Here is a 254,111-nt window from a genome sequence, read left to right as displayed (position 1 = left end):
ATATTTAATTGGAGGAAATTTCTGTTCATCCAGTGCTAGCTGTCGGATAAGCAGTCGGATAATTTAGCAACAGTGGAGGAGTCAAGAGAGGTGATGGTGAGGTAGAGCTGGGTGTTATTAGCGTACATGTGAAAACTAATACTTTGCTTTCGGATGATGTTGCCAAGGGGAAGCATGTCGATGAAAAATAGGAGGGGGCCAAGGATAGATCCATAGGAGACACCATGCGGGAGCAGGAAGAGAAGCCATTGCAAGTGATTGTCTGGTTATGATTAGGTAGATAAGGATGGAACCAGGTGAGAGCAGTCCCACCCAGCTGCACAATAGTTAAGAGGCATTGGAGGAGGATAGTCTGATCAACTGTGTCAAAGACTGCAGATGGGTCGAGAAGAACGAGGAGGAGAAGTTTACCTACATCACAGTCACATAGGATATCATTTGTGACTTTGATAAGAGCTGTTTCGGTACTGTGACAGGGGCAGAAACCTGATTGGAGGGATTCAAACACAGAGTTCCAGGAAAGATAGTTTGCAAGGACAGTGGGGTCAAGGGTTTTCTTTTGAGGAAAGGAGAGATGATCAGCCATGATTGTCTTGAATAGTGGAGCGAGCTCGATGGGCTGAATGGCCTACTCCTGCTCCTATGTTCCTATGATGGCAGATTTAAAAAGGGAGAACACCTGAAGAGAAAGAACTGTTTACTACATCAGCTAATGTAAGAACCAGGAGGGGAAGCTGAGTAGTCAGCAGTTTAGTGGGAAAAGGATCAAGGGAGCAGGAAGGAGGTGGATCTCATGGGCAAGACTAGAGAAAGATACGATTTCAGGACGAGGGCAAGGGGAAGCATTATTGAAAGTTTGGACCAGGTGAGCTTGTGGAAGAGAGGAATGCGGCAGAGGCAGCTGATCCGATAGTCTTGATCTTAGTGACAAGCCCATGACCTCCTCGCATTTATAGTTGGAGGTGAGGAGATAGGGGAGAGGGGGTTTTAAAAGATGACTTGCAGGAAAGAAGATGGGGGTTATCTTTGTGTTCCAGAATGATCCTGGAATAGGGAGCAGTTTTAGCATCCAAGAATGGGACCCAATAGTGATTTATGTGGTCCAACCAGATCTGGCGGGGGATGACTAAATCAGTTGTCCACCATATCCTTTCAAGTTTGCATCGCTTGGACTTAAGGGAGTGGAGGTGAGAACCTACCAGGGGAAAAGAACATAAAATATAAAAAAATCCTCTTTTACTATAACTCCCTTATTCTCCCCATTCTACCCTCTCCATCTCCAATTCGCCTGTGACAGACCTATGCGAGTCGCGGGTTGATGACGCAGCGTGCATCTGGCGCGGGTTGATGACGCGCGTCGGCCCTTGTAGTTTGGCGAAGCAGCGGTGGCTGCAGCGCGGCAGTGGATCAGGCAAGACCTGCCCCCGCTAGAACAGCTGAAGGGTAGGCCCGATCCCGCTTAGAGCGGCTGAAGTGTAGGCCCGGCCCTGGCGACATCGGGTAAAGTGCATGACCGGACTGGAGGTCCGAGCCTCGGCGCAAGGTCACTGTCTTCCGCCGCCCGGAGCGGGGTCTGAGCCCGGACTCTCCGGTGCCAAGTCGCGGTGGAAGTTAAACCGGAGGTCCCGGGCTCAGTTTAAAGCGCTGCAAGGTCCAGCGCCAGACCGTGGACTCGGGAGTCGTTCTCCCCCACCCGACTCCGTTTACCAATCGCCTTTCCCCTCCCCGGGCACTGCCCCGGCCCCCCTGCTTCGCTGGAGAGTGCCCCCCACCCCCCCAATTCTCCGGCCTCGCTGGACAGTGCCCACCCCCCAATCCCCCGGCCTCGCTGGACAGTGCCCCCCCCCCCCCCCCCAATCCCCTGGCCTCGCTGGACAGTGCCCACCCCCCAATCCCCCGGCCTCGCTGGACAGTGCCCCCCCCAATCCCCTTGCCTCGCTGGACAGTGCCCCCCCCCCAATCCCCTGGCCTCGCTGGACAGTGCCCCCCCCCCCCAATCCCCCGGCCTCTCTGGACAGTGCCCCCCCAATCCCCCGGCTTCGCTGGACAGTGCCCCCCTCCGCAATCCCCCGGCCTCGCTGGACAGTGCCCCCCCCCCCCCCCCCAAATCTCCCGGCTTCACTGGACAGTGCCCCCCACCCCCCCCAATCCCCCGGCTTCGCTGGACAGTGCCCCCCCCCCCAAAATCCCCTGGCTTCGCTGGACAGTGCCCCCCCCCCCCACCGGCCTCGCTGGGATACTGATCCCTCTTTGGATGTTGCCTGTCCTCCCCAACACCCTTCCCCTGCTAAGTATAGCCAGTCATGTCTTTATGTTCCAGTATGAATTCTACCTGGAATTGCCAATATTCCTCATTGTTTGAGATGATCCAGTTTGCGAGGTTCAGTGGCCACAGGTTTGTGACAGGGGAGCCGGGTGCTATGTGACAGGGGAGCTTGGTGTTTCTATCTCACGTGTCTCTCGTTATTTCAGTGCCATGTCCCTGATGTTCTTCCGCTCACACCCAGTTGTAGTTGGTAAGAAAGACAAGCGTCTGATGGCTGAGGTAAACGCTTCTCCGCTCAAACACTTTGTCACGGCTAAGAAGAAAATCAATGGAATCTTTGAGCAGCTCACAGCCTATATCAAGGAGAGCGCTGCATTCCTCAAAGGTGGGTAGTGATCTTTGCTGGACGAAGCAGGAAGTGTGCGCATGAATAGCTGACCAGTCCTGGGATATGGCGATTACACTTTGGGCTTTTCTTCACCCGCTGCATACCCCCATCACCTCAGAATGGTAACACTCCTGCTCCTCCCTGCATTTTGGATAATCAACTCAGTCAGAAAATGGAAAGGTAGTGGGTAATGAGTATCATGCAGTAATCAAACTTACCATTTAGAAACTGGACAGATTGCTGAATCAGAGATACAAATCGACACCCACAGCCTTGCAACTTTTTTCACCAACACGGCTGTAATTTACCTTCTTCCTGACCCGCCCTAGTCTCCACCTTGTGAAATGGTTTCTTGTGCAGTTCCTATTCCTCATGAACAGGAAATCAAACTGATGCCTCGAGGGTCTCTGGTTTGCACAGGGGGAAGGTGGACCTTGCATTTGCGTAGATTGCCTTTGATCAAATTAATCATCCAATAATAATGCTTTGTTACTTGAAATGACATGGAACATCCTGAATCAAACTTCCATGTCACCGTGACTGGGCATTGTGCAGCTCTCTGGGACCCCAATTACGGAGCTGTGTACATTTACGCACATCCACCTGTTCATTTCCAAACATGAGCACCGTGTTGGACCTGGGCTGCGTTCCAGGATTCCATAAATAGGATGCCATAACTTGATCTCTGTTCCTTTCCCTATTCCACAGAGACATACCAGAATGGAGAGCTGCACCCAATCACCACAGAGGAGCAGGTGCTGGAGGTGACAGGTTATCTCTCAAAGGTTGGAGGAATCAGTGAAGTGCTGGCACGGCGTCACATGAAGGTGGCTTTTTTTGGCAGGTAAGTCACATCCTGCACGCGACTGTGCGAATTCCATCCCAGGTGCTGTCCCCGGTCTCCGGCGGTCCCGGCCCTGTGCTGTCCCCGGTCTCCGGCGGCCCCGACCCTGTGCTGCCCCCCGGTCTCCGGCGGTCCCGGCCCTGTGCTGCCCCCCGGTCTCCGGCGGTCCTGGCCTTGTGAAGCCCTTGGTTTCTCCTGCAGATTGCTGTTGGTGTCTCAGTGAATGATGTTTGACAGCAGGCTATGGTCATGAGTTTTGCACCTTCCCGGTGAGATTCGAATTTGCACGATGCTGGGTTGATTTGTTTGCAATGCCCTTGAACCTGCTTTCGCTGATGCTGGTTCTATGGTGCATTACCTGCTCCCACTACCGTTAGTCTGTGGGTATGGTTCTCACTCTCCCTGGCATTGCAGGGCACATTAGCCACTCTGCCAATTCGTGATGGGTTGAATTAATTTTGTTTGCAGGACAAGCAATGGAAAAAGCAGTGTGATCAACGCTATGCTATGGGACAAAGTCCTGCCTTCGGGAATTGGCCACACCACCAACTGTTTCCTACGTGTGGAGGGCTCAGACGGGAACGAGGCCTATCTGCTCACGGACGAGTCTGAGGAGAAACGAAACATCAAGGTTAGACGGTATTGACATTCTGAGACAGGAAAATCAGTGCAGAAGATCTGAGGACTGAGCTTGGTTGTGTAAAGCAGGCTTAGGGTTTGGAGTGAATATCTGGGGGTTGGAGTGCATTAGTCACAATGGGAAATGGGAAACGTTGGGAGCGGGGATTTATCAAATGATGGGCAGGGGGAATGCTGGAGGCAGTCAGGGTTTCCAGTCACACACTGTTATAGATTTGTTTGAATGTGACTATGAAAGAATTGCTTGAGGTCCTCTTTCTCTGTTGCCGTCCCAGTGGTTAATTCCCTGCCCCGTTCTGTCGGGTAAGGTGGCTGATGGGAGCGGTGCCACAGAAGGCAACAGGTACAGTTGCTAATCCCTTCCCCTTCCACCAACTTACTGGGTGTTTGACCTTAGCTGTGGTCTAGTGAAGCCAGGGGGCTCCGTGGGCCAGTCTTGTGTGTCTCTGACTAGCTGAAGCAGTGCTCAGACACACCATGGAACAGGTCAGCTGACTGTCAGTAGCCCCTGCGGAAGCGCTGAGTGTCCCATTGAGGTCAGAACAGTGGGAGGATGTGGGCTGGGCTCTGAAACCCAGGCTGAGGCCTTTACCATGGTATGAATTAATTCATTTAAACAACTGTCATTAGAGTTTCTTGTGTCTCCTATAGACTGTGAATCATTTGGCTCACGCCCTTCACCAGGATGAGCAACTCACCGCGGGTAGTCTCGTCTCTGTCATGTGGCCCAAGATGAAGTGTGCTTTACTGCGAGACGATCTGGTGCTGATGGACAGGTATGAAAGAGTGTCCTGGGGGGAACCTTAGCTCAACCCAGGCTCAATATAATGACTGGAATCCTGACCCGTGCTATGTAATTAATGGGATTCTTTCCCATGCTGTGTAATTACTGGGATCTTGTTCCATACCGTGTGTTTTTTGTATTCGTTCATGGGATGTGGGTGTCACTGGATAGGCCAGCGTTTATTACCCATCCCTGATTGCCCTCGAGAAGGTGATGATGAGCTGCCTTCTTGAACCGCTGCAGTCCTTGGGGTGTAGGTACCCCAACTGTACTATTAGGAAGGGAGTTCCAGGGTTTTGACCTGGCGATAGAGAAGGACGGCGATATAGTTCCAAGTCAGGATGGTGTGTGACTTGGAGGGGAACTTGCAGGTGGTGGTATTTCCATGCGTTTGGGTGGTAGAGGTCACAGGTTTTGAAGGTGCTATTGAAGGAGATATGGTAAGTTGCGGCGTTGCTTCTTGTAGATGGTACACACTGCTGCCACTGTGCATCGATGCTGAAGGGAGTGAATGTGGTTGGGGTGCCAGTCAAGCAGGCTGTTTTGTCCTGGGTGGTGTTGAACTTCTTGAGTGTTTTTGGAGCTGTACCCATGAGGAGAGTATTCCATCACACTCCTAATTTGTGCCTTGTAGTTGGTGGACAGGGTTTGGGGAGTCAGGAGGTGAGTTACTCGCCACAGAATTCCCAGCCTCTGACCTGCTCTTGTATTTATATACCTGCACAGTATTTATATGACTATTCCAGATCAGTTTTTGGTCAATGGTAACCCCCAGGATGTTGATCGTGGGGGATTCAGTGATGGTAATGCCATTGAACATCAAGGGGAGAGGGTTAGATTTTCTCTTATTTGAGATGGTTGTAGTCTGGCACTTGTGTGGCGCGACTGTTACTTGCCACTTATCAGCCCAAGTCTGGATGTTGCCCAGATCTTGCTTCATCTGGACATGGGCTGCTTCAGTATCTGAGGAGTTGTGAATGGTGCAATCATCAGCGAACATCTCCACTTCTGACCTTATGATGGAGGGAAGGTCATTGATGAAGCAACTGAAGATGGTTGGGCCTAGGACACTACCCTGAGGAACTCCTGCAGTGATGTTCTGGGACAGTATAACTTTATGACATCATTGAGGATGGGGATATTTGTGGAGCCTGCTCCTCCTGTCAGTTGTTTAATTGTCCACCACCATTCACGACTGGATGTGGCAGGTCTGCAGAGCTTAGATCTGATCCATTGGTTATGGGATCGTTTAGCCCTGCCTATTGCATGCTGCTTCAGCTGTTTGGCATGTAAGTAGTCCTGTGTTGTAGCTTCACCAGGCTGATACCTCATTTTTAGGTATGTCTGGTGCTGCTCCTGGCATCCCCCCCCCCCCTCCCCCCGCACTCTTCATTGAACATTGAACTTCATTCGTTGGTCCCCTGTGTTAGGTGGAATGACTGAAATGATCACTCGACACCTCAGGTCTGTGGTTCATTCACTAAGCAGTCTTTATTTTTACACTGGTGGGGAGACAATCTCTACTGGTCAAACCAGGAGACTTCTTCACAGATACAAAGATTCATGTGATATTTATCCTTCATGTTACATTGATTGTGATGCATTTCTTTAAACTTCTCCAATCACAGCTAAAGCATGTACACTTGGGCTCCGCCCATATTACTAATATAGCTTTTTGACAGTTTGTCCATATTTTGCTGGTATAGCAGTGGCTGTTGTTCCACTTGGTGCCTTTCTCAAAAACATGTTTTCCTCATCTATTTTTGCGAGCCTGACCCTCAAAGCAATCATGTCTACTTTTTGTTCCCATTCTTCCCATCTGTCTCCTTTGGGGTCAACAGTTGTCTAGTATTTTGATTAATTGCTGTTAATGTCAGCAGTTATCAGTCCTATAGTTAATCTTCTGATTCTTAGCAGCTTGGAACTTATAATGTTTAAATGTCCCCCTTCACCTGGTTTGATGGTAATGGTAAAGTGGGGGGGGATATGCTGGGCCATGAGGTTACAGATTATGGTTGAATACAATTCTGTTGCTGATGATGGCCCACAGGACCTCATGGATGCCCAATTTTGAGTTGCTTGATCTGTTTGAAATCTATCCCATTTAGTACAGTGGTAGTGCCACATAACATGATGGGGGGTATTCCCAATGTGAAAACGGGACTTCATCTCCGCCGGGACTGTGTGGTGGTCACTCATGTTCCCTCACCACCTGCCGCAGACCCATTCTAGCAGCATGTCCTGTAGGGCTCGGCCAGTAGTGGTGCTACGGAGCCACTCTTGGTAATGGACATTGAAGTCCCCCACCCAGAGTACATTTTGTCCCCTTACTACCCTCAGTGCTTCTTCCAATTGGTGTTCAACATGGAGAAACACTGATTCGTCAGTTGAGAAGGGGGAGGGGAGTGTACATGGTAATCAGCAGGAGGTTTCCTTGTCCATGTCTGACCTGATGCCAGGAGACTTCATGGGGTCCGGAGTCAATGTTGAGGGCTCCCATGGCAACTCCATCCCAACTGTATACCACTGTGTTGCTACCTCTGGTGGATCTGGATCTGTCATGGTGGTGGGACAGGACGTACCCAGGGATGGTGATGGCTGGGACATTGTCTGTAAGGTATGTTTCTGTGAGTATGACTTTGTCAGGTTGTTGCTTGACTAGTCTGTGGAACAGCTCTCCCAATTTTGGCACAAGCCCCCAGATGTTAGTATGCAGGACTTTGCAGGATCGACAGGGCTGAGTTTGTCATTGTCGTTTCCAGTGCTTAGGTTGATGCCGTGTGGTCTGTCTGGTTTCGTTCCTTTTCTTAGTCTTTGTAGCGGTTTGATACAACTGAGTGGCTTGCTCTGCCATTTCAGAGGGTATTTAAGAGTCAACCACATTGCTGTGGGTCTGGAGTCACACGTAGGCCAAACTGGGTAAGGACAGCAGATTTCCTTCCCTAAAGGACATGAGTGAACCAGATGGGTTTTTACAACAATTGACAATGGTTTCATGGTCACCATTAGATTAGCTTTTAATTCCAGATTTATTAATTGAATTCAACTTTCACCATCTGCCGTGATGGGATTCAAACCCATGTCCACAGAGCATTAGCCTAGGCATTTGGATTACTAGTCCAGTGTCATTACCACTAGTCCACTGCCACCTCCAGTGATTACTGGGATCCTGCCCCGTGCTGTGTAATTACTGGGATCCTCTCTCATTTTCTGTCTCCCAGTCCCGGGATTGATGTAACCACAGAGCTGGACAGCTGGATCGATAAATTCTGCCTGGATGCCGATGTGTTTGTGTTGGTGGCGAACTCTGAATCAACATTAATGCAGACGGTGAGTGACCAAGACCCCGTTGCGTAGGGGCGGGCGGTGAGCGAAACCCCGTCGCGTAGGGGCGGGCGGTGAGCGAAACCCCGTCGCGTAGGGGCGGGCGGTGAGCGAAACCCCGTCGTGTATGGGCAGACTGCAATAACTGAGCTCAGATGGAGTTTAACCCCATATTTTCTGTCTCAGGAGAAGCAGTTCTTTCACAAAGTCAACGAGCGATTGTCACAACCCAACATTTTTATCCTCAATAACCGCTGGGATGCATCTGCGTCGGAGCCAGAGTACATGGAAGAGGTGAGTGGTGAGGGATGGGCGCTCTATAACAAGCTGTGGGATTGGTTGTGTGAGGCTCTGAGCACATCATGTGGATGTGGCACTGGCAGGTATACGGATGACAGGTGGGAGACTCTGGGTTTCATCTGCATTGTGAAACCGGCTGCATTTGGAGCCAGTGAATCACGTATTCTTATATTTGACCCATCGTGTCTGTGCCTGCTGTTTGAAAGAGCTATCCAGTTGTTTCCACTTCCCTGCTCTGCACCCATAGCCCTACATATTTGTCCTTTTCAAGTGTTTATCCAATTCCCTTTTGAAAGTTACTAATGAATCTGCTTCCACCACCCTTTCAGGTTGCGCATTTCAGATCACAGCAACTTGCTAAGTTTAAAAAACGAAGTTTCTTCATGTCGCCCCTAGTTTGTTTGCCAATTAATTTAAATCTGTTTCCTCTGATTACTGCCCCCGCTGCCACTGGAAACAATTTCTCCTTATTTACTCTTGGCTAAATCCCTCATGATTTTGAACCTTGATCAAATCTCCTCTTAAACTTCTCTGCTCCAAGGAGAACAGCCCCAAATTCTTTGAAGTGGTTGCCCTGACGGCAAATGTTGTAAATTCATGCAGCAGAGGAGTCCCAGGGGAGTCGCCACACTCAGCTCAGCGGAGGTGCCTAACCAGCTGCCAGTGCCAAGGGATTGGGGGAGGAAACGTACATCTCAGAGTCGTGTTGATGTCTGTGTGAATTGCCACTCTGTATGTGACTGACACTGGATGCTCTGCAGTGAAACCTAAATGATTAAAGGGTTAGCTGGGATGTTACCCAACACTGGCTGGGGCCTCGTTTATTTTGGTGCTTTTCTTCAATCAGCGACTGAGCATTGTTTGAGTGTAATGTAAATTAAGCAGCACTTCTTTCCACGGCGGCAGGTGCGTCAGCAGCACATGGAACGCTGCACCAGCTTCCTAGTGGACGAGTTGGGAGTGGTGGATCGAGCTCAGGCCACAGATCGCATCTTCTTTGTATCAGCCAAAGAGGTTCTGAACGCTCGCATCCAGAAAGCACAAGGGATGCCAGAAGGAGGTATGAGGGAGGCATACAGGAACAATGAATCCTGGGCAAGGGAGTCTGATTTGTATTTATCCCATATCTGTCCACATTTGTAAGTGACTGATTTTCCATGGTAAATGACCTCTGACTTATCCTCAAAGGTCAGCGGGTTACTAAACCCGGAATGTAGAACGGAGTAAAACTGGACAGGGATCACTGTATGTCATGCTTGATTTTAAGATCTGTGCAGAGCCTAGTGAGCAAAAGTTCATGGACTGCTGAGCAGAGCACATGCTGGTTGGCTATTTCACTGAAGAGGGTAGCATAATCGAGCCTGATCTGTCCTCACCCAACATGCACACAAACGCCATCTGCAGCAGGAGTCACTTGGTGTCGATCAGGAGTGGGGTCATTCCCTCCCAAACCCAGAGACACTGAGGCCAATTGCTAACTCAGGACCTGGGATCGGGGCAGAGCTTTAAAAATTGGAAACGTCAGTTATTAGACTGAAATAATTAGATGACTTAGACCCTGGGTCTCTTGGGTTGTGGATCTTTTCCCAGTCCTATCTCTGCCAGTTTAAGCTGTAAGGTCTGAGAATCTGCAAGTCTGAATGAGAGAAATGGTGCAACTCATGCTGTTTATGTTTTGAACAGGTGGAGCACTGGCTGAGGGATTCCAGGGGAGAATGTTCGAGTTCCAGAACTTTGAGCGACGTTTTGAGGTGAGTCTGTGCTGAGTGAAAGGGCTGATATATAGCTTTCACTGAATGTATAGAAGGGCCTTCATTCATAAAATTTTTAGTCTTCTGTGTAAGAATGCTTCTGATCAAAGCTCACTTCCCTGTGCGCTGTTCTTGGTATGGGGTTGAAGGGTTTAAACTGATTCCTACAATACCCGTCCTTCCATTCCTCTGTTTTCTGAATACTTTCTGCAGGAATGTATCTCTCAGTCGGCAGTGAAGACCAAGTTTGAGCAACACACAGTCCGTGCCAAGCAGATCTCAGAGGCCCTGCGGCGAATCATGGATTCCGTGCATGTTTCTGCCACAGAGCAGAGGTGCGTACTGAGAGCAGGGCACTCGCGTATGTCAAGTAATGCCTGAAGTTTATGTTGATGTATCAACGGGTTGCCCATTTTATACCCCTCCCTTCTGATTGGGCCCTTCCATCCACTGGGGGGATCAGGGGGAACACCAGGAATAAAAGGAACCAAAAACTATAATGGAAACTACTTTGTACAATAAAATAACAGTGTCCTTCAGACCTCAGTCCATACACTGAGGTTTGGGTTTAGCTGAGGTTGGGACTGACCTTTAACCTTGTTGCAGGGTGCATTGCCTGCAGCAGAGAGAGGAGCGAATGGATCGATTGGAGTTTATAGACAATCAGTTGGATTTACTGACCCAGGATTGTAAAGCCAAAATCAAACAGATTACTGAGGAGGTGGAGCGGCAGGTGAGAGTACAAACTGCTCGGCTAGCTTAGCACTGTGGCTGGGTGAACGTGATTTAATGTTCACTGGTGTATTTTCTCTGCTCCAAGTTTTTGGACCTGCTGCTAAGTCTGGCCTGGCTGTTTCATTCTGTTTCCTGTGTTTCAGGTCTCAAATGCAATGGCTGAAGAAATTCGTCACCTTTCCACGTTGGTGGATGATTTCCAAATGGATTTTCACCCCTCCCAGGTGGTGCTTAGAGTCTACAAGAGTGTGAGTATTGGTGTCAGAGGGTGAGCAGATTGATCTCTGGGCTCAAACTTCCAGCATCAGAGTCACCCTGTGCCCCTTGGTGAATCTGGGATTCTCCAGGCGTGTTTGTTTGTCTGTGCGGTCAGTTGATGTGAAAGATTTGTCCCACTGTTCACGTGAGAAACTGCCACTTACTGAAAGGTGGCTGTGAGCCAGCCCAACACCACCTCTCTACCCCCATCTCTTCCTCCCCGACACTTTCAACCCTGAGAAGCTGGTGGAAGGTGTAATTAGTGGGCTCAGGATTGTAACAGAGCAGATATTTTTGACGAATGCTTTAAAGCATTGTGGGTGACCCGAGTCTGCTTGTTAAATCAGCCCCTCACTCTGCTTCATTCATCCCCAGTCACAATTCAGCTGGTAGTCAGAGCAGAAAATGAATCGTCGGAATTTCTTTATTGGAAAGCTTAGTGAAGGGCTGAGGATGAGGCAGTAGGCCAGGCAAATTGGGAAGCAGTGTTAGATGATGTCACGTTTGGGTTATAAAAGTCTGGAGGTTGCAGGAGGGAGGGGGAGACTGAGGGAGGGAAGGGGTTCCACAGTTTTGAAGTCTTGAGAGAGAATGAGTTTGAGTAGGAGGTGAATTGAATCTTGGTTTCAACACAGTGAGATGCGGGAAAGCAACTGTGTGTGTGTAGGACAGGAGATCTGAAACTTGCAAGGGCCAAGAGGAAGGTTCAGAGATTACCAATCTTAACAGGATCAAATCGGAAACCAGTGTAGGAGCCGGATTCGTCGGGGGAAGAGACTTCACTAAACTGTCAGCAAGGAACTGGATGATTACTGCATTCAGTCTCTCTGCAGAGGAAGTAAGACTGGACTTGGGGACACATCTGAACTATTGGGTCTCGGGGGCTAAATCTGAAGGAATTGCTTCAATTTAGGGTACTGTAGGTCATCCTTTCTCTTAGTTCATTCCACTCTGTAGGTCATCCTTTCTCTTAGTTCATTCCACTATCTTCTAAATGTCTTTATCTTTGTTTCTCCATTCTTACAGGAGCTTCACAAACACCTTGAGGAAGGACTTGGGCGCAACATGTCTGAGCGTTGCTCTGTCACCATTACAACCAGCCTGCAGAAAACACAGCAGGAAATGATCGGTCAGTGCTGGACAATTGGTCCTTTCACAGTGTAACAGTCAGGAAATGTAACCAACCTCAGATATGTACCAATAACGAGCATTGACCCCTGCTACAAACTGCAGCTTTGGGCTGTTTTTGCTTTAATTTCCCCTAAGGGTGAAAGAGTCTCCAGTCCTGCTTCCTGTTCATCCAGCCTATCCTCCAGCAGCAACTGCAGCTTGTGTTCACATAACTACGGTCCCAGGGCTGCTCACAAATCAAAATGGGAGGGAACGGGGAGCGGAGACCAAAGGGGTTTTTAAAGGCGAGAGAGAAGTGGTGAGACGGGATTTTGGGGGAATGTGGGAGCGAGATTGCGCAAGGCCTTTCTACCAATGGCAGGGCAAAGTGAGGGGGGTATGCAGACAGTCAGAATCGGTGGACTGGAGGACCCTGGGGATGGGGGGGGTAGGTGCAGGCTGGTTGCCTATATCTATGGCAGGGCAGGATGAGTGATTTGAGACGTGACTGTGGGGTAAGTGTGTAGCATGCTTGGGAGGCTGATGGATGGAGGTTTCCTTGCCTCGTGTCTGTAGACTGATGAAGATCAATTACCATGATTAGTCAACAAGTCCGTTATTGATGTATTGTGACTGGTAGAACGTGAGCGAGATGGGGCATGGTCTTTTCTCAACTACATTTCTGATATTCCTATTCAGGATTTCATGTGTTTGGGGGCAGGTGTCAGAGTGAGTGGCGCTGATGGGCGAACAGTCTGGTGCAGTGTGGTACAGGGCCTTGTGTTTGTTGGTTGTGGGAACCTTGAAGCCCCTTTCAGTGGATGATCTTGTAATGATTTCTCTCTTTCTCCATCCAACTCCCCCCTTCCAGACAATCTGCGGCCCCTGCTGCCACCCACGGAGAGAGGCCAGATAGACGTCCATGTACCCCGTCAGTGCTTCAGTCTCAGCTATGACCTGAACTGCGACCGGCTTTGTGCAGACTTCCAGGAGGACATCGAGTTCCACTTCTCGCTCGGATGGACGATGCTTGTCAACCGCTTCCTGGGCCCAAAGAATAGTCGCAGGGCGCTGGCAGGTTACAATGACCAGGTAAAACAAAGAGGGAAACAGATTATCTGGTCATTATTACATTGCTGGTTGTTGGCTTTTAGTGAAGTTGGTTGAAGGATAAATATTGGCCAAGGCGCAAGGAAGAGCTCCCCTGCTTTTCTTCAAAATGGTTCCATGGGATTTTTTATATCCACCTGAAAGGGCACATGGGGACTTGGTTTCAAGTCTCACCCAAAAGATGGCACTTCTGACAGTGCAGCACTCCCTCAGTAGTGCACTGGGAGTGTCACTGTAGATTATGTGTTCAAGTCTCTGGAATGGGACCTGAACCCATGAACTTCTGACCCAGAGGCAAGGCTGCTACCACTGAGCCACGGCTGACGCCAGTGAGATTGGTGGCGGTTGGTTCCTCCCTGGCTTTTCCGTATCTGATTGGTGCATTGGGTGATCTCAGAGGTTAGTGCCTGGTTGTGGGCAGTCTAATTTCTGCTGATTCTTGGTCTCCTGTGTCTCTAGGTGCCACGGCAACTACCCATTACCCCAGTCAGCACCAGCTTACCACCCTTACCCCAGGGATCCATGACCCAGGAAGAACTCATGGTTTCCATGGTAACCGGATTGGCTTCATTAACTTCGCGGACATCAATGGGAATAATCGTGGTCGGGGGTGTGGTAAGTGATAGCTGTTTACCCTTCAGCATCTGGTACAGTGATCTCTGCCAGATCGTACAGTCAGCCGCTGGTGTTGGAGTGATGTAGGTCTGAATGGCAGCCCATCTGTGTAACTACATAGAGTCATAGGGTCATCTACTATAAGCAGTGCTGATGGACAGGACAGTGTGGCATTGCTGGCACCATGAGGGGTTGAAGAGGAGTCAGTTTCAGGAAGCTAAAGAGAAACACTAACGTATTCATTTGGCACCAGCTCGCAGCCTCAGGACATCCCAAAGTGCATCAGGATCAACAAATTACTTCTGAAGTGCAGTCACTTTAGTATAGACTAATATGGCAGCCAATGTGGACACAGCACAAGATCCTACAGACAGCACATGAAGTGAATGATCAGTTAATTTGTTTTGGTCGTGTTAGATTGAGGGAGGAATGTGCCACGGACCCTTCTTACCCAATTAGGTAGGACCTCAGCTTAGTGTGTCATCTGAAAGATTGGTCCTGCGACCTTTGATGCTGCACTCCCTCTGTTCCGCACTGAGTGTCGGCCAGTGTCCTCTCTGGAGGGTTGGGTCCACAACTTCCTGACTGGAGAGGAGAGAGTGCTACCATAGGGCAACATCGGCACCTCGAAATTACCCAAGTGTATTGCAGTGCTGGGAGATGTTTCATAGTTTAAAGGCCACACCTGTCATTGACTTGTTCTGTAGTGGTTGGTTAGAGCTGGAAGGTTACTAGGTCACCTGACTGAGGCCATTATTATGAATGGTTCTAATATAAATAGTGATGGATTGTTTCCACTGATCAATGTGAGGGTATCAAGTGCCCAAACTTAAAATAATCACAAAGAATGAAAAAAGACAGTTAGTTGAAGTGGAATCCACAAACCCTTTTAAAAAGAAATGAGGCAGTTGCTAAAAAACCAGTAATAATGGGTACGAGGAGCAAACAGGAGTGGGATTAGATCATGGCGACAGATATCGACACAGACATGATTGGTGTCTGACTGAAACATTCTACAGTCTACGTTCTCTGGTTGCTCAGATAGTGGACACTGTGGGTGCTCCCAAGTACAGTCTGCTGTCTCACCCTTGCTTCTGGCTGAGTGCTGCTGCATGAGCCCCCCTTGCCAAGCTGCCTGTCTGGTCTGCCTTTGGTGAATATAAATGAACAGAAACACTGTGGCTTCCTTGTAACTGAATCCCAGGTACTTTGGTTGGAATGCTGCGCCAAGGTAGATAAACCTACATTTTTTTATGTTGAATGGTGGAAGGGGTTTGGAGAAATGTGACCGCCTTGTCTGATTTGTGTGTCAGGTGTGGAAAGCAGTCGGCTGGCGGCTGATTGCATTGAGCCTGGGGATGTATGGCCTCCTGTATGTGTACGAGCGTTTGACGTGGACGACCAGAGCCAAAGAAAGAGCCTTCAAACGTCAGCTTGTAGATTATGCTGCTGAAAAGCTGCAGCTCATTGTTGGTTACACTGGATCCAACTGCAGCCATCAGGTGCAACAGTAAGTGGGGGAATGGGGGGAGTATCGGGCTCAATGTGGAGAGAGGACGCCCCTCCCTTTCCTGCTTCATACACACCCTCCTATTTCTAAACACCGGCTGTTCCCTTCAATCTTCAAAATATCCCTCTCTGATTTCTTAACACCCAATGGCTGTGAAGGCACTGACTCTTGCGGGGATATAATGCTGTAGTGTCACCAGCAAGTACCCCTCCTAGATGGCTGTTGTTCACTTGTGGGACTAGACAGTGAATTTTGGTAGGATATTCCACTATTGAAGGCATCACAGTGAAGCCTGATCCGACTTCACTCGTCACCTCCACTTGCAGCTTCCAACAGGGATCAGTGGATAGTGATCAGCAGGACCCTGACTGACCTGTTTTCTCATTCACTGTCCCCCATCACTCCCTGCCCCTGCCACGTTTTGTTATTGTCACAGTAAATATATAGTTTTATGTGTCTGTACCTCCCTTTCACTGTGCCTCTGTCTCCATTCCTCCCTCTGTAGGGAGCTGACCGGAACATTTGCCCAGCTGTGTCAGCAAGTGGATGTAACACGGCAGAACCTGGATGAGGAGATTAAGGATCTAAATAAGAAGATTGAATTGCTGGACTCATTGCAGAGCAAAGCCAAGCTGCTCAGGTGCGTACCTATTGGCATCGGCAAAATGAATGGCAAATGTTGGCAGGTGCCTAGGGACTGTGATCTACCACATGGTGGATTTCTGACTCGAGCATTATGTCTGGGAGCAGGCACCAAGCTTCCTCCAGCTGAAGACGGAAAAAGCACAGGAACCTGAACACACTCCACTCTCAGCTTTGCATTTCTTGATGAAGGTGGCAATGCAGAGTCCCTGGGAGTTGTCAGCTGTTTTTCTTTGGTTGAGGAATGAGGTGTCGCGGTGAGCTGGTCACAGCGCATTGGGTTCCTGGTGGCGGTTCACTGGCTCCTTGATTGCAACTTCTTGTAACTGAGTCATTCTTTGCAGGAACAAGGCAGGCTGGCTGGACAGTGAGCTTAACATGTTCACTCACCAATACCTGGAGCAGAGCAGATGAGGGCGATTGACACGTCTGAGATTGGGAGATGTTTCCACCGCCTGAGACACAAGTCCAGCACTGACCGCCACACCGGGAAAGGGTGGGACGTCGTTGGGATCTTAATTAATTTCTTTCTCAGAATAATTTATAAACACTTGAGAATTGATTTAAAACTGCTTGGGGCTGAATTAATGGTGTTGACCCGCTGACCAGTGTCTGATGTATTAAGCATGATGCACCACAGCACAGAGCAGCCAGCAGGATACCTCCTTCCTTTTATGTCTTTGGTTCAGAACGTGAATCATTTCAGATTCATCTTGCAGCTTGAGCTTGTTGACTGGCACTGGGCACACGCAACTTATCACGTTTTAGGACAGTTCACTCCGAGCTTTCATAGTTCGAGGTACGTGATGCAGGGTGACATGTGGGAGACTTCACTTGTGATCCACAGACTGCTCCTTAATTATGGACAAAACATGGGGTCCTTGCACAGCTGAGAGGTGGGAGTATCTGGAGACTGGAGAATAAACAATTTTCTATGGGTGGGGAAAGACCATCCTCCTCATCCCCCTCCAAAACGCCCCCAAGGCGATTGGATTGTTTTGCACAGATCATCAAATTACAAAGCTTCACCTCGGCAGGAGTGCTGACTGTATCTAATCGGGGCAATTTGTGGCATTTCCTGCTTGTTCATTTTGGCGCTAATCATTTAAATCATCTGTCATTACAGAGAAATAAAGAAGCCAAGACTTGCTTTAATAACCCCCAGATACTGTCAGCGTCTCCAGCTGGTGTACTTGACACCATCCTGGAGCTCAGAAGATGGTGTCTCTGGGTCACCCTCTGCTCACAGTTCATTGTGATGTTTACAATATGAGTTTTAATCCTGGGTTTCAGAGAGAGGTTACAAAGAATTTAAACTTCACAGTATGTGTCACCTGAACCTCTTGATTGGATTCCAGCCTATAACTCACTCCTGGGTATCTGATATTCTAGATTGGGTGTTCTCTGTTTTTAACTGATCTGTGCCCTAAAATGAACTCTTTCTGTTGCTGAGATTTGTGTGGACAGAGGGTGGGCAATGTGCCTGAGCCAAATGTACACCTGGCATGTAATATTGTCCCCAGTCTCTCAATCAGCTGTGCAGTGGAGCAAGCCAGTAACAAAAGGAGAACTGAAACTCAAATCTGAATAGACTTGGGTAATGAGCTTATATGTAAACAAGTGGAAGATACATGCTGTATGGGAAACATTGCCTGTGATTTAATACTAGGTATTGGGAATGGTAAAGGAGAATTCAGATCAGATTATCTGGAAATTAGTAAAGAGAGTATAGTGAATTTTGATTTAGTGCTGATGACATTGGAGTTTCAGAAGATGAAAAGAATAACTTTGTTCTTGCCCTCACCCTGAGTATCGCACCTCCCCCGCACATGCTGTCCAGCCCCCCAGCCTGCACTGAAGAGTATGTCTGGAGATGATGATAATGAGTAAGAAAGTATTGAAGAGTGAGGAACTTTCTGCATTTCACAAGTCACATTCACAAAAGGTTCGGACGTTTGCCCATCGATGTAAATGTAAAGACCAAGGATGCTGAACTCTGGGGATCCTGTGCCTGTGGATTGTCTGTGCAGTGCACTGCGAGGCGTCTTGTTGTTGTGCATCACTTGCATTGACTCCATACACTGTCCCAAAGGGAGGATGAGCATTTAGAACTTTGGACTCCTGCTTGGTAATTGTCATGGTGATCTTATTGCCCCAGCATTATTGAAGGAGGAAATCCTTTACCCTGAGTATTGGTAAATTCTGTGTTTTAAATTTTGCAATGTACTGGGAGAATTGAAAGCTGCATTCATTATGAACTTGTCCAGTTTTGATTACTGCCTGACAACAAAATGCTTTATGTGCATCCAGAATATCAGATTTGACTGTTAACCATGTCCCCAGGTCCACAACCCTGAATCTGTCTCCTGATCACTCATGCAGAAACTTATGTATTCAACACTTTAAACATGAAACAAGTTACTTCAAAACACTGCTTTGATTCATGGTTTTATGCATTTGAATATATTGGCAAGAATAAGATGGAATAAGAACTGAAAATTCTGGAAGTCAGCATCTCGGAGAAAAGACTGGTTAATGATTGAGATATTAAACTGCCTTATCTTTCAGATGCAAGTCCACTTGCTGTCTATATCTATTTTTCCCTAAAGAATGAAGCAGGGGGTCTGGGCTAAGCTGGGTTCCAGTTCTGACGAGTTTGAGCCGTTGCACCAAGTAACAACTGTGCTAGGTACAATTGATGATCCGAGAGCTCAATGCTGATGCTTCCATGTAACAAGGCAACAGAGTGGGTCTACATTTTGGTACTTTCGACAGTATCTATTCAGTTGGATTTGTTTTGAAGAAATTATTTCAGATTTAGAATGCACTTTATTTTTTGCTGCTCGAGATTGTTCCTTATTCTATTTAAGTATTTTTGGTTAAAATTTATGCAAAGCTCCCTCTGTAACGTGTTGTCATCTGATAACCAGTACTGGGCTTGTTTAAAATAAATGGTAAAGTAAATTAATTTGAAAAAGTTCCTTTATGTCCATTTGTCTCAACGTATGCGGTGCATTCTTTGATCAAAAATATTTCCATCAAAAATGGGCACTGAATCATCTGTAGGTGGAGGGGGATTGAACACTCAGCAAAGATACATTCCGGTGAGAAAGAAAGACTCTGAGAAGGATGCACCATCCATTGCTAACTAAGGACGTTAAGGATAGTATCAAATTGAAAGAAAAAGCATACAATACTGTGAAGATTAGTGGTAGGTCAGAAGATTGGACAGAATTTAAAAACCAGCAAAGGTTGATGAAGAAAATAATGAGGGACAAATTAGAGAAAGATAAAGCTAGCTAGAAATATAAAAACTGACTACAGTAAGTGTTGGTTCTCGAGAAATTAATGGGAAATAAGGAAATGGTGGAAGCATTGAACAGATATTTTGTGTCTGTCTTCACGGTACAAGACACAGATAACATTCCAGAAATCTTTGTAAATCAAGAGGTGAAAGGAAGGGAGGAACTTAAAACAATTACAATCACCAGGGAAAGGGTACAGAGAAAACTATTAGGACTAAAGGCTGACAAGTCCTCAGGACTGAATGGCCTGCATCCTAGGGTCTTTAAAAGAATTAGCTGCAGAGATGCATTGGTTGTAATTTTCCAAAAGTCCCTAGATTCTGGAAAGTCCCATCAGATTGGAAAATAGTGAATGTAAGTCTGTTCAAGAAAGGAGGGAGACAGAAAGCAGGAAACTACAGGCCAGTTAGCCTAACATCTATCATAGGAAAAATGCTAGAATCTATTATTAAGGTGGTTATAGCAGGGCACTTAGGGCAATAAGGCAGAGTCAACATGGTTTTGTGAAAGGGAAGTAGTGTTTGACTAATTCATTAGAGTTCTTTGAGGAAGTAACAAACAAGGTGGATAAAGGGGAACCTGTAGATGTGGTGCACATGATTTCCAAAAGGCATTTGATAAGGTACCACATCAAAGGTTACTACACAAAATAAGAGCTCATGGTGTAGGGAGTAACATATTAGCCAACCAATTCTCTATCCATGCTAACAGGAAGCAGAGAGTAGGGATAAATGGGGCATTTTCAGGTCGGCAAGCTGTAACTGGTGAAGTGACACAGGGTTCAGTGCTGGGGCCTCAATTAAATACGATCTATATTGATGACTTGGATGAAGGGACTGAATGGTTGCTAAATTTGCTGATGACAAAGATAGGGGAGTAAGTTGTGAAGAGGAAATACAGAATCTGCAAAGGGATATAGATAGGTTAAGCGATTGGGCAAAAAATTGGCAGATGGGGAATAATATGGGAAAATGTGAACTTGTCCACTTTGGCTGGAAGAATAGAAAAGCAGAATATTATTTAAATGGAGGGAGATTGCAGGGATCTGGGTGTCCTGGTACATACGATTCACAAAAAGTTAGTATGCAGGTACAGCAAGTGATTAGGAAGGCAAATGGAATGTTGGCATTTATTGCAGGGGAAATGGGATATAAAAGTATGGAAATTTTGCTGCAGTTGTACAAGGTGTTGGTGAGACCACATCTGGAGTACTGTGTACAGTTTGGTCTCCTTACTTAAAGGATATAATTGCATTAGAAGCAGTTCAGAGAAGGTTCGCTCAACTTAATTCCTGGGATGTAGGGGTTATCTTATGAGGAAAGGTTTTTTTTTAAGAGTTACAGCACTGAAACAGGCCCTTCAGCCCACTGAGTCTGTGCCGACCATCAACCACCCACTTATACTAATCCTACACTAATCCCATATTCCTACCACATCCCCACCTGTCCCTATATTTTCCCTACCACCTACCTATACTAGGGGCAATTTCTAATGGCCAATTTACCTATCACCTGCAAGTCTTTGGCATGTGGGAGGAAACCGGAGCACCCGGAGGAAAGGACAGGTTGGGCCTGTATCCACTGGAGTTTAGGAGAATGAGACATTCTATTGAAACATATAAGATCCTGAGGGGATTAAAAACAGAAAATGTTGAAAATACTCAGCAGATCAGGCAGCAGAGTTAACTTTTCAGGTCTGTGACCATTCATCAGATCTCTGCTTCTCTCTCCATAGATGCTGCCTGACCTGCTGAGTATTTCCAGCACTTTGTTTTTATTTCAGATTTCCAGCAGCTGAAGTATTTTGCTTTTATTTTAGATGCTGAAGGGACTTGGCAGGGTGGATGTTAAAAGGAAATTTCCCCTTATGGGACAGACTTGGGGACATAGTTTAAAAATTAGGGGTCTCCCATTTAAGACAAATAAATTTTTTCTAGTCTGTGGAATTCTCTTCTCCAGAGAGCAGTGGAGGCAAGGTCATTTAATATGTTTAAGGGTGAGTTAGGTAGATTCTTGATTGACAAGGGATTCAAAGGGTAAAGGGGAGAGTCAGGAAAGTAGAGTTGAGGCCACAATCAGCTCAGCCATGATCTTATCAAATGGCGGAACAGGCTCCAGGGGCTGAATGGCCTACTCCTGCTCCGAATTCGTATGAAGCAAGCAGGAGTGGTGGGACGTGGGCAGGGAAAGCAATCCTGGGCGGTGACTCCGACTATGTGGAAAAACCTGTGGAGAAATTCGGCAAAGGAATAAAACGGCCAGCTCAAGCGCTTACGTTGCCTGGGTCACACTATGTCCGTCAGCTCTGCATAAGCCCGCCCCTCATTCATGTGTCACTCACACAGATGGTACCCGCCCCTTTTAACAAGGGGCCAATAAGAAGTCCGCATTTGATGACAGACAGGTATAGTGACCTATCAGAGTTGTATTATCCGAGCCACAGCGGCATATGAGTAAACTTCCAACCAATCAGGGAGCGATTTATTGGGCCGCTCGCTTCGAGCACACAAATGAGAAATCAGCGGGAAAAAACGGTTCATTAAATGGCGGCCTGAGGTCCTAAGAGTGTGAGAGAGGGTCAGGGATCTGGTAAGGAGGTACCGGGGAGTCCGGCCTTAACGTATCCCCGGACTCGGGAGTGGTCACGATGGTAACGGACAGCCACCTGCCCTGGCATTGACCGGCTCAGGGCTGGCTGTTTCCGGCCCCTTGGGCCCGAGAGCTTCACCCCTCACCCGCTACCGTCCCCCACCACCAGCCTTTCCCTCTCCCAACACCACCCCTCACCCTCTTCTCCCACCACCAGCCTCTTCCCTTCCCTCCCCCACCACCCCTTACCACCTCACCCTCCCACCCCTCACCACCAGTCACTCCCCTTCCCTCCCCCACCACCACCCCTCACCATCTCCTCCTCCCCTCCCACCACCCCTCACCATCTCCTCCTCCCCTCCCACCGCCCCTCCCATTTCCATTCCCCCCACCACCTTCCCCTCCCCCACCACCACCCCTCACCACCTTCCCCACCAACAGCCTCTTTTCCCCCCCCCCTTCCCTCCACCACCACCCCCCCCCCCCCAATCTCTCCCTCTCCTCCACCACCCCTCTCCATTCCCCCCCCCCACCCCTCCTCCAGCACCATCTTCTCTGTCGCTGCAGTTTCTGATTCAAATTCAGACTTCCAGTACTCGGTCCTTTGGTCGCCCTAATGCTGGGGGTTCATGCAGTTGCTTTTTGTTTCTGTAAGTCCTACTCCAGAGACTTGAGCCCAAAAATCCAGGCTTTCCCAGTGCTCTACTGAGAGTGCTGCACTGCTTTGTGGTACCCCCTTTGGATGAGATGTTGAACTGAGGGTCCCTCTACCCTGTCGGGTGAAGTAAAACATCCCATGGCGTTATTTTGAAGACGAGCAGGGGAGTTATTTCCCCAGTGTGACAGCCAATATTTGTGACTCAGTCAATATTTCAAAAACAGATAACCTGGTCATTATCACATTGCTGTTTGTGGGACCTTCCTGTGGAATTGTATGCTGAGTTTCCCACATTAAATAAGTGACTACACTTTAAAAGTACTTCAGTGGCTGTAAAGCGCTTTGAGATGTCCTGAGGTCATGATAGGTGCTGTATAAATGCAAGTCTTTCTGCCCATGTTTGCAGCAGCTGCTGTGTTAGCTTTTGGAAGATGTCACACTCCGACTATCTGCAGTTCCTTCGAGATCAGAACAAACATCTGCTGCAGAGACTGAGGGTGGAGCGGCTCAGGGCTCCATGGAGTGTGCCTGTGCCCCCTGAGAGTGGCGATGGACCCCATCCAACTGTCATCAACTCAGGGCAGAACGGAGGTGCTGCAGACTCTGAAGGAAGCAGAAATGATAGGTTTGAGGTAGGTGTAGGCTCCACATTGTAAAAAGAGTTGAATAACAGTAATGTGTTAATGAAAGCTTATAATTTCATTTTTATTCTTCAATTCAAATGTTAGATATACTAGCCTTTTAAAAATAAAAGCAAAATACTGCAGGTGCTGGAAATATGAAATAAAAACAGTGCTGGAAATACTCAACAGGTCTGGCAGCATCTGTGGAGAGAGAAGCAGTTAACGTTTCAGGTCTGACCTTTCATCAGAACTTAGCAAAGGACTCAGTTTTTCCCCTAACGCCCTCTCCTCAATGAATTCCGTGCTCGGCATGTCGTTGAGCACTTCTTCCGTCGCCTTCACCTCCAGGCTCACTTCTTTGGCCAGGAGTGCCCCCCACCCCCAACCAGCAGACCCATTCGCCCGCCTCTAGTATTCATCCTCCACCTGGACCTCTCCCTTTGGCCTCTTACCCACTCTTGATCTTTTCATTGAGAACTGTCTTAATATATTTGCTCCCCTCAGTCACTCCAGTTCTGATGAAAGGTCACAGACCTGAAACGTTAACTCTATTTCTCTCTCCACAGATGCTGCCGGACTTGCTGAGTATAGCCATTTAAAGATAACAGTACTGCCAAACATTCCCAGGCAGGGACAGCACAGGTTATACATACAGTAAAGTTCCTTCTACACTATCCCATCAATCATTTCCAGGGCAAGGATGCACGGGTTACATACAAAGTAAAGCCTGACTACCCAACCCAAACCCGACTAGATCCCACTACATATGTCGGGTTCGGGTCAGGTCGAAATTCCGAGTCCAGCATCTGGGCTGGGGTCGGGTTGGACACTGATGCTGGGAGGTCACGGGATCAGGCTTGCCCGTGATTTCCCACAACTCCAGCTACGGGAATAGTCTGCTGCCAGAACAGATGAAGGAGATTCATGTCGGGTCGGGTAGGGCGCGAAAAAATTAAAGGGCACGGGTTTGGGTTGGCTGTGGTCAGGGTGGATTTTAATTTTATACCTGAGCCAGGCTTTAATACAAAGCAAAGCTCCCAGCTTTACCTCACCACCACCTCTCTCAATCCCTCCACTTTTTTTAAATTTCCATTTTTATACTTATATATTTCCATAAATATACTTTATTCATAAAAATCTGTAAAAAAAAAAAAAATACATTACAAAACAGTTCCAAACAGCACCAAGTCAAAAAATACAGAGTGCAAAGGAGATCTGTTTCCTTCAATACAGGAGTGAGTTGCCTCACAACCCTTCCATTTCATTTTTCATGCTGTGTACATTTTACAGTAAACAAATATTTTCCGGATACAGTTTGAGAGATTTTCCATGGATCCAGCCCCTCAGTTCAGCTTGGTGGAGGGGACCTTACACAGTTGTCTTTCCCCATTGAGCCTTTACTGCGGCTGCCCTAAGCTTTAGTGCGTCCCTCAGCACATAGTCCTGGACCTTGGAATGTGCCAGTCTGCAATATTCGGTCGTGGACAACTCTTTGCGCTGGAAGACCAGCATATTTCGGGTAGACCAAAGGGCGTCTTTCACCGAATTGATAGTCCTCCAGCAGCAGTTGGTATCTCTGTGTGCGTCCCTGGGAACAGCCTGTAGAGCACAGACTCCTGTGTTACAGAGCTGCTTGGGATGAACCTCAACAAAAACCACTACATCTCTTTCCACACGCGCTTTGCAAAGACACATTCCAGAAGGAGCTGGGCAACCGTCTCTTCCCCACCACAGCCACGTCGAGGGCATTGTGTGGAGCGGCTGAGACTTCGGGCGTGCAGTAAGGATCTGACTGGGAGGGCTCTTCTCACCACCAGCCAAGCTACATCTTGGTGCTTGTTTGAAAGTTCTGGTGATGAGGCATTCCGCCAAGTGACTTTGGCAGTCTGCTTGGGGAACCATCCGACAGGATCCACCATCTCCTTTTCCCGTAGGGCCTTGACATTCTGTGCAGACCACTGCCTGATGGATTGGTGGTCAAAGGTGTTTTTCCGCAGAAACTTTTCCACGAAGGATAGGTGGTACGGCACGGTCCAAGTGGATGGAGCGTTCCACGGCAATGTGACCAGGCCCATCCTTCGCAACACTGGGGACAGATAGAACCTCAACACGTAGTGACACTTGGAGTTTGTGTACTGGAGGTCTACACACAGCTTGATGCAGCCGCACACGAAGGTAGTCATCAGGATGAGGGCAATGTTGGGTACATTTTTTCCGCCCTTATCCAGAGGTTTGAGTATCGTGTCCCTCCGGACCTGGTCCATTTTGGATCCCCAGATGAAGTGGAAAATGGCTCGGGTGACCGCCACAGCGCAGAAGTGGTGTATGAGCCAGACCTGCGCCATGTACAGCAACAACATGAGCACCTCGCACCTGATGACCAGGTTCTTACCCATAATGGAGAGAGATCGCTGCTCCCACATGCTCAGCTTATGTTGTACCCTGGCTACTCGCTCCTTCCAGATTTTGGTGCACGCCCCGGCCCTTCCAAACCATATCCCCAGCACCTTCAGGTAGTCTGACCTAACGGTGAAGGGGACAAAGGATCGGTCAACCCAGTTCCCAAAGAACGTGGCCTTGCTCTTGCCGTGGTTAACTTTGGCTCCCGAGGCCAGTTCGAACTGGTCGCAGATGCTCATCAGTCTGCGCACAGACAGCGGATCCGAGCAGAAGACGGCGACGTCATCCATGTACAGGGAGGTTTTAACCTTGAGTGCCTCCACTGCCTGGGATTGTCACCCCTCTTATGCTCACATCCTTCCTAATAGACTCAGCAAAGGGTTCAATACAGCAAACAAACAAGACAGGGGAGAGAGGACAGCCCTGTCTGACTCCAGATTGGATCGGGAAACTTTCTGATTCCCACCCATTGATTGAGACTGCGCTATCGACCACCACCCCTCTCAATCCCTCCACAGCTACTGTCTGAAGCAGAACCAGACTGTTTGCAAACTTGGTGTCATAGTTGACCCAGAGATGAGCTCCCACCCATATCTCCTCTTCATCAGCAAATCGGCCTACTTCCACCTCCATAACATCATCTGTTTCTACCCCTGCTGAAACCTTCATTGGTCTTTGCTACCTTGGCTATACAACGTTCTCTTGGTCGGTCTCCATCTTCCACCTTCCATAAACTTGAGCTCATCCAAAACTCTGCTGCCTGTATCCTAACTTGCACTAAGTCCTCATTCGCTCATCGCCCTGTGCTCACTGACCTACATTGACTCCCAGTTGAGCACCGCATTGATTTAAAAATTCTTATCCTTGTTTTTAAATCTTTCCGTGACCTCACCCCTCCTTGTCTCGAACCTCCTACAGCCCTACAACCCTCCAAGATATCACAACTGCTTCAATTCTGAATTCTTGCGCTTTCCTGATTTTAATCATTGTTCCATTGGCACCCGTGCCTTCAGCTGCCTAGGCTCTAAGCTCTGAAGTTTCCTTCCTAAACCTCTCTGTCTCTCTACCCCTCTCTCCTCCTTTAAGATACTACAGAAAACCTGCCTCTTTGATTAAGCTTTTATTCATCTGTCCTGATATCTCTTTACGTGGCTCAGTGTTTTGTTTTATAATGCTTTTGTGAAACACCTTAGGACATTTTGCTACATTAAAGGCACTTTATAAATGCAAGTTGTTGTTGGATTCTGTCCCATCAAATATTCCAACATCGGGTAGATTCAGAATAATTTAGCCTAACAACATGCTTTTACTCTGGTACTTGAATGATTATTGATGTGATGTTCATTAATATCATGCTAGCCACCCTTAGTGACTTTTACTGAACTGTCAAATGATCTGAATGCTGAGCTGTTTGATTTCAGTTACGTTTTCACAGTTTGTATACATGACTGTGGCTCTGTATTTGTGAACTGGATTTGAATTTAGGTTGTGAGTGCAGTGTTTCGGGCTGGTTACTGTGCTGTGTACTCACTGACCTAAACACAATATTCTGATCTCTTTCAGCAGGGAGATGCCAGTACACTGCGGAATCCCAATTTGAAATATCAGGCTCATTCAGAACTGCCAGGGAAAGAGATAGAGGATGATGCATCACAGCAGCCTGTTGAGGTGGTGGTGCCTGAATCACCACAGAGAAGGGCAGAGTCTCGAGCTGCACTTTCCACTCCCTCAACGCATAGAGCTAAGAATCAAGGTTGGACCCTTGATGAAGAGGATGGAGCAGGCATGGAGCTGCCTGACTGGCTTCCTGATGGTGAGGCCAGAGCGATTTCCAGCGTAGAACGGAACTGTTCCTCCTCAATAGGTCTGTCGCCCAAAAATAGACTTATCCCAGCGGAGACACTGGGCTGCGAAAGGGGCAAGCTAAAGCTGGAGCCCAGAAGCACCCTCTGCAAGCTGCTGACTGACGGCCATGTGACGAAACATTTTAAATGCTCCACTCCTTTTACCAAACCCCCCTCTGCCCCGAGGTTAACAAGACAGCTGGAGCCCCCCATTCCGGGACAGCCGAGCACAGGTGGAACCAGCAACAAGGGAAGCAGCCCCATGCATCATTCCCACTTCCTGCAGACCATCTGTGAGAGCTCAAAACCAAGGTCCAAGCTGGAGCCGCCACTGTATGTGGACCGGCTGTTGGATGTGGGCAATGATCGACGCAGAGAGCAGTTTATCAGAGATACTCGGAAGCCAAAATCGATCTTGTTAGAATCTCGTGATAAAGTAGCAAAGGTAGGAGGCCAACATCAGTTACTACTGACAATTGTTGCTCAAGCTTTTCCCAGGTTCAGCACTTCAGAGCCAAGAGCATCTGAAGAACTGGCTTCTATGTCATCAGTTGGGATTATAGCAGGTTGTGGATAGCCAGTCTCGTTGCTAGCCAGAGTGGAGGGATATAGGAACTGTGACAGGGCCAGAGTGGAGGGATATAGGAACTGTGACAGGGCCAGAGTGGAGGGAATGGGAACTGTGACAGGACTGGAGTGGGGCTGAAGTGGTCTGAGTGGCTTCTCAATCAAGTGATGATGTGAGTTGCATCGACTGACCACCTCCTTTGTATCTGTAAGCTGCTGTCCATCACTGTGGGGCACATGGTGTGTGCTGAGGTCTGCACTAGCCGTCACTGGTAGAGGGGAAGCAGGCTGATGTCTACTGCAGATCCACTGTTGGTCAATGCAGCCCAGGCTATTAAACTTTCCTGTTTAATTCACAGGCAGACGTGGGTCATGTGACATTCCTGTCCCCAAATGAGGAGTCCAGCCTCAGGGCAGAGGTTCAGTCAATGCAACCCTTCCTGGGCTACGATTGGATAGCAGGTAATGTGTTGGGCTGTGTTGTAATTGTCTTGGGACTTCAACTGCCCACCTGGGCTGAGGCACAGGCTTGTGTATTTCAGGTGATCTTGCTTTTGCCCTGTCTGTCTTGCTGTTCATTTCTCCCGGTATGCTGTGTGAACCCTCTGGACTGCAGGATTGTTGATTTTTGATTGCTTTGTGCTCTTCAGGTCTGATCGACATTGACTCACCAATGTCAGAAAAATCTGAAGAGTATTTTATGGAATTGCAGAATTTCCGACGGGTGAACAAGGAAGAATGTGTGCACCAGGAGTACATGGAGTAAGTGTGAGCCGAGACTGTCCGTGGGGAGTAAGTGTGTGCTGGAGCTTTCCAAAGGGACTAAGAGTGTGGTGGGTTGTCTGGAGGGAGTTACTGTGTGCTGGAGCTTTTGGGGGTGGGGGTTAGTGAGCCAGGGTTGTCTGGGGATGGGGAGCGAATTTGTGCTGGGGTTGTCTGGGTGAAGGGATTGAGTGTGTGCCTTGGCTGTTCAGGGGCAGTAAATGTGTGCTGGGCCTGTCTGGCGGGTGGTGTGGGGGGAGTGAGTGTGTGTGTGCCAGGCCTGTCTGGGGGTGGGAAGGGTTCTAAATATTGACTGTAGAGAGATTCGACAAAACTCTCTGTTTTCATTTTGTAGGAGAACATTCGCTGATTTCTGATTTGTATCTGATATTTGGCCACCAACAAACTAGCCCTGTGATTTATTAAATGTTTTTCTAACCCAGCCATACAGGGCAGTTAACGGGAACAGGAGCCCTGACCCTCAGTAACCCGAGATTACAGTTTAATGGTTAGGAGCCCTGGCTGATTGTGCTTGTTCTTCCTTGCCCGGAGGAGAGTTAGAATCTAGTTAACGGTTCTAGTATTTAGAACAGTGGAGGGTCTTTAATCTGCTGATATCTTTATTCTTTCACTTCTCAGGGCAGAGGAACTCGATGTTCAGGTTTCAGGTCAGGAGGAGCTCGATTATAACCGTCAGATTCACCAGTGTGAGTAACCATCCTGGTTGGAGTTTGTGTTTAAAATGTGTTAAAGTTGCGGCGGTTTGGTCCAGTGGGTAAAGGTGCTGTGTGTTGTGGTATCAAGGATGCCGTTCTTGGCCTGTGCTCGGTTGCCGGAGTTGTAGGAGTCCGGCACACACTCACTGCCCCCCGGAGAGGCCCAGCACACTCTCGCTGCCCCCCGAACAACATTTAAGAAGTATTTAGATGAGCACTTGAAACGCTGTAGCATACAAGGCTACGGGCCAAGTGCTGGAAAATGAGATAAGAATCTTGATGGCCAGCATGCACACGATGGGCCGAAGGGCCTTTTTCTGTGCTGTTTTACTCTGTGACTCTATCCGCGAGCCTGAGATCATTGTGGATAGCACGTACAGGGAGGTGGTCTCACCGCAAATAAAGACTACTCAGGCAGAAAGGGAACAGGTGACCGCCAGGCAGAGTAGAAGAACTAGGCAGGTAGTGCAGGAGTCCCCTATGTCCATCTCCCTTTCTAACAGATTTTCCACTTTGGATACTGTTGGGGGAGATAGCTTCTCAGGGCAATGCAGCAAGAGCCAAGTCTGTGGCACCACGGGTGGCTCAGCTGCACAGGAGGGGAGGAAAAGGTGTGGGAGAGCTATAGTGATAGGGGATTCTATCGTAAGGGGTACAGATAGGCGTTTCTGTGGCTGCAAACATGATTCCAGGATGGTATGTTGACTCCTTGGTGGTAGGGTCAAGGATGTCACGGAGTGGCTGCAGGACATTCTGAAGGGGGAGGGTGAACAGTCAGAGGTCGTGGTACACATTGGTACCAACGACATAGGTGGAAAGAGGGATGAGGTCCTGTAACAAGAATTTAGGGAGCTAGGTAGCAGATTAAAAAGCAGGACCTCAAAGGTTGTAATCTCTGGATTACTCCCGGTGCCATGTGCTCGTGAGCCATAGGAGTAGGAGGATAGAACAGATTAATGCGTGGCTGAGGAGATTGTGCAGGAGGGAAGGCTTTAGTTTCCTGGATCGCTGGGTCTGTTTCTGGCAACGGTGGGACCTGTACAAGTTGGATGGGTTGCACCTGAACCGGAATGGGACCAACATCCTTGCTGGGAGGTTTGCTAGTGCTGTTGGGGGGGCGGGGTTTAAACTGATTTGGCAGGGGGATGGGATACAGAGTGGAGGTACAGTTGGGGGTGATGCACAGTCAAATATAGAAGAGAAACTGAGTCAGTCTGGAAGGCAGAGCAAATATAGACCTGTTAAGGCACAAGTGAAAAATGCAAGGCTGGATTGCATCTGTTTTAATGCAAGGAGTCTTCCGAGTAAGGCAGATGAATTGAGGGCGTTGATTAGCACATGGGAATATGATATTATTGCTATCACAGAGACATGGTTGAGGGAGGGGCAGGACGAGAGCGAAGAGGGGACATGAAAAAACACTGGCGGGCAAGATGAAGGAAAATCCTAAGGCATTTTATAAGTATATTAAGGGCAAGAGGATAACCAGGGAAAGAGTAGGGCCCATTAGGGATCAAAGTGGCGATCTTGTGTGTGAAGCTAGAAGGACATAGTTGAGGCTTTAAATGATTACTTTTCATCTGTGTTCACTATGGAGAAGGACGATGTAGGTGTAGAGATCAGGGAGGGGGATTGTGATATACTCGAACAAATTAGTATTGAAAGGGAGGAAGTAGTGGCGGTTTTAGCGGGCTCAAAAGTGGATAAATTCCCAGGTCCAGATGAGATGTATCCCAGACTGTTATGTGAGGCAAGGGAGGAGATAGCTGGGGCTTTGACACAAATTTTCAAATCCTCTCTGGCGACAGGAGAGGTACTAGAGGATTGGAGGACCGCGAATGTGGTACCATTATTCAAGAAGAGTAGCAGGGATAAACCAGGTAATTACAGGCCGGTGAGTCTAACATCAGTAGTTGGGAAACTATTGGGAAAAAATTCTGAAGGACAGGATTAATCTCCACTTGGAGAGGCAGGGATTAACTGGGGATAGCGAGCATGGCTTTGTCAGGGGGAGATCGTGTCCAACTAACTTGATTGAATTTTTCGAGGCAGTGACTAGATGTATAGATGAGGGTAAAGCAGTTGATGTAGTCTACATGGACTTCAGTAAGGCTTTTGATAAGGTCCCGCATGGGAGATTGGTTAAGAAGGTAAGAGCCCATGGGATCCAGGGCAATTTGGCAAATTGGATCCAAAATTGGCTCAGTGGCAGGAGGCAGAGGGTGATGGTCGAGTGTTGTTTTTGCGAGTGGAAGCCTTTAACCAGTGGTGTACCACAGAGATCGGTGCTGGGACCCTTGCTGTTTGTAGTGTACATTAATGATTTAGATGTGAATATAGGAGGTATAATCAGTAAGTTCACAGATGACATGAAAATTGGTGTTGTAAATAGTGAGGAGATTACAGGACGATATAGATGGGCTGGTAAGATGGGCAGAGCAGTGACATTAGTGAACCAGATGGGTTTTTGCAACAATCGACAGCGGTTTCATGGCCATCATTCGACTAGCTTTTTAATTCTAGATTTATTAATTGCATTCAAATTCCACCTTCTGCTGTGGTGGGATTTGAACCCATGTCCCCAGAGCAATACCCTGGGTCTCTGGGTTACTAGTCCAGTGACAATACCACTACGCCACTGCCTTCCCAAGTCGAGGGGGACCTTGGTGTACTTATCCATAGATCACTGAAAGCAACAGCACAGGTAGATAAGGTGGTTAGGAAGGCATATGGGATACTTGCCTTTATTAGCCGAGGCGTAGAATATAAGAGCAGGGAGGTTATGATGGAGCTGTATAAAACACTAGTTCGGCCACAGCTGGAGTACTGTGTACAGTTCTGAGCACCACCCTATAGGAAGGATGTGATTGCACTGGAGAGGGTGCAGAGGAGATTCACCAGGATGTTGCCTGGGCTGGAGCATTTCAGCTATGAAGAGAGACTGGATAGGCTCGGGTTTCCTTAGAGCAGAGAAGGCTGAGAGGGGACCTGATTGAGGTATACAAAATTATAAGAGGCATTGACAGGTTAGATAGGAAGAGGGGTCAATAACCAGGGGAATATAGATTTAAGGTAAGGGGCAGGAGGTTTAGAGGGGATTTGAGGGAAAAAACATTCACCCAGAGGGTGGTTGGAATCTGGAACGTACTGCTTGAAGAGGTGCTAGAGGCAGAAACCCTCACAACATTTAAGAAGTATTTAGATGAGGACTTGAAACGCCATAGCATACAAGGCTACGGGCCAAGTGCTGGAAAATGGGATTAGAACAGTTAGGTGCTTGATGGCCAGCACAGAGATGGTGGGCCGAAGGGCCTGTTACTGTGCTGTATAACTCTTAAGACTTGCTGCCCACCGGGCAGGCCCCGGGACACTCTTGCTGCTCGCCAGGCAGGGCCCGGGACACTCTTGCTGCCCACTGGGCAGGGCCCGGGACACTCTTGCTGCCCACCGGGCAGGCCCCGGGACACTCGTTGCCCGCCAGGCAGGCCCCGGGACACTCTTGCTGCCCACCAGGCAGGCCCCGGGACACTCTTGCTGCCCGCCGGTAAGGCCCCGGGACGCTCTTGCTGCCCACCAGGCAGGCCCCGGGACACTCTTGCTGCCCATCGGGCAGACCCCGGGACACTCTTGCTGCTCGCCAGGCAGGCCCCGGGACACTTGCTGCCTGCCGGACAGGCCCCCGGACACTCTTGCTGCCTGCCGGACAGGCCCCCGGGACACTCTTGCTGCCTGCCGGACAGGCCCCGGGACACTCTTGCTGCCTGCCGGACAGACCCCAGGACACTCTTGCTTTCCGCCGGGCAGGCCCCGGGACACTCTCGCTGCCCACCGGGCAGGCCCCGGGACACACTCGCTGCCCGCCGGGCAGGCCCCGGGACACTCTCGCTGCCCGCCGGGCAGACCCCGGGACACTCGCTGCCCGCCGGACAGGCCCTGTGACACGCTTGCTGCCTGCCGGACAGGCCCCCGGGACACTTGCTGCCTGCCGGACAGGCCCCCGGGACACTTGCTGCCTGCCGGACAGGCCCCCGGGACACTTGCTGCCTGCCGGACAGGCCCCCGGGACACTTGCTGCCTGCCGGACAGGCCCCGGGACACTTGCTGCCTGCCGGACAGGCCCCGGGACACTTGCTGCCTGCCGGACAGGCCCCGGGACACTTGCTGCCTGCCGGACAGGCCCCCAGGACACTGTTGCTGCCTGCCGGACAGGCCCCCGGGACACTCTTGCTGCCTGCCGGGCAGGCCCCGGGACACTCTTGCTGCTCGCCAGGCAGGCCCCGTGACACTCGCTGCCCGCCGGACAGGCCCCGTGACACTCTTGCTGCCTGCCGGACAGGCCCCGGGACACTCTTGCTGCCTGCCGGACAGACCCCAGGACACTCTTGCTTTCCGCCGGGCAGGCCCCGGGACACTCTCGCTGCCCGCCGGGCAGGCCCCGGGACACACTCGCTGCCCGCTGGGCAGGCCCCGGGACACTCTCGCTGCCCGCCGGGCAGGCCCCGGGACACTCTCGCTGCCCACCGGGCAGGCCCCAGGACACTCTCGCTGCCCTCCGGACAGACCCGGCGCACACAACTAATCACATATTCTGAACTAGGGAGGGAAAATCAGCCAGAGTTCCTGCTCCTGATCACATTCCAGTGCTGTTTGGGGTCATGTGTTATGACACGATCAGGTTCGACTGTGATGCCTCCATTGTCAAATTGCTTGCTGACATTAGCTTGAGGCAAACACTTGAAGATTGGCCACTTGGGTGAGTAGTGGAGGCTGGCCAACAGCAGATATTTGTGGAATTGACACTAGATTACATTATATTAATTTACATCACACAACAATGACTGCACTTCAAAAGTACTTCATTGGCTGTAAAGCGCCTTGGGAAGTCTGGCAATCGTGAACGGCGTTCTATAAATACAGGTCTTTTCTTTTTAGTTCGCATTTTCAGAAGGGGAGGGGACCTGAAACCCAATGAGTGTTTGTGCTTTTTGGAGAGGAGGCCTGAAGTCTAGTGAGAGTCAGCACCTTCAGCAGAGGAGGGGAATTGAACTCCTCAACCTCGGGGCATCTGGAAATGTGCATTAAATTTGGCATTGTTGCCTACATCGCAAGAACAATTTTAAAAAACTGAATGATGTCACATGTTTACATGTCACAGAATCTGAAACCGGGCGATTGTGATTGTTTGACCCCAGTTGAAGGACAGTCTTTGTAACAAGGCTTGGGGAAACTGGAGAGCAGTCCTGCATAGTGTCCAGATTGAGTCTGCAGACTGATTTGTTGCAGTGGTTTTGCCAGTTGACAATGGTGGATCTACATAAGATAAAAATTTTCTCAAACCTGTGACTGTGATTCTTTCAGGCACTCACTCTTATCGTGTCAACAGTCGCTTGTTTGCAGTCCCACTGGAACCTGCGGCAGCCTGTCCTGTTTGTAAAACTCCTAAATCGAAGCGACCACACACTATGGAGGATCCTGCTTATATCCGGTGAGACTCCAACCATCACCACACCTACCACACTTCTGTTCCCACTGTCCTCTATGCAGATTTAAAGTTTAGACACAGCTATTTATAAAACAGCAGCCTTACTGTCTGAAGCACAAACTGAGATGGGTGTGGGAGTCTAGAAAAATTCAACAGACAGTAGAGTCTGATTCCACTGTGTCTCCAGGTCCATGTTTTTGCTTTCTCCGATTCTCTGACTCCGGCTTCTTGTTTCAGCTGAAGTGAGGTTAGGGGCCAGAGATAATTAGATCATGCCATAGATGTAATTCCCATTTAAAGTCATACATTCTGTTCTTATTTTTATATTCCTATTATAAATTCCTCTGTCCATATTTATAATTGAAACTGGTCCTGCAGGGCATCCACTGGGTGTATGGCTTAAATACAGAGTAATAACAAGTTTACATAGACAGTTTCCACTGTTAATGTGGCCAGAGGAATTTATAATCACAAAAGTTGACAGGGAGCATGTGCAGATGTAAGATCTATATCTAGGAATATCATTAGGTTTAGAATAGTTATGGAAAAGGACAAGGATCAATCAAAGCTGAAGATACTCAAATGGAGGAGAGCTGATTTTAATGAGTTGAAAAGGGATCCGGCCCGGGTGGATTAGAAACAAAGATTAGCAGATAAAACAGTAAATGAGCAATGGGAGGCTTTCAAAGAGGAGATGGTTCAGGTATAGACTGGACATATTCTCACAAGGGGGAAAGAAAGGTCATCCAAAGCTGGAGCTTACTGGATGACTAAACATATAGAGATTAAAATGAAACAGAAAAAGGAGGCTAATGATAAATTCAGGTTCATAATGGTTCATAAGGAATCAAGCAGAATACAGAAACTACTAAGAAGAACTGAGAAAGGAATTAAGAAAAACAAAGAGATTGCATGAGAATAGAGTAATAGAGCCATTTACGGCACAGAAAGAGGCCATTTGGCCCATCAAGTCCATGCCATTTCTCCATAGAGCAATCCAGTCAGTCTCATTCTCCCACTGTATCCCTGCAAGTTCACTTTCTTCAAGTGTCCATCCAATTTCCTTTTGAAATTATTAGTTGTCTGCCTCCACCACCCTCATAGGCAGTGAGTTCTAGGTCATTTTCACTCACTTCGTAAAAAGCTTCTTCGTCACATCCCCTCTGCATCTCTTGCCCAAAACCTTAAATCTGTGTCCCCTAGTCATTGTACCATTAGCTAATGGGAACAGCTTTCCTTTGTCTACCTTATCCAAACCTGTCATAATCTTGAAGACCTCTATCAAATCTCCCAGCAATCTCTTTTGACCCAAGGAGAACAACCCCAGCTTCTCCAACCTAACCTTGTAGCTAAAATCCAATCTAAAATCTTCATCTAAGTCATTAATATAGAGTGTAAATAACTGAGGCCCCAGCACTGATTCTTGTGCACCCCACTGCCTGCCAACTTGAAAATGCCCCATTTATACCCACTCTCTGGTTCCTGTCTGTTAACCAATCCTCTATCCACGCGAATACCCCCAACACCACGAGCCCTTATCTTGCCTATTAATCTTTTAAATGGCACCTTATCGAATGCCTTTTGAAAATCCAGGTATACTACATCTACTGGTTCCCCTTTATCTACCCTACTAGTTACATCCTCAATAAACTCTATAAACCTGTCAAACAGGATCTGCCTTTAGTAAAACCATATTGTCTTGTTCTAATCATACTATGCTTTTCCAAGTCCAATGTTAAGACTTCTTTAATATTAGTTTCCAGCATCTACCCAATGATTGATAGGCTAACTGGCCTGTAGTTCCCTGTTTTCTCTCTACCTCCTTTCTTGAAAAGCAGCATAACATTTGCCAACTTCCAATCTGACGGGACCAGTCCTGAATCTAAGGGATTCTGGAAAATCATAGCCAGCACTATCCACTATCTCTGCAGCTATCTCTTTTGGAACCCTAGGATGTAGGCCATCCAAACCCGGGGACTTGTCAGATTTTAGTCTCTCAAGTTTCTCCTCTACTTTTTCTCGACAGATATCAATATCCATAATTTCCTCACTCTCTTCTTAGCCCCTAGGTTACTGCCTATTTCTGGTATGGAGCTTGTGTCTTCTACTGTGAAGACGGACACAAAATATTTGTTCAATGCATCTGCCATCTCCTCATTCCCCATGATGATTTCTCCTGTCTCTGCCTCTGAGGGACCAACGTCTACTTTAGCTACTCACGTCCTTTTTATGTACTTATGAAAGCTCTTACAATCTGTTTTTATATTGCTGGCTAGTTTACACTCATTCTATTTTTTCCCTTTTTATCAACTTTTTGGTGGCTCTTTGCTGGTTTCTAAAACACTCCCAATCCTCAGACTTGCTACTATTTTTTGCAACATTGTACACCTCTTTTAGTCTAATACTCTCCTTGACTTCCTGAGTGAGCCACAGATGGGTCTTTCTGGATGACTTTTTGTTTTTGAATGGAATGTACTTTTGTTGAACCCTTTGAATTGTTTATTTAAATGTTTCTCACTGTTCATTTACCGCCATACCTTCCAGTCTATTTACCCAATTAACCGTAGCCAGTTCTCCCCTCATACCTTCGTAATTGGCTTTAAGTTTAAGATTCTTGTTTGTGATGAAATTCAATGGTATTATGATCACTATTTCCTATGACATTGCTTATTAACCCTGCTTCATTACACAAGATCTAAGATAGCTTTATCCCTAGTCGGTTCTACAACGTATTGCTCCAAGAAACTGTCACGAAAGCATTCTACAAATTCACCTTCTAGACCACTGTTGCCAATTTGATTGTCCCAATCCATATGCAGATTAAGTCCCCCACAATTGATACATTACCTTTTTACATGCTCCAATAATTTCCCATTTAATGTTCTGTCCAATAATATAACTACTGTTGGAGGGGCCTGTAAACTATTTCCACCAGTGTCTTCTGACTCCCGCTATTCCTAATTTTCACCCAAACTGATTCTACTTCATGATCTTCTGAGGCCAGATTCCTTCTTATTAATGTCCTTATGTCATCCTTTACTATCAGGGCTATGCCTCCTCCTTTGCATTTCTGTCTGTCTATCCGAAATATTGTGTACCCTGGAATATTTATTTCTTAACCTTGATCTCCTTGTAATCATGTCTCGGTAATGGCAGTTAGACCTAGATCATTTACCTCTATTCGTGTCACTAGTTCATCTATCTTATTACTGATGCTTCGTGCATTCAGATAAAGGAACTTCAATTTCATTTTTTATTTCTATTCCCTGCAATGACCTTATTTGCCAATGTACAATTTTTGTTAAACTCTCTGTCCCTTCCTGTCCCATTCTGTTGGGAGTTACCTGCATCTCTATCCTGCTCTGATGGCCTGACCCCTCTCTTCGGATTTCTAAATTTCCCTTTACCAAAACCCTCCCCTCACCTTACATTATTTAAAGCCCTGTTCACAGCCCTAGTTATGCAATTGGCCAGGACACTGGTTCCAGCCCAGTTCATGTGAAGCCCATCCCAATGGAATAGCTCCCTCTTGCCTGAGTACTGATGCCAGTGCTCCAAGACTCGAAACCCCTTCTTCCCACATCACTCTTTGAGCCATGCATTTAGTTCTCTAATCTGCTTGACCCTGTGCCAATTTACGTGTGGCTCAGGTAACAATCCGGAGATGACTACCTTTGATGTTCTGCATTTTAGTTTTGACCCTAACTCCTCAAATTCTCTAAGAAGAACATCATTTCTGGTTCTACCTATGTCATTGGTTCCCACATGGACCACGGTAACTGGATCCTCCCCCTCCCACTCCAGGTTCCTCTCCAGCCGCGAGGAGATGTTCTTAACCCTGGCACTGGGCAGGCAACAAGGCCATCGGAGCTCCAATCGCAGCTACAGAGAACAGTATCTATCCCTCTGACTGTACTGTCTCCTATCACTACCACATTCTTCACTCCCCCCACTGGAATGGCATCTTTCACCATGGTCAGTCAGCTCATCCACCTCGCAGTCTTTCTCTTCATCCACACAGGTAGCGAGTAGGAAAAATAGAGAAACAATTCAAAGTAAAGGTACAATTTTAAAGGGGGTGCAGGAACAGAGAGACCTGTGAGTGTGTGCGCACATGTCTTTGAAGCTGGCAGGAGAAACTGAAAAGACTCTGCAAAAGCCCCATAAACCCATATGGAATCCTTGGCTTTATAAATAGGGGCATAGAGTACAAAAGCAAGGAAGTTACGCCAAACTTTTATAAATCACTGGTTCGGCTCCAGTTCTGGAGTACTGTGGCCAATTCTGGGCATCATCTTTACAAAGGATGTCAAGGCCTTGGAGAAGATGCAGAGGGGATTTACTGCAATGGTACCAGGAATTAAAGACTTAGTTATGTGGAGAGATAGTGAAACCGGCATTGCTCGTTTTAGCATAGAGAATGTTGAGGGATGATTTGATAGAGATGTTCAAAATCATGAAGGATTTAGATGGAGTAAATAAAGAGAAACTGTTTACAGTGGCAAAGGACCAGTAACTAGAGGATACAGATTTAAGGTAAATGGCCAAAGAACTAGAGGAGGCATGAGGAAATGATTTTTATATTTGGTGAGTTATGACCTGGGATGCACTGCTAAAAGGATGTTGAAAGCAGATTCAATAATGACTTTAAAAAGGGAATTGAATAAATACTTGAAAAGGAAAAACTTTCAGGGCTGTGGGGAAGGAACAGTGGAGTTAGAGAATTGGATAGCTCTTTCAAAGATCCAGCAAAGACATAGTAGGCCAAATGGCTTCCTGTGTGGTAAGATTCTATGATATCTTACCCCGTAACATGAATTGTAAATAAACCAATATTGTATCAGTGCTGAGAAAATCAGAGTACAAAGGCACCTTGTATGATTGGATTGTGGGAGCCAGTAATGTCTGTCACTTCTAACTGCAGTGAATGACAGACAAGGACTACAACACACATTGTGGTCCATGCCCTGCTAACGTACTTTAGGCTGTGTGTACTTTGTACCTAATATATCCTAATTATTTTGTTATATTATGTTGAGTCAAAATCCTGGAACTTTATAACAGCACTGTGGGTATACCTATCCGACATGGACTGCAGCAGTTCAAGAAGGCAGCTCACCACCTCTCGAGGGCAATTAGGGATGGGCAATAAATGCTGGCCTAGCCAGCGACACCCACATTCCATGAATGAATAAAAAAATGCATTTAATCAAGATCACTGACTTTGTTTTAATGGAAAACACAGATGGAATAATGGAATGTAATCCCCAAAATAGCAGTTACAATCTCTAAATCCTGAGTGATAACTTATTTGACTGATTTAGTCACCATTAGTCCTGGTTCTGTTTATTTTGTTTTCTTTTTTCTGAAGCTGGTGTGACCGTATCTCACTCAACTGACTTTTCCCTCTCACTTAAAAAGTAAAAGTGATTCTCCCATTGTTTCCTTACGCCTGTTATCAGTGAGAAGAAAAGAGCCCCATCGACTGTCTGTCCTTCGGCACACACACTGATTGGGTAATTACAGTGTGAGCAGATATCGGGAATAACTGAAGTAAAGCAGTAAGGCTTATCAAATATTCATGTTATAAGTTTTATTCATGGCTCTGATAGTTGCTTTCTGAACTGCAGAGTGGAGTTTCCAGGCATCAATTTCGGCCAGGATCTGCAAATGGTTGTGTTCTTATTGGGAGCAGTAGCTGGGTGGTCACTGGGTTGAATTGTGCTGCAAAGTGATCAGACTTATTCTGTGTTTGAATCACTCAGAGTCAGCATCCCCAGATCAACCTTGCTCCCACCACACAAATACAAGCCACACCGTAGGAAGAGCTTCGATCCCACCGACAGCCTGTCGCTGCCTTCGGTAAGTCTTTCACACATCTACTTGCTTGAACCTCATTTACAATATTAGCCCTGTCCACTCAATTATACCTGAGGGCCCTGGTCTGTTATTGCAAAATTCTAGCTACCCTGATTGTGACCAAGTTGTGATCTTGACCAGAGTTCCAATGGCTATGATAGTTTTAATAAAATTAGCCACAGGGGTTGGTAATTCTCCCAAGGTTTCTTCTGGTTGTCTGCAGTCTGTGTCAGTCTTGCCACACTGCTACCCTTAGCAGTATGCATGTGATTATTTTCCTGCAGAAGTATTTTTATTTTGGCCCTCACTCGTGACTTTCACCCTTTTGATGACTTGCAATCTCAGCATGTAGCAGTGCAAGTTCTGCGGGAATGAGAGAGAAAATGTTGCAGAGGCAAACTGCTGAGGGGAATAAGAAAGAAAGAGATAAAGGGAATAGAATCATAGAATGGTTACGGCACGAAGTAGGCCATTCAGCCCGTCATGTCTGTGCCAGCTCTTTGCAAGTGCTACTCACCTAGTCCCACTCCCCTGCCTATTCCACTTGGCCTTGCAATTTTTTTCTCTTCAGGAATTAAAACGGAGTGGAGGAGAGAGAGAGAAACAGGAATGGAGGAGGTAAAAGCAGAACAAAACGGGGGAGCACGAGAGAGACATAAACCAGAGCAAAGGTGAAAGGAAATATGGGAAAATAAACCTCACAGAACTTGTCCATCACTTTGCCTTTCATTACATGTTCAAATGTTATCTCTAGATAATCCATGGTTTCCTGCAACAGATTGAGAGCCCACATTATAATTAAGTCAATGATATTCCTGCGGAAGTATCCCCTTCCTATCTTGTGATGTGATCAGATATTTTTCTTTCTATTAATTAATACTGTGAGAGAGACCAGCTTGGAGCTGTTGTCTCTGCCAGATCCAGATGTGGAGTCTTCATATATAGATTTTAATAGTGGGAACAATGCTCACTGACAACGCACACACAATGACGTGAAGGCTGTGAGAGACCTCACGCTACAGTTGCTGACCTCAGCCTAGGGTTAGGACTAGCCCCTAGGTCTTCCTTACCTTTGATTCAATGCTCTTGCTTTTTATCCTGCAGTTAAAAGGCATCATAATTCCTCCATAACCTTTCACTCTTGATTTCCACGAACTCAGCATTCCAGAGTGGGCCTAATAACAAATGCTATCCTTACATGTACAGAATAGGTAAACATACAGTCCTCAAACAGATAAATGTATCTATTGGAGATTAGGACTTGAGATTCTGCTGCAATTGCCTATTTCAACAGATTCTGCAATAAATTTCTTTTGACCACAAAATAGAGTCCTGAACGTAAATGGGTTATTTAATAAAACTTTTCTTGCTAACAGTACTATCTACCCATGGATAAAATCTCTATCTAATACACTTAGACTGTTTGACTGGAGTGTGCAGGATCTGCCTGCACCAGGCTATTAGTTTTTAAAAAATAAAATCTTGTACTTTGTTTATTGCTTAACCGGTGAGTACCAACAGTTTAAAAAGTTGGTCAGAAATATTTCATGTTTACAATGCAATGAGCATAAAGTGCTGGTAAATCAAAAATGGATCTGGTATAGAGAAGGAAAAGAGCAATCCTGTGATCAGTAAATGAAGGCAGCAGCAAGTATGGGACTGAACCATGAGAATTTGCTTGCTGGTCTGTGCTGAGTTAGTGTGGGGCTACAATTGATCTGAGTTCGGAGAAAACTCAGCTGATCAGTAATTGGTGCTTGGAATGTCATGTAAAAGGACGTCTGATGAGGGCAGGGTTGGGCTTGGTTTCCCCTTGTACACTGTCAAAATGTAAGTGATTGTGTGGCACATTGTTGTGAGTCTGATCTTGCACTTTTCTTGCTTCTGCCAGCACTGTCTTTTAGGCTGGGAGAGTACCATGCCCTCCACCGCCCCTGTTGCAAACACTCTGGACTTACGCAGCACACTGGAACCCAAAAAGCCTTCCTTGCCATTGAGCCTTAACCTCTTCAACCTGGTAAGATGCTAATGCTGTAATACTGTAGTCTGTCATTGGTAACACTATCCATGGGTCAATGAATGATATTCTTCAGTCACAGATCACCAAAAACACTCAGTAAGGGATGATGGAAAACATCAAATATTTTTCAGCCTTTGTATGGAAAGACCTCCACAGGGTTTAGTCTCTACATATAACTCCTGCTGGATGTCTTTAACATTTGTCCTTTTACCATAGTTCAACACCGCATACCTACCTTCTCAGCATACCTGCTTGAACCCATTGACCGGCTTCTTTCAATGACTTTCCCTTACTTATTTTACAATTCCAATGCCCTTTATAAATGGATGCTCAGATTAATTTCCCTCTTATTCTTGGCTTCTTAACTTGTGTCCCTTCACATTTGAACTCTTTCAAAGTTAATTTTTCGAGATCAACTTTCTCAATCCTCTTCATAATCTTTAAAACTTCAAATAGATTTATCCCAAAATACTGGCCAACACCTCATACAACTGAAAGTTCCATTACGCAGGAGTGGAATTGCAATCCCACAGCTGATTTGAAACTAATTCTATGAATGCATTTAAGAGGGAGTTAGATAAACATAATTAGGAAAGATAGTGTACAGAGAAGTAGGAGTACAAAGCTTCACTCGTGCTGGCAAAGAGCAAATGTCTATCTTCTGCCCTGTAATTTCTGTAAAGAAAGTTACAGTAACACCTGTGTTTTGTGCTTGTTTTCCAGAGTGCTACTGTATCTCGAGTGGCTGGAGGTAGCAGGTCAGATGAGCTGTTAAACCTTACGCGTTCGACATGCTACCAGTTTCAGAGACTGAGACAGGACAGACCTCATTCAACATCCTACCCTATCTATTAGTATCCAACATACCCGACATGCACACGTTGATTCGCCTGCCCTTTGTTGCAATACCAGCGATTTTTGAATCAGTTTTCATCAGTGAAATCTGGTTTGGAGATGAGTTGCATACAGTGACCACTGAAAGTCCAAGAAAAGGAGGGCAGATAGCAGTGGGTGTATTCATTGCATTAACACCCTGTCAGGTCCTGGCTGTGCACATCAGCCCAGCTCAAAGCAAAAAGAATTGTGAATGTTGGAGTGAAACTAGAACGGGGGGGTAATACACAGCAGGCCAGTCAACCTGTGAGGTGTTTTGAGTGCAACTATCCAGACTGGCATGGTCAGACTGGAAATGCAATTTGACTCATTTGTCATAATATACTAGGAAAGGAGGCAGTCACTGCAGTTGTACGATTAGAATTGAGTTGTAAAGTGAATGGTAGAAAGGTGAAAAAAAGCAGAGAATGTTTCTACATACACAGCAGGTCCATCAGTGCTAGAAAGAGAAATGACAGCAAAATGTTTGCTTCAAAACAGCCTTGCTGCCAAATGGTAACCTGTCTGACTGACCTGTGTATTTCGAGCAATGGCATGGCCCTGCTCATATCTATTCAAGACACCACATGGCAGTGCTAAACACCTGGTGTCTAATAGCACTGTAATAGAGACATTTCCACTCCATGAGCAGGCGAAGTTCGATAATAATGTGAAATATGGCCACAGGACATACAATAAGATGATCTTGACCTCTCTGTACAGGTGCTGAGAGCATACTCTGTGTGCAGGTTACAATTTCCCTTCACAATATTAAGATGCGACCTGTTCCTAAATCTGAGCTTTTTGCTCATTCTGTAATCAGTTTGTAAGCTGTGCTACTCTCAGTCAGCCTGTGCAAGACTGGCAGAAACCCTATTTACATGGTTATCCGGGCTTTCCAGTAGAGATATGGCAGCCAGTCAGGAGAACCCCAAGGAAATTCCTGTCGTTGCTGATTGTGCTAAGAGGACAACTGGAATCGAAAGTTACCCCAATGTGAATGCATATCTCTGTGTCCATGTTTGTTTGGTGAGCATGGCTGCCTAGCTGTGTGTGTCCATGTGCGACTGTGCAGTGTGGCTATGCTGTAATGGTATGTGCAGTCACCATTGACGGATTATTAACCCTTTCTGCGCTGCAAACGCATGCCATTTGTAGCAAGTGAGCAGCAAATTGCAGTTGATAGCGGGAAGATACCCACAGGGTTCTTGTTTTATTAACTAATTTTTTTTGTGTTTTTAAACTAGCTTTAATGTTTGGTGTTAATGAGAAACCACTGGTTGATTAATTTGAATGAGATGGTTTCTGGGAGTGCAGTGAGGGAGCATCAGTGAGAAATGGGAATCCCTGCACATAATCCCTGATTTGGCTGTGCTGTTGAGGAAACCAGGGGAATTCTGGAATGAAATGTGGGAGGCTGCTCTCCCACACTTGCCTGGCTGGAACTATTTTAGCAATCACACAGTCAGCAACTGTGCAAGAGTGCCAGTACCTACTGTTTAATCCCAATAGCTCCAGATGAGAGGTTGGGGCAACATCTCACCTTTACCAGGGATTTGCTCAATGGTCACTTTTGCTGCAGAAAGCACCAGTGGGTATGGGATGATTGACTGGCTGTGGGTATGTTTAGTTGCGTTTGATGTGTGACTTTAGCCTGTGACCTTCTGTCTTTGAAATTGTAATCTGAATACTGTGTGTTTTAACTATCGATAATTGCTTGCAGTGAGAGATGTTCTGGCTGCTGGCTCAGGCCCTTTTATTTTTACTGCAATCAATTTTGCACATTGTAACTTTCTCAATAAAATTTATATCTGTGATGCTGTCTTACTCTGAATGTTACTGCGCAGTATCTGATTACCTGATGTGCCACACTCACTGCCTTGCTCTACGGTGACATGGCGAAAATAGGAATATCCATTTTTTTTTTTTGTTGCAATATTTTATTGTAATCTCTAGTTTCCTTTCAAATTATATATTTTTTGAATTCAATGAAGTGTTTTCAAAATGTAGTCACTTTTGCAATGTAGGAAATCTGGCTACCAATTTGTGCACAGTAAGGTCTCACAAATGGGAATGAAAATGACCAGATAATCTGTTGGTTGAGGAATAAATATTGGTCAGGACATTGGGTGAACTCCCCAGCTCTTCCAATAGTGCCTTATTATTTTTACATCCATCTGAGGGCAGACGAAGCCTCAGTTTAACATCTCAAGAAAGAGACCTGCCAATGACAGTGTGGCACTCCCTCAGTTCTGCAACTGAATTGTAAGGGTAGATTATGAGCTCAAGTTTCGAGTGAATCATGAACCCATAATCTGACTCACTCAGGTTATGGGTCTGCTACCACTGAGCCATGGCTGACATTAAGAATGTAATGATGTAGAGTTGTTATTGGGGCTTTTTAACAGCTCTCATCAGCATGATCACATTCATGTGGCAGAAGGTCTGATGACTGAGTAAATCATCTTCTGTGCACTGAACTGGTGGATGGCTCTAGTGATGTTTCATCAAGCCAGCTGACAGTGTATCTCTTTCCACACACACAGCAGGTGAATGGCCTTTCTCCAGTGTGAATGCGCTGGTGTTTAATCAGGCTAGATGAATCAACAAATCTCTTCCCACAGACAATACAAGTGACAGGCTTCTCTCCAGTGTGAATACACTGGTGTGTTAACAGATGGGATAGTTGAGTGAATCCCTTCTCACACACTGAGCAGGTGAATGGCCTCTCCCCAATGTGAATGCGCTGGTGTGTCTGCAGGTTGAATGACTGAGTGAATCCCTTCCTGCACATGGAGCAGGTGAATAGCTTTCCTTCAGTGTGAATGCGTTGGCATGCCAGCATGTCTGATGAATGAATTAATTCCTTCCCACCCACCCCCCCCCCCCCCCCCCCCACCCCCACCCCCACCCCCACAACACTGAGCAAGTGCATGGCCTCTCTCCAGTGTGAATGTGCCAAGTGTCAGCAGGTCAGTGAATTGATAAATCCTTTTGCATACACGCATTCAAGGGGGTTCAGAGTAAACATGTTCCCACAAAGAAAAAGGGTGAGATGGCCAAATCTAGAGCTCCATGGATGTCACGGAGCTTACATGGTAAGGATAAGGTAGAAAAGGAAAGCTTATGTCCAACACTGAAAACTCAATACTACAGAAAGCCAAAAGGAGTATAGAAAGTGGAGGGGTGAAATCAAAAAGGAAATTACGAAAGCAAAGGGCATGAAAGAAGATTGGCAAGCAAAATCAAGATGAACCCAAAGATGTTTTATCAATACATTAAGAGTAAGAGGATAATTAAGGAGAGAACAAGGCCCATAAAAGACCAAAAAAGTAACCTATGTGCAAGGGCGGAAGATGTTGGTATGGTTCTTAATGAATACTTTGTGTCTGTCTTCACAAAAGAGGACGACGATGCAGATATTGTAGTTGAGGAGGAGTGTGAAGTATTGGATGTGATAAACATAGGGAAAAGAGGTAGTATTAATGGGATTAGCATCCTTGAAAGTTGATAAATCACCTGGGCCAGATAAAATGTACCCCAGGCTGTTAAAAGAAGGAAGAGAGGAAATAGTGGAAGGTCTGATCATCATTTTCCAGTCCTCACTGGATGGAGGTGTGATGCCAGAGGATTGGAGAACGGCTAACGTTGTACCTCTGTTTAAAAAGGGAGTGAGGGATAGACCAAATAATTACAGGTCAGTCTGTCTAACCTCAGTAGTGGGCAAACTATTGGAATCTATTTTGAGACACAGGATAAACTGCCACTTAGAAAGGCACAGGTTAATCAAGGATAGTCAGCATGGATTTGATGAGGGAAGATCTTGTTTGATCAACTTGATTGAATTTTTTGAAGAAGTAACAAGGAAGATAGATGAGGGTAGTGCAGTTGATGTGGTCTACATGGATTTCAGCAAGGCTTTTGACAAGGTCCCACATGGCAGACTGGTTAAAAAAATAAAATCCCATTGGATCCAGGGAAATGCAGCAAGGTGGACACAAAATTGGCTCAGTGGCAGGAAACAAAGTGTAATTGTTGACAGGTGTTTTAGCGACTGGAGGGCTGTTTTCAGTGGCATTCCACAGGGCTCAGTACTGGGTCCCCTGCTTTTTGTGGTATATATTAAAGATTTGAATGTAAATGTAGGGGGCATAATCAAGAACTTTACAGATGACACAATGATTGGCCATGTGGTAGATAGTGAGGAGGATAGCTGTAGGAAGATATTGATGGTCTGGTCATTAGGGCAGAAAAGTGACAAATGGAATTCAACTTTGAGAAGTGTGAGGTGATGCATTTGGGGTGGTCAAACAAGGCAAAGGATTACACGATTAATGGGAAAATACGAAGAAGTGTAGAGGAAGTGAGGGACCTTGGAATGAATGCCCACAAATCCCTGAAGGTAGCAGGACAGATTGATGAAGTGGTTAAGAAGGGTCACTGACCCGAAACGTTAACTCTGCTCTTTCCACAGATGCTGCCAGACCTGCTGAGTGATTCCAGCATTTCTTGTTTTTGTTATGGAATCTTTTCCTTTATTAGCTGAGGTATAGAATATAAGAGTAGGGAGGTTATGCTGGAACTGTATAACTCATTGGTTAGGCCACAACTTGAGTACTGTGTGCAGTTCTGGTCACCTCATTACAGAAAGGATGTAATTGCATTAGAGAGGGTACAGAGGAGATTTACGAGGATGTTGCTGGGACTGGAAAATGCAGCTATGAGGAAAGATTGGATAGGCTGGGGTTGTTCTACTTGGCACAGAGAAGGCTGAGGGGAGATCAGATTGAAATATACAAAATTTTGAGGGGCCTGGATAGAGTGGAGGTGTATTCACTGTAGCAGAGAGGTCAGTGACTAGGGGGCATAGATTTGAAGTGATTGATAGAATAATTAAAGGGGAGATGAGGAAAATGTTTTCACCCAGAGGGTGGTGGGGGTCTGGAACTCACTGCCTGAAAGGGTAGTTGAGGCAGAAACCCTCAACTCATTCAAAAGGGGTCTGGATATGAACCTCAAGTGCCGTAATCTGCAGGGCTGCAGGCCAAATGCTAGAATGGGTGGATCGTTTTTCAGTCGGCACAAACTCTCTGTCCTCAGCATGAAGGTGCTGGTGTGTCAGCAGGTTAGATATAAAAGTGAATCTCCTCTCACATGTGGAACAGATGAAAGGCCTCCCTCCAGTGTGAACTCACTAGTGTTTTACTAGGTTGTATTTAAAAGTGAATCCCTTCCTACACTCGGAGCACGTATACGGCTTCTCACCGCCGTGAATGGTGGAGTGCTTTAGGTTGTAGGCCTGATTGAAGCTCTTATCACAGTCTGGGCACTCGAATACTCTCGCTTGGATGTGTCTCCTGGTGCTTCTCCAGCCACTGTGGTGTCTTAAACCCTTTCCCACAGATTGAGCAGACAAAGAGCTTCCCTGCTACACCCACAGACGTCTTCTGTTCAGGCCGTTGCTCAATGCCTGAGCAGCCGCTGAGTTCCAGCTTCCGGTTTGCAAACCTTCCATCTCCAATATTCACAGGCCTAACCTTAGCCACGATCTCTGCTCTTCCCCCGGCTGGAGCTCCCGACTCTTATTATTGACTTCGCCGCAAAATGCCTTCTGCTCTTCACTGGTTGTTGCGTTGGCCCCAGTGATTGACAGCTAATCCGGGATAGGAGGGGGGTGCACGTGTTTGGTGCGCTTGCGCTCTGGTACCGGCCCCTGGTTGCCAGGTTACAGCATCCTGGTATTTAAAGATGGCGTCGCGCTGGTGGCTGCTGCTATTGGTGGTGGCGGTGGGCGGGGCCGGTCCGGAGCGGGAGGCGGGGCTCGAATCCATGCAAGGAGGTAAAGAGAGGACGGGAACCCGGGCAGCGATGGCACCTGACTCCACGGCTTCGGGAAACAATAGGCCCCAGTTTGGGGAACGGCTGGAAGAGCAGTGTTTCACCCAGGGAGCACTGGCTACCTGAGGCCTCGGCCTGGGCTGGGGCTGGGGCTGGGGCTGGGGCTGGGGCTGGGGCTGGGGCTGGGCTGCTGATGCTGATGTGAGAGGACAGTGATCGCGGGCACTATAGTTCCGGGATCGTGAAAGTGGAGCAAAACCGCCCGCGGCATTGAAATCAGCAGGAGATTCGTGACCTTTGCTCATTGGGACAAAGCCTGATATTAACCGGCTGGAAGGTGTCGCCTCACCACCTGACCGGCTAACGCCTGGAGTCTGCTGTCTGCAGTCTAGTGTCTGTATCTGCTGCCTGGTGTCTGTGAGGAATGTGAGCGACCCCTTTGTAAACACTGTTGACATTAAACACTCTGCTTGAGGCTGATTTCCCGTGTATGTTTGTTCCCTGGCCCTGTGACTGAATGAGTTTATCTGGAACCAGGTTAAGATCTTGCGCCATGGTGGGGTGAGATGGGGGCGGAGTGGGAATCCTCTTGTGCAACATATGAGGCCACTGTCACACGGATGGAAGCTTCTCAAATTTGCAGCGGTATGGTCCTGTAAAGGACGGTTAAACTAATGAATTGTGGTGAGCTGCGGTCTGTCAGTCTTGGACAGCGACAGGTTTTTTTCTATTGGAGTTGATGGTTAAGGAACAACCTGTTAGAAGTCTCCAAAACTGTGAAGAGATGGTGGAAGCGTGAATACAACATTGGTTAAGGGACAGAGTAGAGGGTAATTGTGAATTGTTTTTCAGACTGGAGCGAAGTATACTGTGGTCTTCCGAAGGGGTCGGTATTAGGACCATTGCCCTTTTTGATATATATTAATAACCTGGACTTGGGTATACAGTGCATAATTTCAAAATTTGCAGATGATAGGAAACTCAAAAATGTAATAAAAATGACGGCGATCGTAACAGATTTCAGCAGGACATAGACTGGTGAAATAGGCAAACGCATAGCTGGTGAAATTAAACGAAAAGCTTGAGAGACGATTTAAAGTAAAAAGTACAATTTTAAAGGGGGTGCAGGAAGAGAGAGACCTGGGGCTGTACCCGCAAAAATCCTTGAAGGTGAGCGGACAAGTTGAAAATAATTTTGGGATTCTTGACTTTATCAATAGACAAATAGAGTACAAAAGCAAGGGGGTTATGACAAACCTTTATAAAATTCTGGGTTACACCTCAACTGGCCTATTATGTTCAATTCCGGACACCAGGTTTAAGGAAGGATGACCTTGCAGAGGGTGCAGAGGAGATTTACTAAAATGGTACGAGGGATAAGGCACTTAAGCAATGAGGAGACACTAAAAAAGCAAGGGTATTTCTTCTTAGGAGATGGTGGATCCTGTCGGATGGTTCCCCGAGCAGACCGTCAAAGTCATTTGGCAGAATGCCTCATCACCAGAACTTTCAAACAAGCACCAAGACGTAGCTTGGCTGGTGGTGAGAAGGGCCCTCCCCGTCAGATCCTTCATGCACACCCGAAGTCTCGCCCCCTCCGCACAGTGCCCCCGCGTTGGCTGTGGTGGGGAAGAGACGGTCGCCCACCTCCTCCTGGAATGTGCCTTTGCAAAGCAGGTGTGGAAAGAGATGCAGTGGTTTTTGTCAAGGTTCATCCGAAGCAGCTCTGTAACACAGGAGTCTGTGCTCTACGGGCTGTTCCCAGGGATGCACACCGAGACAAACATCAACTGCTGCTGGAGGACTATCAATTCGGTGAAAGACGCCCTTTGGTCTGCCCGAAACTTGCTGGTCTTCCAGCGCAAAGAGTTGTCCACCACCGAATGTTGCAGACTGGCACATTCCAAGGTCCAGGACTATGTGCTGAGGGACGCACTAAAGCTTGGGGCAGCCGCAGCAAAGGCTCAATGGGGAAAGACCACTGTGTAAGGTCCCCCCACCAAGCTGAACTGAGGGGCTGGATCCATGGGAAACCCCTCGAATTATATCGTTAATATTCTCAATTGCTGTAAATGTAAAACTGTAATTGACATGACAATTGTGAAACGGAAGGTTTGGGAAGAAACTCATAACAGTATTGATGGAAACTGATCTCCCTTGCAATGTTTGTATTTTTTGGTGCTGTTTGGAAACTGTTTGGCAATGTAATTTTTACAGATTTTTATGAATAAAGTATATTTTGGAAAAAAAAAATTTCTTCTTGGAGCAGAGAAGGTCGAGATGAGATTTGAAGTGTACAAAATTATGAGGGGTAAAAATGAGTAAATAAGGAGACATTGTTTCTGATGGCAGAAGGGCCAGAGAATTCGGGATTAAGGTGATTGGTAAAAGAACCAGAGGCAACAGGAGGAAATATTTCTCTACACAGTGAATTGTAATGATCTGGAATGCACTGTCTGAAAGGGTGGTAGAGGTGATTCAGTAGTCATTTTCAAAAGGGAATTGGTTAAAGAAGGGGGAAAATACTGGGCTATGGGGAAAGAGTAGGGGTGGATAGCTCTACCAAAGAGTCAGCACAGGCACAATGGGCCGAATGATCCCTTTCTGTGATTCTGTGTTGAGGTAATGAGAGATTCATTCCCCTATTTGGTGAGAAAGTAATATATCTCAAATTGAGCAGAGGATGGTGAGAATCTCTATCAGAGACCAGTGTTGAAGCAGAATCTATAAATACTCTTAATAGAAAATAAGATAGTTGTTTGAGAAAAAAAATTAAACAGTTCGGAGCCAGAACCGGACTGTGGGATTAAACTGGTTGCCTCATGTGGCGAATGGGCCGAAAGGCCTGTTTCTGAGTTGCAACATTTTGTGATTCTATGAATTGTAACATCAGGAAATTTATATTGATCTCATAGTTTCCCAAATGGCTAATAATAGAATGACGGACTGCAAATTGAAAAAAACGGATAATGCATTAGTTTGGAAATCGATCAAATCAAAAGTTGTATGAATCATAATTTGAAATGTTTGACAGATATTCTATTAAATATTTGGGGAATCTACAATGAAATTAAACACCATATCGGAGACGGGCTTACTAGGCCATTTCAGAGGGCATTTAAGAGCCACATGTAGACCAGGTAAGGAAGGCAGATTTCTTTCCCCAGTGAATCAGACAATGGTTTCACAGTCACCATTAGGCCAGATTTTTATTAATTGAACCCACGTCTTCGGAGCTTTAGCCTGGTGACATTATCATTACGCCACCACCAACTTGGATTCCAATTTGTTTAAAGGGGACCTTGAGTTTTGATGCCATGAGGTTTGTGTGTGACTGTCTGCCTCTCCTGTGTTCCCAGATGATCCGGATTTCCAGTGGAATGAGTGGGAGTCCTGGGTGTGCATGTGTGACATTGGCAAACAAGGCCGGATCCGCTACTTCGTGGTGTCGTCGGACGCGGCAAAAAGAAACGTGGCCCAGGAAGAATTCTGGCAGCTCAAGCCGTGCACCCTCACCGACTGTAAGTTTTGCCAGATCACCGAGTGCCCGATACCGGAGGTCGGGGAGACAGCGGCCTTGCCATTCGGCCGCCGGCCCCCTCGGCCCGCCGCCGGCTCCCTGCGAATTCCCGACACCAAAACGGCCCAGGCAAATTCCTACGACAGTCTCCCGGTGATCGACGATGTCGGATAGGGCATGACTCCTTTGCTCAGCAGCCTCTGCCCGGGGGGCGGTCAGCTTCGCACCTCTGTTCATTTTACAGAAATAAATCATATCACGGAGAGTTTGTTTAAACATTGTGTTTCAGTACCACTCACTCCCCACCCCGACCACACAGATTCATCTTCCCTTTTAAAACCATCCGCCATTCTCACTGTGTCAGCGTAAACAGTGAGTGTACCCAGACTAACTTACAGCTGATCCCCACCCTGTCCTCACCAGTCCGACCTGGCCCAGTGACCCAGTCCAGGGTTTGACCATGAGGCCCAGTGACCCAGCACGAGGGCCCTCTCTCCTGTGGAAGTGATCTTTGCAGCTGAAATATTAGTGTCCTAGTCTAGGTTGTTTCTATGTGTTACACATGGGCTGTTACACAGTAATACAGAGAGGTTACAACATGCAACATTCGGCACAAACCAGTCCTTACCGTCCTTTATCCCTCACACATCACATTTACCCTTCAACCTCTTGTCCTTCAACCACCTAATCAATCTAATCTTGAGTGTTGACACAGTTTCTACCTCAACAACTAATCCCAGAAGTGAATTCCACAAGTCTCACAACTCTGTGTGAAGTAGCATCTCTTGATCACTATTCCAAATTTCTAACATTTAATTTTTATCTATGGTTCCTCAGCCCGACCCTTCAACCACTGGAAATAGTCCGCTTCTATTTATCCTATTTCATCCTTTCAGAATATTATTCAATCATATCGCCCTTAATCTGTGTTGTTCTAATGAGAAAAATCCAATTTTTCAGGTCTGTCGTTATTTTTGTATTTCCTGCAGTTGTCTCACGTGCCAATCCTCAGAACACATGCTGCAACATGAAACTTGTGTGCGGCACTGCACTCTAACTTGTTTGAACCAAGGCTCAACCAGCTTCAGTGTCCTACAGTTTACAGATGAGTGGGTGCAGGAGGGAGATGACTGAGATGCATCGCAGTATGAAGATGTCAATATGGAGAGTGCTTACTGTTGGTGAATGAGTCATTGCGGCTGGATGTGGGTCTGTGACACTGTGAGCCCTGGGGAACTGAGTTGGAGCAGGTGCAGGGAACTTGACCCTGCTACCTGTCCCACCACTAGGACCTTGGGAAAAGAGTTTGTCGATCAAATCTCTTGGTAACCAACTTGGATTGGCTCCGAAACCAGCTGGTAGCTGCCAGTATCTAATTCAATAGCCAATACCTTTATTTCAAACTGATTTTGTTACTAGGAACATTTGAGTGATCACTGAATTAAAAATCCTAAACTGGGCCACAGATAAAATTCTTACCTTACATGTTTGTAGAATAGATCATTAAATGATACAGCAAAGAAGGAGGCCATTCAGTCCACTGTGCTTGTGCTGGCTCTTCGGTAGAACTATCCCATTAGTCCTGCTTACCTGCTCTTTCCCCGGAGCCCTGTATTTTTTTCTCCCTTTACGTATTTATGCAAATACCTTTTGAAAGTTAATATTGAATCTGCTTGCACCACCCTTTCAGGCAGTGCATTCCAAATTGTAGCAACTCGCTGCTTAAAAAAAATGTTTCCACATATTGCCTATCATTCTATGCCCTCTGGTTACTGATCTTTCTGTCTCTGGAAACAGAGAAAATAAGGGGAAACTATCAAAAACCTTTTCTGATTTTGTACACCTCTACCAAATCTCTTCTTAACCTTCTCTGCCCAAAGGAGAACAACCACAACTTCTCCAGTCTCCACATAACTGAAGTCCTTCATCTTTGGTACCATTGTAGTACATCTCCTCTGCATCCTTTCTAAGACCTTGGCATCCTTCCTAAAGTGAAATACCCAGAATTATCCACAACACTCCAGCTGGGGCCTTTCCAGTGATTTATAAAGATTTAACCTAACTTCCGTGCTTTTGCACTCCATTTAACAGCCTTTTCAACTTTTCCTGCCACCTTCAAGGATTTGTGTACCTACACCCCCTTTAAAATTGTACCATTTTGATAAGATTACCTTTCTTCATTTTTCCTACAAAAATGTGTCAGATCACACTTCTCTGCATTGAAATTGATCTTCCATGTGTCTTCTCATTTCACTGCATCCTCTTGGAGTCTGTTACTATCCTCCTCAGTGTTTACTAAATTTCTGAGTTTTGTGCCATCTGCACACTTTGAAATTATGCCTTGTATACCCAGGTCATTAATATATATCAAAAAGAGCAGTCATCCCAACACTGAACCCTGGGGCCACGGCAAACTTTCCTCCAGTCTGAAAAACAACCAATTATGGTCATTACTCCAACTGCATTAACTACCCCCCCTGCTTGGGGTGGACTCAGCGCTGAGCATTATTGCTATGCCAGAAATAAAAATAAATTTACTGTGATAAAAATAAATGGTGTCAGACCTGGTTCAGTGGTAGCATGCTGGCCTCTGAGTCAGAAGGTGTGTGTTCAAGTACCACTCCAGAGACTTGAGCAGGAAATCTAGATGACCCTTGAAGTGCAGTACTGAGGGTTTGCTGCACTGTTGGAGGTGCTTTCTTTTGGACAAGACGTTAAACCGAGGCCCCATCTACCCTTTCAGATGGATTTAAAAGATCCCATGGCACTATTTTGAAAAAGAGGTGTTTCCCTGGTGTCCTGGCCAATATTTATCAACAACAACATTTAAACTTATATAGTGCCCTTAATGTAGTAAAACATCCCAAGGTGCTTCACAGAAACAATTATCAAATAAAATTTGATACAAGCAATATAAAGAGATATTAGGAAAGATGATCAAAGAGGTAGGTTTTAAGGAGTGTCTTAAAGGAGGAGAGAGAGGTAGAGAGGTTTAGGGAGGAAATTTTCAGGCCTTAGGGCCTCAGCAACTGAATGTACAGCCAGCCACCAGTGATGGAGTGATGAAAATCAGGGATGTGTAAGATGCTGGAATTGGAGGAATGCAGTGTTTTAGGAGGGCTGTAAGACTGAAGGAGGTTACGGAGGTAGGGAGGGCTGAGGCCATGGAGGGATTTGAAAATGAGGATGAGAATTTTACAATTGAGGCAATTCATACCAAAAGTCAGTGTAGGACAGGGACTACAGGAGGTGATGAGTGAACAGGACTTGGTGCAAGTTAGGATACGGGCAGCAGAGTTTTTGATGAACTTTTTGTGGAGGGTGAAATATGGATTTCCAAGTGACCATTGGAATAGTCAAGTCTAAAGGTAACATAGGCATGGATGAGGGTTTCAGCAGCAGCTGAGCTGACCAAGGGGTGCAGACAGGCAGTGTTATAGAGTTGGAAGTAGGTGGTTCAGTAATCAAGTGAAAATGGGTTGGAAGCTCAGTTCAGAGTCAAATCCCTCAAAAACATCACAAAAACAGATTATCTACTCATTTGTCACATTGCTTTGTTTGGGATCTTGCTGTGCATAAATTGGCTTCCACGTTTCCTACACTGCAACCGTGATTACACATCAGAAGTACTTCATTGGCTTTGGGATGTTTTGAGATTGTGAAAGGTGCGATATAATTGTTTAGACAGGCACCAAGATCGGCGCAGGCTTGGAGGGCCGAATGGCCTGTTCCTGTGCTGTACTGTTCTTTGTTCTTTATAACTGCAAGTGTTTAATTTAAATGGGAAAGAAATGGATTTTTAGCTTTAAAAATCAGCCTTTTTAGTGTCTTATTTACATTTTAGAAATTTCCGGGCAATCCATCCTGAAACTGAAATGTTAACAGACACCAGTAAAAAACACAGGATGTCAGAATCCTGCAGAACTTAGCAAAGGGCAGCCCAAGATCAGAAATAAAGCAAAGCTGGAGAGCTGAGCTAGACACGGGAGTCTAATTTGGGGTTGCACAGCTGCTCTGCTTAGTTAGGCATCGAGTCCCTCTGAAATGAACAAATGCTCGACGTTGGGGGGGGGGGGGGGCGGGGGTTGGGGAGGCGTCCCGGCTGTTCAATAACTTGGATTGGGTAATAATGGAACTTTCTCAACCTTGGCTTTGCTGGGAACTGTCAACTAAAACTCGATTGATAATTGAACCATTTCCATCTGCTGCAAATCTGAAACTCTGCTTCGTCATCTGAATAAAAGAAACAGAAAATGAAAGGCAGTGACAAACGTCAGAAGATTATTAGAAGTTTTGCAATAAAACATTTAGAAGAAAGACGAGTTTCTGATTGAGATTTGAATCTAGCACTTAATTCTTCATTGAGTTTTGATAGTGTGTTTCCACTTGTGGGGACGAGCAAAACCAGAGGCCTTCAATATAAGATAGTCACCAAGGAATCAAATAGGGAATTCAAAAGAAACATGGTCACCCAGACAATGGTGAGAATATGAAACTCACTACCACAGGGAGTAGTTGAAGTCAATAGTATAGATACATTTTGAGGGGAAGCTAGATAAGCATATGAGGAAAAAGGGAACAGTTGACAGAGTTAGATGAGGAAGGATGGGAAGAGACTCAAGTGGAGCATAAACAGCAGCATAGACTGGTTGGGCTGAATGTCCTATTTCTGTGCTGTATATTCTATGTAATTCTGGTGTTTGAGACTTTCTGTTTGAGGGAGAAGGTGGCAGCTGATTGGGTCACAGGGTATGCAGTTCATCTTGATTGAAGTGCAGCCAAGCAAGCTGAATCATGAATCAGAGTTGTAAACTTTCATCCAGGTCATGGCCTTTCATTAGGGCCATGACTTCTGTTGTGACCAGGTGAGAAGGAGGTCGAGGGTTCCCTTTCAGCCTTCACCTGGCCTTACTGTAACAGGGTTTTATTTTTAAACACACTGTGTTTTTAGCTCTCCCTTGGAGGAGCAAATAGCTTTCTGACCAAACTCTCAGTTCAAACTCTATAATTCAGAAAAGACCCAGACTGCCAAGCAGTTTAGTCATGTGACTAATTGGTTTGACTATGTCTGTTTGTGGATTGTATTGGAGCACTATCTGCTAATAGGCAAAAATGTCTTTCCAGCCAGGGGCCTGGCAACCCCTTGTATCAGGTCTTTTTCCCAGCAACAATTTGAAATATAATGTCCATGTGGTGAAATTAATATGCCTCATTCTTGGCATGTGGGGGCCTGCATGACACCTCCACATCCAGGGGAATGAAATGCAATTTGAAAAAAAAGGCGCATTTCATTTAAAGGGTTGAGAGAAAATATATAAGAAAGGACCATGCATTTCTCTCATTCATTTCCATCCATTCATGAATCCTAACTTACTAAAACTGTCTTTTCTTGGTGCCGGTGCTGCTTTTGTTGTCCCCCTTTTGGCATCCCAATAAACATGTGGTTCTTTGGAGAAGTTTTCCTTCAGTTTGCCCATTGCCTTGACTGCCTAGGGTCTTTGTTCCTGTTGAGGTCTGCCAAGGGTTTGGTGGGGGGGGGGGGGGGGGGGTGGGTGGCGGTGGGGGGTGGTTAAATTTAATTAGCCCCAAGTTGGAGTTTTATCCAAGAGTGAGTCGTGGGCGGGTCTATCCTGAACTCTCTTTCAGTGTTTTCCTGAATCATGCAAAGGCTTTTGATTTCAGGGGATGGGTGGTTCCCTTTTTCTCTGACTGTGGGAGAGGATTCTTTGTTAATCTCCCCTTTGTCCTCTTGGACACTCCTGCCTGCAGGTATTTGTGCAGACTCTACTGCATTCCCCTGCAGCACTTCGACTAGGTGAGGCATCACCCTCACGGTTTCTCTGCCCCCTAGATTTCTTTCTTTGTCTCTGCAGGTTCCTGTAAATGTTGTTAGCTACTCTGGTGGGTTGCTTCTTGTGTCTGCATTTATGTAGGGGGATGTGAGGTCTAACTTTTCACCTTTTCCGGGGTTGGCTGACCGGACAGTAGGGGTTTTCATCTGGGATTACTGTTGGACTTCCTTTCACCTGCCCTCTTGGTCACTTTTTCCTCTTCCATATTCTAAACGTTTGCCAGCCTTGTGCCTGCCTGTCCCCTTTTGTTCTTGGCGGGGGTCCCTTACAGTTCACCAGCCCTCTGAGGGAGGATCCTCCTAACACCAGTACAGGACTTAGGGGAGCAGGTTTTACATAGGTTGGGGTTTTCCCTCAACCGGCACATGTGGCAACTCTTGCAGTACTCCACCACATCTTTGTGGAGTTTTGGTCAGTCAAACTGCTGTCTTATGCAGTCTTTGCTCTTTCGTATACCAGCATGTACAGTCACTGTAGTCTCGTGGGCCCTTCTTAATATTTCTGTCTGGTATCTCTGCGGCACCACTAATTGGTGAACTACTGCCCACTCCTTGCTCTCAAGTCTGTGAGGAGAACTCCATTTCCTCATCAGTACCTTATTCTATAAATAGTAGCAATCAGGGAATCCCTCTGCTTCACTTTCAGACTTGGCAGCCTGTGCTAATTCTCACAATACTGGGTTGGCTCACTGAGCCTCAGATAGGGAAAATCCATTTAGTTCATTCCCTGGGTCTCCTAACTTTCCAAATAAAGTCTCAGACAGGCAGACCTTATGGTCATCTGCCTGCAGTGCCAATTCAGTCTCCTCTGGGGGAGCTGGTTTGATCATGGCCTGACTCACTACACATTCAGGGAAACTGCAAGGGTCCGTCTCCTGCCATTGCCCTGTCTCTCTGACCTCCTGCGGTCTTTCTTTCACTTCTGGGGGGGTGGCTACCATCTTCACCCCTGCCAGATCATTACCTAGGAGCAGGTCAACCCCTTCCACAGGCAAACTAGGGACAATCCCTACAGTCACCTGTCCCGAAATTAGGTCGCGCTCCAGGTGCACCCAGTGTACAGGTACAGGCCTACACTGCCCTCCAATACCATTCACCACCATTCTGGTGTTCACTGCACTCTCTGGGGGAAAGGTCAGGTCTTTTCCAGTAAAAGGGATCTAGTGGCCCCTGTGTCCCTGAGAATTACTATGGGCTTGCTGGCCCCACTCGAGGGGTATAGGGTTACTTTCCTTTCAGACACAAAATCCTGATAATCTTCAGGAATCCTATTAAATTTTCCTGCACGCAGCCGTAAGCTTCTTGGGTCTCACTCTTACTGCAGTTAAAGCCACAGCTTGTTCTGCTGTGCTTTCCATCAGGGTCCCATCTTCACTGAGCGGGTGTGCCCTGATTAACCCTACTGGTTTTCCCTTTAGTTACCAACAGTCAGCTTTTAAATGCCCTGCTTTATTACAATGGAAGCACACAGGTCTCTAGTCTCACTCTTGCTCACGGCATCTTCCTTTTTGGCTGGAGGAGGGCCCCCTGTGTCTCCTGCTTTCCTTTCTCTCCCAGGACTGCCTGGGTGGATATCACCTTCCCGCCCTTTGTCCTTTTCAGATTTGTGGTGGTGATTAGGAAAGGTTCTCCCCTGGGAAACCAACATAAATTAAAGCAAACTCATCGGCCAGAATGGCCGCTTGCCGGGCTCTCTGAACCCACTGCTGCTCTACATGGGTCTTTATGGAGAGTGGGAGAGAGTTTTTAAATTCCTTTAACAGAACTACTTCCCTGAGATTCTCATAGCTGAGCTGTACTTTAAGAGCCCTCAGCCACTGGTCAAAAGCCAGCTGCTTACTTCTTTCAAACACAGATAAGTTTGATTAGCTTGCTTTTGAGGGTTCTAAACTTTTGGCGATAGGCTTTGGGTACCAATTCATATGCTCCGAGGATAGAAATTTTTGTCAGTTCATAAGGTGATGAACTCTCATTCTGACAACAGGGAATAAACCTCATGGGATTTTCTGGTTAGCTTGCTTTGTATTAAAAGAGGCCCGGTTTCAGCTGGCCATTTTAGCCGCCTTGCCAGTTTCTCAAAGGACACAAAAAATACCTCCACATCTTTCTCATTGAATTTTGGGATTAGATGAGCTAGTTTTAACAATTCTGTATTCAGCCCTGAATTACGCTCCTCCATATTGGCCATGCTTTCACTGAGGTTACTCTGTTGCCCCCTGGTTAACTCAAGCCACCTTAGCTCTCTTTCTTTGCATTCTTTCTGGAAGCTTCTTTCTCTGTCTCTCTCCTGCCTCTTTCTTTCCTTCTCCTGTCTTTCATTTTCTTCACGTTCCTTCTAGAAGTCCCTCTCTTTCTCCCTCCCCTCTAATTCAAGTTTCCTTTGTTCCAATTGTATCGTTGCTAGCAGTACCCTGTCTGGGTCTGCTTCTAACCCTGTTTCTGCTTCTTCAGGTTCAAGAGAAAAATGGGTGGCCACTAGCCTTAGGAGTTCAGATTTCCTAGCCTTGCCATGTACAGTGATCCCACACTGCTCAACCATTTTTCTCAACTCCTCCATAGACAGTGCTTTTAACTTATCCCAAGTTACTTCACCCTGGCTTGGAGAGCTACTAGTTGCAGACATGTTAGTATTCAAGCACACATAACCAGAAGAAAACCTGTATTAATTTTGCTCTTTTTTGATTGGGAACAATTTGGCTACCCACTTCCAATTTCTCTCGTTTGTCTGTGGTAAAATTCCAGATGCTAGCACCCAAATTTCTGTTACGACCAGTTGAGAAAGAGGTCTAGGGTTCCCTTTCAGCCTTCACCTGGTCTTACTGTAACAGGGTTTTATTTTTAAACACATTGTGTTTTTACCTCCCCCTTGGTGAATCCTTGTTCACCGCTTTCCAATTATAAGGTAAAGAAACAAGCACAAACGGGCTTTCTTAGGTTATAAAAAGAAATTTTATTAAACTTAAACTCTAATTCGGTTGACGCCTACGGATACACGACGCGCCCACGCTAGCATGCATACGCGACACACGCATGCAAATAGAGATAGAAAAGAGCAGAAGAAATAAAGTGGAAAAGTTTGAGGCACTATCTGAAGAGTTTCTGTTACGGGTCTTCGAGCTCACTGTATAGTCCTTGATTGTAGGTAGTTCTTGCTTTTCGTTGGGGCCCAGTATTCTTCTTAAACCTTGTTCACTGTGGGAGACTTGTCTCTCTTGGGGTTTTTGGATTTCCGTGAGAAAGAGATGGGAGCAGACAGGACAGGAGAGGAGGTCTGCTTCAGTCCAGGAGCAAATAGCTTTCTGCCAGTTCAAACACTGTTTCTACAATTTAAAACTCCCCAAGTTGGTCAGCAGAGTAGTCACGTGACTGACTGGTTTGACCAGGTCTGTTCTGCGTATTGTGTTGGAGCAGGGGATAGCTCCTTTGTTCCAACACTGTCTGTTAATGTGCAAAAATGTTTTTCTAGGCAGGAGCCTGGCAACCCTTTGTAACAGGCCTTCTCTTCTTCCCAGCAACAATTTGAAATTTAATATCCATGTGGTGAAATTAATGTGCCTCATTCTTAGCAGGTGGGGGCCTGCATAACACTTTGCATCAGGGTCATAATCTTTCATCAGGTTATTCTGGTGGTAACTCAGCCAGTTGGCTATTTTGCATATGTATCTATTTAGCCATAGAGGGCATGACAGATGAGTTCAGCAGCTCCTCATGTCCACACACCTGCAACTTTCCAAAATAGATCAGGATCAGTAACCCTGGTTGACTCTCTCTCTTTCCATAGTCCATGGGGCCTTGAGGCCAACCTTAGCACGAAACCACTATGGCTGAGATGAGCTAACTCAGCATAGACCAAGGTTCAAACCAGATATCTTTGTGCTTTGTGTGCTTTATTCTGAGGAGTTTGGACTAGAGTAGTGCCAGAGATAGCGCAGAGTGAATCTGTGGAGGATTTACCAGTGAGGATGTGTTGGGAGACTGCAGGAGGTACGTGCATTGTGATTAGAGTGGGATAAGGTGCTGGGGTGGGTGTGGAGTGTCAGATGTGGAGGGGTCCCTCTTTGCTGTTCATGCCTTCTAAATTGTGTTCTACTTCTGCTTTCATGCACATGGCATGAGAAGTAACTGCTATCTGAAACCAGCCACTGGGGTTCATGCAAAGAGCCAACTCTGCTTCAGCCCAATCACGGGCACACACCAATGGGGAGTTAACTGACTGAAACCAGGTGAAGGGAAATTGGATTACATTATGTTATTAATGCAGCAATCTCCAGGATAGAGACAGGGGAGAGGGCATTTTAATCAGGAAATCCACAAAGCATAGGGCTATCTTTATATTGTTAACATATAGATTGGATTATGTTATTATCCAGAAATTCAAGTGGTAAAAGATAGAATTGGAGCCACTCTTCACATAGTCTTCTAAGCATTTATTTACAGAGTTACACATTACAAACATAACATACATCTCCTCACTCAACCACCACAGTTACAGGCTGTTCCTTTTTATAGGAGCACAGGTGAATTCCCAGTTAATGCCCACCACTTGCATACAATTAAATACAATTAATAGGTTACAGTAAAACCTGATCATACGTAACTTCAATAATACAACCACAATACAACTTGCATTTATATAGTGCCTTTAAGTGGTTATCAGACAAAGTTTGACACTGAGCCACATTAGGAGATATTAGGATAGGTGACCAATAGCTTGGTCAAGAAGGTAGGTTTTAAGGAGTGTCTTAAAGGAGGAGAGAGAGGCAAAGAGGTTTTGGGAGGTAATTCCAGAGTTTGTGGCCTAGACATGGTCGTCAATGGCGAAGTGAAGTGGTCAGGGATGGACAAGAAGCCAAAATTGGAGGAGTGCTGAACAAGGTTACATAAATAATAAAACTCAAGGAACTCTCAAATTAAGAGATCCAGAAATGATTTTCAGCAAGAAACAAGTGTCGAGTGAGACTGAAACCCAACACCTTCTTCATCGGGTAGCCTCATTCAGATATTTGTGTTTTTGGGGGGCCAAATATGTTTCTGAATTTTATGAACATTTAACAAACTCTAGCTGATCCCCTATCATGATGCTTACAGGCAACCCAGACCAGGTTGTGATATGAAGCTACTCAGATGGAGCTGTGTTTAACCCACTCCATCCTTCTGGGGCACTTAGTGATGCGACCATTTCAACAGATACACTGGAAGTAAATTTGCAGGTAATTTCTGAGGGAAGGTTCTGTGGACTGATAGCTGCTTGTAAACCTGAGCTGGTTACCAAGAACAGAAAGCCAGAAGGGAAATAACTGGCTTTAACAAAATGACCTTTGGGAGTCACCTGCTTCAGATCAATTCTAGTTTTGATAAACGGATATAGTAAGAAGATTGTAACCCAGATTTCATCAAGACTAAGGATGGGTAAAACCCATGAGATGGTGCAGGGGGTTTGGGAGGGGGGAGGGGGGGTGGTTGCTGGGGATTCAGGGTGGTGTTGAGATATTTTGCTTTTGTATTGAGTTTAACAATATCAAATCATAACCAATACCCTTTTTTTCAGTCAGCAGATGCTGGTAATACAAAAGCAAAATACTGTGGATGCTGGAAATCTGAAATAAAAACAGAAAATGCTGAAACTACTCAGCATGTCAGACAGCATCAGTGCAGATAGAAAGATTTAACATTTTTGGTTGATGACCTTTGTTAGAATTGGTAATACATCTGCTGTTGCCATTTACAGCTCCTCCGAACGCATACTTTCTTCCTTTACTTGTCTCATTAACATTTCCTTTTGCCTTGCACTATCATCCTTTTTCTCATCCAGTTACTCCTGGTTCCTATCCTATCACAGACCATCTCTTTTGTTCTTTCCTGCCTTCCCCCTTTTCCTGCCTCTGTACTTGTTACAGTTCTTTTTCCAAAAACAACAACTTGTATTTATATAGCACCTTTAATGTAGTAAAACATCCCAAGGTACTTTGCAGGAGCATTATGATAAATATCTCACTAACCTACATAAGGAAATATTAGGGCGGATGACTGAAAGCTTGGTCAAAGAGGTAGGCTTTAAGGAGCATCTTAAAGGAGGAAAGAGAGGCAGAGAGGTTTAGGGAGTGAATTGCAAAGCTTAGAACCTTGGAAGCTGAAGACACAGCCACCAATGGTGGAGCAATTAAAATTGGGAATGCCAATTAGGCTGGAATTGGAAGAGCGCATATATGTCGGAAAGTTGTAGGGCTGGAGGAAAATACTGAGAAAGGGGTGAGACCATGGAGGGATTTGAAAACAAGGGTGAAAATTTTGAAATTGAAGTGTTTCTTAACAGAGAACTAACATGCACAGGGGTAAACAGGATTTGGTGTGACTTAGGACAAAGGCAGCAGAGTTTTGGATGATCTCAAGTTTATGGAGGGTAGAATGTGGGAGGCTGGCCAGGAGTGCATTGGATAGTCAAGTCTAGAGGTAATAGAGGCTTGGATAAGGGTTTCGGCAGCAGCTGAGCTGAGGCAGGGATGGAGTTAGGTGATGTTACAAAGGTGGAAGTAGGCAGTCTTAGTGATGGTGTGGATATGTGGTAGGAAACTCATCTTGGAGTCAAATATGACACTAAGATTGCAGACAGTCAGGTTCAGTTCAGACAGTTGCCAGGGAGAGTAATGGAGTCAGTGGCTAGGGAATTAAGTTTGTGGTGGGGACCAAAAACAATGGCTTCAGTCTCCCCAATATTTAATTGGAGGAAATATCTGCTCATCCAGTACAGGATGTTGGATATGCAGTCTACAGAAGAGTCGAGAGAGATGGGGTGGTGTGGTAGAGTACATGTGGGAAATGATACTGTGTTTTCAGATAATGTCATCCTGCACAGAATGTAGATAAAAAATAGGAGGGGACTAAGTGTAGGTCCTTGGGGGCTATCGGAGGTAATGATGTGGGGGTGGGAAGAGAAGGCATTGCAGGTGATTCTCTGGCTATGATTGGATAAATAAGAATGGAACCAGCTGGACGATGGTGAAGAGACATTAGAGGAGGATGGCACGGTCAACCTTGTCAAAGGCTGCAAACTGGTCGAGAAGGATGAGGAGGGATAGTTTACCTTTGTCATTGTCACCTAGGATGTCATTTGTGACTTTGATATGAGCCGTTTCGGTCCTGTGGCAGGAGCAGAAACTAGATTGGAGGAATTCAAACATGGAGTTCTGGGAAAGATGAGCATGGATTTGCGAGGTAACAGCATGTTCAAGGAATAAAACAAGAAATGCTGGAAATACTCAGCAGGTCTGGCAGCATCTGTGGAGAGAGAAACAGAGTTAACCTTTCATGTCAGTGACCTTTCATCATGGTCAAGTTCCCAGCGGGAATCGAATGATTTGAAGTCCAACCAATCTGTTATGGGTGTGGTTGTTGGCTGCAGCGGCGGGTGGCGAGGTACAGTTCTGATGAAGGGTCAGTGATCTGAAACGTTAACTCGCTGCCAGACCTGCTGAGTATTTCCAGCATTTCTTGTTTTTATCTCAGATTTCCAGCATCTGCAGTATTTTGCTTTTATTTTAGCATATTCAAGGACTTTGGAGGGGAAAGGGAGGTTGGAGGTGGCGTGGTAATTTGCAATTTTCCAGTTCTGATGAAAGATCATCAATCAACATGAAACGTTAACTCTGTTTCTCTCTCCACAGATGTCTGACCTCCTGAGTATTTCCAACATTTTTTTGTTTTTATATCAAATGCCCTTCTTGTTTATTGATCCGGATATCTGCATTAGGCTGTAGATACTGAGTAATGTTGAAGGCTGTAGATACTAGTAATGTTGAAACGTGGCCCTGGCTCCTCCCACCCATTCTGCATAATACGTGCCACTATCGCTAACATTAAAATTGTATCTGCCGTTTTGAGTTGAGCCGGAGCAGCTGCTCCCAAACTGGTTCTTGGTCAAGTTCCCAGCAGCATGGACAGCAGGAATCGAATGATTCGGCAGCGAAGCCCGGCGACTCTTTTATGGGTCTGGTTGTTTGCTGCAGCGGCGTGTGGCGAGGTACTAATTTAACTTACCGTGAATCTAGTAGATGTAACGCGGACCGTAGACATCGTCAGTGCGGGCGGTGCATCCCCTGTGGCTGTTGTTTAAATCAGTCTTCAAAACTCGGGGAAGAATGCTGATCCTTGAGAAAGTTTGCAAAGAAAAATTAAATCTAGTTTGATCGTAACGGGTTTGAATCGTATGCGTGTCGGGCGCTCCGTTAATGCATGAAATCCCCAGGGCGTTTGGTCATTGCCCCCGGGTCCCAACCGGTCAGCATCCACTAAAATACTTAGGAATTCGCTGTAATAAAAACAAGAAATGCTGGGAATACTCAGCAGGTCTGGCAGCATCTGTGGAGAGAGAAGCAAAGTTAACGTTTCAGGTCAGTGACTTGATGAAAAGACATGAAACGTTAACTCTGTTTCTCTCTCCACAGATGCTGCCAGACCTGCTGAGTATTCCCAGCATTTCTTGTTTTTATTTCAGATTTCCAGCATCTGCAGTATTTTGCTTTTATTTTAGGAATTCGCTGTGCCGGCTCTGTGCTCAGGCAACATCTGACCTCAATCCCTCCGAGTTAGAGACGGGAAATATTAATCAGAATTCTCAATCCACTGATCCCAGCAGGAATGTATGGGTCTCTGGGTTTGGTCCAACAGCTAAACAACACTTACTACCCAGGCTAATGTGCAACCAGTTGTGGAGAATGCTGTCTCTGTATAAACCAAATTGTCAATTAACCAAGCAGTTGCAAGGGGCGAGAAACCACATATTTATGAGGAGAGACTGGGACTGTTTATACTGGAACAGAGAAGGCTACAAGGAGGTTTATAGAGTTTTAAAAATTATATGATAAGCTTTCATGGAGTGAATCGGGAAAGGCTATTTCCTCTGCTTGGGAGTCAGTGGGATTAGTTTGAATTGATACAGAAACCACAGGAGTGTCCTCAGAGGAGTGAATCAATTTTTTAAAGAAACAACTAGAAATGTTGTTTCTTAGGGGAAGAAGTACTGAATTTTAAGAATATTAAAAAGAATTTTTATTTTCAAATTTTATGTTCAAAGAAAGTCAGAAATTGATTGGGGTGGAAGATGGCAGTGCCAACTGTATCCCCAGATAGAATCAGTTCTCGGAACTGTAGACACAGCCTAGGTAAGTACCTAGGGAGATGTGATACATACATGAGAGGAAGAGATAAAACCTAAAGTCCCAGAACTGTGGGAGAATCATGGAAATGTATGGAATTTATTAGTGCCAAGGATATATTCTGCTGCTTGCTTTGTTTTGCTGTTTCATTGTTCCTGGAACAGGCTGAAGTCATCAACTGTAGCTCAGTGTGATTCATGTGGTTAGTACATAGATCAAACATGTTCAGAATTTAACCAGATCAATTTTCAGACTGAGTGATTTCTTTGAATCTGAGTGTCACTTTCTGAGCAGCAGATATGTGTCAGGATAAAGGGCAGTGGACACTGAGCAGCAGAGACTGGCAAGCCAAAACCACTTAATTAACACATTCTAATCAGTTACAGAAAAAAGGAATTTGTATATTATCAGGACTCGTGCCATGAGGTGCAGTTATGTGTATATAATAAACATACTGCCACTTGGTGACATCAACTGGTATCACAATGTCAGGTTCCACACGTATGCTGACATGACCCAGTTCTTGATGGATTGGGAAACGTTACTTAAAGGGATGAAGGTGGATAGGCAATGGCAAACATTCAAAGAGCGTATGGATGAACTGCAACAATTGTATATTCCTGTCTGGCACAAAAGTAAAACGGGAACGGCAGCCAAACCATGGCTTATGAGGGAAATTAGAGATAGCATTAGATCCAAGGAAGAGGCATATAAATTCACCAGAAAAAACAACAGACCTGAGGTTTGGGAGCAATTTAGAATTCAGCAAAGGAGGACCAAGGGATTGATTAAGAAGGGGAAAATAAAGTACGAGAGCGACCTTGCAGGGAACATAAAAACTGACTGTAAAAGTTTCTATAGGCATGCGAAGAGAAAAAGATTGGTGAAGACAAATGTAGGTCCCTTACAGTCAGAAACAGGGGAATTTATTATGGGGAATAAAGAAATGTCTGACCAACTAAATGCATACTTTGGTTCCGTCTTCACAAAGGAGGACACAAACATCATACCGGAAATGTTGGGGAACACAGGGTTTAGTGAGAGAGAGGAACTGAAGGAAATCAGTGTTAGTAGAGAAATGGTGTTGGGGAAATTGATGGGATTGAAGGCCGATAAATCCCCAGGGCCTGATGGTCTGCATCCCAGAGTACTTAAGGAAGTACCCTTAGAAATAGTGGATGCATTGGTGGTCATCTTCCAAGATTCTATAGACTCTGGAACAGTTCCTACAGATTGGAGGGTAGCTAATGTAACCCCACTATTTAAAAAGGGAGGTAGAGAGAAAGCAGGGAATTATAGACCAGTCAGCCTGACGTTGGTAGTGGGGAAAATTCTAGAGTCCATTATCAAAGATTTTATAGCAGAGCACTTGGAGAACAGTGGTAGAATCGGACAGAGTCAGCATGGATTTACGAAAGGGAAATCATGCTTGACAAATCTACTAGAATTCTTCGGGGATGTAACTAGCAGAGTTGATGAGGGGGAGCCAGTGGATGTGGTTTATTTGGACTTTCAGAAGGCTTTTGACAAAGTCCCACATAAGAGATTAGCGTGTAAAATTAAAGCACATGGGATTGGGGGGTAGTGTATCGCGATAGATAGAAAATTGGTTGGCAGACAGGAAACAAAGAGTAGGAATAAATGGGTCTTTTTCTGAATGGCAGGCAGTGACTAGTGGGGTACCGCAGGGATCAGTGCTAGGGCCGCAGCTATTCACAATATATATTAATGATTTAGATGAGAGAACTAAATGTAATATCTCCAAATTTGCAGATGACACAAAACTGGGTGGGAGGGTGAATTGTGAGGAGGATGCAGAGAGGCTTCAGGGTGATTTGGACAAGTTGAGTGAGTGGGCAAATGCATGGCAGATGCAGTATAATGTGGATAAATGTGAAGTTATCCACTTTGGTAGCAAAAACAGGAAGGCAGATTATTATCTGAACAGCTATAAACTGAAAGAGGGGAATATGCAGTGAGACCTGGGTGTTCCCATACACCAGTCGCTGAAGGTAAGCATGCAGTTGCAACAGGCGGTAAAAAAGGCAAATGGTATGTTGGCCTTCATAGCGAGAGGATTCGAGCACAGGAGCAGGGATGTCTTGTTGCAATTATACAGGGCCTTGGTGAAGCCACACCTGGAATATTGTGTGCAGTTTTGGTCTCCTTATCTGAAGAAGGATGTTCTTGCTATAGAGGGAGTGCAGCAAAGGTTTACCAGATTGATTCCTGGGATGGCGTATGAAGAGAGATTGAGTCGGTTAGGATTATATTCGCTGGAGTTCAGAAGAGTGAGGGGGGGATCTCATGGAAACCTATAAAATTCTAACATGACTTGACAGGGTAGAAGCAGGAAAGATGTTCCCGATGGTGGGGGAGTCCTGAACCAGGGGTCATAGTCTAAGGATACGGGGTTAACTTTTCAGGACTGTGATGAGGAGAAATTTCTTCACCCAGCGAGTGGTGAACCTGTGGAATTCACTACCATAGAAAGCAGTTGAGGCCAAAACATTGTATGTTTTCAAGAAGGAGTTTGATATAGCTCTTGGGTTTAAAGGGATCAAAGGATATGGGGCAAAAGCGGGAACAGGTTATGAGTTGGATGATCATAATCATGATCAAGCCATGATCATAATGAATGGCGGAGCAGGCTCGAAGGGCTGAATGGCCTACTCCTGCTCCTATTTTGTATGTTTCTATCTCACCACTGCCTCTCTTGGCACCTTCACCGTCTCTGATTTATCCCACTGTGGATCAGCTGAACTGTCCTCAAATCAAATATTGGGAAGATTGAAACCATTGTCTTCTGTCCCAATTACCAATTTCATCCCCCTCCAACTTCAATTTTAAGTCACTGCTTATATTAATGGTTACTGCACTGACCTTCTTCAGCAATTCCTAGTGTCGAGAAAGATTCTTTCTTCTGGATGGGTAAGTGGAAATGAGGTGTCAGTTTTGGCTGTGGGTTTGCAGATGATTATGAGCCCAATATTAGCCTAGCAGGCTCTCCCACAGAGAGGACATCAGTCGATCCCAGTACAGGTGGTGGCAGATTGTTGGCTTGAACTTCTGCAGACTCTTTCTCTCTCTCTCTCCCCCCCCCCCCCCCCCCCCCCCGCCTTGCTGTTCTCTCTCAGTGGCTGCTCTTGTTGATTGGAAGGTCTTGACACCATTTTTGATGATGGATCACCATTTTGGTTGTGGTTGGGCATCTGTTGATGCTAATAGACCTTCATGGAGGCTTTGAGATTGTCTTTGAAATGTTTCATTTGGCTCCAGTGTGAATGGGCTCTCTGGTGTAGCTCTGAGTAGAGCACGTGTTTAGTCAGTCCTGAGTCGGGCATTCTGATAACATATCCAGTCCATCACAGCTGATGTGAGATTATCATGACCTCTAAACTTTGACTATCTGCATCTCGGAGGATGCTCATTTTTGTTGTTTTGACCTCTCACTTGATTTGCAAGATCCTTCTAAGACAGTGCCGATGATGCTGCTGACATTGCACAGTAAGCATGCCGTTGACATTTTGTCTGTGGCCAGGACAGCACAACATAAGTGTCTATTAAGATATAGGTCAGCACGAGGTCAGAATGAGGGTAGACACTGGCTTGGCAGAGCTGATGCAGGCAATTGGCAATGAAAGCTGTACTACCACCTATATCTGCTGTCTTTCAGCTCTGCTGTTATTCAGTACCTCAGGCACCCCTTTCTCTCCCACGGTCCCCCAATGGGGGAGTCTAGGCTGTATCATCAAAACAGGCTGTCTTCACTTGGGGAATATCCAGTATGACTGGAGAATGCGCATAGCTCTCCCTGCACTGACGATTACACGACAGCCATTTGCTCCTAAAATAAAATAAACAAAAACAAGAAATGCTGGAATCACTCAGCAGGTCTGGCAGCATCTGTGGAAAGAGAAGCAGAGTTAACGTTTCGGGTCAGTGACCCTTCTTCGGAACTGACAAATATTAGAAAAGTCACAGATTATAAACAAGTAAGGTGGGGGTTGGGCAAGAGATAACAAAGGAGAAGGTGCAGATTGGACCAGGCCACATAGCTGACCAAAAGGTCACGGAGAAAAGGCAAACAATATGTTAATGGTGTGTTGAAAGACAAAGCATTAGTACAGATTAGGTGTGAATATACTGAATATTGAACAGCAGCAAGTGCAAACCTGAAGGAAAACAACCTGAAAAAAACAGTGGGTAAGCAAACTGAACAAACCAAGATGAAATGAAATAAATGCAAAAAAAGATTGTAAAAAATGTAAAAAGGAATGTTAAAAAAAAGGGAAGAAAAAATAACTAAAAATGAAAGTAAAATGGGGGGCTGTCATGCTCTGAAATTATTGAACTCAATGTTCAGTCCGGCAGGCTGTAGTGTGCCTAATCGGTAGATGAGATGCTGTTCCTCGAGCTTGCGTTGATGTTCACTGGAACACTGCAGCAATCCCAGGACAGAGATGTGAGCATGAGAGCAGGGGGAGTGTTGAAATGGCAAGCAACCGGAAGCTCAGGGTCCTGCTTGCGGACTGAGCGGAGATGTTCCGCAAAGCGGTCACCCAGTCTGCGCTTGGTCTCCCCAATGTAGAGGAGACCACTACCATTTGCTCCTAGTTCAGGGCTCCCATTTGAGCCATTTGCTCCTAGTTCAGGGCCGTGTGTGTCCGCACCTTACACTATTAACTTACAATGCTGTAAACTGGAATATTGAGGGTTAACTGGCAGCGGTGAATTGTCCCAAATAACTTTGTGACTCTATATTAACCTTACATGGCTCAGCAGTAGCAAATTTCCAAATTTATAAGGTTTTTGCAGGCAGGTTCCCCCTTGCATATCAGGTGGATCCCTGTTTGAGTAGCCTCTATGCCAAAGACTGTGAATGTAAACCAATAATGGATTCTGTTTACTGTTCCCTTGTTCGTCACTGGATGGGAGCTGGAAATGTGGCTAAAACATTCTTCTATCTGATTGAAACTGCTGCAGCTGCTTTGCATATGTCCAACATCAAGGCAGGTCCCCATTCCCCTTCATTCATCTTAATCAGCATCTAGCTAGTTATGCAGTTATCTTGGTGTTAGTTACCATGATGATTTCCTTTACAACTGGATACTATTGAGAAGTTTGCAATGGCAATCTGGCAATTCTTTAGGCGTCAGTCCTTCAATGATTTAAATCTTCCGCATCACGCTATTATTGGGGAACAGAAGGAGGAGAGTCTATGATTAAACAGAAATGTGTGATCCTCTGAATGATCAAAAGTGGCGCAGTGTGAGAAGATCTGATTCATTTTAACAGTCAATGTGTTGCTTCATTCCTGCTGTGCTATATCGCCTCTAGAGTTGATAAGTTGATGAGAATTGTCAATTCGGACTTGCTACATGTTCAGCCACTGACCTCAGGTTTCTTTTCATATTCATCTCACATTCACAAAATTACAGTGCAACACGTAAACTATAAACCTGCCCTCGATCTTCAGCTGTCTGTGCACGTGGGGAAAGGCTCTAGACAGGGACTTGGAAGACTGGAGGTGCTGTGTCCTGTTAAGATGGGCATGGTCTCCACGTCCCTGGCCTTACTGGGTTCGTTGCTCATTACTGAGCTTCCCTTCACTGTCCCCACCTCCCCGTTAATACCGCGGCGATAAATTTGGCCCTTCACAGTCAGCAGAGTGAGCTAGCCTTTAATTCCCCCACCCACTCTGCTGACCTGCACAGTGAACTGGATCTGATTAATTGCTGAGAGTCCTCAATCTCTTACTGTGTCGGAAATATTTAAAAGCATTTCCCACAATGAATTCAAATGCAATGAGTGTTCTGCAGACGAATGCGGCAGATATTTTGAATTCTACTAATTAGTTGCAAACAGCTAATGACATAAAAACAACTAATTCATCTGGTTTCGGAGATGTAGTTTGAGGGAGGAATGTAACCCCCCCCCCCCCCCCCCCAGCACTCTGGAGAGAACTCCCCAGCTCTTCTCCAACAGTACAATGGGGTCGTTATATATCCAGCTGAGAGGGCAGACATAGTCAAGTGTAATTTCTCAGCCGAAAGCGAGCACCTCCGACAGTGCAGCGCTCCCTCAGTAATACGCTGATGTGACAGCCTGGACAAAGCGGTGACCCGCGACCACATCACTTGTGATGAAGGGTCAGTGACCTGAAATGTTAACTTTGCTTCTCTCTCCACAGATGCTGCCAGACCTGCTGAGTATTTCCAGCATTTCTTGTTTTTATTTCAGGTTTCCAGCATCTGCAGTTATTTTGCTTTTATTTTACATCACTTGTAAAAGCCGGCTGTCAGTGTGGAAATGTCATTGGTAGTGGACAGTAAGAGAGTGTGTGGAACAGCTGGGCATGCACATGAAGCAGGGGCTGAGTGAGGGAGTGTGGGCAGAGGTGGGGCAGAGGGAAGGGGGAGGGGGGGGGGAGAGGGGTGTTGGGCTCAAGCTCCTGTCTGTTGGGAGAGATGATGTTGAAATGATAAAGAAATAAAACAGTGGAAAATATTTAAAAATCAATTTTTTTAATGCAGTTGAAAGTTTCCCGCCCCGCCCCCACAACAGTCTCCATCTCCTGGTGTTTTGCTGACCGCCCACTGAGAGGATTTGTCAGTGAACTGTTAGCCACTGTGCAGATAATTCAACTCCTTCCTAGGTTGGATTATAATCTGTGGCTCAGACTGGAGATGCAGGGAATGGTCACTGGGAGCTGGAATGACAGCGATTCCTCTCCAGTCACTGATGAACTGTTTATGGAAACTATTTTTTATTCTTTCATGGGAGGTGGACATCAGTGGCAAACCCAGCAATTATTGCCTATCCCTAATTGCCTTTGAACTGAATGGCTTGCTAGGCCATTTCAGAAGGCATTTATGAGTCAAACACATTGCAATGGGTCTGGAGTCACAAGTAGGCCAGACCAGGTAAGGATGGCAGATTTCCATCCCTAAAGTGAACCAGATGTTTTTTTTTACAGCAATGTGGTAGGGTGGTGCAGTGGTTAGCACCGCAGCCTCACAGCTCCAGCGACCTGGGTTCAATTCTGGGTACTGCCTGTGTGGAGTTTCCAAGTTCTCCCTGTGACTGTGTGGGTTTCCGCCAGGTGCTCTGGTTTCCTCCCACAGCCAAAGACTTGCAGGTTGATAGGTAAATTGGCCATTATAAATTGCCCCACGTATAGGTAGGTGGTAGGGGATTTGGGGTAGGGATATGGGATTAATGGAGGATCGGTATAAATGGGTGATTAATGGTCAGCACAGACTTGGTGGGCTGAAGGGCCTGTTTCAGTGCTGTATCTCAAAATAAATAAATTGACAATGGTCACCATTAGACTAGGTTTAATTAATTTAATTCAAATTTCACCTTCTTCCCTGGGGGGATTTGAACTCATGTCCCCAGAGCTTTAGTCTGGGCTCTGGATTACTCTGGACTACCCCATCGGCTGAGCGCAGACTGAATGATTCGCCCTGTGCAAGGGAAATGGCCGACCTTGCCCTCACCCCTTGACCTTACCCTGTGCCCATTCCGACCTTACCCTGCACCCCTTGACTTTACTCCTCACCCACCCCGACATTACCCTCACCCTCCCTGACCTTATCCTGCAGCCCCTGACCTTACCCTCACTACCCCCCCACCTTACTCTCATCCCCCAACCCTACCCTCATCCCCTGCCCTTACCTTTACTAGCCCTGACCTTACCTCTCACTACTGCCTCCGGCCTTACCCTCACTATCCCCGACCTTGCCCTCATGTCCCCGACCTTACCCTGAGCATTCCCCCTGACATCACCCTCACTATCTCCCCCCGACATCACCCTCACTATCTCTCTGACATTACCCTCACTACATCGTGACCTTACCCTCACTACCCCCACCCCTTGACATCACCCAGACATCGCCCTCGCTGTTTGGTTTTTAATAGCCAATGATTAAACATTCATCCATATTAGTGGCAGTGGTTAAACTTCATTCAGGATAAGCAAGACTTGATGCATTACAGATTCTGAGCAGTAGTTTACAAGGTATAATTTTGTGTTATATTACCCTGTTTATGCCTTGGGTAGATGTTGCAACAACAATGCCTGCATACCCCCTGCCATAACCCTTGGTTCCACCTCTGTGTTTCTTGAGTTCCCTTGGAAGTCTTCTGCATCGTTTGTCCAATCAGAGCCCTTCTTATAACTTTTCTATAATTCAAAACCACTGGGTTTCACTTGACCAATTAGTAGCTTACACTCATCATTTTATTGTGCAACTATAGGGATGACTCATACACAAAGCCCCTGTTTTCCCAGGTCCCAGGTTCCAATCTTCTGAGCCCCCTTACATCACTTATTTTGACTGTGGGGGCTTTTATCAATGAAGCTTGGCAACACAAAGGGGCCTGTTTATATGCTGGAGATATATGGCGTCCTTGATGGTGTAATGATTCTGGCTAGAGGTGCCTCCTTATCCTTCCTGAACCAAGGCACCAGTGGTCCCCTTACTCATTAACACATTCCAATTGCGGTGCCCTGTCTAGCCTCCCATGGGAATGTAGCTGCCTCCACTGCTGTCCTTTTATTTCTGTTGCACCTTTAATTTAATTGTCCATATTACCCATTACTTCTCTTTTTTAACTGTCTCGCTTCTCCTTGTATCCTTATCAGCTTGCACCATTTCCCTACTGACATTTCCATGTGCAAGGCTTAATGATCTCTTAGGTTAATGCAAAGGTAAAACAAACATACATTTTTACATATATATTCTTGGGATTACATGGTAGCAGTATCGTTCTAATTCAGTGTTTATCCTAATAAGCAACTAGTGAATATACTGGAGGGTGCCCAGACACACTTGCACACCCTCCAGATATCACGCTCATGCCCACTTGTACTGCTGTGAGTGTCTTGTCTTTCTGCTTTAATGGCATAATGTCCTCACTGGACGGCCTGTGGCCTGGTAGAGAACAGGTTAAGATCAAAGGGGACAGGGACTGGGACTTTAAAACAGCAATTCGTGAGACTGAGTTAAAAAGGAAGATTTCATTGATGACAAAGTGTGATTATACCAACCAATCCAGCTGTTCCTCCCCTGAAGGCCTTCTCGTCTCTTGAATGTGCTGATGCCCACTGGAGTTCAGAACCCCTCCTCTCCTGAAAGACTGAGGAGCCTAGCCTTCACAGTGGGAGGCGCTGAGGTTGGAAGCTGCAGGCAGTTTTTTAAAATCATTATTACCGGCTCTAGATGGGTCTCCTCCCATTGGGATGTGATCACTCTCACTCCTGCACTGTCCTCTGTTAGAGCCTTGAATTCAGAGTAGTGTTATTTTGCACACTTATACCCAGTGTGAGCTTGTCCCAGACCCATTTTACTTGGACCCTAACAGACAGTGAGTGCAAGCAACTTCCCTTCTGTTTAGTTTTAACCAACTGTGTGATCCACAACCTGATGGAAAATCATCCAGTTGATAATTTGCATAAAATCTATCTGTGAAGTTCACATTGTGGAGAAAAATAGCCAGAGGTGAAACTCTAATAAATTAAAAAAAACTCTGTTTTTAAGCTCATTTCTTTAGTTTCCAAATGAGACTTTTTCCATCAGACCCTTTTCACAATGAACAAACGAGATGGAAAGTGTAACATGAGATCCATCCAAACCTTCTAGACACAGACAGTCATGGACAAGGGAGCCATTAGTGATGACCTGACAGTCCCTCTCCTGCCTCACCTCATACCCACTCTGCCACATCCCCTGCCTCCATCGCCTCATATCTCAGAGTCCTGATATTGGGAATCAGTCTCGTGCCTTTTCTTTGTTTTGCCTCCAGTGATTGAAGGAATGTCTCCCTTGTGTTGTAGTAACTAGAAGTGGACATAGTGCTCAAGGTAGGCTTGGTGCTGTGGAAGAGCAGAGGGAGTGGGGAACTGGACTTTAAAGGGCAGCATCTTTATTCCAGTTACATGGAATTTCCTGAGTACTTATTGATCAATAACTGACCCTCCTCTCTCTCTGACTCTCCCTCTCTCTCTTCTGTCTCACCAGTGGTCCCAGCCTCTGCAGCAAACAGATAAGAAGATCTGTGAGAAGAATAAATACTACAACACAGAAGTGAATCGGTGCTGCTCCAAATGCCCTCCAGGTAAGTGTCACCTCACACACGCTGATCACCATCCACACAGCACATTGTTTCCATCCACTCCCCTGCCATCTCCATCCCCCCCCCCCCCCCCCCCACCCCCCACCCCACCACTACCACCTTTCCACCAATGCAGTAGAAAGGTTTGTGCTGGGTTACTAATTCAGCCAGAGCAGTGCTCGGAGCACTTAGGCCAGTCTCAGTGATCAGGGATACAGAGTAAAGCCCACTTTATCCTATCCCATCAAACACTCCCAGGCCACGAACAGCATGAGTTAGATGCAGGGCAATGTTCCTGCTGCACTGTCCCATCAAATGCTCCCAGGGTACGTGCAGTATGAGTTAGATACAGAGTAAAGCTCCCTCTACACTGTCCTGTCAAACACTACCTGGTCAGGTACAGGGTGGGTTAGATATAGAGACTGAAGCTCCCTCTACATTGTTCCATCAAACACTCCTAGAGCTGGTACAACGCTGCAACAGATTGTTGAGGGAACAACTAACAAAGGCTTTCAACACTAGGAAAAGATTTGAGAGGGAAAATAGTGAATAATTGTTCCCGTGGTCGGTGAGTTGGTAATCAGGGCACAGACTGAGATTCTCGTGAAGACGGAGGTGAGAAGACCTTTTCTTTCACACGTAAGGTGAATGTAACACAAATGTTTTAGCAAAAGGGATTATTGAGGCATAGACTGTGACATCATTTAAAAGAACATATTTGAAAAAGAAAAGATGTGGGGAAAGGACGAGGAAACAGAATTAGAGAACAGCGCTTCAGCCAAGCAGCCAACACTGGCTTGATGGGCTGAATGGGCCCCTTCTGTGCTGTAAATGTTATGAGTTTCTGATGCCTTAGCTTTTTGGGGAGGATCCGGTGTGTTTTTGGACAGTGATCGTGGTACCAGAGGTTCAACCATCAGTCAACTTCCCTGCCACAGGTTTGGATTTCCCTTCTCTTTTCCCAAGCTCCTTCTTGGTACACCAGGTCATGTTTATCAAAACCCACTAAGCCATTTCTTGCTATGATCAGGCCATGTTTGATCTCTGATTCATATCCTGCCTGACGCAGAGATCAATAACCTTTACACTCAGATAAGACAACCCGCCAACCCCCTTGGGGCAGAGAGCTTTAGGTCATAACAAGTAGTTAAATGGTCAATGAGGTCCAATCGGAATGACAGAAGCTATCGTTTCCCATCGCCTGTCCTACAGCTTAGAGACTTTACCCCAGTTACCAAAGTCTTGAGTCCCAGTTGATGTCGGGGTGTATTGACTGTTTCTCTCCAACACATCCTCCAAACTCCACAACAATGCCCCATTTTAAACAAAACTACAAAAGTATGGCCACTCTCAGCTGAGATAGATCTTCCTCCAATTCCCCTTTCAGTCTGTGAACCATCACTGGCTCATTGCTCATGTAACTGTGCCCCTTGAGAGATTGTGAACAGGATTGTGTCATTCGTGTTCTGTGACCTTGTCACTTACCAGCCCAGACTGCAGCAACCCACATCTGAAGGACAGGAACTGCTTTTGGTGAACTTTGCTATCATTAAGATGACAGTTCCCAGTGCTAGGAGTGAAACACATTCCATTGAGGCACACAGTGCCAACTATAGATACAGAGTAAAGCTCCCTATCTTTAGGATGGCCCTGGTTATTTTGCTTCTATCACTTTGCTGGGCAGATTTATTCCAATCATTTATCTCTTTTTGAGTAAATAAGTTTTCTTTTCTGATATCTGTTCTAATTTCCTCTGCCCTAATTTCCATTGCGGCCTCTTCCCCATTTACTGCCCTGCTTTGAATAACATTGTAGATTCCCCTTCTGTGCCCCGTATAATAATTTATGCATCTTATTCAGGAGCATTCGATGCTGCAGCTCAGTGTCTCTGCTCTGCATCTCATTTATTTGCTAATTGCAGAGTGTTGGAGGTCATTGCATTCTGGGAGGCCTGTATGGTGTCAGCTTCCAGCGTTGGGCTTTAGTTTATCAGTTTTAAGTTTGCAGTAAGTGTACTGGAGTGGTGGATGTGTTAAAAACTCATTGTCTCTTTCCCATTTGTTGCACTCGATCTGATTTTTCTTTCTGACTGGGTAGATTTTAATCTGCAATCGTGGTGCAGTGCAGCCTCCTACACACTACTCACTCTATCCCCATCTTACTTTCACTATTATTCTCTAACCAAAACAGTCACAGCAGTAAGACCATTATGGAGCATGCAGCAGTCAAAGCTGGAGTGAGGGCAGTACTGTATTACTCGAATATCAGTAACTGGACCACACGCTGTATCTCGAGGTTCCCAGAATAATGCTTGCATACCGTGCCCATTAAAACAGAAACAGCATCCCCTATAAACCCAGCAACACTCATTCAGAACTGCACAAAGTGCTGAATAATTTCCTGGAATGCAAGTAGTGATGAGAATCATAGAATGAAACAGCACAGAAAGAGGCCATTCAACCCTTGACCTTTGATGGCTCATTGAAAGAGCTTTCCAGTTAATTTCACTCTTCGCTTTTACCCCTAAGCCCTGCCAACTTTCCTCTTTCAAGTATTCCTGCAATTCCTTTTTTAAACTTATTATTGTGTCTGCATCCACCATCCTTTCAAGCAGTGCATTCCAGGGGCTGAATTTCCCAGCCCAATGGAGATAGCTTGGAGGCAGGAGAGCTGGCAATAATAGCCGTGGAAGACATCAGGAAGGGAACTCATGACTTACTGCTGCCATGGCAGATAGTCAGCACCGGGTGCCTTAGTGACACGGCCACCTACTGGGTGGCTGATTGAACCACTTGATAGCCCAATTAAGAGCCACTTCCTGCCTCCACAAGTATTTTGCCCATGTCAGAGGGTCCACTGCCACATGGAGAAATTTCCAGGTAAACCCAGGGGCCTCCCAGCAGGTTCCTAGGTGGGGGGGGGGCCCTCCTTGATGGATGCTCCGGTCCATGGAGGGACTCCCTGGTGGCAATGGCCGCTCCCACGCCTAACTAGTTGCTGGTACACCACGTCTCCACCCTGATTGGCAGGGCCTGCCTGGTCCTGGCTGTTCAAAAATAATTTACCTGCTCTTCGAGGGCACCTTGGCAATGAGGTGCCCTCTCCATCTTGCAGCCTCAGCAATGGACACTGCTAGCAGTGGCGCTGCTGAGTTGCCGGCCCTCTGATTGGGCCAGCAGCTCTGGGGGGGACGGGCTGCCGTCCTCAATTGGATGGCGGCCCGAATGGCGGTACGTTAATTGTCTGCTGCCGGCAAAATGCCACCCCAAAGTCCCGCCACCTGCCGGAGCAGGGTCTGCTCCCGCTTTCTGCCTCGGCGGTGGGACTTCTTTGGGGCTGAAAAAATTCAGCCCTAGTTCACAAGCTGCATAAATTTTTGTTTCATCTTGTCGCCTCTGGTTCTTTTGCCAATTACCTTAAATCTGTACTTTCTGGTTACTGACCCTTCTGCCATTGGAAACAGCTTCTTATTTATTCTATCAAACCCTTTGTGATTTTAAACATCTCTATTAAATGCCCCCTAAACCTTCCCTGCTGTAAAGCAAACAGAGGGCGGCACAGTGGCGCAGTGGCTAGCACCACAGCCTCACAGCTCCAGCGACCCAGGTTCAATTCTGGGTACTGCCTGTGTGGAGTTTGCAAGTTCTCCCTGTGACCGATTGGGTTTCCGCCGGGTGCTCCGGTTTCCTCCCACAACCAAAGACTTGCAGGTTGATAGGTAAATTGGCCATTATAAATTGCCCCTAGTGGAGGTAGGTGGTAGGGGAATTGTGGGGATGTGGTAGGGAAAATTGGATTAATGTAGGATTAGTATAAAATGGGTGGTTGATGGTCAGTACAGACTCGGTGGGCCGAACGGCCTGTTTCAGTGCTCTATCTCTAAATATAAATATAAGAACAACGCCAGTTTCTCTATCCTCTCCACTTAACTGAAGTCTTTCATCCCTGGTACTATTCTAGTAAATCTCCACTGCATCCACTCATGCCTTGACATCCTTCCTCAAGTGTGGTGCCTAGAATTGGACATAATACTTCAGCTGGGCCCTAATCCACAATTTATAAATGTTTATCATAACTTCCTTGCTTTTGTACTCTGCATCAATATACCTTTGACTTGTCTTGCCATCTTCAAAGACTTATGTATGTACACAAGGTCCTTCTGTTCCTGCATCCTCTTTAAAATTGTAACATTTACAAAGTGTATCACTTCACACATACCTGCATTAAATTTCATCTGTCATGTGTCTGTCCATTTCACCAGTCTCTGTCTCCGAAAGTCTCTCAGTGTTTAATACACTGTCATTTGTGTCATCTGAAAACTTTGAAATTATGCCTTCTACAACCAAGTCCGGGTCATTAAATATATATCAAAAAGAGCAGTGGTTCCAGCACTGATCCCTGGGAGATAACAGTATACTTCCCTCTAGTCTGAAAAACAACAGTTCACACTAATTTCTGTTTTCTGTCTGTTAGCCAATTTCGTATCCATGCAAACACTCACTTTAATCACTTCAATTTTGCTAACATTTCTATTATGTTGTACTTCATCAAATGCCTTTTGGAAGTCCAGATACACAACACCAAATGTTCACCGACTCTATTCCTTAATTTATTAAATAAATCAATCAAGTTAATCAAACACAATTTGAATTTAACAAATCATGCTTGATTTTAATTTATTAGCCCATATTTTCCCACGTGCCCGTTAAGTTTGCCCCAGATTAATGTCTCTAAACTTTTCCCCACCCCCGATGTTAGGCTGACTGGTCTGTGGTTGCCAAATTTATCCCTCTCCCCTTTTCTGAACAAGGGTGTAACATTTTCAATTCTCCAGCCCTCTGGCACCACTCTCATATCGAAGGACAATTGCAAGATTGTGGCCAGAGCCTCTGCAATTTCCACCCTTACTTCTCTCAGCAAACGAGGATGCAGCCAATCTGGACCAGGTGACTTTTCTATATTGAGTGCTGCCAAACTTTAAGTACCTCCTGTTTATCTATTTTTCTCCGATTCAATTCCTCTAGTATCTCCTCCTTTGCGGTGACATTGGCAGCATCTTCTTTAGTGAAGACAGATACAAAGTACTCATTTAGTACCTCTGCCTCCACAAAAAGATGTGGTCTTTTTTGGTCCCTAATCAGCCCCACCCTTACTTTCACTATCTTTTTACTATTTATAGGTTTCTAAAAGATTTTTGGGTTCCATTTTTGTTACCTGGTCATCTATTCTCATAAAATCTCTTTGCCCCTCTTATTTCCTTTCTCCTTTGTAGATTCTGTATTCTGCTTAATTCTCTACTGAATTATTAATCTGACATTTATCAAAAGCCTAATTTTTCAGTTTTATTTTAATCTCTATATCTTTCATCACCCAGGGAGCGTTAGCTTGGGATGCTCTTCCTTTCTGATTCATATGAGTGTGCCTATTCTGTACCTGAACCGTCTCTTTGAAAGCCTCCCATTGCTCATTTACTGTTTTATCTGCTAATCTTTGTTTCCAATCCACCTGGGCCGGATCCCTTTTCAACTCACTGAAATTAGCTCTCCTCTACGTCAATATTTTCACAGGATGGCAGAGTTTACAGCAGCCCTTACAGGCTCATTCATTGTTACCCTTCACCACCCCCACCCCCTTTGCACAGAATGCACTTAAATTCCACACTTTCCCATATTTTCACGGAACTTAATCAGTGCCAATGTGCCTGCACTGTGTCTCCTGATCAGTGTTGCCTCCCTAACACTCCCTGTGATCACACACACGCACACATCTACACACATCTGCTCTCTCTCTCTCTCGCTCATTCCTCTTGAATTGGAAATAGATAGTTACATAAGCCTGGTGCCATGGACCATGCTGTACAGTACATTAACCAGCTATATAATTAGGAGTGCAAACACTGCCTCAACCCTTTCTCATGAAGTGTAAATTTGCACTTCTTTATGCTTTTGATTTCAGGATCATATCGAAAAAGTCGTTGCACATTTAATCAGGACACTGTCTGTGAATCTTGTAAACCCAACTCGTACAATGAGGAATGGACTAATTCGTACGGATGTATACGCTGTGTGGGAACCTGTGGAAACGGTAAGTCTCATCTTCTATTTGTAAATACATCATAGTCAGAACTCAGAGCATCAGATCCAAAATAATCTTATTACAGCTTCAGAAATTCTCCCACACAGATCCCAACCTCAGCACCTTACTGATCATTAACCCTCATACACCTCCAGTGTGGAGGTAACTATTTATCCCCCATCCCAACACTGACCACTGCCTGCCCCATTTATCTCTGGAGTGGTATTAACCATTACAAACCAGAATATCCAGCTGGGGTAACAAGGGCTACAATTAGCCTCAGTACCTCTGGATTATGGAGGGGCAAATTAGCCAGGGCCCTTGTTCTGATCGTAGTCTCTGTGTTTAGTTGTCCGTGTCTCTGTTGGGTGGTAGCAGGATCCATCTTTACTGTGATGCCCACCAAAGTTGAATATCAATTGCATGGATGGCTGCAATCTGGCTCAGGAACACATTCAACAGTGAGAAGTCTGAACGGGGAGGAGTTGTAGCAAATTCTAAACATTGAATGGAGCCGGGGGCAGGTTAGTTTGAGCTGCTTTCTCCCCACCCTCCAGGAATGTGATTAATCCGACTTCTTACTCCTAATAATTCTCTTTAGATCTGCGACAAGTTCAAAGCTGCTCCCCAACAACGAGGCAGATCTGTGAGTGTCAGTCTGGAATGTTTTGTAAATCTCCAAGTCAAGACTACTGTAGTCAATGTGTTCATCACAAGAGGTGCGGCGTGGGAGAAGAGCTGATCAAAAAAGGTGAGTGAAAAATGCTCTGAGTCTCAACGGGCACAGAGACCACAGTCCTATCCAGTGGGGGGATCCAGTCTCATGTGGAGCACCGGAATATGAGATGGGATTTGCTCCTGGTGATGGACTAAATCAGACTTATTCCTGGGAGAGAATTGAATTACACAGTAAATCAGTCTGATAGAGGAGCGAGTGGGCTGGGCAGAGGGTAGGAAGGAGAGTGATGTCCCAGGACAGGGGACTGGGCAGAGGCTCAGACAGTGATGTCCCAGGATAGGGGGCTGGGCAGAGGCTCAGACAGTGATGTCCCAGGACAGGAGGCTGGGCAGAGGCTCAGACAGAGATGTCCCAAAGCAGGGGGCTGGGCAGAGGCTCAGACAGTGATGTCCCAGGACAGGGGACTGGGCAGAGGCTCAGACAGTGATGTCCCAGGACAGGGGGCTGTTTAGAGGCTCAGACAGTGGACGTCCGAGGACAGGAGGCTGGGCAGAGGCTCAGACAGTGAAGTCCCAGGACAGGAGGCTGGGCAGAGGCACAGATAGTGAAGTCCCAGGACAGGAGACTGCGCAGAGGCCCAGACAGTGATGTCCCAGGACAGGAGGCAGGGAAGAGGCTCAGACAGTGATGTCCCAGGACAGGAGGCTGGGCAGAGGCTCAGACAGTGATGTCCCAGGACAGGAGGCTGGGCAGAGGCTCAGACAGTGATGTCCCAGGACAGGAGGCTGTTTAGAGGCCCAGACAGTGATGTCCCAGGACAGGAGGCTGGGCAGAGGCTCAGACAATGATGTCCCAGGACAGGAGGCTGGGCAGAGGCCCAGACAGTGATGTCCCAGGACAGGAGGCTGGGCAGAGGCTCAGACAGTGATGTCCCAGGACAGGAGGCTGTTTAGAGGCTCAGACAGTGAAGTCCCGGGACGGGAGGCTGGGCAGAGGCTCAGACAGTGATGTCCCAGGATAGGAGGCTGGGCAGAGGCTCAGACAGTGATGTCCCAGGACAGGAGGCTGGGCAGAGGCTCAGACAGTGAAGTCCCAGGACAGGAGGCTGAGCAGAGGCTCAGACAGTGATGACCCAGGACAGGAGGCTGTGCAGAAGCTCAGACAGTGATGTCCCAGGACAGGAGGCTGTTTGGAGGCTCAGACAGTGATGTCCCAGGACAGGAGGCTGTTTAGAGGCCCAGACAGTGATGTCCCAGGATAGGAGGCTGGGCAGAGGCTCAGACAGTGATGTCCCACGACAGGGGGCTGGGCAGAGGCTCAGATAGAGATGTGGCAGGACAGGGGACTGGGCAGAGGCTCAGACAGTGATGTCCCAGGACAGGGGACCGGGCAGAGGCTCAGACCATGATGTGGGAGGACAATGGAATGGGCAGAGGCTCAGACAGTGATGTCCCAGGACAGGAGGCTGGGCAAAGGCTCCGACAGTGAAGTCCCAGGACAGGAGGCTGTTTAGAGGCTCAGACAGTGATGTCCCAGGACAGGAGGCTGTTTAGATGCTCAGACAGTGATTTCCCAGAACAGGATGCTGTTTAGAGGCTCAGACAGTGATTTCCCAGAGCAGGAGGCTGGGCAGAGGCTCAGACAGTGATGTCCCAGGACAGGGGGCTGGGCAGAAGCTCAGACAGTGATGTCCCAGGACAGGAGGCTGTTTAGAGGCTCAGACAGTGATGTCCCAGGACAGGAGGCTTTTTAGAGGCTCAGACAGTGATGTCCCAGGACAGGGGGCTGTTTAGAGGCTCAGACAGTGATTTCCCAGAACAGGATGCTGTTTAGAGGCTCAGACAGTGATTTCCCAGAGCAGGAGGCTGGGCAGAGGCTCAGACAGTGATGTCCCAGGACAGGAGGCTGTTTAGAGGCTCAGACAGTGATGTCCCAGGACAGGAGGCTTTTTAGAGGCTCAGACAGTGATGTCCCAGGACAGGGGGCTGTTTAGAGGTTCAGAAACTGATGTCCCAGGACAGGAGGCTGGGCAGAGGCTCAGACAGTGATGTCCCATGACAGCAGGCAGTTTAGAGGCTCAGACAGTGATGTCCCAAGACAGGGGGATGTTAAGGGGCTCAGACAGTGATGTCCCAGCACAGGGGGCTGGGCAGAGGCTCAGACAGTGATTTCCCAGAACAGGAGGCTGGGCAGAGGCTCAGACAGTGATGTCCCAGCACAGGGGGCTGGGCAGAGGCTCAGACAGTGATTTCCCAGAACAGGAGGCTGGGCAGAGGCTCAGACAGTGATGTCCCAGCACAGGGGGCTGGGCAGAGGCTCAGACAGTGATGTCCCAGAACAGGAGGCTGGGCAGAAGCTCAGACAGTGATGTCCCAGGAAAGGAGGCTGAGCAGAGGCTGAGACAGTGATGTCCCAGGAGAGGAAGATGGGCAGAGGCTCAGACAGTGATGTCCCAGGACAGGAGGCTGGGCAGAGGCTCAGACAGTGATTTCCCAGAACAGGAGGCTGGGCAGAGGCTCAGACACTGATGTCCCAGAACAGGAGGCTGGGCAGAAGCTCAGACAGTGATGTCCCAGGAAAGGAGGCTGAGCAGAGGCTGAGACAGTGATGTCCCAGGACAGGAAGATGGGCAGAGGCTCAGACAGTGATGTCCCAGGACAGGGGGATGTTAAGGGGCTCAGACAGTGATGTCCCAGCACAGGGGGCTGGGCAGAGGCTCAGACAGCGATGTCCCAGGACAGGAGGCTGGGCAGAGGCTCAGACAGTGATTTCCCAGAACAGGAGGCTGGGCAGAGGCTCAGACACTGATATCCCAGAACAGGAGGCTGGGCAGAAGCTCAGACAGTGATGTCCCAGGACAGGAAGATGGGCAGAGGCTCAGACAGTGATCTCCCAGGACAGGGGGATGTTAAGGGGCTCAGACAGTGATGTCCCAGCACAGGGGGCTGGGCAGAGGCTCAGACAGCGATGTCCCAGGACAGGAGGCTGGGCAGAGGCTCAGACAGTGATTTCCCAGAACAGGAGGCTGGGCAGAGGCTCAGACACTGATGTCCCAGAACAGGAGGCTGGGCAGAAGCTCAGACAGTGATGTCCCAGGAAAGGAGGCTGAGCAGAGGCTGAGACAGTGATGTCCCAGGACAGGAAGATGGGCAGAGGCTCAGACAGTGATGTCCCGGGACAGGGGGCTGTTTAGAGGCTGAGACAGTGATGTCCCAGGACAGGAAGATGGGCAGAGGCTCAGACAGTGATGTCCCATGACAGCAGGCAGTTTAGAGGCTCAGACAGTGATGTCCCAAGACAGGGGGCTGGGCAGAGGCTCAGACAGTGATGTCCCAGGACAGGGGGCTGGGCAGAGGCTCAGACAGTGATCTCCCAGGACAGGGGGATGTTAAGGGGCTCAGACAGTGATGTCCCAGCACAGGGGGCTGGGCAGAGGCTCAGACAGTGATGTCCCAGGACAGGAGGCTGGGCAGAAGCTCAGACAGTGATGTCCCAGGAAAGGAGGCTGAGCAGAGGCTGAGACAGTGATGTCCCAGGACAGGAAGATGGGCAGAGGCTCAGACAGTGATGTCCCGGGACAGGGGGCTGTTTAGAAGCTCAGACAGTGATGTCCCGGGACAGGGGGCTGTTTAGAGGCTCAGACAGTGAAGTCCCAGGACAGGAGGCTGGACAGAGGCTCAGACAGTGATGTCCCAGGACAGGGGGCTGGCAGAGGCTCAGACAGTGATGTCCCAGGACAGGAGGCTGTTTAGAGGTCCAGACAGTGATGTCCCAGGACAGGAGGCTGTTTAGAGGCTCAGACAGTGATGTCCCAAGACAGGGGGCTGGGCAGCGGCTCAGACAGTGATGTCCCAGGACACGAGGCTGTTTAGAGGCTCAGACAGTGATGTCCCAGGACAGGAGGCTGTTTAGAGACTCCGACAGTGATGTCCCGGGACAGGGGGCTGGGTAGATGCTCAGACAGTGAAGTCCCAGGACAGGAGACTGGGCAGAGGCTCAGACAGTGAAGTCCCGGGACAGGAGGCTGTTTCGAGGCTCAGACAGTGATGTCCCAGGACAGGAGGCTGTTTAGAGGCTCAGACAGTGATGTCCCAGGACAGGAGGCTGTTTAGAGGCCCAGACAGTGATGTCCCATGACAGGATGCTGGGCAGAGGCTCAGACAGTGATGTCCCAGGACAGGAAGCTGGGCAGAGGCTCAGACAGTGATGTCCCAGGACAGGGGGCTGTTTAGAGGCTCAGACAGTGATGTCCCAGGACAGGAGGCTGTTTAGAGGCTTGACAGAGATGTCCCAGGACAGAGGGCTGGGCAGAAGTTCAGACAGTGATGTCCCAGGACAGGAGGCTGTTTAGAGGCACAGACAGTGAAGTCCCAGGACAGGGGGCTGTTTAGAGGCGCAGAAAGTGATTTCCCAGAACAGGGGGCTGGGCAGAGACTCAGACAGTGATGTCCCAGGACAGGGGGCTGGGCAGAGACTCAGACAGTGATGTACCAGGACAGGGGGCTGGGCAGAGGCTCAGACAGTGATGTCCCAGGACAGGGGTAAGTTTAGAGGCACAGACAGTGATGTCGCAGGACAGGAGGCTGGGCAGAGGCTCAGACAGTGATGTGCCAGGACAGGAGGCTGTTTAGAGGCTCAGACAGTGATGTCCCAGGACAGGAGGCTGGGCAGAGGCCCAGACAGTGATGTCCCAGGACAGGAGGCTGGGCAGAGGCTCAGACAGTGATGTCCCAGGACAGGAGGCTGGGCAGAGGCCCAGACAGTGATGTCCCAGGACAGGAGGCTGGGCAGAGGCTCAGACAGTGATGTCCCAGAACAGGGGGCTGTTTAGAGGCTCAGACAGTGATGTCCCAGGACAGGAGGCTGGGCAGAGGCCCAGACAGTGATGTCCCAGGACAGGAGGCTGGGCAGAGGCTCAGACAGTGATGTCCCAGGACAGGAGGCTGGGCAGAGGCTCAGACAGTGATGTGCCAGGACAGGAGGCTGTTTAGAGGCCCCGACAGTGATGTCCCAGGACAGGATGCTGGGCAGAGGCACAGACAGTAATGTCCCAGGACAGGAAGCTGGGCAGAGGCTCAGACAGTGATGTCCCAGGACAGGAGGCTGTTTAGAGGCTCAGACAGTGATGTCCCAGGACAGGGGGCTGGGCAGAGTCTCAGAAAGTGATGTCCCAGGACAGGAGGCTGTTTAGAGGCTCAGACAGTGATGCCCCAGGACAGGAGGCTGTTTACAGGCCCAGACAGTGATGTCCCAGGACAGGAGGCTGGGTAGAGGCTCAGACAGTGATGCCCCGGGACAGGGGGCTGTTTAGTGGCTCAGACAGTGATGACCCAGGACAGGAGGCTGGGCAGAGGCTCAGACAGTGATGTCCCAGGACAGGAGGCTGTTTAGAGGCTCAGACAGTGATGTCCCAAGACAAGGGGTTGGGCAGAGGCTCAGACAGTTATGTCCCAGGACAGGAGGCTGTTTAGAGGCTCAGACAGTGATGCCCCAGGACAGGAGGCTGTTTAGAGGCTCCGACATTGATGTCCCAGGACCGGGGGCTGGGCAGACGCTCAGACAGTGATGTCCCGGGACAGGAGACTGGGCAGAGGCTCAGACAGTGAAGTCCCGGGACAGGAGGCTGTTTAGAGGCCCAGACAGTGATGTCTCAGGACAGGAAGCTGGGCAGAGGCTCAGACAGTGGTGTCCCAGGACAGGGGGCTGTTTAGAGCCTCAGACAGTGAAGTCCCAGGACAGGAGACTGGGCAGAGGCTCAGACAATGTTGTCCCAGGACAGGAGGCTGGGCAGAGGCTCAGACAATGTTGTCCCAGGACAGGAGGCTGTTTAGAGGCTCCGACATTGATGTCCCAGGACAGGGGGCTGGGCAGACGCTCAGACAGTGATGTCCCGGGACAGGAGACTGGGCAGAGGCTCAGACAGTGATGTCCCAGGACAGGAGGCTGGGCAGAGGCTCAGACAGTGATGTCCCAGGACAGGAGGCTGTTTAGAGGCTCAGACAGTGATGTCCCAGGACAGGAGACTGGGCAGAGGCTCAGACAGTGATGTTCCGGGACAGGAGACTGGGCAGAGGCTCAGACAGTGAAGTCCCGGGACAGGAGGCTGTTTAGAGGCTCAGACAGTGATGTCCCAGGACAGGAGGCTGTTTAGAGGCTCAGACAGTGATGTCCCAGGACAGGAGGCTTTTTAGAGGCTCAGACAGTGATTTCCCAGAACAGGAGGCTGGGCAGAGGCTCAGACAGTTATGTCCCAGAACAGGAAGCTGGGCAGAGGCTCAGACAGTGATGTCCCAGGACAGGGGGCTGTTTAGAGGCTCCGACAGTGATGTGCCAGGACCGGAGGCTGGGCAGAGACTCAGACAGTGATGTCCCAGGACAGGGGGCTGGGCAGAGGCTCAGACAGTGATGTCCCAGGACAGGGGGCTGTTTAAAGGCACAGACAGTGATGTCCCAGGACAGGAGGCTGGGCAGAGGCTCAGACAGTGATGTCCCAGGACAGGAGGCTGTTTAGAGGCTCAGACAGTAATGTCCCAGGACAGGAGACTGGGCAGAGGCTCAGACAGTGATGTCCCAAGACAGGAGGCTGTTTAGAGGCTCAGACAGTGATGTCCCAAGACAGGGGGCTGGGCAGCGGCTCAGACAGTGATGTCCCAGGACACGAGGCTGTTTAGAGACTCCGACAGTGATGTCCCGGGACAGGGGGCTGGGTAGATGCTCAGACAGTGAAGTCCCAGGACAGGAGACTGGGCAGAGGCTCAGACAGTGAAGTCCCGGGACAGGAGGCTGTTTCGAGGCTCAGACAGTGATGTCCCAGGACAGGAGGCTGTTTAGAGGCTCAGACAGTGATGTCCCAGGACAGGAGGCTGTTTAGAGGCTCAGACAGTGATGTCCCACGACAGGAGGCTGGGCAGAGGCGCAGACAGTGATGTCCCAGGACAGGAGGCTGGGCAGAGGCCCAGACAGTGATGTCCCAGGACAGGAAGCTGGGCAGAGGCTCAGACAGTGATGTCCCAGGACAGGGGGCTGTTTAGAGGCTCAGACAGTGATGTCCCAGGACAGGAGGCTGGGCAGAGGCTCAGACAATGTTGTTCCAGGACAGGAGGCTGGGCAGAGGCTCAGACAGTGATGTCCCGGGACAGGAGACTGGGCAGAGGCTCAGACAGTGAAGTCCCGGGACAGGAGGCTGTTTAGAGGCCCAGACAGTGATGTCTCAGGACAGGAAGCTGGGCAGAGGCTCAGACAGTGGTGTCCCAGGACAGGGGGCTGTTTAGAGCCTCAGACAGTGAAGTCCCAGGACAGGAGACTGGGCAGAGGCTCAGACAATGTTGTCCCAGGACAGGAGGCTGGGCAGAGGCTCAGACAATGTTGTCCCAGGACAGGAGGCTGTTTAGAGGCTCCGACATTGATGTCCCAGGACAGGGGGCTGGGCAGACGCTCAGACAGTGATGTCCCGGGACAGGAGACTGGGCAGAGGCTCAGACAGTGATGTCCCAGGACAGGAGGCTGGGCAGAGGCTCAGACAGTGATGTCCCAGGACAGGAGGCTGTTTAGAGGCTCAGACAGTGATGTCCCAGGACAGGAGACTGGGCAGAGACTCAGACAGTGATGTTCCGGGACAGGAGACTGGGCAGAGGCTCAGACAGTGAAGTCCCGGGACAGGAGGCTGTTTAGAGGCTCAGACAGTGATGTCCCAGGACAGGAGGCTGTTTAGAGGCTCAGACAGTGATGTCCCAGGACAGGAGGCTTTTTAGAGGCTCAGACAGTGATTTCCCAGAACAGGAGGCTGGGCAGAGGCTCAGACAGTTATGTCCCAGAACAGGAAGCTGGGCAGAGGCTCAGACAGTGATGTCCCAGGACAGGGGGCTGTTTAGAGGCTCCGACAGTGATGTGCCAGGACCGGAGGCTGGGCAGAGACTCAGACAGTGATGTCCCAGGACAGGGGGCTGGGCAGAGGCTCAGACAGTGATGTCCCAGGACAGGGGGCTGTTTAAAGGCACAGACAGTGATGTCCCAGGACAGGAGGCTGGGCAGAGGCTCAGACAGTGATGTCCCAGGACAGGAGGCTGTTTAGAGGCTCAGACAGTAATGTCCCAGGACAGGAGACTGGGCAGAGGCTCAGACAGTGATGTCCCAAGACAGGAGGCTGTTTAGAGGCTCAGACAGTGATGTCCCAAGACAGGGGGCTGGGCAGCGGCTCAGACAGTGATGTCCCAGGACACGAGGCTGTTTAGAGACTCCGACAGTGATGTCCCGGGACAGGGGGCTGGGTAAATGCTCAGACAGTGAAGTCCCAGGACAGGAGACTGGGCAGAGGCTCAGACAGTGAAGTCCCGGGACAGGAGGCTGTTTCGAGGCTCAGACAGTGATGTCCCAGGACAGGAGGCTGTTTAGAGGCTCAGACAGTGATGTCCCAGGACAGGAGGCTGTTTAGAGGCTCAGACAGTGATGTCCCACGACAGGAGGCTGGGCAGAGGCGCAGACAGTGATGTCCCAGGACAGGAGGCTGGGCAGAGGCCCAGACAGTGATGTCCCAGGACAGGAAGCTGGGCAGAGGCTCAGACAGTGATGTCCCAGGACAGGGGGCTGTTTAGAGGCTCAGACAGTGATGTCCCAGGACAGGAGGCTGGGCAGAGGCTCAGACAATGTTGTTCCAGGACAGGAGGCTGGGCAGAGGCTCAGACAGTGATGTCCCAGGACAGGGGGCTGGGCAGAGGCTCAGACAGTGATGTCCCAGGACAGGAGGCTGTTTAGAGGCTCAGACAGTGATGTCCCAGGACAGGGGGCTTTTGTAGAGGTTCAGACAGTGATGTCCCAGGACAGGGGGCTGGGCAGAGACTCAGACAGTGATGTCCCAGGACAGGGGTATGTTTAGAGGCACAGACAGTGATGTCGCAGGACAGGAGGCTGGGCAGAGGCTCAGACAGTGATGTGCCAGGACAGGAGGCTGTTTCGAGGCTCAGACAGTGATGTCCCAGGACAGGGGGCTGGGCAGAGGCTCAGACAGTGATGTCCCAGGACAGGGGTATGTTTAGAGGCACAGACAGTGATGTCGCAGGACAGGAGGCTGGGCAGAGGCTCAGACAGTGATGTGCCAGGACAGGAGGCTGTTTCGAGGCTCAGACAGTGATGTCCCAGGACAGGGGGCTTTTGTAGAGGTTCAGACAGTGATGTCCCAGGACAGGGGGCTGGGCAGAGACTCAGACAGTGATGTACCAGGACAGGGGGCTGGGCAGAGGCTCAGACAGTGATGTCCCAGGACAGGGGTATGTTTAGAGGCACAGACAGTGATGTCGCAGGACAGGAGGCTGGGCAGAGGCTCAGACAGTGATGTGCCAGGACAGGAGGCTGTTTCGAGGCTCAGACAGTGATGTCCCAGGACAGGAGGCTGTTTAGAGGCTCCGACAGTGATGTCCCAGAACAGGGGGCTGTTTAGAGGCTCAGACAGTGATGTCCCAGGACAGGAGGCTGGGCAGAGGCCCAGACAGTGCTGTCCCAGGACAGGAGGCTGGGCAGAGGCTCAGACAGTGATGTCCCAGGACAGGAGGCTGGGCAGAGGCTCAGACAGTGATGTGCCAGGACAGGAGGCTGTTTAGAGGCCCCGACAGTGATGTCCCAGGACAGGATGCTGGGCAGAGGCACAGACAGTAATGTCCCAGGACAGGAAGCTGGGCAGAGGCTCAGACAGTGATGTCCCAGGACAGGAGGCTGTTTAGAGGCTCAGACAGTGATGTCCCAGGACAGGGGGCTGGGCAGAGTCTCAGAAAGTGATGTCCCAGGACAGGAGGCTGTTTACAGGCCCAGACAGTGATGTCCCAGGACAGGAGGCTGGGTAGAGGCTCAGACAGTGATGCCCCGGGACAGGGGGCTGTTTAGTGGCTCAGACAGTGATGACCCAGGACAGGAGGCTGGGCAGAGGCTCAGACAGTGATGTCCCAGGACAGGAGGCTGTTTAGAGGCTCAGACTGTGATGTCCCAAGACAAGGGGTTGGGCAGAGGCTCAGACAGTGATGTCCCAGGACAGGAGGCTGTTTAGAGGCTCAGACAGTGATGCCCCAGGACAGGAGGCTGTTTAGAGGCTCCGACATTGATGTCCCAGGACCGGGGGCTGGGCAGACGCTCAGACAGTGATGTCCCGGGACAGGAGACTGGGCAGAGGCTCAGACAGTGAAGTCCCGGGACAGGAGGCTGTTTAGAGGCCCAGACAGTGATGTCTCAGGACAGGAAGCTGGGCAGAGGCTCAGACAGTGGTGTCCCAGGACAGGGGGCTGTTTAGAGCCTCAGACAGTGAAGTCCCAGGACAGGAGACTGGGCAGAGGCTCAGACAGTGATGTCCCACAACAGGAGGCTGGGCAGAGGCTCAGACAATGTTGTCCCAGGACAGGAGGCTGGGCAGAGGCTCAGACAGTGATGTACCAGGACAGGAGGCTGTTTAGAGGCTCCGACATTGATGTCCCAGGACAGGGGGCTGGGCAGACGCTCAGACAGTGATGTCCCGGGTCAGGAGACTGGGCAGAGGCTCAGACAGTGATGTCCCAGGACAGGAGGCTGGGCAGAGGCTCAGACAGTGATGTCCCAGGACAGGAGGCTGTTTAGAGGCTCAGACAGTGATGTCCCAGGACAGGAGACTGGGCAGAGGCTCAGACAGTGATGTTCCGGGACAGGAGACTGGGCAGAGGCTCAGACAGTGAAGTCCCGGGACAGGAGGCTGTTTAGAGGCTCAGACAGTGATGTCCCAGGACAGGAGGCTGTTTAGAGGCTCAGACAGTGATGTCCCAGGACAGGAGGCTTTTTAGAGGCTCAGACAGTGATTTCCCAGAACAGGAGGCTGGGCAGAGGCTCAGACAGTTATGTCCCAGAACAGGAAGCTGGGCAGAGGCTCAGACAGTGATGTCCCAGGACAGGGGGCTGTTTAGAGGCTCCGACAGTGATGTGCCAGGACCGGAGGCTGGGCAGAGACTCAGACAGTGATGTCCCAGGACAGGGGGCTGGGCAGAGGCTCAGACAGTGATGTCCCAGGACAGGGGGCTGTTTAAAGGCACAGACAGTGATGTCCCAGGACAGGAGGCTGGGCAGAGGCTCAGACAGTGATGTCCCAGGAGAGGAGGCTGTTTAGAGGCTCAGACAGTGATGTCCCAAGACAGGGGGCTGTGCAGAGGCTCAGACAGTGATGTCCCAGGACACCAGGCTGTGTAGAGGCTCAGACAGTGATGTCCCAGGACAGGAGGCTGTTTAGAGGCTCCGACAGTGATGTCCCAGGACAGGGGGCTGGGCAGATGCTCAGACAGTGAAGTCCCAGGACAGGAGACTGGGCAGAGGCTCAGACAGTGAAGTCCCGGGACAGGAGCCTGTTTCGAGGCTCAGACAGTGATGTCCCAGGACAGGAGGCTGCTTAGAGGCTCAGACAGTGATGTCCCATGACAGGAGGCTGTTTAGAGGCTCAGACAGTGATGTCCCAGGACAGGAGGCTGGGCAGAGGTTCAGACAGTGATGTCCCAGGACAGGAAGCTGGGCAGAGGCTTAGACAGTGATGTCCCAGGACAGGCGGCTGTTTAGAGGCTCAGACAGTGATGTCCCAGGACAGGAAGCTGGGCAGAGGCTCAGAGTCATGTCCCAGGACAGGACGCTGGGCAGAGGCTCAGACAGTGATGTCACAGGACAGGAGGCTGGGCAGAGGCTCAGACAGTGATGTCCCAGGACAGGGGGCTGTTTAGAGGCTCAGACAGTGATGTCCCAGGACAGGAGGCTGTGCAGAGGCTCAGACAGTGATGTCCCAGGACAGGAGGCTGTTTAGAGGCATCGACAGTGATGTCCCAGGACAGGGCGCTGGGCAGAGGCTCAGACAGTCAAGTCCCAGGACAGGAGACTGGGCAGAGGTTCAGACAGTGAAGTCCCGGGACAGGAGGCTGGTTAGAAGCTCAGACAGTGAAGTCCCAGGACAGGAGGCTGGGCAAAGGCTCCGACAGTGATGTCCCAGGACAAGAGGCTGTTTAGAGGCTCAGACAGTGATGTCCCAGAACAGGAGGCTGGGCAGAAGCACAGACAGTGATGTCCCAGGACAGGGGGCTGTTCAGAGGCTCAGACAGTGATGTCCCAGGACCAGAGGCTGAGCAGTGGCTCAGACAGTGTTGTCCCAGGACAGGGGGCTGTTTAGAGGCTCAGACAGTGAAGTCCCAGGACAGGAGGCTGTTTAGAGGCTCAGACAGTGAAGTCCCGGGACAGAAGGCTGTTTAGAGGCTCAGACAGTGATGTCCCAGGACAGGAGGCTGGGCAGAGGCTCAGACAGTGTTGTCCCAGGACAGGGGGCTGTTTAGAGGCTCAGACAGTGAAGTCCCAGGACAGGAGGCTGTTTAGAGGCTCAGACAGTGAAGTCCCAGGACAGGAGGCTGGGCAGAGGCTCAGACAGTGATGTCCCAGGACAGGAGGCTGTTTAGAGGCTCAGACAGTGAAGTCCCAGGACAGGAGGCTGGGCAGAGGCTCAGACAGTGATGTCCCAGGACAGGAGGCTGTGCAGAGGCTCAGACAGTGAAGTCCCGGGACAGAAGGCTGTTTAGAGTCTCAGACAGTGATGTCCCAGGACAGGAGGCTGGGCAAAGTCTCCGACAGTGAACTCCCTGGACAGGAGGCTGTTCCGAGGCTCAGACAGTGATGTCCTAGGACAGGAGGCTGTTTAGAGTCTCAGACAGTGATGTCTCAGGACAGGGGGCGGTTTAGAGGCTCAGACAGTGATGCCCCAGGACAGGAGGCTGGGCAGAGCCCCAGACAGTGAAGTCCCAGGACAGGAGACTGGGCAGAGGCGCAGGCAGTGAAGTCCTGGGACAGGAGGCTGTTTAGAGGCTCAGACAGTGATGTCCCAGGACAGGAGGCTGGGCAGAGGCTCAGACACTGATGTCCCAGAACAGGAGGCTGGGCAGAAGCTCAGATAGTGATGTCCCAGGACAGGAAGCTGGGCAGAGGCCCAGACAGTGATGTCCCAGGACAGGAAGCTGGGCAGAGGCCCAGACAGTGATGTCCCAGGACAGGGGGCTGGGCAGCGGCTCAGACACTGATGTCCCAGGACCAGAGGCTGAGCAGAGTCTCAGACAGTGATGTCCCAGGACAGGAGGCTGGGCAGAGGCCCAGACAGTGATGTCCCAGGACAGGAAGCTGGGCAGAGGCTCAGACAGTGATGTCCCAGGACAGGGGGCTGTTTAGAGGCTCAGACAGTGAAGTCCGAGGACAGGAGGCTGGGCAGAGGCTCAGACAGTGATGTCCCGGGACAGGAGGCTGGGCAGAGGCTCAGACAGTGAAGTCCCGGGACAGAAGGCTGTTTAGAGGCTCAGACAGTGATGTCCCAGGACAGGAGGCTGTTTAGATGCTTAGACAGTGATTCCCAGGACAGGGGGCTGTTTATAGGCACAGACAGTGATGTCCCAGGACAGGAGGCTGGGCAGAGGCTCAGACAGTGATGTCCCAGGACAGGAGGCTGTTTAGAGGCTCAGACAGTAATGTCCCAGGACAGGAGACTGGGCAGAGGCTCAGACAGTGATGTCCCAAGACAGGAGGCTGTTTAGAGGCTCAGACAGTGATGTCCCAAGACAGGGGGCTGGGCAGAGGCTCAGACAGTGATGTCCCAGGACACCAGGCTGTTTAGAGGCTCAGACAGTGATGTCCCAGGACAGGAGGCTGTTTAGAGGCTCCGACAGTGATGTCCCAGGACAGGGGGCTGGGCAGATGCTCAGACAGTGAAGTCCCAGGACAGGAGACAGGGCAGAGGCTCAGACAGTGAAGTCCCGGGACAGGAGGCTGTTTCGAGGCTCAGACAGTGATGTCCCAGGACAGGAGGCTGCTTAGAGGCTCAGACAGTGATGTCCCAGGACAGGAGGCTGTTTAGAGGCTCAGACAGTGATGTCCCAGGACAGGAGGCTGGGCAAAGTCTCCGAAAGTGAACTCCCGGGACAGGAGGCTGTTCCGAGGCTCAGACAGTGATGTCCTAGGACAGGAGGCTGTTTAGAGTCTCAGACAGTGATGTCTCAGGACAGGGGGCGGTTTAGAGGCTCAGACAGTGATGTCCCAGGACAGGAGGCTGGGCAGAGGCTCAGACAGAGATGTCCCAGGACAGGAGGCTGTTTAGAGGCCCAGACAGTGAAGTCCCAGGACAGGATGCTGGGCAGACGCTCAGACAGTGATGTCCCCGGACAGGAGGCTGGGCAGAGGCTCAGACAGTGATGTCCCAGAACAGGAGGCTGGGCAGAGCCCCAGACAGTGAAGTCCCAGGACAGGAGACTGGGCAGAGGCGCAGGCAGTGAAGTCCCGGGACAGGAGGCTGGTTAGAGGCTCAGACAGTGATGTCCCAGGACAGGAGGCTGGGCAAAGGCTCCGACAGTGATGTCCCAGGACAGGAGGCTGGGCAGAGGCTCAGACAGTGAAGTCCCAGGACAGGGGGCTGATTCGAGGCTCAGACAGTGACTTCCCACAACAGGAGGCTGGGCAGAGGCTCAGACACTGATGTCCCAGAACAGGAGGCTGGGCAGAAGCTCAGATAGTGATGTCCCAGGACAGGAAGCTGGGCAGAGGCCCAGACAGTGATGTCCCAGGACAGGAAGCTGGGCAGAGGCTCAGACAGTGATGTCCCAGGACAGGGGGCTGGGCAGAGGCCCAGACAGTGATGTCCCAGGACAGGGGGCTGGGCAGAGGCTCAGACACTGATGTCCCAGGACCAGAGGCTGAGCAGAGGCTCAGACAGTGATGTCCCAGGACAGGAGGCTGGGCAGAGGCCCAGACAGTGATGTCCCAGGACAGGAGACTGGGCAGAGGCTCAGACAGTGATGTCCCAGGATAGGGGGCTGTTCAGAGGCTCAGACAGTGAAGTCCGAGGACAGGAGGCTGGGCAGAGGCTCAGACAGTGATGTCCCGGGACAGAAGGCTGTTTAGAGGCTCAGACAGTGATGTCCCAGGACAGGAGGCTGTTTAGATGCTTAGACAGTGATGTCCCAGGACAGGGGGCTTTTTAGAGGCTCAGACAGTGAAGTCCCAGGACAGGAGGCTGGGCAGAAGCTCAGACAGTGATGTCCCAGGACAGGAGGCTGGGCAGAGGCTCAGACAGTGATGTCCCAGGACAGGAGGCTGTTTAGAGGCTCAGACAGTGATGTCCCAGGACAGGGGGCTGGGCAGAGTCTCAGAAAGTGATGTCCCAGGACAGGAGGCTGTTTACAGGCCCAGACAGTGATGTCCCAGGACAGGAGGCTGGGTAGAGGCTCAGACTGTGATGCCCCGGGACAGGGGGCTGTTTAGTGGCTCAGACAGTGATGACCCAGGACAGGAGGCTGGGCAGAGGCTCAGACAGTGATGTCCCAGGACAGGAGGCTGTTTAGAGGCTCAGACTGTGATGTCCCAAGACAAGGGGTTGGGCAGAGGCTCAGACAGTGATGTCCCAGGACAGGAGGCTGTTTAGAGGCTCCGACATTGATGTCCCAGGACCGGGGGCTGGGCAGACGCTCAGACAGTGATGTCCCGGGACAGGAGACTGGGCAGAGGCTCAGACAGTGAAGTCCCGGGACAGGAGGCTGTTTAGAGGCCCAGACAGTGATGTCTCAGGACAGGAAGCTGGGCAGAGGCTCAGACAGTGGTGTCCCAGGACAGGGGGCTGTTTAGAGCCTCAGACAGTGAAGTCCCAGGACAGGAGACTGGGCAGAGGCTCAGACAGTGATGTCCCAGGACAGGAGGCTGGGCAGAGGCTCAGACAATGTTGTCCCAGGACAGGAGGCTGGGCAGAGGCTCAGACAGTGATGTCCCGGGACAGGAGACTGGGCAGAGGCTCAGACAGTGATGTACCAGGACAGGAGGCTGTTTAGAGGCTCCGACATTGATGTCCCAGGACAGGGGGCTGGGCAGACGCTCAGACAGTGATGTCCCGGGACAGGAGACTGGGCAGAGGCTCAGACAGTGATGTCCCAGGACAGGAGGCTGGGCAGAGGCTCAGACAGTGATGTCCCAGGACAGGAGGCTGTTTAGAGGCTCAGACAGTGATGTCCCAGGACAGGAGACTGGGCAGAGGCTCAGACAGTGATGTTCCGGGACAGGAGACTGGGCAGAGGCTCAGACAGTGAAGTCCCGGGACAGGAGGCTGTTTAGAGGCTCAGACAGTGATGTCCCAGGACAGGAGGCTGTTTCGAGGCTCAGACAGTGATGTCCCAGGACAGGAGGCTTTTTAGAGGCTCAGACAGTGATTTCCCAGAACAGGAGGCTGGGCAGAGGCTCAGACAGTTATGTCCCAGAACAGGAAGCTGGGCAGAGGCTCAGTCAGTGATGTCCCAGGACAGGGGGCTGTTTAGAGGCTCCGACAGTGATGTGCCAGGACCGGAGGCTGGGCAGAGACTCAGACAGTGATGTCCCAGGACAGGGGGCTGGGCAGAGGCTCAGAAAGTGATGTCCCAGGACAGGGGGCTGTTTAAAGGCACAGACAGTGATGTCCCAGGACAGGAGGCTGGGCAGAGGCTCAGACAGTGATGTCCCAGGACAGGAGGCTGTTTAGAGGCTCAGACAGTAATGTCCCAGGACAGGAGACTGGGCAGAGGCTCAGACAGTGATGTCCCAAGACAGGAGGCTGTTTAGAGGCTCAGACAGTGATGTCCCAAGACAGGGGGCTGGGCAGAGGCTCAGACAGTGATGTCCCAGGACACCAGGCTGTTTAGAGGCTCAGACAGTGATGTCCCAGGACAGGAGGCTGTTTAGAGGCTCCGACAGTGATGTCCCAGGACAGGGGGCTGGGCAGATGCTCAGACAGTGAAGTCCCGGGACAGGAGCCTGTTTCGAGGCTCAGACAGTGATGTCCCAGGACAGGAGGCTGCTTAGAGGCTCAGACAGTGATGTCCCATGACAGGAGGCTGTTTAGAGGCTCAGACAGTGATGTCCCAGGACAGGAGGCTGAGCAGAGGCTCAGATAGTGATGTCCCAGGACAGGAGGCTGGGCAGAGGCTCAGACAGTGATGTCCCAGGACAGGAGGCTGAGCAGAGGCTTAGATAGTGATGTCCCAGGACAGGAAGCTGGGCAGAGGCTTAGACAGTGATGTCCCAGGACAGGCGGCTGTTTAGAGGCTCAGACAGTGATGTCCCAGGACAGGAAGCTGGGCAGAGGCTCAGAGTCATGTCCCAGGACAGGACGCTGGGCAGAGGCTCAGACAGTGATGTCACAGGACAGGAGGCTGGGCAGAGGCTCAGACAGTGATGTCCCAGGACAGGGGGCTGTTTAGAGGCTCAGACAGTGATGTCCCAGGACAGGAGGCTGTGCAGAGGCTCAGACAGTGATGTCCCAGGACAGGAGGCTGTTTAGAGGCATCGACAGTGATGTCCCAGGACAGGGCGCTGGGCAGAGGCTCAGACAGTCAAGTCCCAGGACAGGAGACTGGGCAGAGGTTCAGACAGTGAAGTCCCGGGACAGGAGGCTGGTTAGAAGCTCAGACAGTGAAGTCCCAGGACAGGAGGCTGGGCAAAGGCTCCGACAGTGATGTCCCAGGACAAGAGGCTGTTTAGAGGCTCAGACAGTGATGTCCCAGAACAGGAGGCTGGGCAGAAGCACAGACAGTGATGTCCCAGGACAGGGGGCTGTTCAGAGGCTCAGACAGTGATGTCCCAGGACCAGAGGCTGAGCAGTGGCTCAGACAGTGATGTCCCAGGACAGGAGGCTGGGCAGAGGCCCAGACAGTGATGTCCCAGGACAGGAAGCTGGGCAGAGGCTCAGACAGTGTTGTCCCAGGACAGGGGGCTGTTTAGAGGCTCAGACAGTGAAGTCCCAGGACAGGAGGCTGTTTAGAGGCTCAGACAGTGAAGTCCCAGGACAGGAGGCTGGGCAGAGGCTCAGACAGTGATGTCCCAGGACAGGAGGCTGGGCAGAGGCTCAGACAGTGAAGTCCCGGGACAGAAGGCTGTTTAGAGGCTCAGACAGTGATGTCCCAGGACAGGAGGCTGGGCAGAGGCTCAGACAGTGTTGTCCCAGGACAGGGGGCTGTTTAGAGGCTCAGACAGTGAAGTCCCAGGACAGGAGGCTGTTTAGAGGCTCAGACAGTGAAGTCCCAGGACAGGAGGCTGGGCAGAGGCTCAGACAGTGATGTCCCAGGACAGGAGGCTGTTTAGAGGCTCAGACAGTGAAGTCCCAGGACAGGAGGCTGGGCAGAGGCTCAGACAGTGATGTCCCAGGACAGGAGGCTGGGCAGAGGCTCAGACAGTGAAGTCCCGGGACAGAAGGCTGTTTAGTGGCTCAGACAGTGATGTCCCAGGACAGGAGGCTGGGCAAAGTCTCCGACAGTGAACTCCCTGGACAGGAGGCTCTTCCAAGGCTCAGACAGTGATGTCCTAGGACAGGAGGCTGTTTAGAGTCTCAGACAGTGATGTCTCAGGACAGGGGGCTGTTTTGAGGCTCAGACAGTGATGTCCCAGGACAGGAGGCTGGGCAGAGGCTCAGACAGTGATGTCCCAGGACAGGAGGCTGTTTCGAGGCTCAGACAGTGATGTCCCAGGACAGGAGGTTGGGCAGAGGCTCAGACTGTGATGTTCCAGGACACAAGGCTGTTTGGAGGCTCAGACAGTGATGTCCGAAGACAGGGGGCTGGGCAGAGGCTCAGACAGTGATGTCCCAGGACAGGAGGCTGTTTGGAGGCACAGATAGTGATGTCCGAGGACAGGAGGCTGTTTAGAGGCTCAGACAGTGATGTCCCCGGACAGGAGGCTGTTTAGAGGCTCAGACAGTGATGTCCCCGGACAGGAGGCTGGGCAGAAGCTCAGATAGTGATGTCCCAGGACAGGAAGCTGGGCAGAGGCCCAGACAGTGATGTCCCAGGACAGGAAGCTGGGCAGAGGCTCAGACAGTGATGTCCCAGGACAGGGGGCTGGGCAGAGGCTCAGACACTGATGTCCCAGGACCAGAGGCTGAGCAGAGGCTCAGACAGTGATGTCCCAGGACAGGAGGCTGGGCAGAGGCCCAGACAGTGATGTCCCAGGACAGGAGGCTGGGCAGAGGCTCAGACAGTGATGTCCCAGGACAGGGGGCTGTTTAGAGGCTCAGACAGTGAAGTCCGAGGACAGGAGGCTGGGCAGAGGCTCAGACAGTAATGTCCCGGGACAGGAGGCTGGGCAGAGGCTCAGACAGTGAAGTCCCGGGACAGAAGGCTGTTTAGAGGCTCAGACAGTGATGTCCCAGGACAGGAGGCTGGGCAAAGTCTCCGACAGTGAACTCCCGGGACAGGGGGCTGTTCCGAGGCTCAGACAGTGAAGTCCCAGGACAGGATGCTGGGCAGAGGCTCAGACAGTGATGTCCCAGGACAGGAGGCTGGGCAGAGCCCCAGACAGTGAAGTCCCAGGACAGGAGACTGGGCAGAGGCGCAGGCAGTGAAGTCCAGGGACAGGAGGCTGGTTAGAGGCTCAGACAGTGATGTCCCAGGACAGGAGGCTGGGCAAAGGCTCCGACAGTGATGTCCCAGGACAGGAGGCTGTTTAGAGGCTCAGACAGTGATGTCCCAGGACAGGAGGCTGGGCAGAAGCTCAGATAGTGATGTCCCAGGACAGGAAGCTGGGCAGAGGCCCAGACAGTGATGTCCCAGGACAGGAAGCTGAGCAGAGGCTCAGACAGTGATGTCCCAGGACAGGAGGCTGGGCAGAGGCCCAGACAGTGATGTCCCAGGACAGGAGATGGTTTCGAGGCTCAGACAGTGATTCCCAGGACAGGGGGCTGGGCAGAGGTTCAGACAGTGATGTCCCGGGACAGGAGGCAGTTTTGAGGCTCAGACAGTGATGTCCCAGGACAGGGGGCTGGGCAGAGGCTCAGACAGTAATGTCCCAGGACAGGGGGCTGTTTTGAGGCTCAGACAGTGATGTCCCAGGACAGGAGGCTGGGCAGAGGCTCAGACAGTGATGTCCCAGGACAGGAGGCTGTTTCGAGGCTCAGACAGTGATGTCCCAGGACAGGAGGTTGGGCAGAGGCTCAGACAGTGATGTTCCAGGACACGAGGCTGTTTGGAGGCTCAGACAGTGATGTCCGAAGACAGGGGGCTGGGCAGAGGCTCAGACAGTGATGTCCCAGGACAGGAGGCTGTTTGGAGGCTCAGATAGTGATGTCCCAGGACAGGAGGCTGTTTAGAGGCTCAGACAGTGATATCCCCGGACAGGAGGCTGTTTAGAGGCTCAGACAGTGATGTCCCCGGACAGGAGGCTGGGCAGAAGCTCAGATAGTGATGTCCCAGGACAGGAAGCTGGGCAGAGGCCCAGACAGTGATGTCCCAGGACAGGAAGCTGGGCAGAGGCTCAGACAGTGATGTCCCAGGACAGGGGGCTGGGCAGAGGCTCAGACACTGATGTCCCAGGACCAGAGGCTGAGCAGAGGCTCAGACAGTGATGTCCCAGGACAGGAGGCTGGGCAGAGGCCCAGACAGTGATGTCCCAGGACAGGAGGCTGGGCAGAGGCTCAGACAGTGATGTCCCAGGACAGGGGGCTGTTTAGAGGCTCAGACAGTGAAGTCCGAGGACAGGAGGCTGGGCAGAGGCTCAGACAGTAATGTCCCGGGACAGGAGGCTGGGCAGAGGCTCAGACAGTGATGTCCCAGGACAGGAGGCTGGGCAAAGTCTCCGACAGTGAACTCCCGGGACAGGGGGCTGTTCCGAGGCTCAGACAGTGATGTCCTAGGACAGGGGGCTGGGCAGAGGCTCAGACAGAGATGTCCCAGGACAGGAGGCTGTTTAGAGGCCCAGACAGTGAAGTCCCAGGACAGGATGCTGGGCAGAGGCTCAGACAGTGATGTCCCAGGACAGGAGGCTGGGCAGAGCCCCAGACAATGAAGTCCCAGGACAGGAGACTGGGCAGAGGCGCAGGCAGTGAAGTCCAGGGACAGGAGGCTGGTTAGAGGCTCAAACAGTGATGTCCCAGGACAGGAGGCTGGGCAAAGGCTCCGACAGTGATGTCCCAGGACAGGAGGCTGTTTAGAGGCTCAGACAGTGATGTCCCAGGACAGGAGGCTGGGCAGAAGCTCAGATAGTGATGTCCCAGGACAGGAAGCTGGGCAGAGGCCCAGACAGTGATGTCCCAGGACAGGAAGCTGAGCAGAGGCTCAGACAGTGATGTCCCAGGACAGGAGGCTGGGCAGAGGCCCAGACAGTGATGTCCCAGGACAGGAGGCTGGGCAGAGGCTCAGACAGTGATGTCCCAGGACAGGGGGCTGTTTAGAGGCTCAGACAGTGAAGTCCGAGGACAGGAGGCTGGGCAGAGGCTCAGACAGTAATGTCCCGGGACAGGAGGCTGGGCAGAGGCTCAGACAGTGAAGTCCCGGGACAGAAGGCTGTTTAGAGGCTCAGACAGTGATGTCCCAGGACAGGAGGCTGTTTAGATGCTTAGACAGTGATGTCCCTGGACAGGGGGCTTTTTAGAGGCTCAGACAGTGAAGTCCCAGGATAGGAGGCTGGGCAGAAGCTCAGACAGTGATGTCCCAGGACAGGAGGCTGGGCAGAGGCTCAGACAGTGATGTCCCAGGACAGGAGGCTGGACAGAGGCTCAGACAGTGATGTCCCAGGACAGGGGGCTGGCAGAGGCTCAGACAGTGATGTCCTAGGACAGGAGGCTGTTGCGAAGCTCAGACAGTGATGTCCCAGGACAGGAGGCTGTTTAGTGGCTCAGACAGTGATGTCCCAGGACAGGAGGCTGTTTAGAGGCTCAGACAGTGATGTCCCAGGACAGGAGGCAGTTTTGAGGCTCAGACAGTGATGTCCCAGGACAGGAGATGGTTTCGAGGCTCAGACAGTGATGTCCCAGGACAGGGGGCTGGGCAGAGGTTCAGACAGTGATGTCCCGGGACAGGAGGCAGTTTTGAGGCTCAGACAGTGATGTCCCAGGACAGGGGGCTGGGCAGAGGCTCAGACAGTAATGTCCCAGGACAGGGGGCTGTTTTGAGGCTCAGACAGTGATGTCCCAGGACAGGAGGCTGGGCAGAGGCTCAGACAGTGATGTCCCAGGACAGGAGGCTGTTTCGAGGCTCAGACAGTGATGTCCCAGGACAGGAGGTTGGGCAGAGGCTCAGACTGTGATGTTCCAGGACACGAGGCTGTTTGGAGGCTCAGATAGTGATGTCCCAGGACAGGAGGCTGTTTAGAGGCTCAGACAGTGATGTCCCCGGACAGGAGGCTGGGCAAAGTCTCCGACAGTGAACTCCCTGGACAGGAGGCTCTTCCAAGGCTCAGACAGTGATGTCCTAGGACAGGAGGCTGTTTAGAGTCTCAGACAGTGATGTCTCAGGACAGGGGGCGGTTTAGAGGCTCAGACAGTGATGTCCCAGGACAGGAGGCTGGGCAGAGGCTCAGACAGAGATGTCCCAGGACAGGGGGCTGTTTTGAGGCTCAGACAGTGATGTCCCAGGACAGGAGGCTGGGCAGAGGCTCAGACAGTGATGTCCCAGGACAGGAGGCTGTTTCGAGGCTCAGACAGTGATGTCCCAGGACAGGAGGTTGGGCAGAGGCTCAGACTGTGATGTTCCAGGACACAAGGCTGTTTGGAGGCTCTCACAGTGATGTCCGAAGACAGGGGGCTGGGCAGAGGCTCAGACAGTGATGTCCCAGGACAGGAGGCTGTTTGGAGGCACAGATAGTGATGTCCGAGGACAGGAGGCTGTTTAGAGGCTCAGACAGTGATGTCCCCGGACAGGAGGCTGTTTAGAGGCTCAGACAGTGATGTCCCCGGACAGGAGGCTGGGCAGAAGCTCAGATAGTGATGTCCCAGGACAGGAAGCTGGGCAGAGGCCCAGACAGTGATGTCCCAGGACAGGAAGCTGGGCAGAGGCTCAGACAGTGATGTCCCAGGACAGGGGGCTGGGCAGAGGCTCAGACACTGATGTCCCAGGACCAGAGGCTGAGCAGAGGCTCAGACAGTGATGTCCCAGGACAGGAGGCTGGGCAGAGGCCCAGACAGTGATGTCCCAGGACAGGAGGCTGGGCAGAGGCTCAGACAGTGATGTCCCAGGACAGGGGGCTGTTTAGAGGCTCAGACAGTGAAGTCCGAGGACAGGAGGCTGGGCAGAGGCTCAGACAGTAATGTCCCGGGACAGGAGGCTGGGCAGAGGCTCAGACAGTGAAGTCCCGGGACAGAAGGCTGTTTAGAGGCTCAGACAGTGATGTCCCAGGACAGGAGGCTGGGCAAAGTCTCCGACAGTGAACTCCCGGGACAGGGGGCTGTTCCGAGGCTCAGACAGTGAAGTCCCAGGACAGGATGCTGGGCAGAGGCTCAGACAGTGATGTCCCAGGACAGGAGGCTGGGCAGAGCCCCAGACAGTGAAGTCCCAGGACAGGAGACTGGGCAGAGGCGCAGGCAGTGAAGTCCAGGGACAGGAGGCTGGTTAGAGGCTCAGACAGTGATGTCCCAGGACAGGAGGCTGGGCAAAGGCTCCGACAGTGATGTCCCAGGACAGGAGGCTGTTTAGAGGCTCAGACAGTGATGTCCCAGGACAGGAGGCTGGGCAGAAGCTCAGATAGTGATGTCCCAGGACAGGAAGCTGGGCAGAGGCCCAGACAGTGATGTCCCAGGACAGGAAGCTGAGCAGAGGCTCAGACAGTGATGTCCCAGGACAGGAGGCTGGGCAGAGGCCCAGACAGTGATGTCCCAGGACAGGAGATGGTTTCGAGGCTCAGACAGTGATGTCCCAGGACAGGGGGCTGGGCAGAGGTTCAGACAGTGATGTCCCGGGACAGGAGGCAGTTTTGAGGCTCAGACAGTGATGTCCCAGGACAGGGGGCTGGGCAGAGGCTCAGACAGTAATGTCCCAGGACAGGGGGCTGTTTTGAGGCTCAGACAGTGATGTCCCAGGACAGGAGGCTGGGCAGAGGCTCAGACAGTGATGTCCCAGGACAGGAGGCTGTTTCGAGGCTCAGACAGTGATGTCCCAGGACAGGAGGTTGGGCAGAGGCTCAGACAGTGATGTTCCAGGACACGAGGCTGTTTGGAGGCTCAGACAGTGATGTCCGAAGACAGGGGGCTGGGCAGAGGCTCAGACAGTGATGTCCCAGGACAGGAGGCTGTTTGGAGGCTCAGATAGTGATGTCCCAGGACAGGAGGCTGTTTAGAGGCTCAGACAGTGATGTCCCCGGACAGGAGGCTGTTTAGAGGCTCAGACAGTGATGTCCCCGGACAGGAGGCTGGGCAGAAGCTCAGATAGTGATGTCCCAGGACAGGAAGCTGGGCAGAGGCCCAGACAGTGATGTCCCAGGACAGGAAGCTGGGCAGAGGCTCAGACAGTGATGTCCCAGGACAGGGGGCTGGGCAGAGGCTCAGACACTGATGTCCCAGGACCAGAGGCTGAGCAGAGGCTCAGACAGTGATGTCCCAGGACAGGAGGCTGGGCAGAGGCCCAGACAGTGATGTCCCAGGACAGGAGGCTGGGCAGAGGCTCAGACAGTGATGTCCCAGGACAGGGGGCTGTTTAGAGGCTCAGACAGTGAAGTCCGAGGACAGGAGGCTGGGCAGAGGCTCAGACAGTAATGTCCCGGGACAGGAGGCTGGGCAGAGGCTCAGACAGTGATGTCCCAGGACAGGAGGCTGGGCAAAGTCTCCGACAGTGAACTCCCGGGACAGGGGGCTGTTCCGAGGCTCAGACAGTGATGTCCTAGGACAGGGGGCTGGGCAGAGGCTCAGACAGAGATGTCCCAGGACAGGAGGCTGTTTAGAGGCCCAGACAGTGAAGTCCCAGGACAGGATGCTGGGCAGAGGCTCAGACAGTGATGTCCCAGGACAGGAGGCTGGGCAGAGCCCCAGACAATGAAGTCCCAGGACAGGAGACTGGGCAGAGGCGCAGGCAGTGAAGTCCAGGGACAGGAGGCTGGTTAGAGGCTCAGACAGTGATGTCCCAGGACAGGAGGCTGGGCAAAGGCTCCGACAGTGATGTCCCAGGACAGGAGGCTGTTTAGAGGCTCAGACAGTGATGTCCCAGGACAGGAGGCTGGGCAGAAGCTCAGATAGTGATGTCCCAGGACAGGAAGCTGGGCAGAGGCCCAGACAGTGATGTCCCAGGACAGGAAGCTGAGCAGAGGCTCAGACAGTGATGTCCCAGGACAGGAGGCTGGGCAGAGGCCCAGACAGTGATGTCCCAGGACAGGAGGCTGGGCAGAGGCTCAGACAGTGATGTCCCAGGACAGGGGGCTGTTTAGAGGCTCAGACAGTGAAGTCCGAGGACAGGAGGCTGGGCAGAGGCTCAGACAGTAATGTCCCGGGACAGGAGGCTGGGCAGAGGCTCAGACAGTGAAGTCCCGGGACAGAAGGCTGTTTAGAGGCTCAGACAGTGATGTCCCAGGACAGGAGGCTGTTTAGATGCTTAGACAGTGATGTCCCTGGACAGGGGGCTTTTTAGAGGCTCAGACAGTGAAGTCCCAGGATAGGAGGCTGGGCAGAAGCTCAGACAGTGATGTCCCAGGACAGGAGGCTGGACAGAGGCTCAGACAGTGATGTCCCAGGACAGGGGGCTGGCAGAGGCTCAGACAGTGATGTCCCAGGACAGGAGGCTGGACAGAGGCTCAGACAGTGATGTCCCAGGACAGGGGGCTGGCAGAGGCTCAGACAGTGATGTCCTAGGACAGGAGGCTGTTGAGAAGCTCAGACAGTGATGTCCCAGGACAGGAGGCTGTTTAGTGGCTCAGACAGTGATGTCCCAGGACAGGAGGCTGTTTAGAGGCTCAGACAGTGATGTCCCAGGACAGGAGGCAGTTTTGAGGCTCAGACAGTGATGTCCCAGGACAGGAGATGGTTTCGAGGCTCAGACAGTGATGTCCCAGGACAGGGGGCTGGGCAGAGGTTCAGACAGTGATGTCCCGGGACAGGAGGCAGTTTTGAGGCTCAGACAGTGATGTCCCAGGACAGGGGGCTGGGCAGAGGCTCAGACAGTAATGTCCCAGGACAGGGGGCTGTTTTGAGGCTCAGACAGTGATGTCCCAGGACAGGAGGCTGGGCAGAGGCTCAGACAGTGATGTCCCAGGACAGGAGGCTGTTTCGAGGCTCAGACAGTGATGTCCCAGGACAGGAGGTTCGGCAGAGGCTCAGACTGTGATGTTCCAGGACACGAGGCTGTTTGGAGGCTCAGATAGTGATGTCCCAGGACAGGAGGCTGTTTAGAGGCTCAGACAGTGATGTCCCCGGACAGGAGGCTGTTTAGAGGCTCAGACAGTGATGTCCCCGGACAGGAGGCTGGGCAGAAGCTCAGATAGTGATGTCCCAGGACAGGAAGCTGGGCAGAGGCCCAGACAGTGATGTCCCAGGACAGGAAGCTGGGCAGAGGCTCAGACAGTGATGTCCCAGGTCAGGGGGCTGGGCAGAGGCTCAGACACTGATGTCCCAGGACCAGAGGCTGAGCAGAGGCTCAGACAGTGATGTCCCAGGACAGGAGGCTGGGCAGAGGCCCAGACAGTGATGTCCCAGGACAGGAGGCTGGGCAGAGGCTCAGACAGTGATGTCCCAGGACAGGGGGCTGTTTAGAGGCTCAGACAGTGAAGTCCGAGGACAGGAGGCTGGGCAGAGGCTCAGACAGTAATGTCCCGGGACAGGAGGCTGGGCAGAGGCTCAGACAGTGTAGTCCCGGGACAGAAGGCTGTTTAGAGGCTCAAACAGTGATGTCCCAGGACAGGAGGCTGGGCAAAGTCTCCGACAGTGAACTCCCGGGACAGGGGGCTGTTCCGAGGCTCAGACAGTGATGTCCTAGGACAGGGGGCTGGGCAGAGGCTCAGACAGAGATGTCCCAGGACAGGAGGCTGTTTAGAGGCCCAGACAGTGAAGTCCCAGGACAGGATGCTGGGCAGAGGCTCAGACAGTGATGTCCCAGGACAGGAGGCTGGGCAGAGCCCCAGACAGTGAAGTCCCAGGACAGGAGACTGGGCAGAGGCGCAGGCAGTGAAGTCCAGGGACAGGAGGCTGGTTAGAGGCTCAGACAGTGATGTCCCAGGACAGGAGGCTGGGCAAAGGCTCCGACAGTGATGTCCCAGGACAGGAGGCTGTTTAGAGGCTCAGACAGTGAAGTCCCAGGACAGGATGCTGGGCAGAGGCTCAGACAGTGATGTCCCAGGACAGGAGGCTGGGCAGAGCCCCAGACAGTGAAGTCCCAGGACAGGAGACTGGGCAGAGGCGCAGGCAGTGAAGTCCAGGGACAGGAGGCTGGTTAGAGGCTCAGACAGTGATGTCCCAGGACAGGAGGCTGGGCAAAGGCTCCGACAGTGATGTCCCAGGACAGGAGGCTGTTTAGAGGCTCAGACAGTGAAGTCCCAGGACAGGATGCTGGGCAGAGGCTCAGACAGTGATGTCCCAGGACAGGAGGCTGGGCAGAGCCCCAGACAGTGATGTCCCAGGACAGGAGGCTGGGCAAAGGCTCCCAGTGATGTCCCAGGACAGGAGGCTGTTTAGAGGCTCAGACAGTGATGTCCCAGGACAGGAGGCTGGGCAGAAGCTCAGATAGTGATGTCCCAGGACAGGAAGCTGGGCAGAGGCCCAGACAGTGATGTCCCAGGACAGGAAGCTGAGCAGAGGCTCAGACAGTGATGTCCCAGGACAGGAGGCTGGGCAGAGGCTCAGACAGTGATGTCCCAGGACAGGGGGCTGTTTAGAGGCTCAGACAGTGAAGTCCGAGGACAGGAGGCTGGGCAGAGGCTCAGACAGTAATGTCCCGGGACAGGAGGCTGGGCAGAGGCTCAGACAGTGAAGTCCCGGGACAGAAGGCTGTTTAGAGGCTCAGACAGTGATGTCCCAGGACAGGAGGCTGTTTAGATGCTTAGACAGTGATGTCCCTGGACAGGGGGCTTTTTAGAGGCTCAGACAGTGAAGTCCCAGGATAGGAGGCTGGGCAGAAGCTCAGACAGTGATGTCCCAGGACAGGAGGCTGGGCAGAGGCTCAGACAGTGATGTCCCAGGACAGGAGGCTGGACAGAGGCTCAGACAGTGATGTCCCAGGACAGGGGGCTGGCAGAGGCTCAGACAGTGATGTCCTAGGACAGGAGGCTGTTGAGAAGCTCAGACAGTGATGTCCCAGGACAGGAGGCTGTTTAGTGGCTCAGACAGTGATGTCCCAGGACAGGAGGCTGTTTAGAGGCTCAGACAGTGATGTCCCAGGACAGGAGGCAGTTTTGAGGCTCAGACAGTGATGTCCCAGGACAGGAGATGGTTTCGAGGCTCAGACAGTGATGTCCCAGGACAGGGGGCTGGGCAGAGGTTCAGACAGTGATGTCCCGGGACAGGAGGCAGTTTTGAGGCTCAGACAGTGATGTCCCAGGACAGGGGGCTGGGCAGAGGCTCAGACAGTAATGTCCCAGGACAGGGGGCTGTTTTGAGGCTCAGACAGTGATGTCCCAGGACAGGAGGCTGGGCAGAGGCTCAGACAGTGATGTCCCAGGACAGGAGGCTGTTTCGAGGCTCAGACAGTGATGTCCCAGGACAGGAGGTTGGGCAGAGGCTCAGACTGTGATGTTCCAGGACACGAGGCTGTTTGGAGGCTCAGACAGTGATGTCCGAAGACAGGGGGCTGGGCAGAGGCTCAGACAGTGATGTCCCAGGACAGGAGGCTGTTTGGAGGCTCAGATAGTGATGTCCCAGGACAGGAGGCTGTTTAGAGGCTCAGACAGTGATGTCCCCGGACAGGAGGCTGTTTAGAGGCTCAGACAGTGATGTCCCCGGACAGGAGGCTGGGCAGAAGCTCAGATAGTGATGTCCCAGGACAGGAAGCTGGGCAGAGGCCCAGACAGTGATGTCCCAGGACAGGAAGCTGGGCAGAGGCTCAGACAGTGATGTCCCAGGACAGGGGGCTGGGCAGAGGCTCAGACACTGATGTCCCAGGACCAGAGGCTGAGCAGAGGCTCAGACAGTGATGTCCCAGGACAGGAGGCTGGGCAGAGGCCCAGACAGTGATGTCCCAGGACAGGAGGCTGGGCAGAGGCTCAGACAGTGATGTCCCAGGACAGGGGGCTGTTTAGAGGCTCAGACAGTGAAGTCCGAGGACAGGAGGCTGGGCAGAGGCTCAGACAGTAATGTCCCGGGACAGGAGGCTGGGCAGAGGCTCAGACAGTGAAGTCCCGGGACAGAAGGCTGTTTAGAGGCTCAGACAGTGATGTCCCAGGACAGGAGGCTGTTTAGATGCTTAGACAGTGATGTCCCTGGACAGGGGGCTTTGTAGAGGCTCAGACAGTGAAGTCCCAGGACAGGAGGCTGGGCAGAAGCTCAGACAGTGATGTCCCAGGACAGGAGGCTGGGCAGAGGCTCAGACAGTGATGTCCCAGGACAGGAGGCTGGACAGAGGCTCAGACAGTGATGTCCCAGGACAGGGGGCTGGCAGAGGCTCAGACAGTGATGTCCTAGGACAGGAGGCTGTTGTGAAGCTCAGACAGTGATGTCCCAGGACAGGAGGCTGTTTAGTGGCTCAGACAGTGATGTCCCAGGACAGGAGGCTGTTTAGAGGCTCAGACAGTGATGTCCCAGGACAGGAGGCAGTTTTGAGGCTCAGACAGTGCTGTCCCAGGACAGGAGATGGTTTCGAGGCTCAGACAGTGATGTCCCAGGACAGGGGGCTGGGCAGAGGTTCAGACAGTGATGTCCCGGGACAGGAGGCAGTTTTGAGGCTCAGACAGTGATGTCCCAGGACAGGGGGCTGGGCAGAGGCTCAGACAGTAATGTCCCAGGACAGGGGGCTGTTTTGAGGCTCAGACAGTGATGTCCCAGGACAGGAGGCTGGGCAGAGGCTCAGACAGTGATGTCCCAGGACAGGAGGCTGTTTTGAGGCTCAGACAGTGATGTACCAGGACAGGAGGTTGGGCAGAGGCTCAGACTGTGATGTTCCAGGACACGAGGCTGTTTGGAGGCTCAGACAGTGATGTCCGAAGACAGGGGGCTGGGCAGAGGCTCAGACAGTGATGTCCCAGGACAGGAGGCTGTTTGGAGGCTCAGATAGTGATGTCCCAGGACAGGAGGCTGTTTAGAGGCTCAGACAGTGATGTCCCCGGACAGGAGGCTGTTTAGAGGCTCAGACAGTGATGTCCCCGGACAGGAGGCTGTTTAGAGGCTCAGACAGTGTTGTCCCAGGACAGGGGGCTGGGCAGAGGCTCAGACAGTGATGTCCCAGGACAGGAGGCTTTTTAGTGTCTCCAACAGTGATGTCCCAGGACAGGGGGCTGGGCAGACGCTCAGACAGTGAAGTCCCAGGACAGGAGACTGGGCAGAGGCTCAGACAGTGAAGTCCCAGGACAGGAGGCTGTTTAGAGGCTCAGATAGTGATGTCCCAGGACAGGAGGCTGTTTAAAGGCTCAGACAGTGATGTCCCAGGACAGGAGGCTAGGCAGAGGCTCAGACAGTGATGTCCCAGGACAGGAGGCTGTTTCGAGGCCCAGACAGTGATGTCCCTGGACAGGATGCTGGTCAGAGGCTCAGACAGTGATGTCCCAGGACAGGAGGCTGGGCAGAGGCCCAGACAGTGATGTCCCAGGACAGGAAGCTGGGCAGAGGCTCAGACAGTGATGTCCCAGGGCAGGGGGCTGTTTAGAGGCTCAGACAGTGAAGTCCCAGGGCAGGAGGCTGGGCAGAGGCACAGACAGTGATGTCCCAGGACAGGGGGCTTTTTAGAGGCTCAGACAGTCATGTCCCAGGACAGGGGGCTGTTTAGAGGCTCAGACAGTGATGTCCCAGGACAGGAGGCTGGGCAGAGGCTCAGACAGTGATGTCCCAGGACAGGAGGCTGTTTAGAGGCTCAGACAGTGATGTCCCAGGACAGGGGGCTGGGCAGAGTCTCCGACAGTGATGTCCCAGAACAGGAGTCTGGGCAGAGGCTCAGACACTGATGTCCCAGAACAGGAGGCTGGGCAGCGGCTCAGACCGTGATGTCCCAGGACAGGGGGCGGTTTGGAGGCTCAGACAGTGATGTCCCAGGACAGGAGGCTGGGCAGAGGCTCAGACAGTGATGTCCCAGGACACGATGCTGGGCAGAGGCTCAGACAGTGATGTCCCAGGACAGGGGGCTGGCAGAGGCTCAGACAGTGACGTCCCAGGACAGGAGGCTGTTGAGAAGCTCAGACAGTGATGTCCCAGGACAGGAGGCTGTTTAGAGGCTCAGACAGTGATGTCGCAGGACAGGAGGCTGTTTAGAGGCTCAGACAGTGATGTCCCAGGACAGGAGGCAGTTTTGAGGCTCAGACAGTGATGTCCCAGGACAGGAGATGGTTTCGAGGCTCAGACAGTGATGTCCCAGGACAGGGGGCTGGGCAGAGGCTCAGACAGTGATGTCCCAGGACAGGAGGCAGTTTTGAGGCTCAGCCAGTGATGTCCCAGGACAGGGGGCTGGGCATAGGCTCAGACAGTAATGTCCCAGGACAGGGGGCTGTTTGGAGGCTCAGACAGTGATGTCCCAGGACAGGAGGCTGGGCAGAGGCTCAGACAGTGATGTCCCAGGACAGGAGGCTGTTTAGAGGCTCAGACAGTGATGTCCCAGGACAGGAGGTTGGGCAGAGGCTCAGACTGTGATGTCCCAGGACAGGAGGCTGTTTAGTGGCTCAGACAGTGATGTCCCAAGACAGGGGGCTGGGCAGAGGCTCAGACAGTGATGTCCCAGGACAGGAGGCTGTTTAGAGGCTCAGATAGTGATGTCGCAGGACAGGAGGCTGTTTAGAGGCTCAGACAGTGATGTCCCCGGACAGAAGGCTGTTTAGAGGCTCAGACAGTGATGCCCCAGGACAGGAGGCTTTTTAGAGTCTCCGACAGTGATGTCCCAAGACAGGGTGCTGGGCAGAGGCTCAGACAGTGATGTCCCAGGACAGGAGGCTGTTTCGAGGCTCAGACAGTGATGTCCCAGGACAGGAGGTTGGGCAGAGGCTCAGACAGTGATGTCCCAAGACAGGAGGCTGTTTAGTGGCTCAGACAGTGATGTCCCTGGACAGGAGGCTGTTTAGAGGCTCAGATAGTGATGTCGCAGGACAGGAGGCTGTTTAGAGGCTCAGACAGTGATGTCCCTGGACAGAAGGCTGTTTAGAGGCTCAGACAGTGATGCCCCAGGACAGGAGGCTTTTTAGAGTCTCCGACAGTGATGTCCCAAGACAGGGTGCTGGGCAGAGGCTCAGACAGTGATGTCCCAGGACAGGAGGCTGTTTAGAGGCTCAGACAGTGATGTCCCAAGACAGGGGGCTGGGCAGAGGCTCAGACAGTGATGTCCCAGGACAGGAGGCTGTTTAGAGGCTCAGACAGTGATGTCCCAGCACAGGAGGCTGGGCAGGGGCTCAGACAGTGATGTCCCAGGACAGGGGGCTGTTTAGAGGCTCAGACAGTGATGTGCCAGGACAGGAGGCTGTTTAGAGGCTCAGACAGTGATGTCCCAGGACAGGGGGCTGTTTAGAGGCTCAGACAGTGATGTCCCAGGACCGCAGGCTGTTTAGAGGCTCAGACAGTGATGTCCCAGGAGAGGGGCTGTTCAGAGGCTCAGACAGTGATGTCCCAGGACAGGAGGCTGGGCGAAGTCTCCGACAGTGAACTCCCAGGACAGGAGGCTGTTTCGAGGCTCAGACAGTGATGTCCCAGGACAGGAGGCTGTTTAGAGTCTCAGACACTGATGTCCCAGGACAGGGGCTGTTTAGATGCTCAGACAGTGTTGTCCCAGGATAGGAGGCTGTTTTGAGGTTCAGACTGTGATGTCCCAGGACAGCAGGCTGTTTAGAGGCTCAGACACTAATGTCCCAGGACAGGGGGCTGTTTAGAGGCTCAGACACTGATGTCCCAGGACAGGGGGCTGTTTAGAGGCTCAGACAGTGATGTCCCAAGACGGGAGGCTGGGCAGAGGCTCAGATACTGATGCCCCAGGACAGGGGGCTGTTTAGAGGCTCATACAGTGATTTCCCAGAACAGGGGGCTGGGCAGAGGCTCAGACACTGATGTCCCAGAACAGGGGGCTGTTTAGAGGCTCAGACAGTGATGTCCCAGGACAGGAAGCTGTTTAGAGGTTCAGACAGTGATGTCCCAGGACAGGAGGCTGTTTAGAGGCTCAGACAGTGATGTCCCAGGACAGCAGGCTGTTTAGAGGCTCAGACACTGATGTCCCAGGACAGGAGGCTGTTGAGAAGCTCAGACAGTGATGTCCCAGGACAGGAAGCTGTTTAGAGGTTCAGACAGTGATGTCCCAGGACAGGAGGCTGTTTAGAGGCTCAGACAGTGATGTCCCAGGACAGGAGGCTGTTTAGAGGCTCAGACAGTGATGTCCCAGGACAGGGGGCTGTTTAGAGGCGCAGACAGTGATGTCCCAGGTCAGCAGGCTGTTTAGAGGCTCAGACACAGATGTCCCAGGACAGGAGGCAGTTTTGAGGCTCAGACAGTGATGTCCCAGGACAGGAGGCTGTTTAGAGGCTCAGACAGTGATGTCCCAGGACAGGAGGCTGTTTAGAGGCTCAGACAGCGATGTCCCAGGACAGGGGGCTGTTTAGAGGTTCAGACAGTGATGTCCCAGGACAGCAGGCTGTTTAGAGGCCCAGACAGTGATGTTCCAGGACAGGATGCTGGGCAGAGGCTCAGACAGTGATGTCCCAGGACAGGAGGCTGAACAGAGGCTCAGACAGTGATGTCCCAGGACAGGAGGCTGGGCAGAGGCCCAGACAGTGATGTCCCAGGACAGGAAGCTGGGCAGAGGCCCAGACAGTGATGTCCCAGGACAGGAGGCTGGGCGAAGTCTCCGACAGTGAACTCCCAGGACAGGAGGCTGTTTCGATGCTCAGACAGTGATGTCCCAGGACAGGAGGCTGTTTAGAGTCTCAGACACTGATGTCCGAGGACAGGGGCTGTTTAGATGCTCAGACAGTGATCTCCCAGGACAGGGGGCTGTTTAGAGGTTCAGACAGTGATGTCCCAGGACAGCAGGCTGTTTAGAGACTCAGACACTGATGTACCAGGACAGGGGCTGTTCAGATGCTCAGACAGTGATGTCCCAGGACAGGGACTGTTTGGAGTGTCAGATAGTGATGTCCCGGGATAGGAGGCTGTTTAGAGGCTCAGACAGTGATGTCCGAGGACAGGAGGCTGTTTGGAGGCTCAGACAGTGATGTCCCAGGACAGGAGGCTGTTTAGAGGCTCATACAGTGATTTCCCAGAACAGGGGGCTGGGCAGAGGCTCAGACACTGATGTCCCAGAACAGGAGGCTGGGCATAAGCTCAGACAGTGATGTCCCAGGACAGGGGGCTGTTTAGAGGCTCAGCCAGTGATGTCCCAGGACAGGGGGCTGTTTGGAGGCTCAGACACTGATGTCCCAGGACAGGGGGCTGTTTAGAGGCTCAGACAGTGATGTCCCAGGACTGGAGGCTGGGCAGCTCAGACAGTGATGTCCCAGGACAGGGGGCTGTTTAGAGGCTCAGACAGTGATGTCCCAGGACAGGAGGCTGGGCAGCTCAGACAGTGATGTCCCAGGACAGGGGGCTGTTTAGAGGCTCAGACAGCGATGTCCCGGGCCAGGACGCTGGGCAGAAACTCAGACAGTGAAGTCCCAGGACAGGAGGCAATTTAGAGGCTCAGACAGTGATGTCCCAGGACAGGAGGCTGGGCAGATGCACAGACAGTGATGTCCCAGGACAGGGGGCTGTTTAGAGGCTCAGACAGTGATGTCCCAGCACAGGAGGCTGTTTAGAGTCTCAGACACTGATGTCCCAGGACAGGGGGCTGTTTAGAGGTTCAGACACTGATGTCCCAGGACAGGGGGCTGTTTAGAGGCTCAGACAGTGATGTCCCAGGACAGGAGGCTGGGCAGAGGTTCAGATAGTGATGCCGCAGGACAGGGGGCTGTTTAGAGGCTCAGACAGTGATGTCCCAGGACTGGGACTGTTTGGAGTGTCAGACAGTGATGTCCCAGGACAGGAGGCTGTTTAGAGGCTCAGACAGTGATGTCCTATGACAGGAGGCTGTTTAGAGGCTCAGACAGTGATTTCCCAGAACGGGAGGCTGGGCAGAGGCTCAGACACTGATGTCCCAGAACAGGGGGCTGTTTAGAGGCTCAGACAGTGATGTCCCAGGAAAGCAGGCTGTTTAGAGGCTCAGACACTGATGTCCAAGGACAGGGGGCTGTTTAGAGTCTCAGACAGTGATGTCCCAGGACTGGAGGCTGGGCAGAGGCTCAGACAGTGATGTCCCAGGACAGGAGGCTGTTGAGAGTCTCAGACAGTGATGTCCTATGACAGGGGGCTGTTTAGAGGCTCAGACAGTGATGTCCCAGGACAGGGGGCTGTTTAGAGGCTCAGACAGTGATGTCCCAGGAAAGCAGGCTGTTTAGAGGCTCAGACACTGATGTCCAAGGACAGGGGGCTGTTTAGAGTCTCAGACAGTGATGTCCCAGGACTGGAGGCTGGGCAGAGGCTCAGACAGTGATGTCCCAGGACAGGAGGCTGTTGAGAGGCTCAGACAGTGATGTCCCAGGACAGCAGGCTGTTTAGAGGCTCAGACAGTGATGTCCCAGGACAGCAGGCTGTTTCGAGGTTCAGACAGTGATGTCCCAGGACAGGAGGCTGGGCAGAGGCTCAGACAGTGATGTCCCAGGACAGGGGGCTGTTTGGAGGCTCAAACAGTGATGTCCCAGGACAGGGGTCTGTTTAGAGGCTCAGACAGCGATGTCCCGGGCCAGGAGGCTGGGCAGAAACTCAGACAGTGAAGTCCCAGGACAGGAGGCAATTTAGAGGCTCAGACAGTGATGTCCCAGGACAGGAGGCTGGGCAGGGGCTCAGACAGTGATGTCCCAGGACAGGGGGCTGTTTAGAGGCTCAGACAGTGATGTCCCAGGACAGGAGACTGTTTAGAGGCTCAGACAGTGATGTCCCAGGACAGGGGGCTGTTTAGAGGCACAGACAGTGATGTCCCAGGACAGCAGGCTGTTTAGAGGCTCAGAAACTGACGTCCCAGGACAGGGGCTGTTTAGAGGCTCAGACAGTGATGTCCCAGGACAGGATGCTGGGCAGAGGCTCAGACAGTGATGTCCCAGGACAGGAGGCTGAACAGAGGCTCAGACAGTGATGTCCCAGGACAGGAGGCTGGGCAAGGGCCCAGACAGTGATGTCCCAGGACAGGAAGCTGGGCAGAGGCTCAGACAGTGATGTCTCGGGAGAGGAGGCTGGGCAAAGTCTCATACAGTGAACTCCCAGGACAGGAGGCTGTTTCGAGGCTCAGACAGTGATGTCCCAGGACAGGAGGCTGTTTAGATGCTCAGACAGTGATGTCCCAGGATAGGGGGCTGTTTTGAGGTTCAGACAGTGATGTCCCAGGACAGCAGGCTGTTTAGAGGCTCAGACACTAATGTCCCAGGACAGGAGGCTGTTTAGAGGCTCAGACAGTGATGTCCCAGGACTGGAGGCTGGGCAGAGGCTCAGACAGTGATGTCCCAGGACAGGAGGCTGTTTAGAGGCTCAGACAGTGATGTCCCAGGACAGCAGGCTGTTTAGAGGCTCAGACAGTGATGTCCCAGGACAGCAGGCTGTTTCGAGGTTCAGACAGTGATGTCCCAGGACAGGAGGCTGGGCAGAGGCTCAGACAGTGATGTCCCAGGACAGGGGGCTGTTTGGAGGCTCAAACAGTGATGTCCCAGGACAGGGGGCTGTTTAGAGGCTCAGACAGCGATGTCCCGGGCCAGGAGGCTGGGCAGAAACTCAGACAGTGAAGTCCCAGGACAGGAGGCAATTTAGAGGCTCAGACAGTGATGTCCCAGGACAGGAGGCTGGGCAGGGGCTCAGACAGTGATGTCCCAGGACAGGGGGCTGTTTAGAGGCTCAGACAGTGATGTCCCAGGACAGGAGACTGTTTAGAGGCTCAGACAGTGATGTCCCAGGACAGGGGGCTGTTTAGAGGCACAGACAGTGATGTCCCAGGACAGCAGGCTGTTTAGAGGCTCAGAAACTGACGTCCCAGGACAGGGGCTGTTTAGAGGCTCAGACAGTGATGTCCCAGGACAGCAGGCTGTTTAGAGGCCCCGACAGTGATGTCCCAGGACAGGATGCTGGGCAGAGGCTCAGACAGTGATGTCCCAGGACAGGAGGCTGAACAGAGGCTCAGACAGTGATGTCCCAGGACAGGAGGCTGGGCAGAGGCCCAGACAGTGATGTTCCAGGACAGGAAGCTGGGCAGAGGCTCAGACAGTGATGTCCCAGGACAGGAGGCTGGGCAAAGTCTCATACAGTGAACTCCCAGGACAGGAGGCTGTTTCGAGGCTCAGACAGTGATGTCCCAGGACAGGAGGCTGTTTGGATGCTCAGACAGTGATGTCCCAGGACAGGGGGCTGTTGAGAGGTTCAGACAGTGATGTCCCAGGACAGCAGGCTGTTTAGAGGCTCAGACACTGATGTCCCAGGACAGGGGGCTGTTTAGAGGCTCAGACAGTGATGTCCCAGGACAGGAGGATGGGCAGAGGCTCAGATAGTGATGCCGCAGGACAGGGGGCTGTTCAGAGGCTCAGACAGTGATGTCCCAGGACAGGGACTGTTTGGAGTGTCAGACAGTGATGTCCCGGGACAGGAGGCTGTTTAGAGGCTCAGATGGTGATGTCCCATGACAGGAGGCTATTTGGAGGCTCAGACAGTGATGTCCCAGGACAGGAGGCTGGGCATAAGCTCAGACAGTGATGTCCCAGGACAGGGGGCTGTTTAGAGGCTCAGACAGTGATGTCCCAGGACAGGGGGCTGTTTAGAGGCTCAGACAGTGATGTCCCAGGACAGCAGGCTGTTTAGAGGCACAGACACTGATGTCCCAGGACAGGGGGCTGTTTAGAGGCTCAGATAGTGATGTCCCAGGACTGGAGGCTGGGCAGAGGCTCAGACAGTGATGTCCCAGGACAGGGGGCTGTTTAAAGGCTCAGACAGTGATGTCCCAGGACAGGAGGCTGGGCAGAGGCTCAGACAGTGATGTCCCAGGACAGGAGGCTGGGCAGAGGCTCAGACAGTGATGTCCCAGGACAGGGGGCTGGCAGAGGCTCAGACAGTGACGTCCCAGGACAGGAGGCTGTTGAGAAGCTCAGACAGTGATGTCCCAGGACAGGAGGCTGTTTAGAGGCTCAGACAGTGATGTCGCAGGACAGGAGGCTGTTTAGAGGCTCAGACAGTGATGTCCCAGGACAGGAGGCAGTTTTGAGGCTCAGACAGTGATGTCCCAGGACAGGAGATGGTTTCGAGGCTCAGACAGTGATGTCCCAGGACAGGGGGCTGGGCAGAGGCTCAGACAGTGATGTCCCAGGACAGGAGGCAGTTTTGAGGCTCAGCCAGTGATGTCCCAGGACAGGGGGCTGGGCATAGGCTCAGACAGTAATGTCCCAGGACAGGGGGCTGTTTGGAGGCTCAGACAGTGATGTCCCAGGACAGGAGGCTGGGCAGAGGCTCAGACAGTGATGTCCCAGGACAGGAGGCTGTTTAGAGGCTCAGACAGTGATGTACCAGGACAGGAGGTTGGGCAGAGGCTCAGACAGTGATGTCCCAAGACAGGAGGCTGTTTAGTGGCTCAGACAGTGATGTCCCTGGACAGGAGGCTGTTTAGAGGCTCAGATAGTGATGTCGCAGGACAGGAGGCTGTTTAGAGGCTCAGACAGTGATGTACCTGGACAGAAGGCTGTTTAGAGGCTCAGACAGTGATGCCCCAGGACAGGAGGCTTTTTAGAGTCTCCGACAGTGATGTCCCAAGACAGGGTGCTGGGCAGAGGCTCAGACAGTGATGTCCCAGGACAGGAGGCTGTTTAGATGCTCAGACAGTGATGTCCCAAGACAGGGGGCTGGGCAGAGGCTCAGACAGTGATGTCCCAGGACAGGAGGCTGTTTAGAGGCTCAGACAGTGATGTCCCAGCACAGGAGGCTGGGCAGGGGCTCAGACAGTGATGTCCCAGGACAGGGGGCTGTTTAGAGGCTCAGACAGTGATGTGCCAGGACAGGAGGCTGTTTAGAGGCTCAGACAGTGATGTCCCAGGACAGGGGGCTGTTTAGAGGCTCAGACAGTGATGTCCCAGGACCGCAGGCTGTTTAGAGGCTCAGACAGTGATGTCCCAGGAGAGGGGCTGTTTAGAGGCTCAGACAGCGATGTCCCAGGACAGGGGGCTGTTTAGAGGTTCAGACAGTGATGTCCCAGGACAGCAGGCTGTTTAGAGGCCCAGACAGTGATGTTCCAGGACAGGATGCTGGGCAGAGGCTCAGACAGTGATGTCCCAGGACAGGAGGCTGAACAGAGGCTCAGACAGTGATGTCCCAGGACAGGAGGCTGGGCAGAGGCCCAGACAGTGATGTCCCAGGACAGGAAGCTGGGCAGAGGCTCAGACTGTGATGTCCCAGGACAGGAGGCTGGGCGAAGTCTCCGACAGTGAACTCCCAGGACAGGAGGCTGTTTCGAGGCTCAGACAGTGATGTCCCAGGACAGCAGGCTGTTTAGAGCCTCAGACAGTGATGTCCCAGGACAGGGGCTGTTCAGATGCTCAGACAGTGATGTCCCAGGACAGGGGGCTGTTGAGAGGTTCAGACAGTGATGTCCCAAGACGGGAGGCTGGGCAGAGGCTCAGATACTGATGTCCCAGGACAGCAGGCTGTTTAGAGGCTCAGACACTGATGTCCCAAGACGGGAGGCTGGGCAGAGGCTCAGATACTGATGCCCCAGGACAGGGGGCTGTGTAGAGGCTCAGACAGTGATGTCCCAGGACAGGGACTGTTTGGAGGCTCAGACAGTGATGTCCCAGGACAGGAGGCTGTTTAGAGGCTCAGACAGTGATGTCCGAGGACAGGAGGCTGTTTGGAGGCTCAGACAGTGATGTCCCAGGACAGGAGGCTGTTTAGAGGCTCAGACAGTGATGTCCGAGGACAGGAGGCTGTTTGGAGGCTCAGACACTGATGTCCCAGGACAGCAGGCTGTTTAGAGGCTCAGACACTGATGTCCCAAGACGGGAGGCTGGGCAGAGGCTCAGATACTGATGCCCCAGGACAGGGGGCTGTGTAGAGGCTCAGACAGTGATGTCCCAGGACAGGGACTGTTTGGAGGCTCAGACAGTGATGTCCCAGGACAGGAGGCTGTTTAGAGGCTCAGACAGTGATGTCCGAGGACAGGAGGCTGTTTGGAGGCTCAGACAGTGATGTCCCAGGACAGGAGGCTGTTTAGAGGCTCAGACAGTGATGTCCCAGGACAGGGGGCTGTTTGGAGGCTCAGACAGTGATGTCCCAGGACAGCAGGCTGTTTAGAGGCTCAGACACTGATGTCCCAGGACAGGAAGCTGTTTAGAGGTTCAGACAGTGATGTCCCAGGACAGGAGGCTGTTTCGAGGCTCAGACAGTGATGTCCCAGGACAGGAGGCTGTTTAGAGGCTCAGACAGTGATGTCCCAGGACAGGGGGCTGTTTAGAGGCGCAGACAGTGATGTCCCAGGTCAGCAGGCTGTTTAGAGGCTCAGACACAGATGTCCCAGGACAGGAGGCAGTTTTGAGGCTCAGACAGTGAAGTCCCAGGACAGGAGGCTGTTTAGAGGCTCAGACAGTGATGTCCCAGGACAGGAGGCTGTTTAGAGGCTCAGACAGTGATGTCCCAGCACAGGAGGCTGGGCAGGGGCTCAGACAGTGATGTCCCAGGACAGGAGGCTGTTTAGAGGCTCAGACAGTGATGTCCCAGGAGAGGGGCTGTTTAGAGGCTCAGACAGCGATGTCCCAGGACAGGGGGCTGTTTAGAGGTTCAGACAGTGATGTCCCAGGACAGCAGGCTGTTTAGAGGCCCAGACAGTGATGTTCCAGGACAGGATGCTGGGCAGAGGCTCAGACAGTGATGTCCCAGGACAGGAGGCTGTTTAGAGGCTCAGACAGCGATGTCCCAGGACAGGGGGCTGTTTAGAGGTTCAGACAGTGATGTCCCAGGACAGCAGGCTGTTTAGAGGCCCAGACAGTGATGTTCCAGGACAGGATGCTGGGCAGAGGCTCAGACAGTGATGTCCCAGGACAGGAGGCTGTTTAGAGGCTCAGACAGTGATGTCCCAGGACAGGAGGCTGGGCAGAGGCCCAGACAATGATGTCCCAGGACAGGAAGCTGGGCAGAGGCTCAGACAGTGATGTCCCAGGACAGGAGGCTGGGCGAAGTCTCCGACAGTGAACTCCCAGGACAGGAGGCTGTTTCGAGGCTCAGACAGTGATGTCCCAGGACAGGAGGCTGTTTAGAGTCTCAGACACTGATGTCCCAGGACAGGGGCTGTTTAGATGCTCAGACAGTGATGTCCGAGGACAGGAGGCTGTTTCGAGGCTCAGACAGTGATGTCCCAGGACAGGAGGCTGTTTAGAGGCTCATACAGTGATGTCCCAGGACAGGAGGCTGTTTAGAGGCTCATACAGTGATTTCCCAGAACAGGGGGCTGGGCAGAGGCTCAGACACTGATGTCCCAGAACAGGAGGCTGGGCATAAGCTCAGACAGTGATGTCCCAGGACAGGGGGCTGTTTAGAGGCTCAGACAGTGATGTCCCAGGAAAGCAGGCTGTTTAGAGGCTCAGACACTGATGTCCAAGGACAGGGGGCTGTTTAGAGTCTCAGACAGTGATGTCCCAGGACTGGAGGCTGGGCAGAGGCTCAGACAGTGATGTCCCAGGACAGGAGGCTGTTGAGAGGCTCAGACAGTGATGTCCCAGGACAGCAGGCTGTTTAGAGGCTCAGACAGTGATGTCCCAGGACAGCAGGCTGTTTCGAGGTTCAGACAGTGATGTCCCAGGACAGGAGGCTGGGCAGAGGCTCAGACAGTGATGTCCCAGGACAGGGGGCTGTTTGGAGGCTCAAACAGTGATGTCCCAGGACAGGGGGCTGTTTAGAGGCTCAGACAGCGATGTCCCGGGCCAGGAGGCTGGGCAGAAACTCAGACAGTGAAGTCCCAGGACAGGAGGCAATTTAGAGGCTCAGACAGTGATGTCCCAGGACAGGAGGCTGGGCAGGGGCTCAGACAGTGATGTCCCAGGACAGGGGGCTGTTTAGAGGCTCAGACAGTGATGTCCCAGGACAGGAGACTGTTTAGAGGCTCAGACAGTGATGTCCCAGGACAGGGGGCTGTTTAGAGGCACAGACAGTGATGTCCCAGGACAGCAGGCTGTTTAGAGGCTCAGAAACTGACGTCCCAGGACAGGGGCTGTTTAGAGGCTCAGACAGTGATGTCCCAGGACAGGATGCTGGGCAGAGGCTCAGACAGTGATGTCCCAGGACAGGAGGCTGAACAGAGGCTCAGACAGTGATGTCCCAGGACAGGAGGCTGGGCAAGGGCCCAGACAGTGATGTCCCAGGACAGGAAGCTGGGCAGAGGCTCAGACAGTGATGTCTCGGGACAGGAGGCTGGGCAAAGTCTCATACAGTGAACTCCCAGGACAGGAGGCTGTTTCGAGGCTCAGACAGTGATGTCCCAGGACAGGAGGCTGTTTAGATGCTCAGACAGTGATGTCCCAGGATAGGGGGCTGTTTTGAGGTTCAGACAGTGATGTCCCAGGACAGCAGGCTGTTTAGAGGCTCAGACACTAATGTCCCAGGACAGGAGGCTGTTTAGAGGCTCAGACAGTGATGTCCCAGGACTGGAGGCTGGGCAGAGGCTCAGACAGTGATGTCCCAGGACAGGAGGCTGTTTAGAGGCTCAGACAGTGATGTCCCAGGACAGCAGGCTGTTTAGAGGCTCAGACAGTGATGTCCCAGGACAGCAGGCTGTTTCGAGGTTCAGACAGTGATGTCCCAGGACAGGAGGCTGGGCAGAGGCTCAGACAGTGATGTCCCAGGACAGGGGGCTGTTTGGAGGCTCAAACAGTGATGTCCCAGGACAGGGGGCTGTTTAGAGGCTCAGACAGCGATGTCCCGGGCCAGGAGGCTGGGCAGAAACTCAGACAGTGAAGTCCCAGGACAGGAGGCAATTTAGAGGCTCAGACAGTGATGTCCCAGGACAGGAGGCTGGGCAGGGGCTCAGACAGTGATGTCCCAGGACAGGGGGCTGTTTAGAGGCTCAGACAGTGATGTCCCAGGACAGGAGACTGTTTAGAGGCTCAGACAGTGATGTCCCAGGACAGGGGGCTGTTTAGAGGCACAGACAGTGATGTCCCAGGACAGCAGGCTGTTTAGAGGCTCAGAAACTGACGTCCCAGGACAGGGGCTGTTTAGAGGCTCAGACAGTGATGTCCCAGGACAGCAGGCTGTTTAGAGGCCCCGACAGTGATGTCCCAGGACAGGATGCTGGGCAGAGGCTCAGACAGTGATGTCCCAGGACAGGAGGCTGAACAGAGGCTCAGACAGTGATGTCCCAGGACAGGAGGCTGGGCAGAGGCCCAGACAGTGATGTTCCAGGACAGGAAGCTGGGCAGAGGCTCAGACAGTGATGTCCCAGGACAGGAGGCTGGGCAAAGTCTCATACAGTGAACTCCCAGGACAGGAGGCTGTTTCGAGGCTCAGACAGTGATGTCCCAGGACAGGAGGCTGTTTGGATGCTCAGACAGTGATGTCCCAGGACAGGGGGCTGTTGAGAGGTTCAGACAGTGATGTCCCAGGACAGCAGGCTGTTTAGAGGCTCAGACACTGATGTCCCAGGACAGGGGGCTGTTTAGAGGCTCAGACAGTGATGTCCCAGGACAGGAGGATGGGCAGAGGCTCAGATAGTGATGCCGCAGGACAGGGGGCTGTTCAGAGGCTCAGACAGTGATGTCCCAGGACAGGGACTGTTTGGAGTGTCAGACAGTGATGTCCCGGGACAGGAGGCTGTTTAGAGGCTCAGATGGTGATGTCCCATGACAGGAGGCTATTTGGAGGCTCAGACAGTGATGTCCCAGGACAGGAGGCTGGGCATAAGCTCAGACAGTGATGTCCCAGGACAGGGGGCTGTTTAGAGGCTCAGACAGTGATGTCCCAGGACAGGGGGCTGTTTAGAGGCTCAGACAGTGATGTCCCAGGACAGCAGGCTGTTTAGAGGCACAGACACTGATGTCCCAGGACAGGGGGCTGTTTAGAGGCTCAGATAGTGATGTCCCAGGACAGGAGACTGTTTAGAGGCTCAGACAGTGATGTCCCAGGACAGGGGGCTGTTTAAAGGCTCAGACAGTGATGTCCCAGGACAGGAGGCTGGGCAGAGGCTCAGACAGTGATGTCCCAGGACAGGAGGCTGGGCAGAGGCTCAGACAGTGATGTCCCAGGACAGGGGGCTGGCAGAGGCTCAGACAGTGACGTCCCAGGACAGGAGGCTGTTGAGAAGCTCAGACAGTGATGTCCCAGGACAGGAGGCTGTTTAGAGGCTCAGACAGTGATGTCGCAGGACAGGAGGCTGTTTAGAGGCTCAGACAGTGATGTCCCAGGACAGGAGGCAGTTTTGAGGCTCAGACAGTGATGTCCCAGGACAGGAGATGGTTTCGAGGCTCAGACAGTGATGTCCCAGGACAGGGGGCTGGGCAGAGGCTCAGACAGTGATGTCCCAGGACAGGAGGCAGTTTTGAGGCTCAGCCAGTGATGTCCCAGGACAGGGGGCTGGGCATAGGCTCAGACAGTAATGTCCCAGGACAGGGGGCTGTTTGGAGGCTCAGACAGTGATGTCCCAGGACAGGAGGCTGGGCAGAGGCTCAGACAGTGATGTCCCAGGACAGGAGGCTGTTTAGAGGCTCAGACAGTGATGTACCAGGACAGGAGGTTGGGCAGAGGCTCAGACAGTGATGTCCCAAGACAGGAGGCTGTTTAGTGGCTCAGACAGTGATGTCCCTGGACAGGAGGCTGTTTAGAGGCTCAGATAGTGATGTCGCAGGACAGGAGGCTGTTTAGAGGCTCAGACAGTGATGTACCTGGACAGAAGGCTGTTTAGAGGCTCAGACAGTGATGTCCCAGGACAGGAGGCTTTTTAGAGTCTCCGACAGTGATGTCCCAAGACAGGGTGCTGGGCAGAGGCTCAGACAGTGATGTCCCAGGACAGGAGGCTGTTTAGAGGCTCAGACAGTGATGTCCCAAGACAGGGGGCTGGGCAGAGGCTCAGACAGTGATGTCCCAGGACAGGAGGCTGTTTAGAGGCTCAGACAGTGATGTCCCAGCACAGGAGGCTGGGCAGGGGCTCAGACAGTGATGTCCCAGGACAGGGGGCTGTTTAGAGGCTCAGACAGTGATGTGCCAGGACAGGAGGCTGTTTAGAGGCTCAGACAGTGATGTCCCAGGACAGGGGGCTGTTTAGAGGCTCAGACAGTGATGTCCCAGGACCGCAGGCTGTTTAGAGGCTCAGACAGTGATGTCCCAGGAGAGGGGCTGTTTAGAGGCTCAGACAGCGATGTCCCAGGACAGGGGGCTGTTTAGAGGTTCAGACAGTGATGTCCCAGGACAGCAGGCTGTTTAGAGGCCCAGACAGTGATGTTCCAGGACAGGATGCTGGGCAGAGGCTCAGACAGTGATGTCCCAGGACAGGAGGCTGAACAGAGGCTCAGACAGTGATGTCCCAGGACAGGAGGCTGGGCAGAGGCCCAGACAGTGATGTCCCAGGACAGGAAGCTGGGCAGAGGCTCAGACTGTGATGTCCCAGGACAGGAGGCTGGGCGAAGTCTCCGACAGTGAACTCCCAGGACAGGAGGCTGTTTCGAGGCTCAGACAGTGATGTCCCAGGACAGCAGGCTGTTTAGAGCCTCAGACACTGATGTCCCAGGACAGGGGCTGTTCAGATGCTCAGACAGTGATGTCCCAGGACAGGGGGCTGTTGAGAGGTTCAGACAGTGATGTCCCAAGACGGGAGGCTGGGCAGAGGCTCAGATACTGATGTCCCAGGACAGCAGGCTGTTTAGAGGCTCAGACACTGATGTCCCAAGACGGGAGGCTGGGCAGAGGCTCAGATACTGATGCCCCAGGACAGGGGGCTGTTTAGAGGCTCAGACAGTGATGTCCCAGGACAGGGACTGTTTGGAGGCTCAGACAGTGATGTCCCAGGACAGGAGGCTGTTTAGAGGCTCAGACAGTGATGTTCGAGGACAGGAGGCTGTTTGGAGGCTCAGACAGTGATGTCCCAGGACAGGAGGCTGTTTAGAGGCTCATACAGTGATTTCCCAGAACAGGGGGCTGGGCAGAGGCTCAGACACTGATGTCCCAGAACAGGAGGCTGGGCATAAGCTCAGCCAGTGATGTCCCAGGACAGGGGGCTGTTTGGAGGCTCAGACAGTGATGTCCCAGGACAGCAGGCTGTTTAGAGGCTCAGACACTGATGTCCCAGGACAGGAAGCTGTTTAGAGGTTCAGACAGTGATGTCCCAGGACAGGAGGCTGTTTAGAGGCTCAGACAGTGATGTCCCAGGACAGGAGGCTGTTTAGAGGCTCAGACAGTGATGTCCCAGGACAGGGGGCTGTTTAGAGGCGCAGACAGTGATGTCCCAGGTCAGCAGGCTGTTTAGAGGCTCAGACACAGATGTCCCAGGACAGGAGGCAGTTTTGAGGCTCAGACAGTGAAGTCCCAGGACAGGAGGCTGTTTAGAGGCTCAGACAGTGATGTTCCAGGACAGGAGGCTGTTTAGAGGCTCAGACAGTGATGTCCCAGCACAGGAGGCTGGGCAGGGGCTCAGACAGTGATGTCCCAGGACAGGAGGCTGTTTAGAGGCTCAGACAGTGATGTCCCAGGAGAGGGGCTGTTTAGAGGCTCAGACAGCGATGTCCCAGGACAGGGGGCTGTTTAGAGGTTCAGACAGTGATGTCCCAGGACAGCAGGCTGTTTAGAGGCCCAGACAGTGATGTTCCAGGACAGGATGCTGGGCAGAGGCTCAGACAGCGATGTCCCAGGACAGGGGGCTGTTTAGAGGTTCAGACAGTGATGTCCCAGGACAGCAGGCTGTTTAGAGGCCCAGACAGTGATGTTCCAGGACAGGATGCTGGGCAGAGGCTCAGACAGTGATGTCCCAGGACAGGAGGCTGTTTAGAGGCTCAGACAGTGATGTCCCAGGACAGGAGGCTGGGCAGAGGCCCAGACAATGATGTCCCAGGACAGGAAGCTGGGCAGAGGCTCAGACAGTGATGTCCCAGGACAGGAGGCTGGGCGAAGTCTCCGACAGTGAACTCCCAGGACAGGAGGCTGTTTCGAGGCTCAGACAGTGATGTCCCAGGACAGGAGGCTGTTTAGAGTCTCAGACACTGATGTCCCAGGACAGGGGCTGTTTAGATGCTCAGACAGTGATGTCCGAGGACAGGAGGCTGTTTCGAGGCTCAGACAGTGATGTCCCAGGACAGGAGGCTGTTTAGAGGCTCATACAGTGATGTCCCAGGACAGGAGGCTGTTTAGAGGCTCATACAGTGATTTCCCAGAACAGGGGGCTGGGCAGAGGCTCAGACACTGATGTCCCAGAACAGGAGGCTGGGCATAAGCTCAGACAGTGATGTCCCAGGACAGGGGGCTGTTTAGAGGCTCAGCCAGTGATGTCCCAGGACAGCAGGCTGTTAAGAGGCTCAGACACTGATGTCCCAGGACAGGGGGCTGTTTAGAGGCTCAGACAGCGATGTCCCGGGCCAGGACGCTGGGCAGAAACTCAGACAGTGAAGTCCCAGGACAGGAGGCAATTTAGAGGCTCAGACAGTGATGTCCCAGGACAGGAGGCTGGGCAGAGGCACAGACAGTGATGTCCCAGGACAGGGGGCTGTTTAGAGGCTCAGACAGTGATGTCCCAGCACAGGAGGCTGTTTAGAGTCTCAGACACTGATGTCCCAGGACAGGGGGCTGTTTAGAGGTTCAGACAGTGATGTCCCAGGACAGCAGGCTGTTAAGAGGCTCAGACACTGATGTCCCAGGACAGGGGGCTGTTTAGAGGCTCAGACAGTGATGTCCCAGGACAGGAGGCTGGGCAGAGGTTCAGATAGTGATGCCGCAGGACAGGGGGCTGTTTAGAGGCTCAGACAGTGATGTCCCAGGACTGGGACTGTTTGGAGTGTCAGACAGTGATGTCCCGGGATAGGAGGCTGTTTAGAGGCTCAGACAGTGATGTCCCAGGACAGGAGGCTGTTTAGAGGCTCAGACAGTGATGTCCCAGGACAGGGGGCTGTTTAGAGGCTCAGACAGTGATGTCCCAGGAAAGCAGGCTGTTTAGAGGCTCAGACACTGATGTCCAAGGACAGGGGGCTGTTTAGAGTCTCAGACAGTGATGTCCCAGGACTGGAGGCTGGGCAGAGGCTCAGACAGTGATGTCCCAGGACAGGAGGCTGGGCAGAGGCTCAGACAGTGATGTCCCGGTACAAGGGGCTGTTTAGAGGCTCAGACAGTGATTTCCCAGAACAGGAGGCTGGGCAGAGGCTCAGACACTGATGTCCCAGGACAGGAGGCTGGGCGGAGGCCCAGACAGTGATGCCCCAGGACAGGAGGCTGGGCAGAGGCTCAGACAGTGATGTCCAGGACAGGAGGCTGTTTAGAGGATCAGACAGTGATGTCCCAGAACAGGAGGCTGGGCAGAATCTCAGACAGTGATGTCCCAGGACAGGAGGCTGGGCAGAATCTCAGACAGTGATGTCCCAGGACAGGGGGCTGTTTAGAGGCTCAGACAGTGATGTCCCTGGACAGGTGGGTGAGCAGAGGCTCAGACAGTGATGTCCCAGGACAGGAGGCTGGGCAGAGGCCCAGACAGTGATGTCCCAGGACAGGAATCTGGGCAGAGGCTCAGACAGTGATGTCCCAGGACTGGAGACTGTTTAGAGGCTCAGACAGTGAAGTCCCAGGACAGGAGGCTGGGCAGAGGCTCAGACAGTGATGTCCCTGGACAGGAGACTGGGCAGAGGCTCAGACAGTGAAATCCCGGGACAGGAGGCTTTTTAGAGGCTCAGACAGTGATGTCCCAGGACAGGAGGCAGTTCAGAGGCTCAGACAGTGATGTCCGAGGACATGGGCTTGGCAGAGACTCAGACAGTGATGTCTCAGGACCGGAGGCTGTTTCGAGGCTCAGACAGCGATGTCGCGGGCCAGGAGGCTGGGCAGAGGCTCAGACAGTGATGTCCCAGGACAGGGGGCTGTTTAGAGGCTCAGACAGTAATGTCCCAGGACAGAAGGCAGTTTAGAGGCTCAGACAGTGATGTCCCAGGACAGGGGGCTGTTCAGAGGCTCAGACAGTGATGTCCCAGGACAGGGGGCTGATTTGAGACTCAGACAGTGATGTCCCTGGACAGGGGGCTGTGCAGTGGCCCAGACAGTGATGTCCCAGGACAGGAGGCTGTTAAGCGGCTCAGACAGTGATGTCCCAGGACAGGAGACTGGGCAGAGGCTCAGACAGTGATGTCCCAGGACAGGGGGCTGTTTCGAGGCTCTGACAGTGATGTCCCAGGACAGGAGACTGGGCAGAGGCCCAGACAGTGATGTCCCAGGACAGGAGGCTGGGCACAGGCTCAGACAGTGATGTCCCAGGACAGGAGACTGGGCAGAGGCCCAGACAGTGATGTCCCAGGACAGGAGGCTGGGCACAGGCTCAGACAGTGATGTCCCAGGACAGGAGACTGGGCAGAGGCCCAGACAGTGATGTCCCAGGACAGGAGGCTGGGCACAGGCTCAGACAGTGATGTCCCTGGACAGGTGGCTGAGCAGAGGCTCAGACAGTGATGTCCCAGGACAGGAGGCTGGGCAGAGGCTCAGACAGTGATGTCCCAGGACTGGAGACTGTTTAGAGGCTCAGACAGTGAAGTCCCAGGACTGGAGGCTGGGCAGAGGCTCAGACAGTGATGTCCCAGGACAGGAGACTGGGCAGAGGCTCAGACAGTGAAGTCCCGGGACAGGAGGCTTTTTAGAGGCTCAGACAGTGATGTCCCAGGACAGGAGGCAGTTTAGAGGCTCAGACAGTGATGTCCCAGGACATGGGCTGGGCAGAGACTCAGACAGTGATGTCTCAGGACCGGAGGCTGTTTAGAGGCTCAGACAGTGATGTCCCAGAACAGGGCGCTGTTTCGAGGCTCAGACAGCGATGTCGCGGGCCAGGAGGCTGGGCAGAGGCTCAGACAGTTATGTCCCAGGACAGGGGGCTGTTTAGAGGCTCAGACAGTGATGTCCCAGGACAGGAGGCTGGGCAGAGGCTCAGACAGTGATGTCCCAGGACAGGGGGCTGTTCAGAGGCTCAGACAGTGATGTCCCAGGACAGGAGGCTGGGCAGAAGCTCAGACACTGATGTCCCAGGACAGGAGGCTGTTTAGAGGCTCAGACAGTGATGTGCCAGGACAGGAGGCTGTTTAGAGGCTCAGACAGTGATGTGCCAGGACAGGAGGCTGGGCAGAGGTTCAGACAGTGTTGTCCCAGGACAGGGGGCTGTTTCGAGGCTCTGACAGTGATGTCCCGGGACAGGAGGCTGGGCAGAGGCTCAGACAGTGATGTCCCAGGACAGGAGGCTGGGCAGAGGCCCAGACAGTGATGTCCCAGGACAGGAGTGTGGGCACAGGCTCAGACAGTGATTTCCCAGAACAGGAGGCTGGGCAGAAGCTCAGACACTGATGTCGCAGAACAGGAGGCTGGGCAGAGGCTCAGACAGTGATGTCCCAGGACAGGAGGCAGTTTAGAGGCTCAGACAGTGATGTCCCAGGACAGGGGGCTGTTTTGAGACTCAGACAGTGATGTCCCAGGACAGGAGGCTGGGCAGAGGTTCAGACAGTGTTGTTCCAGGACAGGGGGCTGTTTCGAGGCTCTGACAGTGATGTCCCAGGACAGGGGGCTGTTTTGAGACTCAGACAGTGATGTCCCAGGACAGGAGGCTGGGCAGAGGTTCAGACAGTGTTGTTCCAGGACAGGGGGCTGTTTCGAGGCTCTGACAGTGATGTCCCGGGACAGGAGGCTGGGCAGAGGCTCAGACAGTGATGTCCCAGGACAGGAGGCTGGGCAGAGGTTCAGACAGTGATGTCCCGGGACAGGAGGCTGGGCAGAGGCTCAGACAGTGATTTCCCAGAACAGGAGGCTGGGCAGAAGCTCAGACACTGATGTCGCAGAACAGGAGGCTGGGCAGAGTCTCAGACAGTGATGTCCCAGGACAGGAGGCTGTTTAGAGGCTCAGACAGTGATGTCCCCGGACCGGGGGCTGTTTAGAGGCTCAGACAGTGATGTCCCTGGACAGGGGGCTGGGCAGAGGCCCAGACAGTGATGTTTCAGGACAGGAGGCTGTTTAGAGGCTCAGACAGTGATGTCCCAGGACAGGAAGCTGGGCAGATGCTCAGACAGTGATGTCCCGGTACAGGGGGCTGTTTAGAGGCTCAGACAGTGATGTCCCAGGACAGGAGGCTGGGCAGAGGCTCAGACAGTGATGTCCCAGGACAGGAGTCTGGGCGGAGGCCCACACAGTGTTGTCCCAGGACAAGAGGCTGGGCAGAGGCTCAGACAGTGATGTCCAGGACAGGAGGCTGTTTAGAGGCTGAGACAGTGATTTCCCAGAACAGGAGGCTGGGCAGAGGCTCAGACACTGATGTCCCAGAACAGGAGGCTGGGCAGAAGCTCAGACAGTGATGTCCCAGGACAGGGGGCTGTTTAGAGGCTCAGACAGTGATGTCCCTGGACAGGAGGCTGAGCAGAGGCTCAGACAGTGATGTCCCAGGACAGGAGGCTGGGCAGAGGCCCAGACAGTGATGTCCCAGGACAGGAGGCTGGGCAGAGGCTCAGACAGTGATGTCCCAGGACAGGAGACTGTTTAGAGGCTCAGACAGAGAAGTTGCAGGACAGGAGGCTGGGCAGAGGCTCAGACAGTGATGTCCCAGGACAGGAGACTGGGCAGAGTCTCAGTGAGTGAAGTCCCGGGACAGGAGGCTTTTTAGAGGCTCAGACAGTGATGTCCCAGGACAGGAGGCTGGGCAGCGGCTCAGACAGTGATGTCCCAGGACAGGGGGCTGTTTAGAGGCTCAGACAGTGATGTCCCAGGACAGCGGGCTGGGCAGAGGCTCAGACAGTGATGTCCCGGGACAGGAGGCTGGGCAGAGGCCCAGACACTGATGTCCCAGAACAGGAGGCTGGGCATAAGCTCAGACAGTGATGTCCCAGGACAGGGGGCTGTTTAGAGGCTCAGACAGAAAACATGGGGATTGTTGTCTCTTGCTCACTTTCTTTCTGCTTTATTGCCAGGAACCTCCAGTCAGGACAATGATTGCAAACCCTGCCCGGTGGGCACCTTTTCCGCTGTGCAGTCTGATTCTGCCAAGTGCCTGCCTCATACCAAGTGAGTGCAGCCCGGGTCCCTCCTAAGAACATGAGAAATAGGAGCAGGAGTAGACCATTCGGCCCCTTGAACCTGCTCTGCCATTCAATACACTCATGGCTGATCTTCTGCCTCAACTCCACTTTCCCGCATACTCCCCATATCCCTTGATTCCCTGAGAGACCAAAAATCTGTTTATCCCAACCTTAAATATATACAACAATGGAGCACCCACAACCCTGTGGGGTAGAGAATTGTAAAGATTCACAATCCCCTTGAATGAAGAAATTTCTCCTCACCTCAGTCCTAAATGATCGACTGTTTATTCTGAGACTGCTCCCCATGTTCTAGATTCCCCAGCTAGGAGGAAACGACCTCTCAGTGTCTATCCTGTCAAGTCCCTTCAGAATCTTGTATGTTTCAATGAGATTACCTCTCATTCTTCTAAGGCTGCATCCAGAGAGTATAGGCCCAATTTAATCAGCCTCTCATCATAGGACAGCCCTCTCATCCCAGGAACTAATCTAGTGAACCTTTACTGTAGCGCCTCCAATGCACGTATATCCTTCCTTAAATATGGAGACCGAAATTGTGCACAGTACTCCAGGGGTGATCTCACTAAAGTCCTGTGCAATTGTAGCAAGACTTCCTTATTCCTGTACTCCAATCCACTTGCAAGAAAGGCCAACATGCCATTTGCCTTCCTAATTGCTTGCTGTACCTGCATGCTAACTTTCATTAAAAGCAAAATACTGCAGATGCTGGAAATCTGAAATAAAAACAAGAAATGCTGGAAATACTCAGCAGGTCTGGCAGCATCTGTGGAGAGAGAAGCAGAGTTAACATTTCAGGTCAGTGACCTTTCACCAGAACCTTCTGATGAAGGATCATTGACCTGAAAGATTAACTCTGCTTCTCTCTCCACTGATGCTGCCAGACCTGCTGAGTATTTCCAGCATTTCTTGTTTTTATTGCTAACTTTGTGTTTCTTTTACAAGCGCACCCAAGTATGTCTGAATTTCAACATTTAGAAGTTTCACGCTAGACAACCCCAATCCAGTACAGGCAACATATTGGATTGCAACCTGGTCGGAGCAGAGAAGAGACCCTTCTGGTGGTGGTGAGGCTGAAGGAGAGGGGACCCTTTAGAAATGAAGAAATGAGAGCAGAACAAGCCCAGGATTCACCCTTGGCCTTAGCTGATTTTAGCCCAGGCTGTAGTACGAGCTACAGTTGGTCTCAGCGCCTCCTTCATAGGCCAGGAAAATCATACAAGGTTCCTGCTCCTGATCGCTAATCTGAATCCCTGGTGGAAAAGGTTATTGATTGATAGGTAAGGACAGGATCAGGCCTTCATGATAGAATAGTCACCATTCACTGATTAGACTTACACTTAAAGTATGGCCACTTGGATGAGGAATTGGGAATTGCTGGTTGGAAAATAAAATCAAGGTCCATTTATTTCACCTTTTACCCTCCTGCTAGTCCCATGCATACGAATATTGGAGTTGTTGACTAATCATTGCAATCAATCTCCATCAATGAGTTGACAACAAACCCAGATATGAGACAAAGAAAACCCCCAGTGGTGGAGAGCTTTGGGAACTGTACAACAACAACTTATATTTCTATGGATCCTTTAATGTAGTAAAACATCTCAAGGCGCTACACAGGAACATTCTAAAATGAAATGATCTGTTCCTCCCAAGCACACTACACTCATCACATGTCATGTCTCAAATTACTCACAGTCTGTATCCCAGAATGTTACTTTCTGAAAGAAATCTCTTCTTTGTCTGTGAATGAAGCTGCACTTGCTGCTTCCACCATCTTTCCAGGGAGCCATTGATTGATCACTCGTTCACTGAAATATTGTTTCTGTAGATTAGGTTTGAATTTATCTTCCTTTAAGAGCAGGCTGTGTCCTCTGGACAAGGCAAACAGCTTGTCATGGTGGACTTTATCCAGTCCCTTTAGAGTCCTAAAAACAGCAATTATATCACCTCGCGACCTCCTGTTTCCCAGTACAAACATGCTCAATTCACACAATTGCTCTTCATAATCCAGTCCCTCCATCTCCATCATTCTGGCTGTTCTCTTCTGTATCCTTTCTGTACTGTGGTGACCAGAACTGTACATTGTTTTCCAAGTCTAGTCATACCAATATGAACATACAAATTAGGAGCAGAAGTAGGCCATTCGACCCCTCTAGCCTGCTCCGCCATTCAATAAGATCATGGCTGATCTGTTTCTGTTTCAAATTCCACACTAAAGGCCTGCTTGAGTCACACAAAAAGCATGACCCGAGTCCGACCTGGCCTGAGTCCCTCCATTTTCCTCCCACGCCCAACCCGAGCCCTACCCGACCCGAGCCTGACCTGACCACCGCAATGTTCCCTTTACCTACCTTCCAACTCCCGATCTTCAGTAAGTTGCAGCATGAGCATGATGACATCATAGAGATGCTCACTCACTCACTGTGCAGACTCAGAGTTTCCTTCCTTGAAGTCCTGGACTCCCAGCTCAGGTAAGTTTTTAACTTTTAACCCTTACCTGCAATTCTTGCTGTGTGTGTCCGGCTCAACCTTGACCTGGCCCAACCTGGACCCAGCCCGACCCGACCCGAGCCCGAAGGCCGGACCCAGAAGAGTGGCCCGACCCGTCCCGTACCTGATACATGTCGTCGGGTCCCGTCGGGTTCAGGTCGGGTAGCAGGTCTTTATTCCACATTCCCATCTACCCCTGATAACCGTTAATTCCCTTGTCTAACAAGAATCTATCTACCTGCGCCTTAAAGATATTCAATGACCCCACTTCCACCACCTTCTGAGGCAGAGAGTTCCAAAGTCGCACAACCCTCTGAGAGAAAAAAATTCCTCTCATCTCTGTCCTAAAAGGGTGACCCCCTAATTTTAAAACAGTGTCCCCTAGTTCTGGACTCACCCACAAGAGGAAACATCCTCACCACATCCACCTTGTCAGGACCGTTCAGGATCTTATAAACTTCAATCAAGTCTTCCCGCACTCTTCTAAACTCCAGTGAAAACAAGCCCAGTCTGTCCAACCTTTCCTCATAAGACAACCCACTCATTCCAGGTATCAATCTAGCAAACCCCCTCTGAACCGCTCCAACACCTTTATATCCTTCCTTAAAGAAGCAGACCAATGATTGATAAAGACTTATATATCCCTCAATCAATGTCATTAAAATTTGCTTAACTGGCCATTTAGCTTTACCAATTAGCTGCCATATTTGTAAACATTACAACATTTCAAAGCTATTTGACTGAAATGCTTTGGGATGTCCTGAGGATGTGAAAAGCGCTACATAAATGCAAGCCTTTCCTTCTTTCTAGGGAAGAGACTTGCAGAATGGAGGGGTGAGACACACCGTTGTCTGTCGCTGGTCTTTATGTGGAAATGGCCTAGCAAGCCACTCAGTTGTATCTAACCACTACGATGTCAATAAGGAATGAAACTGGATGCACCACCCAGCATCGACCCAGGCACCTGAAATGACAATGGCAAACCCAGCCCTGTCAACCCTCCAAAGTCATTCTTACTAACATCTGGGGGCTTGTGCCAAAGTTGGGAGAGCTGTCCCACAGACAGGTCATGCAACAGCCTGACATAGTCATACTCAGGGAACCATACCTTACAGACAATGTCCCAGACACTGCTATCACCATCCCCGGGTATATCTTGTCCCACCAGCAAGACAGACCTAGCAGAGGTAGTGGCACAGTAATACAGTCGGGAGGGAGTTGCCTTGGGAGTCCTCAACATCAACTACAGAACCCATGAAGTCTCATGGCATCAGGTCAAACATGGGCAAGGAAACCTCCTACTGATTACCACCTACTGCCCTCCCTCAGCTGATGAATCAGTACTCCTCCATGTTGAACAGCACTTGGAGGAAGCACTGAGGGTGGCAAGGACGCAGAATGTACTGTGGGTGGGGGAATTCAATGTCCATCACCAAGAGTGGCTGCGGGAGGTGGTGAGGGAACCAACAAGAGGGAAAAACATACTTGGCCTCGTCCTCACCAATCTGCCTGCCGCAGATGCATCTGTCCATGACGGTATTGGTAAGAGGGACCACCGTACAGTCCTTGTGGAGACAAAGTCCTGTCTTCACATTGAGGATACCCTCCATCGTGTTGTGTGGCACTACCACTGTGTTAAATGGGATAGACTTCAAACAGATCTAACAATGCAAAACTGGGCATCCATGAGGGTCATCAGCAGCAGCAGGATTGTACTCAACCACAACCTGTAACCTCATGGCCTGGCATATCCCCCACTCTACCATTACCATCGAGCCGGGGGATCAACCCTGGTTCAATGAAGAGTGCAGGGGACGTGCCTGGAGCAGCACCAGGCATACCTCAAAATGAGGTGTCAACCTGGTGAAGCTACAATCCAGGACTACTTGCATGCCAAACTGTGTAAGCAACATGCGATAGACAGAGCTAAGCAATCCCATAACCAATGGATCAGATCTGAGCTCTGCAGTCCTGCCACATCCAGTCATGAATGGTGGTGGACAATGGAAAAACTGACTGGAGGAGGTGGTTCCACAAATATCCCCATCCTCAATGATGGGGGAGCCCAGCACATCAGCGCAGAAGATAAGGCTGAAGCATTTGCAACAATCTTCAGCCAGAAGTGCCGAGTTGATGATCCATTTAAGTCCCCAGTCTTCAACCAATTTGATTCACTCCGCGTGATATCAAGAAATGAAGGCACTGGATACTGAAAAGGCTATGGGCCCTGACAACATTCTGGCAAAAGCACTGAAGACCTGTGCTCCAGAACTTGCTGCGTCCATAGCCAAGCTATTCTAGTACAGCTACAACACTGGCATTAATGTGGAAAATTGCCCAGGTATGTCCTGTACACAAAAAGCAGGACAAATCCAACCCGGCCAATTACTGCCCCCATCAGCCTACTCTCAATCATTAGTAAAGTGATGGGAAGGTGTCGTCAACAGTGCTATCAAATGGTATTCGCTCAGCAATAACCTGCTCAGTGATGCTCAGTTTGGGTTCTGCCAGGGCCACTCAGCTCCTGACCTCATTTCATCCTTAGTTCAAACATGGACAAAAGAGCTGAACTCAAGAGGTGAGGTGACAGTGACTGCTCGTGACATCAAGGCAGCATTTTGACCAAGTATGGCATCAAGGAGCCCTAGCAAAACTGAGTCAATGGGAATCAGGGGGAAAACTCTCCACTGGTTGGAGTCGTACCTAGTGCAAAGGAAAATGCTTATGGTTGTTGGAGGTCAATCATCTCAGCTCCAGGATATCACTGCAGGAGTTCCTCAGGGTAGTGTCCAAGGCCCAACCATCTTCAGCTGCTTCATCAATGACCTTCCTTCAATCATAAGGTCAGAAGTGGGGATGTTCACTGATGATTGCACAATGTTCAGCACCATTCGTGACTCCTCAGATACTGAAGCAGTCCGTGTAGAAATGCAACAAGACCTGGACAATATCCAGGCTTGGGCTGATGTGTGGCGCGAATGTTACTTGCCACTTAAGTGCCAGGCAATGACCATCTCAAACATGAGAGAATCTAACCATCTCCCCTTGACATTCAATAGCATTACGATCACTGAATCCCCCACTATCAACATCCTGGCAGTTACCATTGACCAGAAACTGAACTGGACCAGCCATATAAATAGCATGGCTACAAGAGCAGGTCGGAGGCTAGGAATCCTGCGGTGAGTAACTCACCTCCTGACTCCCCAAAGCCTGTCCATTATCTACAAGGCACAAGTCAGGAGTGTGATGGAATACTCTCCACTTGCCTGGATGGGTGCAGCTCCAACAACACTCAAGAAGCTCGACACCATCCAGGACAAAGCATCCCGCTTGATTGGCACCCCATCCACTTCTACATTCGCTCCCTTCAGCACGGATGCACAGTGGCAGCAGTGTGCACCATCTACAAGTTGCACTGCAGCAATGCACCCAGGCTTCTTAGGCAGCACCTTCTAAACCTGCGATCTCTTCCACCTAGAAGGACAAGGGCAGCAAATGCATGGGAACACCACCACCTGCAAGTTCCCCTCCAAGCTACACACCACCCTGATTTGGAACTATATTGCCATTCCTTCACTGTTGCTGGGTCAAAATCCTGGAACTCCCTAACAGCACTGTAGATGTACCTACCCTACATGGACTGCAGCGATTCACTACCGCCTTCTCAAGGGCAATTAGGGATGGGCAATAAATGCTGGCCTAGTCAGCGACGCCCACACCCCATGAATGAATATTAATTTTAAAAATGTCAGAATGAGCCAGGGACAATTACTCTCCCCTTTCCTGCCCCTGCTGAATTCAGTCATGTCCAGTCTATTGAGAGATCTGCTCGGCATGGCTCCTGTCCAGGTTATTGGTTTTTCAACAGCAACGCTGGCTCGGAGCTTTGTTTTCATGTTGAGGAGAAGGTTCACATCCCAAGAAGTGAGCTTCAATGAGCCCAGGTACTTTTACCATCCATGACTTTTCTTTTTGTCTGTCCTATCTCCAGCTGCTCCCAGTTAAATAAACATTTGGTGAAAGAAGGTACAACGTTTGAAGATGTTGTCTGTGGCGATGTGACAACCAGCACTACGGCAACCAACACCCTCACCATCTCCTCCCAGAGGCCCAACACCGACAGATTGAACCTGACAACGTTATCCACTGCAGTCACCACACCCAAAGAAAACAGTGAGTCAATTTAGGATCTCTTTAAACCCTGGATGGTTTTTCCCAACCATATCCCTAGTCCAGGGCACTGAAGCTGGTTCCAATTCCCCACCAGCCTGTTTTCTAACAGCAGAGGGATGAATACAAGAAGAAGCTGTCCCAGGTGAGGGGGCAGAGAGGACCTGGGGAAAGTCTGAACAATCTAGAGACATACAAGATAATCAGAGGGTTAGATAGGGTGGATAGTGAGAGTCTTTTTCCTCGGATGAGGATGGCAAACACGAGGGGACATAGCTTTAAGTTGAGGGGTGAAAGATATAGGACAGATGTCAGAGGTAGTTTCTTTACGCAGAGAGTAGTAGGGGCGTGGAACGCCCTGCCTGCAACAGTAGTAGACTCGCCAACTTTAAGGGCATTTAAGTGGTCATTGGATAGACATATGGATGTAAATGGAATAGTGTAGGTCAGATGATCGGCGCAACATCGAGGGCCGAAGGGCCTGTACTGCGCTGTAATATTCTAATTCTAAAATACAACAGTGAAACACTCTTTCAGAACCAAAGCAACAAGAAACCAGTCAGGTGGAAACAAAGATACAAACGGCTTGTAATGGAAAATTTGCACAAAATAGTAAATACTCTAAATTAACACCCTCTCTATTCACAAGGGGAGCCTTGAGAAACATGCTCCCTCAAACTGAGAGATCCTGAGTAAAGTCAATAACTGTTATAAATCAGATGGAAGTCTGAGACAGGCTACAAGGGTTCAAAACGAATAAATCCCCTAGGATAGATGGTATTTATCCCAGAGGTACTGAGACAGACAAGGCACAAGATTTGTGAAGCTCGGACCATCATCATAAGGTAGCCACTGGATCTTGGGAGGAAACTGCCTGTGTGTTAGATGGGATATTGGGACAAGGTACAACCTCTTGTCTGCATCTCTCCATCTCTGTCTCAATTTCTCTCCATTGTCAGTCTGTCTGTCTCCAGTCCTGTCTTTCTGTGTAGGTCCCTCCATCTCTCACGGTCTGCCTCGCTGTCACATTCAAGAAAGAGAGTGAGCGCACAACGCAGTGAAAGTGAGAGGCATGTTCTGCCTCTCTTGCAGAACTCTGCCTGTGTGTATCTGTACTCTCTTCCTGTCTCTTCAATCTGCAATCAAATTCCTAAATCTTTCAGCTTCTCTTCCTCCCTCTCTGTCCTCCTTTAAGACACTATTCAAAACCTACCTCACCTGTCCTAATATATTCTTATATGGCATGGTGTCAAATTCTGTCTGAATTTGCTCCAATGAGTAGCACCTTGGAAGTTTTACTACTTTAGAGATCCTGTATAAGTTGTTGTCGGTCTTGCTGTCTTGTCATGCTCTGATCTGATGTCTGACTTTTGATGTATTACAGGACAGATGGTTGACCTGTTTTTGACGATTGGATTGCTTCTTGCCCTTCTGCTGATTCTCATCGTCTCCAGTTTGCTTTTCAGACGCAAGGAATATTTCAAAAGTCTATTCTCATCCAACAGGACTAAAGGTGAGAACTTTCCAACCCTGTTTGTCAGTCTCTTTCTACTTCTCTTTCTCTCTCTCTCTGCTTCTCTCTTTATCAAGGGATGTCCCTCAACCTGAGTTCCTACTCAACCCTCACTTTTAACATTTTTCAATTTCCTTCACATATTCATCTCACTGTATTCTTGTTTGAATCTTGCGCAGTTTGTAAGATTAATGCCAGATGATGTCACCCCCTCACTAACGGGAAACACTGTCTTTCTTTCAGGCTCTGTCTACATCGTGACCCCTTGCACTGTGTACGTGGAAGTGGACACCAGCAATTGTGCCAACTCCAGCCAGGAAGATTCCATCGTTAAACTTCCCGACTCCCACATCCACTTTCCACAGCAGGAGTCGGTGAAGTCACAGAATGCGAGAGAGAGCCACGTATTCCCGGTGGAGGAGGAGGGAAAGCTTTTCCGTGACCCTGTACCTGCAGCTGACTATTAACAGCCGGAATGAGCTGCTGACTGACAAAGCAAACGAATAATGGAAACTGATGCTAGACACGGAGCGGTGCCTCCGGGTGGAAACACTGGTCTTATTACCTGGAATGATCCAGGAGGAGAGTGCAGCATTTTACTTTTTCACAGGGTCAGACATTGAAACACCCCGAACTAAACATAAGGAAGAATCTGGGTCTGAATATTGGACAGAACAACCTCTCCTGCTCTATAGGTTTGACGCCTGGGTGCTGACAGTGAAACTTGTTTTTTTTCCTTATTACTTGTTTCGCTGGAATCTGATTTTCCAAGAATCGTTTATTAAAGTGCTCTGTGCTGGACTGACTCTCAAGAGCCAAGTTTGATTGGTTGAGAGACTGGATGTCAGGGTGTGCTTTGAGCAGACTAGTTGAGATCCGAACTGTGCGTGAAGCTGTGCAGAGTCGCACATTCCCTGAGCACATTAACTGCTGCGTGTAGAGAGACAGCTTGCTGTGTACAAGTTCTACAGTAGCTGACAGGCAGTGAACAGGCAGTGACTGAATCGAGCGGTGATGGAGATGGTCGGTCAGTGGTAAATGATTGGCTTTCAGTTCTCGGTGACTCATTGACTGCTGTGACACTTGGGTCACAGCCAAACCAATGATGAGAAAATGGTGAGTTCGCACTCACTGCCATTGTCACACCACGGTGTAACCACAGTGAATCTGGACTGCAGAGAGCAGTTTGGAAGTGTCCTGATTGTGCAGATTCTTTGAAAGTGTAAATTAGACACAAGTCTGATTTTTAAAAATAAAAATCTATTTTTTCTTTTGTGTGAAGTAGAGTTGGGCAGAGAGTCAATTAAATATCAATGCGATTTCATCTGCACTGAAGTAAACTTCGGAACTCTGACGTGAAACTCCACACGACCATATGGGAGGGTACTGATTGGGAACTGACCAACTGGGCACAATGTTGGGGCACTGAACGACTGGGCTAAGGTCTTGGGCACTGGTCTTGGACCGAATGACTGAATGGGCACGTGGTTTGTGGGGGAGGGACAGGTACAGTGTATTTAGGAGGGGTGGATGTCTTGAGCTAAAAGAACAAAGAACAAAGATAATTACAGCACAGGAACAGGCCCTTCGGCCCTCCAAGCCTGCGCCGATCCAGATCCTCTCTCTAAACATGTCGCCTATTTTCTAAGGTTCTGTATCTCTTTTCTTCCTGCCCATTCATGTATCTGTCTAGATACATCTTAAAAGACTCCATCGTGCCCGCATCTACCACCTCCGCTGGCAATGCGTTCCAGGTGCCCACCACCCTCTGCGTAAAGAACTTTCCACGCATATCCCCCCTAAACTTTTCCCCTTTCACTTTGAACTCGTGTCCTCTAGTAATTGAAACCCCCACTCTGGGAAAAAGCCTCTTGCTATCCACCCTGTCTATACCTCTCATGATTTTGTACACCTCAATCAGGTCCCCCCTCAACCTCCGTCTTTCTAATGAAAATAATCCTAATCTACTCAACCTCTCTTCATAGCTAGCGCCCTCCATACCAGGCAACATCCTGGTGAACCTCCTCTGCACCCTCTCCAAAGCATCCACATCCTTTTGATAATGTGGCGACCAGAACTGTACGCAGTATTCCAAATGTGGCCGAACCAAAGTCCTATACAACTGTAACATGACCTGCCAACTCTTGTACTCAATGCCCCGTCCGATGAAGGAAAGCATGCCGTATGCCTTCTTGACCACTCTATTGACCTGCGTTGCCACCTTCAGGGAACAGTGGACCTGAACACCCAAATCTCTCTGAACATCAATTTTCCCCAGGACTTTTCCATTTACTGTATAGTTCACTCTTGAATTGGATCTTCCAAAATGCATCACCTCGCATTTGCCCTGATTGAACTCCATCTGCCATTTCTCTGCCCAACTCTCCAATCTATCTATATTCTGCTGTATTCTCTGACAGTCCCCTTCACTATCTGCTACTCCACCAATCTTAGTGTCGTCTGCAAACTTGCTAATCAGTCCACCTATACTTTCCTCCAAATCATTAATGTTTATCACAAACAACAGTGGTCCCAGCACGGATCCCTGTGGAACACCACTGGTCACATGTCTCCATTTTGAGAAACTCCCTTCTACTGCTACTCTCTGTCTCCTGTTGCCCAGCCAGTTCTTTATCCATCTCGCTAGTACACCTTGGACCCCAAGCGCCTTCACTTTCTCCATCAGCCTGCCATGGGGAACCTTATCAAACGCCTTACTGAAGTCCATGTATATGACATCGACAGCCCTTCCCTCATCAATCAACTTTGTCACTTCCTCAAAGAATTCTATTAAGTTGGTAAGACATGACCTTCCCTGCACAAAACCATGTTGAGCCCATTTTCTTCCAAATGGGAATAGATCCTATCCCTCAGTATCTTCTCCAGCAGCTTCCCTACCACTGACGTCAGGCTCACCGGTCTATAATTACCTGGATTATCCCTGCTACCCTTCTTAAACAAGGGGACAACATTAGCAATTCTCCAGTCCTCCGGGACCTCACCCGTGTTTAAGGATGCTGCAAAGATATCTGTTAAGGCCCCAGCTATTTCCTCTCTCGCTTCCCTCAGTAACCTGGGATAGATCCCATCCGGACCTGGGGACTTGTCCACCTTAATGCCCTTTAGAATACCCAACACTTCCTCCCTCCTTATGCCGACTTGACCTAGAGTAATCAAACATCTGTTCCTAACCTCAACATCCGTCATGTCCCTCTCCTCGGTGAATACTGATGCAAAGTACTCGTTTAGAATCTCACCCATTTTCTCTGAGTCCAAGCATAACATTCCTCCTTTGTCCTTGAGTGGGCCAATCCTTTCTCTAGTTACCCTCTTGCTCCTTATATATGAATAAAAGGCTTTGGGATTTTCCTTAACCCTGTTTGCTAAAGATATTTCATGACCCCTTTTAGCCCTCTTAATTCCTCGTTTCAGATTGGTCCTACATTCCCGATATTCTTTCAAAGCTTCGTCTTTCATCAGCCGCCTAGACCTTATGTATGCTTCCTTTTTCCTCTTAGCTAGTCTCACAATTTCACCTGTCATCCATGGTTCCCTAATCTTGCCATTTCTATCCCTCATTTTCACAGGAACATGTCTCTCCTGCACGCTAATCAACCTCTCTTTAAAAGCCTCCCACATATCACATGTGGATTTACCTTCAAACAGCTGCTCCCAATCTACATTTCCCAGCTCCTGCCGAATTTTGGTATAGTTGGCCTTCCCCCAATTTAGCACTCTTCCTTTAGGACCACTCTCGTCTTTGTCCATGAGTATTTTAAAGCTTACGGAATTGTGATCACTATTCCCAAAGTAGTCCCCTACTGAAACGTCAACAACCTGGCCGGGCTCATTCCCCAACACCAGGTCCAGTATGGCCCCTTCCCGAGTTGGACTATTTACATACTGCTCTAGAAAACCCTCCTGGATGCTCCTTACAAATTCTGCTCCATCTGGACCTCTAACACTAAGCGAATCCCAGTCAATGTTGGGAAAATTAAAATCTCCTATCACCACCACCCTGTTGCTCCTACATCTTTCCATAATCTGTTTACATATTTGTACCTCTATCTCACGCTCGCTGTTGGGAGGCCTGTAGTACAGCCCCAACATTGTTACCGCACCCTTCCTATTTCTGAGTTCTGTCCATATTGCCTCACTGCTCAAGTCCTCCATAGTGCCCTCCTTCAGCACAGCTGTGATATCCTCTTTGACCAGTAATGCAACTCCTCCACCCCTTTTACCTCCCTCTCTATCCCGCCTGAAGCATCGATATCCTGGGATATTTAGTTGCCAATCATGCCCTTCCCTCAACCAAGTCTCAGTAATAGCAATAACATCATACTCCCAGGTACTAATCCAAGCCCTAAGTTCATCTGCCTTACCTACTACACTTCTTGCATTAAAACAAATGCACCTCAGACCACCAGTCCCTTTATATTCATCATCTGCTCCCTGCCTGCTCTTCCCCTTAGTCACACTGACTTCATTATCTAGCCACGAGCTGTGGCTCTGCTCTCTGTCTGAGGTTGAATGAGGTTAGTGATTGGCTGAGTTCACCATTGTTGAACTATTAAACTCACAGTTCCTTCACTGGTTTTCTTGACCCTGGATTTTTATTCCCCTTTGCTGAATGTTACTGCAGTCCTACATTGGCAGTGTGTCCATTTCTATTGACTCCGAGAGTTGGTGCATTGTGGACCTGCTTGGTTCAGGACTCACGCTGTCACTTCACATATCAATTGTAATCAACATGAAAAATTGAACTGCAATTACCAGCAATAAACTGTTGGATCATTGTAGTAAATTAATCCAACTACCCCTAAATACCTCAATCTATGTCAGGATTATTACCCAAGAATGTGTGAGGGGATTTAAATCTTCTCACAGAACTGATGTAATGAGATGGGATGGGATGGGGGTTGGGGATTAGTGGTGGGTTAGGGAGCGGGATGGAGAGAGGGCACTGCCCATGAATATCTATTTCAGTTTTGTTCATAATAAATTAACAGCAAAATACTGTGGATGCTGGAAATCTGAAATAAAAAACAAGAAATGCTGGAACCATTCAGCAGGTCTGGCAGCATCTGTGGAGAGAGAAGCAGAGTTAACGTTTCGGGTCAGTGACCCTTCTTCGGAACCGGCAAATATTAGAAATGTCAAAGATTATAAGCAAGTAAAGCGGGGGTGGGGCAAGAAATAACAAAGGAGAACGTGTAGATTGGACAAGGCCACAGAATAGCTGACCAGAAGGTCATGGAGCAAAGGCAAACAATATGTTAATAGTGTGTTGAAAGACAAAGCATTAGTATGGAAGCATTAGGAATGCCTACCTTGAAGTTCTGCTCTTCTCTCCGACGGGATTTTCGTTTGTCTCTTTTACTTTGTTCACCTTCATTGCTTTCTATTTCCCTCCTGGTGTTTGATAAAGATGCTCACATCTCTGTCCTGGGTTTGCTGCAGTGTTCCAGTGAACATCAACGCAAGCTCGAGGAACAGCATCTCATTTACCGATTAGGCACACTACAGCCTGCCGGACTGAATATTGAGTTCAATAATTTCAGAGCATAACGGGCCCCCCATTGTACTTTTATTTTTAGTTATTTTTTCTTTTTTTACATTTTCTTTGTATGGTTATTTTATTTCGTCTTAGTTTGTTCAGTTTGCTTACCCACTGTTTTTTTTCATTTTTGTACTTGCTGCTGTTCAATATTCAGTCCGTTAATACCCTATCTGTACTAATGCTTTGTCTTTCAACACACCATTAACAAATTGTTTGCCTTTGCTCCATGACCTTCTGGTCAGCTATTCTGTGACCTTGTCCTGTCTACACCTTCTCCTTTGTTATTTCTTGCCCCACCCCCGCTTTACTTGCTTATAATCTTTGACATTTCTAATATTTGCCAGTTCCGAAGAAGAGTCACTGACCCAAAACGTTAACTTTGCTTCTCTCTCCACAGATGCTGCCAGACCTGTTGAGTATTTCCACCATTTCTTGTTTTTATTTCAGTTTTGTTCATGTCTGCATTGGTGATATACTGGAGGAGGCCAGCAGGGGGCACATGTGATCCATTTAAATATTCTGATCGTCTATCAAAGCAGGCACAGCACGGGTCAGATATGAAGTAAAGCTCCTTTTACACTGCCCTGTCAAACATTCCCAGGGCAGACACAGCACAGGTTAGATGCAGAGTAAAGCTCCTTCTACACTGTCCCAACAACAAAATATTTTACATTTATATCACAGCTTTAATGTCATAAAACTCCTAAGACATTTCATAGGATCATTGTCAAACAAAATTTATCACCAAGCCACATAAGGAGATATGAGGATTGCTGGCCAAAAGCTTGATTGGAGAGGTAGATTTTAAAAAGTGTCTTTAAGGTATATCTTGAAGGTGGAGAGAAAGGTTTAAGGATGGAATTCCAGGGCGTAGGACATTTGCAGCTGAAGGCATGGCTGCCAATGATGGAGCAATTAAAATTGAGAATGTGCAAGAGGTCAGAATTGGCGGAGCCCAGGGCTGGAGGAGCTTACAGAGATAGGGAGGGGCAGGGCCATGGACGGATTTGAAAACAAGAATAAAAGTTTTAAAAATGAGGAGTTGCTGGACTGAGAGCCAATGTAGGTCAGTGTTCAAAGGGGTGGGAATAAACAGGACTTTGTGTGAGTTAGGATATGGGCAGCAGAGATCTGGATGAGCTCACATTTAAGAGAGGGTGCTAGATCCATCTACACCGTCCTATCAAACACTCCCAGGCTGTGTACAGCATGAGTTAGGTACAGTGTAAAGCTCCCCCTACACTGTCCCATCGAACACTACCCGGACAGGTGCAGGGGGGGAGGGCCCACATATGCTCTGGTTCTAATGAGGGGAGAAGTCCTGGGACTGGGCGTTCTCCCTCAGGCTGCAAGATGATGTGCATCTATTTCTTGATATTTTTCATTAGCATTTTAACAACTGATCTAATCAGGGTTGAACAGTTTCCTGTTACACTCAGTTCTCAGGCAAAACCTTCTCGATCTGACTCAATTAAATGTCAAGTCTCATAATTTGGTTTAATAAAAAAAAAGAGTACACCGGAGTAAAGTGAGAAAGGGTCAAGAAATAGCAATTGACCAATATCTGTTTCTCAGGTACATCTGAGTGAGTTGGGGAGAGAGGCAGCCATGGCCTCATCCAGCAAAGTTATCAACAGCTGTCTTCATCGCTCTCCCTCTGCCTGACTGTGCTAGAGTGTGCCAGACCAGGCCAGTCCAGTCAGTACTGTACCAGTCTGTGCTAGGCTAGGCCAGTCTGTACCAGGCCATACCAATCTGTGTCAACTTGAGACGCCCTTCCCCAAGTCACTTGTTCTCCCATCACGTTGCATGTTGGCACTGCTTCGAAACAAGATGCGAGGTGGTGATATCTCTGTCTGGGTTCAGAGGGCACTGCCCCCTCACCCACCCCTACCCTGTCCTCAGATAGCTGGGATATTCAGGAAGGGGGGGGGGGGGGGGGGGGTGGGGGGGGGGTGGTGGAGGTGGAAGAGATGACTCATCTCTGGCAGAGATGAGGAAATCCCTTCACTGCCTCTGACCCTTTTATCTCCCTAAACAGGAGCTACTAACAGGAAGCACAATAACTAATCTCAGGTGTCTCAAAACATTTCACTCCCAATAAATTACTTTGAAGTGTAACAGCTGAGGGTAATGCGGTTGATGTGGTGTATATGGATTTCCAAAAGGCATTTGATGGAGTGCTACATAATGGACTTGCTGACAAAGTTGAAACCCATGGAATAAAAGGGAAAGTGACAGCAGGAATATGAGGTTAGCTGAGTGACAGGAAACGGAGTTGTAGTGAATGGTTATTTTTCAGACTGGAGGAAGGTGTACAGTGGGAGATCCCCGAGGGTTAGTATTAGGACTATGGCTTTTCTTGATATATATTAATGGCCTAGACTTGGGTGTACAGGGCACAATTTCAAAATTTGCAGATGACACAAAACTTGGAAGTATTGTAAACTGTAAGGAGGATAGTGATAAACTTCAAGAGGACAGAGACAGACTGGTGGAATGGACAAACTTGTGGCAGATGAAATTTAATGAAAAGAAATGCGAAGTGGCACGTTTTGGTAGGAAGAATGAGGAGAAGCAATATAAAATAAAGGGTACAATTCTAAAAGGGTGCAGGAACAGAGAGACCTGGGGGTATATGTGCATAAGTCATTGAAGGTGGCAGAGCAGGTTGAGAAACTGGTTAAAAAGGCTTATGGGATCTTGGACTTTATAAATAGAGGCATAGAATACAAATGCAAAGAAGTTAGGGTGAATCTTCTATAAAACTCTGTTTCAGCCTCAACTGGAGTACTGCTTCCAATACTGGGCACTTCACTTTAGGAAGCATGTGAAGGCTTTGGAAAGGGTGCAAAAAAGATTAATGAGAATGGTTCCAGGGATGAGGGACTTCAGTTACATGTGTAGAAATTGAGGTTGTTCTCCTTAGGATATATAAGGTTGAGAAGAGATTTGATCAAAGTGTTCAAAATCATGAGGGATCTAGAGAGATTAGATAGAGAGAAAATGTTCCCATTGGTGGAAGGGTAGAGAAACAGAGGACTCTGATTTAAGGTGATTGGCAAAAGAAGCAATGGTGACATGAGGAAAAAAGTTTTACACAGTGAGTGGTCAGGATCTGAATGAACTGCCTGAAAATGTGGGGGAGACAGGTTCAACGAATCATAGAGTCATAATGGCACAGATGGCGGCCATTCAGCCCATTGAGTCCGTGCTAGATCTCTGTAGAGCAATCCAGTCAGTCCCATTCCCCTGCTCTAACCTCATTGCCCTGCAAATTTATTTCCTTCAAGTGCGCATCCAATTTCCTTTTGAAATCATTGATTGACTCCTCCCCCACCACCCTCGTGGGCAGCAAGTTCAAGGTCATTACCACTCGCTGCATAAAAAAGTTCCTCCTCACATTTCCCACTGCATCTCTTGCCCAGAATCTGAAATCTGTGTCCCCCAGTCCTTGTACTATCAGCTAATGGGAACAGCTTTTCTTTGTCTACCTTATCTAAACCTGTCCTAATCTTGTACACCTTTATCAAATCTCCTCTCAATCTCCTTTGCTCCAAGGAGAACAACCCCAACTTTTCCAACTGAATCTTGTAGCTAAAATCTCTCATTGGTGGAACTATTCTGGTAAATCTCCTCTGTACTCTCTCAAGGACCTTCACATCCTTCCTGAAATGTGGTGACCAGAACTGGACACAATACTCTAGTTGTAGACTAACCAGACCTTTATAAAGGTTCTGCATAACTCTCCTGCTTTTGTACTCAATGCCTCTATTTATGAGACCCAAGATCCCATATGCTTTGCTAATTACTCTCTCAATATGTCCTGTCGCCTTCAAAGATCTATGAATAGAACCCCCCATGTCCCTCTGTCCCTGCACACTGTTTAGAACTGTGCCATTAACTCTGTTTCCTCTCCCTATCCCTTCTGCCAAAATGCATCATCTCACACTTCTCTGTATTAAATTCCATCTGCCACTTGTCTGCCCATTCTGCTCACCTATCTTTTCCTGCTGCAGTCAATTGGTATCATCCTCACAGTTTGCGACATCTCCAAGTTTGGTATCATCTGCAAATTTTGAAATTTCACTCTGTATTCTAATATCCAAGTCATTTATATATATCAAAACTCAGTGGTGCTGGCAGTGAACCTTGGGGAACATCACTGTCTACCATCCACCAGTCTGAAAAGCAACCAATTACCATGACTTGCTGTTTCCTGTACTTAAGCCAATTCTTTGTGCAAGCTGATACTGACCCTTTTATTCCACGAGTCTCAATTTTGTTAAGCAGCCTTTTAGGTGGTACTTTGTCAAATGCTTTCTTGATCACGGAATTGTTACAGTGCAAAAAGAGGCCATTTGGCCCATCGTGTCTGCACGGGTTCTCCGAAAGAGCAATCCCCTGCCTTTGCCCCGTAACCCTGCACATTCTTTCTTCAACAGTCTAGTTCCCTTTTGAATGCTTCAATTGAACGTGCCTTCACCACACTCTCAGGCAGTGCATTCCTGACCTTAACCACTCTCTGCATGAAAATGTTTTTCCTCATCACTTTTGCTTCTCTTACCCATCACTTTAAATCTGTGCCCTCTCGTTCTCAATCCTTTCACGAGTGGGAACAGTTTCTCCCTATTTACTCTGTCCAGACCCTTCATGATCTTGAATACCTTGATCAAATCACCTCTCAGCCTTCTCTTCTCCAAGGAAAACAGTTCTAACTTCTCCAATCTATCTTCATAACTGAAATTCCTCATCCCTGGAACCATTCTCGTGAATCTTTTCTGTACTCTCCAATGCCCTCATATCTTTCCTAAAGTGCGGTGCCCAGAATTGGATGCAATACTCCAGCTGAGGCCGAACTAGTGTCTTATACAATTTCAACATAACTTTCTTGCTCTTGTACTCTATGCTATTAATAAAGCCCAGGATACTGTATGCTTTATTAACCACTATCTCAACCTGTCCTACCACCTTCAATGACTTATGCACATATACACCCAGGTCTCTCTGCTCCTGCACCCCCTTTAGAATTGTACCCTTTATTTTATATTGTCTCTCCATGTTCTTCCTACCAAAATGAATCACTTCACATTTCTCTGCATTGAACTTCATCCGCCACCTGTCTGCCCATTCCACCAACTTGTCCATGTCCTTTTGAAGTTCTACACCATCCTCCTCACAGTTCACAATGCTTCCAAGTTTTGTATCATCTGTAAACTTTGACATTGTGCCCTGTACACCAAGGTCTAGCTCATTAATATATATCAAGAAAAGTCAGGGTCCCAACACTGACCCCTGGGGAACTGAACTACAAACCTTCCTCCATGGTAAAGACAGATGCAAAGTATTCATTTAATACCTCAGCTGTGCCCTCTGCCTTCATGTGTAAATCCCCTTTATGGTCCCTAATTGGCTCCACCCCTCCTTTTACCACCCTTTTACTAATTTATATGTCTATAGAAAACTTTAGGATTCCCTTTAATGGTAGCTGCACTTTGGGATTCCCTCTAATGTTAGCTTAAAATCCATATAGAGAACATCCACTGCATTCCCTTCATCAACCTTCGCCATTACATCATCAAACAATTCAAATAGATTAGTCAGGCATGATCTGCCTTTTACAAATCCATGCTGGCTCTCCTTAATTAACTCAAACTTCTCCAAGTGCTTGTTGATTTTTTTCCTTTTGATGTTTCTAAAACCTTACCCACCATTGATGTTAAACTGACCATCCTGTAGTTACTAGGAATGTCCTTAAATCCTTTCTTGAATCAGGGTGTCACATTTGCCACTCTCCAATCCTCTGGCACATCCCCCATATCTAGGGAAGATTGGAAGATTATAGCAAGCCCTTCCACTATCTCCACTCCCATTTCCTTTAGCTACCTGGGATGCAAGCCATCCGGACCAGGTGACTTATCCACTATAAGCATAGCCAGCCTTTCCAGTACATCCTTCCTATCAATTTTCAACCCATCTATTACCTCCACCACCTCTGCTTCTACCAATATTTTGTCAGCATCCTCTTCCTTACTAAAGCATATACCACGCGTTGTCCCTAATAGGACCCATCCCACCTCTTACTAGCCGTTTACTATTTACATGCCAGTAGAAGATTTTTGGGTTTCATTTTTTTTTTAGATATACAGCACTGAAACAGGCCCTTCGGCCCACCGAGTTTGTGCCGATCATCAACCACCCATTTATACTAATCCTACACTAATCCCATATTCCTACCAGATCCCCACCTGTCCCTATATTCCCCTACCACCTACCTTTACTAGGGGCAATTTATAATGGCCAATTTACCTATCAACCTGCAAGTCTTTGGCATGTGGGAGGAAACCGGAGCACCCGGAGGAAACCCACGCAGACACAGGGAGAACTTGCAAACTCCACACAGGCAGCACCCAGAATTGAACCCGGGTCACTGGAGCTGTGAGGCTGCGGTGCTAACCACTGCGCCACTGTGCCGCCCATTTAATGTTAACTGCCATTCTATTCTCATATTCTCTCTTTGCCAGTCTTATTTTCTTCTTCACTTCCCCTCTCAACCTCTTATATTTGGCCTGGTTCTTGTTTGAAGAATTCATCTGACATGCATCATACACACTTTTATTTGTTCCATCATATTCTCTATCTCCCTTGTCATCCAAGAAGCCTTGGCTTTAGTTCCCCTACCGTTTTCCCTTGTTGGAATGTACATAGCCTGTGCCTGAAACATCTCCTCCTTAAAGATCACCCATTGTTCCGGTACAGTTTTCCTGGAAATGTTTGGTTCCATTTTATCCTGACTAGATCCCCTCTCAGCCCATTGAAGTTAGCCCTCTTCCAATTTAGAAGTTGTACTTTATATTGTTCCTTGCTCTTCTCCATTGCTAATCTAAACCTTATGATAAGATGATCACTCTTACCCAAATGCTCCCTGACAGACACTAGGTCCACTTGGCCCACCTCATTCCCCAGCACCAGATCCAGCAATGCCTTCTTCCTAGTTGGACCAATAACATACTGGTCAAGGAAATTCTCCTGAATGCGTTTCAGAAATTCCTCCCCCTCCTTACTTTTTACTCCAACATTAACCCAATCAATATTTGGATAATTAAAGTCCTCCAATAACACCACTCTACAGTTCTCGCACATCTCTATAATTTCCCTAAAATAAAAGCAAAATACTGCAGATGCTGGAAATCTGAAATAAAAACAAGAAATGCTGGAAATACTCAGCAGGTCTGGCAGCATCTGTGGAAAGAGAAGCAGAGTTAACGTTTCGGGTCAGTGATCAGTGTTTCTTTTTTTCATGTTTGTACTTGCTGCTGTTCAATCTTCAGTCCGTTAACACTCTATCTGTACTAATGCTTTATCTTGCAAGACACCATTAACATATTGTTTGCCTTTGCTCTATGACCTTTTGGTCAGCTATGTGGCCTTGTCCAATCTACACCTTCTCCTCTGTTATCTCTTGCCCCACCCCCACCTCACTTGCTTATAACCTTTGACATTTCTAATATTTGCCAGTTCCGAAGAAGGGTCACTGACCCGAAACGTTAACTCTGCTTCTCTTTCCACAGATGCTGCAAGACCTGCTGAGTATTTCCAGCATTTCTTATCTATAATTTCCCTGATTTGCTCCTCTCTCTCACTACTTGGAGGTCTATAGAATACCCCCAGTCGTGTGATCATATCCTTTTTGCTTCTCAACTCTAACCAAATGGATTCTGTCTTTACCCCTTCAAGGACATCCTCCCTTTCCAACACTACAATGTCTTTCCTAATCAGTACTGCCATTTCACCTCCCTTTCCTCCTTCCCTACCTTTTCTGAACACATTGTATCCTTGAATATTAAGCACTCAGTCCTCACTATTTTTAAGCCACGTTTCCATGATTACCACTACACCATATTCCCACATTATCATTTGTGCTTGTAACTCACCAACCTTATCCATCACACTTTGTGCATTTACATACATGCACTGTAAACCTGTCTTTGTATTCCTCATAGTCCTTCTTAGTCTGCTTCTGTCTAATATAGTACTATTTCCTTCTCTAATACTATCCAACACTCTCACTCCTTTATGCACCGTATTCCTCTTTTCTACTTCTATCTGCTGGTGCCCACCCCCCCCTGCCAATTCATTTTAAACCCTCCCCAACCACACTCGTGAACCTCCCCATGAGTACATTGGTCCCAATTCTGTTGAGATGCAACCCGTCCCTTTTGGATAGGTGCTTCCTGCCCCAGAACTGGTCCCAATGCCCCAAGAATCTGAACCCCTCCCTCCTGCACCATGCCTTAAGCCATGCATTGATCCTCCCTATCTTCCCATTTTTACTCTTGCTAGCACGTGGTGCGAGGTATTACTTTTTAACTTCCTCCTAGCTCCTGAAAGTCTGACTGTAGGACTTCAATACCTGCTCTCCCTAAGTCATTGGTACCAATATGTACCAAAACATCTGGCTCACTTCTTTCCCCCTGCAGAATATTCTGCACCCTCTCTGTGAGGTCCTTTCCCCTGGCAGCAGGGAGGCATCACGCCATGTGGGACTAACAATGACGGTTACAGAAATGCCTGTCTGTCCCCCTAACTACGGACTCTCCTATAACAACTGCAATTCTACTCTTTGCTGTTCCATCTTGTGCAGTTCTTTGCCCATTGGTACTATAGTCTGGACTGCACTGCTTCAGGGTATTGTCAATCACAGCGCTCTCCAATGCTGAGTACTGGTTTGACAGTGGCACACACTTTGAAGACTCCTGCACTTTCCGCCTCTTCCTATTCTTCTGGATGGCTACCTGAAATCCTGAGCTTGAGCTGAAGTAAAGCCTGGCTCGGGTATAAAATTAAAACCCGACCCGGGCCTGACCCGCCAACAGCCAACCCGAACCCGATCCGGGCCCCAAGTCCTTTAATTTTCTTTAAGTGCCCGACCCGACCCGAAAATAACAAACATCTTAGACTAAATGTCGATTAAAATGAAAACAATAAGAAACAAAACAGTATAGTCCAGCCCGACCTGACCCGAGCCCGAATGCTGGACGCAGAATACCGACCCGGCCGACCCAAACCTGACATATGTAGTCGGGTTTGGTTGGGTTCGGGTCGGGTAGCCAGGCTTTAAGCTGAAGCAGCTGGAGGCACTTCCTACACATGTGGCCCCCAAGGGACAAGAAGTGTCTGAAGTTTCCACATGGTGCAGGAATTACAAGCAACATGTCTCAGCTGCCCATCCATGATCTAACAAAATCTCTATTCCCTCTTTCAGAATCTAGTTGGTACCTTGTTAAACCTATTAATTTTAATTAAATAATGTTTCTAGACCTGCTGTTTGCCAATACTTTTATTAATTCACTTACTGTTATACTTACCCCAATTTAATTTTTTTAAATTTCCTGCCTCCTAGTTTGAATGAATGCCCTAGTTAGAGATAAAAAGAGAAATGGACACCAACCAATCACTTACCTGCCTCCTGTGATGTTACACTTAGATTTTTTTTCATGATTGATCTGCTCTGAACTTCCCAGCACTTTATCCCCCTGTTGCTGGTCTCACTCAGCTCTCACTCTCGCTCTTGGACCCGCTCTTTATTCCAGCCGCTGGTCTCACTCAGCTCTCACTCTCGCTCTTGGACCCGCTCTTTATTCCAGCCGCCGGTCTCGCTCAGCTCTCACTGCTGTGATGACTTTCAAGATTGAATTGGATAAGCACCTGAAGAGAGAAATTTGCAGGCCGATTTGGGAAAGGGTGAGGGAATGGGACTAGCTGAGTTGGTCTTACAGAGAGCCAGCAAGAACACAATGGGTTGAATGGCCTCCTTCTGTGGTGCAACCATTCTATGATTCTATGTAGGTAAATACAGCAGCCAATGGCAAGAAGTAGTTGGCGGGGGGTGGGGGGGGGGGGATTGGGGGATGTGGGGTCAGAAGGTCACAAGATAATGTGGATGAGGGCAGCCATTCGGCCCATCTTAATCCATCCATACAGAACATTTTACACTTCTCCAGAGCTCAATGTAATTCTTTCGAAAATGAACCCCAGGTTTTCCGCCTCCTCACTCATCCAGTTTACGTGTTGCTATTAGTCATTCTCTATGTGAACAACATTCAGATTTCAGTCCGAAAGCTACTCTTTTACCAGGTTGAACCTGTGCCCCCAAGCTTTACTCCTGTAGTTTAAAGTAATATTCATGATTTAACTTTTTCTATATCTTCTGGAATTTTAGATCTCTCTCTAAGATCTCCTCTCAGATCCCTCCTTTCCCAGACGAATAGCAAAGTCTCTTCAGTCTCTCCCCATAACTTCGACCTCTGATATTGGGAATCTGCCTTGAGGCTCTTCTCTGCTGCTTCCACACTGCTTCACTGTCTTCATTGTGTCTCAGTGACCAGAACTGGACACAGTACTCAAGGCGAGTCTGACCAGAACTGGACACAGTGCTCAAGGTGAGTCTGACCAGAACTGGACACAGTGCTCAAGGCGAGTCTGACCAGAACCGGACACAGTGCTCAAGGCAAGTCTGACCAGAACCGGACACAGTGCTCAAGGTGAGTCGGACCAGAAATGGACACAGTGCTAAGGTGAGTCTGACCAGAACCGGACACAGTGCTCAAGGTGAGTCTGACCAGAACTGGACACAGTGCTCAAGGTGAGTCTGACCAGAACCGGACACAGTGCTCAAGGTGAGTCTGACCAGAACCGGACACAGTGCTAAGGTGAGTCTGACCAGAACCGGACACAGTGCTCAAGGTGAGTCTGACCAGAACTGGACACAGTGCTAAGGTGAGTCTGACCAGAACTGGACACAGTGCTCAAGGTGAGTCTGACCAGAACTGGACACAGTGCTCAAGGTGAGTCTGACCAGAACTGGACACAGTGCTCAAGGTGAGTCTGACCAGAACTGGACACAGTGCTCAAGGTGAGTCTGACCAGAACTGGACACAGTGCTCAAGGTGAGTCTGACCAGAACTGGACACAGTGCTAAGGTGAGTCTGACCAGAACTGGACACAGTGCTCAAGGTGAGTCTGACCAGAACTGGACACAGTGCTCAAGGTGAGTCTGACCAGAGCCCTGTAAAGTTTGATCAGTTCTTCCTGGCCATGTATTGTCCTGTTTTGGCGATGGAGTTTGACTATTTGTTGGCATTTTGTTGCATGCTGCTTGACATTCCTGGACATTTTCATTACATGTCAGGAGTGTGATGGAATACTCTGCACTTGCCTGGATGAGTGTGGTTCCAAGAAGCTCAATACCATCCAGGACAAAACAGTTTGCTTGATGGGCACCTCATCCACCACCTTAAATATTCACTCTCTCCACCACTGCCTCACAGTGGCAGCAGTGTGTACCATCTACAAGATACACTGCAGCAACTCACCAAGCCTCCTTCGACTACACCTTCCAAACCCGTGATCTCTACCACCTAGAATGACAAAGGAAGCAGATACATACGAACATAGGCATGGGAACACCACCATCTGCAAGTTCCCCTCCAAGCCACAAACCATCCTGACTTGGAAATATATTGACGTTCCTTCACTTGTCCCTTGGTCAAAATCCTGGAACTCCCTCCTTGACTGCACTGTGAGTGTACCCAGATGGACTACAGGTGGTTCAAGAAGGCAGCTCACCACCGCCCTCTCAAAGACAATTAGGGATGGGTAACAAATATTGGCCTTGTCAGTGACATCCACATCAAATGCAAGAGTAAAAAAAAATCTCCGAGTTTGCTATGATCTGAGTCTTTCTTAACTTCATCTTTAAACATTTTGACCCCATTTGTGGAGTCTTTCTAATTCCCGTTTTCCTTCTGACCTGCATTTTACTTAAATTGCATCTGACAATGTTAGATGCACTCACATTGTGTTCATTATTCCAATGCCCAGGCATTGGTGTCCCAGGGGGAATCCTCGTTTCCTGAGGGACGTGGTCCATGGTCCTTACCCCCAGTAGATTCTGCATTCCTATAAACTCAGATATTTCCTGGCAGTTTCCATAGGGTCTGGTTTGCTTTGCAGAATTCCTGACTCATCCATCCCTGGGATTCTTTCCATGTATATTAATAATTATGAATTATGATTTACTATTATAAAGCTCCAGCCTGCGCTTTTTTCAAACATTTGCTCTAAATAAAGCATCAAATAGCCTGACTGACCTGGGCCTGAGTGACTTTTTTTTTTCTTTTTTTTTGAAGGTGGTCTTTATACCCCAGGCCCCTTTTATATATTTTAAGTCGAGGGGGCCTTTATTCCTCAGGCCCCCTTCATATACATATTTTTAAAATAACTTCATTAAACTCAAATAAACAAACAAAAAACTCAAATTAAAATGCCATTCTCGGCGTCGACAATGCACTCCAATCCCTGCAGTGCCCACCGTCCACGGAAGGCCTCAAGCGTACTGGCGGACACCGCATGCTCCTTCTCCAGGGACACCCGGGCGCGAACGTAACCACGGAAGAGGGGCAGGCAATTAGGGAGGACGGACCCCCCGACGGCCCGCAGCCTGGACCTGTGAATTGCCACCTTGGCCAGGCCCAGGAGCAGACCGACGAGGAGATCCTCCTCCCGGCCCATGCACCTGGTGCCCAAAGATCAGGAGCGTGAGGCTGAAGTGCAGCCAAATCTTGAGGAGCAGCCCCTCAAATACTCAAAGAGGGGCTGCAACCTCGCACACTCCTTATATACGTGGAACACGGACTCGTCCAGGCCGCAGAAATTACAGGCTGCCTGGGAGTCTGTGAACCTACTTAAAAGTCTAATGCACAGGACTGCCCTGTGCAACACCCTCCACCCCAGGTCCCCAACATAAAGGGGGAGGACTCCCGCATACAGAGACCTCCATCGGGGTTTCCCCTTGTCGCCAGATGGCAACGCGGACCGCCACAGCATGTCCGGCCGGCTGACGAGGGCGAGGAAGTGGAGAGTGTGCAGGAGCAGCCCGTATAGGAAACCCCTCCGCTCCAATTGGAATGGCACGGAGGGCATTTCCGAGAGGCGGCTCAGGTTGTGTGGGACCGGCTCCCGAGGAGGGTTTCGGGGCCTGGGTCCGATGAGCAGTTCCGGCCGAGAGGGGGTCAGCTTGGCCGGGAGCGCTCGGCACGCCCGAGCCCCCTCGTCACCCACAGTGAGGGGCGTCCCGGGGGCTTCGGCTACTCCGGCACCCGCCGGTCCGTCCCCGGAGTCGGCCGCCCGGACAGCCGAGGTGCTCTCCTCCGCCAATGGGGGAGCGCCCTGACTGGAGGCGACCATGTTCCAGACTCAGAATAGATCCCAGTAAAAGACAGGCAACTCCCTCAGAGAGGCGCGGCTAACGGTCTCTGCCGGGAGCTGCGTGTCATCTTGAAGGCAGTGACACTGGCGGAAAAAATATGTCACCAGCGCACACCATCTGGGAGGACGCTCGACGTACAGGTATCTCTGCAGGGTCCGAAGGCGGAGAGTCGCAGCCTGGGTGTGGACGCACACCAGCGAATGGCTGCCCTCCTCGATCGGGAGACTCAAGACTGTGGCAGAGACCCAGTGTTTCCTCTTGCCCCAGAAGAAATCGACAAGCTTCTTCTGAATCCTGGTGGCAAACGCAGGGGGTGGGGCCAAAGTGACCAACTGGTACCACAGCATTGAGGCCACTAGTTGGTTATGACCAGAGCTCGGCCTCTATAGGAAAGCACTCGGTGCAGTCCTGTCCAGCACCCCAGCCGAGTGGTGACATTTGCCTCTAACCCCTGCCAGTTTGCCGGCCAGGCTTTCTCAGCGGGGCTAAGGTGGATGCCCAGATAGAGAAGGTAGGTGGTGCTCCACTCAAAAGGTGTCAACTCCTCCGGAAGGGAGTTCACCCGCCACCGACCCACCAGGAGACCGGAACATTTCTCCCAATTGATCCTCACGGAGAACGCGGCAAAAAAGGTCTGCTGCCAGTCACGCATCCTCCGCAAGTCAACGGGATCTATGACCGCGAGGTGCACGTCATCGGTGTAAGCCGAGAGGACGGCCCGCATGGCCAGTTCGCGCAGAGCCAATCCTGCCAACCTCCTGCGATGCAGGCACAGGAACGGCTCCACGCAGATGGTATACAATTGGCCGGACATGGGGCATCCCTGAAGCACTCCTCTCCCAAAGTGAGGTGGCGCTGTCAAGGACCCGTTAACTTTGACCAGACACTCTGTGGTGGCATATAAAAGTCGGACCCGGGCCACAAAATGCGGCCTGAGTCTGAAAGCGTGCAGAGTCCCGCAAAGGCATTCGTGATCCACCCTGTCGAACGCCTTCTCTTGATCAATCCTCTGGGAAAGATGGATTAGATCCCAGACCAGGTGGATATTGTCCTGGATGGACTGGCCCGGGACTGTGTAGGACTGGTTGGGGTGGATCATGTGGGCCAGCACCGAGCCCGGCGGGTAGACATAGCCCGGGCAAAGATCTTGTAATCCATGCTGAGGAGGGAGACCGGACGCCAGTTTTTAAGCAGGCGGAGATCACCCCTCTTCAGCAGCCCTGCGCCATGAGAGGGGCATCTCCCTAGTCACCAGTCTTTCCCCCATGACCCGGGCATAATCGACCCCCAGGACGTCACAGAACACCCTGAGGAACTCCATGGTCAGCCCAACCAGCCCCGGGGATTTGCTCCTCGAGAGCTGGTGGCGGGCGCCAGTCAGCTCCGCCAACGTGAGTGGAGCCTCCAATCCTTCGGCGCCCTCTGGGCTGACCTGTGGCAGCTCCACCCACAAAACTCTGCACGCATCCTCTCTGGACAGATCCGGAGAGAACAATGCACTGTAATAAGTACGGACCAGGAGGCCCATTCCCTCTGGAACCCCCACCATTTTTCCAGCGAGTAGAAGAAGGGTGAGGCACGGTCCAAATCTTCCAGGATCTGGTTCCGCAACCTCACGTACGCGCCTTGGGACCCTATGAGCTGCAGGTGCCTCAGCGCGCCCTTCATCTCTTTGTACGCCTGCCACAGGGCCGGGTCCGCGACGGCATGACTGAGGCGGGACCCCAAGTCGAGCACCTCCCTCTCTAGCTGCCCAATCTTGACTTCCCGCCTCTTGGTCGACCCCTTCGCGTACTCCTGACAGAAGACACGGATGTGAGTCTTGCCCACATCCCACCATAGGCTCGAGGATGGGAAGCCCCCCTGCTTCCTTCTCCAGTCGACCCAGAATAGATGGAACGAGTCCCGGAATCGCTCATCCTCCAGCAGCCGGTTGTTAAAGTGCCAGTACACGGATCCCGCCCGCGTGCGAAGTGGAGTGAACTCCGCCCACACCAGGTGGTGGTCCGAGCACGGCACCAGTTGCAAGGAGGCCGCCGAGACGCGGGAGACGTACGCCTGCGAAAATTAGAGGCGGTCGATACGGGACCCTCCTCCTCCAGACCTCCACGTGAAGGCGCTGGAGTCGGGATGGAGATTCCACCAGACGTCGATCGAGTTGAGAGAGCTGATCAGTCCCCTCAACTTCTCCACCGACACTTGGCCGCGCTGGGGACCGGAGCGATCCCCCACCTTGAGGGTACAGTTAAAATCCCCTCCGAGGAAGATGCACTCGCCGCTATCGATGGAGCTCAAGAGAGTGGACACTTCTTCAAAGAAGCGCGCTTGCAACGTACCGGACCTGGACAAAGTGGAGCGGCATGCTACCCAGGCGAACTGCGAGGTGGAGCAAGCGGCCCGGCACTAGCTCATTGACCCCCAAGATCTCCGGCTGAAAAGTCGGAGTCAACAAGAAATAGGGGTGAGGTGACTCGTAGATCCCACCCTGCCACTCCAGGAGCCAGGTGACTTCGTCTCCCGGAACGGTGTGGGTTTCCTGCAGAAAGCTCACCGCATATCTCCCTTCCCCGAGGACTGAGAGATTGTGAAATCTGCGGCGAGACCTCCTGCTGCCGTTGATGTTGAGGCTGGCTATGGTTATCTTCATGTCAAAGGTACTTAAAACCATTACCAACACCTCACTGTGAGGAGGGAGCGGAAATGCACCTAGCCTTCCACTCCCCCAGCAACCCATTGAGGAACGCATTAAATCGGGTCCTCAACCAGTTTCACGTCAGCGCCCTTGCCCGCTTTCTTGAGGGCGGCACGGACGGACTGGATGATCAGCGCCAGCCACGAACAATGGCCGAGGGCCAGCTGACCTTTATTGCGGCAAACCCTGCAAGCCACGAGGAAATCCCGGAGTTCCGCCATGGGGGTGAGAGGAGACTCGGTGGGAGGCACGAGGGACTCCACCACCTCACTGGCGATGGAATCAAGGTCATCCTCCATGCCCCATACAGAGTCCCCATCCTCCTCCAGGTCGTCACCACCAGTAGCCGACACACCCACCACCCACTGTGGGGCGGATGTCCCAGCCGTGCCAGCTGGTCCCACCTCTGTCACGATCCTACCCCCAGGATCAATGGTGGAGGAGTCCTCTCTTGGTTCTAGAATGGAACTGGAGCCTGTGGGCGCCAGCGGTTCAGGACCCCCCTCCACCTCCGTCCCCAGGCCAATGAGTGGTCCAGGGGAAATGGAAGTGCCTGACTCTGCAAATCCGGCCGGAGCCGGGATCAGATGTGGAGAGAGGAGGCCATCTCCCGTCCCATCAGCGCCCACAGAACCAGCAGATTGGCCTCTGGGTCGGGTACATCCCGGGCAGGAGCATCAGGCTGTTGGGAGGGCGGCCCCTCACAGGTCTCGCCCTCACCCAGGACACCGTGGGCTGCTGAGGTGGAGCTGGCAGCCGGGAGGTTGGGGCAGTTCTTAGGAACATGCCCCACCCCCTTGCAGACATGGCACCATGCCCCGTTCAAGGTCCAGCAGACGCGGTAGGCCGTCCCCTGGAACTCTACATTGAAATGGCCCTCTATGACCTCCTCCTGCGCCAGCTGCATGAATAGCTGGCGGCGGAAGGAGTATACATGTCGGAGGCTGTTCTCCCGAAGACCGGGCAGGACTGGGGTGAGCCCCGTCTTTACTTCCCCCAGATGGTGCAGGTGGGCAAGGAGGAGCTCATCAGGAATGAAGGGCGGGGCATTTGACAAAATGATTCGTTGCGCAGTGGCCTCCAGGGGTCCACTGGCAGAAAGGTCCCAGCCACAGTGAGCCCCTGGTTCAGGGCCAGGGACACCGCCCGCTCGGTCGTCAGGAATAACACAGTCTTCCCATACATTTTAGAGGCAGCAACAATGGCCGGAGGGCTGACAACCTTGGCCATTGCTATCACGCATGCCTCTATCGTATGTTCAGGTGGACATGGCTCTTGACCCCATGCTTAGATGTTATTAGTCCAAACGGTGAGGGGGCAACAGGTGCATCTGCAGCAGCCGCGGCAGCATATGTAAGGGAGTGCCCCGTCACTGGCGAAGCAGAGCTTGCCATGGGGTCTAAGAGCCCACCCCTAAGAAACAAAGCAAATTTACACAGTTGAAACAAAAATAACAAACTTTAACCAAAGTGGTATGGGAGTAGAGGAGGATAGGGGTAGGAAGGTAAAGGAAAAGGGGAGGATAGGTAACTGAGTGGAGGAAGGAAGAGAAAGGCTGAAAAGGATGTTTGTTCCAACTGCCAGTTGGAGCACCTTTATAACAATTAGTCCAATACTATTTTTAGTCTTCCAGTTGGGGGAGGCTTCGTCGCCTGGGACAGCTAGAGCCGCCCAGTACTCTCCTCTTCTGATTTCCACAAAACGTCTTCATCCGGGCAACTCCAGCACCTCTCTCCAGTTACTGCAGTCTCCTCTCTCCAGTTACTCCAGTCTCCTCTCTCCAGTTGCTGCAGTCTCCTCTCTCCAGTTACTGCAGTCTCCTCTCTCCAGTTGCTGCAGTCTCCTCTCTCCAGTTATTGCAGTCTCCTCTCTCCAGTTGCTGCAGTCTCCTCTCTCCAGTTATTGCAGTCTCCTCTCTCCAGTTGCTGCAGTCTCCTCTCTCCAGTTGCTGCAGTCTCCTCTCTCCAGTTGCTGCAGTCTCCTCTCTCCAGTTGCTGCACTCTCCTCTCTCCAGTTGCTGCAGTCTCCTCTCTCCAGTTACTGCAGTCTCCTCTCTCCAGTTACTGCAGTCTCCTCTCTCCAGTTACTGCAGTCTCCTCTCTCCAGTTACTGCAGTCTCCTCTCTCCAGTTACTGCAGTCACCTCTCTCCAGTTACTGCAGTCACCTGTCTCCAGTTACTGCAGTCTCCTCTCTCCAGTTACTGCAGTCTCCTCTCTCCAGTTACTGCAGTCACCTCTCTCCAGTTACTGCAGTCTCCTCTCTCCAGTTACTGCAGTCTCCTCTCTCCAGTTACTGCAGTCTCCACTCTCCATTTACTGCAGTCTCCTCTCTCCAGTTACTGCAGTCTCCTCTCTCCAGTTACTGCAGTCTCCTCTCTCCAGTTACTGCAGTCTCCTCTCTCCAGTTACTGCAGTCTCCTCTCTCCAGTTACTGCAGTCTCCTCTCTCCAGTTACTGCAGTCTCCTCTCTCCAGTTACTGCAGTCACCTCTCTCCAGTTACTGCAGTCTCCTCTCTCCAGTTACTGCAGTCTCCTCTCTCCAGTTACTGCAGTCTCCTCTCTCCAGTTACTACAGTCTCCTCTCTCCAGTTACTGCAGTCTCCTCTCTCCAGTTACTGCAGTCTCCTCTCTCCAGTTACTGCAGTCTCCTCTCTCCAGTTACTGCAGTCTCCTCTCTCCAGTTACTGCAGTCTCCTCTCTCCAGTTACTGCAGTCACCTCTCTCCAGTTACTGCAGTCTCCTCTCTCCAGTTACTGCAGTCTCCTCTCTCCAGTTACTGCAGTCTCCTCTCTCCAGTTACTACAGTCTCCTCTCTCCAGTTACTCCAATCTCCTCTCTCCAGTTACTACAGTTACCTCTCTCCAGTTACTCCAATATCCTCTCTCCAGTTACTACAGTCACCTCTCTCCAGTTACTGCAGTCTCCTCTCTCCAGTTACTGCAGTCTCCTCTCTCCAGTTACTGCAGTCAACTCTCTCCAGTTACTGCAGTCACCTCTCTCCAGTTACTGCAGTCTCCTGTCTCCAGTTACTGCAGTCTCCTCTCTCCAGATACTGCAGTCACCTGTCTCCAGTTACTGCAGTCTCCTCTCTCCAGTTACTCCAGTCTCCTCTCTCCAGTTACTGCAGTCTCCTCTCTCCAGTTACTGCAGTCACCTCTCTCCAGTTACTGCAGTCTCCTCTCTCCAGTTACTGCAGTCTCCTCTCTCCAGTTACTGCAGTCTCCTCTCTCCAGTTACTGCAGTCTCCTCTCTCCATTTACTGCAATCACCTCTCTCCAGTTACTGCAGTCTCCTCTCTCCAGTTACTACAGTTACCTCTCTCCAGTTACTGCAGTCTCCTCTCTCCAGTTACTGCAGTCTCCGCTCTCCAGTTACTCCAGTCTCCTCTCTCCAGTTACTCCAATCTCCTCTCTCCAGTTACTGCAGTCTCCTCTCTCCAGTTACTGCAGTCTCCTATCTCCAGTTACGCCAATCTCCTCTCTCCAGTTACTACAGTCTCCTCTCTCCAGTTACTACAGTTACCTCTCACCAGTTACTGCAGTCTCCTCTCTCCAGTCACTGCAGTCTCCTCTCTCCAGTTACTCCAATCTCCTCTCTCCAGTTACTGCAGTCTCCTCTCTCCAGTTACTACAGTCTCCTCTCTCCAGTTACTCCAATCTCCTCTCTCCAGTTACTACAGTCTCCTCTCTCCAGTTACTACAGTTACCTCTCACCAGTTACTGCAGTCTCCTCTCTCCAGTGACTGCAGTCTCCTCTCTCCAGTTACGACAGTCACCTCTCTTCAGTTACTGCAGTCTCCTCTCTCAAGTTACTCCAATCTCCTCTCTCCAGTTACTGCAGTCTCCTCTCTCCAGTTACAGCAGTCTCCTCTCTCCAGTTACTGCAGTCTCCTCTCTCCAGTTACTGCAGTCTCCTCTCTCCAGTTACTGCAGTCTCCTCTCTCCAGTTACTACAGTCTCCTCTCTCCAGTTACTGCAGTCACCTCTCTCCAGTTACTCCAATCTCCTCTCTCCAGTTCCTCCAATCTCCTCTCTCCAGTTACTCCAGTCTCCTCTGTCCAGTTACTCCAATCTCCTCTCTCCAGTTACTACAGTCACCTCTCTCCAGTTACTGCAGTCTCCTCTCTCCAGTTATTCCAATCTCCTCTCTCCAGTTACTCCAGTCTCCTCTCTCCAGTTACTGCAGTCTCCTCTCTCCAGTTACTGCAGTCTCCTCTCTCCAGTTACTCCAATCTCCTCTCTCCAGTTACTCCAGTCTCCTCTCTCCAGTTACTGCAGTCTCCTCTCTCCAGTTACTGCAGTCTCCTCTCTCCAGTTACTGCAGTCTCCTCCCTCCAGTTACTGCAGTCTCCTCTCTCCAGTTACTGCAGTCTCCTCTCTCCAGTTACTGCAGTCTCCTCTCTCCAGTTACTGCAGTCTCCTCTCTCCAGTTACTGCAGTCTCCTCTCTCCAGTTACTGCAGTGTCCTCTCTCCAGTTACTCCAATCTCCTCTCTCCAGTTACTACAGTCTTCTCTCTCCAGTTACTATCGTCACCTTTCTCCAGTTACTGCAGTCACCTCTCTCCAGTTACTGCAGTCACCTCTCTCCAGTTACTGCAGTCTCCTGTCTCCAGTTACTGCAGTCTCCTCTCTCCAGTTACTACAGTCTCCTCTCTCCAGTTACTCCAATCTCCTCTCTCCAGTTACTACAGTTACCTCTCTCCAGTTACTCCAATATCCTCTCTCCAGTTACTACAGTCACCTCTCTCCAGTTACTGCAGTCTCCTCTCTCCAGTTACTGCAGTCTCCACTCTCCAGTTACTGCAGTCAACTCTCTCCAGTTACTGCAGTCACCTCTCTCCAGTTACTGCAGTCTCCTGTCTCCAGTTACTGCAGTCTCCTCTCTCCAGTTACTGCCGTCACCTGTCTCCAGTTACTGCAGTCTCCTCTCTCCAGTTACTCCAGTCTCCTCTCTCCAGTTACTGCAGTCTCCTCTCTCCAGTTACTGCAGTCACCTCTCTCCAGTTACTGCAGTCTCCTCTCTCCAGTTACTGCAGTCTCCTCTCTCCAGTTACTGCAGTCTCCTCTCTCCAGTTACTGCAGTCTCCTCTCTCCATTTACTGCAATCACCTCTCTCCAGTTACTGCAGTCTCCTCTCTCCAGTCACTGCAGTCTCCTCTCTCCAGTTACTGCAGTCTCCTCTCTCCAGTTACTGCAGTCTCCTCTCTCCAGTTACTACAGTTACCTCTCTCCAGTTACTGCAGTCTCCTCTCTCCAGTTACTGCAGTCTCCTCTCTCCAGTTACTCCAGTCTCCTCTCTCCAGTTACTCCAGTCTCCTCTCTCCAGTTACTGCAGTCTCCTCTCTCCAGTTACTGCAGTCTCCTCTCTCCAGTTACGCCAATCTCCTCTCTCCAGTTACTACAGTCTCCTCTCTCCAGTTACTACAGTTACCTCTCACCAGTTACTGCAGTCTCCTCTCTCCAGTCACTGCAGTCTCCTCTCTCCAGTTACTCCAATCTCCTCTCTCCAGTTACTGCAGTCTCCTCTCTCCAGTTACTACAGTCTCCTCTCTCCAGTTACTCCAATCTCCTCTCTCCAGTTACTACAGTCTCCTCTCTCCAGTTACTACAGTTACCTCTCACCAGTTACTGCAGTCTCCTCTCTCCAGTGACTGCAGTCTCCTTCTCCAGTTACTGCAGTCTCCTCTCTCCAGTTACGACAGTCACCTCTCTCCAGTTACTGCAGTCTCCTCTCTCAAGTTACTCCAATCTCCTCTCTCCAGTTACTGCAGTCTCCTCTCTCCAGTTACAGCAGTCTCCTCTCTCCAGTTACTGCAGTCTCCTCTCTCCAGTTACTGCAGTCTCCTCTCTCCAGTTACTACAGTCTCCTCTCTCCAGTTACTGCAGTCACCTCTCTCCAGTTACTCCAATCTCCTCTCTCCAGTTCCTCCAATCTCCTCTCTCCAGTTACTCCAGTCTCCTCTGTCCAGTTACTCCAATCTCCTCTCTCCAGTTACTACAGTCACCTCTCTCCAGTTACTGCAGTCTCCTCTCTCCAGTTATTCCAATCTCCTCTCTCCAGTTACTCCAGTCTCCTCTCTCCAGTTACTGCAGTCTCCTCTCTCCAGTTACTGCAGTCTCCTCTCTCCAGTTACTCCAATCTCCTCTCTCCAGTTACTCCAATCTCCTCTCTCCAGTTACTACAGTTACCTCTCTCCAGTTACTCCAATATCCTCTCTCCAGTTACTACAGTCACCTCTCTCCAGTTACTGCAGTCTCCTCTCTCCAGTTACTGCAGTCTCCACTCTCCAGTTACTGCAGTCAACTCTCTCCAGTTACTGCAGTCACCTCTCTCCAGTTACTGCAGTCTCCTGTCTCCAGTTACTGCAGTCTCCTCTCTCCAGTTACTGCAGTCACCTGTCTCCAGTTACTGCAGTCTCCTCTCTCCAGTTACTCCAGTCTCCTCTCTCCAGTTACTGCAGTCTCCTCTCTCCAGTTACTGCAGTCACCTCTCTCCAGTTACTGCAGTCTCCTCTCTCCAGTTACTGCAGTCTCCTCTCTCCAGTTACTGCAGTCTCCTCTCTCCAGTTACTGCAGTCTCCTCTCTCCATTTACTGCAATCACCTCTCTCCAGTTACTGCAGTCTCCTCTCTCCAGTCACTGCAGTCTCCTCTCTCCAGTTACTGCAGTCTCCTCTCTCCAGTTACTGCAGTCTCCTCTCTCCAGTTACTACAGTTACCTCTCTCCAGTTACTGCAGTCTCCTCTCTCCAGTTACTGCAGTCTCCTCTCTCCAGTTACTCCAGTCTCCTCTCTCCAGTTACTCCAGTCTCCTCTCTCCAGTTACTGCAGTCTCCTCTCTCCAGTTACTGCAGTCTCCTCTCTCCAGTTACGCCAATCTCCTCTCTCCAGTTACTACAGTCTCCTCTCTCCAGTTACTACAGTTACCTCTCACCAGTTACTGCAGTCTCCTCTCTCCAGTCACTGCAGTCTCCTCTCTCCAGTTACTCCAATCTCCTCTCTCCAGTTACTGCAGTCTCCTCTCTCCAGTTACTACAGTCTCCTCTCTCCAGTTACTCCAATCTCCTCTCTCCAGTTACTACAGTCTCCTCTCTCCAGTTACTACAGTTACCTCTCACCAGTTACTGCAGTCTCCTCTCTCCAGTGACTGCAGTCTCCTTCTCCAGTTACTGCAGTCTCCTCTCTCCAGTTACGACAGTCACCTCTCTCCAGTTACTGCAGTCTCCTCTCTCAAGTTACTCCAATCTCCTCTCTCCAGTTACTGCAGTCTCCTCTCTCCAGTTACAGCAGTCTCCTCTCTCCAGTTACTGCAGTCTCCTCTCTCCAGTTACTGCAGTCTCCTCTCTCCAGTTACTACAGTCTCCTCTCTCCAGTTACTGCAGTCACCTCTCTCCAGTTACTCCAATCTCCTCTCTCCAGTTCCTCCAATCTCCTCTCTCCAGTTACTCCAGTCTCCTCTGTCCAGTTACTCCAATCTCCTCTCTCCAGTTACTACAGTCACCTCTCTCCAGTTACTGCAGTCTCCTCTCTCCAGTTATTCCAATCTCCTCTCTCCAGTTACTCCAGTCTCCTCTCTCCAGTTACTGCAGTCTCCTCTCTCCAGTTACTGCAGTCTCCTCTCTCCAGTTACTCCAATCTCCTCTCTCCAGTTACTCCAGTCTCCTCTCTCCAGTTACTGCAGGCTCCTCTCTCCAGTTACTGCAGTCTCCTCTCTCCAGTTACTGCAGTCTCCTCCCTCCAGTTACTGCAGTCTCCTCTCTCCAGTTACTCCAATCTCCTCTCTCCAGTTACTCCAGTCTCCTCCCTCCAGTTACTGCAGTCTCCTCTCTCCAGTTACTGCAGTCTCCTCTCTCCAGTTACTGCAGTCTCCTCTCTCCAGTTACTGCAGTCTCCTCTCTCCAGTTACTGCAGTCTCCTCTCTCCAGTTACTGCAGTCTCCTCTCTCCAGTTACTGCAGTCTCCTCTCTCCAGTTACTACAGTTACCTCTCTCCAGTTACTGCAGTGTCCTCTCTCCAGTTACTCCAATCTCCTCTCTCCAGTTACTACAGTCTTCTCTCTCCAGTTACTATCGTCACCTCTCTCCAGTTACTGCAGTCACCTCTCTCCAGTTACTGCAGTCACCTCTCTCCAGTTACTGCAGTCTCCTGTCTCCAGTTACTGCAGTCTCCTGTCTCCAGTTACTGCAGTCTCCTCTCTCCAGTTACTGCAGTCTCCTCTCTCCAGTTACTGCAGTCTCCTCTCTCCAGTTACTGCAGTCTCCTCTCTCCAGTTACTGCAGTCTCCTCTCTCCAGTTACTCCAATCTCCACTCTCCAGTTACTCCAGTCTCCACTCTCCAGTTACTCCAGTCTCCTCTCTCCAGTTACTGCTGTCACCTCTCTCCAGTTACTGCAGTCTCCTCTCTTCAGTTACTGCAGTCTCCTCTCTCCAGTTACTGCAGTCTCCTCTCTCCCATTACTAAAGTCTCCTCTCTCCAGTTACTACAGTCTCCTCTCTCCAGTTACTGCAGTCTCCTCTCTCCAGTTACTGCAGTCTCCTCTCTCCAGTTACGACAGTCTCCTCTCTCCAGTTACGACAGTCTCCTCTCTCCAGTTACGACAGTCTCCTCTCTCCAGTTACTACAGTTACCTCTCACCAGTTACTGCAGTCTCCTCTCTCCAGTTACTGCAGTCTCCTCTCTCCAGTTAGTGCAGTCTCCTCTCTCCAGTTACTACAGTCACCTCTCTCCAGTTACTGCAGTCTCCTCTCTCAAGTTACTCCAATCTCCTCTCTCCAGTTACTGCAGTCTCCTCTCTCCAGTGACTGCAGTCTCCTCTCTCCAGTTACTCCAATCTCCTCTCTCCAGTTACTCCAATCTCCTCTCTCCAGTTACGCCTATCTCCTCTCTCCAGTTACTGCAGTCACCTCTCTCCAGTTACTGCAGTCTCCTCTCTCCAGTTACTCTAATCTCCTCTCTCCAGTTACTGCAGTCTCCTCTCTCCAGTTACTACAGTCTCCTCTCTCCAGTTACTGCAGTCACCTCTCTCCAGTTACTCCAATCTCCTCTCTGCAGTTACTCCAATCTCCTCTCTCCAGTTACTCCAGTCTCCTCTGTCCAGTTACTCCAATCTCCTCTCTCCAGTTACTACAGTCACCTCTCTTCAGTTACTGCAGTCTCCTCTCTCCAGTTACTCCAATCTCCTCACTCCAGTTACTGCAGTCTCCTCTCTCCAGTTACTGCAGTCTCCTCTCTCCAGTTACTGCAGTCTCCTCCCTCCAGTTACTGCAGTCTCCTCTCTCCAGTTACTGCAGTCTCCTCTCTCCAGTTACGCCAATCTCCTCTCTCCAGTTACTACAGTCTCCTCTCTCCAGTTACTACAGTTACCTCTCACCAGTTACTGCAGTCTCCTCTCTCCAGTTACTGCAGTCTCCTCTCTCCAGTTACTCCAATCTCCTCTCTCCAGTTACTGCAGTCACCTCTCTCCAGTTACTGCAGTCTCCTCTCTCAAGTTACTCTAATCTCCTCTCTCCAGTTACTGCAGTCTCCTCTCTCCAGTTACTACAGTCTCCTCTCTCCAGTTACTGCAGTCACCTCTCTCCAGTTACACCAATCTCCTCTCTCCAGTTACTCCAATCTCCTCTCTCCAGTTACTCCAGTCTCCTCTGTCCAGTTACTCCAATCTCCTCTCTCCAGTTACTACAGTCACCTCGCTCCAGTTACTGCAGTCTCCTCTCTCCAGTTACTCCAATCTCCTCTCTCCAGTTACTGCAGTCTCCTCTCTCCAGTTACTGCAGTCACCTCTCTCCAGTTACTGCAGTCACCTCTTTCCAGTTACTGCAGTCTCCGCTCTCCAGTTACTGCAGTCTCCGCTCTCCAGTTACTGCAGTCTCCGCTCTCCAGTTACAGCAGTCTCCTCTCTCCAGTTACTGCAGTCTCCTCTCTCCAGTTACTGCAGTCTCCTCCCTCCGGTTACTGCAGTCTCCTCTCTCCAGTTACTGCAGTCTCCTCTCTCCATTTACTGCAGTCTCCTCTCTCCAGTTACTGCAGTCTCCTCTCTCCAGTTACTGCAGTCTCCTCTCTCCAGTTACTGCAGTCTCCTCTCTCCAGTTACTCTAATCTCCTCTCTCCAGTTACTGCAGTCTCCTCTCTCCAGTTACTACAGTCTCCTCTCTCCAGTTACTGCAGTCACCTCTCTCCAGTTACACCAATCTCCTCTCTCCAGTTACTCCAATCTCCTCTCTCCAGTTACTCCAGTCTCCTCTGTCCAGTTACTCCAATCTCCTCTCTCCAGTTACTACAGTCACCTCGCTCCAGTTACTGCAGTCTCCTCTCTCCAGTTACTCCAATCTCCTCTCTCCAGTTACTGCAGTCTCCTCTCTCCAGTTACTGCAGTCACCTCTCTCCAGTTACTGCAGTCACCTCTTTCCAGTTACTGCAGTCTCCGCTCTCCAGTTACTGCAGTCTCCGCTCTCCAGTTACTGCAGTCTCCGCTCTCCAGTTACAGCAGTCTCCTCTCTCCAGTTACTGCAGTCTCCTCTCTCCAGTTACTGCAGTCTCCTCCCTCCAGTTACTGCAGTCTCCTCTCTCCAGTTACTGCAGTCTCCTCTCTCCATTTACTGCAGTCTCCTCTCTCCAGTTACTGCAGTCTCCTCTCTCCAGTTACTGCAGTCTCCTCTCTCCAGTTACTGCAGTCTCCTCTCTCCAGTTACTGCAGCCACCTCTCTCCAGTTACTGCAGTCTCCTCTCTCCAGTTACTGCAGTCTCCTCTCTCCAGTTACTGCAGTCTCCTCTCTCCAGTTACTACAGTCTCCTCTCTCCAGTTACTACAGTCTCCTCTCTCCAGTTACTCCAATCTCCTCTCTCCAGTTACTACAGTTACCTCTCTCCAGTTACTCCAATATCCTCTCTCCAGTTACTACAGTCACCTCTCTCCAGTTGCTGCAGTCTCCTCTCTCCAGTTGCTGCAGTCTCCTCTCTCCAGTTGCTGCAGTCTCCTCTCTCCAGTTGCTGCACTCTCCTCTCTCCAGTTGCTGCAGTCTCCTCTCTCCAGTTACTGCAGTCTCCTCTCTCCAGTTACTGCAGTCTCCTCTCTCCAGTTACTGCAGTCTCCTCTCTCCAGTTACTTCAGTCTCCTCTCTCCAGTTACTGCAGTCTCCTCTCTCCAGTTACTGCAGTCACCTCTCTCCAGTTACTGCAGTCACCTGTCTCCAGTTACTGCAGTCTCCTCTCTCCAGTTACTGCAGTCTCCTCTCTCCAGTTACTGCAGTCACCTCTCTCCAGTTACTGCAGTCTCCTCTCTCCAGTTACTGCAGTCTCCTCTCTCCAGTTACTGCAGTCTCCACTCTCCATTTACTGCAGTCTCCTCTCTCCAGTTACTGCAGTCTCCTCTCTCCAGTTACTGCAGTCTCCTCTCTCCAGTTACTGCAGCCTCCTCTCTCCAGTTACTCCAGTCTCCTCTCTCCAGTTACTGCAGTCTCCTCTCTCCAGTTACTGCAGTCTCCTCTCTCCAGTTACTGCAGTCACCTCTCTCCAGTTACTGCAGTCTCCTCTCTCCAGTTACTGCAGTCTCCTCTCTCCAGTTACTGCAGTCTCCTCTCTCCAGTTACTACAGTCTCCTCTCTCCAGTTACTCCAATCTCCTCTCTCCAGTTACTACAGTTACCTCTCTCCAGTTACTCCAATATCCTCTCTCCAGTTACTACAGTCACCTCTCTCCAGTTACTGCAGTCTCCTCTCTCCAGTTACTGCAGTCTCCTCTCTCCAGTTACTGCAGTCAACTCTCTCCAGTTACTGCAGTCACCTCTCTCCAGTTACTGCAGTCTCCTGTCTCCAGTTACTGCAGTCTCCTCTCTCCAGTTACTGCAGTCACCTGTCTCCAGTTACTGCAGTCTCCTCTCTCCAGTTACTCCAGTCTCCTCTCTCCAGTTACTGCAGTCTCCTCTCTCCAGTTACTGCAGTCACCTCTCTCCAGTTACTGCAGTCTCCTCTCTCCAGTTACTGCAGTCTCCTCTCTCCAGTTACTGCAGTCTCCTCTCTCCAGTTACTGCAGTCTCCTCTCTCCAGTTACTGCAGTCTCCTCTCTCCATTTACTGCAATCACCTCTCTCCAGTTACTGCAGTCTCCTCTCTCCAGTCACTGCAGTCTCCTCTCTCCAGTTACTGCAGTCTCCTCTCTCCAGTTACTGCAGTCTCCTCTCTCCAGTTACTACAGTTACCTCTCTCCAGTTACTGCAGTCTCCTCTCTCCAGTTACTGCAGTCTCCTCTCTCCAGTTACTCCAATCTCCTCTCTCCAGTTACTACAGTTACCTCTCTCCAGTTACTCCAATATCCTCTCTCCAGTTACTACAGTCTCCTCTCTCCAGTTACTCCAATCTCCTCTCTCCAGTTACTACAGTTACCTCTCTCCAGTTACTCCAATATCCTCTCTCCAGTTACTACAGTCACCTCTCGCCAGTTACTGCAGTCTCCTCTCTCCAGTTACTGCAGTCTCCTCTCTCCAGTTACTGCAGTCAACTCTCTCCAGTTACTGCAGTCACCTCTCTCCAGTTACTGCAGTCTCCTGTCTCCAGTTACTACAGTCACCTCTCTCCAGTTACTGCAGTCTCCTCTCTCCAGTTATTCCAATCTCCTCTCTCCAGTTACTCCAGTCTCCTCTCTCCAGTTACTGCAGTCTCCTCTCTCCAGTTACTGCAGTCTCCTCTCTCCAGTTACTCCAATCTCCTCTCTCCAGTTACTCCAGTCTCCTCTGTCCAGTTACTGCAGTCTCCTCTCTCCAGTTACTGCAGTCTCCTCTCTCCAGTTACTGCAGTCTCCTCCCTCCAGTTACTGCAGTCTCCTCTCTCCAGTTACTCCAATCTCCTCTCTCCAGTTACTCCAGTCTCCTCTCTCCAGTTACTGCAGTCTCCTCTCTCCAGTTACTGCAGTCTCCTCTCTCCAGTTACTGCAGTCTCCTCTCTCCAGTTACTGCAGTCTCCTCTCTCCAGTTACTCCAGTCTCCTCTGTCCAGTTACTGCAGTGTCCTCTCTCCAGTTACTCCAATCTCCTCTCTCCAGTTACTACAGTCTTCTCTCTCCAGTTACTAACGTCACCTCTCTCCAGTTACAGCAGTCACCTCTCTCCAGTTACTGCAGTCACCTCTCTCCAGTTACTGCAGTCTCCTGTCTCCAGTTACTGCAGTCTCCTGTCTCCAGTTACTGCAGTCTCCTCTCTCCAGTTGCTGCAGTCTCCTCTCTCCAGTTACTGCAGTCTCCTCTCTCCAGTTACTGCAGTCTCCTCTCTCCAGTTACTGCAGTCTCCTCTCTCCAGTTACTCCAATCTCCACTCTCCAGTTACTCCAGTCTCCACTCTCCAGTTACTCCAGTCTCCTCTCTCCAGTTACTGCAGTCACCTCTCTCCAGTTACTGCAGTCTCCTCTCTTCAGTTACTGCAGTCTCCTCTCTCCAGTTACTGCAGTCTCCTCTCTCCCGTTACTACAGTCTCCTCTCTCCAGTTACTACAGTCTCCTCTCTCCAGTTACTCCAATCTCCTCTCTCCAGTTACTCCAGTCTCCTCTCTCCAGTTACTGCAGTCTCCTCTCTCCAGTTACTGCAGTCTCCTCTCTCCAGTTACTGCAGTCTCCTCTCTCCAGTTACTGCAGTCTCCTCTCTCCAGTTACTCCAATCTCCTCTCTCCAGTTACGACAGTCTCCTCTCTCCAGTTACTACAGTTACCTCTCACCAGTTACTGCAGTCTCCTCTCTCCAGTTACTGCAGTCTCCTCTCTCCAGTTAGTGCAGTCTCCTCTCTCCAGTTACTACAGTCAGCTCTCTCCAGTTACTGCAGTCTCCTCTCTCAAGTTACTCCAATCTCCTATCTCCAGTTACTGCAGTCTCCTCTCTCCAGTGACTGCAGTCTCCTCTCTCCAGTTACTCCAATCTCCTCTCTCCAGTTACTCCAATCTCCTCTCTCCAGTTACTGCAGTCTCCTCTCTCCAGTTACTGCAGTCTCCTCTCTCCAGTTACGCCAATCTCCTCTCTCCAGTGACTACAGTCTCCTCTCTCCAGTTACTACAGTCTCCTCTCTCCAGTTACTACAGTTACCTCTCACCAGTTCCTGCAGTCTCCTCTCTCCAGTTACTGCAGTCTTCTCTCTCCAGTTACTCCAATCTCCTCTCTCCAGTTACTGCAGTCACCTCTCTCCAGTTACTGCAGTCTCCTCTCTCCAGTTACTCTAATCTCCTCTCTCCAGTTACTGCAGTCTCCTCTCTCCAGTTACTGCAGTCTCCTCTCTCCAGTTACTACAGTCTCCTCTCTCCAGTTACTGCAGTCACCTCTCTCCAGTTACTCCAATCTCCTCTCTGCAGTTACTCCAATCTCCTCTCTCCAGTTACTCCAATCTCCTCTCTCCAGTTACTGCAGTCTCCTCTCTCCAGTTACTGCAGTCTCCTCTCTCCAGTTACGCCAATCTCCTCTCTCCAGTTACTACAGTCTCCTCTCTCCAGTTACTACAGTCTCCTCTCTCCAGTTACTACAGTTACCTCTCACCCGTTACTCCAGTCTCCTCTCTCCAGTTACTGCAGTCTCCTCTCTCCAGTTACTCCAATCTCCTCTCTCCAGTTACTACAGTCACCTCTCTCCAGTTACTGCAGTCTCCTCTCTCCAGTTACTCCAATCTCCTCACTCCAGTTACTGCAGTCTCCTCTCTCCAGTTACTGCAGTCTCCTCTCTCCAGTTACTGCAGTCTCCTCCCTCCAGTTACTGCAGTCTCCTCTCTCCAGTTACTGCAGTCTCCTCTCTCCAGTTACGCCAATCTCCTCTCTCCAGTTACTACAGTCTCCTTTCTCCAGTTACTACAGTTAACTCTCACCAGTTACTGCAGTCTCCTCTCTCCAGTTACTGCAGTCTCCTCTCTCCAGTTACTCCAATCTCCTCTCTCCAGTTACTGCAGTCACCTCTCTCCAGTTACTGCAGTCTCCTCTCTCAAGTTACTCTAATCTCCTCTCTCCAGTTACTGCAGTCTCCTCTCTCCAGTTACTACAGTCTCCTCTCTCCAGTTACTGCAGTCACCTCTCTCCAGTTACTCCAATCTCCTCTCTCCAGTTACTCCAATCTCCTCTCTCCAGTTACTCCAGTCTCCTCTGTCCAGTTACTCCAATCTCCTCTCTCCAGTTACTACAGTCACCTCGCTCCAGTTACTGCAGTCTCCTCTCTCCAGTTACTCCAATCTCCTCTCTCCAGTTACTGCAGTCTCCTCTCTCCAGTTACTGCAGTCACCTCTCTCCAGTTACTGCAGTCACCTCTTTCCAGTTACTGCAGTCTCCGCTCTCCAGTTACTGCAGTCTCCGCTCTCCAGTTACTGCAGTCTCCGCTCTCCATTTACAGCAGTCTCCTCTCTCCAGTTACTGCAGTCTCCTCTCTCCAGTTACTGCAGTCTCCTCCCTCCAGTTACTGCAGTCTCCTCTCTCCAGTTACTGCAGTCTCCTCTCTCCATTTACTGCAGTCTCCTCTCTCCAGTTACTGCAGTCTCCTCTCTCCAGTTACTGCAGTCTCCTCTCTCCAGTTACTGCAGTCTCCTCTCTCCAGTTACTGCAGCCACCTCTCTCCAGTTACTGCAGTCTCCTCTCTCCAGTTACTGCAGTCTCCTCTCTCCAGTTACTGCAGTCTCCTCTCTCCAGTTACTACAGTCTCCTCTCTCCAGTTACTACAGTCTCCTCTCTCCAGTTGCTGCAGTCTCCTCTCTCCAGTTGCTGCAGTCTCCTCTCTCCAGTTGCTGCAGTCTCCTCTCTCCAGTTGCTGCACTCTCCTCTCTCCAGTTGCTGCAGTCTCCTCTCTCCAGTTACTGCAGTCTCCTCTCTCCAGTTACTGCAGTCTCATCTCTCCAGTTACTGCAGTCTCCTCTCTCCAGTTACTGCAGTCTCCTCTCTCCAGTTACTGCAGTCTCCTCTCTCCAGTTACTGCAGTCACCTCTCTCCAGTTACTGCAGTCACCTGTCTCCAGTTACTGCAGTCTCCTCTCTCCAGTTACTGCAGTCTCCTCTCTCCAGTTACTGCAGTCACCTCTCTCCAGTTACTGCAGTCTCCTCTCTCCAGTTACTGCAGTCTCCTCTCTCCAGTTACTGCAGTCTCCACTCTCCATTTACTGCAGTCTCCTCTCTCCAGTTACTGCAGTCTCCTCTCTCCAGTTACTGCAGTCTCCTCTCTCCAGTTACTGCAGTCTCCTCTCTCCAGTTACTGCAGTCTCCTCTCTCCAGTTACTGCAGTCTCCTCTCTCCAGTTACTGCAGTCTCCTCTCTCCAGTTACTGCAGTCACCTCTCTCCAGTTACTGCAGTCTCCTCTCTCCAGTTACTGCAGTCTCCTCTCTCCAGTTACTGCAGTCTCCTCTCTCCAGTTACTACAGTCTCCTCTCTCCAGTTACTCCAATCTCCTCTCTCCAGTTACTACAGTTACCTCTCTCCAGTTACTCCAATATCCTCTCTCCAGTTACTACAGTCACCTCTCTCCAGTTACTGCAGTCTCCTCTCTCCAGTTACTGCAGTCTCCTCTCTCCAGTTACTGCAGTCAACTCTCTCCAGTTACTGCAGTCACCTCTCTCCAGTTACTGCAGTCTCCTGTCTCCAGTTACTGCAGTCTCCTCTCTCCAGTTACTGCAGTCACCTGTCTCCAGTTACTGCAGTCTCCTCTCTCCAGTTACTCCAGTCTCCTCTCTCCAGTTACTGCAGTCTCCTCTCTCCAGTTACTGCAGTCACCTCTCTCCAGTTACTGCAGTCTCCTCTCTCCAGTTACTGCAGTCTCCTATCTCCAGTTACTGCAGTCTCCTCTCTCCAGTTACTGCAGTCTCCTCTCTCCATTTACTGCAATCACCTCTCTCCAGTTACTGCACTCTCCTCTCTCCAGTTGCTGCAGTCTCCTCTCTCCAGTTGCTGCAGTCTCCTCTCTCCAGTTACTGCAGTCTCCTCTCTCCAGTTACTGCAGTCTCCTCTCTCCAGTTACTGCAGTCTCCTCTCTCCAGTTACTGCAGTCTCCTCTCTCCAGTTACTGCAGTCTCCTCTCTCCAGTTACTGCAGTCACCTCTCTCCAGTTACTGCAGTCACCTGTCTCCAGTTACTGCAGTCTCCTCTCTCCAGTTACTGCAGTCTCCTCTCACCAGTTACTGCAGTCACCTCTCTCCAGTTACTGCAGTCTCCTCTCTCCAGTTACTGCAGTCTCCTCTCTCCAGTTACTGCAGTCTCCACTCTCCATTTACTGCAGTCTCCTCTCTCCAGTTACTGGAGTCTCCTCTCTCCAGTTACTGCAGTCTCCTCTCTCCAGTTACTGCAGTCTCCTCTCTCCAGTTACTGCAGTCTCCTCTCTCCAGTTACTGAGGTATCCTCTCTCCAGTTACTGCAGTCACCTCTCTCCAGTTACTGCAGTCTCCTCTCTCCAGTTACTGCAGTCTCCTCTCTCCAGTTACTGCAGTCTCCTCTCTCCAGTTACTACAGTCTCCTCTCTCCAGTTACTCCAATCTCCTCTCTCCAGTTACTACAGTTACCTCTCTCCAGTTACTCCAACATCCTCTCTCCAGTTACTACAGTCACCTCTCTCCAGTTACTGCAGTCTCCTCTCTCCAGTTACTGCAGTCTCCTCTCTCCAGTTACTGCAGTCAACTCTCTCCAGTTACTGCAGTCACCTCTCTCCAGTTACTGCAGTCTCCTGTCTCCAGTTACTGCAGTCTCCTCTCTCCAGTTACTGCAGTCACCTCTCTCCAGTTACTGCAGTCTCCTCTCTCCAGTTACTCCAGTCTCCTCTCTCCAGTTACTGCAGTCTCCTCTCTCCAGTTACTGCAGTCACCTCTCTCCAGTTACTGCAGTCTCCTCTCTCCAGTTGCTGCAGTCTCCTCTCTCCAGTTACTGCAGTCTCCTCTCTCCAGTTACTACAGTTTCCTCTCTCCAGTTACTGCAGTCTCCTCTCTCCAGTTACTGCAGTCTCCTCTCTCCAGTTACTCCAGTCTCCTCTCTCCAGTTACTCCAATCTCCTCTCTCCAGTTACTGCAGTCTCCTCTCTCCAGTTACTGCAGTCTCCTCTCTCCAGTTACGCCAATCTCCTCTATCCAGTTACTACAGTCTCCTCTCTCCAGTTACTACAGTTACCTCTCACCAGTTACTGCAGTCTCCTCTCTCCAGTTACTGCAGTCTCCTCTCTCCAGTTACTCCAATCTCCTCTCTCCAGTTACTGCAGTCACCTCTCTCCAGTTACTGCAGTCTCCTCTCTCAAGTTACTCTAATCTCCTCTCTCCAGTTACTGCAGTCTCCTCTCTCCAGTTACTACAGTCTCCTCTCTCCAGTTACTGCAGTCACCTCTCTCCAGTTACTCCAATCTCCTCTCTCCAGTTACTCCAATCTCCTCTCTCCAGTTACTCCAGTCTCCTCTGTCCAGTTACTCCAATCTACTCTCTCCAGTTACTACAGTCACCTCGCTCCAGTTACTGCAGTCTCCTCTCTCCAGTTACTCCAATCTCCTCTCTCCAGTTACTGCAGTCTCCTCTCTCCAGTTACTGCAGTCACCTCTCTCCAGTTACTGCAGTCACCTCTTTCCAGTTACTGCAGTCTCCGCTCTCCAGTTACTGCAGTCTCCGCTCTCCAGTTACTGCAGTCACCGCTCTCCAGTTACAGCAGTCTCCTCTCTCCAGTTACTGCAGTCTCCTCTCTCCAGTTACTGCAGTCTCCTCCCTCCAGTTACTGCAGTCTCCTCTCTCCAGTTACTGCAGTCTCCTCTCTCCATTTACTGCAGTCTCCTCTCTACAGTTACTGCAGTCTCCTCTCTCCAGTTACTGCAGTCTCCTCTCTCCAGTTACTGCAGTCTCCTCTCTCCAGTTACTGCAGCCACCTCTCTCCAGTTACTGCAGTCTCCTCTCTCCAGTTACTGCAGTCTCCTCTCTCCAGTTACTGCAGTCTCCTCTCTCCAGTTACTACAGTCTCCTCTCTCCAGTTACTACAGTCTCCTCTCTCCAGTTACTCCAATCTCCTCTCTCCAGTTACTACAGTTACCTCTCTCCAGTTACTCCAATATCCTCTCTGCAGTTACTACAGTCACCTCTCTCCAGTTACTGCGGTCTCCTCTCTCCAGTTACTGCAGTCTCCTCTCTCCAGTTACTGCAGTCAACTGTCTCCAGTTACTGCAGTCACCTCTCTCCAGTTACTGCAGTCTGCTGTCTCCAGTTACTGCAGTCTCCTCTCTCCAGTTACTGCAGTCACCTGTCTCCTGTTGCTGCAGTCTCCCCTCTCCAGTTAGTGCAGTCTCCTCTCTCCAGTTACTGCAGTCTCCTCTCTCCAGTTACTGCAGTCTCCTCTCTCCAGTTACTGCAGTCACCTCTCTCCAGTTACTGCAGTCTCCTCTCTCCAGTTACTGCAGTTTCCTCTCTCCAGCTACTGCAGTCTCCTCTCTCCAGTTACTGCAGTCTCCTCTCTCCAGTTACTACAGTTACCTCTCTCCAGTTACTCCAATATCCTCTCTCCAGTTACTACAGTCACCTCTCTCCAGTTATTGCAGTCTCCTCTCTCCAGTTACTGCAGTCTCCTCTCTCCAGTTACTGCAGTCAACTCTCTCCAGTTACTGCAGTCACCTCTCTCCAGTTACTGCAGTCTCCTGTCTCCAGTTACTGCAGTCTCCTCTCTCCAGTTACTGCAGTCACCTGTCTCCAGTTACTGCAGTCTCCTCTCTACAGTTAGTGCAGTCTCCTCTCTCCAGTTACTGCAGTCTCCTCTCTCCAGTTACTGCAGTCTCCTCTCTCCAGTTACTGCAGTCTCCTCTCTCCAGTTACTGCAGTCTCCTCTCTCCAGTTACTGCAGTCACCTTTCTCCAGTTACAGCATTCTCCTCTCTCCAGTTACTGCAGTCTCCTCTCTCCAGCTACTGCAGTCTCCTCTCTCCAGTTACTGCAGTCTCCTCTCTCCAGTTACTACAGTTACCTCTCTCCAGTTACTGCAGTCTCCTCTCTCCAGTTACTGCAGTCTCCTCTCTCCAGTTACTCCAGTCTCCTCTCTCCAGTTACTGCAGTCTCCTCTCTCCAGTTACTGCAGTCTCCTCTCTCCAGTTACTCCAATCTCCTCTCTCCAGTTACTGCAGTCTCCTCTCTCCAGTTACTACAGTCTCCTCTCTCCAGTTACTCCAATCTCCTCTCTCCAGTTACTACAGTCTCCTCTCTCCAGTTACTACAGTTACCTCTCACCAGTTACTGCAGTCTCCTCTCTCCAGTGACTGCAGTCTCCTTCTCCAGTTACTGCAGTCTCCTCTCTGCAGTTACGACAGTCACCTCTCTCCAGTTACTGCAGTCTCCTCTCTCAAGTTACTCCAATCTCCTCTCTCCAGTTACTGCAGTCTCCTCTCTCCAGTTACAGCAGTCTCCTCTCTCCAGTTACAGCAGTCTCCTCTCTCCAGTTACTGCAGTCTCCTCTCTCCAGTTACTGCAGTCACCTCTCTCCAGTTACTACAGTCTCCTCTCTCCAGTTACTGCAGTTACCTCTCTCCAGTTACTCCAATCTCCTCTCTCCAGTTCCTCCAATCTCCTCTCTCCAGTTACTCCAGTCTCCTCTGTCCAGTTACTCCAATCTCCTCTCTCCAGTTACTACAGTCACCTCTCTCCAGTTACTGCAGTCTCCTCTCTCCAGTTATTCCAATCTCCTCTCTCCAGTTACTCCAGTCTCCTCTCTCCAGTTACTGCAGTCTCCTCTCTCCAGTTACTGCAGTCTCCTCTCTCCAGTTACTCCAATCTCCTCTCTCCAGTTACTCCAGTCTCCTCTCTCCAGTTAAAGCAGTCTCCTCTCTCCAGTTACTGCAGTCTCCTCTCTCCAGTTACTGCAGTCTCCTCTCTCCAGTTACTACAGTCTCCTCTCTCCAGTTACTGCAGTCTCCTCTCTGCAGTTACTGCAGTCTCCTCTCTCCAGTTACTGCAGTCTCCTCTCTCCAGTTACTGCAGTTACCTCTCTCCAGTTACTGCAGTGTCCTCTCTCCAGTTACTCCAGTCTCCTCTCTCCAGTTACTACAGTCTTCTCTCTCCAGTTACGATCGTCACCTTTCTCCAGTTACTGCAGTCACCTCTCTCCAGTTACTGCAGTCACCTCTCTCCAGTTACTGCAGTCTCCTGTCTCCAGTTACTGCAGTCTCCTGTCTCCAGTTACTGCAGTCTCCTCTCTCCAGTTACTGCAGTCTCCTCTCTCCAGTTACTGCAGTCTCCTCTCTCCAGTTACTGCAGTCTGCTCTCTCCAGTTACTGCAGTCTGCTCTCTCCAGTTACTGCAGTCTCCACTCTCCAGTTACTGCAGTCTCCTCTCTCCAGTTACTGCAGTCTCCTCTCTCCAGTTACTCCAATCTCCACTCTCCAGTTACTGCAGTCTCCTCTCTCCAGTTACTGCAGTCTCCTCTCTCCCGTTACTGCAGTCTCCTCTCTCCAGTTACTACAGTCTCCTCTCTCCAGTTACTCCAATCTCCTCTCTCCAGTTACTACAGTCTCCTCTCTCCAGTTACTACAGTTACCTCTCACCAGTTACTGCAGTCTCCTCTCTCCAGTGACTGCAGTCTCCTCTCTCCAGTTACTGCAGTCTCCTCTCTCCAGTTACGACAGTCACCTCTCTCCAGTAACTGCAGTCTCCTCTCTCAAGTTACTCCAATCTCCTCTCTCCAGTTGCTGCAGTCTCCTCTCTCCAGTTACAGCAGTCGCCTCTCTCCAATTACTGCAGTCAACTCTCTCCAGTTACTGCAGTCTCCTCTCTCCAGTTACTACAGTCTCCTCACTCCAGTTACTGCAGTCACCTCTCTCCAGTTACTCCAATCTCCTCTCTCCAGTTCCTCCAATCTCCTCTCTCCAGTTACTCCAGTCTCCTCTGTCCAGTTACTCCAATCTCCTCTCTCCAGTTACTACAGTCACCTCTCTCCAGTTACTGCAGTCTCCTCTCTCCAGTTACTCCAATCTCCTCTCTCCAGTTACTCCAGTCTCCTCTCTCCAGTTACAGCATTCTCCTCTCTCCAGTTACTGCAGTCTCCTCTCTCCAGTTACTCCAATCTCCTCTCTCCAGTTACTCCAGTCTCCTCTCTCCAGTTACTGCAGTCTCCTCTCTCCAGTTACTGCAGTCTCCTCTCTCCAGTTACTGCAGTCTCCTCTCTCCAGTTACTGCAGTCTCCTCTCTCTCCAGTTACTGCAGTCTCCTCTCTCTCCAGTTACTGCAGTCTCCTCTCTCCAGTTACTGCAGTCTCCTCTCTCCAGTTACTACAGTTACCTCTCTCCAGTTACTGCAGTGTCCTCTCTCCAGTTACTCCAATCTCCTCTCTCCAGTTACTACAGTCTTCTCTCTCCAGTTACTATCGTCACCTCTCTCCAGTTACTGCAGTCACCTCTCTCCAGTTACTGCAGTCACCTCTCTCCAGTTACTGCAGTCTCCTGTCTCCAGTTACTGCAGTCTCCTGTCTCCAGTTACTGCAGTCTCCTCTCTCCAGTGACTGCAGTCTCCTCTCTCCAGTTACTGCAGTCTCCTCTCTCCAGTTACTGCAGTCTCCTCTCTCCAGTTACTCCAATCTCCACTCTCCAGTTACTCCAGTCTCCACTCTCCAGTTACTCCAGTCTCCTCTCTCCAGTTACTGCAGTCACCTCTCTCCAGTTACTGCAGTCTCCTCTCTTCAGTTACTGCAGTCTCCTCTCTCCAGTTACTGCAGTCTCCTCTCTCCCGTTACTACAGTCTCCTCTCTCCAGTTACTACAGTCTCCTCTCTCCAGTTACTCCAATCTCCTCTCTCCAGTTACTCCAGTCTCCTCTCTCCAGTTACTGCAGTCTCCTCTCTCCAGTTACTGCAGTCTCCTCTCTCCAGTTACTGCAGTCTCCTCTCTCCAGTTACACCAATCTCCTCTCTCCAGTTACTACAGTCTCCTCTCTCCAGTTACTACAGTTACCTCTCACCAGTTACTGCAGTCTCCTCTCTCCAGTTACTGCAGTCTCCTCTCTCCAGTTAGTGCAGTCTCCTCTCTCCAGTTACAGCAGTCTCCTCTCTCCAGTTACAGCAGTCTCCTCTCTCCAGTTACTGCAGTCTCCTCTCTCCAGTTACTGCAGTCACCTCTCTCCAGTTACTACAGTCTCCTCTCTCCAGTTACTGCAGTTACCTCTCTCCAGTTACTCCAATCTCCTCTCTCCAGTTCCTCCAATCTCCTCTCTCCAGTTACTCCAGTCTCCTCTGTCCAGTTACTCCAATCTCCTCTCTCCAGTTACTACAGTCACCTCTCTCCAGTTACTGCAGTCTCCTCTCTCCAGTTATTCCAATCTCCTCTCTCCAGTTACTCCAGTCTCCTCTCTCCAGTTACTGCAGTCTCCTCTCTCCAGTTACTGCAGTCTCCTCTCTCCAGTTACTCCAATCTCCTCTCTCCAGTTACTCCAGTCTCCTCTCTCCAGTTAAAGCAGTCTCCTCTCTCCAGTTACTGCAGTCTCCTCTCTCCAGTTACTGCAGTCTCCTCTCTCCAGTTACTACAGTCTCCTCTCTCCAGTTACTGCAGTCTCCTCTCTGCAGTTACTGCAGTCTCCTCTCTCCAGTTACTGCAGTCTCCTCTCTCCAGTTACTGCAGTTACCTCTCTCCAGTTACTGCAGTGTCCTCTCTCCAGTTACTCCAGTCTCCTCTCTCCAGTTACTACAGTCTTCTCTCTCCAGTTACGATCGTCACCTTTCTCCAGTTACTGCAGTCACCTCTCTCCAGTTACTGCAGTCACCTCTCTCCAGTTACTGCAGTCTCCTGTCTCCAGTTACTGCAGTCTCCTGTCTCCAGTTACTGCAGTCTCCTCTCTCCAGTTACTGCAGTCTCCTCTCTCCAGTTACTGCAGTCTCCTCTCTCCAGTTACTGCATTCTGCTCTCTCCAGTTACTGCAGTCTGCTCTCTCCAGTTACTGCAGTCTCCACTCTCCAGTTACTGCAGTCTCCTCTCTCCAGTTACTGCAGTCTCCTCTCTCCAGTTACTCCAATCTCCACTCTCCAGTTACTGCAGTCTCCTCTCTCCAGTTACTGCAGTCTCCTCTCTCCCGTTACTGCAGTCTCCTCTCTCCAGTTACTACAGTCTCCTCTCTCCAGTTACTCCAATCTCCTCTCTCCAGTTACTACAGTCTCCTCTCTCCAGTTACTACAGTTACCTCTCACCAGTTACTGCAGTCTCCTCTCTCCAGTGACTGCAGTCTCCTCTCTCCAGTTACTGCAGTCTCCTCTCTCCAGTTACGACAGTCACCTCTCTCCAGTAACTGCAGTCTCCTCTCTCAAGTTACTCCAATCTCCTCTCTCCAGTTGCTGCAGTCTCCTCTCTCCAGTTACAGCAGTCGCCTCTCTCCAATTACTGCAGTCAACTCTCTCCAGTTACTGCAGTCTCCTCTCTCCAGTTACTACAGTCTCCTCACTCCAGTTACTGCAGTCACCTCTCTCCAGTTACTCCAATCTCCTCTCTCCAGTTCCTCCAATCTCCTCTCTCCAGTTACTCCAGTCTCCTCTGTCCAGTTACTCCAATCTCCTCTCTCCAGTTACTACAGTCACCTCTCTCCAGTTACTGCAGTCTCCTCTCTCCAGTTACTCCAATCTCCTCTCTCCAGTTACTCCAGTCTCCTCTCTCCAGTTACAGCATTCTCCTCTCTCCAGTTACTGCAGTCTCCTCTCTCCAGTTACTCCAATCTCCTCTCTCCAGTTACTCCAGTCTCCTCTCTCCAGTTACTGCAGTCTCCTCTCTCCAGTTACTGCAGTCTCCTCTCTCCAGTTACTGCAGTCTCCTCTCTCCAGTTACTGCAGTCTCCTCTCTCTCCAGTTACTGCAGTCTCCTCTCTCTCCAGTTACTGCAGTCTCCTCTCTCCAGTTACTGCAGTCTCCTCTCTCCAGTTACTACAGTTACCTCTCTCCAGTTACTGCAGTGTCCTCTCTCCAGTTACTCCAATCTCCTCTCTCCAGTTACTACAGTCTTCTCTCTCCAGTTACTATCGTCACCTCTCTCCAGTTACTGCAGTCACCTCTCTCCAGTTACTGCAGTCACCTCTCTCCAGTTACTGCAGTCTCCTGTCTCCAGTTACTGCAGTCTCCTGTCTCCAGTTACTGCAGTCTCCTCTCTCCAGTGACTGCAGTCTCCTCTCTCCAGTTACTGCAGTCTCCTCTCTCCAGTTACTGCAGTCTCCTCTCTCCAGTTACTCCAATCTCCACTCTCCAGTTACTCCAGTCTCCACTCTCCAGTTACTCCAGTCTCCTCTCTCCAGTTACTGCAGTCACCTCTCTCCAGTTACTGCAGTCTCCTCTCTTCAGTTACTGCAGTCTCCTCTCTCCAGTTACTGCAGTCTCCTCTCTCCCGTTACTACAGTCTCCTCTCTCCAGTTACTACAGTCTCCTCTCTCCAGTTACTCCAATCTCCTCTCTCCAGTTACTCCAGTCTCCTCTCTCCAGTTACTGCAGTCTCCTCTCTCCAGTTACTGCAGTCTCCTCTCTCCAGTTACTGCAGTCTCCTCTCTCCAGTTACACCAATCTCCTCTCTCCAGTTACTACAGTCTCCTCTCTCCAGTTACTACAGTTACCTCTCACCAGTTACTGCAGTCTCCTCTCTCCAGTTACTGCAGTCTCCTCTCTCCAGTTAGTGCAGTCTCCTCTCTCCAGTTACTACAGTCACCTCTCTCCAGTTACTGCAGTCTCCTCTCTCAAGTTACTCCAATCTCCTCTCTCCAGTTACTGCAGTCTCCTCTCTCCAGTGACTGCAGTCTGCTCTCTCCAGTTACTCCAATCTCCTCTCTCCAGTTACTCCAATCTCCTCTCTCCAGTTACTGCAGTCTCCTCTCTCCAGTTACTGCAGTCGCCTCTCTCCAGTTACTCCAATCTCCTCTCTCCAGTTACTACAGTCTCCTCTCTCCAGTTACTACACTCTCCTCTCTCCAGTTACTACAGTTACCTCTCACCAGTTACTGCAGTCTCCTCTCTCCAGTTACTGCAGTCTCCTCTCTCCAGTTACTCCAATCTCCTCTCTCCAGTTACTGCAGTCACCTCTCTCCAGTTACTGCAGTCTCCTCTCTCCAGTTACTCTAATCTCCTCTCTCCAGTTACTGCAGTCTCCTCTCTCCAGTTACTACAGTCTCCTCTCTCCAGTTACTGCAGTCACCTCTCTCCAGTTACTGCAGTCTCCTCTCTCAAGTTACTCTAATCTCCTCTCTCCAGTTACTGCAGTCTCCTCTCTCCAGTTACGACAGTCTCCTCTCTCCAGTTACTGCAGTCACCTCTCTCCAGTTACTCCAATCTCCTCTCTCCAGTTACTCCAATCTCCTCTCTCCACGTACTCCAGTCTCCTCTGTCCAGTTACTCCAATCTCCTCTCTCCAGTTACTGCAGTCTCCTCTCTCCAGTTACTGCAGTCTCCTCTCTCCAGTTACTCCAATCTCCTCTCTCCAGTTACTGCAGTCGCCTCTCTCCAGTTACTGCAGTCTCCTCTCTCCAGTTACGCCAATCTGCTCTCTCCAGTTACTACAGTCTCCTCTCTCCAGTTACTACAGTTACCTCTCACCAGTTACTGCAGTCTCCTGTCTCCAGTTACTGCAGTCTCCTCTCTCCAGTTACTCCAATCTCCTCTCTCCAGTTACTGCAGTCACCTCTCTCCAGTTACTGCAGTCTCCTCTCTCAAGTTACTCTAATCTCCTCTCTCCAGTTACTGCAGTCTCCTCTCTCCAGTTACGACAGTCTCCTCTCTCCAGTTACTGCAGTCACCTCTCTCCAGTTACTCCAATCTCCTCTCTCCAGTTACTCCAATCTCCTCTCTCCACGTACTCCAGTCTCCTCTGTCCAGTTACTCCAATCTCCTCTCTCCAGTTACTACAGTCACCTCTCTCCAGTTACTGCAGTCTCCTCTCTCCAGTTACTCCAATCTCCTCTCTCCAGTTACTGCAGTCTCCTCTCTCCAGTTACTGCAGTCACCTCTCTCCAGTTACTGCAGTCACCTCTTTCCAGTTACTGCAGTCTCCTCTCTCCAGTACGCCAATCTCCTCTCTCCAGTTACTACAGTCTCCTCTCTCCAGTTACTGCAGTCACCTCTCTCCAGTTACTCCAATCTCCTCTCTGCAGTTACTCCAATCTCCTCTCTCCAGTTACTCCAGTCTCCTCTGTCCAGTTACTCCAATCTCCTCTCTCCAGTTACTACAGTCACCTCTCTCCAGTTACTGCAGTCTCCTCTCTCCAGTTACTCCAATCTCCTCACTCCAGTTACTGCAGTCTCCTCTCTCCAGTTACTGCAGTCTCCTCTCTCCAGTTACTGCAGTCTCCTCCCTCCAGTTACTGCAGTCTCCTCTCTCCAGTTACTGCAGTCTCCTCTCTCCATTTACTGCAGTCTCCTCTCTCCAGTTACTGCAGTCTCCTCTCTCCAGTTACTGCAGTCTCCTCTCTCCAGTTACTGCAGTCTCCTCTCTCCAGTTACTGCAGTCTCCTCCCTCCAGTTACTGCAGTCTCCTCTCTCCAGTTACTGCAGTCTCCTCTCTCCATTTACTGCAGTCTCCTCTCTCCAGTTACTGCAGTCTCCTCTCTCCAGTTACTGCAGTCTCCTCTCTCCAGTTACTGCAGTCACCTCTCTCCAGTTACTGCAGTCTCCTCTCTCCAGTTACTGCAGTCTCCTCTCTCCAGTTACTGCAGTCTCCTCTCTCCAGTTACTGCAGTCTCCTCTCTCCAGTTACTACAGTCTCCTCTCTCCAGTTACTACACTCTCCTCTCTCCAGTTACTCCAATCTCCTCTCTCCAGTTACTACAGTTACCTCTCTCCAGTTACTCCAATATCCTCTCTCCAGTTACTACAGCCACCTCTCTCCAGTTACTGCAGTCTCCTCTCTCCAGTTACTGCAGTCTCCTCTCTCCAGTTACTGCAGTCAACTCTCTCCAGTTACTGCAGTCACCTCTCTCCAGTTACTGCAGTCTCCTCTCTCCAGTTACTGCAGTCTCCTCTCTCCAGTTACTGCAGTCTCCTCTCTCCAGTTACTGCAGTCTCCTCTCTCCAGTTACTGCAGTCTCCTCTCTCCAGTTACTGCAGTCTCCTCTCTCCAGTTACTGCAGTCACCTCTCTCCAGTTACTGCAGTCTCCTCTCTCCAGTTACTGCAGTCTCCTCTCTCCAGCCACTGCAGTCTCCTCTCTCCAGTTACTGCAGTCTCCTCTCTCCAGTTACTGCAGTCTCCTCTCTCCAGTTACTGCAGTCTCCTCTCTCCAGTTACTGCAGTCTCCTCTCTCCAGTTACTACAGTCTCCTCTCTCCAGTTTCTCCAATCTCCTCTCTCCAGTTACTACAGTTACCTCTCTCCAGTTCCTCCAATATCCTCTCTCCAGTTACTACAGTCACCTCTCTCCAGTTACTGCAGTCTCCTCTCTCCAGTTACTGCAGTCTCCTCTCTCCAGTTACTGCAGTCAACTCTCTCCAGTTACTGCAGGCACCTCTCTCCAGTTACTGCAGTCTCCTGTCTCCAGTTACTGCAGTCTCCTCTCTCCAGTTACTGCAGTCACCTGTCTCCAGTTACTGCAGTCTCCTCTCTCCAGTTACTGCAGTCTCCTCTCTGCAGTTACTGCAGTCTCCTCTCTCCAGTTACTGCAGTCTCCTCTCTCCAGTTACTGCAGTCTCCTCTCTCCAGTTACTGCAGTCACCTCTCTCCAGTTACTGCAGTCTCCTCTCTCCAGTTACTGCAGTCTCCTCTCTCCAGCTACTGCAGTCTCCTCTCTCCAGTTACTGCAGTCTCCTCTCTCCAGTTACTACAGTTACCTCTCTCCAGTTACTGCAGTCTCCTCTCTCCAGTTACTGCAGTCTCCTCTCTCCAGTTACTGCAGTCTCCTCTCTCCAGTTACTACAGTCTCCTCTCTCCAGTGACTTCAATCTCCTCTCTCCAGTTACTGCAGTCTCCTCTCTCCAGTTACTACAGTCTCCTCTCTCCAGTTACTCCAATCTCCTCTCTCCAGTTACTTCAATCTCCTCTCTCCAGTTACTGCAGTCTCCTCTCTCCAGTTACTACAGTTACCTCTCACCAGTTGCTGCAGTCTCCTCTCTCCAGTTACTGCAGTCTCCTCTCTCCAGTTACTCCAATCTCCTCTCTCCAGTTACTACAGTCACCTCTCTCCAGTTACTGCAGTCTCCTCTCTCCAGTTACTCCAATCTCCTCTCTCCAGTTACTGCAGTGTCCTCTCTCCAGTTACACCAATCTCCTCTCTCCAGTTACTACAGTCTCCTCTCTCCAGTTACTACAGTTACCTCTCACCAGTTACTGCAGTCTCCTCTCTCCAGTTACTGCAGTCTCCTCTCTCCAGTTAGTGCAGTCTCCTCTCTCCAGTTACTACAGTCACCTCTCTCCAGTTACTGCAGTCTCCTCTCTCAAGTTACTCCAATCTCCTCTCTCCAGTTACTGCAGTCTCCTCTCTCCAGTGACTGCAGTCTGCTCTCTCCAGTTACTCCAATCTCCTCTCTCCAGTTACTCCAATCTCCTCTCTCCAGTTACTGCAGTCTCCTCTCTCCAGTTACTGCAGTCGCCTCTCTCCAGTTACTCCAATCTCCTCTCTCCAGTTACTACAGTCTCCTCTCTCCAGTTACTACAGTCTCCTCTCTCCAGTTACTACAGTTACCTCTCACCAGTTACTGCAGTCTCCTCTCTCCAGTTACTGCAGTCTCCTCTCTCCAGTTACTCCAATCTCCTCTCTCCAGTTACTGCAGTCACCTCTCTCCAGTTACTGCAGTCTCCTCTCTCCAGTTACTCTAATCTCCTCTCTCCAGTTACTGCAGTCTCCTCTCTCCAGTTACTACAGTCTCCTCTCTCCAGTTACTGCAGTCACCTCTCTCCAGTTACTGCAGTCTCCTCTCTCAAGTTACTCTAATCTCCTCTCTCCAGTTACTGCAGTCTCCTCTCTCCAGTTACGACAGTCTCCTCTCTCCAGTTACTGCAGTCACCTCTCTCCAGTTACTCCAATCTCCTCTCTCCAGTTACTCCAATCTCCTCTCTCCACGTACTCCAGTCTCCTCTGTCCAGTTACTCCAATCTCCTCTCTCCAGTTACTGCAGTCTCCTCTCTCCAGTTACTGCAGTCTCCTCTCTCCAGTTACTCCAATCTCCTCTCTCCAGTTACTGCAGTCGCCTCTCTCCAGTTACTGCAGTCTCCTCTCTCCAGTTACGCCAATCTGCTCTCTCCAGTTACTACAGTCTCCTCTCTCCAGTTACTACAGTTACCTCTCACCAGTTACTGCAGTCTCCTGTCTCCAGTTACTGCAGTCTCCTCTCTCCAGTTACTCCAATCTCCTCTCTCCAGTTACTGCAGTCACCTCTCTCCAGTTACTGCAGTCTCCTCTCTCAAGTTACTCTAATCTCCTCTCTCCAGTTACTGCAGTCTCCTCTCTCCAGTTACGACAGTCTCCTCTCTCCAGTTACTGCAGTCACCTCTCTCCAGTTACTCCAATCTCCTCTCTCCAGTTACTCCAATCTCCTCTCTCCACGTACTCCAGTCTCCTCTGTCCAGTTACTCCAATCTCCTCTCTCCAGTTACTACAGTCACCTCTCTCCAGTTACTGCAGTCTCCTCTCTCCAGTTACTCCAATCTCCTCTCTCCAGTTACTGCAGTCTCCTCTCTCCAGTTACTGCAGTCACCTCTCTCCAGTTACTGCAGTCACCTCTTTCCAGTTACTGCAGTCTCCTCTCTCCAGTACGCCAATCTCCTCTCTCCAGTTACTACAGTCTCCTCTCTCCAGTTACTGCAGTCACCTCTCTCCAGTTACTCCAATCTCCTCTCTGCAGTTACTCCAATCTCCTCTCTCCAGTTACTCCAGTCACCTCTGTCCAGTTACTCCAATCTCCTCTCTCCAGTTACTACAGTCACCTCTCTCCAGTTACTGCAGTCTCCTCTCTCCAGTTACTCCAATCTCCTCACTCCAGTTACTGCAGTCTCCTCTCTCCAGTTACTGCAGTCTCCTCTCTCCAGTTACTGCAGTCTCCTCCCTCCAGTTACTGCAGTCTCCTCTCTCCAGTTACTGCAGTCTCCTCTCTCCATTTACTGCAGTCTCCTCTCTCCAGTTACTGCAGTCTCCTCTCTCCAGTTACTGCAGTCTCCTCTCTCCAGTTACTGCAGTCTCCTCTCTCCAGTTACTGCAGTCTCCTCCCTCCAGTTACTGCAGTCTCCTCTCTCCAGTTACTGCAGTCTCCTCTCTCCATTTACTGCAGTCTCCTCTCTCCAGTTACTGCAGTCTCCTCTCTCCAGTTACTGCAGTCTCCTCTCTCCAGTTACTGCAGTCACCTCTCTCCAGTTACTGCAGTCTCCTCTCTCCAGTTACTGCAGTCTCCTCTCTCCAGTTACTGCAGTCTCCTCTCTCCAGTTACTGCAGTCTCCTCTCTCCAGTTACTACAGTCTCCTCTCTCCAGTTACTACAGTCTCCTCTCTCCAGTTACTCCAATCTCCTCTCTCCAGTTACTACAGTTACCTCTCTCCAGTTACTCCAATATCCTCTCTCCAGTTACTACAGCCACCTCTCTCCAGTTACTGCAGTCTCCTCTCTCCAGTTACTGCAGTCTCCTCTCTCCAGTTACTGCAGTCAACTCTCTCCAGTTACTGCAGTCACCTCTCTCCAGTTACTGCAGTCTCCTCTCTCCAGTTACTGCAGTCTCCTCTCTCCAGTTACTGCAGTCTCCTCTCTCCAGTTACTGCAGTCTCCTCTCTCCAGTTACTGCAGTCTCCTCTCTCCAGTTACTGCAGTCACCTCTCTCCAGTTACTGCAGTCTCCTCTCTCCAGTTACTGCAGTCTCCTCTCTCCAGCTACTGCAGTCTCCTCTCTCCAGTTACTGCAGTCTCCTCTCTCCAGTTACTGCAGTCTCCTCTCTCCAGTTACTGCAGTCTCCTCTCTCCAGTTACTGCAGTCTCCTCTCTCCAGTTACTACAGTCTCCTCTCTCCAGTTTCTCCAATCTCCTCTCTCCAGTTACTACAGTTACCTCTCTCCAGTTCCTCCAATATCCTCTCTCCAGTTACTACAGTCACCTCTCTCCAGTTACTGCAGTCTCCTCTCTCCAGTTACTGCAGTCTCCTCTCTCCAGTTACTGCATTCAACTCTCTCCAGTTACTGCAGGCACCTCTCTCCAGTTACTGCAGTCTCCTGTCTCCAGTTACTGCAGTCTCCTCTCTCCAGTTACTGCAGTCACCTGTCTCCAGTTACTGCAGTCTCCTCTCTCCAGTTACTGCAGTCTCCTCTCTGCAGTTACTGCAGTCTCCTCTCTCCAGTTACTGCAGTCTCCTCTCTCCAGTTACTGCAGTCTCCTCTCTCCAGTTACTGCAGTCACCTCTCTCCAGTTACTGCAGTCTCCTCTCTCCAGTTACTGCAGTCTCCTCTCTCCAGCTACTGCAGTCTCCTCTCTCCAGTTACTGCAGTCTCCTCTCTCCAGTTACTACAGTTACCTCTCTCCAGTTACTGCAGTCTCCTCTCTCCAGTTACTGCAGTCTCCTCTCTCCAGTTACTGCAGTCTCCTCTCTCCAGTTACTACAGTCTCCTCTCTCCAGTGACTTCAATCTCCTCTCTCCAGTTACTGCAGTCTCCTCTCTCCAGTTACTACAGTCTCCTCTCTCCAGTTACTCCAATCTCCTCTCTCCAGTTACTTCAATCTCCTCTCTCCAGTTACTGCAGTCTCCTCTCTCCAGTTACTGCAGTTACCTCTCACCAGTTGCTGCAGTCTCCTCTCTCCAGTTACTGCAGTCTCCTCTCTCCAGTTACTCCAATCTCCTCTCTCCAGTTACTACAGTCACCTCTCTCCAGTTACTGCAGTCTCCTCTCTCCAGTTACTCCAATCTCCTCTCTCCAGTTACTACAGTTACCTCTCTCCAGTTACTCCAATATCCTCTCTCCAGTTACTACAGTCACCTCTCTCCAGTTACTGCAGTCTCCTCTCTCCAGTTACTGCAGTCTCCTCTCTCCAGTTACTGCAGTCAACTCTCTCCAGTTACTGCAGTCACCTCTCTCCAGTTACTGCAGTCTCCTGTCTCCAGTTACTGCAGTCTCCTCTCTCCAGTTACTGCAGTCACCTGTCTCCAGTTACTGCAGTCTCCTCTCTCCAGTTACTGCAGTCTCCTCTCTCCAGTTACTGCAGTCTCCTCTCTCCAGTTACTGCAGTCTCCTCTCTCCAGTTACTGCAGTCTCCTCTCTCCAGTTACTGCAGTCACCTCTCTCCAGTTACTGCAGTCTCCTCTCTCCAGTTACTGCAGTCTCCTCTCTCCAGCTACTGCAGTCTCCTCTCTCCAGTTACTGCAGTCTCCTCTCTCCAGTTACTACAGTTACCTCTCTCCAGTTACTCCAATATCCTCTCTCCAGTTACTACAGTCACCTCTCTCCAGTTACTGCAGTCTCCTCTCTCCAGTTACTGCAGTCTCCTCTCTCCAGTTACTGCAGTCAACTCTCTCCAGTTACTGCAGTCACCTCTCTCCAGTTACTGCAGTCTCCTCTCTCCAGTTACTGCAGTCTCCTCTCTCCAGTTACTGCAGTCACCTGTCTCCAGTTACTGCAGTCTCCTCTCTCCAGTTACTGCAGTCTCCTCTCTCCAGTTAGTGCAGTCTCCTCTCTCCAGTTACTGCAGTCTCCTCTCTCCAGTTACTGCAGTCTCCTCTCTCCAGTTACTGCAGTCTCCTCTCTCCAGTTACTGCAGTCTCCTCTCTCCAGTTACTGCAGTCACCTCTCTCCAGTTACTGCAGTCTCCTCTCTCCAGTTACTGCAGTCTCCTCTCTCCAGCTACTGCAGTCTCCTCTCTCCAGTTACTGCAGTCTCCTCTCTCCAGTTACTACAGTTACCTCTCTCCAGTTACTGCAGTCTCCTCTCTCCAGTTACTGCAGTCTCCTCTCTCCAGTTACTGCAGTGTCCTCTCTCCAGTTACTGCAGTCTCCTCTCTCCAGTTACTACAGTCTCCTCTCTCCCGTTACTCCAATCTCCTCTCTCCAGTTACTGCAGTCTCCTCTCTCCAGTTACTACAGTCTCCTCTCTCCAGTTACTCCAATCTCCTCTCTCCAGTTACTGCAGTCTCCTCTCTCCAGTTACTACAGTTACCTCTCACCAGTTACTGCAGTCTCCTCTCTCCAGTGACTGCAGTCTCCTCTCTCCAGTTACTGCAGTCTCCTCTCTCCAGTTACTGCAGTCTCCTCCCTCCAGTTACGACAGTCACCTCTCTCCAGTTACTGCAGTCTCCTCTCTCAAGTTACTCCAATCTCCTCTCTCCAGTTACTGCAGTCTCCTCTCTCCAGTTACAGCAGTCTCCTCTCTCCAGTTACTGCAGTCTCCTCTCTCCAGTTACTGCAGTCTCCTCTCTCCAGTTACTACAGTCTCCTCTCTCCAGTTACTGCAGTCATCTCTCTCCAGTTACTCCAATCTCCTCTCTCCAGTTACTCCTATCTCCTCTCTCCAGTTACTCCAGTCTCCTCTGTCCAGTTACTCCAATCTCCTCTCTCCAGTTACTACAGTCACCTCTCTCCAGTTACTGCAGTCTCCTCTCTCCAGGTACTGCAGTCTCCTCTCTCCAGTTACTGCAGTCTCCTCTCTCCAGTTACTGCAGTCTCCTCTCTCCAGTTACTCCAATCTCCTCTCTCCAGTTACTCCAGTCTCCTCTCTCCAGTTACTGCAGTCTCCTCTCTCCAGTTACTGCAGTCTCCTCTCTCCAGTTAGTGCAGTCTCCTCTCTCCAGTTACTGCAGTCTCCTCTCTCCAGTTACTGCAGTCTCCTCTCTCCAGTTACTGCAGTCTCCTCTCTCCAGTTACTGCAGTCTCCTCTCTCCAGTTACTGCAGTCACCTCTCTCCAGTTACTGCAGTCTCCTCTCTCCAGTTACTGCAGTCTCCTCTCTCCAGCTACTGCAGTCTCCTCTCTCCAGTTACTGCAGTCTCCTCTCTCCAGTTACTACAGTTACCTCTCTCCAGTTACTGCAGTCTCCTCTCTCCAGTTACTGCAGTCTCCTCTCTCCAGTTACTGCAGTGTCCTCTCTCCAGTTACTGCAGTCTCCTCTCTCCAGTTACTACAGTCTCCTCTCTCCCGTTACTCCAATCTCCTCTCTCCAGTTACTGCAGTCTCCTCTCTCCAGTTACTACAGTCTCCTCTCTCCAGTTACTCCAATCTCCTCTCTCCAGTTACTGCAGTCTCCTCTCTCCAGTTACTACAGTTACCTCTCACCAGTTACTGCAGTCTCCTCTCTCCAGTGACTGCAGTCTCCTCTCTCCAGTTACTGCAGTCTCCTCTCTCCAGTTACTGCAGTCTCCTCCCTCCAGTTACGACAGTCACCTCTCTCCAGTTACTGCAGTCCCCTCTCTCAAGTTACTCCAATCTCCTCTCTCCAGTTACTGCAGTCTCCTCTCTCCAGTTACAGCAGTCTCCTCTCTCCAGTTACTGCAGTCTCCTCTCTCCAGTTACTGCAGTCTCCTCTCTCCAGTTACTACAGTCTCCTCTCTCCAGTTACTGCAGTCATCTCTCTCCAGTTACTCCAATCTCCTCTCTCCAGTTACTCCAATCTCCTCTCTCCAGTTACTCCAGTCTCCTCTGTCCAGTTACTCCAATCTCCTCTCTCCAGTTACTACAGTCACCTCTCTCCAGTTACTGCAGTCTCCTCTCTCCAGGTACTGCAGTCTCCTCTCTCCAGTTACTGCAGTCTCCTCTCTCCAGTTACTGCAGTCTCCTCTCTCCAGTTACTCCAATCTCCTCTCTCCAGTTACTCCAGTCTCCTCTCTCCAGTTACTGCAGTCTCCTCTCTCCAGTTACTGCAGTCTCCTCTCTCCAGTTACTGCAGTCTCCTCTCTCCAGTTACTGCAGTCTCCTCTCTCCAGTTACTGCAGTCTCCTCTCTCCAGTTACTACAGTTACCTCTCTCCAGTTACTGCAGTGTCCTCTCTCCAGTTACTCCAATCTCCTCTCTCCAGTTACTACAGTCTTCTCTCTCCAGTTACTATCGTCACCTCTCTCCAGTTACTGCAGTCACCTCTCTCCAGTTACTGCAGTCACCTCTCTCCAGTTACTGCAGTCTCCTGTCTCCAGTTACTGCAGTCTCCTGTCTCCAGTTACTGCAGTCTCCTGTCTCTAGTTACTGCAGTCTCCTCTCTCCAGTTACTGCAGTCTCCTCTCTCCAGTTACTGCAGTCTCCACTCTCCAGTTACTCCAGTCTCCTCTCTCCAGTTACTGCAGTCTCCTCTCTCCAGTTCCTGCAGTCTCCTCTCTTCAGTTACTGCAGTCTCCTCTCTCCAGTTACTGCAGTCTCCTCTCTCCCGTTACTACAGTCTCCTCTCTCCAGTTACTACAGTCTCCTCTCTCCAGTTACTCCAATCTCCTCTCTCCAGTTACACCAGTCTCCTCTCTCCAGTTACTGCAGTCTCCTCTCTCCAGTTACTGCAGTCTCCTCTCTCCAGTTACTGCAGTCTCCTCTCTCCAGTTACTCCAATCTCCTCTCTCCAGTTACTAAAGTCTCCTCTCTCCAGTTACTACAGTTACCTCTCACCAGTTACTGCAATCTCCTCTCTCCAGTTACTGCAGTCTCCTCTCTCCAGTTACTGCAGTCTCCTCTCTCCAGTTACTACAGTCACCTCTCTCCAGTTACTGCAGTCTCCTCTCTCAAGTTACTCCAATCTCCTCTCTCCAGTTACTGCAGTCTCCTCTCTCCAGTTACTGCAGTCTCCTCTCTCCAGTTACTGCAGTCTCCTCTCTCCAGTTACTCCAATCTCCTCTCTCCAGTTACTGCAGTCTCCTCTCTCCAGTTACTGCAGTCTCCTCTCTCCAGTTACGCCAATCTCCTCTCTCCAGTTACTACAGTCTCCTCTCTCCAGTTACTACAGTTACCTCTCACCAGTTACTGCAGTCTCCTGTCTCCAGTTACTGCAGTCTCCTCTCTCCAGTTACTCCAATCTCCTCTCTCCAGTTACTGCAGTCACCTCTCTCCAGTTACTGCAGTCTCCTCTCTCAAGTTACTCCAATCTCCTCTCTCCAGTTACTGCAGTCTCCTCTCTCCAGTTACGACAGTCTCCTCTCTCCAGTTACTGCAGTCACCTCTCTCCAGTTACTCCAATCTCCTCTCTCCAGTTACTGCAGTCTCCTCTCTCCAGCTACTGCAGTCTCCTCTCTCCAGTTACTGCAGTCTCCTCTCTCCAGTTACTACAGTTACCTCTCTCCAGTTACTCCAATATCCTCTCTCCAGTTACTACAGTCACCTCTCTCCAGTTACTGCAGTCTCCTCTCTCCAGTTACTGCAGTCTCCTCTCTCCAGTTACTGCAGTCAACTCTCTCCAGTTACTGCAGTCACCTCTCTCCAGTTACTGCAGTCTCCTGTCTCCAGTTACTGCAGTCTCCTCTCTCCAGTTACTGCAGTCACCTGTCTCCAGTTACTGCAGTCTCCTCTCTCCAGTTACTGCAGTCTCCTCTCTCCAGTTAGTGCAGTCTCCTCTCTCCAGTTACTGCAGTCTCCTCTCTCCAGTTACTGCAGTCTCCTCTCTCCAGTTACTGCAGTCTCCTCTCTCCAGTTACTGCAGTCTCCTCTCTCCAGTTACTGCAGTCACCTCTCTCCAGTTACTGCAGTCTCCTCTCTCCAGTTACTGCAGTCTCCTCTCTCCAGCTACTGCAGTCTCCTCTCTCCAGTTACTGCAGTCTCCTCTCTCCAGTTACTACAGTTACCTCTCTCCAGTTACTGCAGTCTCCTCTCTCCAGTTACTGCAGTCTCCTCTCTCCAGTTACTGCAGTCTCCTCTCTCCAGTTACTGCAGTCTCCTCTCTCCAGTTACCACAGTCTCCTCTCTCCCGTTACTCCAATCTCCTCTCTCCAGTTACTGCAGTCTCCTCTCTCCAGTTCCTGCAGTCTCCTCTCTTCAGTTACTGCAGTCTCCTCTCTCCAGTTACTGCAGTCTCCTCTCTCCCGTTACTACAGTCTCCTCTCTCCAGTTACTACAGTCTCCTCTCTCCAGTTACTCCAATCTCCTCTCTCCAGTTACACCAGTCTCTTCTCTCCAGTTACTACAGTCTCCTCTCTCCAGTTACTGCAGTCTCCTCTCTCCAGTTACTGCAGTCTCCTCTCTCCAGTTACTCCAATCTCCTCCCTCCAGTTACTACAGTCTCCTCTCTCCAGTTACTACAGTTACCTCTCACCAGTTACTGCAATCTCCTCTCTCCAGTTACTGCAGTCTCCTCTCTCCAGTTACTGCAGTCTCCTCTCTCCAGTTACTACAGTCACCTCTCTCCAGTTACTGCAGTCTCCTCTCTCAAGTTACTCCAATCTCCTCTCTCCAGTTACTGCAGTCTCCTCTCTCCAGTTACTGCAGTCTCCTCTCTCCAGTTACTGCAGTCTCCTCTCTCCAGTTACTCCAATCTCCTCTCTCCAGTTACTGCAGTCTCCTCTCTCCAGTTACTGCAGTCTCCTCTCTCCAGTTACGCCAATCTCCTCTCTCCAGTTACTACAGTCTCCTCTCTCCAGTTACTACAGTTACCTCTCACCAGTTACTGCAGTCTCCTGTCTCCAGTTACTTCAGTCTCCTCTCTCCAGTTACTCCAATCTCCTCTCTCCAGTTACTGCAGTCACCTCTCTCCAGTTACTGCAGTCTCCTCTCTCAAGTTACTCCAATCTCCTCTCTCCAGTTACTGCAGTCTCCTCTCTCCAGTTACGACAGTCTCCTCTCTCCAGTTACTGCAGTCACCTCTCTCCAGTTACTCCAATCTCCTCTCTCCAGTTACTGCAGTCTCCTCTCTCCAGCTACTGCAGTCTCCTCTCTCCAGTTACTGCAGTCTCCTCTCTCCAGTTACTACAGTTACCTCTCTCCAGTTACTCCAATATCCTCTCTCCAGTTACTACAGTCACCTCTCTCCAGTTACTGCAGTCTCCTCTCTCCAGTTACTGCAGTCTCCTCTCTCCAGTTACTGCAGTCAACTCTCTCCAGTTACTGCAGTCACCTCTCTCCAGTTACTGCAGTCTCCTGTCTCCAGTTACTGCAGTCTCCTCTCTCCAGTTACTGCAGTCACCTGTCTCCAGTTACTGCAGTCTCCTCTCTCCAGTTACTGCAGTCTCCTCTCTCCAGTTAGTGCAGTCTCCTCTCTCCAGTTACTGCAGTCTCCTCTCTCCAGTTACTGCAGTCTCCTCTCTCCAGTTACTGCAGTCTCCTCTCTCCAGTTACTGCAGTCTCCTCTCTCCAGTTACTGCAATCACCTCTCTCCAGTTACTGCAGTCTCCTCTCTCCAGTTACTGCAGTCTCCTCTCTCCAGCTACTGCAGTCTCCTCTCTGCAGTTACTGCAGTCTCCTCTCTCCCCTTACTACAGTTACCTCTCTCCAGTTACTGCAGTCTCCTCTCTCCAGTTACTGCAGTCTCCTCTCTCCAGTTACTGCAGTCTCCTCTCTCCAGTTACTGCAGTCTCCTCTCTCCAGTTACTACAGTCTCCTCTCTCCCGTTACTCCAATCTCCTCTCTCCAGTTACTGCAGTCTCCTCTCTCCAGTTACTACAGTCTCCTCTCTCCAGTTACTCCAATCTCCTCTCTCCAGTTACTGCAGTCTCCTCTCTCCAGTTACTACAGTTACCTCTCATGAGTTACTGCAGTCTCCTCTCTCCAGTGACTGCAGTCTCCTCTCTCCAGTTACTGCAGTCACCTCTCTCCAGTTACTGCAGTCTCCTCTCTCCAGTTACGACAGTCACCTCTCTCCAGTTACTGCAGTCTCCTCTCTCAAGTTACTCCAATCTCCTCTCTCCAGTTACTGCAGTCTACTCTCTCCAGTTACAGCAGTCTCCTCTCTCCAGTTACTGCAGTCTCCTCTCTCCAGTTACTGCAGTCTCCTCTCTCCAGTTACTACAGTCTCCTCTCTCCAGTTACTGCAGTCATCTCTCTCCAGTTACTCCAATCTCCTCTCTCCAGTTACTCCAATCTCCTCTCTCCAGTTACTCCAGTCTCCTCTGTCCAGTTACTCCAATCTCCTCTCTCCAGTTACTACAGTCACCTCTCTCCAGTTACTGCAGTCTCATCTCTCCAGTTACTGCAGTCTCCTCTCTCCAGTTACTGCAGTCTCCTCTCTCCAGTTACTGCAGTCTCCTCTCTCCAGTTACTCCAATCTCCTCTCTCCAGTTACTGCAGTCTCCTCTCTCCAGTTACTGCAGTCTCCTCTCTCCAGTTACTGCAGTCTCCTCTCTCCAGTTACTGCAGTCTCCTCTCTCCAGTTACTGCAGTCTCCTCTCTCCAGTTACTGCAGTCTCCTCTCTCCAGTTACTGCAGTCTCCTCTCTCCAGTTACTACAGTTACCTCTCTCCAGTTACTGCAGTGTCCTCTCTCCAGTTACTCCAATCTCCTCTCTCCAGTTACTACAGTCTTCTCTCTCCAGTTACTATCGTCACCTCTCTCCAGTTACTGCAGTCACCTCTCTCCAGTTACTGCAGTCACCTCTCTCCAGTTACTGCAGTCTCCTGTCTCCAGTTACTGCAGTCTCCTGTCTCCAGTTACTGCAGTCTCCTGTCTCTAGTTACTGCAGTCTCCTCTCTCCAGTTACTGCAGTCTCCTCTCTCCAGTTACTGCGGTCTCCACTCTCCAGTTACTCCAGTCTCCTCTCTCCAGTTACTGCAGTCTCCTCTCTCCAGTTCCTGCAGTCTCCTCTCTTCAGTTACTGCAGTCTCCTCTCTCCAGTTACTGCAGTCTCCTCTCTCCCGTTACTACAGTCTCCTCTCTCCAGTTACTACAGTCTCCTCTCTCCAGTTACTCCAATCTCCTCTCTCCAGTTACACCAGTCTCCTCTCTCCAGTTACTGCAGTCTCCTCTCTCCAGTTACTGCAGTCTCCTCTCTCCAGTTACTGCAGTCTCCTCTCTCCAGTTACTCCAATCTCCTCTCTCCAGTTACTACAGTCTCCTCTCTCCAGTTACTACAGTTACCTCTCACCAGTTACTGCAATCTCCTCTCTCCAGTTACTGCAGTCTCCTCTCTCCAGTTACTGCAGTCTCCTCTCTCCAGTTACTACAGTCACCTCTCTCCAGTTACTGCAGTCTCCTCTCTCAAGTTACTCCAATCTCCTCTCTCCAGTTACTGCAGTCTCCTCTCTCCAGTTACTGCAGTCTCCTCTCTCCAGTTACTGCAGTCTCCTCTCTCCAGTTACTCCAATCTCCTCTCTCCAGTTACTGCAGTCTCCTCTCTCCAGTTACTGCAGTCTCCTCTCTCCAGTTACGCCAATCTCCTCTCTCCAGTTACTACAGTCTCCTCTCTCCAGTTACTACAGTTACCTCTCACCAGTTACTGCAGACTCCTGTCTCCAGTTACTGCAGTCTCCTCTCTCCAGTTACTCCAATCTCCTCTCTCCAGTTACTGCAGTCACCTCTCTCCAGTTACTGCAGTCTCCTCTCTCAAGTTACTCCAATCTCCTCTCTCCAGTTACTGCAGTCTCCTCTCTCCAGTTACGACAGTCTCCTCTCTCCAGTTACTGCAGTCACCTCTCTCCAGTTACTCCAATCTCCTCTCTCCAGTTACTCCAATCTCCTCTCTCCACGTACTCCAGTCTCCTCTGTCCAGTTACTCCAATCTCCTCTCTCCAGTTACTACAGTCACCTCTCTCCAGTTACTGCAGTCTCCTCTCTCCAGTTACTCCAATCTCCTCTCTCCAGTTACTGCAGTCTCCTCTCTCCAGTTACTGCAGTCACCTCTCTCCAGTTACTGCAGTCACCTCTTTCCAGTTACTGCAGTCTCCTCTCTCCAGTTAGTGCAGTCTCCTCTCTCCAGTTACTGCAGTCTCCTCTCTCCAGTTACTGCAGTCTCCTCTCTCCAGTTACTGCAGTCTCCTCTCTCCAGTTACTGCAGTCTCCTCTCTCCAGTTACTGCAGTCACCTCTCGCCAGTTACTGCAGTCTCCTCTCTCCAGTTACTGCAGTCTCCTCTCTCCAGCTACTGCAGTCTCCTCTCTCCAGTTACTGCAGTCTCCTCTCTCCAGTTACTACAGTTACCTCTCTCCAGTTACTGCAGTCTCCTCTCTCCAGTTACTGCAGTCTCCTCTCTCCAGTTACTGCAGTCTCCTCTCTCCAGTTACTGCAGTCTCCTCTCTCCAGTTACTACAGTCTCCTCTCTCCCGTTACTCCAATCTCCTCTCTCCCGTTACTGCAGTCTCCTCTCTCCAGTTACTACAGTCTCCTCTCTCCAGTTACTCCAATCTCCTCTCTCCAGTTACTGCAGTCTCCTCTCTCCAGTTACTACAGTTACCTCTCACCAGTTACTGCAGTCTCCTCTCTCCAGTGACTGCAGTCTCCTCTCTCCAGTTACTGCAGTCTACTCTCTCCAGTTACTGCAGTCTCCTCTCTCCAGTTACGACAGTCACCTCTCTCCAGTTACTGCAGTCTCCTCTCTCAAGTTACTCCAATCTCCTCTCTCCAGTTACTGCAGTCTCCTCTCTCCAGTTACAGCAGTCTCCTCTCTCCAGTTACTGCAGTCTCCTCTCTCCAGTTACTGCAGTCTCCTCTCTCCAGTTACCACAGTCTCCTGTCTCCAGTTACTGCAGTCATCTCTCTCCAGTTACTCCAATCTCCTCTCTCCAGTTACTCCAATCTCCTCTCTCCAGTTACTCCAGTCTCCTCTGTCCAGTTACTCCAATCTCCTCTCTCCAGTTACTACAGTCACCTCTCTCCAGTTACTGCAGTCTCCTCTCTCCAGTTACTCCAATCTCCTCTCTCCAGTAACTCCAGTCTCCTCTGTCCAGTTACTGCAGTCTCCTCTCTCCAGTTACTGCAGTCTCCTCTCTCCAGTTACTGCAGTCTCCTCTCTCCAGTTACTGCAGTCTCCTCTCTCCAGTTACTGCAGTCTCCTCTCTCCAGTTACTGCAGTCTCCTCTCTCCAGTTACTGCAGTCTCCTCTCTCCAGTTACTGCAGTCTCCTCTCTCCAGTTACTACAGTTACCTCTCTCCAGTTACTGCAGTGTCCTCTCTCCAGTTACTCCAATCTCCTCTCTCCAGTTACTACAGTCTTCTCTCTCCAGTTACTATCGTCACCTCTCTCCAGTTACTGCAGTCACCTCTCTCCAGTTACTGCAGTCACCTCTCTCCAGTTACTGCAGTTTCCTGTCTCCAGTTACTGCAGTCTCCTGTCTCCAGTTACTGCAGTCTCCTGTCTCCAGTTACTGCAGTCTCCTCTCTCCAGTTACTGCAGTCTCCTCTCTCCAGTTACTGCAGTCTCCACTCTCCAGTTACTCCAGTCTCCTCTCTCCAGATACTGCAGTCTCCTCTCTCCAGTTCCTGCAGTCTCCTCTCTTCAGTTACTGCAGTCTCCTCTCTCCAGTTACTGCAGTCTCCTCTCTCCCGTTACTACAGTCTCCTCTCTCCAGTTACTACAGTCTCCTCTCTCCAGTTACTCCAATCTCCTCTCTCCAGTTACACCAGTCTCCTCTCTCCAGTTACTGCAGTCTCCTCTCTCCAGTTACTGCAGTCTCCTCTCTCCAGTTACTGCAGTCTCCTCTCTCCAGTTACTCCAATCTCCTCTCTCCAGTTACTACAGTCTCCTCTCTCCAGTTACTACAGTTACCTCTCACCAGTTACTGCAATCTCCTCTCTCCAGTTACTGCAGTCTCCTCTCTCCAGTTACTGCAGTCTCCTCTCTCCAGTTACTACAGTCACCTCTCTCCAGTTACTGCAGTCTCCTCTCTCAAGTTACTCCAATCTCCTCTCTCCAGTTACTGCAGTCTCCTCTCTCCAGTTACTGCAGTCTCCTCTCTCCAGTTACTGCAGTCTCCTCTCTCCAGTTACTCCAATCTCCTCTCTCCAGTTACTACAGTCTCCTCTCTCCAGTTACTACAGTTACCTCTCACCAGTTACTGCAATCTCCTCTCTCCAGTTACTGCAGTCTCCTCTCTCCAGTTACTGCAGTCTCCTCTCTCCAGTTACTACAGTCACCTCTCTCCAGTTACTCCAATCTCCTCTCTCCAGTTACTGCAGTCTCCTCTCTCCAGTTACTGCAGTCTCCTCTCTCCAGTTACGCCAATCTCCTCTCTCCAGTTACTACAGTCTCCTCTCTCCAGTTACTACAGTTACCTCTCACCAGTTACTGCAGTCTCCTGTCTCCAGTTACTGCAGTCTCCTCTCTCCAGTTACTCCAATCTCCTCTCTCCAGTTACTGCAGTCACCTCTCTCCAGTTACTGCAGTCTCTCTCAAGTTACTCTAATCTCCTCTCTCCAGTTACTGCAGTCTCCTCTCTCCAGTTACGACAGTCTCCTCTCTCCAGTTACTGCAGTCACCTCTCTCCTGTTACTCCAATCTCCTCTCTCCAGTTACTCCAATCTCCTCTCTCCACGTACTCCAGTCTCCTCTGTCCAGTTACTCCAATCTCCTCTCTCCAGTTACTACAGTCACCTCTCTCCAGTTACTGCAGTCTCCTCTCTCCAGTTACTCCAATCTCCTCTCTCCAGTTACTGCAGTCTCCTCTCTCCAGTTACTGCAGTCACCTCTCTCCAGTTACTGCAGTCACCTCTTTCCAGTTACTGCAGTCTCCTCTCTCCAGTTCCGCCAATCTCCGCGCTCCAGTTACTGCAGTCTCCGCTCTCCAGCTACTGCAGTCTCCGCTCTCCAGTTACTGCAGTCTCCGCTATCCAGTTACTGCAGTCTCCTCTCTCCAGTTACTGCAGTCTCCTCTCTCCAGTTACGCCAATCTCCTCTCTCCAGTTACTACAGCCACCTCTCTCCAGTTACTGCAGTCTCCTCTCTCCAGTTACTGCAGTCTCCTCTCTCCAGTTACTGCAGTCAACTCTCTCCAGTTCCTGCAGTCACCTCTCTCCAGTTACTGCAGTCTCCTGTCTCCAGTTACTGCAGTCTCCTGTCTCCAGTTACTGCAGTCACCTCTCTCCAGTTACTGCAGTCTCCTCTCTCCAGTTACTACAGTCTCCTCTCTCCAGTTACTACAGTTACCTCTCACCAGTTACTGCAATCTCCTCTCTCCAGTTACTACAGTCTCCTCTCTCCAGTTACTACAGTTACCTCTCACCAGTTACTGCAATCTCCTCTCTCCAGTTACTGCAGTCTCCTCTCTCCAGTTACTGCAGTCTCCTCTCTCCAGTTACTACAGTCACCTCTCTCCAGTTACTGCAGTCTCCTCTCTCAAGTTACTCCAATCTCCTCTCTCCAGTTACTGCAGTCTCCTCTCTCCAGTTACTGCAGTCTCCTCTCTCCAGTTACTGCAGTCTCCTCTCTCCAGTTACTCCAATCTCCTCTCTCCAGTTACTGCAGTCTCCTCTCTCCAGTTACTGCAGTCTCCACTCTCCAGTTACCACAGTCTCCTCTCTCCAGTTACTGCAGTCATCTCTCTGCAGTTACTCCAATCTCCTCTCTCCAGTTACTCCAATCTCCTCTCTCCAGTTACTCCACTCTCCTCTGTCCAGTTACTCCAATCTCCTCTCTCCAATTACTACAGTCACCTCTCTCCAGTTAATGCAGTCTCCTCTCTCCAGTTACTCCAATCTCCTCTCTCCAGTAACTCCAGTCTCCTCTCTCCAGTTACTGCAGTCTCCTCTCTCCAGTTACTGCAGTCTCCTCTCTCCAGTTACTGCAGTCTCCTCTCTCCAGTTACTGCAGTCTCCTCTCTCCAGTTACTGCAGTCTCCTCTCTCCAGTTACTGCAGTCTCCTCTCTCCAGTTACTGCAGTCTCCTCTCTCCAGTTACTACAGTTACCTCTCTCCAGTTACTGCAGTGTCCTCTCTCCAGTTACTCCAATCTCCTCTCTCCAGTTACTACAGTCTTCTCTCTCCAGTTACTATCGTCACCTCTCTCCAGTTACTGCAGTCACCTCTCTCCAGTTACTGCAGTCACCTCTCTCCAGTTACTGCAGTTTCCTGTCTCCAGTTACTGCAGTCTCCTGTCTCCAGTTACTGCAGTCTCCTGTCTCCAGTTACTGCAGTCTCCTCTCTCCAGTTACTGCAGTCTCCTCTCTCCAGTTACTGCAGTCTCCACTCTCCAGTTACTCCAGTCTCCTCTCTCCAGTTACTGCAGTCTCCTCTCTCCAGTTCCTGCAGTCTCCTCTCTTCAGTTACTGCAGTCTCCTCTCTCCAGTTACTGCAGTCTCCTCTCTCCCGTTACTACAGTCTCCTCTCTCCAGTTACTACAGTCTCCTCTCTCCAGTTACTCCAATCTCCTCTCTCCAGTTACACCAGTCTCCTCTCTCCAGTTACTGCAGTCTCCTCTCTCCAGTTACTGCAGTCTCCTCTCTCCAGTTACTGCAGTCTCCTCTCTCCAGTTACTCCAATCTCCTCTCTCCAGTTACTACAGTCTCCTCTCTCCAGTTACTACAGTTACCTCTCACCAGTTACTGCAATCTCCTCTCTCCAGTTACTGCAGTCTCCTCTCTCCAGTTACTGAAGTCTCCTCTCTCCAGTTACTACAGTCACCTCTCTCCAGTTACTGCAGTCTCCTCTCTCAAGTTACTCCAATCTCCTCTCTCCAGTTACTGCAGTCTCCTCTCTCCAGTTACTGCAGTCTCCTCTCTCCAGTTACTGCAGTCTCCTCACTCCAGTTACTCCAATCTCCTCTCTCCAGTTACTGCAGTCTCCTCTCTCCAGTTACTGCAGTCTCCTCTCTCCAGTTACACCAATCTCCTCTCTCCAGTTACTACAGTCTCCTCTCTCCAGTTACTACAGTTACCTCTCACCAGTTACTGCAGTCTCCTGTCTCCAGTTACTGCAGTCAACTCTCTCCAGTTACTCCAATCTCCTCTCTCCAGTTACTGCAGTCACCTCTCTCCAGTTACTGCAGTCTCCTCTCTCAAGTTACTCTAATCTCCTCTCTCCAGTTACTGCAGTCTCCTCTCTCCAGTTACGACAGTCTCCTCTCTCCAGTTACTGCAGTCACCTCTCTCCTGTTACTCCAATCTCCTCTCTCCAGTTACTCCAATCTCCTCTCTCCACGTACTCCAGTCTCCTCTTTCCAGTTACTCCAATCTCCTCTCTCCAGTTACTACAGTCACCTCTCTCCAGTTACTGCAGTCTCCTCTCTCCAGTTACTCCAATCTCCTCTCTCCAGTTACTGCAGTCTCCTCTCTCCAGTTACTGCAGTCACCTCTCTCCAGTTACTGCAGTCACCTCTTTCCAGTTACTGCAGTCTCCTCTCTCCAGTTACGCCAATCTCCGCTCTCCAGTTACTGCAGTCTCCGCTCTCCAGCTACTGCAGTCTCCGCTCTCCAGTTACTGCAGTCTCCGCTCTCCAGTTACTGCAGTCTCCTCTCTCCAGTTACTGCAGTCTCCTCTCTCCAGTTACGCCAATCTCCTCTCTCCAGTTACTACAGCCACCTCTCTCCAGTTACTGCAGTCTCCTCTCTCCAGTTACTGCAGTCAACTCTCTCCAGTTACTGCAGTCACCTCTCTCCAGTTACTGCAGTCTCCTGTCTCCAGTTACTGCAGTCTCCTGTCTCCAGTTACTGCAGTCATCTCTCTCCAGTTACTGCAGTCTCCTCTCTCCAGTTACTGCAGTCTCCTCTCTCCAGTTACTCCAATCTCCTCTCTCCAGTTACTACAGTCTCCTCTCTCCAGTTACTACAGTTACCTCTCACCAGTTACTGCAATCTCCTCTCTCCAGTTACTGCAGTCTCCTCTCTCCAGTTACTGCAGTCTCCTCTCTCCAGTTACTACAGTCACCTCTCTCCAGTTACTGCAGTCTCCACTCTCAAGTTACTCCAATCTCCTCTCTCCAGTTACTGCAGTCTCCTCTCTCCAGTTACTGCAGTCTCCTCTCTCCAGTTACTGCAGTCTCCTCTCTCCAGTTACTCCAATCGCCTCTCTCCAGTTACTGCAGTCTCCTCTCTCCAGTTACTGCAGTCTTCTCTCTCCAGTTACGCCAATCTCCTCTCTCCAGTTACTACAGTCTCCTCTCTCCAGTTACTACAGTTACCTCTCACCAGTTACTGCAGTCTCCTGTCTCCAGTTACTGCAGTCTCCTCTCTCCAGTTACTCCAATCTCCTCTCTCCAGTTACTGCAGTCACCTCTCTCCAGTTACTGCAGTCTCCTCTCTCAAGTTACTCTAATCTCCTCTCTCCAGTTACTGCAGTCTCCTCTCTCCAGTTACTACAGTCTCCTCTCTCCAGTTACTGCAGTCACCTCTCTCCAGTTACTGCAGTCTCCTCTCTCCAGTTACTCCAATCTCCTCTCTCCACGTACTCCAGTCTCCTCTGTCCAGTTACTCCAATCTCCTCTCTCCAGTTACTACAGTCACCTCTCTCCAGTTACTGCAGTCTCCTCTCTCCAGTTACTCCAATCTCCTCTCTCCAGTTACTGCAGTCTCCTCTCTCCAGTTACTGCAGTCACCTCTCTCCAGTTACTGCAGTCACCTCTTTCCAGTTACTGCAGTCTCCGCTCTCCAGTTACTGCAGTCTCCGCTCTCCAGCTACTGCAGTCTCCGCTCTCCAGTTACTGCAGTCTCAGCTCTCCAGTTACTGCAGTCTCCTCTCTCTAGTTACTGCAGTCTCCTCTCTCCAGTTACTGCAGTCTCCTCTCTCCAGTTACCGCAGTCTCCTCTCTCCAGTTACTGCAGTCAACTCTCTCCAGTTACTGCAGTCACCTCTCTCCAGTTACTGCAGTCTCCTCTCTCCAGTTACTGCAGTCTCCTCTCTCCAGTTACTGCAGTCACCTCTCTCCAGTTACTGCAGTCTCCTCTCTCCAGTTAGTGCAGTCTCCTCTCTCCAGTTACTGCAGTCTCCTCTCTCCAGTTACTGCAGTCTCCTCTCTCCAGTTACTGCAGTCTCCTCTCTCCAGTTACTGCAGTCTCCTCTCTCCAGTTACTTCAGTTACTTCTCACCAGTTACTGCAGTCTCCTGTCTCCAGTTACTGCAGTCTCCTCTCTCCAGTTACTCCAATCTCCTCTCTCCAGTTACTGCAGTCACCTCTCTCCAGTTACTGCAGTCTCCTCTCTCAAGTTACTCTAATCTCCTCTCTCCAGTTACTGCAGTCTCCTCTCTCCAGTTACTACAGTCTCCTCTCTCCAGTTACTGCAGTCTCCGCTCTCCAGTTACTGCAGTCTCCTCTCTCCAGTTACTGCAGTCTCCTCTCTCCAGTTACGCCAATCTCCTCTCTCCAGTTACTACAGCCACCTCTCTCCAGTTACTGCAGTCTCCTCTCTCCAGTTACTGCTGTCTCCTCTCTCCAGTTACTGCAGTCAACTCTCTCCAGTTACTGCAGTCACCTCTCTCCAGTTACTGCAGTCTCCTGTCTCCAGTTACTGCAGTCTCCTCTCTCCAGTTACTGCAGTCACCTCTCTCCAGTTACTGCAGTCTCCTCTCTCCAGTTAGTGCAGTCTCCTCTGTCCAGTTACTGCAGTCTCCTCTCTCCAGTTACTGCAGTCTCCTCTCTCCAGTTACTGCAGTCTCCTCTCTCCAGTTACTGCAGTCACCTCTCTCCAGTTACTGCAGTCTCCTCTCTCCAGTCACTGCAGTCTCCTCTCTCCAGCTACTGCAGTCTCCTCTCTCCAGTTACTCCAATCTCCTCTCTCCAGTTACTACAGTCTCCTCTCTCCAGTTACTACAGTTACCTCTCACCAGTTACTGCAATCTCCTCTCTCCAGTTACTGCAGTCTCCTCTCTCCAGTTACTGCAGTCTCCTCTCTCCAGTTACTACAGTCACCTCTCTCCAGTTACTGCAGTCTCCTCTCTCAAGTTACTCCAATCTCCTCTCTCCAGTTACTGCAGTCTCCTCTCTCCAGTTACTGCAGTCTCCTCTCTCCAGTTACGCCAATCTCCTCTCTCCAGTTACTACAGTCTCCTCTCTCCAGTTACTACAGTTACCTCTCACCAGTTACTGCAGTCTCCTGTCTCCAGTTACTGCAGTCTCCTCTCTCCAGTTACTCCAATCTCCTCTCTCCAGTTACTGCAGTCACCTCTCTCCAGTTACTGCAGTCTCCTCTCTCAAGTTACTCTAATCTCCTCTCTCCAGTTACTGCAGTCTCCTCTCTCCAGTTACTACAGTCTCCTCTCTCCAGTTACTGCAGTCACCTCTCTCCAGTTACTCCAATCTCCTCTCTCCAGTTACTCCAATCTCCTCTCTCCACGTACTCCAGTCTCCTCTGTCCAGTTACTCCAATCTTCTCTCTCCAGTTACTACAGTCACCTCTCTCCAGTTACTCCAATCTCCTCTCTCCAGTTACTGCAGTCTCCTCTCTCCAGTTACTGCAGTCACCTCTCTCCAGTTACTGCAGTCACCACTTTCCATTTACTGCAGTCTCCGCTCTCCAGTTACTGCAGTCTCCGCTCTCCAGCTACTGCGGTCTCCGCTCTCCAGTTACTGCAGTCTCCGCTCTCCAGTTACTGCAGTCTCCTCTCTCCAGTTACTGCAGTCTCCTCTCTCCAGTTACGCCAATCTCCTCTCTCCAGTTACTACAGCCACCTCTCTCCAGTTACTGCAGTCTCCTCTCTCCAGTTACTGCAGTCTCCTCTCTCCAGTTACTGCAGTCAACTCTCTCCAGTTACTGCAGTCACCTCTCTCCAGTTACTGCAGTCTCCTGTCTCCAGTTACTGCAGTCTCCTCTCTCCAGTTACTGCAGTCACCTCTCTCCAGTTACTGCAGTCTCCTCTCTCCAGTTAGTGCAGTCCCCTCTCTCCAGTTACTGCAGTCTCCTCTCTCCAGTTACTGCAGTCTCCTCTCTCCAGTTACTGCAGTCTCCTCTCTCCAGTTACTGCAGTCACCTCTCTCCAGTTACTGCAGTCTCCTCTCTCCAGTTACTGCAGTCTCCTCTCTCCAGCTACTGCAGTCTCCTCTCTCCAGTTACTGCAGTCTCCTCTCTCCAGTTACTGCAGTCTCCTCTCTCCAGTTACTGCAGTCTCCTCTCTCCAGTTACTACAGTCTCCTCTCTCCAGTTTCTCCAATCTCCTCTCTCCAGTTACTACAGTTACCTCTCTCCAGTTACTCCAATATCCTCTCTCCAGTTACTACAGTCACCTCTCTCCAGTTACTGCAGTCTGCTCTCTCCAGTTACTGCAGTCAACTCTCTCCAGTTACTGCAGGCACCTCTCTCCAGTTACTGCAGTCTCCTGTCTCCAGTTACTGCAGTTTCCTCTCTCCAGTTATTGCAGTCACCTGTCTCCAGTTACTGCAGTCTCCTCTCTCCAGTTACTGCAGACTCCTCTCTCCAGTTACTGCAGTCTCCTCTCTCCAGTTACTGCAGTCTCCTCTCTCCAGTTACTGCAGTCTCCTCTCTCCAGTTACTGCAGTCTCCTCTCTCCAGTTACTGCAGTCACCTCTCTCCAGTTACTGCAGTCTCCTCTCTCCAGTTACTGCAGTCTCCTCTCTCCAGCTACTGCAGTCTCCTCTCTCCAGTTACTGCAGTCTCCTCTCTCCAGTAACTACAGTTACCTCTCTCCAGTTACTGCAGTCTCCTCTCTCCAGTTACTGCAGTCTCCTCTCTCCAGTTACTTCAATCTCCTCTCTCCAGTTACTACAGTCTCCTCTCTCCAGTTACTACAGTCTCCTCTCTCCAGTTACTCCAATCTCCTCTCTCCAGTTACTACAGTCTCCTCTCTCCAGTTACTACAGTTACCTCTCACCAGTTACTGCAGTCTCCTCTCTCCAGTTACTGCAGTCTCCTCTCTCCAGTTACTCCAATCTCCTCTCTCCAGTTACTACAGTCACCTCTCTCCAGTTACTGCAGTCTCCTCTCTCAAGTTACTCCAATCTCCTCTCTCCAGTGACTGCAGTCTCCTCTCTCCAGTTACTGCAGTCTCCTCTCTCCAGTTACTACAGTCTCCTCTCTCCAGTTACTGCAGTCACCTCTCTCCAGTTACTGCAGTCACCTCTCTCCAGATACTCCAATCTCCTCTCTCCAGTTACTCCAATCTCCTCTCTCCAGTTACTCCAGTCTCCTCTGTCCAGTTACTCCAGTCTCCTCTGTCCAGTTACTCCAATCTCCTCTCTCCAGTTACTACAGTCACCACTCTCCAGTTACTGCAGTCTCCTCTCTCCAGTTACTCCAATCTCCTCTCTCCAGTTACTCCAGTTTCCTCTCTCCAGTTACTGCAGTCTCCTCTCTCCAGTTACTGCAGTCTCCTCTCTCCAGTTACTGCAGTCTCCTCTCTCCAGTTACTGCAGTCTCCTCTCTCCAGTTACTACAGTTACCTCTCTCCAGTTACTCCAGTCTCCTCTCTCCAGTTACTGCAGTCTCCTCTCTCCAGTTACTACAGTCTCCTCTCTCCAGTTACTATCGTCACCTCTCTCCAGTTACTGCAGTCACCTCTCTCCAGTTACTGCAGTCACCTCTCTCCAGTTACTGCACTCTCCTGTCTCCAGTTACTGCAGTCTCCTGTCTCCAGTTACTGCAGTCTCCTCTCTCCAGTTACTGCAGTCTCCTCTCTCCAGTTACTGAGGTATCCTCTCTCCAGTTACTGCAGTCTCCTCTCTCCAGTTACTGCAGTCACCTCTCTCCAGTTACTGCAGTCTCCTCTCTCCAGTTACTGCAGTCTCCTCTCTCCAGTTACTGCAGTCTCCTCTCTCCAGTTACTGCAGTCTCCTCTCTCCAGTAACTGCAGTCTCCTCTCTCCATTTACTGCAGTCTCCTCTCTCCATTTACTGCAGTCACCTCTCTCCAGTTACTGCAGTCTCCTCTCTCCAGTTACTGCAGTCTCCTCTCTCCAGTTACTGCAGTCTCCTCTCTCCAGTTACTGCAGTCTCCTCTCTCCAGTTACTACAGTTACCTCTCTCCAGTTACTGCAGTCTCCTCTCTCCAGTTACTGCAGTCTCCTCTCTCCAGTTACTACAGTCTCCTCTCTCCAGTTACTCCAATCTCCTCTCTCCAGTTACTGCAGTCTCCTCTCTCCAGTTACTACAGTCTCCTCTCTCCAGTTACTCCAATCTCCTCTCTCCAGTTACTACAGTCTCCTCTCTCCAGTTACTACAGTTACCTCTCTCCAGTTACTGCAGTCTCCTCTCTCCAGTTACTGCAGCCTCCTCTCTCCAGTTACTCCAATCTCCTCTCTCCAGTTACTACAGTCACCTCTTTCCAGTTACTGCAGTCTCCTCTCTCAAGTTACTCCAATCTCCTCTCTCCAGTTACTGCAGTCTCCTCTCTCCAGTTACTGCAGTCACCTCTCTCCAGTTACTGCAGTCTCCTCTCTCCAGTTACTACAGTCTCCTCTCTCCAGTTACTGCAGTCACCTCTCTCCAGTTACTCCAATCTCCTCTCTCCAGTTACTCCAGTCTCCTCTGTCCAGTTACTCCAATCTCCTCTCTCCAGTTACTACAGTCACCTCTCTCCAGTTACTGCAGTCACCTCTCTCCAGTTACTCCAATCTCCTCTCTCCAGTTACTCCAATCTCCTCTCTCCAGTTACTCCAGTCTCCTCTCTCCAGTTACTCCAATCTCCTCTCTCCAGTTACTCCAATCTCCTCTCTCCAGTTACTGCAGTCTCCTCTCTCCAGTTACTGCAGTCTCCTCTCTCCAGTTACTGCAGTCTCCTCTCTCCAGTTAATGCAGTCTCCTCTCTCCAGTTACTGCAGTTACCTCTCTCCAGTTACTGCAGTGTCCTCTCACCAGTGACTCCAGTCTCCTCTCTCCAGTTACTACAGTCTGCTCTCTCCAGTTACTACAGTCTCCACTCTCCAGTTACTATAGTCACCTCTCTCCAGTTCCTGCAGTCACCTCTCTCCAGTTACTGCAGTCACCTCCCTCCAGTTACTGCAGTCTCCTCTCTCCAGTTACTGCAGTCTGCTCTCTCCAGTTACTGCAGTCACCTCTCTCCAGTTACTGCAGTCTCCTCTCTCCAGTTACTCCAATCTCCTCTCTCCAGTTACTACAGTCTCCTCTCTCCAGTTACTATAGTCACCTCTCTCCAGTTACTGCAGTCTCCTCTCACCAGTTACGACAGTCACTTCTCTCCAGATACTGCAGTCTCCTCTCTCCAGTTACTATAGTCACCTCGCTCCAGTTACTGCAGTCTCCTCTCTCCAGTTACGACAGTCACCTCTCTCCAGTTACTGCAGTCTCCTCTCTCCAGTTACTATAGTCACCTCTCTCCAGTTACTGCAGTCTCCTCTCTCCAGTTACTCCAATCTCCTCTCTCCAGTTACTATAGTCACCTCTCTCCAGTTACTGCAGTCTCCTCTCTCCAGTTACTGCAGTCTCCTCTCTCCAGTTACTCCAATCTCCTCTCTCTAGTTTCTACAGTCTCCTCTCTCCAGTTACTCCAGTCACCTCTCTCCAGTTACTGCAGTCTCCTCTCTCCAGTTACTCCAATCTCCTCTCTCCAGTTACTACAGTCACCTCTCTCCAGTTACTGCAGTCTCCTCTCTCCAGTTACTGCAGTCTCCTCTCTCCAGTTACTCCAATCTCCTCTCTCCAGATATTGCAGTCTCCTCTCTCCAGTTACGACAGTCACCTCTCTCCAGTTACTGCAGTCTCCTCTCTCCAGTTACTGCAGTCTCCTCTCTCCAGTTACTGCAGTCTCCTCTCTCCAGTTACTACAGTTATCTCCCTCCAGTTACTGCAGTCTCCTTTCTCCAGTTACAGCAGTCTCCTCTCTCCAGTTACTGCAGTCTCCTCTCTCCAGTTACTCCAATCTCCTCTCTCCAGTTACTGCAGTCTCCTCTCTCCAGTCACGACAGTCACCTCTCTCCAGTTACTGCAGTCTCCTCTCTCCAGTTACTACAGTCTCCTCTCTCCAGTTACTATAGTCTCCTCTCTCCAGTTACTCCAATCTCCTCTCTCCAGTTACTACAGTCTCCTCTCTATAGTTACTACAGTCACCTCTCTCCAGTTACTACAGTCTCCTCTCTCCAGTTACTCCAATCTCCTCTCTCCAGTTACTGCAGTCTCCTCTCTCCAGTTACTACAGTCTCCTCTCTCCAGTTACTGCAGTCTCCTCTCTCCAGTTACTGCAGTCTCCTCTCTCCAGTTACTGCAGTCTTCTCTCTCCAGTTACTCCAATCTCCTCTCTCCAGTTACTCCAATCTCCTCTCTCCAGTTCCTGCAGTCTCCTATCTCCAGCTACTCCAGTCTCCTCTCTCCAGTTACTACAGTCTCCTCTCTCTAGTTACTACAGTCTCCTCTCTCCAGTTCCTACAGTCTCCTCTCTCCAGTTCTTACAACTCCTCTCTCCAGTTACTCCAGTCTCCTCTCTCCAGTTACTCCAAACTCCTCTCTCCAGTTACTACAGTCTCCTCTCTCCAGTTACTCCAATCTCCCCTCTCCAGTTACTCCAATCTCCTCTCTCCAGCTACTACGCTCTCCGCTCTCCAGTTACTACAGTCTCCTCTCTCCAGTTACTACAGTCTCCTCTCTCCAGTTATTGCAGTCACCTCTCTCCTGTTACTGCAGTCTCCTCTCTCCAGTTACTACAGTTACCTCTCTCCAGTTACTGCTGTGTCCTCTCTCCAGTTACTGCAATCTCCTCTCTCCAGTTACTACAGTCTGCCCTCTCCAGTTGCTACAGTCTCCTCTCTCCAGTTACTTTCGTCACCTCTCTCCAGTTACTGCAGTCACCTCTCTCCAGTTACTGCAGTCACCTCCCTCCAGTTACTGCAGTCTCCTCTCTCCAGTTACTGCAGTCTCCTCTCTCCAGTTACTGCAGTCACCTCTCTCCAGTTACTGCAGTCTCCTCTCTCCAGTTACTCCAATCTCCTCTCTCCAGTTACTCCAATCTCCTCTCTCCAGTTACTATAGTCACCTCTCTCCAGTTACTGCAGTCTCCTCTCTCCAGTTACGACAGTCACCTCTCTCCAGATACTGCAGTCTCCTCTCTCCAGTTACTATAGTCACCTCTCTCCAGTTACTGCAGTCTCCTCTCTGCAGTTACGACAGTCACCTCTCTCCAGTTACTGCAGTCTCCTCTCTCCAGTTACTATAGTCACCTCTCTCCAGTTACTGCAGTCTCCTCTCTCCAGTTACTCCAATCTCCTCTCTCCAGTTACTATAGTCACCTGTCTCTAGTTACTGCATCTCCTCTCTCCAGTTACTGCAGTCTCCTCTCTCCAGTTACTCCAATCTCCTCTCTCCAGTTACTACAGTCTCCTCTCTCCAGTTACTCCAGTCACCTCTCTCCAGTTACTGCAGTCTCCTCTCTCCAGTTACTCCAATCTCCTCTCTCCAGTTACTACAGTCACCTCTCTCCAGTTACTGCAGTCTCCTCTCTCCAGTTACTGCAGTCTCCTCTCTCCAGTTACTCCAATCTCCTCTCTCCAGTTACTGCAGTCTCCACTCTCCTGTTACTGCAGTCTCCTCTCTCCAGTTACTGCAGTCTCCTCTCTCCAGTTACTGCAGTCTCCTCTCTCCAGTTACTGCAGTCTCCTCTCTCCATTTACTACAGTCTCCTCTCTCCAGTTACGACAGTCACCTCTCTCCAGTTACTAGTCTCCTCTCTCCAGTTACTACAGTCTCCTCTCTCCAGTTACTACAGTCTCCTCTCTCCAGTTACTGCAGTCACCTCTCTCCAGTTACTGCAGTCTCCTCTCTCCAGTTACTGCAGTCTCCTCTCTCCAGTTACTCCAATCTCCTCTCTCCAGTTACTACAGTCACCTCTCTCCAGTTACTGCAGTCTCCTCCCTCAAGTTACTCCAATCTCCTCTCTCCAGTTACTGCAGTCTCCTCTCTCCTGTTACTGCAGTCTCCTCTCTCCAGTTACTGCAGTCTCCTCTCTCCAGTTACTGCAGTCTCCTCTCTCCAGTTACTACAGTCTCCTCTCTCCAGTTACTGCAGTCACCTCTCTCCAGTTACTGCAGTCACCTCTCTCCAGTTACTCCAATCTCCTCTCTCCAGTTACTCCAATCTCCTCTCTCCAGTTACTCCAGTCTCCTCTGTCCAGTTACTCCACTCTCCTCTGTCCAGTTACTCCAGTCTCCTCTGTCCAGTTACTCCAATCTCCTCTCTCCAGTTACTACAGTCACCACTCTCCAGTTACTGCAGTCTCCTCTCTCCAGTTACTCCAATCTCCTCTCTCCAGTTACTCCAGTCTCCTCTCTCCAGTTACTGCAGTCTCCTCTCTCCAGTTACTGCAGTCTCCTCTCTCCAGTTACTGCAGTCTCCTCTCTCCAGTTACTACAGTTACCTCTCTCCAGTTACTCCAGTCTCCTCTCTCCAGTTACTGCAGTCTCCTCTCTCCAGTTACTACAGTCTCCACTCTCCAGTTACTATCGTCACCTCTCCCCAGTTACTGCAGTCACCTCTCTCCAGTTACTGCAGTCACCTCTCTCCAATTAATGCACTCTCCTGTCTCCAGTTACTGCAGTCTCCTGTCTCCAGTTACTGCAGTCTCCTCTCTCCAGTTACTGCAGTCTCCTCTCTCCAGTTACTGAGGTATCCTCTCTCCAGTTACTGCAGTCTCCTCTCTCCAGTTACTGCAGTCACCTCTCTCCAGTTACTGCAGTCTCCTCTCTCCAGGTACTGCAGTCTCCTCTCTCCAGTTACTGCAGTCTCCTCTCTCCAGTTACTGCAGTCTCCTCTCTCCAGTTACTGCAGTCTCCTCTCTCCAGTTACTGCAGTCTCCTCTCTCCATTTACTGCAGTCTCCTCTCTCCATTTACTGCAGTCACCTCTCTCCAGTTACTGCAGTCTCCTCTCTCCAGTTACTGCAGTCTCCTCTCTCCAGTTACTGCAGTCTCCTCTCTCCAGTTACTGCAGTCTCCTCTCTCCAGTTACTACAGTTACCTCTCTCCAGTTACTGCAGTCTCCTCTCTCCAGTTACTGCAGTCTCCTCTCTCCAGTTACTGCAGTCTTCTCTCTCAAGTTACTCCAATCTCCTCTCTCCAGTTACTCCAATCTCCTCTCTCCAGTTACTGCTGTCTCCTCTCTCCAGTTACTCCAGTCTCCTCTCTCCAGTTACTAGAGTCTCCTCTCTCTAGTTACTACAGTCTCCTCTCTCCAGTTCCTACAGTCTCCTCTCTCCAGTTCTTACAGTCTCCTCTCTCCAGTTACTCCAGTCTCCTCTCTCCAGTTACTCCAATCTCCTCTCTCCAGTTACTACAGTCTCCTCTCTCCAGTTACTCCAATCTCCCCTCTCCAGTTACTCCAATCTCCTCTCTCCAGCTACTACACTCTCCGCTCTCCAGTTACTACAGTCTCCTCTCTCCAGTTACTACAGTCTCCTCTCTCCAGTTATTGCAGTCACCTCTCTCCTGTTACTGCAGTCTCCTCTCTCCAGTTACTGCAGTCTCCTCTCTCCAGTTACTACAGTTACCTCTCTCCAGTTACTGCTGTGTCCTCTCTCCAGTTACTTCAATCTCCTCTCTCCAGTTACTACAGTCTGCTCTCTCCAGTTGCTACAGTCTCCTCTCTCCAGTTACTTTCGTCACCTCTCTCCAGTTACTGCAGTCACCTCTCTCCAGTTACTGCAGTCACCTCCCTCCAGTTATTGCAGTCTCCTCTCTCCAGTTACTGCAGTCTCCTCTCTCCAGTTACTGCAGTCACCTCTCTCCAGTTACTGCAGTCTCCTCTCTCCAGTTACTCCAATCTCCTCTCTCCAGTTACTACCGTCTCCTCTCTCCAGTTACTATAGTCACCTCTCTCCAGTTACTGCAGTCTCCTCTCTCCAGTTACGACAGTCACCTCTCTCCAGATACTGCAGTCTCCTCTCTCCAGTTACTATAGTCACCTCTCTCCAGTTACTGCAGTCTCCTCTCTGCAGTTACGACAGTCACCTCTCTCCAGTTACTGCAGTCTCCTCTCTCCAGTTACTATAGTCACCTCTCTCCAGTTACTGCAGTCTCCTCTCTCCAGTTACTCCAATCTCCTCTCTCCAGTTACTATAGTCACCTCTCTCTAGTTACTGCATCTCCTCTCTCCAGTTACTGCAGTCTCCTCTCTCCAGTTACTCCAATCTCCTCTCTCCAGTTACTATAGTCACCTCTCTCTAGTTACTGCATCTCCTCTCTCCAGTTACTGCAGTCTCCTCTCTCCAGTTACTCCAATCTCCTCTCTCCAGTTACTGCAGTCTCCTCTCTCCAGTTACTCCAGTCACCTCTCTCCAGTTACTGCAGTCTCCTCTCTCCAGTTACTCCAATCTCCTCTCTCCAGTTACTACAGTCACCTCTCTCCAGTTACTGCAGTCTCCTCTCTCCAGTTACTGCAGTCTCCTCTCTCCAGTTACTCCAATCTCCTCTCTCCAGTTACTGCAGTCTCCACTCTCCTGTTACTGCAGTCTCCTCTCTCCAGTTACTGCAGTCTCCTCTCTCCAGTTACTGCAGTCTCCTCTCTCCAGTTACTGCAGTCTCCTCTCTCCATTTACTACAGTCTCCTCTCTCCAGTTACGACAGTCACCTCTCTCCAGTTACTAGTCTCCTCTCTCCAGTTACTACAGTCTCCTCTCTCCAGTTACTACAGTCTCCTCTCTCCAGTTACTGCAGTCACCTCTCTCCAGTTACTGCAGTCTCCTCTCTCCAGTTACTGCAGTCTCCTCTCTCCAGTTACTCCAATCTCCTCTCTCCAGTTACTACAGTCACCTCTCTCCAGTTACTGCAGTCTCCTCCCTCAAGTTACTCCAATCTCCTCTCTCCAGTTACTGCAGTCTCCTCTCTCCTGTTACTGCAGTCTCCTCTCTCCAGTTACTGCAGTCTCCTCTCTCCAGTTACTGCAGTCTCCTCTCTCCAGTTACTACAGTCTCCTCTCTCCAGTTACTGCAGTCACCTCTCTCCAGTTACTGCAGTCACCTCTCTCCAGTTACTCCAATCTCCTCTCTCCAGTTACTCCAATCTCCTCTCTCCAGTTACTCCAGTCTCCTCTGTCCAGTTACTCCACTCTCCTCTGTCCAGTTACTCCAGTCTCCTCTGTCCAGTTACTCCAATCTCCTCTCTCCAGTTACTACAGTCACCACTCTCCAGTTACTGCAGTCTCCTCTCTCCAGTTACTCCAATCTCCTCTCTCCAGTTACTCCAGTCTCCTCTCTCCAGTTACTGCAGTCTCCTCTCTCCAGTTACTGCAGTCTCCTCTCTCCAGTTACTGCAGTCTCCTCTCTCCAGTTACTACAGTTACCTCTCTCCAGTTACTCCAGTCTCCTCTCTCCAGTTACTGCAGTCTCCTCTCTCCAGTTACTACAGTCTCCACTCTCCAGTTACTATCGTCACCTCTCCCCAGTTACTGCAGTCACCTCTCTCCAGTTACTGCAGTCACCTCTCTCCAATTAATGCACTCTCCTGTCTCCAGTTACTGCAGTCTCCTGTCTCCAGTTACTGCAGTCTCCTCTCTCCAGTTACTGCAGTCTCCTCTCTCCAGTTACTGAGGTATCCTCTCTCCAGTTACTGCAGTCTCCTCTCTCCAGTTACTGCAGTCACCTCTCTCCAGTTACTGCAGTCTCCTCTCTCCAGGTACTGCAGTCTCCTCTCTCCAGTTACTGCAGTCTCCTCTCTCCAGTTACTGCAGTCTCCTCTCTCCAGTTACTGCAGTCTCCTCTCTCCAGTTACTGCAGTCTCCTCTCTCCATTTACTGCAGTCTCCTCTCTCCATTTACTGCAGTCACCTCTCTCCAGTTACTGCAGTCTCCTCTCTCCAGTTACTGCAGTCTCCTCTCTCCAGTTACTGCAGTCTCCTCTCTCCAGTTACTACAGTTACCTCTCTCCAGTTACTGCAGTCTCCTCTCTCCAGTTACTGCAGTCTCCTCTCTCCAGTTACTGCAGTCTTCTCTCTCAAGTTACTCCAATCTCCTCTCTCCAGTTACTCCAATCTCCTCTCTCCAGTTACTGCTGTCTCCTCTCTCCAGTTACTCCAGTCTCCTCTCTCCAGTTACTACAGTCTCCTCTCTCTAGTTACTACAGTCTCCTCTCTCCAGTTCCTACAGTCTCCTCTCTCCAGTTCTTACAGTCTCCTCTCTCCAGTTACTCCAGTCTCCTCTCTCCAGTTACTCCAATCTCCTCTCTCCAGTTACTACAGTCTCCTCTCTCCAGTTACTCCAATCTCCCCTCTCCAGTTACTCCAATCTCCTCTCTCCAGCTACTACACTCTCCGCTCTCCAGTTACTACAGTCTCCTCTCTCCAGTTACTACAGTCTCCTCTCTCCAGTTATTGCAGTCACCTCTCTCCTGTTACTGCAGTCTCCTCTCTCCAGTTACTGCAGTCTCCTCTCTCCAGTTACTACAGTTACCTCTCTCCAGTTACTGCTGTGTCCTCTCTCCAGTTACTTCAATCTCCTCTCTCCAGTTACTACAGTCTGCTCTCTCCAGTTGCTACAGTCTCCTCTCTCCAGTTACTTTCGTCACCTCTCTCCAGTTACTGCAGTCACCTCTCTCCAGTTACTGCAGTCACCTCCCTCCAGTTATTGCAGTCTCCTCTCTCCAGTTACTGCAGTCTCCTCTCTCCAGTTACTGCAGTCACCTCTCTCCAGTTACTGCAGTCTCCTCTCTCCAGTTACTCCAATCTCCTCTCTCCAGTTACTACCGTCTCCTCTCTCCAGTTACTATAGTCACCTCTCTCCAGTTACTGCAGTCTCCTCTCTCCAGTTACGACAGTCACCTCTCTCCAGATACTGCAGTCTCCTCTCTCCAGTTACTATAGTCACCTCTTTCCAGTTACTGCAGTCTCCTCTCTGCAGTTACGACAGTCACCTCTCTCCAGTTACTGCAGTCTCCTCTCTCCAGTTACTATAGTCACCTCTCTCCAGTTACTGCAGTCTCCTCTCTCCAGTTACTCCAATCTCCTCTCTCCAGTTACTAAAGTCACCTCTCTCTAGTTACTGCATCTCCTCTCTCCAGTTACTGCAGTCTCCTCTCTCCAGTTACTCCAATCTCCTCTCTCCAGTTACTACAATCTCCTCTCTCCAGTTACTCCAGTCACTTCTCTCCAGTTACTGCAGTCTCCTCTCTCCAGTTACTCCAATCTCCTCTCTCCAGTTACTCCAGTCACCTCTCTCCAGTTACTGCAGTCTCCTCTCTCCAGTTACTGCAGTCTCCTCTCTCCAGTTACTCCAATCTCCTCTCTCCAGTTACTGCAGTCTCCACTCTCCAGTTACTGCAGTCTCCTCTCTCCAGTTACTGCAGTCTCCTCTCTCCAGTTACTGCAGTCTCCTCTCTCCAGTTACTGCAGTCTCCTCTCTCCAGTTACTACAGTCACCTCTCTCCAGTTACTAGTCTCCTCTCTCCAGTTACTACAGTCTCCTCTCTCCAGTTACTACAGTCTCCTCTCTCCAGTTACTGCAGTCACCTCTCTCCAGTTACTGCAGTCTCCTCTCTCCAGTTACTCCAATCTCCTCTCTCCAGTTACTACAGTCACCTCTCTCCAGTTACTGCAGTCTCCTCTCTCAAGTTACTCCAATCTCCTCTCTCCAGTTACTGCAGTCTCCTCTCTCCTGTTACTGCAGTCTCCTCTCTCCAGTTACTGCAGTCTCCTCTCTCCAGTTACTGCAGTCTCCTCTCTCCAGTTACTACAGTCTCCTCTCTCCAGTTACTGCAGTCACCTCTCTCCAGTTACTGCAGTCACCTCTCTCCAGTTACTCCAATCTCCTCTCTCCAGTTACTCCAATCTCCTCTCTCCAGTTACTCCAGTCTCCTCTGTCCAGTTACTCCAGTCTCCTCTGTCCAGTTACTCCAGTCTCCTCTGTCCAGTTACTCCAATCTCCTCTCTCCAGTTACTACAGTCACCACTCTCCAGTTACTGCAGTCTCCTCTCTCCAGTTACTCCAATCTCCTCTCTCCAGTTACTACAGTCTCCTCTCTCCAGTTACTGCAGTCTCCTCTCTCCAGTTACTGCAGTCTCCTCTCTCCAGTTACTGCAGTCTCCTCTCTCCAGTTACTGCAGTCTCCTCTCTCCAGTTACTGCAGTCTCCTCTCTCCAGTTACTACAGTTACCTCTCTCCAGTTACTCCAGTCTCCTCTCTCCAGTTACTGCAGTCTCCTCTCTCCAGTTACTACAGTCTCCTCTCTCCAGTTACTATCGTCACCTCTCCCCAGTTACTGCAGTCACCTCTCTCCAGTTACTGCAGTCACCTCTCTCCAGTTAATGCACTCTCCTGTCTCCAGTTACTGCAGTCTCCTGTCTCCAGTTACTGCAGTCTCCTGTCTCCAGTTACTGCAGTCTCCTCTCTCCAGTTACTGCAGTCTCCTCTCTCCAGTTACTGAGGTATCCTCTCTCCAGTTACTGCAGTCTCCTCTCTCCAGTTACTGCAGTCACCTCTCTCCAGTTACTGCAGTCTCCTCTCTCCAGGTACTGCAGTCTCCTCTCTCCAGTTACTGCAGTCTCCTCTCTCCAGTTACTGCAGTCTCCTCTCTCCAGTTACTGCAGTCTCCTCTCTCCAGTTACTGCAGTCTCCTCTCTCCATTTACTGCAGTCTCCTCTCTCCATTTACTGCAGTCACCTCTCTCCAGTTACTGCAGTCTCCTCTCTCCAGTTACTGCAGTCTCCTCTCTCCAGTTACTGCAGTCTCCTCTCTCCAGTTACTACAGTTACCTCTCTCCAGTTACTGCAGTCTCCTCTCTCCAGTTACTGCAGTCTCCTCTCTCCAGTTACTGCAGTCTTCTCTCTCCAGTTACTCCAATCTCCTCTCTCCAGTTACTCCAATCTCCTCTCTCCAGTTACTGCTGTCTCCTCTCTCCAGTTACTCCAGTCTCCTCTCTCCAGTTACTACAGTCTCCTCTCTCTAGTTACTACAGTCTCCTCTCTCCAGTTCCTACAGTCTCCTCTCTCCAGTTCTTACAGTCTCCTCTCTCCAGTTACTCCAGTCTCCTCTCTCCAGTTACTCCAATCTCCTCTCTCCAGTTACTACAGTCTCCTCTCTCCAGTTACTCCATTCTCCCCTCTCCAGTTACTCCAATCTCCTCTCTCCAGCTACTACACTCTCCGCTCTCCAGTTACTACAGTCTCCTCTCTCCAGTTACTACAGTCTCCTCTCTCCAGTTATTGCAGTCACCTCTCTCCTGTTACTGCAGTCTCCTCTCTCCAGTTACTGCAATCTCCTCTCTCCAGTTACTACAGTCACCTCTCTCCAGTTACTGCTGTGTCCTCTCTCCAGTTACTGCAATCTCCTCTCTCCAGTTACTACAGTCTGCTCTCTCCAGTTGCTACAGTCTCCTCTCTTCAGTTACTTTCGTCACCTCTCTCCAGTTACTGCAGTCACCTCTCTCCAGTTACTGCAGTCACCTCCCTCCAGTTACTGCAGTCTCCTCTCTCCAGTTACTGCAGTCTCCTCTCTCCAGTTACTGCAGTCACCTCTCTGCAGTTACTGCAGTCTCCTCTCTCCAGTTACTCCAATCTCCTCTCTCCAGTTACTACAGTCTCCTCTCTCCAGTTGCTATAGTCACCTCTCTCCAGTTACTGCAGTCTCCTCTCTCCAGTTACGACAGTCACCTCTCTCCAGATACTGCAGTCTCCTCTCTCCAGTTACTATAGTCACCTCTCTCCAGTTACTGCAGTCTCCTCTCTGCAGTTACGACAGTCACCTCTCTCCAGTTACTGCAGTCTCCTCTCTCCAGTTACTATAGTCACCTCTCTCCAGTTACTGCAGTCTCCTCTCTCCAGTTACTCCAATCTCCTCTCTCCAGTTACTATAGTCACCTCTCTCTAGTTACTGCATCTCCTCTCTCCAGTTACTGCAGTCTCCTCTGTCCAGTTACTCCAATCTCCTCTCTCCAGTTACTACAGTCTCCTCTCTCCAGTTACTCCAGTCACCTCTCTCCAGTTCCTGCAGTCTCCTCTCTCCAGTTACTCCAATCTCCTCTCTCCAGTTACTACAGTCACCTCTCTCCAGTTACTGCAGTCTCCTCTCTCCAGTTACTGCAGTCTCCTCTCTCCAGTTACTCCAATCTCCTCTCTCCAGTTACTGCAGTCTCCACTCTCCAGTTACTGCAGTCTCCTCTCTCCAGTTACTGCAGTCTCCTCTCTCCAGTTACTGCAGTCTCCTCTCTCCAGTTACTGCAGTCTCCTCTCTCCAGTTACTACAGTCTCCTCTCTCCAGTTACGACAGTCACCTCTCTCCAGTTACTAGTCTCCTCTCTCCAGTTACTACAGTCTCCTCTCTCCAGTTACTACAGTCTCCTCTCTCCAGTTACTGCAGTCACCTCTCTCCAGTTACTGCAGTCTCCTCTCTCCAGTTACTGCAGTCTCCTCTCTCCAGTTACTGCAGTCTCCTCTCTCCAGTTACTCCAATCTCCTCTCTCCAGTTACTACAGTCACCTCTCTCCAGTTACTGCAGTCTCCTCTCTCAAGTTACTCCAATCTCCTCTCTCCAGTTACTGCAGTCTCCTCTCTCCAGTTACTGCAGTCTCCTCTCTCCAGTTACTGCAGTCTCCTCTCTCCAGTTACTGCAGTCTCCTCTCTCCAGTTACTACAGTCTCCTCTCTCCAGTTACTGCAGTCACCTCTCTCCAGTTACTGCAGTCACCTCTCTCCAGTTACTCCAATCTCCTCTCTCCAGTTACTCCAGTCTCCTCTGTCCAGTTACTCCAGTCTCCTCTGTCCAGTTACTCCAATCTCCTCTCTCCAGTTACTACAGTCACCACTCTCCAGTTACTGCAGTCTCCTCTCTCCAGTTACTCCAATCTCCTCTCTCCAGTTACTCCAGTCTCCTCTCTCCAGTTACTGCAGTCTCCTCTCTCCAGTTACTGCAGTCTCCTCTCTCCAGTTACTGCAGTCTCCTCTCTCCAGTTACTACAGTTACCTCTCTCCAGTTACTCCAGTCTCCTCTCTCCAGTTACTGCAGTCTCCTCTCTCCAGTTACTACAGTCTCCTCTCTCCAGTTACTATCGTCACCTCTCTCCAGTTACTGCACTCTCCTGTCTCCAGTTACTGCAGTCTCCTGTCTCCAGTTACTGCAGTCTCCTCTCTCCAGTTACTGCAGTCTCCTCTCTCCAGTTACTGAGGTATCCTCTCTCCAGTTACTGCAGTCTCCTCTCTCCAGTTACTGCAGTCACCTCTCTCCAGTTACTGCAGTCTCCTCTCTCCAGTTACTGCAGTCTCCTCTCTCCAGTTACTGCAGTCTCCTCTCTCCAGTTACTGCAGTCTCCTCTCTCCAGTTACTGCAGTCTCCTCTCTCCAGTTACTGCAGTCTCCTCTCTCCATTTACTGCAGTCTCCTCTCTCCATTTACTGCAGTCACCTCTCTCCAGTTACTGCAGTCTCCTCTCTCCAGTTACTGCAGTCTCCTCTCTCCAGTTACTGCAGTCTCCTCTCTCCAGTTACTGCAGTCTCCTCTCTCCAGTTACTACAGTTACCTCTCTCCAGTTACTGCAGTCTCCTCTCTCCAGTTACTGCAGTCTCCTCTCTCCAGTTACTACAGTCTCCTCTCTCCAGTTACTCCAATCTCCTCTCTCCAGTTACTGCAGTCTCCTCTCTCCAGTTACTACAGTCTCCTCTCTCCAGTTACTCCAATCTCCTCTCTCCAGTTACTACAGTCTCCTCTCTCCAGTTACTACAGTTACCTCTCTCCAGTTACTGCAGTCTCCTCTCTCCAGTTACTGCAGTCTCCTCTCTCCAGTTACTCCAATCTCCTCTCTCCAGTTACTACAGTCACCTCTTTCCAGTTACTGCAGTCTCCTCTCTCAAGTTACTCCAATCTCCTCTCTCCAGTTACTGCAGTCTCCTCTCTCCAGTTACTGCAGTCACCTCTCTCCAGTTACTGCAGTCTCCTCTCTCCAGTTACTACAGTCTCCTCTCTCCAGTTACTGCAGTCACCTCTCTCCAGTTACTCCAATCTCCTCTCTCCAGTTACTCCAATCTCCTCTCTCCAGTTACTCCAGTCTCCTCTGTCCAGTTACTCCAATCTCCTCTCTCCAGTTACTACAGTCACCTCTCTCCAGTTACTGCAGTCACCTCTCTCCAGTTACTCCAATCTCCTCTCTCCAGTTACTCCAATCACCTCTCTCCAGTTCCTCCAGTCTCATCTCTCCAGTTACTCCAATCTCCTCTCTCCAGTTACTCCAATCTCCTCTCTCCAGTTACTGCAGTCTCCTCTCTCCAGTTACTGCAGTCTCCTCTCTCCAGTTACTGCAGTCTCCTCTCTCCAGTTACTGCAGTCTCCTCTCTCCAGTTACTGCAGTTACCTCTCTCCAGTTACTGCAGTGTCCTCTCTCCAGTTACTCCAGTCTCCTCTCTCCAGTTACTACAGTCTGCTCTCTCCAGTTACTACAGTCTCCTCTCTCCAGTTACTATAGTCACCTCTCTCCAGTTCCTGCAGTCACCTCTCTCCAGTTACTGCAGTCACCTCCCTCCAGTTACTGCAGACTCCTCTCTCCAGTTACTGCAGCCTGCTCTCTCCAGTTACTGCAGTCACCTCTCTCCAGTTACTGCAGTCTCCTCTCTCCAGTTACTCCAATCTCCTCTCTCCAGTTACTACAGTCTCCTCTCTCCAGTTACTATAGTCACCTCTCTCCAGTTACTGCAGTCTCCTCTCTCCAGTTACGACAGTCACCTCTCTCCAGATACTGCAGTCTCCTCTCTCCAGTTACTATAGTCACCTCGCTCCAGTTAATGCAGTCTCCTCTCTCCAGTTACGACAGTCACCTCTCTCCAGTTACTGCAGTCTCCTCTCTCCAGTTACTATAGTCACCTCTCTCCAGTTACTGCAGTCTCCTCTCTCCAGTTACTCCAATCTCCTCTCTCCAGTTACTATAGTCACCTCTCTCCAGTTACTACAGTCTCCTCTCTCCAGTTACTCCAGTCACCTCTCTCCAGTTACTGCAGTGTCCTCTCTCCAGTTACTCCAGTCTCCTCTCTCCAGTTACTACAGTCTGCTCTCTCCAGTTACTACAGTCTCCTCTCTCCAGTTACTATAGTCACCTCTCTCCAGTTCCTGCAGTCACCTCTCTCCAGTTACTGCAGTCACCTCCCTCCAGTTACTGCAGTCTCCTCTCTCCAGTTACTGCAGTCTGCTCTCTCCAGTTACTGCAGTCACCTCACTCCAGTTACTGCAGTCTCCTATCTCCAGTTACTCCAATCTCCTCTCTCCAGTTACTACAGTCTCCTCTCTCCAGTTACTATAGTCACCTCTCTCCAGTTACTGCAGTCTCCTCTCTCCAGTTACGACAGTCACCTCTCTCCAGATACTGCAGTCTCCTCTCTCCAGTTACTATAGTCACCTCGCTCCAGTTACTGCAGTCTCCTCTCTCCAGTTACGACAGTCACCTCTCTCCAGTTACTGCAGTCTCCTCTCTCCAGTTACTATAGTCACCTCTCTCCAGTTACTGCAGTCTCCTCTCTCCAGTTACTCCAATCTCCTCTCTCCTGTTACTATAGTCACCTCTCTCCAGTTACTACAGTCTCCTCTCTCCAGTTACTACAGTCTCCTCTCTCCAGTTACTCCAGTCACCTCTCTCCAGTTACTGCAGTCTCCTCTGTCCAGTTACTTCAATCTCCTGTCTCCAGTTACTACAGTCACCTCTCTCCAGTTACTGCAGTCTCCTCTCTCCAGTTACTGCAGTCTCCTCTCTCCAGTTACTGCAGTCTCCTCTCTCCAGTTACTCCAATCTCCTCTCTCCAGTTATTGCAGTCTCCTCTCTCCAGTTACGACAGTCATCTCTCTCCAGTTACTGCAGTCTCCTCTCTCCAGTGACTGCAGTCTCCTCTCTCCAGTTACTGCAGTCTCCTCTCTCCAGTTGCTACAGTTATCTCCCTCCAGTTACTGCAGTCTCCTTTCTCCAGTTACTGCAGTCTCCTCTCTCCAGTTACTCCAATCTCCTCTCTCCAGTTACTGCAGTCTCCTCTCTCCAGTCACGACAGTCACCTCTCTCCAGTTACTGCAGTCTCCTCTCTCCAGTTACTACAGTCTCCTCTCTCCAGTTACTATAGTCTCCTCTCTCCAGTTACTCCAATCTCCTCTCTCCAGTTACTACAGTCTCCTCTCTATAGTTACTACAGTCACCTCTCTCCAGTTACTACAGTCTCCTCTCTCCAGTTACTCCAATCTCCTCTCTCCAGTTACTGCAGTCTCCTCTCTCCAGTTACTACAGTCTCCTCTCTCCAGTTACTGCAGTCTCCTCTCTCCAGTTACTGCAGTCTCCTCTCTCCAGTTACTGCAGTCTTCTCTCTCCAGTTACTCCAATCTCCTCTCTCCAGTTACTCCAATCTCCTCTCTCCAGTTACTGCAGTCTCCTCTCTCCAGTTACTCCAGTCTCCTCTCTCCAGTTACTACAGTCTCCTCTCTCTAGTTACTACAGTCTCCTCTCTCCAGTTCCTACAGTCTCCTCTCTCCAGTTCTTACAGTCTCCTCTCTCCAGTTACTCCAGTCTCCTCTCTCCAGTTACTCCAATCTCCTCTCTCCAGTTACTACAGTCTCCTCTCTCCAGTTACTCCAATCTCCTCTCTCCAGTTACTCCAATCTCCTCTCTCCAGCTACTACACTCTCCGCTCTCCAGTTACTACAGTCTCCTCTCTCCAGTTACTACAGTCTCCTCTCTCCAGTTATTGCAGTCACCTCTCTCCTGTTACTGCAGTCTCCTCTCTCCCGTTACTGCAGTCTCCTCTCTCCAGTTACTACAGTTACCTCTCTCCAGTTACTGCTGTGTCCTCTCTCCAGTTACTGCAATCTCCTCTCTCCAGTTACTACAGTCTGCTCTCTCCAGTTGCTACAGTCTCCTCTCTCCAGTTACTTTCGTCACCTCTCTCCAGTTACTGCAGTCACCTCTCTCCAGTTACTGCAGTCACCTCCCTCCAGTTACTGCAGTCTCCTCTCTCCAGTTACTGCAGTCTCCTCTCTCCAGTTACTGCAGTCACCTCTCTCCAGTTACTGCAGTCTCCTCTCTCCAGTTACTCCAATCTCCTCTCTCCCGTTACTACAGTCTCCTCTCTCCAGTTACTATAGTCACCTCTCTCCAGTTACTGCAGTCTCCTCTCGCCAGTTCCTCCAATCTCATCTCTCCAGTTACTACAGTCACCTCTTTCCAGTGACTGCAGTCTCCTCTCTCAAGTTACTCCAATCTCCTCTCTCCAGTTACTGCAGTCTCCTCTCTCCAGTTACTGCAGTCACGTCTCTCCAGTTACTGCAGTCTCCTCTCTCCAGTTACTACAGTCTCCTCTCTCCAGTTACTGCAGTCACCTCTCTCCAGTTACTCCAATCTCCTCTCTCCAGTTACTCCAGTCTCCTCTGTCCAGTTACTCCAATCTCCTCTCTCCAGTTACTACAGTCACCTCTCTCCAGTTACTCCAATCTCCTCTCTCCAGTTACTCCAATCTCCTCTCTCCAGTTACTCCAGTCTCCTCTCTCCAGTTACTCCAATCTCCTCTCTCCAGTTACTCCAATCTCCTCTCTCCAGTTACTGCAGTCTCCTCTCTCCAGTTACTGCAGTCTCCTCTCTCCAGTTACTGCAGTCTCCTCTCTCCAGTTACTGCAGTCTCCTCTCTCCAGTTACTGCAGTTACCTCTCTCCAGTTACTGCAGTGTCCTCTCTCCAGTTACTCCAGTCTCCTCTCTCCAGTTACTACAGTCTGCTCTCTCCAGTTACTACGGTCTCCTCTCTCCAGTTACTATAGTCACCTCTCTCCAGTTCCTGCAGTCACCTCTCTCCAGTTACTGCAGTCACCTCCCTCCAGTTACTGCAGTCTCCTCTCTCCAGTTACTGCAGTCTGCTCTCTCCAGTTACTGCAGTCACCTCTCTCCAGTTACTGCAGTCTCCTCTCTCCAGTTACTCCAATCTCCTCTCTCCAGTTACTACAGTCTCCTCTCTCCAGTTACTATAGTCACCTCTCTCCAGTTACTGCAGTCTCCTCTCTCCAGTTACGACAGTCACCTCTCTCCAGATACTGCAGTCTCCTCTCTCCAGTTACTATAGTCACCTCGCTCCAGTTACTGCAGTCTCCTCTCTCCAGTTACGACAGTCACCTCTCTCCAGTTACTGCAGTCTATTCTCTCCAGTTACTATAGTCACCTCTCTCCAGTTACTGCAGTCTCCTCTCTCCAGTTACTCCAATCTCCTCTCTCCAGTTACTATAGTCACCTCTCTCCAGTTACTGCAGTCTCCTCTCTCCAGTTACTGCAGTCTCCTCTCTCCAGTTACTCCAATCTCCTCTCTCTAGTTACTACAGTCTCCTCTCTCCAGTTACTCCAATCACCTCTCTCCAGTTACTGCAGTCTCCTCTCTCCAGTTACTCCAATCTCCTCTCTCCAGTTACTACAGTCACCTCTCTCCAGTTACTGCAGTCTCCTCTCTCCAGTTACTGCAGTCTCCTCTCTCCAGTTACTCCAATCTCCTCTCTCCAGTTATTGCAGTCTCCTCTCTCCAGTTACGACAGTCACCTCTCTCCAGTTACTGCAGTCTCCTCTCTCCAGTTACTGCAGTCTCCTCTCTCCAGTTACTGCAGTCTCCTCTCTCCAGTTACTGCAGTCTCCTCTCTCCAGTTACTACAGTTATCTCCCTCCAGTTACTGCAGTCTCCTTTCTCCAGTTACTGCAGTCTCCTCTCTCCAGTTACTGCAGTCTCCTCTCTCCAGTTACTCCAATCTCCTCTCTCCAGTTACTGTAGTCTCCTCTCTCCAGTCACGACAGTCACCTCTCTCCAGTTACTGCAGTCTCCTCTCTCCAGTTACTACAGTCTCCTCTCTCCAGTTACTCCAATCTCCTCTCTCCAGTTACTGCAGTCTCCTCTCTCCAGTTACTCCAGTCTCCTCTCTCCAGTTACTACAGTCTCCTCTCTCTAGTTACTACAGTCTCCTCTCTCCAGTTACTGCAGTCTCCTCTCTCCAGTTCTTACAGTCTCCTCTCTCCAGTTACTCCAGTCTCCTCTCTCCAGTTACTCCAATCTCCTCTCTCCAGTTACTACAGTCTCCTCTCTCCAGTTACTCCAATCTCCCCTCTCCAGTTACTCCAATCTCCTCTCTCCAGCTACTACACTCTCCGCTCTCCAGTTACTACAGTCTCCTCTCTCCAGTTACTACAGTCTCCTCTCTCCAGTTATTGCAGTCACCTCTCTCCTGTTACTGCAGTCTCCTCTCTCCAGTTACTGCAGTCTCCTCTCTCCAGTTACTACAGTTACCTCTCACCAGTTACTGCTGTGTCCTCTCTCCAGTTACTGCAATCTCCTCTCTCCTGTTACTACAGTCTGCTCTCTCCAGTTGCTACAGTCTCCTCTCTCCAGTTACTTTCGTCACCTCTCTCCAGTTACTGCAGTCACCTCTCTCCAGTTACTGCAGTCACCTCCCTCCAGTTACTGCAGTCTCCTCTCTCCAGTTACTGCAGTCTCCTCTCTCCAGTTACTGCAGTCACCTCTCTCCAGTTACTGCAGTCTCCTCTCTCCAGTTACTCCAATCTCCTCTCTCCAGTTACTACAGTCTCCTCTCTCCAGTTACTATAGTCACCTCTCTCCAGTTACTGCAGTCTCCTCTCTCCAGTTACGACAGTCACCTCTCTCCAGATACTGCAGTCTCCTCTCTCCAGTTACTATAGTCACCTCTCTCCAGTTACTGCAGTCTCCTCTCTGCAGTTACGACAGTCACCTCTCTCCAGTTACTGCAGTCTCCTCTCTCCAGTTACTATAGTCACCTCTCTCCAGTTACAGCAGTCTCCTCTCTCCAGTTACTCCAATCTCCTCTCTCCAGTTACTCCAATCTCCTCTCTCCAGTTACTACAGTCTCCTCTCTCCAGTTACTCCAGTCACCTCTCTCCAGTTACTGCAGTCTCCTCTCTCCAGTTACTCCAATCTCCTCTCTCCAGTTACTACAGTCTCCTCTCTCCAGTTACTACAGTCTCCTCTCTCTAGTTACTACAGTCTCCTCTCTCCAGTTCCTGCAGTCTCCTCTCTCCAGTTACTACAGTCTCCTCTCTCTAGTTACTACAGTCTCCTCTCTCCAGTTACTGCAGTCTCCTCTCTCCAGTTACTGCAGTCTCCTCTCTCCAGTTACTCCAATCTCCTCTCTCCAGTTACTGCAGTCTCCACTCTCCAGTTACTGCAGTCTCCTCTCTCCAGTTACTGCAGTCGCCTCTCTCCAGTTACTGCAGTCTCCTCTCTCCAGTTACTGCAGTCTCCTCTCTCCAGTTACTACAGTCTCCTCTCTCCAGTTACGACAGTCACCTCTCTCCAGTTACTAGTCTCCTCTCTCCAGTTACTACAGTCTCCTCTCTCCAGTTACTACAGTCTCCTCTCTCCAGTTACTGCAGTCACCTCTCTCCAGTTACTGCAGTCTCCTCTCTCGTTACTGCAGTCTCCTCTCTCCAGTTACTGCAGTCTCCTCTCTCCAGTTACTACAGTTACCTCTCTCCAGTTACTGCAGTTTCCTCTCTCCAGTTACTCCCATCTCCTCTCTCCAGTTACTACAGTCTGCTCTCTCCAGTTACTGCAGTCTCCTCTCTCCAGTTACTGCAGTCTCCTCTCTCCAGTTACTCCAATCTCCTCTCTCCAGTTACTGCAGTCTCCACTCTCCAGTTACTGCAGTCTCCTCTCTCCAGTTACTGCAGTCGCCTCTCTCCAGTTACTGCAGTCTCCTCTCTCCAGTTACTGCAGTCTCCTCTCTCCAGTTACTACAGTCTCCTCTCTCCAGTTACGACAGTCACCTCTCTCCAGTTACTAGTCTCCTCTCTCCAGTTACTACAGTCTCCTCTCTCCAGTTACTACAGTCTCCTCTCTCCAGTTACTGCAGTCACCTCTCTCCAGTTACTGCAGTCTCCTCTCTCCAGTTACTGCAGTCTCCTCTCTCCAGTTACTGCAGTCTCCTCTCTCCAGTTACTACAGTTACCTCTCTCCAGTTACTGCAGTGTCCTCTCTCCAGTTACTCCCATCTCCTCTCTCCAGTTACTACAGTCTGCTCTCTCCAGTTACTACAGTCTCCTCTCTCCAGTTACTTTCGTCACCTCTCTCCAGTTACTGCAGTCACCTCTCTCCAGTTACTGCAGTCACCTCTCTCCAGTTACTCCAATCTCCTCTCTCCAGTTACTGCAGTCTCCTCTCTCCAGTTACTCCAATCTCCTCTCTCCAGTTACTAGAGTCTCCTCTCTCCAGTTACTATTGTCACCTCTCTCCAGTTACTGCAGTCTCCTCTCTCCAGTTACGACAGTCGCCTCTCTCCAGATGCTGCATTCTCCTCTCTCCAGTTACTATAGTCACCTCTCTCCAGTTACTGCAGTCTCCTCTCTCCAGTTACGACAGTCACCTCTCTCCAGTTACTGCAGTCTCCTCTCTCCAGTTACTATAGTCACCTCTCTCCAGTTACTACAGTCACCTCTCTCCAGTTACTACAGTCTCCTCTCTCCAGTTACTCCAATCTCCTGTCTCCAGTTACTCCAATCTCCTCCCTCCAGTTGCTACAGTCTCCTCTCTCCAGTTACTCCAATCTCCTCCCTCCAGTTGCTACAGTCTCCTCTCTCCAGTTACTACAGTCTCCTCTCTCCAGTTCCTACAGTCTCCTCTCTCCAGTTACTCCAGTCTCCTCTCTCCAGTTACTCCAATCTCCTCTCTCCAGTTACTACAGTCTCCTCTCTCCAGTTACTCCAATCTCCCCTCTCCAGTTACTCCAATCTCCTCTCTCCAGCTACTACACTCTCCGCTCTCCAGTTACTACAGTCTCCTCTCTCCAGTTACTAGTCTCCTCTCTCCAGTTACTGCAGTCACCTCTCTCCAGTTACTGCAGTCTCCTCTCTCCAGTTACTGCAGTCTCCTCTCTCCAGTTACTCCAATCTCCTCCCTCCAGTTGCTACAGTCTCCTCTCTCCAGTTACTACAGTCTCCTCTCTCCAGTTCCTACAGTCTCCTCTCTCCAGTTACTCCAGTCTCCTCTCTCCAGTTACTCCAATCTCCTCTCTCCAGTTACTACAGTCTCCTCTCTCCAGTTACTCCAATCTCCCCTCTCCAGTTACTCCAATCTCCTCTCTCCAGCTACTACACTCTCCGCTCTCCAGTTACTACAGTCTCCTCTCTCCAGTTACTAGTCTCCTCTCTCCAGTTACTGCAGTCACCTCTCTCCAGTTACTGCAGTCTCCTCTCTCCAGTTACTGCAGTCTCCTCTCTCCAGTTACTCCAATCTCCTCTCTCCAGTTACTACAGTTTCCTCTCTATAGTTACTACAGTCACCTCTCTCCAGTTACTACAGTCTCCTCTCTCCAGTTACTACATCTCCTCTCTCCAGTTACTACAGTCACCTCTCTCCAGTTACTACAGTCACCTCTCTCCAGTTACTACAGTCTCCTCTCTCCAGTTACTCCAATCTCCTGTCTCCAGTTACTACAGTCACCTCTCTCCAGTTACTGCAGTCTCCTCTCTCCAGTTACTCCAATCTCCTCCCTCCAGTTGCTACAGTCTCCTCTCTCCAGTTACTACAGTCTCCTCTCTCCAGTTACTACAGTCTCCTCTCTCCAGTTACTACAGTCGCCTCTCTATCGTTACTTCAGTCTCTTCTCTGCAGTTGCAGCAGCTCCCCCTGATTGCAGGGAGGAAGTGCTCCAAATTGCCCAGCCAGTCCCGTGCTGTATCTGTCCTCGGACTGTTTGATGGGGACAATGTAGAGGGAGCTTTAATCTGTATCTAACCCCCGTTTTTTTTCTCGTTTTTTTTTCCCTCTTTTTTTTCTTCTTCGCGTCTGGTCAGGGATTGCCCTGGACCCTCCTCTGCATTCCCTGGTTACTGTCAAGTCCAGCACTAGCTTATTCCTGACCAGCCTGGGTTCAGGTGTGCTTTAAAAAGAAATGGTTCCTTATGAGAGCTTTACTCCATATCTAACCCCATTTTTTTTACTCTGTATCTAACCTCGTGCTGTCCCTGTCCTGGGAGTGTTTGAGGGGGACAGTGCAGAAGGAGCTCCACTCTGCATCTGAGCCTCGATCCTGTGTCAAGGAGCTTCAACAATGCCCTGCGTCCTTGCCTGCGACAGGGTCGACGTAGAGAAGATGTTTCCACTTGCGGCCGAGATTGGACCAGGTCTTGCTGCACTGCTGTCTGACCCACCGAGTGTTTCCTGCCTCTCCCTCTCTGGCCTGTGTCCCACTGGCTGGGTATCACACTGTTAAACTGGGTCTGCATTAAACGTGTCTGAGGTGCAAAAGTGGGGGAGAAGCAAAGGGAAGAATGAAAATGGGAAGTTGGGCCTGACTGAGCCGGGCCTGAAAATCATGGGCCTGCTGTTGGTTCCTGTGTTTTCCTTTGCCTCACATTCAACTCCCACCCTCACATCTCCAATCTCACTTTATTGCAGCCTTGTTCTGCATTTATGTTGCAGATCTTTTCACAGAAATCCGTCAGGATACGGATATACTTTTCCTTTTATCATTCCCAAATCCCAAAATCTGCTCCTTTTCTCACCGAATATCTTTGTAAATGTTTAAAAGAATTCATGGATCTCCCTGGGCTGTGCTGGGTAACCCAGGATTGTGCTGGGTGAACCTGCTGGGTGACCCCAGGCTGTGCTGGGTGACCCCAGGCTGTGCTGGGTGAACCTGCTGAGTGACCCCAGGCTGTGCTGGGTGATCCTGGGCTGTGCTTGGTGAGCCTGCTGGGTGACCTTGGGCTGTGCTGGGTGAACCTGCTGGGTGACCTTGGGCTGTGCTGGGTGAACCTGCTGGGTGACCCCAGGCTGTGCTGGGTGAACCTGCTGAGTGACCCCAGGCTGTGCTGGGTGATCCTGGGCTGTGCTTGGTGAGCCTGCTGGGTGACCTTGGGCTGTGCTGGGTGAACCTGCTGGGTGACCCCAGGCTGTGCTCGTTGAACCTGCTGGGTGACCCCAGGCTGTGCTGGGTGAACCTGCTGGGTGACCCCAGGCTGTGCTGGGTGATCCTGGGCTGTGCTTGGTGAGCCTGCTGGGTGACCTTGGGCTGTGCTGGGTGAACCTGCTGGGTGACCCTGGGCTGGGTTGGGTGACCCCGGGCAGGTGGTGATGCGCTGTCCCTTTAAATTACCCTGCGTCAGCTCCTCCCCGGACTTTGACTCACTTGGGTTTGTTTCAGTTTCCGAGAGAAGTGAATACTTTGCACCCGACTGTCTCTCGAAGTTCTGGCAGCAAGTCTGCTTCTCTCCCTTTACCGGCAATCCTGCCCCGACTTAACATGATCTCCCAGACTCTTCTGTGCCTGATTCTCAGTCTGAGCTCCGCTGCTCTGCCCGGGATCGGGAACCCCAAGGTGGGTGTTTAGCTATTGCCTTTGAAAGGGAAACGGGGAGACGGGGTTGGGTGGTACGCTAGCGTGGGAGAGACAGAGAGTGAGACAGAAAGAGTCCCACATGAGAGAGAGACAATAGTGGAGAGAAAGAAGAAATGAAAGAGACTGAATCAGAAAGTTAGCGAATTGAGAAGTTTGAGTCTAGAGAGACACAGGGAATTGGAACGACAAGATAAACAGTTCATCAAAGAGAGAGAAATGAGAGAGAATATGCAGCTTCCCGTGCTCCATGGGATGGGTGAAGGGTCGAGTCTAGTTATTTTTGGTTGAGGACGATGAGGTGAAGGTTTTCAAACTGATGGAATAAGCTGAGCGGGAATAATGGGATATTGTTTCCACTGCTCAGGAATCTGTAACAAAAGGCAGAGAAAGAAGAAACTCAGTGAGAGTGGAGGGGGAAGTGAGGTGTTTTTACACAGAGGATATTAGACCAGGGAATGTTTCAGCACAAGAGGTTATGGAGAAAACATGGAATTGGATAGGCATGTCCGCAGTGCCCCCTGGTCAGCGTACCACCCGCGGTTTCCCCTGGTCAGTGTACCAGCTACAGTAAGCCACCCGCAGTGCACTCTGTGCAGTTATATTAAATGAGTGCAATTTCTGGGCTGTGTTAAATTAAAGTGTGTAAAATCGAGGATGCCTGGTGGCATTTACTTGGGCCCAGGGTTTCACCCACAGTGACTGGAGTCGTTGCTGTGATACCTGAGAGTCTGTTAGCAGCTCCCAGTTGCTGGAGAGTTTGTCACCTTCCAGGGTAAATCTGCATCTCCGTCCAGACAGGAATGGGTCAGAGCTTGTCGATCAGGTGCCCTATTGACCCTGAGAAAGGCGATGGGACAGCGTATTTAAAGAACCTTTAAAGGAGGGTGCTGACGCGGAACTGGAATTTCTAATATGCAAATTCAGGCTGTTATTTTTTATTTGTGGTTTTAATTCAGAGTGGGTCAGTGACCTTTGGTAAAAAATTATCCTGGTCGTTCAGGCGGACCTGATTAGACCAGTAGGTATCCAAACATCATCCCCAGTCTGTTCTGTGTTTGCTGATCCCTCGACCAGGGCAGAGGTAGAAAGGGAAAAGGAATCTGAATTCCTGCTCCACATTCTAACCAGTGGCTCCTTGCTGGAACGTGGCACAGATTTTGGCTGAGGACCAGGATTGGGCTTGATGTGAAGCTCGCCACAGTTGAATATCCCACTAACACTCTGTACCTTGTCCAAGTTACTGCAGGAAACCAGCTCCCATGGTTTGTTCCCCCATGAGAGTCAGCACCTTCAGGAGAGAAAATACAGGGGTTGAGTGGATTATGGAGAAAATGTTCGGGGAGGTGTGGTTGGTGGTGGGTTGGGGGAGTCCTGCATGACATTGGTGAAGGGATAGTTGATCCCAGGCTCCTGTATATTGAAAGTTGCTGATTTTCTAATGGAATTTGATTCTTGAAATTTGTTGCAAAATTAGACAATATGACACAACTTAGACCCAGTGCCTTCCTGCCATCAGGGATCTGTGGTCAGGAACAGAATCACAGAATTGTTACGAGGCCACTTGGCTTCATATTGCCCAATATAAACACTGTATCAGAGGAGGTTCAAGGGCTGGGTGGTTGCGGAAGAGCTGAAACAGAAACCCTCAGTATCCTCTGTGCTGTGTTAGCCAATGACAACTTGGATGGCAGGACAGCTGCTACAATTAGCCTCAGTGCCCTGGGTAAGTGGTGGATAATCAGTCAGGTTTCCCACTGTTAAGCACAATTCAGTGACTCCTGATGGAAGATGGATCTCTATCCTGGGGACTGTTGAGTGAGCTGTTTTGGTTCAGAATCTAAGTGATTGGTGCTAGTGAGCTGGACAGTGAGTGTCAGCAGGACCTGGGTTATTAGGGAATGCAATCAATTTGTGATCAGAATTGTGCAACGTTCGGAGGAGTTCCTTGGAATTGGTGACCGCATGTGACCCTCCATGTGCTTTGCTTTTTTAACATTCAGCAACAGAAAGGGACGGTACTGCATACAGGAAGGAAGTCAATGTGACACTCCTGCAGTGTTTGACATTTGATATGTGATGCCTTGATTTCTAGTTTCTCTCATGTTCGGACCTGCCTCGGGAGAGAAAGCTGTGGGTCCCACAGCCATACACACTGTCTTTCTGTGCTTTCAAGGATACTCTGCATTTCCTGTTTACAAGTGCTGGAATTTTTGCAAAGTTGGCTGGTTTGCTGTGAGCTGTCAGCCCAGTAATATATTTCTCAATGGACCTCCCTCGATTTCAGATTCTCGTATTAGCACCGAGGTCTGTGCTACCACAGTCTCATAATTAGGCAGAGGAGGAGCCTAACAGCAATGCTCAAACTTTGCTATTCTCCACCCTCCCCACAACAAAGACATTTTCCCAGCACGTGTTGGTTATCATTGACAAGCTACAGGATTCCAATGCCAGAGTTAGAAATGACTTGAAGCTTTGGAAGAGTTAGGGAAAGGAAGGAGTAGGGAAAGCAAGCTCCAGTGGAATCCTCTCTTGATGAAATGATAAGAACATGACCTTGTCATAACCAATACTGTTTTGTCAGAAAGACAAGTTCAAAACCTTTTGTTAACACCCATGATCCAATCACTGGCACCTACGTGACTATATTATCGTCCGAGCGAGAGACCGCCGAGATATCTATCACTAGCACTATGACAGATGCCGACGACTGCTGGACCGATCACTGCCATATCCGGTCCATTGTCTCCATCAATCTGGCCCCTAAACAGCAGCAGCAACAGAAACGTTGCTGCAAGAAAATTGACATCGAAGATCTCAAGGATCCAGCAAAGGCAGCTCTCCTCAGCCAGTGCCTCACAAGCAACCTCTCAATTTCCAGCCAACATAAGTTGCAGTGTGTCCACAATGCCTGGTCCACTCTAAAGTCCACCATAATCAACACCTGCGAAGAAGTTCTTAGCTTCTCTACCAAGAAACATAGGGACTGGTTGAACGAGAATGACCAAGAGATTCAGGAGCTAATCGAACATAAGCGCAAAGCATTCATAGACCGGAAGCGCAACCACGCTTCAAAAGAAAAGCAGCTGGTCTATAGGCATCTGAAGGCAGCAGTTCTTTTTCTTTCTTTCTTTCTTTCTTTTGGGCCTCCTTATCTCGAGAGACAATGGATACGCGCCTGGAGGTGGTCAGTGGTTTGTGAAGCAGCGCCTGGAGTGGCTATAAAGGCCAATTCTGGAGTGACAGGCTCTTCCACAGGTGCTGCAGAGAAATTTGTTTGTTGGGGCTGTTGCACAGTTGGCTCTCCCCTTGCGCCTCTGTCTTTTTTCCTGCCAACTACTAAGTCTCTTCGACTCGCCACAATTTAGCCCTGTCTTTATGGCTGCCCGCCAGCTCTGGCGAATGCTGGCAACTGACTCCCACGACTTGTGATCAATGTCACACGATTTCATGTCGCGTTTGCAGACGTCTTTATAACGGAGACATGGACGGCCGGTGGGTCTGATACCAGTGGCGAGCTCGCTGTACAATGTGTCTTTGGGGATCCTGCCATCTTCCATGCGGCTCACATGGCCAAGCCATCTCAAGCGCCGCTGACTCAGTAGTGTGTATAAGCTGGGGATGTTGGCCGCTTCAAGGACTTCTGTGTTGGAGATATAGTCCTGCCACCTGATGCCAAGTATTCTCCGAAGGCAGCGAAGATGGAATGAATTGAGACGTCGCTCTTGGCTGGCATACGTTGTCCAGGCCTCGCTGCCGTAGAGCAAGGTACTGAGGACACAGGCCTGATACACTCGGACTTTTGTGTTCCGTGTCAGTGCGCCATTTTCCCACACTCTCTTGGCCAGTCTGAACATAGCAGTGGAAGCCTTACCCATGCGCTTGTTGATTTCTGCATCTAGAGACAGGTTACTGGTGATAGTTGAGCCTAGGTAGGTGAACTCTTGAACCACTTCCAGAGCGTGGTCGCCAATATTGATGGATGGAGCATTTCTGACATCCTGCCCCATGATGTTCGTTTTCTTGAGGCTGATGGTTAGGCCAAATTCATTGCAGGCAGACGCAAACCTGTCGATGAGACTCTGCAGGCATTCTTCAGTGTGAGATGTTAAAGCAGCATCGTCAGCAAAGAGGAGTTCTCTGATGAGGACTTTCCGTACTTTGGACTTCGCTCTTAGACGGGCAAGGTTGAACAACCTGCCCCCTGATCTTGTGTGGAGGAAAATTCCTTCTTCAGAGGATTTGAACGCATGTGAAAGCAGCAGGGAGAAGAAAATCCCAAAAAGTGTGGGTGCGAGAACACAGCCCTGTTTCACACCACTCAGGATAGGAAAGGGCTCTGATGAGGAGCCACCATGTTGAATTGTGCCTTTCATATTGTCATGGAATGAGGTGATGATACTTAGTAGCTTTGGTGGACATCCGATCTTTTCTAGTAGTCTGAAGAGACCACGTCTGCTGACGAGGTCAAAGGCTTTGGTGAGATCAATGAAAGCAATGTAGAGGGGCATCTGTTGTTCACAGCCTTTCTCCTGTATCTGACGAAGGGAGAACAGCATGTCAATAGTCGATCTCTCTGCACGAAAGCCACACTGTGCCTCAGGGTAGACGCGCTCGGCCAGCTTCTGGAGCCTGTTCAGAGCGACTCGAGCAAAGACTTTCCCCACTATGCTGAGCAGGGAGATTCCACGGTAGTTGTTGCAGTCACCGCGGTCACCTTTGTTTTTATAGAGGGTGATGATGTTGGCATCGCGCATGTCCTGGGGTACTGCTCCCTTGTCCCAGCACAGGCATAGCAGTTCATGTAGTGCTGAGAGTATAGCAGGCTTGGCACTCTTGATTATTTCAGGGGTAATGCTGTCCTTCCCAGGGGCTTTTCCGCTGGCTAGGGAATCAATGGCATCACTGAGTTCCAATTTGGTTGGCTGTATGTCCAGCTCATCCATGACTGGTAGAGGCTGGGCTGCATTGAGGGCAGTCTCAGTGACAGCATTCTCCCTGGAGTACAGTTCTAGGTAGTGCTCAACCCAGCGGTCCATCTGTTTGCGTTGGTCAGTGATTATGTCCCCCGATTTAGATTTGAGGGGGGTGATCTTCTTGATGGTTGGCCCAAGAGCTCTCTTCATGCCATCATACATTCCTCTGATGTTTCCGGTGTCTGAGGCCAGCTGAATATGACTGCATGAACATAAGCGCAAAGCGTTCATAGACCGGAAGCGCAACCACGCTTCAAAAGAAAAGCAGCTGGTCTATAGGCATCTGAAGGCAGCAGTACAACAACTAAAACCTATGACATAAAGAACAAATGGGCAGAAAGAGCTTGGGAGATGCAACAGCTTGTAGACAACCAGGACGTGCGTGGATTCTTCAACTCTGTCAAGACCGTCCACGGCTCTACAGCCTAAACACTCAAGGGCCCACCTGCTGAGAGCCAAGAATGGAGGAGAGCTCATCAAGGACAGAGGGGCAGTCAGCATCAGCTGGAGGGAGAATTTCGAAGAGCTCCTCAATCGAAACTCTGTCTTTGACCCAAGCGTCTTTGATTCCATCCATCAATTCACTACCAGGCTCAGCCATGGCACTACCCCAGCCTGGAATGAAGTCGGAAAAGCCATCCATCAGCTGAAAAACAACAAGGCCTCTGGAGCAGATGGAATTCCTGCCAAAATCCTGAAACCCGATGATGATACACTCCTAGCACAATTGCACAATTTTATATCCCAAATCTGAGAAGAGGAACACATGCCAGGAGATCTCAGGGACGCCATCATTGTGACCATTTTCAAGAAAGGAGACAAATCCGATTGCGATAATTAAAGGGAGTCTCCCTGCTGTCTGCCACAGGGAAGATCATCGCAAGGATTCTCCTCAACCGTCTCCTCCCAGTGGCCGAAGAACTCTTCCCAAAGTCGCAACATTTCGCCCACTGAGAGACACTAAGGATATGATCTTCACTGCACGGTAAATCCAAGAAAAATGTAGGGAGCAGCATCAATCGCTGTACATGGCCTTATGATCTTCTTTGACCTCACAAAAGCCTTTGACTCCGCCAATCATGGGGAGTCCTCCTCAAATTTGGCGGCCCTCAGAAATTTATCACCGCCCTTCGCCTACTACATGATGACATGTAAGCCGTAATCCTTACAAATGAGACCACCACAGACCCGATCTTAGCGAAGACTGGTATCAAACAAGCCTGTATCATCACACCAACCCTCTTCTTCATCTTCCTTGCTGAAATTTTGCACTTCACCTCCCTCAAGTGGAGATAACCTCCATTGCCTCCGCTCCAAAACAAAGGTCACCCCAACCTCAATCATTGAGTTTCAGTACACGTATGACACTTGTGTATGTGCTCGCTTGGAGACTGAGCTCCAAGTCATCATTGACTCCTTCACTGAAGCATGCGAGAGGATGGGCCTTACTTTAAACATCCAGAAAACTTAAGGTCCTCTTCCAACACACTCCTGCAGCACAACATTATCCCCTGTTGATCAGGATCCACGGCAAGACCCTGGAAAATGTGGACTGTTTTCGTTGAGAGGAGATTCTGAGATATGGAAGACGGACATAGTGACAAAATCCACCACCACCTTCAATGTGCCAGTTCTGCCTTCAGCCAGCAGAGGAAGAGAATATTTGAGCACCAGGACCTCAACACCAGGACTAAGGTCATGGTGTGTCAGGCAGCAGTGATCCCTGCGCTCTTATATGCCTCAGAGGCTTGGACAATCTACAGCCGGCACCTCAAGGCACTGGAGAAATACCACCAACGCTGTCTCTGCAAAACCCTTCACATTTGTTGGCAGGATAGGCAATCTAATGTCAGCACCCTCTCCCAAGTCAACATTCCCAACATCGAGGTGCTAATCACCCAAAACCAGCATTGCTGGGTGGGCCACGTCACTCGCATGCCTGACACCAGGCTCCTAAAGCAACTGCTCTACTCTGAGCTTTGCCACAGCAGGAGACTCCCAGGAAGACAGAGGAAATGCTTTATGAATGTTCCCAAGGCATCCCTGAAGAATTCCAAAATACTCACCAACTTATGGGAGTCCCTGTCCCTGGACCGCTCAAAGTGGAGAAGGTGCATTCAGGAAGGTACCAAGCACCTCGTGAAATTTTGACGGGAGCACGCAGAGGCCAAATCTGGGCAGCAGAAGGAGTGCACAGCCCCCAAGTAGCTTGCCTGTCTAACTCAAACACCAACTGCCCCACTTGTGGTAGAGTCTGCAGTTTCCACATTGGACTCATTAGCCATGTTAGAATGCACTGAGTCGGACTGGAAGCAAATCCTCCTCGATCCTGAGGGACTGCCTATGACGCAGAAGAAGACAGGATTGCCATCAGCCCATTGACATGAAGCTCAGTGAGAGTCACCACCTTCAGGACAGGTGGGGTCCTAAACCCAAGTGAGAAACAACACCTTCAGAGGGGGAAGGGAGAATATTGAGATGGTTACAAAAACCATAGTGACTGGGCTAGGCTGACAACTTTCAGTACAGGAAATGACCTAGATATTGCAACACCAGAAATTATCTGAAACTTGTTTCCCTTTTCCTCTCTTTCTGTCTATCTGCCTCTCTTCCCCCATCACTGTGTCTCTGTCTCTCTCTCGCTCTGTCTCTGTCTTGAGTCTCCCTGTCTGCGTGTCTCTCTGTCTCTTCCCATGTTCCTCTCCCTCTCTGTCACTCCCTTTGCATCTCTATTTGTGTGCGTGTCTCTCTTTCTATCTGACCCTGGTTTCCTCTCTGTCTCAATTCCTATATCATGCTTTCTCTGTCGCTCTTCACCACTCCCATCTCCCCCGCCCTTCCCATCTCATTGGAAATAGGAACAAGAGTAGCCATTTAGCCCCTCAATCTTGTTCTACCTTTCAGTTAACATAAGGCTTTTCTGTACCTCGACTCTATTTACCCACCTTTTCTCCATATCCCTCCATATTCTTATCTAACTTTTAGTGATTTGTGTACCTGGACACCAAAATATTTTTGTTCCTCCAGAATTCCTTGTCTCTCCTCATTAAGAAAATATTCCTAATTATCTTTCTAGGCTCCAAAATGGTTTACCTAACACCTCCCTACATTGAACTTTACCTGACATAGCTTAATCTGTCTGTCTCTTTGCAACTTCCTGCTCCCATCCACATAACTTACTGTGCCTCCTAATTTAGTGTCCTTTGCAAACTTTGATACATAACCTTCTATTTCTTCACCCAAGTCATTAGTAAATATAATAAACAGCTGCCCTGTGTCTGTGTTTATACAGGATTACCTGCCCTGTGTGTTGATACATAATTACATGCTCTGTGTCTTTATCGAGGATTACCCACTCTGTGTTTGTTTATATATAGGTTTACCCACCCAATAAGAGCATCAGGTCGACCTGCCAGAATCTAACCACAGAATACCTCGACAGCAGGATGAAAAGGTGCTGCAGCAAATGTCCACCAGGTAATTCTCTTCCCTTAACAGTGTCCTATCTCTGTCTGTCTCAGAAATACAAACTCTGTCTGTCTGTCTCTAAAACACAAAATCTCCCTCTCTCTCAATCACAAAATCTGCCTCTTTAAATCTCATACACACAATTTACATCATTCACAGTTACTCTCTGTTCCACTCACATTTCACCTCCCCCTGAATTTTACCACGTTTTAAATGGTTAAACTATGAGGACAGATTGTATCAACTTAAATAAAAACAGAAAGCACTGGAAATACTCAGCAGGTCTGGCAGCATCTGTGGAGAAAGAAGCAGAGTTAACATTTCAGGTCTGTGACCTTTCATCAGAACTCGCAAAGGTAAGAAAAGTATTAGGTTTTCAGCTGGTGAAGTGAGGGGGGTGGGTGCTGGTGGTGCGGAATGAGAACAAAAGGGAAGGTGTGTGATAGAGCAGTGGGCAGGAGAGATTAAATAACAAAAGATGTCCTGGGACAAAGGCAAAGAGAGTGTTAATGCTTCTGGCAAAAGACAAAGCATTAATCCAGAGAGAGTGTTAATGGCAGAATAATGAACAGCTCTGTCCAAAAGAACAACATGAAAATAGGAACATGGTTAAAAATAAAATAAAATAATTTTTTAAAAGAAATAAAAAATAGAATTAATAAAAAGGCCCGCCATGCTCTGAAATTGTTGAACTCAATGTTCAGTCCGGCAGGCTGGAGAGTGCCTAATCAAAAAATGAGGTGCTGTTCCTCGAGCTTGTGTTGATGTTCACTGGAACACTGCAGCAATCCCAGGACAGAGATGTGAGCATGAGAGAAGGTTGGAGGTGCATGTGTTGAAATCGCAAGCAACCGGAAGCTCAGGGTCATGCTTTTGGATTGAGCGGAGGTAGCCTGCAAAGCGATCGCCCAATCTGCGTTTGGTCTCCCCAATGTAGAGGCGACCGCATTGTGAGCAGCGAATACAGTATACTAATGAAAGGAGTACAAGTAAATCGCTGCTTCACCTGGAAGGAGTGTTTGGGGCCTTGGAAAGTGAGGAAAGAGGAGGTAAATGAGCAAGTTTTACACCTCCTGCGATTGCATGGGAAGGTGCCGTGGGAAGGGGATGAGATGTCAGGGATGATGGAGAGTGGACCAGAGTGTCATGGAGAGAATGATCCCTCGGAATGCAGCTAGGGGCGGGGAAGATGTGTTTGGTGGTAGCATTACGCTGGAGGTGGCGGAAATGGCGGAGGATGACCCTTTGGATGTAAAGGCTGGTGAGGTGGAAAGTGAGGACAAGGGGAACCCTGTCGTGGTTCTGGGAGGGAGGGGAAGGGATGAGGGCTGAAGTGCAGGAAATGGGTTGGACACGGTTGAGGACCCTGTCAACTACAGTGTGGTGGTGGGGGGGAATCCTCGGTTGAGGTAAAAGGAAGACATGTCAGAAGCGCTGTTGTGGAAGGTTGCATCATCAGAACAGATGTGTCAGAGACGGAAAAACTGGGAGAATGGGATGGAGTCCTTCTAGGAAACAGAGTGTGAGGAAGTGTAGTCAAGGTAGCCGTGGGAGTCAGTGGGCTTATAATGGATATTAATGGACAACCCATCTCCAGAGATGGAGACAAAGAAGTCGGGGAAGGGAAGTGTCAGAGATGGACCATGTAAAGGTGAGAGAAGGGTGGAAATTAGAAGCAAAGTTGATGAAGTTTTCCAGTTCGGGGCGGGAGCAGGAAACGGCACCGATACAGTCATCAATGTAGGGGAAAAAGAGGTGAAGGAGGGGTTCTGAGTAGGATTGGAACAAGGAATGTTCGACATATTCCACAAAAAGACTGGCATAACTAGGACCCAAGCAGGTACCTATAGCAACACCTTTTATTTGAAGTAAGTGAGTGG

The 254,111-nt window shown here is 50.2% G+C and overlaps 4 protein-coding genes across 10 annotated transcripts in view; all 4 read left to right on the top strand.

Moving 5' to 3' along the window:
- The first annotated feature begins 1,352 nt into the window (after positions 1-1,352).
- Positions 1,353-18,843, top strand: mfn2 (mitofusin 2). Of its 3 annotated transcripts, none has more exons than XM_068017269.1 (18): positions 1,353-1,443; positions 2,473-2,651; positions 3,363-3,498; positions 3,967-4,129; positions 4,789-4,913; positions 8,143-8,251; positions 8,432-8,539; positions 9,452-9,605; positions 10,229-10,296; positions 10,510-10,631; positions 10,903-11,029; positions 11,175-11,279; positions 12,316-12,418; positions 13,271-13,491; positions 13,969-14,124; positions 15,438-15,634; positions 16,140-16,274; positions 16,621-18,843. In XM_068017269.1, the coding sequence occupies exons 2-18, from the start codon at positions 2,477-2,479 to the stop codon at positions 16,688-16,690; spliced, it is 2,274 nt and encodes a 757-aa protein (XP_067873370.1). In that variant the 5' UTR covers positions 1,353-1,443; positions 2,473-2,476; the 3' UTR covers positions 16,691-18,843. The 3 variants fall into 3 exon arrangements, with proteins under 3 accessions (XP_067873370.1, XP_067873371.1, XP_067873372.1); XM_068017270.1 differs by having other exon boundaries at positions 1,353-1,500; XM_068017271.1 differs by having other exon boundaries at positions 1,392-1,411.
- A 3,215-nt stretch (positions 18,844-22,058) lies between these two features.
- miip (migration and invasion inhibitory protein) lies at positions 22,059-45,784 on the top strand. 5 transcript variants are annotated; one of them, XM_068017265.1, is made up of 11 exons: positions 22,059-22,169; positions 23,237-23,459; positions 27,414-28,139; positions 28,621-28,723; positions 28,912-29,023; positions 29,663-29,730; positions 35,098-35,224; positions 40,684-40,737; positions 40,987-41,083; positions 42,972-43,097; positions 43,824-45,784. In XM_068017265.1, the coding sequence occupies exons 2-11, from the start codon at positions 23,259-23,261 to the stop codon at positions 43,953-43,955; spliced, it is 1,746 nt and encodes a 581-aa protein (XP_067873366.1). In that variant the 5' UTR covers positions 22,059-22,169; positions 23,237-23,258; the 3' UTR covers positions 43,956-45,784. The 5 variants fall into 5 exon arrangements, with proteins under 5 accessions (XP_067873366.1, XP_067873365.1, XP_067873367.1 ...); XM_068017264.1 differs by having other exon boundaries at positions 23,234-23,459; XM_068017266.1 differs by lacking the exon at positions 40,684-40,737 and having other exon boundaries at positions 23,234-23,459.
- Positions 45,785-49,728: 3,944 nt separating this feature from the next.
- On the top strand, positions 49,729-146,753 carry LOC137352128 (tumor necrosis factor receptor superfamily member 9-like). The gene is made up of 9 exons (XM_068017262.1): positions 49,729-49,812; positions 53,171-53,332; positions 78,360-78,456; positions 84,409-84,537; positions 85,130-85,279; positions 137,175-137,268; positions 143,788-143,969; positions 145,351-145,479; positions 145,723-146,753. The coding sequence occupies exons 2-9, from the start codon at positions 53,171-53,173 to the stop codon at positions 145,944-145,946; spliced, it is 1,167 nt and encodes a 388-aa protein (XP_067873363.1). The 5' UTR covers positions 49,729-49,812; the 3' UTR covers positions 145,947-146,753.
- Positions 146,754-243,599: 96,846 nt separating this feature from the next.
- LOC137352015 (tumor necrosis factor receptor superfamily member 3-like) overlaps positions 243,600-254,111 on the top strand; it is a 22,091-nt gene continuing 11,579 nt past the window's right edge. Inside the window, exons 1-2 of the mRNA XM_068016992.1 lie at positions 243,600-243,769; positions 252,141-252,240. Of these exons, the coding sequence (XP_067873093.1) occupies positions 243,695-243,769; positions 252,141-252,240 (175 nt within the window). The 5' untranslated portion in view covers positions 243,600-243,694. The remainder of the gene's footprint in view (positions 243,770-252,140; positions 252,241-254,111) is intronic.

This window comes from Heterodontus francisci, chromosome 37 (genome assembly GCF_036365525.1).
Source record: "Heterodontus francisci isolate sHetFra1 chromosome 37, sHetFra1.hap1, whole genome shotgun sequence".
In the NCBI taxonomy this organism is placed as follows: domain Eukaryota; kingdom Metazoa; phylum Chordata; class Chondrichthyes; order Heterodontiformes; family Heterodontidae; genus Heterodontus; species Heterodontus francisci.
The sequence above is the reverse complement of the archived record's forward strand: the minus strand, read 5'-3'. Positions and strand labels throughout refer to the sequence as shown.

Coding starts and splice junctions, on each gene's coding strand:
- mfn2 (XM_068017269.1), top strand. CDS start 2,477: ATGTCCCTGATGTTCTTCCGCTCACACCCAGTTGTAGTTGGTAAGAAA. Junction 4,130..4,788: donor AGGAGAAACGAAACATCAAG/GTTAGACGGTAT, acceptor TGTCTCCTATAG/ACTGTGAATCATTTGGCTCA. Junction 10,297..10,509: donor ACTTTGAGCGACGTTTTGAG/GTGAGTCTGTGC, acceptor TACTTTCTGCAG/GAATGTATCTCTCAGTCGGC.
- miip (XM_068017265.1), top strand. CDS start 23,259: ATGTCACACTCCGACTATCTGCAGTTCCTTCGAGATCAGAACAAACAT. Junction 23,460..27,413: donor GCAGAAATGATAGGTTTGAG/GTAGGTGTAGGC, acceptor GATCTCTTTCAG/CAGGGAGATGCCAGTACACT. Junction 40,738..40,986: donor TCGGCACACACACTGATTGG/GTAATTACAGTG, acceptor TGAATCACTCAG/AGTCAGCATCCCCAGATCAA.
- LOC137352128 (XM_068017262.1), top strand. CDS start 53,171: ATGATCCGGATTTCCAGTGGAATGAGTGGGAGTCCTGGGTGTGCATGT. Junction 78,457..84,408: donor CTGCTCCAAATGCCCTCCAG/GTAAGTGTCACC, acceptor TTTTGATTTCAG/GATCATATCGAAAAAGTCGT. Junction 143,970..145,350: donor CACCACACCCAAAGAAAACA/GTGAGTCAATTT, acceptor GATGTATTACAG/GACAGATGGTTGACCTGTTT.